The sequence below is a fragment of the Schistocerca americana genome, chromosome 2 (assembly GCF_021461395.2).
Source record: "Schistocerca americana isolate TAMUIC-IGC-003095 chromosome 2, iqSchAmer2.1, whole genome shotgun sequence".
NCBI lineage: Eukaryota > Metazoa > Arthropoda > Insecta > Orthoptera > Acrididae > Schistocerca > Schistocerca americana.
The window spans coordinates 139207046-139495403 of record NC_060120.1 but is presented as its reverse complement, the minus strand read 5'-3'; the positions used below and the strand labels follow the sequence as shown (position 1 = coordinate 139495403).

At 42.6% G+C, this 288358-nt stretch overlaps 1 protein-coding gene across 1 annotated transcript; it reads right to left on the bottom strand.

Moving 5' to 3' along the window:
• Window positions 1–110154: 110154 nt before the first annotated feature.
• Window positions 110155–279525, bottom strand: LOC124593835 (monocarboxylate transporter 12-like). The gene is made up of 8 exons (XM_047132183.1): window positions 279441–279525; window positions 219354–219743; window positions 169411–169579; window positions 165745–165909; window positions 151607–151916; window positions 133365–133539; window positions 114701–114907; window positions 110155–110513 (listed from the first exon to the last, which is right to left on the bottom strand). Exons 1-8 carry the CDS (start codon window positions 279523–279525, stop codon window positions 110155–110157), a joined length of 1860 nt encoding a protein of 619 aa, XP_046988139.1.
• Between the last annotated feature and the right edge of the window lie 8833 nt (window positions 279526–288358).

The following is a 288358-nucleotide window of genomic DNA, read 5'->3' as shown; positions in this document are numbered from 1 at the left end:
TAACTTGTTGGCTGTAGTGGCTACACTACCCCTGGTACGACGTACAAGTTTCTTGAAGTATGGACTAATTAACTCTTCTTGGCGTCGTTTTAACGTCCATAACATAGACCAACAACTTGTACCAAAGCCGTAATACTTCAGCGGTCGTCATCCGAGGCTAGTACGCAACTGTTTCCAAGGTAAGGCCTCGGCTGCTCTGTCCGCGTGTTTCCTCTTTCACTTCTGTGTGCAGACTGTCTTCTCTTTCCAGCTCGTTCTACAGTAGCGCACCAGAAACCCATGCCACCTTTTATACTTAGCACATTAACTTCCGTACAGTCCAAAAGCACTCCGTAACACATGTCCTACGAGTTGTCCCTAAGCGTGTACCATTTTATACGAATGACGACTTGTACATACACGAAAATTTTCCTTTCATTAATCCATGACAATATATCATTTAGTAAATTATACATTTCACTTATTTCACAAATAAACACTAGCAAAGCACTTTAACATCACATATATTACACTTTCGATAAAGTCTTTGCATATCAGAGCTACATTCGACGAAACTTAAAGGTAAAAGAAACCAAAAAGCTGCGTGAATCAAATACATAAGGAGGATAACCCTTATTAAATAATAAATCATTTCCTGATGCACACTAGATATTTCATTTCTGGAATTTCGCAAGTGTTTAATGCTTTACAGGAAGTACCGATATAGAGACTCGTGTGTTTGTACTAGCGCAAGCCTGGTGGCGGGTTAGCACTCACCGTGGTGTTATATGCACTCGGGGTGCGTAACGCCAGTGAAGTATATTTAGAAGCTCTATGTATACGGTGCATGTGACAAAGGTCGGCGGTGAGCGATCTTATGCTCGGAAGAGTTCCGCAAATATAGCTCGTTGCTGAGAGAGCTTGCGTTAACAGGCGTCCTTCGATGTTGTCTTTATGAGGAGAGCTATTCATACTTCCATTTATAAGCGAAGCTATTGTTCCAACTCCAGACGAAGCTTGTAAAACATAGACCAGTTTTTTTTACGAGAAGTCGGTGTTACTTAGCGAAGCTACATTCGAACAGATCTTAGTCTTCAATTTTCAGTACTAAACCGTATTTTCAAGAAGTTCGTTGAGACGTAATATTGTTAAGAGAATTCCTTACACGGTGGCCACATACGTATATGATACACAGAATGTGAGAAGGCTTCTGATTGGATATGACCAGCTATTAACATGCCTTAGATACGGAATCAGTAAAAATCCCAGAAATGTAGAACATGTTATTGATAGATGTAATAAATACACTGTAAAAACAAAAGAAATATGAGGATATAATATGGATATATTGATGAGATATTGATAGGATGAGATATTTTTATATACTTTCATATTAGTGACATCAGAAGAGGTGCGTTCAAACTTTTCATACAGAACTTGGAGCTAGGTACGAGACGCGTCCAACTGTCTTGAAAACAATGTCCATAGATAATTTTTATTAGTTATTTAACTGTCTTGATCGCATAGTTTCTTGAATAGAATTGCCAGTTGCGGCTATGCAGTAGTCATCTTCAGAATCTCTAATTCTGCTGTAGTGCATCAAATCATAACAAGTAAAAATAACAAATGTCATAACTAAATAAATCGTTCTATTTTTACATTTTAAGACTTATTGCATTGCAGCAGAATGAGAGAATCCGGATATAACTATTGCTTAGCCGAAACCGGTAATTCTACTGAAAAAAGTGCGATCATAACAATTTAATAAGAATTATGTACGTCATGATCGATTTCCAAATTGTCATTTTATACTTAATTTTGTTCAATGATAGTAGATGTGAATAACTTGCAGGCTCACTCTGTACACATCGTGGTTTGACGCTTTTCGTTATGGAGTGGTTTAGTACACGCTCTAACGAAAATAGCCAAACTTTTGTAATGCCCATCCTCCAATGTATTGTTACAACCCACGCCTGCACCATGTTCAAAATGTTTGCATCATATATTGTGCTTAACATCTTACATATGTGGACACAACAGATATAAGTACCTGAGTTGTGTAAAACGGTGCCATGTTCAAAAATAAGTATTGTCAATGCTGCAGTAGACTTTCACCATATAAGAAGCGACACTTCATTTCTTGGGACAGTGGTGGCCATTAAAACGAAACAGCCGATCACATACCAGTAATTAATAGACAATTAGAACGAAACATCCAGTCATATCCCAGTCATTTACAGGCCATTAAAACGAAACTATCGATTACAATTTAGCCCCAGAGCATAACCTCTGCCTCAATGTTGCAGAAATTGACTTCATGTTCCAAAGTATTCGATTATTTATCAAAACTATGTAAAGATAATGCCATTACTGGTGTAACATGGAAACGATGACCTAATTTATAGGTTAAACAGCACTAGTGGATGACCCTAGTTTGACCTTTATATCATGCTTAGTGTGAGGTACAATGGACCCTTAAATTAAATATTTCCACATTTAAATTGTGCTACAAATCACATGATGCTTGTCAAGTATTGCAATGTTAATTCAACGTCTAAAATGTCTGAAAAATATGTAAACTTCATCAACAACCCAATGTTTATATCAACGTTATTCCCACATCTAAAATGTACATCAAAACTGACGACTAAAATATGAGTGTGGACTTTCAAATTAAGGGTCTCAGTGCTGTTTCCATGTCTATATTGTTACAAAATACTTGTGAGTGAAGCAGAACACACTGTACGCTTAAATAATACGATGTGCCAAAACGAACCTGAACAAGTCTTTAACAGCACAAAACTCATATTAGTTAAAATACTAAACTAAGCAGGCAAGCACGCAAAAAATGAGGCATTGTGAATTACTGTTAGTTGCTGAAGCAATGCAATGAAAATGTGATGCCTATATAATGACTGTGAAGTCTAAAATTAGTTAACACAATGCTAATTTCTCATCTGAGTCGCTCTGTAACCGTACAAAACACATTACTCGTATCAATGAGGAATGTGATGTTTCGTCCTAGGCCTAAATGAGGGTATGAGCAAAGTGCTCCGTGCACTGCGTGCCTCAATGCATTGTTATCCATTGTAAGCATTATTTACCTTTGCTTCAGTATACCATTTGGTTCAAAATTTAAAAAGTGTGATTCCACCCCTCTCCTTCTTGGTTTATTCCTGTTTGTTTTGTCCTAGGTAGTTCCTCTGCAAGAATGTAACTTACATCGTGCAAGTATATTTAATATTGCTGACCTGCTAATACAGCTGTTTTTATTTCCTATTTATCTGAGACCTACATACATTTACGTAACACTGGTATTATATACATCGACATAACATGTTCCATTAATTGAATTATCAGGAGAAAGAAAACAGGCGTTCTACGGATCGGAGCGTGGAATGTCAGATCCCTTAATCGGGCAGGTAGGTTAGAAAATTTAAAAAGGGAAATGGATAGGTTAAAGTTAGATATAGTGGGAATTAGTGAAGTTCGGTGGCAGGAGGAACAAGACTTCTGGTCAGGTGACTACAGGGTTATAAACACAAAATCAAATAGGGGTAATGCAGGAGTAGGTTTAATAATGAATAGGAAAATAGGAATGCGGGTAAGCTACTACAAACAGCATAGTGAACGCATTATTGTGGCCAAGATAGATACGAAGCCCACACCTACTACAGTAGTACAAGTTTATATGCCAACTAGCTCTGCAGATGACGAAGAAATTGAAGAAATGTATGATGAAATAAAAGAAATTATTCAGATTGTGAAGGGAGACGAAAATTTAATAGTCATGGGTGACTGGAATTCGAGTGTAGGAAAAGGGAGAGAAGGAAACATAGTAGGTGAATATGGATTGGGGACAGAAATGAAAGAGGAAGCCGCCTGGTAGAATTTTGCACAGAGCACAACATAATCATAACTAACACTTGGTTTAAGAATCATGAAAGAAGGTTGTATACATGGAAGAACCCTGGAGATACTAAAAGGTATCAGATAGATTATATAATGGTAAGACAGAGATTTAGGAACCAGGTTTTAAATTGTAAGACATTTCCAGGGGCAGATGTGGACTCTGACCACAATCTATTGGTTATGACCTGTAGATTAAAACTGAAGAAACTGCAAAAAGGTGGGAATTTAAGGAGATGGGACCTGGATAAACTAAAAGAACCAGAGGTTGTACAGAGATTCAGGGAGAGCATAAGGGAGCAATTGACAGGAATGGGGGAAATAAATACAGTAGAAGAAGAATGGGTAACTTTGAGGGATGAAGTAGTGAAGGCAGCAGTGGATGAAGTAGGTAAAAAGACGAGGGCTAGTAGAAATCCTTGGGTAACAGAAGAGATATTGAATTTAATTGATGAAAGGAGAAAATATAAAAATGCAGTAAGTGAAACAGGCAAAAAGGAATACAAATGTCTCAAAAATGAGATCGACAGGAAGTGCAAAATGGCTAAGCAGGGATGGCTAGAGGACAAATGTAAGGATGTAGAGGCCTATCTCACTAGGGGTAAGATAGATACCACCTACAGGAAAATTAAAGAGACCTTTGGAGATAAGAGAACGACTTGTATGAATATCAAGAGCTCAGATGGAAATCCAGTTCTAAGCAAAGAAGGGAAAGCAGAAAGGTGGAAGGAGTATATAGAGGGTCTATACAAGGGCGATGTACTTGAGGACAATATTATGGAAATGGAAGAGGATGTAGATGAAGATGAAATGGGAGATATGATACTGCGTGAAGAGTTTGACAGAGCACTGAAAGACCTGAGTCGAAACAAGGCCCCCGGAGTAGACAATATTCCATTGGAACTACTGACGGCCGTGGGAGAGCCAGTCCTGACAAAACTCTACCATCTGGTGAGCAAGATGTATGAAACAGGCGAAATACCCACAGACTTCAAGAAGAATATAATAATTCCAATTCCAAAGAAAGCAGGTGTTGACAGATGTGAAAATTACCGAACTATCAGCTTAATAAGTCACAGCTGCAAAATACTAACACGAATTCTTTACAGACGAATGGAAAAACTAGTAGAAGCCAACCTCGGGGAAGATCAGTTTGGATTCCGTAGAAACACGGGAACACGTGAGGCAATACTGACCTTACGACTTATCTTAGAAGAAAGATTAAGGAAAGGCAAACCTACGTTTCTAGCATTTGTAGACTTAGAGAAAGCTTTTGACAATGTTGACTGGAATACTCTCTTTCAAATTCTAAAGGTGGCAGGGGTAAAATACAGGGAGCGAAAGGCTATTTACAATTTGTACAGAAACCAGATGGCAGTTATAAGAGTCGAGGGACATGAAAGGGAAGCAGTGGTTGGGAAGGGAGTAAGACAGGGTTGTAGCCTCTCCCCGATGTTATTCAATCTGTATATTGAACAAGCAGTAAAGGAAACAAAAGAAAAATTCGGAGTAGGTATTAAAATTCATGGAGTAGAAATAAAAACTTTGAGGTTCGCCGATGACATTGTAATTCTGTCAGAGATAGCAAAGGACTTGGAAGAGCAGTTGAATGGAATGGACAGTGTCTTGAAAGGAGGATATAAGATGAACATCAACAAAAGCAAAACAAGGATAATGGAATGTAGTCTAATTAAGTCAGGTGATGCTGAGGGAATTAGATTAGGAAATGAGGCACTTAAAGTAGTAAAGGAGTTTTGCTATTTGGGGAGCAAAATAACTGATGATGGTCGAAGTAGAGAGGATATAAAATGTAGACTGGCAATGGCAAGGAAAGCGTTTCTGAAGAAGAGAAATTTGTTAACATCCAGTACTGATTTAAGTGTCAGGAAGTCATTTCTGAAAGTATTCGTAAGGAGTGTGGCCATGTATGGAAGTGAAACATGGACGATAAATAGTTTGGACAAGAAGAGAATAGAAGCTTTCGAAATGTGGTGCTACAGAAGAATGCTGAAGATTAGATGGGTAGATCACATAACTAATGAGGAAGTATTGAATAGGATTGGGGAGAAGAGAAGTTTGTGGCACAACTTGACCAGAAGAAGGGATCGGTTGGTAGGACATGTTCTGAGGCATCAAGGGATCACCAATTTAGTATTGGAGGGTAGCGTGGAGGGTAAAAATTGTAGAGGGAGACCAAGAGATGAATACACTAAGCAGATTCAGAAGGATGTAGGTTGCAGTAGGTACTGGGAGATGAAAAAGCTTGCACAGGATAGAGTAGCATGGAGAGCTGCATCAAACCAGTCTCAGGACTGAAGACCACAACAACAACAACAACATGTTCCAGCAATTTAGCCCGACAAACCAAACTAAAAATGACGATGAGATGTCTAACAGTGGCGTTTAGATGGTAGGATTACTTGAGGCTATGTTACTCATGGTACAAAGAGAAAACTACGTACACGACGTTTAAAAAATTTTTCAGAAATGCATCACATCATCAAACACCAATTTAGCGAGATTAACATAATGTATCATGTTCTCAGAGTGTTATTTTCGTAGCACATTCGTTCTCAGAATTCGTTTGCTTAAGTGTACCATGCTATTAGCTGTCCTGTAGGTAAGTTTGTCAGGCGTAATTGGTGCGGTTGGACTTCAAAGACGCAGGACCAAGAAGTCAGGTCTGCTATGCATTAGATCCATGTACCGCTGTTAGACTACAGCTTCCTAATATAGGCAGTTTACATGCGGTACGTTGTTTCCTAGAGTTTGAAGGTCGTTATTTTCTCCCACAGCATACTGATGTGTGTTATTTTGTTTGACATGAAAAGTTAAGAAATATAATTCACATAAGTACGAGAGGCAATAGCGATTAAGTTGCAATATTACTGTAAATACAGTATACAACCAGTCGCTAGATATCACAACAGTGACACGTTACTACCAAATTGTAACAAATTACCCTCATGTTACAGCAAAATTGTAATAACGTATCCCATAATTCGTCATGTCACAGCAGAATCTTAAGGAATTGTCCAGTACATTGACATGTTTCAGTAAAATTGTAACCCATTGTCTGCATGTTGACTTGCTGCAGCAAAAATGTAATACATTACCTCACACATCGATATGATGACGTAGCCGATACCTATCACAAAAGAAATGACGACTATTTTCGTCATTGTGGCCATGTATATTTTACTACAGCATAGTTTTCGATCATGTGTCACAACAAGTCTGTGGTTCAGATGGGAAATAATAAGGCCTCTGGCATTGCGTTGGCTCTGCCACCTTGCTGAGTTCCTGACATTTGACTTCCAGTCATTGGTCTGTGTCTGGCGAGGTGGTAACTGCTCGTGCTCATAATGGCAGTTCCTGTTGCATAAGCAAGCAACCTCCGAGATAATGACGTTGGGTCAGTTCTGGTCTGACACTCATATGCTGACTCTTGCACTAGCAGTGACAGGTGTCTTAATTTCACTCAGATACGCCCAATGAATCATTAGTGGTACAACAAGTAGCTATCAGTTTTGAGATGGCTGAAGATAGCTTTAGGGAGGGCATGGTATGCAGCAAAGGGAGACATCAAAAGGGATTGTGGACTGCTAGAGCAGCCAACGACAGCAGTATACAACTGTGGATATGACCACAAACGTGTTACCACCTACCCAGGCCCTCTTCTCTGAGACACCAACTCAGACCAGCAACACCTAGAGCTACAGTCATAGCGTGGGTGTTGGTGTCAAACACAAAGTTGGCTGCCAGTCACTATATTGCATATACCACCATGTTGGAAAATAGCTCAAGTAAAATCCAAGACATTCTGGAGGACATTCTTCAAATTTTAGTGATTATTCAGAGGTCCATTTAAAGTCTTTGCAGTGTGTGTTAAATAACAACCGATCGAAATGTATGCGACATTAATTTACTGCTATACGAGAGGTTGCTGACAAGTCCTTGGCTCTTGCTAATTAAAACTGATGGTAGACTAATTCTGATGGTTTGGTACGAAACCTCATCTTTACGTTATACGTGATGGTATTCGTGCAGGTTTGAAGTGAACACGGAGCAACGAAATAGATTTTTTTTTTAAAAGAAAACACAGCCAAACAAATTTATGATGCTATATCTGATATGCTGGTTGCTAACTGCCCTTCCTACTCCCCTCTCTACGATTGGGATGCTCCGACTTTTGGTATAAAGATGGAATCCTACATCACGAGTTCTTTTTTTAGGATCTTCTGTCTGGCCTGATGTGCCTCGCCACCAGTTCCCGTCCCGTGCTAACCTTTCATCTTAGAGTAGCAACTGCAACCTAGAATTTCAGTTATTTGTTGGAAGTATTTCAATCTCTGCCTTCCTTTACGGTTTCTACGATCTACAGCTGCCTCTAACCACATACATGGTAGTCCCAGATGTCTTAATAGCTACCCCAGCATCCTGTACCTTCTTCTCGTCAGTGTTTTCTATACATTCTGTCCTCGTCGATTCTGCGGGAGACTTCCTCATTCTTATCTCATCAGTCTGACTAATTTCCAACACCTTGAAACTTTCGATTTTATTCTGATATGGTTTTCTCATAGTGCATGTCTCAGTACCATACAATGTAGTCTTTAAAACGTACTTTCTCACAAAAATTTTCTCATGTTAAGACCTATGTTTTATACTAGCAGAATTCTCTTGGCCAGGAATGCCCTTTTTACTAATCTTAGTATGCTCTTCATGTCCTCCTTCATGTCATGAGCTATTTTGCTGCCTAGAAACAAAATTCCCTAACTTCATGTACTTCGTGAACCCCAATACCGATTTTAAATTTCTAGCTGCTGTTGTGTCAGGTACTTCTCACTACATTCGTCTTTCTTCGACTTACTCTCGATCCATATTCTGTACCCAGGTGACTTTTCGTTCCATTCGGCAGGTCCTGTAAATCTTCTTCACTTTCACTGGGGACAGCAATGTCATCAACGAAGCCGGCCGCGGTGGTCTCGCGGTTCTAGGCGCGCAGTCCGGAACCGCGCGACTGCTACGGTCGCAGGTTCGAATCCTGCCTCGGGCATGGATGTGTGTGATGTCCTTAGGTTGGTTAGGTTTAAGTAGTTCTAAGTTCTAGGGGACTGATGACCGCAGCTGTTAAGTCCCATAGTGCTCAGAGCCTTCTTTTTCATCAACGAACCTTATTATTGATATCTTTTCACACTGAATTTTAATGCGATTCTTGGAAGTTTGTTTCATTTCACTCATTGGTTCCTCGATGTGTAGAATGAGCAGTAGTGGCCTAGGAATACATCCATGCTTTACACCATTTTTAATTCGAGAACATAGTTCTCGGTCTTCCAGTCTTATTGTTCCGTTGTGGCTCTTGTACATACGGTACATTACCCGTCTTTTCCTGCAGCTTACCCCTATTTTTATCAGAATTTCGAACATCGTGCAGAATTTGACATTGTAGGATGTTTTTTCCAGTTCGACAGAACCTATGGACGTATTTTGATTTTTTTTTCGGACTTGCTTCCATTATCAACCACAACGTCAGCTCCGTCTCAGGTGCCTTTACCTGCAGCATACCCCTATTTTTAACAGAATTTCGAACATCGTGCAGAATTTGACACTGTAGAATGTTTTTTCCAGTTCGACAGAACCTATGAACGTATTTTGATTTTTTTTCGGACTTGCTTCCATTATCAACCACAACGTCAGCTCCGTCTCAGGTGCCTTTACCTCTCCTAAGGCCAAACTGATCGTCATCGACGACATCCTCAATTTTCTTTTCCAATACTCCTGTTCATTATTCTTGTCAGGAACTTGGGTGCATGAGCTTTTAAGCTAATTGTGTGATAATTCTCGCTTTTGTTAGCCTTTGCAATCTTCGGAATTGTGTGGATGATGTGGTATCAACGTGGGATACCACACTTGTTAGTGGTTGCATTTATCGACCGCGGTCCGTATTAGTATCGCTGGACCAGCGAGTCACGACCAGCGCCGCTAGCGCCGCTCCGCGGCTTGTATCAAGTTTCTATCGAGCTCTCGTCCACTCTTGCTCGGTACGCCAAGTAGTAAAGTAGCATAGCCTTCAGCTGATAGGAAGCAACCTCTGACAAGGCGCTTAGTAACGTATGGCCTAAGTGAGGCCTCAATAGCTATTTGTTTATAATTATATGTAAGCAGCCATGAAGAGTCCTGTACAACCAGTTAAGTACAATACATATTATTTTTTTACCAACGACTTCTAATTATTTGAGTCGTTGCAGATCGAGACCATCCAGCCAGCACCCTATCGACGTTACTGATTTGTATGTTTCTATTTAGCATTGGCCACCTGTCAACATTGGCGACGACTCGTTCGTCGTCATCACAACAGATGATGTTTCTCCGAAAGTCTGATCGTATATTGCCCGTCTCATACATTTTACACGCCAATTTAAATAGTCATTTTGTCGTCTCAGTCCAGAATGATTTTAGAAATTCATATGTAATGCTATCTATCGAGTGTGCCTTATTTGATCTTAGGGCGTCCAAATATCTGTTGAATTCTGGTCCTAATACTGGATCCCCTACCTCTTCTCTGTCGACTCCTCCTTTTCTCCCATCATGTCATCGGACAAGTCCACCTTTGTACTCTTTGCACCTATTCACTCTCTCATCGGAGTTTAACAGTGTTAGTCCCAGTGCACTCTTAATGTTACTGTCTTTGCTTTTACGTTCACCGAAGGCTATTTTCACTTTTCTATATGCCGAGTCAGTCCTTCCGACAATCATTTCTTTCTCGATTTTTCCACATTTTTCACGCATCCATTCCGTTTGAGCTTCCCTGCATTTTCTATTTATTTTGTTCCTAAATGACTTGTATTTCTGTATTCCTTAATTTCCGCGCACATTTCTGAACTTCCTTCGTTCGTCAACCAACTGAAGTATTTCTTCTGTTACCTATAGTTTCTTCCCAATTACCTTCCTTGTACCTATGGTTTTCTTTCCAGCTTCTGTGGTTGTACTTTCAAGAGATGTCCATTCCTCTTCAAATGAAATGCCTACTGAGCTATTCACTGTCGGAGTTTCTATAACCTCTTCTCTGAGTACACCGTAAAACTGTCATGTGAAAGTAGCATGTTGAAATTCTCGACGAAATTGGTCTCCAAACACTGAGAAAGTCTGAGAAATTGAATCTTGTTTCTGTAAGATAATGCCCTTCTTCACTTGACGGCCATCATGGAGGAAATATTGACAGAACTTGAATTTGAAACCCACAAAAATCCATCCTACGCATCGGACTTGAGCCCCTAAGCCTATTCCCAAATCTCAAGAACACTGAGGATGCCAGAAAGTTTGCTGATGAGTGATTTGTGACAGAATCGATTTTTTTATATGGGTTAAAGAAACGGGAAGAACGATTTCATAAATGTCTTTGGCTCAAGGGGCAGTATCTTGAGTTAATTAATTTTTTTGAAAGCAGTAACATCGTTTTCCTTTATAAAGCTAAGGACTTATGATCACCCTCTGATACCTCCACTGCCACTGCTAACACCGAAATTCCACTCCCGTCTGAACTTTCTCAGCAAAGATTTTTTGGAGAGAAGACCACCTGCGTTGTCTAGTGGGTAGTGTTATTGGCTAATGACACGAAGATCCTGGCCTGATTCACGGTGAGCACCTCAGATTTTTCTGTGATGGAAAGATCTAGCATAGGTGCATTCAATTTCGTAAGTGCACTTGGGAAGCTGATTGGTGAAACATAATAAGCAGCTGAACTGGTGTCGAATCGAATGGCTTGCACCAGGCTGGGAACCATAGGAGATTTACTTATATCGTGATGAATCATTACAGCACATTTCTCACTAGATAAGTGATAGTGAATAATTTCAGCAATCCTCTTCGCCCCCCCCCCCTCCCGCCCATGAACCAGGGACCCCGCCGTTGCTGGGGAGGCTTGCGTGGCTCAGCGATACAGATAGCTACCATAATGGATGGGTATCTGTTAAGAGGCCAGACAAACGTGTGGTTCATGAAGAGAGAGGTAACAGCCTTTTCAGTAGTTGTTACTGATCGAATAGTCTGGATGATTGGATGATTGTAACACATACCAAAACGTCCTTGCTGTGCTGGTACTGCGAACGGCGTAAAGCAAGGGGAAAATAATGTCGTGATTTTTCCCAAGCGCAAGCAGCTTTACTGTATGGTTAAATGATGATGGCGTCACTTTGAGTAAAATATTCCGGAGGTGAACTAGTGCCCCTTTCGGATCTCCGGAGTGGACTACTCAGGAGGACGTCGTTATCAGGAGAAAGAAAACTGGCGTTATACGGATCGCATCGTGGAATATCAGATCCCTTAATCGGACAGACAGGTTAGAAAATTTAAAAAGGGAAATGGATTGGTTAAAGTTAGATATAATGGGAATTAGCGAAGTTCGGTGGCAGGAGGAACAAGATTTCTGGTCAGGCGAATACAGGGTTATAAATACAAATCAAATCGGAGTAATGCAGCAGTCGGTTTAATAATGCATCAAAAAATGGGAGTGCACACAAACTACCACAAACAGCATAATGAACGCATTATTGTAGCCAAGACAGACACGAAGCCCACGCCTACCATAGTAATACAAGTTTATATGCCAACTAGCTCCGCAGATAATGAAGAGATTGAAGAAATGTATGATGCGATAAAAGAAATTATTCAGATAGTTAAGGGAGCTGATTGATGAAACATAATAAGTAGCTGAACTGGTGTCAAGTCGAATGGCTTGCACCAGGCTGGGAGTCATAGGAGATTTACTTATATAGTGATGAATAATTACAGCACATTCCTCACTAGATAAGCGATAGTGAATAATTTCAGGAATCCTCTTCGCCCCGCCCCTTCCCGCCCATGAACCAGGGACCCCGCCGTTGGTGGGAAGGCTTGTGTGCCTCAGCGATACAGATAGCCACCATAATGGAAGGGTATCTGTTAAGAGGCCAGACAAAAGAAAAGTTCGGAGTAGGTATTAAAATTCATGGAGAGGAAATAAAAACTTTGAGGTTCGCCAATGACATTGGAATTCTGTCAGAGGCAGCAAGGGACTTTGAAGAGAAGTTGAACTGAATCGACAGTGTCTTGAAAGGAGGGTATAAGATGAACATCAGGAAAAGCAAAACGAAGATAATGGAATGTGGTAGAATTAAGTCGGGTGATCCTGAGGGAATTAGATTAGGAAATGAGACACTTAAAGTAGTAAAGGAGTTTTGCTATTTGGGTAGCAAAATACTTGATGATGGTCGAAGTAGAGAGGATATAAAATGTAGACTGGCAATGGCAAGGAAGGCGTTTCTTAAGAAGAAAAATTTGTTAACATCGAGTATAGATTTAAATTTCAGGAAGCCGTTTCTGAAAGTATTTGTATGGAGTGTAGCCATGTATGGAAGTGAAACGTGGACGATAAATAGTTTAGACAAGAAGAGAATAGAAGCTTTCGAAATGCGGTGCTACAGAAGAATGCTGAAGATTAGATGGGTAGATCACATAACTAATGAGGAGGTATCGAATAGAATTGGGGAGAAGAGGAGCTTGTGGCACAACTTGACTAGAAGGGATTGGTTGGTGGGACATGTTCTGAGACATCGAGGGATCACCAATTTAGTATTGCAGGGCAGGGTGGGAGGTAAAAATCGTAGAGGGAGAACAAGAGATGAATACACTAAGCAGATTCAGAAGGTTGTAGGGTGCAGTAGGTACTGGGAGATGAAGAAGCTTGCACAGGATAGAGTAGCATGGAGAGCTGCATCAAACCAGTCTCAGGGCTGAAGACCACAACAACAATAACAACAAGGGAGATGAAAATTTAACAGTCATGGGGTACTGGAATTCGGTAGTAGGAAAAGGAAGAGAAGGAAAAGCAGTAGGTGAATAAGGACTGGGGGTAAGGAATGAAAGAGGAAGCCACCTGGAGGAATTTTGCACAGAGCACAACTTAATCATAACTAACACTTGGTTTAAGAATCATGAAAGAACGTTGTATACGTGGAAGAGACCTGGTGAAACTCGAAGGTTTAAGATAGTTTATATAATGGTATGTCAGAGGTTTAAGAATCAGGTTTTAAATTGTAAGAAATTTCCAGCGGCAGACGTGGACTCTGACTACAGTTTATTGGTTATGAACAGTAGATTAAAACTGAAGAAACTGGAGGAAGGTAGGAATTTAAGGAGATAGGACGTGAATAAACTGAAAGTACCAGAGGTTGTAGAGTGTTTCGGGGAGCGTATTAGTAACCGACTGACATGACAGGGGAAAGAAATACAGTAGAAGAAGAATGGGTAGCTTTGAAAGATGAAATAGTGAAGGCAGCAGAGGATCAAGTAGGTAAACAGACGGGGGGTAGTAGGAATTCTTAGATAACAGAAGAGATATTAAATTTAATTGATGAAAACAGAAAATATAAAAAGACAGTAAATGAAACATTCGAAAAGAAATACAAACGTCTCAAAAATGATATCGACATGAAGTGCAAAATGGTTAAGCACGGATGGCTAGAGGACAAACGTAAGGATGTCAGCCTTGATGTATGTAATTACTTCCCCAGTATATATTATTTGCTACATAATATCCAAACTTAGAAGATAGCCATAATGCTGTAACCGAAATAATATTATCCCTTTCTATTTATTTTTTAAAGGAACATACCGTCATTTGACTGTTTCAATGTTTATTTAAGTACAACACCGTTTCAGCCTTTTATGCCACTTTAAACTATTTTATTTTATGTATTTAACACATATTGCGGGGCACTTCTCATGTTGTTAAGCTCAAAGTTGGCTATGTCTGTTCCGTCACTTACTATTAGGATTATTAATGATTTACTAATATCTGAAGAAACTGCAAAAAAGTGGGAATTCAAGGAGATGGAACCTGGATAAACTGACTAAACCAGAGGTTGTACAGAGTTTCAGGGTGAGCATAAGGGAACAATTGACAGGAATGTGGGAAAGAAATACAGTAGAACAAGAATGGGTAGCTCTGAGCAAGGAAGTAGTGAAGGCAGCAGAAGATCAAGTAGGTAAAAAGACAAGGGCCAGTAGAAATCCTTGGGTAACAGAAGAAATATTAAATTTAATTGACGAAAGGAGAAAATAGAAAAACGCAGTAAATGAAGCAGGCAAAATGGAATACAAACGTCTCAAAAATGAGATCGACAGGAAGTGCAAAATGGCTAAGCAGGGATGGCTAGAGGACAAATGTAAGGATGTAGAGGCTTATCTCACTAGGGGTAAGATAGATAATGCCTACAGGAAAATTAAAGAGACCTTTGGAGAAAAGGGAACCACTTGTATGAATATCAAGAGTTCAGATGGAAACCCAGTTCTAAGCAAAGAAAGGAAAGCAGAAAGGTGGAAGGAGTATATAGAGGGTCTATAAAAGGGCCATGTACTTGAGGACAATATTATGGAAATGGAAGAGGATGTAGATGAAGATGAAATGGGAGATATGATACTGCGCGAAGAGTTTGACAGAGCACTGAAAGACCTAAGTCGAAACAAGGCCCCGGGAGTAGACAACATTCCATTGCAACTACTGACGGCCTTGGGAGAGCCAGTCCTGACAAAACTCTACCATCTGGTGAGCAAGATTTATGACACAGGCGAAATACCCTCAGACTTCAAGAAGAATATAATAATTCCAATCCCGAAGAAAGCAGGTGTTGACAGATGTGAAAATTACCGAACTATCAGTTTAATAAGTCACAGCTGCAAAATACTAACACGAATTCTTTACAGACGAATGGAAAAACTGGTAGAAGCTGACCTCGGGTAATATCAGGGTGGATTCTATAGAAATGATGGAACACGTGAGGCAATACTGACCCCACGACTTATCTTAGAAGATAGATTAAGGAAAGGGAAACTTACGATTCTAGTATTTATAGACTCAGAGAAAGCTTTTGACAATGTTGGCTGGATTGCTCTCTTTCAAATTTTGACGGTGGCAGGGGTGAAATACAGGGAGCACAAGTCTATTTACAATTTGTACAGAAACCAGGTGGCAGTTATAAGAGTCGAGAGGCATGAAAGGGAAGCAGTGGTAGAGGACGGAGTGAGACAGGTTGTAGCCTATCCCAATGCTATTCAGCCTCTGTATTGAGCAAGCAGTAAAGGAAACAAAAGAAAAAGTTGGTGTAGGAATTAAAATCCATGGAGAAGAAATAAAATTTTTGATGTTTGCTGACGACATTGTAATTGTGTCAAAGACAGCGAAGTACCTGGAAGATCAGATGAACAGAATGGACAGTGTCTTGAAAGAAGGGTATAAGGTGAGCATCCAAAACGAGGATAAAGTAATGTTGTCTATTTATATCAGGTGACGCTAACTAGGAAATAAGACACTTGAAGAAGTATACGTGTTTTGGTCCTTTGGGAGCAAAGTAACTGATGATATTGGAAGTAGAGAGGACATAAAATGTAGGCTGCCTGTGGCTAGAAAAACGTTCCTGAAGAAGAGACATTAGTTAACATCGAGTATAGATTTAAGTGTTAGGAAGTTTTTTCTGAAAGTATTTGTATGGAGTGCAGCCACGTATGGAAGTGAAACGTGAACTATAAATAGTTTAGACAAGAAGAGAATAGAAGCTTTTGAAAAGTGGTGGTTCAAAAGAATGCTGAAGATTAGACGGGTGTAGCGCAACTTGACTAGAAGAAGGGATCGATTGGTAGGACATATTCTGAGGCATCAAGGGATCACCAATTTAGTATTGGAGGGCAGCGTGGAGAGTAAAAATCGTAGAGGTGGACAAACAGAAGAATACACTGAGGAGATTCATAAGGATGTTGGTTGCAGTATTAACTCGGAGATTAAGAATCTTGCACAGGATAGAGTAGCATGGAGAGCTGCATTAAACCAGTCTCAGGACCGCAGACTACAACAACAACAATTACAGCATAATTATTAAGCCCGTTGGAGTCGACTCGCTGAACTAGGTGCCGCGAAGAAGTCAAAAAACGAGTTTTAAACTTATACAAGGACTGTGACCAGCTATAACAGTAAACTACCACAATATTAACTGCAGGATGATCTTTTTAAATAATTGACTGTGTCAGTCACGTCAATTAAGTATTACTGGAACACGGATTGCAATTTAGAGTTTTTGGTGTTTATATTAACTACTAATCACAGTACACAAAATTTAATACATTTTATTCCAATGTTAATCGGGCTTATCGTCTTCCGTGAAGTTGAGAGTAGTTGCTCATTATTGTTGCTGCAAATGTCCCACTCAGTTGTGGAAAATATTGTACCTTGAAGATAGTGTACCTAGGAACAGACGATATTTTTCTGGTCGGCTCTGCAGTTTAGTGACTAATTTTAGAATTGTATGATGCAAATCACGCTAGAGATTGGCATAAGAGGTTTCCGCCAATATCTAGAGTTTTGTAGTTGTTAGACATGTTGATGAGTTTACGCAGCATTTGTAAATATATTGCGTTCTACACATTTAAGTACTGTGTAATATATTAAAGCTATTTGGAGTATTAAATTTATTTGGAATATATCGTTAATTCTTCACGAACAGAACTTCAAAATGGTTCAAATGGCTCTGAGCACTATGGGACTTAACTGCTGTGGTTATCAGTCCCCTAGAACTTAGAACTACTTAAACCTAACTAACCTAAGGACATCACACACATCCATGCCCGAGGCAGGATTCGAACCTGCGACCGTAGCGGTCACGCGGTTCCAGACTGGAGCGCCTAGAACCGCACGGACACTCCGGCCGGCGAACAGAACTTCATGGTGAGTAAAGCGTTACATATTTTACACCTGTTTATATAACATATGGACAGTTATGCCAACATTTTTCCTTCCATTAGGAACGTGGGTGCACTCAACGACTGGTATCTGATTTATAAATGACAGAGCACAGCAAATAGTTGCCCTTTTTTTCAGGTTTTGTTTGGCAAATCCAGATTTCGGCTAGTGCCTAGCCATTATCAATGCCATATTTTCTAGTCTCAGTTCCATGCTGTTCGGGTGTCAGTCAGAGTTCTTTGAATACAAAAAATAGTGCATTGATAATGGCTAGGCACTAGCCGAAATCTGGATCTGATAAGGAAAACTATCAAAAAAGGACGACTGACTGCTGTGCTCTATCATTTATAGATCAATGAAGCCATGTGTTATGGGCGGTGCACCGTCTTGTAGCTTGAAAGAGAAGAACGCCTTTTAAGAAACATGTGATACTTGCAAATAAAATCATTTACTTTAACCTAGTAACATTCTGGGCTGTACTGAAAAATGAAATGTGTACTAGTTTCCAATAGCTTCCATTTCAAAACTATTCGATTTGTGGATGCTTTTAGATAATTCTTCTGCTTAATTGGATTTCACTTACTGATTATTGGTCTGTAGTAGAATAGTACCTTATAGTACTGTAACAGGTAGTATTGTAAATTTCAGTCGAATGTACATGACCATGTTGTACCTTGAAACTTGAAATCGCATGTTAAAGTACCTAACTTTGGAAAAAGGCTGCAGCGCAAAAAAAGTGAGTGTGATGGAATAACAAAATGTATGAAACGTCTTTTACAGGGCTGGCTAGAGGTGGAAGACTGAGAAGTGTTCCATGGTAATACGCTCTCCCATGCTCAGGTTACTCTGCGGTATTGGTATGAATGTGAGATGTTTCACTTTGCAATAATTCAGTGTTAACCGCTACAAACAAATGTGAGGAAGAGAGGTGGGAAGGTCGAGATTGAAAGTCATGTCATTGTGAATGTGACAAGTTCCTGTCAGCGAAGGTTGGAAGTTCTTTTTTTTTTTTTTTTTTTTACTGGCGTTTACGATCCATAGGCTTAACAGGAATACGTAGCACCAGCGCTGCATGCAGAATTCTGTCATTTGATTTCGTTATGTTATTCAACCTGACTCAGTAACACAACCAAAACAAAGTTCATCGAACTCGTGTAGTGCCTGTTCGTAGTATCCAGAAGCCACAATATTTCGGCATGTCGACATGGTTGAGTGAGCCACCGTCAGCGCACCTGACTATGGCGACATGTCTGATCGCCGAAATATCGGGCCCCCTCTATGAACCTGCAACACACCCATGGACTGTTCAATTCGCAGATTCAGTGGAAGAAGCTGAAGAATTACAAGATAAACTCCGATTGCTGATCAATATTCGCAACCAATGTAAGAAGAACACTGTTTGGGTATAACTTTACCTCTTCAGTAAGTTAGAAAATTCACACTGGGAGTAGCTTAGCCAGATCCTAATTCTGTCCCTTTATAGTGACATTAACAGAAGTGTGTTGAAGTGTTACATTCTGCATGTGATAGTTCGAAGGTCCGGGACAAATTCTGGGGCCAGGTGGAACCTATTATGCCAGATTTTTATTAATTTATTAATTACTTTAAAAGCCCTTTGGGCGACCTCATCCGTGTGCCCCGTGAAATTCCAGGGTTAATCCAAGATGAAGGTATCGAGCTTCACTATGCCTTACAATTTTCGAGCCCTATAATCGGATCTGTTGCTATCATTTGGCAGTCTGTGGGTGACAAGGTCAGTTTGGTCTTTGTACACCAACTTGCAATCATTGACTTGAGTATAGAGTCTTTTGTTCATCGACATCTACATGGATAATTTGAAAATCACATTTAAGTGTCTGGCAAAGGGTTCATCGAACCACCTTCATAATTCTCTATTATTCCAATCTCGTATAGCGCGTGGAAAGAACGAAGCCATATATCTTTCTGTACGAAAGTTTTAATGATGTCCATCCCAAATCCTGTATCATTTCAGTGACACTCTCTCCCATATTTCGCGATAACAGAAAACGTGCTGCTCTTTTGAACTTTTTCGATGTACTCCGTCAATGCAATGCAGCAGTATTCTAAGAGAGGACGGACAATCGTAGTGTAGACAGTCTCCTTAATAGATCTGTTACATTTTCTAAGTGTCCTCCCGATAAAACGTAGTCTTTGGTTAGCCTTCCCCACAACATTTTGTATGTGTTACTTCCAATTTAAGTTGTTCGTAATTGTAATACCTAGGTATTTAGTTGACTTATGACTTTTAGATTAGACTGATTTATCGTGTAAATGAAGTTTAACGATTCCTTTTAGCACTCATGTAGATGACCTGTCACTTTTCGTCATTTAGGCTCAATTGCCAATTTTTGCACCATACAGATATCTTTTCGGAATCGTTTTGCAATTTGTTTTGATTCTCTGATGAATTTACTAGTCGTTAAAAGACAACGACATCTGCAAACAATCCAAGACGGATGCTCAGATTGTCACCCAAATCTTTTTATAGATAAAGAACAGCATAGGGCCCATGTTCTTGGCGTGGTGTCTCGCGTCCAGTATGTTTATTTCGTGTTGCAATGGGACAAAAATTGATTCCATATGGATGTCCCAGGAAACACGGCACAGAAATGAGCTGCGGAACATCCATTAATTATCGTTTTCTGTACAGTTCTGTTGGGAAAGGCAGCCGGCCATTCCTGTTTTACACAGTATCTCCACAGTATCGATTTTACACCGCGACTTTTCTACTAGGTGACGGGTTCGTTATTATAATAAAAAATGCCCAAAATATACACTTGTATTGCTGCAAACAACGCCCTTTCCTGATTGGAGACTTAATAATTTGCATATCCAAGCTTGCAGTACACTTCATGCTAGTTTTATGTTCCTGCTTCATGGTGTTGCAATTTTAGTGTTCAGGGCTGTAGAGCTATCTCTGTTTGTCCCAAGAAATCTGCTCACAGTCGGTTAAGACGTGAAGGTGAAAAACCTGCGCATTGTTTCTTCGTGTGCGTCCGAAGACTTCATGGAATTTGCTGCCCTAAGTCAGGGCTGCTGGATGCAGGTGAAGACAAGGGGATACCCTAATGGTGGCGGTAGAGTCTGGAGTGAAAACCGCGACTTGCGGAGCCGCAGGCCATGAATTTTAAGGCCGCTCCGCAGGCAGCTGGTGCGCCCTCTGCTGCAGCAGCCACCCCTCCCACCTCCACTTCCTCCCTTCCTCCCCCTCCCACCATCCGCAACCCGCAACGCCCACCTGTCTGCTCGGACAGCGGACGAGCGATGTGCAGCACCCGACCCGCTTATTAAAGCCGCAGACACCATCCATCTTTCACACGCCTGATGGGCTGCCAAAGCTGCTACGGACAATGACCCGCTGACGAGGTTACCTGGTTCACACATACAATTTTTCTTAACTGCTGAATGCAATTATTCAGAAGACTGTTATATCGTTAAGGAGGAAACGGCACATTTAATTCTATGTTTTCAACATGTCACAAGCTTAGCCAAAGCTGGTAGGGGAGAGAGAGAAGGAAGGGGATGCTGAAGAGTTTTCGTCTTTCAAGAACGTTCATAGCAGCAAGTATTTCGGTGCACAGCAAAAATGACTTGTTTCTGCTAGCCATAAAAACATAATCAGCGACAAAGATAAATTTCACCGCCCTTATACAGGGTGTTTATAAACTGGTGGCCATAAAACTATGTGTGTTCCTGCCACTAAAACATTGTCAGAAGTTCGGATGAACGTAAGTCCGAAAATCCTTCGTTACATAGTTAGATGGACATTGGGCTTTTGTGATACATTTAACAACTTCCATTCACAAAAATTGCTCAGACTTCCTCCTATATCGGTGCATACCCTGTGCCTACATTCCATGCTTTTTCATATTCTGTTGAACCTCCTGGAGTGCGTTGTATCTGGTGGACTCTACTTTGGATTCGCTTCCGCAGAGCATCGATACCATTTACAGAAAATTGACTAAAGGGTTTTAAATCTCCCCAGTGGTAAAAATCGACTCAGTTCAAATATGGTGACGGAACAGGCTATGCAATGGAACCCGTTTAAACAAATCTGTGATTACAACACATGTTATCGAGATATCGACGAACTATGGAAGTGAGACAGTGCAGCGTCGTGCAAAAGCCATATTCGTTAGATGACGTCTAGAGGTAAAGTAATTTAGCACTACGTTTCTCAGAAGCAATAGGTACGTTTGCCAAACAAGACGTTGTGGTAAGAAGTAGGGATCAACAATATTATAGTGAATGATTCCTCCCCAAACACCGATACTGCACCATTGTTGATTGTCATGTCGTACTTCATTAGCGTTTTCGTATGCCCAGTTATAGCTGTGCTGTATCTGTGGTAGTGAAACATCCCCTTATGAAAATTTATACTTTACTGTGCTGGAAAACCTCTACGTTATTTGATTTTCAAACAGGTGAGCAGAACTGAACGTACTCACAAGGTAACCTCCCAATCGCACCCCCCTCAGATTTAGTTATAAGTTGGCACAGTGGATAGGCCTTGAAAAACTGAATACATATCAATCGAGAAAACAGGAAGAAGTTGTGTGGAATTATGAAAAAAATAAGCAAAATATACAAACTGAGTAGTCCATGTGCAAGATAGGCAACATCAAGGATAGCTTGAGCTCAAGAGCGCCGTTGTCCCATGGTGGATTAGCAGTTCCCATTCCTGGGCCAATAATGGAAATTGTCACCATGACATGTCTTGGGGTGGAGTATACAAGGAATATTCGGGAGACCATCGCAGTTAATTACAGAAGAATCCTCAACGCCATCCGTGCCTGTATACGTCAGCACAATATCCGTACTCTTGATGAGATACAAAGAGTGGCTCTCGTCAACATCTATTTGTCCTCTAAATTAAATTACGTGGCGCAAGCCCTGCCAATGCCGAGGGAAGTGGCGAACAGGATTTTGGCTGCTTTTGGCCACTTCGTCAGCCGCGTCCACATCTTCAAAGTCAAGTACCAAACGTTGACTCTACCGACTGGGAACGGTGGATTGAATCTCACAGACGTGTACAATAAGGCACAAGCATTGTACGTCCGTAAAACATATAAACTGTGGAAGCGGTCAGTCAACAGTGTCGCCGCATTCTTGTTAAATGAAATAGCGCCGGGCAGCCAAGACGCCACAATAGACGTTTACCACATCCCAAAGGAACTTTACCACCTAAAACATTTCTTCGTAGAATATAGCTACATTAGACTGGGAACACCTGAGAAAGATGTCATCAAAGTCAAGAAAATATGCCAAAACTTAATGAACTTTCAGACCAAGAACATCAGAGAACAAAAATGCGTCGGTCACTCTTGGCATGATATCTGGAGGAACATACACCACCCGTATTTATCAACAAAAGTGCGGTCATTGTGGTACTATTTTGTGAATAGGAACTCCAGACTACATTCCATTCACCTGGCTGGGGAGTCCCCTTTGTGTACCACTTGCAACCTGATTGATGCAGATGAACATCAATTTGTCTGTGGAAATGCGAATAATATATGGTTGTCAATCAGAAAAAAATAGCAACTATGCAGAGAAAACCGCCGTATTTGATAACGCCATCGTGCCTTTTATACCCGGAGGAAGAACTATACCCCACCTGGAAGAAAAATGCCGTCAACTGGTTGAAGGGACACGCGGTATTGTACCTGCTGTCGAGGAAAGAAAGGAGCGAAGGAGATTTTTGGACGTACATTTCCGACCAGCATCACAAGCTACTACGCATGAATAATTATTATGATACATACGCCAACTTCCTCAGAAGAACAATCATGTGAAGCGATTCAGAACATGAAGAAACGAGAGACAATTCGATCTTTGAAAAACAAATACGATCAAGTGACGAACATCACTATCTGTTTTAGACTTGAATTTTTTGTAAAATGCCAAGGAACCTGTAATTAATTTTAGTTTGTTTTATTACTTTTAAATGTCAGTTGAAAATTATGTACTACTGTGGAATGTTATGACTAATAAATTGAAAAAAAAACATGGTTAGCGTGAGCAGCTGTGGAACGAGAGGTCCCTGGTGCAAGTCTTCTCTCGAGTGTAAAGTTTACTTTCTTTATTTTCGCAAAGTTATGATCTGCCCTTTCGTTCATTGACGTCTCTGTTCACTGTAATAAGTTTAGCGTCTGTGTTTTGGGATCGCACTGCAAAACCGTGCGATTAGTAGACGAAAGGACGTGCCTCTCCAATTGGAACCGAAAACATTTGATCACAAGGTCATAGGTCAACCGATTCCTCCACAGGAAAACACGTCTGATATATTCTATACGACACTGGTGACATCGTGTGCGTCACATGACAGGAATTTGTTGTCCACCCACCTAACTTGTACACTTGCGAATGGGTAAAGCGATTCTTCTGCCTTGCCAGATTTAGGTTTTCTTGTGGATGTGATAATCACTCCCAAAAAAGTGATCGCATCGGACGGACAGATAATAAGTGCCTGAAAATAAAAAATTAAACTTTCGACTCGAGGGAAGACTTGAACCAAGGACCTCTCGATCTGCAGCTGCTCACGCTAACCACGGGACCACGGCGTACCTGAGCTTAACCAATCCATGATGTTGCCTATCTTGCACGTGGACTTCTCAGTTTGTATATTTTGCTTATTTTTTTCATAGTTCCACACAACTTCTTCCTGTTTTCTGGATTGATCTGTGTTCAGTTTTTCAAGGCCTATCCACTGTGCCAACTTACAACTAAATCTTAAGGGGGTGCGATGGGGAGGTTCCCTTGTCAGACATTTCGATCTTTTCTTATTCTGATCAACACTAAACTGACACTCAATATTTTTAGCGCAACGCAACCTGACTTTCAGTAATCCCAACAAAAGAATGGCCCTAACTAACAATAACCTATACCTTTCATGAATCACTTACCTCACAAAAATCTTCGTTACTCGAACTACTGCAATACAGCGAGCGCCAATACTGCCAGCTAAATAAAAGATTCTAACTACTGAAGGCACTAACTACTGATAGGCATAGTTAGCAACTGAAAGATTTTGATAGAGAACAAACAATGTATTTACCTTAATAGTGTTCAGAAGTCATAATATATATAGCAGTTCATGACATACAGTCTTACAAATATATTCTTTGTGATGGACACACGTCCAGATCATCCGCTCTCAAAATTCTGCCATCTGTCTTCCCACATCCACCACGGCTGGCGGCTCACCCCCAACTGCGCAACGCTACGCGCTGTTAACTGCCAACTGCCCAACACTACAATAGCAAATTACAACAATGCAAACCAGCCACAGACTGCACACAGCACAGTCAGGGATTTTCATACCGAGCACTACGGGGCGTTACCAACATAAAAACCCAAACAGGCTACTTACAGTAGTTGAGATAAAAATCGAACGGTATTCCTCAATCTGGTTTTATTGGGAAAAAGCAATGAGCAAGAACAATGCTAACGTCGACAAAGTAGCCTAAACGAAAAACAATTTTAAGCAAGAAACAAGGTATTGACCCCACTTCGGATCTTATAACAGAAGAATAACAAAATGAAATGTTATCCTCACAGGTCTCTCGCTCGAGAAAGACCACCAAAGGAAAGACGGACACAAAACTATTAGAGAGAGATCGACACAGCATCACAGCATTAGTAAAAGGCAGTTCAGGGAGGCCAGACCACTGCTACAAGACACTGTTGAGTCACATTCCCAAACTATCACTTCTGACATTCCAGAACTTCAAATGGGTCAAATGGCTCTGAGCACTATGGGATTTAACATGTGAGGTCATCAGTCCCCTAGAATGACAGGCCCCTACAAATCCAGTTGACTTCTCGCAGTGCACCAGCTTATAAGGTCAGCTGGCGGATGGATCTTCTGGCACTATTTTCGATCACGTGAGCGACGTAGGAAAATAGTCTGCTTTTTGATCGCGACCTCTGGCGCTGCTGCCGATCCGGGGTGCTCGGCCAGCAGGCCCTGGCGACCGTTGGCTGATGTCACGAAACTGTTTTTTCCCCTCCGGTGGGGGCCTCGGTCGTATCGTAAACAACTACTTTGGTTTCACTCACTGTGATGAAAGCATCCCACATCTCTATTCTGTCGTGTGGGATGTCGATGTTGCAGGCGGACGGGACGGTGCTGTAGTTTGTTATGATACCTGCAGATAGCATCGTGTGGCAAGCCAGCTTGATTAGTGCATCGATGAACGCATCCCACTACTTTTACATACACTTTCATAAATTGCCTGCCAGGACACCTTCCTGCATAAATCTGAGGTGCTGCTACCGCGTTCCCATGTGCTAGACCAGTGGTCGTCACACTGCGGCCGCATGCGGCACGACTCATGTAGTCGTGCTGCACACGATTCTCAGCCGTATTTTACAATAATATGAATCTAGCAACGAAAAGCCGAATCCGAAAACGTCAACTAAGGTAAAGAGCTTCTTAATACTGTAGTATTCCCGCTGAGTAACAAACAAAAGTATTGCCAGATGCAGTAATATTTTAAGATGCGCTTAATGCTAATAGACGTTGTTGAATTCGGCCGTGAGCCAAATAAAATTGGTCGCTTAACCCAAGAGGCACAGGGGTAAGCAGTGCGGTTCACTGCGGGATTAAATGTAGGGCGGCGAACGTTTTCTTGTGGCGCACTATGGCCCTTACGACAGAAAGAGGGTATATTTATCTCTGAATAACTTTTCTCATGAGAACTGCTATTCATAATTCCATCGACAACATTACACATGAACAACTTGGATAGAAATACATGCTGACGTATGTGGTTATCATGTTCACGGAGTATGAACTGATATTCCAGCCTGCAGAACATACACACACCAACTGTTATAAAAACAATTTAAAAGATCAGTAATTTTATAAGGCGTTTAAATGAACTATATTCCAGAGCAGGTCTATGGCAGTGCACAGTACTTCAGGATTATGGGACTCAGTGTGATGAGAATTCAGTATGTTGTTAAGCTCCTATGCACTGCTGTTGAATCCTCTGAATGGCATGACTGAAGCTAAGACGGTCTGCATCGGTACCTGGGGAATAATCTCTCCTCGCAGTCTATATGCCTGTCTACTAAGACCCATCCTTTGAACTGGAGAAGTGGCACTAAAAGTATTGGCAGATTCGTAGCTTTTCTTTGTTTTGGTGGAGTGTAGGGCATGGTCGTCATTAGTTGGTAGAGCGATTTGTGGGGTTAATTCCGGTAACTAATGAGTTCCTAACCAGCTACCTGCTCGAGTGATACACTTCGTGATGTCAGCGCTTACCTTTCTTCTTAGAGGGACTGGGCGTTCGAAAACCTCAGAAAAATAGGTATAAGCTACAGGGAAGCAAAGGTAATAATCAATATGTACAAGAACCAAGAGGAGCAATGAAAACGGAAGGACAAAAGAGAAGTGCTCACATTAAAAGCAGTGTAACGCAGGGCGGTAGTGATTCTCACTTACTCCACAGCTTCCTTTAGTAACTTTTATTGGTGTCCTAGCAGTTTTACATGGTTAATTCAACATTAATATTTTTGACATCTGATACAGTAATAGCCTAAAATGAATAATGAATTAAATAACATACAAATATACAGATTACTAATTAACAAAGAAAACAAGTATTTCGACTTTACTCATCAGAATTGTTTCTATTCCAGTATTGACGATTCTTGTCCATTGATGGTGTTTGCAGCTGGAGGTTCGTTGCGGCTGTGTGTTCCTGGAAGCTGACTCCTTGTAAAGGGGTGCCTCGTTCGTGTGGCTTCTGCAGCTTTCTGTCCAGTCTTGACGTGCCTTGTCGCTGCGTTTTGATATTGGTAGGAACCCATCAGTTTGTTGTTAGCTGGCCTGGTTGCTGACCGTTGTATTTAAGACGGTAGCTAATGCCTAATGCTACGATTAAGAGGTTCAAAGGGACTCTTTATGTTATTTCATTTTATTTTCTTTGTGTATTTATTTATTTTTGCATTTTGGTCGCCTATAAGTGATAGCATGAGTTTCTTAGAAGTAGATACCTTAGGGGTTGCGAAGCAACTCAAATCGCTTGATACGGGCAAGTCTTCAGGTCCAGATTGTATACCTATTAGGTTCCTTTCAGATTACGCTGATACAATAGCTCCCTACTTAGCAATCATATACAACCGCTCGCTCTCCGATAGGTCTGTACCTACAGATTGGAAAATTGCGCAGGTCGCACCAATGTTTAAGAAGGGTAGTAAGAGTAATCCGTCGAACTACAGACCTATATCGTTGACGTCGGTTTGCAGTAGGGTTTTGGAGCATATACTGTATTCAAACATTATGAATCACCTCGAAGGGAACGATCTATTGATACGTAATCAGCTTAGTTTCAGAAAACATCGTTCTTGTGCAACGCAGCTAGCTCTTTATTCGCACGAAGTAATGGCCGCTATCGACAGGGGATCTCAGGTTGATTCCGTATTTCTGGATTTCCGGAAAGCTTTTGACACCGTTCTTCACAAACGACTTCTAATAAAGTTATGGGCCTATAGGGTATGGTCTCAGTTGTGCGACTGGATTCGTGATTTCCTGTCAGGAAGGTCGCAGTTCGTAGTAATAGACGGCAAATCATCGAGTAAAACTGAAGTGATATCAGGTGTTCCCCAGGGAAGCGTCCTGGGACCTCTGCTGTTCCTGATCTATATAAATGACCTGGGTGACAATCTGAGCCGTTCTCATAGGTTTTTCACAGATGATGCTGTAATTTACCGTCTAGTAAGGTCATCCGAAGACCAGTATCAGTTGCAAAGCGATTTAGAAAAGATTGCTGTATCGTGTGGCAGGTGGCAGTTGACGCTAAATAACGAAAAGTGTGAGGTGATCCACATAAGTTCCAAAAGAAATCCGTTGGAATTCGATTACCTGATAAATTGTACCATTCTCAAGGCTGTCAATTCGACTAAGCACCTGGGTGTTAAAATTACGAACAACTTCAGTTGGAGAGACTACATAGATAATATTGTGGGGAAGGCGAGCCAAAGGTTGCGTTTCATTGGCAGGACACTTAGAAGATGCAACAAGTCCACTAAAGAGACAGCTTACACTACACTCGAAAAAATGGCTCTGAGCACTATGGGACTTAACTTCTGTGGTCATCAGTCCCCTAGAACTTAGAACTACTTAAACCTAACTAACCTAAGGACATCACACACATCCATGCCCGAGGCAGGATTCGAACCTGCGACCGTAGTGGTCACACGGTTCCAGACTGAAGCGCCTTTAACCGCACGGCCACACCGGCCGGCACACTACACTCGTTCGTCCTCTGTTAGAGTGTTGGATCCTTACCAGGTGGGATTGACGGAGGACATCGAAAGGATGCAAAAAAGGGTAGCTCGTTTTGTATTATCACGTAATAGGGGAGAGAGTGCGGCAGATATGATACGCGAGTTGGGATAGAAGTCATTAAAGCAAAGACGTTTTTCGTCGCGGCGAGATCTATTTACGAAATTTCAATCACCAACTTTCTCTTCCGAATGCGAAAATATTTTGTCGAGCCCAACCTACATAGGTAGGAATGATCATCAAAATAAAATAAGAGAAATCAGAGCTCGAACAGAAAGGTGTTCGCTTTTCCCGCGCACTGTTCGGGAGTGGAATGGTAGAGAGATAGTATGACTGTGGTTCGATGAACCCTCTGCCAAGTCCTTAAATGTGAATTGCAGAGTAGTCAAAAAAAAAATGGCTCTGAGCACTATGGGACTCAACATCTTAGGTCATAAGTCCCCTAGAACTTAGAACTACTTAAACCTAACTAACCTAAGGACATCACACACACCCATGCCCGAGGCAGGATTCGAACCTGCGACCGTAGCATGCAGAGTAGTCATGTAGATGTAGATGAAATTGCAATTTCTCGATGTATCGCAGTTGGGGGATAGTATGTGCGGTGTGAACGACTATCCATGTGGTATCATTTGTCTTCAACTGAAAGTAGTCCCATACTCAGTGATTTAACGTAGGAGAGCATGTGAGAGGGCGGGTAAATAATTAAAACAGTCCCTATTTCCTTTCGTCGCTATGAAAAGACACTTGAAATGTCTGCGCGTGCTTTATTCCTACCTTCGCCTGTTATAAGTGACTGAAAATTATTTTTACGATCAGCCAGAAAGTGATGCAGAACATACTGACCGTAATTTCCGGTCTGCAAGTCCACATTATGCGTTGTGCTCACTGAAGAAAAATGTTCCTACTTGTTATTTACTCAACGGTGTCAGGAACAATGACTAAAAAAAATATTTTGATTTTTAACTGGTTCATGTATTCAGTAAAAAATCACTTACACAAAATATAATAATATTCATAATAATATTAATAATGCCCCAGCGGAAACAGCACTATTAACAGTTCAGAGGCGACCTCTACTGAAAGTTCTAGGTAAAATGGTCTATCACCCCGACTTCTAATCACCAAAAGTTAATTGCCACGCAGTTTTGTCAACATTATGGGTACACACAAACAGTTACTTCCGCGAAAGCTCAGCAATTCAGGACGGTGTACAGTCCTCGCGTGTTCACTAAATGCTTTACTGAAACCGCTTTTGGTGGCTACTTGGTTCTGACGTCATCCGAGGTATTGCGCACGCAGGCGTTTGACTGACGCGGACAGATTGATATCTCGTAGCGAAGTGCCTCTTTTCGCCGTCTCTCTGGCAATATTTATATAGGGGCCCAGCGGACCACCAAACGTAACATCTCCTATCAACCGTCTAATGTACAGATGGCAGTATCTAAATGGACGCTTTCTTGGACACGTATCAATTGATATCTCTGTCGTTTAACAATTTCAAATTTTCTTGATGTTTATGTAACTAGTGGTAAGTTTGGTTTAGTTACTGAAAAAGTTTTAGCTCGACTGCATTTAAATTTTGCCAGCCAGAATTCGTGAAACGGAAACAACAGTAAAATATTAGCTCTGAACTGGCTCTTTAAGATTCCTTCTAACGACTGTTATTTAAAATACATTTTTGAAACTCGGTTCATATGTATTATTTCATGAAAGCAATTGAGTGCCGTAACTAGAAATTTTTATTAAAATGCAAGTGATATTTAGTCCTCTATGACTAAGGACATTTTCGTTCCAAGTTCTTAGTAAACAAAAACTAAAATACATAGCTTATTGGTGTCATAGATCTCAAGTTTTTAGGTCAAACTGAGGCCACATACGAGTTTTTATCTTTATGAGTCCATTATTTAGCGCCCTCAATGTTTCGTCAGAACGACGATTTTAATCAAAATATTGCTATGATCAAGTTGAGACTTTTACTTGCGACATACATTTGCTCATTCTGAACAATTTTTGGGTTCCAGCTTCATTATTTAGCACCACTTATTTTTTCTTAAAATAATATACATTGAAGCGCCAACGAAACTGGTATAGGGGATGCGCATTCAAAAACAGAGTTATATAAACAGGGAGAATACGGAGCTGCAGTCAGCAACGGCTATATAAGGCAACAAGTGTTTGGCACAGTTGTTAGATCGGTTACTGGTGCTACAATGTAGGTTATCAAGATTTAAGTGAGTCTAAACGTGGCGTTGCAGTCGGCGCCGTAGCGTTGGGACACAGCAAATCCGAGGTAGCGATGAAGTGGCGATTTTCCCGTACAACCATTTCAAGTGTGCTGCGAATATCAGGAATCCGGTAAAACATCGAACCTCCGGCCGGAAAAAAGATCCTGCAAAAATGGGACCAAGGACGACTGAAGAGAATCCTTCAACGAGGCAGAAACGCAGCCCTTCCGCAAAATTGCTGGTGATTGCAGTGCTGGGCCATCAACAAGTGTCAGCGTGCGAACCGTTCAACGAAACTTCATCGATATGGGCTTTCGGAGCCGAAGGCCCACTTGTGTACCCTTGACGACTGCGCGACACCGTCAACACCGACATCGGACTGTCCGTGACTAAAAACTGTTCGGACGAGTCTCGTTTCAAATTGCATCGGGTGGATGAGCGTGCACAACAAAACTGGTGCACCTGCCAAATATCGTGTGGGGTCCCCGCGAGCACGCAGAAGTGCCGCAACACGATGGGGCATGAATCCATGGACCCTGCACGTTAGCAGGGAACTGTTCAAGCTGGTGGAGGCGCTTTAGTAGTATGGGGAGTATGCAGTTGGAGTGATTTGGGACCCCTGACAGTCTAGATACGACTCTGACAGGTGACTCGTTTGAAAGCATCCAGTCTGATGTCCATTGTGCATTCCTACGGTCATGGGCAATTCCAGCAGAACAATGCGACTCTCTACTCTACTCTACTCTATATTGCTACAGAGTGGCTCCAGAAACGCTCTTCTGATTTTAAACAATTCCGCTGGCCAGCAAACTCCCCAGACATGAACATTATTGCGCATGGACGTGCTGTTTGGAAGAGATTTCCTCTTTCGTTCCCTTATGGATTTAAGGACAGCCCTGCAGGATTCATGGTACCAGTTCCCTCCAGCACTTCTTCAGGCATCAGTCCAATCCATGCCACGTCGTGTTGCGACACTTATGCGTGCTAGCGGGGGCCCTACACGATGTTAGGCAGGTGTATTTAGCGAAACATATCCATTTGACCATTCTGAGACTTCACAGTTTTATCATTGATATATTGAAGCATGTCCGCAGCTCTTGGCCTTGCGGTAGAGTTCTCGCTTCCCGCTCACGGGGTCCCCGGTTTGGTTTTGGGCTTGGTCAGAGATTTTCCCTGTCTCGAGATGACTCGGTGTTGTTGTGTCGTCTTCATCATAATCATTCATCCTCATTACGGTCGGAGGAAGGCAATGGCAAACCACCTCCCCTAGGACCTTGCCTAGTCGGCAGTGCTGGTCTACCGCATCGTCCCCTACGCTCCTAAGGGAACTCTTCATCATCATCATACTGAAGCATACACTAACAGAGTTTCTAGGCGCTACAGTCTGGAACAGCGCGACCGCTACGGTCGCAGGTTCGAATCCTACCTCGGGCATGGATGTGTGTGATGTCCTTAGGTTAGTTAGGTTTAAGTAGTTCTATGTTCTAGTGGGCTGATGACCTCAGAAGTTAAGTCCCATAGTGCTCAGAGCTTTTGAACCATTTGAACTAACAGAGTTTGAAAAAGATAATTTAATATTTTGTTTCACTCTTATGTTACGGTGCAATCCTTTGTATTCTAAGTACAGATGCGTTATAATGACGCGGCATTAGTAGTAGTGAACTGGGAGAAGCCCCAGTACACTCGCTCTCCTCTGCACTTCTCACAATGACACAGCGCTTGTTTCGTCTCAACCAGATGTGGGAATCCTGCATCGCCGTTGTACGACTGGTCCTAGTGCAGATGGCTTCCCGTTGCCTTCCGCGGCCTGTTTTGAAGCATCAACTGTGTGATGAAGAGAAGGCAGTGAATGAAACCCGGTGCCAACTCATAAACTATTCCTCTTGAATAGCACCAAGGGCGCCGCCGATAGACGGATCGGCATCAACTGTATCACATGCCCTCACCTCATAAGACACTACAGAAAAGTTACAGAATATATTCCAGGACTGTGATCAAGAACTTTGGGTCATCGCCTCTCGTCCACTTGCTAGCCAAATACTGGCAGTGTAAATTTTTCACTCGCAGGATTCTAACTGGCGTACCTCCGAATCGAGCATCACCGGGGAGACGTGCGTTAATGATCTCGCCTATGGAGGCTGGTCCTGATTTCCTGCGTGCAGGGAATGTCTCGATGTCTGGTGCCGTTATTGTTGTTGCGCCAGAATGGTCCGGCACGCTTCTCTTCATCAGACTACTTATTTACTAGTATTTCAAACGACGGCAAACGTTCGACACAAAATCCTGTGCTCCAGGGTATATAGTTCACTTATCGTGTATCAGGAGCCGCCATAGATCAGGTGTGTGACTGCCGGTTTTCATTGATCATCATCCTCCTGTTTACAGTCTTGTACCTCATGCTGAGGTCTTTTGGTGGTAAGAAACGCGCCAATTCCCTGTACGATGTTCTACCGGTACTGCGAAGCTTCGACGCAATGGTAGTCCAAAGTGAGTTGCCTCCCACAGTGTCGTATGTGCTGTCTTCTCCCAATGATTGAGGGCCCTTTCTGTTAAGTATCTCTTCTTGCGTGTTGTACTGCCATATGTTTTGAAATGTAGATGGTATCTTTTTGTAGTCCATTAGCGCTGTTGCGGACTCTGCTCTGTATCTGTCGATAAAATTGAGCTGACCAAGGGCTTTTCCAAGATTTTTTATGTCCTCTATGTCAGTGGTACTGCATACTTCGGTATAAAGACGGTAAGGCACATCGAAAGTAGCTCGCTTTCCTGGCATTTAACATTTAGTGGAACGCTGAAATGTTGTGATTTACATAAAACAAAGTTGTAGTTCAAGCAGCTAGGTAACTCAGAGTCGCAGCAAATATCACCATCCCGTTATTCAGTGTCTTATGAAATAAGTACACTCCGTGCAACAATGTAAACGGGCCTTCTCTGTATTGGAAGAATAATCTAAAAATTATTATTAATTTTATTTTCTGTTGGGGATTCTTGGACAAATTTAGAACCAGCAAGCTAAAATATAGGCAATAATAATGCATGTAGCATTGATTAGGGTGTTACATTCCCTGATAGAGAACAGTAGCAATATAGGCCTAAACGATTGTTCAAATGTGTGTGAATTCTTAAGGGACCAAACTGCTGAGGTCATCGGTCCCTAGACTTACACACTACTTAATTTACATTAAACTAACTTATGCTAAGAACAACAGACACACCCATCTCCGAGGGAGGACTCGAACATCCGGCTTGAGGGGCCGCGCAGTCCGTGACATGGCGCCTCGAACCGTGCGGCCATTCAGCGCAATCCTAAACGATTGTTCATCATCGAGGAAAACGCCGCGGTCTACAACGCAGCGTAGCTGTGGTTGACATTCGCCTCCATCTTCGAGCATTCCGAGCTTGTGCTCTGTTTATGATTACCTAAAAAAGGTCGGGACGTTAAACTCTACCCTACATTTCTTTCCGGCACGACATAAATTCTTATATAATTCTATGTTGAGTCATTATAACTATAAATGCTTACCTGTTCGCTGAATTAATTCATTTCTACGATTGTCCAGCTATGGCGTTAAGCCGTTAAGAAACGGACACTTTGAGTGCTACTGCAGAGGTCATAACGTCTCACACAGTGTGGCAATGAATAACATATCCGAAACTAAAAGTCACGTTTATGTCATAGTCGAACTCTAATGGTCTACTTGATATCGACCTAATGCCGAAGTTGGCCAGTCGTGGAAATATGGATATGCTGTCGCGTTTGGCAAATACGTTATCAGTTAAAAAAATCATTATGACTGCAACACCAGTAATAACGAAATTAATGTATTATATCAACGTTATCTGTAGTAAACATTAGCAGAGAATGCCGACGGCTCGTAGTTTACGATGCCTGAATGAACTTTCCTGCTTCCATTATTCGGCTATAGATTTAAAACGTTATATTACTTGAGATTTTAAGGTTTATGCTGCTGCCAGGTGAGACTCAAGTACGACACAAATTTCTTGCAAAATATAATGAGTGGTTCAGTCGTCATTTTTGTGCGGTGATCCAGTACTTTTAATTCTGATGTAAGCGATGCTTTATATATCCGGAAGGCGGCAACTACATTATTATTTCTAAAAGTATTTCTTGGGCGCATTATTCCGTGCGTCCATGTAGCCAAAGAGCTCTATCATATTCTTCGGAGCATCAAGCACATAAGCCGTGGAGTATATTCCATTTTCTTTCCACTTACTCCCGCAGTCATCGTTAGTGCGTCTGTCTCAAACGCCGTTCATCTACCGCCAGTGCTACTGTTTAACGGTTTCACCATTTCACAGGCCTTCAATGTAAACCACTTTAGTCCCATTATGGTAATAAACTGGCACAATTTTAATCGTCATTGTCTGATATATGTCAATCATTAGTAGCACTTTCGAAAATCACTATGTGATGAGTTCCAATTGCAAGGAGTGCCTTTTTCAGAAAACAGTGAAAAAATTATAAATTACTTTATTTTATAAGTTTTTCGTGGTAACGCCGGCAGGTGAAGGGCAAGGGGGCGAGAGGAAGGTGTGATAGTACTTTTACCAATTTATGAGCCTGTACTTGTTCTTCACTAGACATCTTGTACATCATTCACTGAGTCTGAAAGAAACAATACTGTAAGTTAGGGTGGAAACTATTCATCTCTCTAAGATTCTCACTGGACTTTACTTACGCCAGGAATTGTTTACATATGTACTTGAAGAATGTGAATGTAAAACACATAATTTATTATATAGTAGAATACTTTGTACGGTAGCCTAAGTTTATCACTGTTTCTATGAACGCTCGAAACGTGGAAGTCACTTAACTGAATTTTGCATGGACAAGGAAATCAGTTAGTTCTCCGAATTGATGAACTTTTGGTATGAAAACTGTTGCTTTGACTGCAAAAAATGACAACTTTCTTTATAGCGATAGCGGCAGAAAGGAAGTCAATTATCTGTACTGAATTATTTATTTCCACTTTATAAACTGCAGTAAAGATAAATAGTAATTGCATAAGACATTTGTGATAGTTTTTTGTTGATTGTGTTCCACAGCTTCGATAAACGGCAGAAATGATGTCACGTAACACCGTATGCTGCTGTTTACTTTAGTCCTTAATGTGCTGGATATTACTCTTCAACAAAGCCGGCTGCACATTAACGAATAATTTAAGCAGCTTACGGTGTTACTAGATGCAATTTCTGTAATTTATAATAGTCGTCAAATGCAATGCCGTGTGCAACATATTTTAGCTGGACTTTTAGAATAATCTTATTTGAGAACGGGGTGTAAAACGGTGATATATTGCCTCAGTACCTATACATATTATAACACGAAGGCGCGTAAGAACAGTAACATTTCAGTTGGTGTCCGTATTTTCCGACCGTCAAAATGAAAATTATTTTATTGTTAAAAACGCTTGATTTAAAGCAATCATTTAAACGCCGCAGCATCGGACCACCACCACGTTCTACAGTGGCACCCTATCTAATAATTTACAGCCGTCTTTCACCGTCACGCTTTGAGAGAGATTCATAAAAGCCGTGAGAAGAGTTAATGACGTATATAAAGATAAGAGCAATAATATTTCAGCTCTTAAGCCACAATTGCTCGTTGAGGGCAATAAATCCGCCGTTACGATGAATGCCGACTGCCGATACCACGCAATTTTTCAGTGCATCCGCCATTCCAACCGTTTTGTACCATCAGGATCGTTCACTTCTCCACGGAATTTTTTTGGCAGATCGTACTATAGAGGACACTGGTACGTAATGATCTTTTAGTAACAGATATATAGCAAAGGACAATCGATTAATAGATGAGTTACGTATTATATCCTAAATCCCTCTAAGCCGTATATGATGTGTTATTTACAGGAGCACTACCGGTTTCGGATACCAGATCACATATTCAGGTGTGCATCTACGTGATAGGAACATACCATCAACATTACGATAAAAATGGATTACGATCATAATAATCTAAGCTCTATGACAACCATAATTAAATGCATACACGTCAGTAAAGAAGAAGGAAGGCAACGAGGAAGGCATCGTAGATCAATTTGAGCACCTGAACAACTAACATGATAAAAGCACGTTAACCTACAAAGAAAAGAGCAATTAGAAAAAAAAAACAGAGAAAGGGTAAAAAGTCCCAGCCGGTAACGCTGAAGGTCCGATGGTTAAGAAAACCTGCTTCAAATGAGGAATAGCAGACAGTAGCCTTCCAACCACCTTTACGTGCAGAGGCAAATTGCTCGTCTTCGTGTTCATGTGTGACACGGAAAGCACTAGCGCCACCACACACATTTTCGAGGGTATACTAATACCAGAATTACTGCGGTTCCGTTACACAAATCAATCATTTAATTATAAAATAGTTAAGCTTGAAAAAAAAAAAAGAGATAAAAGCGAATAAACCAGACGCAACAGCATGTAGCAGCATGCCCAGAATCAATAAAGAAGCAGTCGTAAACATTTGACATGTTCTTGAATGTCAGTGTTAGTATATTGTAATGTCGTAACTCCACTTGAGGTGTGTTGGACATATAACTTTAAACTCCCCATAATTTCAGCATATTACGGAATAACTAATACTTCCTTGTGTAAGGTTTTTAAATTACAAGCTACACCTGTTACGGAGTGGTCAGCATTACGTAAGCGGTTACTTAACATAGTTTTCGAGTTCTTCAGTCTTTGGTGTTCTCGGAACTTAATGCCAGACCCTATAGAAGTCTGCCCAACATACCTGGCAAGACACTGTCGCAACTGATGCTGTATACACCAACAGCGTCGTAGAAGCTAGAAAACATGAAAAGGGAAATGACAAGGCTCAATCTGGACGCAGTGGGATCGTGTGAAGTGGAATGGAAAGAAGAAAGGTGTTTCTGGTCGGATGAGTATACAGTGTGAATTAATGGCTAAACGGATACAGTTGAAAGTACACGATACTAGAAGCAAAAAAGTCTCAGTAAACATATGGTTGAAAATGCATACCTTAAGAGCTACGCGCAATTTATCATCTTCGATACTGTGAAACAAATATCTTCTACTGCAAGTTCTTAGCTTCCCATATTTTGGGAACTGGTAGTATGGACCAAAACAAGAAAAAAATCCAGTAAAAATTAGCTCTAAAATGCATTTCTTAAGAGCTATGAGCACTTACTCGTCTTTGTTAATTTGAAACACTTCTAATGATCAAGTGCTCGTAACTTTTAAGGTATGCGCTTTAGAGCACATGTTTGCTGGACTTTTCTCTTATTTAGGTCCGTATTACCACTTCCCAAAATATGGAAAGTAAAGAAGTTGCAGTGGAGGAGACTTGTTTCACAGTATCGAAGATGAAAAATTGCTCGTAGCTCTTAAGGTATGCATTTTCGACCCTATGTTTACTGAGACTTTTTTGCTTCTAGTATCGTGTACATTCAACTGTATGCTTTTACGCCATTCATTATGATACACCCTGTATAGTAATATCAACAGCAGCAGAATATCTTGTAACGGAAGTAGGATTCGTTATGAATAGGAAGGTAGGACAGACAGTGAGGTACGGTGAACAGTTCAGTGTTGCACTTGTTCTCATCAGAATAGACAGCAAACCGACACCGACAACATTTGTTCAGGTATAAGATGAAGAGATAGAGAAAGTATATGAGGAGGTTGAACGGGTAATTCATTACGTAAAAGGAATGAAAATCTAAGACTCATGGGGTATCGGAATGTAGTTTTAGGGGAAGAAATAGAATAACGGTTTATGGGAGAATATTCGAGGCACTATGAATAAGTGATAACGAGTAATTGAATACTGTAATACATTCCAGCCAGTAATAGTGAATTCTCTGTTCAGTGATCAAAAGAGGAGGAGGAGTACTTGGAAAATACCAGGAGATACTGGAAAATTTCATTTAGATTACATCATGGTCAGGCATAGATTGTAAAATCGGATACTAGATTGTAAGGCGTGCTCAGGAGCAGATTTAGACTCAGATCTCAATGTTGTGGTTATGAAGAGTAGGTTAAAGTTTAAAAGAATAGTCAGAAACAGTCAGTATGCAAAGAAGTACGATACGGAAGTAAGGAATGAAGAAATAAGATTCAAGTTCTCTAAGCATATAGATAATGCATTAAGAAATAGCTCAGTATGCCGTGCAGTTGAAGAGGAGTGGACACCTCTAAAATGGCGATCACAGAAGTTGGAAAGAAAAACATAGGCACAAAGATGGTATTGCGAATAAAGCATCGATAGCAGAAGAAATCTTTAGTAGATTGATGAAAGAAGGAAGTACACAAATGTTCAAGGAAATTCACGAATACAGAAATAAAAGTCGCTGAGGAATGAAATAAATAGTAAGTGCAGGGTAGCTAAGACGAAATGGCTGCATGAAAAATGTGAAGAAATGGAAACAGAAGTGATTTCCGGAAGGACAAACTCAGCCTGTAGGAAAGTCGAAACAACCTTCCTTTGAAATTAGAAGCAAGGGTGGTACAAGGGAATTCCAATGTTAAATGCAGAGGAGAGAGCTGATAGGTGGAAAGAGTACACTGAATGCTTCCATGAGAGGGAAGATTTGTCTGCTGTGGAAAAAAAAGAGTTATTAAAATAAACAGTCGATCAAGTATTGTGGTGTGTAGAAAGTATGAGTGTGGTGATATAGCGTCTGACTATCGGAAAAATATCATCCACACAATTCAGAGGATTTCAAGCGCTGACAAATGCAAGAACTATCTCACAATCAGAAAAACATAAGCATCCAAGTTGGAGAAAGAGTAATATACAGAAGAATGGAAAAGAAAATTGAGGATGCGTCAGATGGCGATCAGTTTGGCTTTGGGAAAGGTAGAGGCACAACAGAAGTAATTCTGAAGTTTTATCGATAACGGAAGCAAGACTACAGAAAAATCGAGTCGCTTTCAGCGTTTGGCAATGTAAAATGGGGCAAAATATTTGAAATTCGGGGGAAATAGTGTAGACTATAGGGAGAGACGGGTAATATACAATATGTACAACAGCCAAGATGGAATAATAAAACTGGAAGACCAAGAACGAAGTGCTCGGGTTAAAAAGGGTGTAAGGCAGAGATCTAATCTGTTGCCCTTACTGTTCAGTCTATGCATTGAAGAAACAATAACAGAAATGAGTGGAATTAATATTCAAGGTTTACCGATCACAGTGGTAAGAGTTGCTGATGACATTGTTATCGTCAGTGAAAGTGATGAAGAATTACAGGATCTGCTGAATGGAGTGAAGAGTCTAATGAGTACAGAATATGGACTGAGAGTAAACCCGAGAAAGATGAAAGTATTGAGAAGTAGCAGAAATGATAACAGAGTGGAACTTAACATCAGGATTTGGGAAGTAGATGAAATTAAGGAATTCTACTACGTAGGCAGCAAAGTGACACTTGACGGACGAAGCAATGAGGACTTAAAAATCATATTAGCACTGGCAAAAAGGGCATTCCCATCTACTAGTATTGAAAAGAAGCTTTAAATTGAAGAAGAAATTTCTCAGAATGTATGTTTGGAGCACAGCTTACTATGGTAGTGAAACACCAGAAAAGAAGAGAATCGAAGCATTTGAGATGTAATGCTACAGAAGACTGTTGAAAATTAGGTGGGCTGGTAAGTAATGATGAAGTTCTCCGGAGAATCAGGAAGGAAAGGAATATACAATACGTGGAGAACACTGACAAGAAGAAGGAACAGGATGGTTAGACATCTGTTAAGATATCACGGAATAGCTTCTACGGCATTAGAGGGAACTGCAGAGGATGAAAACTGTAGAGGAAGACAGAGGTTGGAATACATCCAGCAAATAACTGAAGACGTAGGTTGCAAGTGCTACTATAAGATATAGAGGTTAGCACAGGAGAGGAATTCGTGGCGGGCCGCTTCTATGACCCAAGAAAAGTCCAACTTTTCACATACTATATTCTCTTAGTGCACAAGCCTTTGACCAAGATTCTGTGGAGTAAAGAAAGCTGGCCTTATCTTTCTTGTTCTTACGTATTTGTCGTGTCAAACCATGATAACATATTGTAACCAATCAATGCGCCTTGCTCCTTGTCCAACGTCAGTCTGCCTGCTCTGTATACTTCCACATCCAGATGCAATGACGCAGCATAATACCCAGAAGAATTTTAATCACTGTGACACCGGCCGCGGAAGCCTACGTTCTTATAACATCTGAGTATTTGATATTAGTTGTCACAGAGCTTAGATTATTAGGACAGGTATCCGTCCTTTTATGATAATGTCGGTTGTATGTTTCCTGTCTTGTAGATGTACACTTGAAGATGTAGTTTGATATCACGAAACCGGTCGTGCTCCTGTACATAAAAGATTGTGTACAGCTGAAAGCAGTTTATTTCTGAAACATGGACTACTTGAGCTATCTTTTCGCTCAACAAAAACCTTTTTCTTTCCTAGATGCAAACACCCAATTTTTTGTAGTGCTCCAACTGCTTTATCGAATGGCCTGAAACTCCCCTTATCTTTTAATAGCATATAGCAAAGGACAGTTTACGAATAGACGAGTTACGTATTTTAGTTAGCATTGTAATTCAATCATTCTTCTTTATGAAAACATCCAGTCTTTTGTAGCGGGCCTGTAACTGTGTAGAGTGGACTGAAACTATCCTCCTTTTCTTCTCTACGCTAGCAGTCTGGTACTGTGACATCTGCTCCCTTTTTCTACAACATAACTACATTGATAACTACCTCGTAGGTTCATTAATTTCGAGACTGGAACAATAAAAAAATACTGGAAAGTTAACATGATTGTTTTAATACTTCAGGTGTTCCACATGGCCTCCGCCCACTTGAGCACAACGCTCAGAACGTTCTCACAACAAAATGAAAGTCTCAGTCTTTCTTTGCGATACTGTTCAATTCGTGCATCACATCGCACAGTCTTCGGTTTTGGCGAAGCATCAGAGATTCTGCACTCTGTTGTTTCGTGGTAGGTTCATACTGATAACACAAAGTCTGGTCAGCCACTATGATTTTTTCAGAACAGAAGTTTTTTTCATTTCAGTCAAGTAACGACAGGCATCCAAGCGTCGTTTTTGTTCAGGAATCAGGGGATAAACTTTACGCACACTTTTCTCTTCTTCCAAACATCTAGAGACTGCCTTGCATAGTTGTTGTATCGATGTTGATTTCTCTGCTCGATTGCGAGATGTGAAGCAACAGCGTTGACACAATAGGGCTGCGCGCCCATCACTTAACACTGTTAGCTCGTATCGGACCATTCGAATGCACATCTGTTTTTTATTGTTGTTAGTTCAAGTTGCTGCCGTAATTACCCTTCATACGCCGTTTATTCATCAGAAATAAACCAGTCGCAAAACTTTTTGAACCAATGGTGAATGCACTGTACGACTTGTTATCAGTTCCACAAACTGCTGTATATTGACGCTAGATGAGCATGTGAATTGAGAGCTGACGCTGTTTTCATGGCCTGGTACAGAATATGCAGTCACAGGAGGAGTGAAAAAAATCTTCACTTCAATTGTTTGTGCGAAGAACAGCAATGCTGTTACCAGACTGCAGGGAGTGGAAAGTGCGATTAAGTGCGGCGATTCTGGGTAGTTGCCTTGAGATGGAATTTTTCTGCCGTTTTTTTATTTAATTAATATTATTTCTGTTACCCAAAATATGTACAATTGTTTTAATTGTTATACGTTTGTATTTTCCGTTGCACGAATGCTTTGTCCATATAGATTAATATCTGCGTGAAATCAGAGGAACAGACAGTTGAAAGGAGGTGGAAGAAATAATGGCTTGAGTTTTTCGAGACGTCATGTGTTGTAAAATTAGGACTTCAAAGGCTCAGGGACTAATAGCCAGTGAAGAAGTTATATAAACGTGGAGTAAAGAACAGGTGATTCCAATGGATTAAATTTGTTGAGATTCTGAAATCGATTTCTGAGCATAGAGGAGGTGATCTGTAAATGGCGTTACAGTGCAAATTTTTAGTGAAGCTTGAAGAACGAGTGGCTACTAAAACACATTTACGTACAGGAATAGCACTTGTAATGGCCTTGTGTGCCTTATCCGTTTGGAAAAGGCTTGCGTCTTACGGTTATATGTCCAATGTTGCTATCAAATGCTACTGAAAATCGAAGATTGTGAATAAATTGAAGACGTTAGTCCCAATTGGATATTCTTTCATGTAATTGCTTGATTTCATATGTACCATCAGAGAAGCTGTTTGATTCGAGTCAATGTGTGGTGTCACCGCCAGACACCACACTTGCTAGGTGGTAGCTTAAATCGGCCGCGGTCCAATTAGTACATGTCGGACCCGCGTGTCGCCACTGTGTGATCGCAGACCTAGCGCCACCACAAGGCAGGTCTCGATATACGATAGAGCACTCGCCCCAGTTGTACGGACGACATTGCTAGCGACAGCACGGAAGAAGCCTTCCTCTCATTTGCCGAGAGACAGTTAGAATAGCCTTCTGCTAAGTCCATGGCTACGACCTAGCAAGGCGCCAATTGTAACAGTGCATGTATCTTACGAGTCGCATTTGTATAGTCAAGAGAGATGTATCACAAGGAGTCATTAAAGTTAAGTATAAAGCAGCTACGTACTTTTCTTGCTACCATTCAATAGTTATCCTGTTCCAGAATTCACGCCCGTCTGCGTTAGATAGCGTGCCTATCGGCCCCCTCAAAATAACACTGTGTCGGCACTTCTGTCGACACATCACAATGTGTCTCCTGAGACTGCATGTTCGCCTAAAAATCAAGAAAGGAAACAGGCATTCTCAGCAAAATCAGCGAAGGCAGAGATTGCAGTATCGTCTTCACACGTCACTGGGGCCGGTTCGAGGACATTTTACCAGACAAGCGATAAGTAATTTAGTATCTCCCACCCCCTCTCCTTGGGATCCTGGTAAGATCCTTAAAAGTTCTGTAATTGGCCACCATTTGCGCTCGTCTCTGTCGGCCGCCCGTTTGCATGTATGATTGGGAAACGAAAAACAATGAAAGCGAAAGTGAACGAAGAAGCAGTATCTCCTAGAATTAGTGAGCAGAAACTGTCATACCTTGCGTAAATGTATTAATCCTGTGCCTGAAAAAATTTTGCCATCGAAGTAAAGTAGCGGTAGTACATTAGTAATGTCGTAAAAAAAACTAACCTCACCTCCGTTTTAAGATGTGTATGCAGTTCTAACCGGAGCATTTCATGAATAGTAGAGGGGACCAGAGTTACGAAGATATGGTTACATTCAAAACTAGCTTTCAGTACTCAATAAAATGCTTCAAATGGCTCTGAGCACTATGGGACTTAACATCTGAGGTCATCAGTCCCCTAGAACTTGGAACTACTTAAACCTAACTAACGTAAGGACATCACACACATCCATGCCCGAGGCAGGATTCGAACCTGCGAACGTAGCGGCTTCGTGGTTCCAGACTGTAGCGCCTAGAACCGCTCGGCCACCCCAGCCGGTGATATTTAAAACAATTCTCATTTATTCTACAGTGTCAGTTGCACATATTTAATTACATGACATTTTTAGATCACTCTGAATCATCTTCAGATGTAAAACAATGTGCAACTAAACACGTACAATCAAATATTTTACAAAAAATATGAAAGGACTGTTCATAAATCTACAAGTTAGCTAAGAAGCTGCATAAGAAAACTGTTTTGTCTGTTCAGAACCTGATATCAGAGAACTTCGTTTTGTTGTTGCCGTCTGGCGATGGCAGGGGAGGGATGGAGGGGAATGGGGGAAAGAGGGGTAGAAGGAGAAAATTTAGCGAGAGTGATTCAGAGAGGGGAAAGGAAGCAGAGAGGCGGATTGGTAGGGATGTTATGAGGTTAAAAAGGGGCTCTTGTTAAAATTGTAAATTGTGTAATTATGTATGCACGAGGGTGAGTCAAATGGAATCCTTAAATTTGTAGTAACAAATCGAAATTTCGCGCCGATATCCTATAAGTTGGTAAGCGTGCTACAAACAGCGTGCAGAATGGCCTGTAGGTGGCAGCATTGTGCAGATCCACACATACCGTCGCATCGAAGTATCAGTATAAAAATGGCCGCCCCACTTGCGACTTGCACCAGGGAAGAAAAGCGTTCTGTTATTCGGTCTTTGCGTATTGAAGGTGTGAAACCTATTTAAATTCACCCACGAATGAACGTTCAGTACGGTGATGCATGTTTGTCACAGCAGCGAGTCTACGAATGGAGAAGGACGTTCGCAAATGGTGTGACTTCAGTGGAAGATGCTCCTCGTCCAGGTCAGGCACAACGGGTTGCGACTCCACAGATCATTGCAGCAGCTGAAGCCATACTGAAGGAAAACCGCCGAGTGACACTAAATGAGATTGCAGCATGTTTACAGATTAGTCATGGGTCAGCACACCACATTGTGCATGATGTGCTCCAGTTTCACAAAGTGTTTGCAAGATGCGTGCCACGGCAGCTGACTCCTGAAATGAGAGAACGACATGTTTTTGCTTGTGAAGGACTTCTTCGGCGCTTTGAACGAGAAGGCGATGGCTCCCTTGCAGGAAGGTTACTGGGGACGAAACCTGGATTGACTTCCACCAACCGGAAACGAAGAGAGCGTGCAAGGATTGGCGAACAGAACCATCAACAGGGAATGTTATGCTGACTCTCTTTTGGGTCAAAAAAGGCGTCATTTTGGAGCATTACATGCCTAGAGGGACCATTGCCACCAGTGTATCACACACAGATCTCCTAAAAAATCATCTACGGCCTGAAATCAAATCAAAGCGACGTGGGTTGCAGCCAGCAGGTGTCCTTTTGCAACATGACAATGCAAGGCCCCATACTGCACGTACACCAGTTGCAACAATCACAGTCCTACATCTTGAGTGTCTTCCTCATCCACCATATTCACCAGACCTTGCCCCAAGTGTTTTCCATATGTTTTGACCACTCAAAGACGCAATGGGAGGAAAGAAGTTCCGTTCTGATGAAGAGGTACGCCACACAGTGCATGAGTGGTTGCGCGGACCACCAAAAGAATTTTTTCTAAAGGAATTTACACACTATGTAAGCGCTGGAGGACTTTCATTGAGCGTGGGGGAGATTATGTTGAAAAGTAATACAGCCATGTGCCATTTCTGCACAATAAATAATATTTAAAAAATATTTAAGGTTTTCATTTGACAAATCCTCGTATATACAGGGTGATTGTTATTGATATTTAAAAACTTCCAAAGCGACACAGATGTCGCTGAGACAAGTAAATTAATATAAACCAGACGGTGGCCGCAAGAGTCAGGAGACACCCAAAAAGTGGATGAAAAATGTTGACGAACCTGATCATCCCAAGCCAAATCAAGTAAGTACTCAAGTCGGTGTGACTGCGGGCCTACATGTGCACTTCAGAGCGTGAGGCACAGTGTTCGAGTCTTCCGTCTGGCAGCGGTATTTATTGCATTGCGAGAGAGAATTATTTTGCTGGAATGTAGTGGCCATTACTCAGTTACTGTTCTGTTGTGCAGTCTGTTAGTTCATTTTATCTCGTTCTGCTACCTACAATTTGGTGTGTCCCATGTGGCTGACGATTACATTTCATATTCTTCTATCTGCTGCACACTTTCCACGAACCAAAACCACAATCGCCTCCCATCAATTATGAACGGGCGCTGGTAACCTCACTGTTGAGCGCCCTGTATGGTAGTAACCGCAACCATCACCACAACTCAGTGAAGACATTTTCATGAGATATTTAAACATATATCTAATGTGTCTTTTTACTGTCGCAGATGCGTGGTAATAAGTGTGTAGCGGATGGACTATGCGAGGAAGAACGTTCCTTACACAAACTGCAGCCTCCACCATATTGTGTTTGAAACAATGCTAGTATTTGATAAAGAAAGATGTGGCAGGAATGTAGTCGCAAGGAGACCGGGCTCCGAACGGCCACGTGGCATTACCGAGAAGAAAGACCATCGTGTTCGGTATTGGGTCTGGCGCATCGTATTGTGTTTGCAGCAGCAGTGTAAAGCAGTGGGCACCACAGTAACACAAAGCACTGTGAATAATCGGTTACTTCATGAACAGCTCCGAGCCAGACATCCTGTAGTGTGCATTCCAATCATCCCAAACTACTGCCATTTGCGACTTCAGTGGTGTCAAGTGAGAGCTCATTGGAAGGCGGGATGGAGGTCTTTTCTGTTTTCTGATGCATGCTGGTTCTGCCTTGGTGCCAGTGATGGCCGTGTGAGGACTAGAAGGAGGTCGGTTAAGGGCCTGCAACCAGCCTGTCTGCATACTAGACACAAAGGACCTTCTGTAAGGTGGCTATAACTTCGCACCTTACAAGCACTCATCTACATTCTCTGCCGTGATTTACAACCAGAATTAGGTATCATTTGGTAGGTTGTACATCGTATATATGAATATTTAATCCTTGAAAATAGTTGTTAACGCTTCTTGCAGGAAAGGTGAAGGAGTGCAAAAGTGTGTAATGAATGATTGCCTAGAGGTTGGAACGCCAGTGGAAATGAAATGGCAGGCATACTTGGAGCTGTGGGTGGAAAAGCCCGCACTGGTGTGTTGGTCCTGCTTAACACAGGAAGTAGACAAGACAGAGGACGGTCGGGGCACCTGAGCGCTGAAGCAAAATACAGTGGCGACCGGCCGGTTTTGTAGCGTGGCCGGAAGGATAACCAGATAATACTTCGGAAACACTGAAAATCTTGGACGCAGCAGAAAGGAACGGGGAGGCGTTACCTCGGAATTCGCAGGCTGGATTATTTCCGAGGATTTTTACTCTGAGAGGCGTACCATTGTATGGGTATAGGTATTTCCTTGCAAACTTTCCCGCTGGACGACAAAAGACTAAAGTATGGTTGGTCGGCGTTGGGAAGAATCTGTAGAGAAAGAGAATATTACGTGGTTTCGAGAATATGATTGGCCTTTGAGTTACGATGGAGGGGAGCCGAGCTTTGTTGGAAACGCAGAGGTGGAGAGAAGACGTCTTCCGTTTTGAGCGTCATAGTTTGACGGTCGCTCAGTATTAGCTTTTGTTGCTACAGACGGACTTTCTGCTCTGCTCTCAGGAGATTTTATAGTTAGAACCGTTAGGCACTGCAATGTTGCGAACTTAAACGACACTGGACTTCGCCTCTGGGTAGGGAGTCGTCGTTGAGTTCGCAGCGTTCAATGATTGAGAGCACTCCATCTGCCTATACTCACGTTGAGACAACTGAACTCCATCCTTGTGGCTGAGAGTTCGCGTTTCTTGCCTGTCGACCACAGAGAAGAGAAGGCAGTATTAGATTATACTAGTCAGAGGACCATCTTCTGCCGTCCTAGTGGCTGAAAGAGTTCTTTTTATATATATATTTTGTGACTGGAGTTCTTCCGTCGTCGCAGACGTGTACGAGAACCATCACTGGACGCAGTACATATGGTGATATTGCTAACTGCTTCGGCTTATACGGGCTATAAAGCAAAACAGCTGTGGTCACACAAATTTTATTTCCACCGAGGTTACACACCACTGTAGATCATCTTTGAAACTAATGTCTGCTAGTGTTTGGTACGTAGTTGATGTCAGTCGTCTCGCGTTATTTATATTAGACCGTGTAGTCATAAAATTGGGCATTGTTTGTAAAACTGTTTATACCATGAGAGTTTAAATCATGACCAGAATTACAAAATCTCTTGGATTTAGTTACATGTCGTCCGTTCATAAAAGTAAGTACAAAACTACACTGAAGAGCCAAAGAAACTGGTATACCGGCCTGATACCATGTAGGGCCCCCGCGAGCACACAAAAGTGCCTCAACACGACGTGGCATGGATTCGACTGGAGCGAACTAACACGATGAATCCTACAGGACTGTCCTTCAATGCGTAAGAGCACGAAGGAGTGGAGATCTCTCCTGAACAGCACATTCCAAGGCATCCCAGAAGAGCACAATAATGTTCATGTCTGGGGAGTTTGGGGCCAGCTTGGACAGTTCCCTGCTGACATGCAGGTTCCATGGATTCCTGAGGTTGTCTCCATACCCGTACACATCAATCTGATCAGTACAATTTGAAACGAGACTCGTCCGACCAGTCAACATGTTTCCAGTCGTCAACAGTCCACTGTCGATGTTGACGCGCCCAGGCGAGGCGTAAAGCTTTGTGTCATGCAGTCATCAAGGGCACACGAGTGAGCCTTTGGCTCCGAAACCTCGTATCGATGACGTTTCGTTGGATGGTTCGCACGCTGACACTTGTTAATGGCTCTGTATTGAAATCAGCAGCAGTTTTCGGAAGGATTACATTTCTGTCACGTTGAACGATTCTCTTCAGTCGTCGTTGGTCCCATTCTTGCAGGATCTTTTTCCGGCCGCAGCGATTTGGTGTTCTATAGGATTCCTGATATTAACGGTACACTCGTGAAATGGTCGTACGGGAAAATTCCTACTTCATCGCTACCTAGGAGATGTTGTCTACTACCACTCGTGTGCCAACACCACATTCAGACTCACTTCAATCTTCATAACCTGCAATTGTAGCTGTAGTAGCCGATCTAACAACTGGGCCAGACACTTGTTGTCTTATATAGGTGTTGCTGACCGCAGCACCGTATTCTGCTTGTTTACATATCTCTGTATTTAAATACGCAAACATCTACCAGTTTCCAGAATGAGATTTTCACTCTGTAGCGGAGTGTGCGCTGATATGAAACTTCCTGGCAAATTAAAACTGTTTGCCGGACCGAGACTCGAACTCTGGACCTTATCCTTTCGCGGGCAAGTGCTCTACCAACTGAGTACTGGCAGAAGTAAAGCGATGAGGAAGGGGCGTGAGTCGTGCTTGGGTAGCTCATTTGGTAGAGCACTTGCCCGCGAAAATCAAAGGTCCCGAGGTCGAGTTTCGGTCCGACACACAGTTTTAATCTACCAGGAACATTCTTCCAGTTTATTTGGCGCTTCAGTGTACATTTCTTATAAGAACTGACACTGAAGGACGGAACGCTTGTTTCACTCACATCCTACAATAAAGGAAATGAATTGCGATATTGTTCCAACAGCACGACCGTTATTTTAATAAAAATTATTTATCAACGCATATGTTTTTGAAGAGCGAACGGTACTTGCAGTACTCTAGTAGACTTACTTCAGATACCAGAAGGTAAGTTTACAAGAAGAAATTCATATCAGCAATGATGATGCATACCCATCTAATGTTTTATAAAAATCTTGTATTCTCAACTTCGCCACAAAAAGGTGTTTAAGGAGGAGCCTAGCGCTCTCTTTATAGGTATTTTCTCTATGGGAAATGCTTAGAGGATCATAAGTTTGCTTCTGGTACGTACGTGCCCTGTTAAGAGTTGCGCAATGTAAGTTTGTCTGTGTTAAATTAGTGCGACTGCGTTATAAAAGTATTTTATAATTCGACGTACTCCGAAAAAAGAGGTCGTTTTCACCATGGCAAGTGTATGTGGGGTTTTCCACATCCGTTGCTACAAACTGCTTGCAAATGAGTGTGTTGTGTGTGGGTTGTGACAACTCAAAATCAGTTCCAGCCACAAAATCACTCGTCTTCCACGAATCTGTTAATATGTTCCGTGCTTAGCGTTCCCTGATCTATATGCATTTAGGTAGACGGCATGTATTGAGTAGATGACTTCGCTCTAAACTGCGTTTGTCCTTTCAAACAAGGGCGAATGCTTCAACTGCAAGGTGCGAAGAGCAAGAGGGCGAAATAAATGCCTGCACCTGACGCAGATGACTTTGTACAGCCTAAAACGACGGTAAGCCGAGCAGTTCTTTTGCGTCACCAGCAATCAGTTTCTAAGCGTTCGAAATGGAGGCTGAGAAGCCGGCAAAGTGAGGGAAACCTCTCCCAGTCGTTGTCAGATTTCACCGAGATTATGATTAATTGTACATATTACCGAATCAGCACGTTTGCAGACGGAACTTCTCCGTTAAACCCAAGGGGAATGATCTCTACGAAATTTCACTGAGACCATCTGGTGGCTTCGGGGCTGTAATTGCAGTTGCCTTTGTACACTTTTCCGTTCAGTGACGGGAAACTGTTGTACCTTGCATGTCGTGGTCTGCCACACAAATTCAACCCGAAACGCGGAAGGCTGCACCTCGAGGACCTCGGATACTCGTGTGGCCTTCAGCCTGTCACAATTCTCAGCAAAGGTTACTTCGCAGGTTACTTACACCACAGCCGCTTCGGAATCCGGTACATTACGCCCATCGGAGCGATCCCCGTGACGCTGGGGAAAGAGAGCAGACCACCAATGCTCCAACTGTCAGCTTGTTCGCCACGTCGCGTACCATCACTTCATGCTGCTGCGAAGGGCCAGATGCGTTGGGGAAGGAGCCAGCAGTGCCTGTATACGCAAAAAGGTAATGCCATCCCTCAACGCAAGCTGCGACTAAGTACACGTCGCCAGCTGCTTCAAACTTGCCGCAGCAAGAAAACATTGTTTAGGTCGCGGTGCTGCAAAATCATCGACCGTTCGCCCTGGAGGGCTTTTTGCTCGGGCTGTCTCCACCCACGCCACAGAAAACTGCACCGCTGCCAGAAATACAACCACAGCCACAAAAGAGAAGGGGAAGCAATCTCACCGAAGGGCTGCGTCAGGCGCTCTTAGGCTCACCCTGCCGAGGACTCTGACGAAGGAAGTGATCCACAGCCAGTGTACCGGGCTGACCTTCCAGCCAATGCGGTTGCACCTAACGGAAGAAGCTGTCGGGCCTGCGATGCTGAAATTGACAGGTAGCAATAGAAATCATCTCCATCTCCAACATCATTTCAGTGAGAAAATTATCTCTCTGAAACGAATAATCAAGCACCTTAACAGAAACAGATTTTCATTCTGCAGCAGAGTGTGTACCGATACGAAACTTCCTGGAAGATTAAAACTGTGTGCTACACCGAAAATTGAACTCGGGACCTTTGCCATTGGCGGACAAGTGCTCTACCAAATCAGCCACCCAAGCTCGATTCAGCACTCCTACTCACAGCTTTAATTCTGCTAGTACCTCGTCTCCTACCTTCCAAACTTCGCAGAAGAACGTAGGAGACGAGGTACTGGCAGAATTGAAGCTGTGAGGACGGGTCGTGAATCGTGCTTTGGTAGCCTATTTGATAGAGCACTTGCTCCTGAAAGGCAAAGGTCCCGACTTCGAGTCTCGGTCCAGCTCACTGCTTTAATCTGCCAGGAAGTTTCATATCGGCGCACACTCCGCCGTAGAGTGAAACTCTTATTCTGAAAACATCCCCAAGGCTGTGGCTAAGTCATGTCTCCGCATTATCCTTTCTTCCAGGAGTGCTAGTTGTGCAAGGTTCGCAGAAGAGCTTCTCTGAGGTTTGGAAGGTAGGAGACGAGGTACTGGCAGAACTGAAGCTGTGAGGACTGCTCGTGAGTCGTGGTTGGGGAGCTCAGTTGGTAGAGCACTTACCCGCGAAAGGCAAAATCCCGAGTTCGAGTCTCGGGCTGGCACATAGTTTTAGTCCGCCAGGAAGTTTCAAGCACCTTAACAATGATCAAGAAATCTACATCAACGTCATACTCCGCAAGCCACCTAATGGTTTGTGGCGGAGGGTACTTTCGGTACCACTATCTGATCCATCCAACCCTGTTCCGCTCGCGAATAGTGGGTGGGAAGAATTATTGTCGGTAATCTTCTGTATTGGCTCTAATTTCTCGAATTTTTTCCTCGTGGTCAATACGCGTAATGTATGAGGGGGTAAGTAATATGTTGTCTGATTCCTCCAGCCGGTCGAAGTGGCCGTGCGGTTAAAGGCGCTGCAGTTTCGAACCGCAAGACCGCTACGGTCTCAGGTTCGAATCCTGCCTCGGGCATGGATGTGTGTGATGTCCTTAGGTTAGCTAGGTTTAACTAGTTCTAAGTTCTAGGGGATCAATAACCTCAGAAGTTGAGTCCCATAGTGCTCAGAGCCATTTGAACCATTTTTTTGACTTCTGCAGAAAAGTGCTGTCCCGAAATTTCAGTAGTAAATCACTCCGTGATGCACAACGTTTCTCTTGTAACGTCTGCCAATGGAGTTTGTTTAGCATCTCCGTTACGCTCTCTCACCAGCTAAGCGTTCCCGCTCTTCGTTGGATCTTCTCTGTCTCCTCTACCAGTTCAAACTGGTAGGAATCCCAGATAGGTGAACAATACCCAATAATTGGGCGAACAAGTGCCTTATAACCCACTTCTTTCGTGGATGAGCTACGTTTCCTTAAGAGTCTTCCGATCAATATGAGTCTTGTGTCTGCTTTCCCCACTATCTGTTTTGTATGGTCATTCCATTTCAGGTTACTCGGGATAGTTACGCCTAGATATTTTACGGCAGACGCTGTCTCCAGCAGTTTGTCATCAATAGTGTAGCTGTACAGTAGTGGTTTTCTTTTTCTATATATGCGCAATATTTTACATTTATTTACGTTCAGGGTCAACTGCCAAGCCTGCACCATTCATCAGTTCCCTGCAGGTTGTTCTGTAAATTCTGGCTATCTTCTGTCGTTGCTACTTTGGTATAGACAACTACATCATCTGCGAATAGCCTTAAAGACGATCCGACGCTTTCTACTAGATCATTTAAATGTATTGTGAACAGCAACAGTCCTATCACACTTCCCTGTGGCACGCAGGATAGTACCTTTACATCTTTAGTTCCGTTAAGAGCGGCGTGTTGTGTTCTACCTGCAAGAAAGTCTTGAATACAATCGCAGGTCTGCTCCGATACTCCGTAAGCTCGTATTTTTTTCATTAAACGACAATGCAGGACGGTGGCAAATGCCTTACTGACATCAACGATCACGGCATCAGCCCGAGCGTCGTTGTCAACTGCACTGTGGATCTCATGGAGGAACACACCGAGCTGAGTTTCGCAGGATCTCTGTTTGAGGAACCATGTTGATTTTTATAGAGGAGCTGTTCATTTTCCAATAATGTCATAATTCTCTAGCGTAAAACGTGTTCCATAATTCGACAACAGATTGACGTCAATGATATAGGTCTATAATTGTGTGGATCTGTGTTATGGTCTTTCTTAAAAACGGGAATGACCTGCGCTTTTTTCCAGTCGTTAGGTACCTTTCGTTGCTCAAGCGATTGACAGTAAATTACTGCTTGAAGGGGAGCATGTTCTTTCTCGTAATCGTTATAGAATATTATAGGTATCTCAGCTGGTCCTGAAGCCTCTCCACTACTAAGTGATTGTAGCTGCTTTTCAGTTCCGCGATCGGTTATCTCAATATCTGCCATTTCGACGTTCGCACGACGATTGAAAGGAGGGACAATGTTACGATCCTCCGCGGTGCAACAACTTCGGAAGACCGGATTCAGTATTTCGGCCTTCTCTCTGTTATCTTGAGTTTCAGTGATGGTGTGGTCGCTGAGAGAGTGAATAGATGATTCTGACCCACTTACTGATTTTACATACGACCAAAATCTCTTAAGGCTTTTACTCAGGTCGAGTGACAACGTCTTACTTTCGAAATAATTGAACGCTTCTCTCATTGCTCTCCTTACGCTCATTTTCATTTCGTTCAGCTTTTGTTTGTCAGCTAGGTTATTACTTCCTTGAATCTGAGATGAAGTGCTCTTTGTTTACGTAGCGCCTTTCTAACAAGACTATTAAACCGTGGTGGATCTTTCCCATACCTTAAAACCTTACTCGGAATAAACTGGTCTAGGGAATATTGAACGATGCATTTGAATTTTTTTCCATTTGCTCTGCACATCTTCGTCCTCATCACCGAATATTTGATGCTGACTGCTGAGATATTCTGAGATTTGTATCCTGTCATCCTTGCTGAGCAAATGTATCTTTCCACCTGTCTTATCACTCCTTGTAGAACCCGTCGTCGTAGATGCTGTCACAGCCTTATGATCACTGATACCTTCTTATATATTAACTGATTCGATAAGTTCAGGTCTGTTCGTTGCCAGGAGGTCTAAGCATTTCCCTCACGAGTTGGTTCTCTAACTATCTGCTCAAGGCAATTTTCGGACAAGACATCCAGAACAATGGCACAAGATTCCCTGTCTCTGGCACCAGTTTTGATGGCGTAACACTCATAATATATACCTGGCAAGCCGAAGTTACCTCCCATTACAACGGCATACTCAGGAAAATTACTAGTGATATTCTGAAAGTTCTGTCTGAAGCGCTCTACAACTACAGATCCTGACCCAGCTGGTCTGTAAATGCACCCGATCACCATTTTTGAGTGTTCTTTGATACTCAGTTACACCCAGATAATTCACATTCGGAATCCGTGATAACCTCGGTAGATTTTATCGAACTTTTTACTGCAATAAACACACAACCATAATTGCCGGCTAACCTTGCTCTACGATAAACATTCCATCTGAACTTAGGATTTCGTTGTCATTGCCGTCTGGCTTCAACCAGCTTTCTGTTCCCAATACTATCTGTGCATTGTAACTTTCAATGAGCAATACTAATTCTGGGACCTTTCCTTGGATGCTCCTGTAGTTTTCTAAAATCATATTAATCTTTTCTGTCTCTGATTTGGCAAGACCAAGATCCTCTTAGATCACTATTGCTGATTTAACAGACAAATCGTGTTTGCTCCCAGGGGAGGGGTCCTCTAACCTAAAAAAGCCCCATCTGCACACCACAGGTATTCCGTTACCCTAGTAGCCGCTTCCTGCGTGTAGTGTACCCCTGACCTATTAAGGTGAACCCTACAATTCCTCACCCGATAGCGGAGGTTGAGAAATTAGCATCCGATACCGTCGTAGAGGGGGGTAAGGTGTGGGATGCGTCACCAATAGCCTCTCCCACACAAATGTCAACCTCTCCGGCACGTGGTATCCCCTGCTACGCTAACGAGGCTCTGGCGACCGAGTTTCTCCCGGGATAAGGAGAACCCTCTACTAAGCCAACGACCTTATAGAGGGACGATGAGCTGGTAGAGCAAGGGCACCCTCTTGTCCTTGGAGTGAGAAATCACTCCTAAAGACGGAAGAATCACCAAGGGTGGTCAACGGCATAGGATTCTGAAGGCAACGGGAAACCACAGCATTAAAGATCCAATGGATATCCCCAGGAAAACTCATCATGGCAGGGTTCAATGTCAAATTATCCGGAGTTTCAACTCCCCCACTCGGATCTCCGGGGGGGGGGGGGGGAGAGCCTTGAACAATGCCACAAGTAAATACAAAAATAATGCAACAATAGCAACTTGGAATGTAAGATCATTATACCAAACAGGCAAAGTAAATAATGTTATACAAGAAATGAAACGCCTAAAAATTAACATTTTGGGTGTAAGTGAAACAAGATGGCCTGACTCAGGAGAAATGACCATTGACAACATGAAAGTATATTACTCGGGAAATTCTGATAGCCAGCACAGGAATGGGGTAGGAATAATTTTAGATGAGTATGCTAGTAAATCTGTCAAAAGCATTTTACCAATCTCAGATAGAGTAATCAGTCTACATTTACAAACGAAACAAACAAATATTAATTTAATCCAAATCTATGCTCCAACAGCCGACAAAGACCAAGAAGAAATAGGAAAATTTTATGAAGAATTAACACAAGCAATAGGAACCTCAAAAAGCAGAGACATTATTATCATCATGGGAGATTTTAATGCCAAAATAGGTGAAGGAAGTGAAGGTGATCTTATTGGACCTTTTGGTTTAGGAACAAGAAATGAAAGAGGAGATTTGCTGTCACAATTTTGCCAGGAAAACAATCTGTCTATTACAAACACATTTTTTAAACTCCCTAAACGAAGACTTTATACTTGGAAATCACCAAGAGACTGTAATGAAGAAGTTTGCAGAAATCAAATTGATTTCATACTTATAAACAAGAGGTACAAAAATTCTATTCATGGTGTGAAAACATATCCAGGAGCTGATATATTTTCTGATCATAACCTTTTAGTAGCAAAGTTCCATGTGAAACTGAAAGCTGTACAAAAGAAACAAAAGAAGGACTATATAAATACAACTATTCTAAGAGACCCCTTGACTAAACAAAAGACTTCTGAAGAGATTAATAAGGAATTAGTTAGGATAAAGAATAATCAAACAGAAGACATTGATGGTAAATGGGAACTTATAAAAGACACATTAAATAATGCATGTAAAAACACAATGGCGACCAAACACGACAACATGAAAAAGAAGTGGATGACAGAGAAGATATTACAATTGATGGAACAAAGAAGAATACTTAAAAATAGAGATGAAAGTGAGTATAAAAGATTACATGCAGAAATACGAAAACAAACACGGCGAGAAAAAGAAGAATGGTACAAGGAACAATGCTCTGAAATTGAGAGTTATGAAACAAGACATGATAGTTTCAACTTACACAAAAAAGTTAAAGATTTAGCTGGACTTAATAAAAAGAAAAGTACAAGTTTATTGTTAGATAAAAATGACAAAATAATTCCTGATGTTAAAGGTAAACTGGGCAGGTGGACAGAATATGTCAAAGAACTATTTGAAGATACAAGAAAAGATCAAAAATTTTATGATAACATGATCAGAGAACGAGGACCAAGCATATCGAAAGAAGAAATATTACATGTTATCAACAAATCAAAGACAGGAAAAGCCCCTGGACCGGATAAGATACCAAATGACATCCTGAAACTCATAGGAATAGACCATATAGATATATTTGTACAATTGTTTAATGATATTTATAATTCGGGAATTATTCCTAGGGATTGGTTGACATCTACCTTTGTTACATTACCCAAAAAGGCTAATGCCAAAACTTGTAATGATCACCGTACAATAAGCTTAATGAGTCACACCTTAAAGATATTTCTAAAAGTTATACACCAACGAATATACAAAAAAGTAGAAGAAGGTATAAGTGAAACACAATTCGGTTTTAGAAGTTCCCTCGGTACAAGAGAAGCATTGTTTGCTTTTAACATATTAGCGCAACGATGTATGGAGGTTAACCAGCCACTATATGTGTGCTTCCTGGATTATAATAAAGCATTTGACAAAGTTCGTCATGATCATCTCATAGAATTGTTAGAAAAGAAAACACTTGATAAGAAAGACATCCGCATCAGATGAAATAGCTGGCATTAAAGTGAATGGGCTAAACATTAACAATGTTAGGTTTGCTGATGACACTGCACTACTAGCTGGAAACCTCAAAGATCTACAATTACTTCTTGACAAAGTCGCAGAAAAAAGTGAATAATTTGGCTTGACTCTTAACGTAAGCAAGACTAAGTTCATGGTGATATCTAAAACACACCAACAAGAAAATCTTACAATCAATAGGGAAAGAGTCGATCAAGTACGTAAATTTAAATATCTCGGAACAATTGTAAATGAGGAGATTGATAGCTCGGAAGAAATTAAATCGAGAATAGGACAGGCCAGAAGTATCTTTAATAAGATGAAAAATGTATTCTGTTCGAGAGACATTTGTTTAAACACAAAAATGAGGTTGCTAAGATGCTATGTATTCTCAAAATTATTATACGGAATGGAAGCGTGGACATTGAAAAAGAAGGACATGAACAGTTTAGAAGCTTTTGAAATGTGGGCATATAGAAGAATACTTAGAATTAGTTGGGTGTCGAGGATTACTAATCAAGATGTCCTAAGAAGAATGGGAAAGGAAAAAGAAATAATTAAAATTATTAAAGTAAGGAAGCTACAATATTTAGGCCATGTTACTAGGGGAGTAAATTACAAAATATTGCAAATAATACTAGAAGGGAAAATTTGTGGGAAGAGAACGAGGGGTAGAAGACGGACATCCTGGATTGACAATTTAAAAAATTGGTACAACTGTTCAACGTCAGAACTCCTTAGATCAGCCAAATCAAGATCAGAAATTGCCATGATGACAGCCAACCTTCTTAGAGGAGACGGCACATGAAGAAGAAGACCGTCGTAGAGCCGTCTGAGCTTCTGGTTTAGATCTTGCTTTCTGCTCCAAACCAGAGGACCGCGATCAACCCTGGGTACGATGCTACAAATAGACAGCTCATCCTGCACCCCGCGTGCGTTGCTAGCTGCCTTCACCAAACCAGCCAGCCGCCGAAAGAAGCCGAGGGTGGCCTCAGAAACCAAGCGGCAGGCATAATTCGTGCCCACATGTGCCTCTACATGCAGCCGGTGGCACCCAATGCGTTCGATAGCCGCCGGCAGGGCCTCCTGCACATCATGAATGAGACCTCCAGGCAAAAATACCGAATGCACACTGGAATTCTTTCTCGCCTTGGTTGCTATCTCCCTGAGGGGCTCCATCACCCGCTTAACGTTGGAGCACCCAATGACTAGCGTACCCACCATCCGTATTTGTCCGAACTAGGCAGGAAAATCGACCGCTGGCCCAACAGGAGAGGCATCCCGTGCTGGCTCAGTCATCAACAATGGGAAGCCGTCGTACCTGTTGCCTTCCTACTAGTGACACGCGAACACACCACTGTCTGCCACCCACTCTGGAGTGAAGGTGGTCCGGTCAGACGTTGCGTATCGGAAGCCGCAGTGACGTCCTTGCCACCAGGGGATTCCAGAGACACCAAAGGTGTCGCAGGTCCCGTCACTGGCGATCCGACGTCACCGCAACTTGGAGCATTAGCTAGAACCCTGTCGACGGTAGCCAGCGCAGCTTCCAGCTGTTTACAGACAGCAGTCAACTCTCCTTGTGTCCGCTCACAACAAGCACAGTCCCTAGCCTTATGGTACTGTGTTTAAAATAGATATGAGGCCTCAAATGGTGCTACTGAGTTTGAAAAGACGCTTGTCCCGTCTGTGGAACAACTACCATAGACATTGCTGCAGCAAATCTCAGCAACCTTCAATCACGGAGGTCATCGAGGCTACCACCACTTCACATCACAACATCGCCATGGCCCATAGTCGGAGAGGCCCTACTGTTGGGTGTGGCACCCCGTTGGCCTCTATAGACAGAACGAGGAATGCCGGAAATTCTTGCACGAAGATGTGAGCGAGACCCACCTGACGCCATAAGAGGACTTGCGTGTTGGAACTCCAGTCTACATGACCACGTCTCTCACCCACCACCAGGCGCTACTACGTCTGCTACTATGATCGTCATTGACATCTCTCACGGGCTTCCCACGTTCTAAGCAACCTATCTCCCGCCAAGAGGCTTAATGGACCCAGCTAATGTGGAATTCTTCTTCTCGCTACCAGCAAAGTCTCCCTTTGGGGCCGAATTTAATGCTAAACATTAGGCATACAACTCTCATTTCGCTAATGGCAACAGAAAGGCCCCCACCATCCAACGACACGTCCAATAGCTGATCGCCAACCAGACAGTCAGACAGCGAAAGGGAACCAATCTCACCGCTGGATGGCAGCAGGTTGTCTCAGTCGTACACCTGAGATGACTCACCTCCTAAGAACTTTGACGAGGGAAGTGCTCTACAGGCAGTGCACCGAGCTAACATTCCTGCCATCTAAATGAAGAGGCTTTCGGATCTGGGACGCATATCGGTGGGTCTGCAAAATCATTGCATATTCGCCCAGGAGTGCGTTTTGCTCACGCTGTCTCCGCCTAGGCCACGGAAAACAGCATCACTGCAGTTTTGCGACTGGGGTCACCATAGGTGTACTAAGCCGCATGGTTTATTATCTGAAGATTGCCTAATACTTGAGTCGGAAACGGTTAATAAAAAGCTATGCAATCGAGACAGTTTCTCACTAATTTTACTTCCAAAAGGATTGCAGCCACCAAACGCAAACTGGGGAAACCTCGTCACAGGGCCACAGCAGGCGCTACCACGCGAAGACATGAGATGACTCAACCTCGCAAAAACTGTGGCTCTTATCAAAGTCTATAACATAATTGTAGAGGCTCCCCGGACTCGCGGAAAATCCAAAAGATCAACCGCTAGCTAGATTGGCTACAGCTTCAGATTAAGACCCGCCATCTATCGGAAATCCTGTCTGTACTGGTCGGACTGCATGGCGGTGCTACGTGTCAGCCATGAGTCAGCACTGGGGGCCACAAAGACGGGGCCACGTAGACCATCCTTCACAGATGACTAAGTTCGTACCCCTAAAATTCGGCTACGTGGTTGTTCAGCGGCGCAGAAACGAAAGTGGAATCAGTCTACGCGCGCTAGGGACACATATGCAACGCCTGAACACCACGAGATGGCCCCAACTACTTTGGAGCTGAGGTTTCAATAAGAGTAGTAAGGAGGAAACACAAACAGAAGATTCAACTGAGAAATAACCGGTTGCCAATAATTTTTAATACACTCACTTCGGTTTCGACACTTCATCAGTATGAAGTTTTAACAACCGTAAAGTTACGTTGCAAGCAGACAGTAATCGAAATTACTAGAAGATATGCTCAAGTCAAAGAGCAAAAATTGAAAGTGTTCCAGCGCTTGGTTCGTATACCTTGTAATGAACAACATCAGACTGACGTGTTATTATTTTAGCTATGAAAGAAATGACAATAGATTGTTTCCTTCTTCACCTTCTGCCAGTGGCACGATGCAGATGTAAATGCACTCATTGTAACGTTTACCAATAGTAACTGGACCAGTATGTTTCAAAAAATCTGTTTTATTTCGTAGAAATATCAACCTATCAGCTCTCCTGTTTTAGGTGGATAATGCAAGTAATTTCTGGTCATTTAAATTAGGTTGCAAGCGACTCGCTTGGTGACACAGCCGGCCGCTGTAACCGAGTGGTTCTAGGCGCTTCAGTCCGGAACCGCGCGCCTGCTACGATCGCAGGTTCGAATCCTGCCTCAGGCATGGATATGTGTGATGTCCTTAGGTTAATTAGGTTTAAGCAGTTCTAAGTCTAGGGGACTGATGACCTCAGATGTTAAGTCCCATAGTCCAGAATGAGATTTTCACTCTGCAGCGGAGTGTGCGCTGATATGAAACTTCCTGGCAGATTAAAACTGGGTGCCGGACCGAGACTCGAACTCGGGACCTTTGCCTTTCGCGGGCAAGTGCTCTACCAACTGAGCTACCCTAGCACGACTCGCGCCCCTCCTCACAGCTTTACTTCTGCCAGTACCTCGCCTCCTACCTTCCAAACTTTACAGAAGCTCTCCTACGAACCTTACGGAACTAGCACTCCTGAAAGAAAGGAGTGAAAATCTCATTCTGGAAACATCCCCCAGGCTGTGGCTAAGCCGTGTCACCGCAATATCCTTTCTTTCAGGAGTGCTAGTTCTGTAAGGTTCGCAGGAGAGCTTCTGTAAAGTTTGGGAGGTAGGAGACGAGGTACTGGCGGAAGTAAGGCTGTGAGGACGGGGCGTGAGTCGTGCTTGGGTAGCTCAGTTGGTAGAGCACTTGGCCGCGAAAGGCAAAGGTCTCGATTTCGAGTCACGGTCCGGCACACAGTTTCAATCTGCCAGGAAGTTTCATATCAGCGCACACTCCGCTCCAGAGGGAAAATCTCATTCTAGCACAGACTTTGTAAGACGTATGCGTTGCCGGCGATGGGCGAGACATGGGAGAGTCTCTGACCAGAGAGCAGTATGTAGTTAATTGTTGCTTGTCGCTTGTCAGCAGTAGTCGACAGTAGCCTGCAGTAGTCTTGTGTAGTCTACGTGAGTCGGTAGTAGTCGGCAGTAGCCTTCGCTAGTCGGCAGTCGTATGCGCGTGTCGGGAGTCTGCTCTGGTCGAGACTCTGGAGGATGGGTATTATTGTAGAAGGTAAAGAAGCAGCCTTGCGCATATCTAGTAATGTATATCAACTGTCATCAATTTCTTAAAAAAATGCCCCAATAATAATTTTTATAATATAAAGTAATTTTTTTTTAAAAAAGCATTCATTTCAGTTTAAAGATTTTATCCAATGAATAATTATTCCTTTCACGAATCACAAAGCATAGGCCAGCATTGAACGGAGCTGTGCCAAAGCTTTTTTATGTAAGAGCAGATATATTCGCAGTTTTTATTGAGGTAAGAATTTTTTGCTTTTTTTATTCAGAATACAGGGCCGAAACGCAGCGCTGCTGTAGTCATAAAATTTACCAGGTTACTGAATTTTTTTTATTATTTTGGTGTTTAGGAATTTTTCTGTTTCGAACTTAACATTAAATGAGAAAAGAATTTTGTGGGTACATTAAATGTGAATGCATTTCTGCACAGAGATTATAAATGGGAGCCAACTTTGTTCAGAGGTTACAGTTTTTAAAAAAATTCATTTTAATTAATATTTTTGTGGGGAGGTTACACTTGGTTCATCATTTAATTAATATTTTCTTGTGGGGAGGTTACAACTTATCTGGACCGTCTGGTAAGGAATCGCATTCAAAAGTGTCTCCAGTTACGAGGAGGGCCAGCTGATTCATAAACAATGTGTTATAAAAGATGAAAGTTAGCAGATAGTTTATTTTTACAGTGGAATGTTTAGTAAGACTTTTTTTATCAAGTCGGAAAGTGTTTAGCGTCTTTGTTTTTGTTTTCTTATGAACAAAATCAGTTTTGTTTCCTATTATGCCCAGCATTGACAATAAATCAATAGCCGGCTGGAGTGGCCGTGCGGTTCTAGGCGCTTCAGTTTGGAACCGCGTGACCGCTACGGCCACAGGTTCGAATTCTGCCTCGGGCATGGATGTGTCTGATGTCCTTAGGTTAGTTAGGTTTAAGTAGTTCTAAGTTCTAGTTCCCATAGTACTCAGAGCCATTTGAACCATTTTTGAGCCAATAAAGCAATATATAATATTTATTTAGACCACTGTATTTTCATTTACGGTAAAATAACAGTATTGAAAAATAGGAAGTAAATACGTGTTTTAGTGTGTGACATAAGGTGTTGCAGCGGTTTAGTAGCAGCCGTAAAAAAAGAAAAATATATATATTCAACACGAGATTACGGCCGGCACGGGACGGCAGACTACCTGTTGGCAGGGGAGTGGATGGAGCCTCCGGCGTGTATTCTGCAGGTGATCGGCAATTCGTGAATTGTAAAGGCGGCCTCGGGGGCCGTTGGGGTGGGAGCGGCAGCAACAGCCGGCGCGATGCGGCAGTAAATGCAAATCCGTTAGCCGAGAGCGTCGCCCGCCCCCGCTCCGGTATCTGGACGAGCAGCGCGCCCACGCCGCCGCCGCTTCCGCCGGCCCTGCGCCGGAAGGCGGGCCCGCGGCGTTATAAATCAATATTGTTTTCAGGCCGGCCAGCTCGCCTGTGTCCGCCGCCGGCTGCCTGCAACCTGGGCACACGGCCAGCCGGTCCATTTCCCAGCCCCAGCCGCCACCCGAGCCGTCTACACGCTTTACTTGCCTCTGGGCAACAACCCTAGGTAGTGCAATAGGTGGCTGCTTCACTGACGTTTGCACTGCAGCACAGACGTTTGAGCGATATTGAATGTTCTAAAGTGTTTTCGTGTGTTCAAGAGGGTGGATTGTCCAAATAATGCGATTTTTTGACAATCAGTCTTGTTTTCATCTTCAGACGATCCTGATGAATCGAGTTCGCCTTAACAAAATGCCTGAAGTATCTCGTTGCTATATCCAGATAAATGTGGTTATATATTTTTCACAATTTTACATTTATCACTCTCTTGGCTCTGAGCACTATGCGACTTAGCTTCTGAGGTCATCAGTCGCCTAGAACTTAAAACTAATTAAACCTAACTAACCTAAGGACATCACACACGTCCAAGCCAGAGGCAGGTTTCGAACATGCGACCGTAGCGGTCGCTCGGCTCCAGACTTTAGCGCCTAGAACCGCACTATCACTTTCTTCTGTTAACTATTTTTACGTTCATTCAATTCGTTATAGTCAATAATACACTGGTGTGCAAAGCTTAAGATCGAAAATAAGTTACACCCGATATATCATTGCCAAGTAATATAGCTCTATGGTACTTGGACCGTCAGAGTGAAAGAATCTGGTACTCCTGCCTAATATCGTGTAGGGCCCTGTGAGCACGAAGAAGTGCCACAACTCGACGTGGCATGGACTCGAAAATGTCTCAAGTGGTGCTGGGGAGAATTGACACCATAAATCCTGCAGGGCTTTCCATAAATCCGTAAGAGTACGAGGGGTGAAAATCTCTTCTGAACAGCACGTAGAGAAGAGCTTTGGCGAGACTCCCTAGCTGGAACAACCACATAACGGTCAAGGAGTAAATAGCCGAAGGTTCACACCTGTCATACATGACTTGGAAGACTTTGAACAGACTGCGAGTTGGGGTGTCAAGGTGCAAAGTCAACCTCATGAAGTGGGGCTTCAGTAATGAGGAAGAAATTAGTCACTGTGGTGACGTACAAGACGAACAACATCTGATGGTCTGCAGGAACCTACCGGCTGCATGCACTATCTGTGACCTTGCTGCAGCCAGCGAAACTGCTGTGATAACCGCCGTATACTGGCCCCGTCGCTGCGCGGGTTTAGCCGAGCGGTCAGGGCGCTGCAGTCATGGACTGTGCGGCTGCTCCCGGCGGAGATTCGAGTCTTCCCTGGGGCATGGGTGTGTGTGTTTGTCCTTAGCATAATTTAGGTTAAGTAGTGTGTAAGCTTAGGGACTGATGACCTTAGCAGTTAAGTCCCATAAGATTTGACACACATTTGAACATTTTGAACTGGGCCCGTCAAAAAATATAATCATCTTGCTGCTTGTTTATCTGCTGAATCTATGTCATAAATACTACTGTACATATTTAATTTTGCAAATGTGTTATATGACTCAATACTTATTAATTTTTATAATTATATTATGTCCAGGACTCGAAAAATAGATAAATAAGCACGTTGCATGGAATCTCAGATATGCTCAATAATGCTCTTATCTCGGGAGTTTGGTGGCCAGCGAAAGTGTTTAATCGTAGAAATGTGGTCCTGGAGCCGTGCTGAACGTGTGGTGTACCTTATTGTTCTGCTGGAATTGCCCAAGTCCGTCGGAATGCACAATGGACATGAATGGATGTATTTGATCACACAGGATGGTTATGTACGTATCACCTGTCAGAGTCGAACCTAAACGTATCAGGGATCCCATATCACTCCAACTGCACACGCCCCACACCATTACAGAGCGGCCACCAGTTTGAACAGCCCTCAGTAGACATTCAGGGTCCATGTGTTCATGAGGCTGTCTCCATACCTGTACACGTCCATTCGCTTGATACAATTTGAAACGAGACTCGTCCGACCAGGCAACACGTTTCCAGTCATCAACAGTGTAATGTCGGTGTTGACGAGCGCAGTCGAGGCTAAAGCTTTGTGTCTTGCAATCATCAAGGGCACATGAGGGGGCCTTCGGCACCGAAAGCCCATATCGATGATGTTCCGTTGAATGGTCAGCACGCTGTCACTTGCTCATGGCCCAGCAGTGATATCTGCAGCAATTTGCGCAAGGGTTTCACTTTTATCACGTTGAACGATTCTCATCAGTCATCGTTCGTCGCATACTTGCAGCATCTTTTCCCAGCTGCAGCGATGTCGGAGATTCGATGTTTTGCCGGATTCCTGATATTCAGGGGACATTCGTGAAATGGTCGTCCAGAAAAATCTCCACTTCATCGCTACCTAGGAGATGCTGCGTCCCGTTGCTCTTACGCCGACTATAAAACTGCGTTCGATCGCACTTATATCTTGATAACCTGGCATTGCAGCAGCAGTAACCGATCTAACAACTTCGCCAGACACTTGTCTTAAATAGGCGTTCCTGACAGCAGCGCCGTATTCTACCTGTTTACGTATCTCTGAATTTGAATACGCATATCTATACCAGTTTCTTTGGCGCTTCTGTGTAGAAAGAAAAAAATGGTTCAAATGGCTCTGAGCACTATGGGACTTAACAGCTGGGGTCATCAGTCCCCTAGAACTTAGAACTACTTAAACCTAACTAACGTAAGGACATCACACACATCCATGCCCGAGGCAGGATTCGAACCTGCGACCGCAGCAGTCTGTGTAGAAAGAACTGCTGACATAATTGTAAAAAATAAGTGAAAGTTATAGGGAATAAAAAGAGCACAGATTACACTTTTATTCAAAGACAGTACTTACACTGATGTCACTTCGATTTATGATGGCTCTCTTAATATTACAAAAGGCGACACATGGTTCCTAAAGTGTGTGATAACCACTGACGGCAGTGCATGTTCTCCAAAGTCCTCTCATGCTGGCTACAAGATTGGTTGAAATTTCTTCAGCGTGGTTGACATCTGCTGAATGGTCAGTAGTGCATGTCAAATACTACAATACGTCCTGCGGAGGCATTCCACATATGCTCGATGGGATCTGACTTTGAGGGTAAGGACAGACCAGTCCACTCACCGAATATCCCCTCGTTCCAGGATCTCATCCACCTGTGCAGTTCGATGCGGTTACGCATTGTCACCAGTGAAAATGAAGTCAGGGCCGAATACATCCCTGAAAAGACGCACATGATGAAGGAGTACAGTGCCACAGTAATGTTGACTGGTGACTGTACCGTGTTCGCTCATGCAACACTATACAAGACTGTTTCCTCCTACAGCGAGAGGTGCGAACACGTAATGCACTCAGGAACATTTTGGGACACTACTGTCACTACTGTCTTCTTGGTCAGATGTTATCTTGCGGGGAGGTGTAAGGCTGCCTGGGAGTACTGACCTCTAAGTCTTTGAACTACGCGGTCAGCATTATTTTGACCCTGTACTTCTTCATCAGTGCGTTTTCTCGCGAGTGAAATCGGCCATGACTGCACAGGTGGGCCGGCCGTTGTGGCAGAGCGGTTCTAGGCTCTTCAGTCTGGACCTGAGCGACCGCTACGGTCGCAGTTTCGAATACTGCCTCGCGCATAGATGTGTGTGATGTCCTTAGGTTAGTTAGATTTAAGTAGTTCTAAGTTCTAGGGGACTGACGACCTCAGATGTTAAGTCCCATAGTGCTCAGAGCCATTTGAACCATTCTTTTTGGACAGGTCGAGGAGCTCGTGGGTCGACAGAATATTCGGCGAATATACAGGTCTGTCCGCTGCCCCCACACAAATCCCATCGACAATGTTTGGGATGCGTTTGGCAGACATATTGCTGCACGTCCACATGCACCAATGACCACTGAGTGGTTGTCAACAGCGCTGGTGAAGGAATGCAATGTCCTACCACAAGAACTCTTTAGTGTGGGAATACCCTGCACAGCATGCATTGCCGTCACTGGTGATCACACGCCCTGTCAAGAGCCACTCCCAGCTTATAATATCCAGGGGACCATCATAAATCTCTGCGACATTAGTGTAATTCTTGCCTTTCAATAAAAGTGTCATATTTGTTTGTCTCATTGCGTATTTCTTTCAGTTAATTTCTCTACTATACTGTAGCAGTTCTTTCTACCTGTGGTCCAAATTTCTTCTCGCTATGTTACTTGCAGCTGTGTTACTTGCATGTTACACACCATGCGTAAGTTACTTTCGTCCTTAACTTTTGCGCACCAGTGTATATTAACGGTTGCTGCTTTAGTGGCCGTTTTGTGTCAATTAATTTCTTCTGATTTATGCAGAGGCTGGTTGCTAAATTTTCGAAGCTAATTTCTGTTTCTGTTTAGCTGTAGCTGTGTCTCCTTTGCCTGAATTTTGCATTTGCTGGTTGCTGCATTTAATATTTATACGTCTGTGTCACCCTGTGGTTCGTGCATTGTGTTAGGTACTTATATTTATATTATGCTTAGTAAAGTCTTTCGTCCACGAGATGTGGTAGTTCCTTGTTCTGAGTGAGTGGTGCCATTATTAGGGCGAAATCTTAGAATATTATGGAAGTGTTTTCAGCCATGCGTCTGTTGGATAAGATGTACTTTTCTTTAGATTTTCTTGAGATATTCAGTTTGGCCATTACTCAGTACACTACTCCAGGTCTATTTTGCACGATATGTCGCTCACATCTCACTCTTAAGTTGTTTAAGCCGTGTCTGCAAGCTTGCTGCCTTTGCAGTTTTGAACACTTCCTCGCTTGAGGTCTTGTTCCGAAGGCTCATGAAGCCCCGTAGTAGTCTTGTTTTTGTGGCGTATAGTCTTTGATTTGTGTTCCGCTTTGAGCTGTCTCATATGCCACCTCGTCCGTCTGACGATCTCGTGCTCTGGTACACTCGACGAGCAAGGTGGAAGAGGGAGTGCGCTGCTGGGACACGAGTCACTGTCGCCTCCAACGGCCGGGTCGCCATTGGTGCGGAGAAGGCGTGTCCAGTTGGTGTGATGTAACCTACTCACATGACGTGACATAAATGGACCTCAGCAAAGACTGTTGTTGAAAGGTGGGCCCCAGGTCTTGCTTAGCTGCAAGCCATTGGTTTCATTTATCAGCTCATCTTAATTCACTGAAGATGCCTTAAGACACATTTTTTCCCCAGTCTTCTGACTAGATTGATGCAGCTCGCCGCGAATTCCTCTCTTGTGCCAACCTCTTCATCCCAGAGTTGCACTTGCAACCTACATCCTCAGTTATTTGCTGGATGTATTCTAATCTCCGTCTTCCTCTTAATCTTGTACCCCCTACAGCCCCCTCTAGTACAATGGAAGTCACTCCCTGATGTCGTACCATCCAGTCCCTTCTTCATGACGGTCTTTTCCATTTAATCCTTTCCTTACAGATTCTGCGGAGAATCAGCTCATTCCTTACCTTACCACATTTCAACATTCTTCTGTAGCTCTACATCTCAATTAGGTTGCTCCTTTTCTGTTCCAGTTTTCACACAGTCCTTGGTTCACTACCGTAATATGCTGTACTACAAAAGTATTCTCAGAAATTTCTTCCTGAAGGTGTGTGTTTGGTAAAGTACGGCGTTTGTTTTATACTAGTAGATTTCTCTTGGCCAGGAATGTCCTTTTTTGCCTGTGGTGATCTGCTTTTTATGCCCTCCTTTCGTCTAATGCTTTCTCCAGGGGGACAAATCCTATGAATCGTTTTGACTTTTCTTTAATCTTGCTTAACCCCAACGTCAGAAGTGCCTCCCTGGTGCCTTTACTTTTCGTATAGCCATACCCGTCGTCGTCTCACACTTCGTCAATTTTCTTTTCCATCCTTCTGTACATTATTCGTATCAGTGACTTGGGTACATGACCTGTTAAACTGATAGCGATAATTCTCGCACTTGTTAGCACTTGTGGATGATGCTATTCCGAAAATGAGATGGTATATCACCAGACTCATACGTTCTACATACCAGCGTGAACAGTCGTTTTGTTGCCACTTCCCCCCAATAATTTTAGAAATTTCGATTGAATGTTATCTATCCCAGCTGCTTTATTTGATTTCAGGTCTTGAAAAAGGATTTCAAAATCTACTTCTAACACTGGATCCAATATCTCTTCTTAATGGACTTTTTTTTATCTCTTCATCAGACAAGTATACAGCTTCATAGAGGCCTTAATGTACTTTTTACACCTATCTCCCCTCCCCTCTCCATTTGACTGTCATTCCCTTTGCACTCTTAATGTTAACCACCTTGGCTTTTAATTTCACCGAAGGTTGTCCTGTATGCTGAATCAGCCCTTCAGACAACTATTTCTTCTTGGATCTCTTAACGCTTTTCATCCAGCCATTTCGCCATAGGTTCCCTGCACTTCCTTTTTAATTCATTGCTAAGTGACTTGCCTTTCTGTATTACTGAATTACACTGAACAGTTTTGTATTACCTTCTTTCATCTCCTGCCTACAGAGCTATTCATTATCACTTCTACCCTATCTCTTCATTCCTTAGTACTTCCGCATTCAACTTCTTTGCACAGTGGTTCTTCTTGGCTAATCACTTGATCTTCAGCCTACTCTTCATCACTACTAAATTGTTATCTTATATTGTACCTGCTTCTGGGTACACCTAACAATCCAGTATCTGATTTCGGGATGTCTGCCTTACCATGATGGAATCTAACTGAAATATTCCTGTACCTCCCGGTATTTTCCAAATATACCTCCTCCTCTTGGAGTCTTGAACATGGTATTCGCTATTACGAACTGAAATTCATTGCAGAGCTCAATTAGTCCCTCGCTTCTCTCATTCTTAGCACCAAGTCCCTATTCTCCGTCAACTCTTTATTCTACTCTTTCTCATCCAACTACATTCCAATAACCCGTGATAGTTTTTCATCTGTCTTCATTAATAAATTACCTGTTCAATATCTTCATTGATTTTCTGTATCTCTTCAACTTCGGATTGCGATGTCGGCATTAATACCTGAACTATCGTTGTCGTTGTTGGTTTGCTGTCGATCCTAATCAGAATAACCCTATCACTGAACTATTCACAGTAAGACACTCTCTGCCATACCAGACCGCAGTAGCAATTGCCGTTGCACTCTGTTAAAGATAGTTTGTGAGACTTAAAGCTAGTGGCTAGCTGTGGGAATTTAGCTGTTGGACTAGTTGGACTATGGACGCAGCGTAATACAGTTTTGTAAGGTAACGAAATGTTGCATATTTAGTTTTAAGTATGCAAAACGCAATGCGGATTTTGCTGATTCTAACAGCACAGTTTCTTGAATGTAGGAACCAAGTATCTTCCATCAGATTTAATGTATAGGTTGACTAGGCATGCCCGATTTGTAATTTTGTAAACCTGATACCAAGAAGTTAAGTTTTGGAACCTGTTATGTCAAACGATGTCAGACCTTTTGTCATGTAACAATCCAAGTATTGTTAACTACGTCAGTAAGTGAGGATTGTAGAACATCCCATGTAGGCTTTCACGGCCGGCGTCTTCATCACTAAACACTTCCGGGCTAAGTTGCCGTGGTCGATTTGTAGAATTTCTTCTCCCTGACGTTTCGTTCTCAACTACGGAGAACATCTTCCAAGGTGAGTCGACGACTGGCTGCTAGGAGCTGGGGCCGCCGCTTATATGGAGATCGTAGAGGGCGCCACCGCACGTCACGTGGCGTCGATGTGTAGCTATCTCTGGCTATCGTCTGTTCTCTCGATTGCAGGCAATCGATTGTCACGTGATTGATGCAACGTCGATCGCCATATCTTGTCCAATTCTAATCCTTCTTCTTTACGATTAAAATTGTATTGATGTTTGTGGATTTCAATTGCCTCTCTATACATACATGTATAATAATGCGACGTCCTCGCTAGCACGCTTGTCTCACCAAATTTTATTTCGTGATCTTCATCCTTAAAAACATGTTCCGCTACTGCCGATTTGTCGATATGTCCCAAGCGACGCTTTCTTTTGTGCTCCGTCAACCGTGTATTGATGCTTCTTTTTGTAGTTCCTATGTAAACCCTGCCACAACTACACGGAATTTTATATACCCCTAGGGTGGCTAGGGGGTGACGAGCATCTTATGTTGATCTTAGGCATTCACTAATTTTCTTATTAGGTCTGAAATTAGTCTCCATCTGAAACGTGGCTACTACTTTCCCAATGCGATCCGTGATGTTATGGATGAACGGAAGAAATACTTTTCCAGATGATGGTTGTTGCTGTCTCCAATTTTTAGCCTTTTTTTTTACTTGGCGAAGTGCTCGGTAAATCTCGTTTTTCGTATAACCATTTTTCGCAAAAGCCATTCGTAAATGATTTAGCTCTTCTTGTAAGTAGCCTGGTTCACAAATATTATTGGCCCTATCCACTAGTATTTTTATGACGCCCCCTCTTTTGCCTAGGGTGGTGGTTTGAGTTCTTAGGAGGTAGCGATCAGTATGTGTACCTTTCCTGCAGACCTTATGGCCTAAGGTCCCATCCGCCCGTTTGGCAACTGATACATCCAAAAAGTTAAGTTGTCCATTCTTCTCTTTCTCCATAGTAAATTTGATCTTTGGGTTGATGCTATTTAAGTGTACTAGGAAATCATTCAAGTCTTCTTCCTCATGATTCCTTATTACAAAGGTATCATCCACATACCGATACCCCTTCGAGGGGCTTTTTTTGGTAGACTGCAGTGCTTGATGTTCAAAGTATTCCATGAATAAATTCGCAATTGCGAGGCTTATGGGGCCTCACATGGCTACCCCATCAATCTGTTCATAAAATTCACCATTGTAATGAAAATAGGTCGAGGAACAGGGCCACTATGTCAGTAGGGAACATATCGGCTATATGAGAGAGAGCTTCATCAACTGGAACGATAGTGAACAAAGACACTATATCAAAACTGACAAGGATGTCATTAGGACCGACAGTAATTTCCCTCAATTTCTCAATGAAGTGTAGAGAGTTTTTAATATGACTCTCAGTTTTGCCTATGTAAGGTTGTAACAAAGAGGCAAGGTGTCTGGCTAGTTCTTGGGTAGGAGCTCCAATTGCGCTGACTATCGGTCTCAAAGGAGCATCAGACTTATGTATCTTTGGTAATCCATATAATCTCGGAGATAAGCCTCCGTTTTACAAAGATACTTTTTAACTTCTGTAGGAATGGTAGACTGTTTTATCAGACGATTGGTGGCATTCAGCACATTCGTTGTGGGATCCTTTTTCATCTTCCTGTATGTGCTGGGTTCCAGGAGATCACTGATCTTCTTGTGATAATCCTCAGTATTCATTAAAACAGTAACATTTCCCTTGTCAGCGGCGACTATAATAACATTATTGTCTGCATTGATCTCCCGCAATGCCTTCCTTTCCCCTTGAGACAGATTGCTGCTGGGTGGCTTACGTAATATCCTGGAGGTTTCCATCCTAATTTCATCAGCAGAATAGGATGGTAACTGACAAATTCCTGCCTCGGCAGGCCTCGTCGTGTCTGATGTATCCGCTCACTTAGTAATGCCAATTCCATACGAAAATAAATACGATTAGCTTGTGCCGAATGAAACATTCTTCTCACTTTTAAAACTTGGGAGCTATACCGGTATCACGACAGCGTAGCAGAAAAGTGGGTGAGCAAAGTTGTTGACCTTTCTTCTTGCGTAGGTTCTCCAGTCGTCGTACCCTAGTTGACATTTCCTCCCCGTAGAGGCGTCGAATCGTCCCATGTAGGCTTTAACGGTCGGCGTCTTCATCACTTCCGGCTAAGTTGCCGTGGTCGATCTGTAGAACTTCTTCTCCCTGGCGTTCTCAACTACTGAGAACATCTTCCGAGATAAGTCGATGACTGGCTGTTAGGAGCTAAGCCACCCAGCAGCAATCTGTCTCAAGGGGAAATGAAGGCATTGCGGGAGATCAATGCAGACAAGAGTGTTATTATAGTTGCCGCTGACAAGGGAAATGTTACTGTTTTAATGAATACTGAGAATTATCACAAGAAGATCAGTGATCTCCTGGAACCCAGCACATACAAGAAGTTGAAAAAGGATCCCACAACGAATGTGCTGAATGCCATCAATCGTCTGATAAAACAGTCTTCCATTCCTACAGAATTTAAAAAGTATCTTTGTAAAACGAAGGCTTATCCTCCGAGATTATATGGATTACCAAAGATACATAAGCCCGATGTTCCTTTGAGACCGATAGTCAGCGCAATTGGAGCTCCTACCCAAGACTAGCCGTACACCTTGCCTCTTTGTTACAACCTTGCATAGGCAAAACTGAGAGTCATATTAAAAACTCTCTACACTTCATTGAGAAATTGAGGGAAATTACTGTCGGTCCTAATGACATCCTTGTCAGTTTTGATATAGTGTCTTTGTTCACTATCGTTCCAGTTGATGAAGCTCTCTCTCATATAGCCGATATGTTCCCTACTGACATAGTGGCCTTGTTCCAACACTGTCTATCCTCGAACTATTTTCAGTACAATGGTGAATTTTATAAACAGAATGATGGGGTAGCCATGTGAAGCCCCCTAAACCTCGCAATTGCGAATTTATTCATGGAATACTTTGAACATCAAGCACTGCAGTCGGCCAAAGAAAGCCCCTCGAAGGGGTATCGGTATGTGGATGATACCTTTGTAATATGGAATCATGAGGAAGAAGACTTGAATGATTTCCTGGTACACTTAAATAGCATCAGCCCAAAGATCTAATTTACTATAGAGAAAGAGAAGAATGGACAACTCAACTTTTTGGATGCATCAGTTGCCAAACGGGCGGATGGGACCATAGACCATAAGGTCTACAGGAAAGGTATACATACTGATCGCTACCGCCATAAGAACTCAAACCACCACCCTAGGCAAAAGAGGGGGCGTCATAAAAACACTAGTGGATAGGGCCAATAATATTTGTGAACCAGGCTACTTACAAGAAGAGCTAAATCATTTACGAATGGCTTTTGCAAAAAATGGTTATTCGAAAAACGAGATTAACCGAGCACTTCACACAAGTAAAGAAAAATGCTTAAAAATAGGAGACAGCAACAAGCATCACCTGGAAAAGTATTTCTTCCGTTCATCCATAACATCACGGATCGCATTGGGAAAGTAGTAGCTAAGTTTCAGGTGGAGACTATTTTCAGACCTAATAAGAAAATTAGTGAATGCCTAAGGTCAACATAAGATGCTCGTCACGCCCTAGCCACCTCAGGGGTATATAAAATTCCGTGTAGTTGTGGCAGGGTTTACATAGGAACTACAAAAAGAAGCATTAATACACGGTTGACGGAGCACAAAAGAAACTGTCGCTTGGGACATATCGACAAATCGCCAGTAGCGGAACATGTTTTTAAGGATGGAGATCACGAAATAAAATTTGGTGAGACAAGCGTGCTAGCGAGGACGTCGCATTATTATACACGTATGTATAGAGAGGCAATTGAAATCCACAAACATCAATACAATTTTAATCGTAAAGAAGAAGGATTAAAATTGGACAAGATGTGGCGATCGACGTTGCATCAATCACGTGACAATCGATTGCCTGCAATCGAGAGAACAGACGATAGCCGGAGATAGCTACACATCGACGCCACGTGACGTACGGTGGCGCCCTCTACGATATCCATATAAGCGGCGGCCCCAGCTCCTAGCAGCCAGTCGTCGAGTCACCTCGGAAGATGTTATCCGTAGTTGAGAACGAAACGTCAGGGAGAAGAAGTTCTACAAATCGACCACGGCAACTTAGCCCGGAAGTGTTTACTGATGGGGATTGTAGAACAGTTGAGAAGTTCACTGATTTTGAAGTTAATGTAAAATGTTTCATATTAGATTTTCTTGAATGAGATACTTTATTTTGAATACAATTTTCGAACCGAAGAATTCGGTCTTAGCATATCCTGTTATAAGTACCGCACCGTCTACAATGTCGTGTGACATTCTTTGTATGAAGCAATTTTACGGCCGGCATTGCACTTCGCTGAACCAAGATTAAATATTTTTTGTGCCTATTGTGGAGAGAACAGAATACCAAGATTACATCCGTTGCGACTCAAGAGTTAAGGAAAATACAGGGTGTTACAAAAAGGTACGGCCAAACTTTCAGGAAACATTCCTCACACGCAAATAAAGAAAAGATATTATGTGGACATGTATCCGGAAACGCTTAATTTCCATGTTAGAGCTCAATTTAGTTTCGTCCACCTACGGTCAATGGAGCACGTTATCATAATTTCATACGGGATACTTTACCTGTGCTGCTAGAACATGTGCATTTACGAGTACGACACAACATGTGGTTCATGGACGATGGAGCTCCTGCACATTTCAGTCGAAGTGTTCGTACGCTTCACAACAACAGATTCGGTGGCCGATGGATTGGTAGAGGCGGACCAATTCCATGGCCTCCACGCTCTCCTGACCTCAACCCTCTTGACTTTCATTTATGGGGGCATTTGAAAGCCCTTGTCTACGCAACCCCGGTACCAAATGTAGAGACTCTTCGTGCTCGTATTGTGGACGGCTGTGATACAATACGCCATTCTCCAGGGCTGCATCAGCGCGTCAGGGATTCCATACGACGGAGGGTGGATGCATGTATCCTCTCTAACGGAGGACATTTTGAACATTTCCTGTGACGGAGTGTTTGAAGTCACGCTGGTACGTTCAGTTGCTGTGTGTTTCCATTCCATGATTAATGTGATTTGAAGTGAAGTAATAAAATGAGCTCTAACATGGAAAGTAAACGTTTCCGGACACATGTCCACATAACATATTTTCTTTCTTTGTGTGTGAGGAATGTTTCCTGAAAGTTTGGCCGTACCTTTTTGTAACACCCTGTATTTTTCATTGCTTATTTGCATATGGAATTTTATCAGTTAATTGCACAGAGCAATATAACTCGGTGCTCACGACACTGAGTAAATGTCAGAGGGATGGATTTCATTATAGGAATTACATACTGTTTTTCCAAATTAAGTTGTTTAATTTTTCTTTAGATTACAGTAAAAGTGATTTAGCACACAATTTGCTCAACAACACATCACACAGTAAATCTGGATAACACAAAGTTATTTTTAAAGAACGTTACACTAAATATTTTTAAAGAAAGTTACACCCTTTTCAGATTTTCTAACTTCCCTACCAATTTCAAACTTCTGATATTAAACGCTCCGACTCCTGGTACGCTGTAATTGGTCATTCGGTCTTTTTCTCATGATCACTTCCCCCTTGGCAGTCCCCTGCCAGATATCCGAAGGCGCGCTAGTCAGGAATCTTTTGCCAATGGAGAGATCATCATGACACTTTTTCAGTTGCAGGGCACATGTCCTGTGGATACTCATTATGTGTGTTTAATGTAGTGGTTTCCATTGCTGCCTGCATCCTAATGCCATTGAGCAATCTTTTTCTCATAATCACCTTCTACATCTACATCTACATACATACTCCGCAGTCCACCATACGGTGCGTGGCGGAGGGTACCTCGTACCACAACTAGCATCTTCTCTCCCTGTTCCAGTCCCAAACAGAAAGAGGGAAAAATGACTGCCTGTATGCCTCTGTACTAGCCCCAATTTCTCTTATCTTATCTTTGTGGTCTTTCCGCCAAATATAAGTTGGCGGCAGTAAAATTGTACTGCAGTCAGCCTCAAATGGAGGTTCTCTAAATTTCCTCAGTGGCGATTCACGAAAAGAACGCCTCCTTTCCTCCAGAGACTCCCACACGAGTTCCTGAAGCATTTCCGTAACACTCGCGTGATGATCAAACCTACCAGTAACAAATCTAGCAGCCCACCTCTGAATTGCTTCTATGTCCTCCCTCAATCCGACCTGATAGGGATCCCAAGCGCTCGAGCAATACTCAAGAAAACGTCGTATTAGTGTTTTATAAGCGGTCTCCTTTACAGATGAACCACATCTTCCAAAATTCTACCAATGAGCCGAAGACGACTATCCGCATTTCCCCACAACTACCATTACATGCTTTTCCCACTTCATATCGCTCTGCAATGTTACGCCAAAATATTTAACCGACGTGACTGTGTCAAGTGCTACACCACCAGTGGAGTATTCAAACATTACGGGATTCTTTTTCCTATTCATCTCCATTAATTTACATTTATCTATATTTAGAGTTAGCTGCCATTCTTTACACCAATCACAAATCCTGTCCAAGTCATCTTGTATCCTCCTACAGTCAACGACGACACCTTCCCGTACACCACAGCATCATCAGCAAACAGCCGCACATTGCTATCCACCCTATCCAAAAGATCATTTATGTAGATAGAAAACAACAGCGGACCTACCACACTTCCCTGGGGCACTCCAGATGATACCCTCACCTCCGATGAACACTCACCATCGATGATAACGTACTGGGTTCTGTTACTTAAGAAGTCTTCGAGCCACCTTCCCCGTGACAGTCCCTCCCGGAGAGCCGAATGGGGGACTAGTTCGGTATCTTTTGACAACGGGTAGATCATAATTTTTTCAATTTCAGGTTCGGTGTCCTGTGGATACACATTAAGTGTCTTTAATTCAGTTGTTTTTATTCCTTTTTGCATCTTCATGCATTAGATCATTGCTGATTCTTCCGCCATTAGGGACAGTTTCCTACCGCAAGTTCAGGACATTGCCCTGAAACTCTGACCGCCAATTTCAGTTGGTACGAGCTGATGGTAGGGTTCAGCGTGGCCCAGACCCGACGAAGTCAGGCACATGTTGTCAACAAGGCGCTGTGTAAGCTGGTGGTGGCTCCATAATAGTGTGGTCTGTGGTTACATGGAGTAGACTGGATGCTCTGGTCCAACTGAACGGATCAATGAATGAAAATGATTTTGTTCGGCTACCTGCAGACCATCTGAAGTCGTTTATGGACTTCATGTTCCCAAAGAGGTACAGAATTTTTATGGATGACAATGCACCTATGTTAACGATTGCCTTGAAGAACATTTTGGACAATTCGAGCTAATGATTTGGCCACTCAAATCGCCCGACATGAATTCCATCGAACATTTATTGGACTTAATCGAAAGGTCAGTTCGTGCACAAAATCCTATACTGCCAATACCCAGCAACACTTTCTCAATTGTGGACGGCTATAGTGGCGGCATGGCTCACTACTTCTGCAAGTGACTTCCAGCGACCTGTTGAGTCCATACCACGTATGTACTCCTCTTTCTGAGGAGTGAACTTGTTCGACTGGCTTTTTATCTAATAGACAGCTTGCACTAGTCACAGTAAGATATTTTGCAATTCCTTGTCTCAAGTCTTGTGTTACACATGTTGTGAAGCTTCTGCTACTAAATAGGAACAGTGATCAGGTAAGAATGATCTTGCGGTTTTTATTACAAAAGTGAGAACGTTGAAATAATTTTAATCATATGTGGAGAACTATTGTAAATTGACATCACACTATTTGTAATGGCACTTTTCCAATCTGATGACTTTACTAACTGTATATGGTAGGCCCTATTTGCCTTTTACCTTTACACACTGTTCATGGATACTGAAATTTTTATTTATGTGTATTCATACTACTAACAGAGCAACATGACTAGCGTATGTACAAGGGAGGAAATGTGCGTTTTATTTCAGCTATCGTAGGTATTTTACGTCCTTTCCTTTCGTAAAACAATGTGACTTCCGAACCAGTAGCAGCCGACAACTGCCACTTGGACGCGCTGCCATCGAGTATACAACGTGGAGACTCACGTACCGTGTACACAAGTCGCATCTTTCTGGAGCGTTCGGCAGCACGTCGAGTTCGGCACGCTCAAAGTTGAAGTTCGAAAGCACAGCCCGATCCTGCTCCATTTCTAACCCGAAATGTGCTGGCAGACGATCCTCCTCCTCAAAAAGAACAAACAAGTGTTCAAATGCGATTTCTAAAGGAGACACCCTCTGCTTCATCTTTTTTGTATAAAGAATGTAATGGTGATGAATCTTACATACTTCCTGTAATTGTGCTTAAGTGCTAATCATCTGCATATCAAAACATTAAATTGGTGCATACGCATCCGTCTCAGGGTGTTGCACTGTTAAAGGGAAGCACTGCACGTTCCACTCTGAAACCTACTGTCTTTTCAACAGGATAGCCTTAATCACCTTGTGGTGCAGTTCTTCTTGTTGTCTCCGTGCTTGCTAAGAAAATGGGATGAGAAGTTCGGCCTTATGCAAGACACCTTTTCTTCTTATCTTTCACCCATACATGTTTCAGCACTTTTGTGCTATCGTCAGTGGGTTCTATTTTTTATTTTTAACTGTAAATTTGTTGTTAACATATTTACATTTGTGTTGTTTACAACATTATGTGAAAGTTGCATTTATAACATACCTTACATGATGTTATCGTCCACTTATTTTGGTAACTGTTCTGCTACACAATATACAACTTGTCATCTGCAAACAGTAATACGTAATTTATTTCGTTTGTTATGCATTTACGACCGGAAATAAGACTGTATCACGTTTTCTTTCTGTAACTTACAGTTTTGAAGTTGTGGTGCGTTCTCCTCTGTTGTTGGTGAAGTAAATAGGCTTGCTTCTTTGCCTGTGTTCGCGTGGCAATGCACTATTTCCGATTACTCAAAACATAGATGAAGGTTTTTGCTGCCATTACATGTTGTTGTGGCTGTGTGGCGTTCATTTGCATCGAGCGTGTTCTGCTGGGTGAGGCTCGCGAGTTTGAATTGTTTTTGGCGTTAGTGGCGTGTGGTTTGTGTGGGTTTGCGTGTGTGTGATGTGTGTGTTGAGTACTGGGGCAGAGAGAGAGAGAAAGAGAGAGACAGAAAGAAAGAAAGAAGGAAAGAAAGAAAGAAAGAAAGAGAGAGAGGTTTTTTTATTTTTTTATTTTTTATCTTTTTTTGTATTTTTGGTGTGTGGTGTGGGTGTTACTTGTATAGTTCTTCTATTGTGGCGAAGAGGGTTTTGTTGCACAGTGATGTGTATTCATTGAGTACTTTCTTTCCTTGGGCTATTGATTTTTGGATGTGGTAGTTTTCTTCTGTAGTTAATTATTGGTATAGGCTACTGCTAGTTTTTAGAATGTGAAGGTCAGTTTCAATGTTTGTTGGGTGGTGGTTGTGTGCTACCAGGTGGTCTGCAAATGTTGAGTGTATGCTGTCGCTTTTCTGTGCTCTGAGGTGTTCATTATATCCGGTTCTGAAGCCTTAAACGTCCGTCTCGCATCCGATATGTACACTCTTTGACATAAAACTCGACCGGCGGCCGGCCGCTTCAGAGGCAAAGTCAACGCCGATCGCGACATGGGACAATAAAACTGGCCAACTCGCATATTCTCTGGGACAATAAAACTGGCCAACTCGCTAATTCTCTAAGTCCGGTTATCTGCACAATCTGGCAACACTGCAGACTGAGGCACTTCCTGGAGGAAAACTTGTCCCATGATAGAGAAACACTAGGCTGATTACGCCTGTGGTCTAGCGGTAGCGTGCGTTGTTTCTGTTCGTAATGTCAGTGGATCGAGAGCAGCTGGCATAAAATATTTTTATAGCCTCTTCTGCCTGAATGCTGAAGACGTGAATGTAATGGTAGCGCAGATTCAATCTTTTTCGCTTTCTGACACACCGATTTCAAAATTTTATCCAGTAACGATTTTGCGGCAGATTTCCTGCAGACTGTCCTCCTCTGGATGCCGTATGCGGCAAAGCTCCGGGATCCATTTGCTGGCTACCGGCAGCGGCCGTGGCGACAGCAGCGGCGCTGCACTCCCCCGTTCTTTACCGAAAGCGCCTGCTCCCGCTCATCGCTTTTGATGATTTCAAACGCTTTATTATTAAATGTTGTTCCACAGAAAATTTCTACGATTTCCATTCACGCTCAAAAGCAACGGAGACAGACGCCCTGATTAGTAGGCGGGTATTATATTACATTAATCGGCAAGAGCTGAGTATGGCCCGAAATTAATTTTATAGACTGGGACGAAATTAAACCACCTCGCTACATTCGATGAATTTATAAATGCTTCATACCTCGTTTCTTTTCCTTTCAAACTCAATTATTTGTGCAACTTTTGGTCAATGTTCGGATGTTTTCGTCAAGCCGGGGTGAGCGTCTGTGGTGTAAAGTGTATTACAGTTCTTGTTTCATTCCTTATGGTAACTCTATGCGATAAACTGTGTAAATACCTTGCAATGCATGCTCTGTAGCAGTGCAGGAACACTGCACATTTGGAGTTCCATGTATGGGTTCATGAAGTATTTAATGTTGATCGGAAGTGATAGTTAAGGTCATCAGATTTAGACCAGAAAAATTTGTCGTTTTGGAGGTTTCAGAGAACGGAAAGGAATTGCTAACGCCGGTGTTAGAAAACGTGTACAGTTAAATGCTATTGCAAAAATTTGGAAGAGGGGAACTATATTAATCAACATGTGCGCTTCATAAACAACCTTCTGACATGTTAGATCTATATGACGAACAAAACTCAAATTTATATCGTTGACAGTCGCTTTGAATCTTTTCAGGATCTATTTTACAGTGAAGCACCTTGGCATTTGCAAAGCAGACATCCATGATATTAACTTAATTTACTAAGTCGAATCGGACGAAGATTGATGTTTAAAGGCATTCTTCAGATTTCGTATAAAGAATTTTTACTATCCGTTTGCAACTCCATTAATTAAAATGGAAAATAAAAGGTTGTAGTCAGCGGCTTCCACCGAGATTGGAGCTGCTATGTCATACAGTACGACCACCGCAACGCACAAGGGAACCTCTTTTTTTAATTTTGCTTTTTTCTTTTACTTTTTTTGACGATTACCCCTTTTTTTCTCTCTTATTTTAAAGCCCCTTAGGAAAATGGCAATTAAAAAAGAAACTAAGTGCCACCGCCACTTTTCAACCTATAACAAAAAAAAATCAGGTCCACTTCAGGCGTTGGCTCCTGACTAAACTTACCCCAAGAGCTGCCTATATACCAGGAGAAATATGGGAATTCAAGGTTAGGGCTATCATTACAAACAAAAAAAAATCTTCGTTTTTCTGAATTTTATTTTGATTTTGATTTTTGTTTTGTTTATTTTTGTTGTGTAATTGATCAGACGCCTTCTGCGCCCCGCTGGTAATACGTTGAGTCACGTCTTCTCGAAATTGGTGTGTTCCGTTCAGTAGTTCAGAAATGTTCATTGGTTCAAACTGGAAACCTCCTTCACTCTTGGCTTAACACATTCCAGCTGCGAGGCGGGTCGTGGAAAGCACTCCCAAGGAAGTTCGAGAAAAATTGTCTGTATTTTGGGTGGCGGACAACGACATAATGACGGTCGTTGAGGTATGTCCAAAAATCGAGTACAGAGTCTACAGTTTGTCCAACTAGGTAGTGAATGGCATGTCCGCGAATCCAATTCACAGCATTGGTCTTTGTCCGAGGAAAATAGTCACGTCCCGGAACTAATAATGAAAGGGGAGTATTCCGATTCAGAATGTCCCGCGTTAGAAGAGCCACAATATGACGAATAACCTCTGAGCTAACGACACACTGGCGACCACAGACGGACTATAGTCACTGCGATGTTGCCTGAGCCTCAAAACGCAACCTTAAAACACACAAACAGGTGTTACTTACGTGAAGAACACCGTTCTTGGAGTCCAGAAATTAATTATACTTTTTAAGTGTCTCATCTTACAGTGGATTCTATCGTACGAGTCTTCGATGTGGAAAACGAATGTCAAGTGAATTTAGCGAGGTAACGCCGGCCTACACCCGGAAGTAAAGGCACTATCAGAGTGTTGACAAATACTTGCTACGACGCTGCCATTTCTCGGTTCTCTTACGAGGCAACTCTTCAGCGAAATGCTTGCAGTGATTCTCCGATACGGTCCTTCAGAGTGGAGACGCGCGCGCACGTTTGGTTTTTATGCGACGTTCTCCCCTGATGGTTTCTGACGTCGCCTTGTGGGCTATGTCTACATTTGAGACATTCAATTATCATTAATCCAGAATTATACAAGTTTCAGCTTCCGGCGTGGAAGAAGGCAGTTGACGCCGACATTATATCATTTCAACGTAGGGAAAGCAAAACGGGTCATTCAATGTTTCTCATTCAACACAAAGCATGTGAGATAATTTTCCGTAACGTTCATAATCATCTAAAAATACAAACGAAGTAAAAATACATCTGAAGCTTATTCGAATTGAATATAATGTAAGATACCAAACGCTTTGCACCTCGATGTCGAATTTGTCCACGTGCAATCTTTTGCAGCATACAAAAATAATGTCATGATTACCATGAGAATGAAGAAATATGTTGGTACGGATGGAAGCAAGGAGAGACGCAATCAACAAATATTCGATTCCTCATGGCATTCATTTCATTTGAGACGTAAGAAGAGTTAAAGCGGGATATTACTTTCGTTAACACGAAAGATATGCCGCACATATTGATAACGAGGAAGTCTGCGTCTTCATACGTTTCCTCCTTGAAATCTGTATGCTCTCTTATATACTAAGTAGCCTCATCATTGTTTCAGTAATGTTACCCTCTTGTTTGACCCCGTAACGATGAACAGATTCCAAATGCATGTCTCTGCATGAAAGTAGCTGTTCGAACCCTTCCTGGGTTGCTTTTTGTGTTTTAGTGCTTGGAATTCCTGAAGCAGACCACTGTGTCTTCTCCCCTTGTGGGTTAGGTCTCAAAACTAAGTCGCTTTTTATGCAATGGCATAATTTATTCAGACAGCATCAGCACAAGTCTGTCAAACAAAGCCTTTCTTTTACAGTTGAAACACTCTAACCAGCACTGAGCGAAGTGTGATCCACGGTCATGGTCCGACATTAGCAGCTGTCTGCTACTGTGGCAAAGTCCGTACTACACTTTCGATTCCGCAGCACCATTTTATCTGGTAACACTGTGTAGTTGCAGAGTTGTGCCAGCATGTCTGTCCTCACACTGTCAACTTTATGTATCTCACTTCTCCTGCAGCGTTGATCACGAGGAGCAGAAGTAAATGAGTGTATTCAGCATGACGTAACATTCAGTATTCCGTTCTTTCATAGCCACACTTCATGTGCATCGATACCAAATAGGAATGTGAAAACTCTTGCGAGTGAGAGAATGACAATAACAATCGTAACAAGAACAATCAAATAATGAATGATGTTTATTCCAACGCAGAACGAGAATGGCTTTAAATATAAAAATCTATATCTATATCCATATCTATTGATCTTTGAGTTGGCACAATGCAAATATATTCTTCGCATTTAGTTACTGAATTTAGTTCGGGATGTTTGCAGACAAAAGGAAAAGTCGGTACTTCTCGCTAGTGTAATATAATGTGAACCAGCAACTACCCTTTAATTAGAACACGACTCAAGCAGGTCCCCAAGTAGGTACCAAGGCACTGCTGCATTCTGTTCCCTGACATTGCTCTGATGACGGTTAATGCAGATAGTTCTGATTATGAAATACAGAACGTATTGCAGGTTAGTTCCTAGGATAGTAACATTAAATTTGCGTTGTAGACGGCACATGAACGTGACGACTATCCATATTACTCATCAATATAAAAAGACAATATTATGGGAATTTAGCAGGATTACTCAACATGAATTCTGAAATTGGCTGACTGACCGCACAGGTGCTAACCGTCGTCAAGAGTATACGATGTCCTAATCGCATTAGGAATACGAAGATCCCCTTCGACAGCTCGCAACTTTCACATTGCTATCTCCACCCTACTCCAGACAGCTCTCGGTGGAGTTGCACTAAGTTGCCGATGCAATGTAAGGCCTTCAAACCGACAACAGACCACATATTGAAAAATACAAGCGAATTCTCTTGCAGCGTAAGCTTATTGTAACTAATCTAAAAATTATTGGACAGGAACATTGTCCTATTCAAAAAAAGCTGTCCAGCAGGTCCTCTAATCGCTCCTTGGTACAGTCGTTTGACTATTGAAAATGGTTCCAACAAGTCACCACTAGAAAAAACTGCTCTGTACCGCAATAACTCAAGATGTAAAGTAATACCACGGTACTACAAATATCAGGGAACACCTTATCACAGATAAGACTGTCCTTAAGGCTTGTAAGCTCACATTTATTACAATAAATGACATACTTGAAATGTTACCACTCTCATTATTACGTCAGATTGGTAATGCACGTAGTAAGTTCGTCGTATTCATGATTTCCTCTTCAAAGTAACATACCGTACTTATTATTTAACACAAAATGACATTAAAAATTTAAGTTATTCACGAGCAGCTAGTTGAGAATACGTATGAACTTCAAATGACACGACGAACCGTCTTGTTCCGCATATGGATTCAAACCCAGCTCATGCAGACTAAGCAAAGATTTCGATACTGACGGAAACTAACAGTCATTCCTGATTAAGCATACAGAGAGTCATATACCTCGATTTTAGACAGTATCAGTTAGCAAATATCAACTTTAAATTGCATAACGCAAACATGTTTAACAGACGCGAATTCCTACCCATCATCTATTGTCCCTGTTAACGAACTACGAGAGATGTTAAATATTGCTTCTTCACAAGTAACTGACTTGAAATGCCGTGAGGTAAAGCTTTGTGTTGGACACGGATTCGAACCCAGAACCTAATCGGATTGCTATCGAAGCACAGTCAAATGTGACATATCGGATTTTCGCGGCAGTAGCCAGATGTTTTAACTGAAATGACGAGACGAAACATTAATTTTTTCCTTCCCAGGACCCCTACCCGGCACCTATCGCTGTTATATTCTAGAGAAAACGAACGTTAAATATGGGTTTGTTGCGCCAGCAGTGATATGTGAGCATGTTTGAACTAGAAATAATATGACGAAGAGTTCAGCGCTCACTGGGAATAGAGCCCCATATATATCGTTGTTGACTACACACAAAGAGACGTCAGCTACCGAATTTTTCTCCACCAGCTGCTCAGAATAACATCTTGAACTTACAGTCGTCTCGCAAATAGTTCTGTGTCTCACTGGGAGTTAAAAACGTCAGGTATCGTTAGTGTTGACAACGAATGAAAATACATTAAAAATCCAAATTCTTATCCACCAGCAGATAGGTGTTCTCATGCTAGAGCTTGATAATACATAATTAAATCTTTAGTGCCGGGCCAGGATTAGATCCCATTCACGCGTAATATGTGGAGATGTTGAGGAATCTGCAGTTTTGAACAAACAACAAATTGTAGCCGAGCTGTATTGTCACGAAAGGATCAAATTCCGCGTTAAGGGCGGTCTGAGTTGCATTCCCAGTTCAGAACCAATCTTATCGACATACAGAAGCTCAGATAAAGGATGGAATAAGTGTCCTGTGACCATACATAGCGTTTGTTTCGTCACTTGAAATAAATAACTAGTATAGGAAAGGTTACTGGTGATAGAGTTTCTACATGTCGCCACTCCAGACTTTATTGTGGTTCAACCTACCGTCTACTTGGTAGAGAAGGAAAATCATCTTTAATGTGAATTTTCAGACCACACTGCCATTACATCTTCTTCACTTGGTGTAGCCAGGAGAGAATGGACTCTGTCTCTCCCTATTTAAATCATTGACAGAAGTGGGAATCCAACCCAGACGTAGGGATAACAACCTACCATCCGTCCAACAGACCACGAAATCCTCTTCTCTCATTTTTCTATCGTAACGCCGTTGCGCCACACTGGATGAGAATTCTGACACACAGGCGTCCTGTAGTAATTTGCACCATGTTCAGTAAATTCATTTACTTGGTTGACCGAATCACCATGAACTAGCTGCCTCGGCTACCCAGTGCATACATTCCACTCTATATTTTGTAATCACGTAACTGCCACCTACGCAGAACTGCCAACAGTGTAGGATGCAGAAGTTTAAATAGGAAGTGTTCCTTTCCACTTGAGCTATTCTATTGCGCTATCTGTTTGTAGAAAACGTCGTTCAGTAAAAAAAAAAAGAAAAAAAAAGCTGTAACTGTTTGTCTCTCAGAAGTCAAGACCTGGCCATATGCATAATCCCACAGTGCTGTGGAATCAAAAAGTTCTGGAGGAATAGTTGTCGAGCTCTGGAGCTGTTGTAGCTACGTGTCAGCTAGTAGCGTAGATAAGATGTCGCGAGTTCGAATACATTCAGTGCAACATTTTTTAAAACGCAATTCTGCTGTCTGCTGAAGTTGTCAATCTAATGGAACTTTGAACATATTTCCCTTCACTTCGCAACCTAAAGTCGTCGAATGTGGAAAAAGGGCTAACTACTGTGACATTTTGTTCTGTTCAGGTTTAATAGACAGCAGGCAGCAGATGCATCTCGAAGATGTGTAAGGAGAGCGCATCATGCCATAATATATCAGAAAAGTATTTTCTACATTAGCTGTCGTGTGGTAGTGAGATTTTATTCTTCTTCAAACTTTGTTTGACAGCTTTAACTCAGAACAAGTTTTCTACATGCATTTAATCAATAAACTGCTCGTGCATTGTCATACTGTCATAGATAACATCAGAGAATTCGCATATATCGTTGATGATTAATTTCTCTCTCATGTTTACTATTGTTTTAACAACACTAAAGGAAACCTTACGAAAATTGTGCACTGTATTGTCTGTGTTTCATTGGTATGCTGTGTCGTACTCAAGAGGTATGCAAATGTGGCATTTCATAAATATAGTTACGTATTCCTAGAAACCCAAAATTCAGCAGCGGAAAGAGGCGTTACCTGTTGCGCAGCGTTGTAAGTTTTTCAACATTGCACTATGAGCCGAATGTATTTTCTTGCGATTTCCTTATTGATGTTTGATCCGACTCCTTGTAGCTCTTTCACAGAAGGGATAAAAACGTTGCAGTCAGTGAGACTGGAACTGCAAACCATGACTGACGCTTCTCCACAGGTCAGCGCGTTACCACAGAGCTGGCGAAGAGGTATGGGTCTAAACTTCCTCTTACGAGGGTAATAGTGACTAGAACTCGTAAACCGCTATTTAAAGGACGAGATTAGTTGCGATTTCCACCTGCAACGACTTTCCTGGGCTGAAAACCGTAAATTTACAATCTTTTGTTACCCTTCAAGCGATAATAACTCAGATTATTCACTGGAAATGACAAGTAAAATCAAGTGAACTTTGAGGCTTAATTCCGTGCACACCAGGAAGTAACTCGTCGATCACAGAGTTGCCAAACATACGTTGCCTTGTTGCCAAATCTCAGTTACAGTACCAGCAGGAAGAAGACGAACCGATGTGATCCTACAGCGGGCTGGGAAGTGACCATAGCTGGTGTCTCCAAGTCGTGGCTGCTACGGCCTGGAATACGTAATGCGTCTGACTCGCTTACTGTAACTAGGTTTAGGGACTGGAGCGTAGTTACTAATAATACTCAGAACTGACTGCAAACTAAGCATCATAAATCAGTAACTCTCATTGTTGTTTTTATATTTCTTTAGTAAGTGTACTCAAAACTAAGAAACTCTTTCACAGGCGTTTTCGTGCCTCGCCGATAGTCGAGCACAACAAACAAGTAAAAATAAAAAAGAATGTTTATATATGTGTGTGTGTGTGTGTGTGTGTGTGTGTGAGAGAGAGAGAGAGAGAGAGAGAGAGAGAGATAAAAAAGAATGAGAGTGTATAAAATTGTTGTAAAGAAATTGAATCATGGTATTTAAAGAAATCTTTCATCGTAATGACACGTTCCACATCATTACGAAATGTCGTATTCATGATCTATGGAACAAGAAGTAATCTAATGTAATGTAATCTAATCTAAATACATCATATTGGTGACTAGCCATAAAGAGTCATGAATTACCGAAATTTTTGCCAATACCAGTAACCAAATGTAAACTTGAAAATAATAGACGACAAGTTTTGTAATAAACCGTAACTCCTATCAAGACCCTTTGGTCCCTGTTATCTAACCACGAAAGATGTCTGATATACCTCCATTCTGAAGTAACAAAGTGTGCATGCATTTAAAGATGAAGTGCATGATGTGAAGTTCTGTTTATTTCAAAGGGAAACAATAGATTTTCTAAAACATTGTCTGTCATACACAACTTGAAACAGGTCATGTCGACCAAACCATGTGGAAGAACTGACAGCGACGTATATCAGAAGGCAGTAAGATCTCTTGCCTTTTGGTTTGTCAGTACTCGATAGCCATTTCTAGGTGCAAGTAAATGACGAAAGGCAGCGCGTTTTTGTCATCAAGTAACGTCTTCGTCAATTACTTTAGTTTCAATGTAATCTAAGGGTAATTGCTGATGTTTGATATTACGCGTGAATGGGATCGAATCCTGGTCCGGCACTAAAGATTTAATTATGTATTACAAGCTCTAGCATGAGAACACCTATCTGCTGGTGGATAAGAATTTGGATTTTTAATGTATTTTCATTCGTTGTCAACACTAACGATATCTGACGTTTTTAACTCCCAGTGAGACACAGAACTATTTGCGAGACGACTGTAAGTTCAAGATGTTATTCTGAGCAGCTGGTGGAGAAAAATTCGGTAGCTGACGTCTCTTTGTGTGTAGTCAACAACGATATATATGGGGCTCTATTCCCAGTGAGCGCTGAACTCTTCGTCATATTATTTCTAGTTCAAACATGCTCACATATCACTGCTGGCGCAACAAACCCATATTTAACGTTCGTTTTCTCTAGAATATAACAGCGATAGGTGCCGGGTAGGGGTCCTGGGAAGGAAAAAATTAATGTTTCGTCTCGTCATTTCAGTTAAAACATCTAGCTACTGCCGCGAAAATCCGATATGTCACATTTGACTGTGCTTCGATAGCAATCCGATTAGGTTCTGGGTTCGAATCCGTGTCCAACACAAAGCTTTACCTCACGGCATTTCAAGTCAGTTACTTGTGAAGAAGCAATATTTAACATCTCTCGTAGTTCGTTAACAGGGACAATAGATGATGGGTAGGAATTCGCGTCTGTTAAACATGTTTGCGTTATGCAATTTAAAGTTGATATTTGCTAACTGATACTGTCTAAAATCGAGGTATATGACTCTCTGTATGCTTAATCAGGAATGACTGTTAGTTTCCGTCAGTATCGAAATCTTTGCTTAGTCTGCATGAGCTGGGTTTGAATCCATATGCGGAACAAGACGGTTCGTCGTGTCATTTGAAGTTCATACATATTCTCAACTAGCTGCTCGTGAATAACTTAAATTTTTAATGTCATTTTGTGTTAAATAATAAGTACGGTATGTTACTTTGAAGAGGAAATCATGAATACGACGAACTTACTACGTGCATTACCACTCTGACGAATAATGAGAGTGGTAACATTTCAAGTATGTCATTTATTGTAATAAATGTGAGCTTACAAGCCTTAAGGACAGTCTTATCTGTGATAAGGTGTTCCCTGATATTTGTAGTACCGTGGTATTACTTTACATCTTGAGTTATTGCGGTACAGAGCAGTGTTTTCTAGTGGTGACTTGTTGGAACCATTTTCAATAGTCAAACGACTGTACCAAGGAGCGATTAGAGGACCTGCTGGACAGCTTTTTTTGAATAGGACAATGTTCCTGTCCAATAATTTTTAGATTAGTTACAATAAGCTTACGCTGCAAGAGAATTCGCTTGTATTTTTCAATATGTGGTCTGTTGTCGGTTTGAAGGCCTTACATTGCATCGGCAACTTAGTGCAACTCCACCGAGAGCTGTCTGGAGTAGGGTGGAGATAGCAATGTGAAAGTTGCGAGCTGTCGAAGGGGATCTTCGTATTCCTAATGCGATTAGGACATCGTATACTCTTGACGACGGTTAGCACCTGTGCGGTCAGTCAGCCAATTTCAGAATTCATGTTGAGTAATCCTGCTAAATTCCCATAATATTGTCTTTTTATATTGATGAGTAATATGGATAGTCGTCACGTTCATGTGCCGTCTACAACGCAAATTTAATGTTACTATCCTAGGAACTAACCTGCAATACGTTCTGTATTTCATAATCAGAACTATCTGCATTAACCGTCATCAGAGCAATGTCAGGGAACAGAATGCAGCAGTGCCTTGGTACCTACTTGGGGACCTGCTTGAGTCGTGTTCTAATTAAAGGGTAGTTGCTGGTTCACATTATATTACACTAGCGAGAAGTACCGACTTTTCCTTTTGTCTGCAAACATCCCGAACTAAATTCAGTAACTAAATGCGAAGAATATATTTGCATTGTGCCAACTCAAAGATCAATAGATATGGATATAGATATAGATTTTTATATTTAAAGCCATTCTCGTTCTGCGTTGCAATAAACATCATTCATTACTTGATTGTCCTTGTTACGATTGTTATTGTCATTCTCTCACTCGCAAGAGTTTTCACATTCCTATTTGGTATCGATGCACATGAAGTGTGGCTATGAAAGAACGGAATACTGAATGTTACGTCATGCTGAATACACTCATTTACTTCTGCTCCTCGTGATCAACGCTGCAGGAGAAGTGAGATACATAAAGTTGACAGTGTGAGGACAGACATGCTGGCACAACTCTGCAACTACACAGTGTTACCAGATAAAATGGTGCTGCGGAATCGAAAGTGTAGTACGGACTTTGCCACAGTAGCAGACAGCTGCTAATGTCGGACCATGACCGTGGATCACACTTCGCTCAGTGCTGGTTAGAGTGTTTCAACTGTAAATGAAAGGCTTTGTTTGACAGTCTTGTGCTGATGCTGTCTGAATAAATTATGCCATTGGATAAAAAGCGGCTTAGTTTTGAGACCTAACCCACAAGGGGAGAAGGCACAGTGGTCTGCTTCAGGAATTCCAAGCAATAAAACACAAAAAGCAACCCAGGAAGGGTTCGAACAGCTACTTTCATGCAGAGACATGCATTTGGAATCTGTTCATCGTTACGGGGTCAAACAAGAGGATAACATTACTGAAACAATGATGAGGCTACTTAGTATATAAGAGAGCATACAGATTTCAAGGAGGAAACGTATGAAGACGCAGACTTCCTCGTTATCAATATGTGCGGCATATCTTTCGTGTTAACGAAAGTAATATCCCGCTTTAACTCTTCTTACGTCTCAAATGAAATGAATGCCATGAGGAATCGAATATTTGTTGATTGCGTCTCTCCTTGCTTCCATCCGTACCAACATATTTCTTCATTCTCATGGTAATCATGACATTATTTTTGTATGCTGCAAAAGATTGCACGTGGACAAATTCGACATCGAGGTGCAAAGCGTTTGGTATCTTACATTATATTCAATTCGAATAAGCTTCAGATGTATTTTTACTTCGTTTGTATTTTTAGATGATTATGAACGTTACGGAAAATTATCTCACATGCTTTGTGTTGAATGAGAAACATTGAATGACCCGTTTTGCTTTCCCTACGTTGAAATGATATAATGTCGGCGTCAACTGCCTTCTTCCACGCCGGAAGCTGAAACTTGTATAATTCTGGATTAATGATAATTGAATGTCTCAAATGTAGACATAGCCCACAAGGCGACGTCAGAAACCATCAGGGGAGAACGTCGCATAAAAACCAAACGTGCGCGCGCGTCTCCACTCTGAAGGACCGTATCGGAGAATCACTGCAAGCATTTCGCTGAAGAGTTGCCTCGTAAGAGAACCGAGAAATGGCAGCGTCGTAGCAAGTATTTGTCAACACTCTGATAGTGCCTTTACTTCCGGGTGTAGGCCGGCGTTACCTCGCTAAATTCACTTGACATTCGTTTTCCACATCGAAGACTCGTACGATAGAATCCACTGTAAGATGAGACACTTAAAAAGTATAATTAATTTCTGGACTCCAAGAACGGTGTTCTTCACGTAAGTAACACCTGTTTGTGTGTTTTAAGGTTGCGTTTTGAGGCTCAGGCAACATCGCAGTGACTATAGTCCGTCTGTGGTCGCCAGTGTGTCGTTAGCTCAGAGGTTATTCGTCATATTGTGGCTCTTCTAACGCGGGACATTCTGAATCGGAATACTCCCCTTTCATTATTAGTTCCGGGACGTGACTATTTTCCTCGGACAAAGACCAATGCTGTGAATTGGATTCGCGGACATGCCATTCACTACCTAGTTGGACAAACTGTAGACTCTGTACTCGATTTTTGGACATACCTCAACGACCGTCATTATGTCGTTGTCCGCCACCCAAAATACAGACAATTTTTCTCGAACTTCCTTGGGAGTGCTTTCCACGACCCGCCTCGCAGCTGGAATGTGTTAAGCCAAGAGTGAGGGAGGTTTCCAGTTTGAACCAATAAACATTTCTGAACTACTGAACGGAACACAACAATTTCGAGAATACGTGACTCACCATATTACCAGCGGGGCGCAGAAGGCGTCTGATCAATTACACAACAAAAATAAACAAAACAAAAATCAAAATCAAAATAAAATTCAGAAAAACGAAGATTTTGTTTTGTTTGTAATGATAGCCCTAGCCTTGAATTCCCATATTTCTCCTGGTATATAGGCAGCTCTTGGGGTAAGTTTAGTCAGGAGCCAACGCCTGAAGTGGACCAGATTTTTTTTTTTTGTTATAGGTTGAAAAGTGGCGGTGGCACTTAGTTTCTTTTTTTATTGCCATTTTCCTAAGGGGCTTTAAAATAAGAGAGAAAAAAAAGGGGTAATCGTCAAAAAAAGTAAAAGAAAAAAGCAAAATTAAAAAAAGAGGTTCCCTTGTGCGTTGCGGTGGTCGTACTGTATGACATAGCAGCTCCAATCTCGGTGGAAGCCGCTGACTACAACCTTTTATTTTCCATTTTAATTAATGGAGTTGCAAACGGATAGTAAAAATTCTTTATACGAAATCTGAAGAATGCCTTTAAACATCAATCTTCGTCCGATTCGACTTAGTAAATTAAGTTAATATCATGGATGTCTGCTTTGCAAATGCCAAGGTGCTTCACTGTAAAATAGATCCTGAAAAGATTCAAAGCGACTGTCAACGATATAAATTTGAGTTTTGTTCGTCATATAGATCTAACATGTCAGAAGGTTGTTTATGAAGCGCACATGTTGATTAATATAGTTCCCCTCTTCCAAATTTTTGCAATAGCATTTAACTGTACACGTTTTCTAACACCGGCGTTAGCAATTCCTTTCCGTTCTCTGAAACCTCCAAAACGACAAATTTTTCTGGTCTAAATCTGATGACCTTAACTATCACTTCCGATCAACATTAAATACTTCATGAACCCATACATGGAACTCCAAATGTGCAGTGTTCCTGCACTGCTACAGAGCATGCATTGCAAGGTATTTACACAGTTTATCGCATAGAGTTACCATAAGGAATGAAACAAGAACTGTAATACACTTTACACCACAGACGCTCACCCCGGCTTGACGAAAACATCCGAACATTGACCAAAAGTTGCACAAATAATTGAGTTTGAAAGGAAAAGAAACGAGGTATGAAGCATTTATAAATTCATCGAATGTAGCGAGGTGGTTTAATTTCGTCCCAGTCTATAAAATTAATTTCGGGCCATACTCAGCTCTTGCCGATTAATGTAATATAATACCCGCCTACTAATCAGGGCGTCTGTCTCCGTTGCTTTTGAGCGTGAATGGAAATCGTAGAAATTTTCTGTGGAACAACATTTAATAATAAAGCGTTTGAAATCATCAAAAGCGATGAGCGGGAGCAGGCGCTTTCGGTAAAGAACGGGGGAGTGCAGCGCCGCTGCTGTCGCCACGGCCGCTGCCGGTAGCCAGCAAATGGATCCCGGAGCTTTGCCGCATACGGCATCCAGAGGAGGACAGTCTGCAGGAAATCTGCCGCAAAATCGTTACTGGATAAAATTTTGAAATCGGTGTGTCAGAAAGCGAAAAAGATTGAATCTGCGCTACCATTACATTCACGTCTTCAGCATTCAGGCAGAAGAGGCTATAAAAATATTTTATGCCAGCTGCTCTCGATCCACTGACATCACGAACAGAAACAACGCACGCTACCGCTAGACCACAGGCGTAATCAGCCTAGTGTTTCTCTATCATGGGACAAGTTTTCCTCCAGGAAGTGCCTCAGTCTGCAGTGTTACCAGATTGTGCAGATAACCGGACTTAGAGAATTAGCGAGTTGGCCAGTTTTATTGTCCCATGTCGCGATCGGTGCGGACTTAGCCTCTGAAGCGGCCGGCCGCCGGTCGAGTTTTATGTCAATGAGTGTACATCTACATACATACTCCGCAAGCCAACGTACGCTGCGCGGGGTGGGCGAGGGGTGGGGGGGAGGGGGGTACGGCGTATCACTACTAGCCATTTCCTTTCCTGTTCCACTCGCAAATAGAGCGAGGGGAAAACGACTACCTACGTTTCTCCGTACGAGCGCTAATTTCTCTTATTTTCGTGGTTCTTACGAGAAATGTACGTTACCGTCAATAGAGTCGTCTCGTAGTCAACTTGAACATCCGCCCCCGGCAGCTGAGTGGTCAGCGCGATAGAATGTTAATCCTAAGAGCCCGGGTTCGATTCCCGGCGGGGTCGGAGATTTTCTCCGCTCAGGGACTGGGTGTTGTGTTGTCCTCATCGTCATCATCATTTCATATTCATCGACGCGCAAGTCTCTGAAGTGGCGTCAAATCGAAAGACTTGCATCCGGCGAACGGTCTACACGACGGGAGGCCCTAGCCACACGACACCGACCGACATCAGCTTCAAGTGCCGGTTTTCTTAATTTTGAGTTCCCCAAAGTATCTCCGTGATACTTGAATGTTGTTCGAAACTACCGGTAACAAATGTAGCATCTTGCGTCTCGCCAGCTTTGATGTTTCCCTTCACCTGCACTGGTGAGGATCCCAAACATTCTTACACTAGTGCCCTATTTCCGATCTCTTTTACACATGAACCACACTTTCCTGAATTTCTCCTAATAAACCGACGTCAACAATTCGCCTTCTTTACTACAGTCCTTACAAGTGAGATAACTCCTTACGGTCATTTTGATATTCACGTACCTGCAACATATTCGTTTCCTTGGAATATTCCGTCCAGATGATTCGTGCTGCAATCTTGGCTAACTAATATGTTCGCTCGGACTACGAGCTGCCTACAAAGTCATTTTTCTCTCTGAACGTTCGATTGCAGCCGCTCCGTGCTCCAGGCGTTACTCATTAGTGGTTCCACGACGTCAGGATGTTATTCGCCGATGGTTCGTACTCGTTCTGAAAGTAATAATGAAAAGGACCGAACTGGCAAGTGCCCAGTTGTTCTGCGCAAACATGGTCATCCTTTTAACGCGGATGCCGGGACACGCTTACAGTAGTAATTGTGTTATGCGTTCTTCACAGCAGTCCTGTTGAAACCTCCCCTTAGAAAAATTAATGCACTACTGTGCTGATAAACATCTTAGGTTATTTGATTTACTAACAGCTGAGCAAAACTGAATGTACTCAGACATTTCTCTCTTTACTTATTCTGATCATCACTAAACTGACACACAATATTTTTAGCGACCCGCAATCTGACTTTCAATAATCTCTACAAAAGAATGACCTTGACTAACAATAACCTATACCTTTCATGAATCCCTTACCTCACAAAAATCTTCGTTACTCGAACTACTGCAATACAGCGAGCGCCAATACTGCTAGCTAAATAAAAGATTCTAACTACTGAAGGCACTAACTACTGACCGGCATAGTTAGCAAATGAAAGGTTTTAATAGAGAATAAACAATGTATTTACCTTAATAATGTTCAAAAGTCATCATATATATATATATATATATATATATATATATATATATATATATATATATCACTTCACGATATCCAGTATTACAAATTTACTCTTTCTGATGGACACACGCCTAGAACGTCCGCTCTCAAAACTCCGCCATCTCTCTCCCCACATCCACCACTGCTGGCGGCTCAACTCCAACTGCGCAACGCTACGCGCTGTTCACATCCAACTGCCCAACACTACATTAGCGAATATTCCAACAATGCCAACTAGCCACAGACTGCACACAGCACTATTAGTGATTTTCATACAGAGCGCTACGTGGCGTTACCAACATAAGAACCTAAAAAGCCTACTTACACTGTACTAGGGAATTACGCAAATTACTCAAAACATTATGACCACTACGCACAGTGGCGTTGGATGTTGCCTGAAGGCGCTGTGCACACATGGTGCGATAGCAGAAGTATGTAAGCGGAGCCAACACGAACGAAGAATCACCCTGGTGAAGATATGTCCTGCAAATGGGGAAATCCATTGAGTTAAGTGACCTAGACAAAGGGCAGATCATCAATCGAAGCTGGTCGAAGATTCCCTGCAACTGTCTTGAGCGTCTGCGGAAAGAGTTTGGACAGTGAAACTACCGCTGGGCACTAAATGGATGGACGTCCACTATTCGTCACAGAACTTGGGGTTTGGAGGCTTGTGTGTTTTGTAAAGTAAGATAGATGGTGACCTCTGGCATCTCTGCCGAAAGAGTACAACGCTGATGCACGCACAGGTGTTTCAGACCACACCATTCAACGTAGGTTGTTGAACAAGGAGAATCGCAGCAGGCCATCCCCAAGCGTTCACATGTTGACCCAACTACATTGTCAATTACGGCTGCAGCGGGCAGGGGCCTTCGGGATTCGACCGTTGCAACATATCGACTCTTGGGGTGACAGTTTCGCTGCACTAGGTCGCTGGTAGTCTCCACAAACGCCGTCATCGAGGTACTCGAAACGTGCAGCGCGCCACGGACGCAGATTGGTGGGAGCAGTATTATGCTAAGGGGCTAAGTCTCCTGCGCTTGCAGGACTGAAGGCACGCCGACAGATGCGAACCACCTGCATCTCTTCACACCTGATGACATCCCCAACGGCAATGCCATCATTCAGTAGTACGGGGTGTTCAAAAAAGTCTCTCCACAGTGCCGTATGATTGTCAGCCGCGCATGCCATATGCCGCAGTGAATATACCGAAATGAAACTCAGTGAAATACAGGTTATTAATTTATTAATTTTTACTTACAAATTTTCACATTAAATATTGAAAGGGTGCCCCCTGTTGTTGCATGCACAATTCAATTCGTCTAATCATGTTTCAGAACACAAGCTGTAACATTTCTTCTGTAACAGAAGCATTGAAAGTGAATATTGCAGTTTTCAGTTCATCGATGAATTTTGGACGGTTTTTATAGAGAGTTGCTTTCGCTGTACTCTAGAAGAAAAAGTCAGGTGGTGTTAGGTCAGGCGATCGTGGAGCTCAAAGTCCCTGTGAGATTATGCGATCACCAAAAACATCAACCCGGCTGGGTCGGAGATTTTCTCCGCTCAGGGACTGGGTGTTGTGTTGCCCTAATCATCATCATGTAATCCTCATCGACGCGCAAAGCGCCGAAGTGGCGTCAAATCGAAAGACTTACACCAGGCGAGCGGTCTACCCGACGGGAGGCCCTCGTCACACGGCATTATTATTATTTCACTTAACACCAGTTCTCCTATTAATGGCTACAGAATATCACTGCAGTGTCGTTGTGCGTTTATTGTTTTGTTAAAAAATATGGGACCCACAATCTGACGTCTAGAAATTGCAATCCAAACTCCTATTTCCACAGAATGAAGTGGTTCCTCATGAATTCACGATGGATATGCGGTACTCCACATACGAGAATTTCGCGAGTTCATGTACCCGGATAAATGAAACTACGCCTCATCAGTGAAAAACGTTTCATTAAGAATATCCCTTCCATTTTGCTGAACGAAATTTTTGAACCATTGACAATAATGCAGTGTCTTGCCATGATCAGTATTTTTCGGTTCTTGCACGACTGTCACTTTGTATGGGAAAAGTTCTAATTTTTTCCTTTCAGCTGTGTGGGCCTTTCCGACACTAACATCGATTTCCTGGGCCAGTTCGGACTCATGGACATTTTATCGGAAATATCGAGTAGTTTATCCTCAGACAAAACGCTAGGACGACCACTTCTCGGTGCATCTGTCACTGAACCCGTACTTCGAAATATGTTAATCAAATCTCGCACAGTGTCGCGATGTGGAAGTGTTGTCTCCGGGAAAACTGAATTAAATGTTTGATGAACTGAAACGGTGTTTCTACCACCAGCTTTGAACACTTGCTCGACTTAAAACACACGTTCTTCAATGGTTAGCATTCTAAAAGTGACAAGAACGAAACAAACGAACAAAGGAACTAAACATAAACGTTCACGTCAACACGTAACGACACACACCAACGTTACTGCTGACGCTGGCTGAGATAAACGAAACAGTGGAATGTTGGGAGCGTCCACTTGAAGGGAAGGAAGTAACCCAGGTAGGCGAACAATCATACGTCACGAGCGGCTAACAATCATACGGCACTGCGGAGAGACTTTTTGAGCACCCCGTATAGTTGTCTGTATCTCGGAGCCAGATCCGTGCTACAATGGTTTGAGGAGTATTATAGTAAACTCACGTTGATCTCTCGGCGCCCAAAATCACCTATGTAAATCCTACGGAACCCATCTGGGCCGCTATCAGGTGCCATCACCGCGTACGCAAATCAGCGGCCCGTTATTTAAGCGAATTACATGACCAGTGCGTAGACATCTAACACCACATACCTCCACAAACCTATGTGTATTTCGTTCCAAGGACGGACAAAAAAGCCATTATGAAGGTAGTCGTAATGTTTTGGCTCATCAGCGTAAAAGTTACATTTGGTTACGTTTGTAGCTGTTTATGGTTGCCAACCACGAATAAAAATCCACTTATTTGTGGGAGTAGTTTTCTGTAAGAGACGGCAATAGCCAAATTACGAATTAGAATACCTGAAGTCAAATATGTTTCAAAACGACTGTGACTAACCTGACAAACTTCTGGTGCGAGAGCGCAACAAATCGCAAATGCGTAAAAAATGTTCTCTTTTGACATGTGGTTTGCTACGTGTTGAAGGAAACATGGGAATCATGGGTACATTAACTAGATTCATAAATCGTAAGCAACTCAAACAAAAAATTTTTTCTATAGTCACATAAAACATTTCTACAGTAAGAATACAATTTCGATGGTTTGTGTACTTCATGGACTATGTGGAATTTATCAGTTAATTAGTAGTTTCTGTTACCAATTAATTGGCTGGAACTGGGAAATTGTAACCTGTTTCTCGTCGGTAGTAGGTTAGCAGAACCGTAGCAATCACTACGTTGCACAAACTATGATGCACAATTGACTTCGTCCAGTTAAGTCATCCTTGTTTACTACTGGTACCACAGCTATGTAACTTTTATTATTGTCACAGTGTTTAAATTCTGGACAGACCTTTAGCTTTCATTCATTTAGTTTTTGTTTCCATTCTGTAAGAAGGATAGTGTCAGTTGCTTGGGGGAACTCAACCGTTAAACAAACGACACTCTAGCTCCACACGAAGGTGTTCTATGATATTTTGTGTAGGATACTCCATACGACAAGTTAATATTTAAAAACTGTCGTACTGATCAAATCAGCATACTAGTGAACAAATTCTATTGTGCACTTTGTAAAAACGGTACCTTACAATGTTGATAAATTTGAGTACTGATTGGTTTATCACATACGTAGAGAGCACTGTTCGTTCTCTATACTACCTTGATACTATCTTTGTTGAATATGTTTCAGTGTCCTCTTTACTATACATCTGAACGCCCATAAAGAATACCTAACGTTTTGCTCCCGGCCATCTAATCGATAACAACATGTACTGCTGAGCCAATTCCACTGTGTTTGCACTGCCTCACCATTCTACAGAGTAACACAAATATGTTTACACGTCCACATGTTCAAGCTCACACACGCTAACAAGGCAAATAGAACACAAGTAAATGTTACAGAATGTAATGTAAGTAAGTTAGTAATGAATTGCAGCAATAATGATTGACTAAGTGATTGGTGGAGCGTATGTTAAATTAAACTAGTATTTAGGTTACCTGAAACTTGTGTGTTTCTGATCTTAGGTTAGATTTTATTCTGTGGTTAATTTTAAATGAATCTGTCGTACTTCTATCGTGATTGCGAGAGTAACAAACTTTAATGACTGCTGTCTGAAAAATATACTAAGTGTAAGAATATTACTCAAGGTCATTGAATAATATTTATCAATCACATGTACTTGGACTTAACACTTTTATGCTGAAACGATGTAAATCTGTGATCTAAATTGCGTTTTGTCTGTACTACAGCACTCGAACACAGCTATAACTGCTAGAGTGTTCTATACCTAACAATTTAATTAATAATTTATTTTACATAGTTACTCGATGCGAATACTGCAGCGATTTGTAGCAAACAAACGATCTTATTGTCCTTCGGTTGCCCTTAAACATGTAGGCCTATATTTAAGATTCGCCTACATCTGGCTGTAGACTGGTAGTTGTCTCTATTTTCTGTGCGAAATGCGCTGTACCGCACTGCTGTGGCTGACCTGAGATGGTTACAACAATTGTGGTGTGTCTAGTTCCTATTTAATAAAATTATGTGAATTTTCTTCCCAAGCTAGCAGAATTTCTTCATTTCGTCTACTCTGTGATCACGAAATATGATCTTAAGTTTATCTTTTCGTTTGTCCTACACCCTATTACTTTCGCCTTTCTTCGATTTAATCTTAATCCATATCCCACGCTCAACAGATTGTTCATTGGATACAGCACGTCCTGTAATTCTTCTTGACTCTGATTGAGGATTTTACTATTGATATTATTTCACTCCGAATTTTAGTCCCAGTCTTGAACCTATCTGTCATATTCATCATTGTTTCTTCTATATACAAACTGAAAAGTGGGGAAGAAAGGCTTTTTAATCCGAGCACTTCTTGGTCTGCACTTTTTATTGATTCTTCTTGGTTCTTACACGTATAGTATATTGCTCGTCTTTCCCTAAAGTATACACCTACTTTCCCTTAGAATTTGGAGCAGCTTCCACTGTTTTACACCGCAGAATGCTTTGTCTAGGTCGACAAATCCTATAAAAGTATTTTTATTTTATTAAGTCTTTTTCCCATTACAGCGCAATGTCAGAGCTGCTTCTCTAATGCTCTTTCAATTCTCATGGCCAAACTAAAGATCATCTAACAGACAGGTTTTTCCAATTCTTTTGTATATTATTTTTTTCAGTAACTTGGATGTATGAGTTGTGAAGCTGATTATGTGATAGTCTCTAAAGCATATGCTTATACTATCTTCGGAAAACTGTAGATGATATTTTCCCGAAAGTCTGATGGTATGTTTCGAATCTCATAGATTCTAAGCGCCAGCCTGAACGCTTCATTCTCTAATGATTTTAAAAATTCCGAAGGAATGTTATTTATGAGTTCTAACTTATTTAACAGCTAATTTCCCAAAGGTCTGTCAAATTCTGACTGTAATACTTACTCCAACACATCTTCCAAATGGAATTCCATTTCTTCTAGTATCATTTTAGTAGACTCCTATACTTTACACACAAAGCCAATAATAGCCTTTGAAGACATGATGAAATACTGTTATTGTTACCTGCATATAAATGTGTTTGCGTTCTTTCGGAGTGGCTGAAATTACTGCAAAATGTAACCACGATGCTCCACGTGTTACTGGTGCCACGTATAGCCCGACAATTGAACGCTGGAAGTGGAGGGTGGCCTTCAAATTGATCCAAAGGAACTCAGATACATCAGTGCAGCCCTTGTATTCGATGTAATAGTACCTTTGGAGGTAGACTAGGGCTTGAGATGTCGGCTACGAATACATCTGAATGTAGTCACAAAATATCTCAGCTTAGGCCTCTAAAACTATCGTTTGTCCATTAGTTTCATCAAACACCCTGTCATCATTTCAGTGAGAAAATAGGCACTGCACGAGTAATTATCCCAGCTAAGAGACTTACAGATTACTGCAGTGAGTACTACACGTATAGCCTCACAATCTATAAGCTCATCATATCGAGGGATTAGTCTTATACTGGATATTAAGGTAGATCCCTAAAACTAATGCCAGTATGGAATAAGCTTGTATTGGAAGTAAGAGGAAGAAAACAGACAATATTATTCCTAGTGTGATGAATCGCACTGTTACCTACTTGGGAATGACGATAAAATCCATGTACACCAGCAGTTTATCGTTGAGTGTCATTGAATCTGACTAAATAGGTACTGCATGTTTGAAACACTTATATGTGTCCACGGTGACAGGTTTCGAGGGGTTTCTTCTAACTGGTCGCTTAATTTGTATTCGACGAGATTTCGGGATTGCAAACGGTCGTCATAAGCTTCGCTCCACAATATTTCGGCAGGGCACCTGTCAGTCATTGTGAAGCGTGGCTCACCTGAAGATGACTGGTAGGTGTCCAGTCGAAATACCGTAGAGTGAAGTTTACGACGACCGGCTGAAATGTCGAAATCTCTTCGAACATTCAATTTACCAGGAAAATTTTTAATGTCACATCGGACTCTTGAATTGTATTCACTGAGTGCCCACAAAATCAGTATATTTCGAAGTGACTTTCTCATTGGAAGTTTTTTTCTCTTAGAATCACTAAGATCGTTCTATTACAATAGTTTATATAGGCCTTGCACTGGAATACAGTTGAACATCGAGAGCTGCAAACGATCTCGTGGGAATTTTTTTTTTTAATTGTAAAATTTAACAATAACTATATATCACATGGAACTGCACTGAAATTTCGGTTTCTTTATGTGTAGTGTTACAAAAGTGTGCCCCAGGCAACATTCCACATTCGTCCTTTGCTGGCCTATAAAGCATCACAAAGAATTATGAATTAATCAGGACACATTGACATAAAAAATGTTTCGAAGTTTCAATGAGAGATGAAGGGTTTATACGAAATAAAACAAGGATAAACAGTTTTCAGATTTATATTTTGTTTCAAAAAGATCGTAACAACTAGAGGAAAATATCAGGCACAGCAACTACACACACAAGGATAAAGTAACATTTAACTGAAGGCAATGTCTACCACATAATGCGTATCTGCCGCGCTTTAAAGGACTTCAGCTATAAGTTCCTGAATGCGGAACAGTTGCATCATGATATATATAATAAACTGGTTAAAAAAACAATACCAAACATAATAGTAGGGATATGTATTTCAAGGTAGTTTACAACATTTCATACATTTGCTCGTGGAAGAAACGTAAATGACAAATGCGTGAACTTTCGTTAACAGATACAGTTAGTGAGAATATCTACTATGAGACACATACACACAGTGTTGTAACTAAGATCTACAGACATCGCACACGAATAAACAATACGACGGATAGAAATTTAAACATTATCGTTACAAACAAACATTGACTTAAATGTAAGGAAGGAAAACGATTATGAGAAAAGAAATGTTTTGAGCACATATTATATTGACATTTCATTGACAATAGGAACGCTTCGACATTCGACCTTATTTCTTTCGAACTGTACGTCAATTACTATTGTTAGGCCATGAGAGCAGTTTAAAGAAACAACGTCGAGATCTTTTAAAACATTGTTAGGTACAGCTTTATGGTTAGTTTCTGGAGAGAAGGATGTCATTTACACTAAATATTGGGGCATTGTTACAAACTGGATAAGCGACAGATTAGCTACAGAATAATAAATGCCCACGTGCAGGCGGCTTTAAGTCGTATTCGCTCCCAATTTTATGTCTCATCCAAGACTGTAAGTCGATTGGTTACTAGAAACTTTAAAATTATATTATCAGGATCCAATATGAATGGATTCTGACGTTTCTGTATAAACTCCATATAAAATTTATACAATATTTAAATGTTATATAATCATTATTTTAACAACTTTAATTAAATATTATCATGTCAAATATTTAAAAATTATGTCTTAAGTTCCTTTTTAAGTTAACTTCAAATTCCTTAACAGTTATGTCACTAAATCACCAAATGTTCTTTTATCCATTGTTTTTCATCCTTTTCAAAATATAAAATACAGGTGAGTTCATTTTTCTTGCAAAGGAGATAAAACATGATTATTATATTTATAGAATCACGCATAACGTTATTTTAATATAAGATCAATCCCTTTTGATTGTGCGATTTATTTCTTAATCACTTATTAGTGTCTCTAGATATGAGTTCGACCCCACAGTTAGTACAACACTTTTATAATATGTACATATTTATGTCTGTGATTACGTTTTAATACTATACTCGTGAGAATGTCTAGAAGCTTTAGGTGGGAAGAGTCGATAGAATTCCAGATAATTCTTGGTGATATAGAGTACTGTATGTGAATCGTAACTGAAGAAGATCATAGAAGCTCGCAGCGCTAATGGATTGAACAAAAAGTAAACTAACATCAGATGATGTATATAAAGTAGGATTTGAAGCTACATAGAATAACTTACTTACGATACAAAGATAATGGATAATGTGTAATTACACTGCTATTCACATAAGCGCCAAAAAAATTATTTGCTGTCGAGAATATGCCGCACCTCAGTCTCCACCTCGGTTGAGCAGATTCATCAGCCAACAGAATTATTCTGCACGTATCTTTCCTGCTAGTAATCTGCGCCATTTGTGTGGTCTTCTGAAGTATCAATGTCTCTCTAGTGTCGATTCCATTTATTTGCTACCCTCAGTGGAGGCACGTAAATTTGAGTTTAGAATGAATCCGAAGAACGGTGTTTGTTACTTGACTCAGCTGTGACAGTATATAAGAGTATGGAATTCAGACCCTATTATGGAACACAAGTATGGTAATTAACGTCTTACAATATATAAGTTTATTACTGTTTGCTACTCAGATGTATACTTTCACGGTCACCAAAAATGTTTAAAAATGCAGTTCTTTACGAGAGTTATCTGTGGCTGCAGTATTATACAAGTGAAGGATATCATTCAAGTTTTCAACTCATTTTATTGATGCCAATGAATAGCGATAATACGTGGATTTATTTGAAGATGTCCTACAATTTTCTCAAGCACACGTAATAAAAACGGGCAAATTTGTAGTTTACCTGCTTTCAAATGAGAAGAACTGCTGTGGTATTCTATGTTTAATAGAAACGTTCAAAAACAGAAATTGGTTTTATAAATGGAGACAAGCTGATTGTAAAGAATACTTGTCCCACAGAGGAATACGTTTCCAAAGTCACAAGCCAACAACAGATGTAACAAAATGACAAGATAATGACGCAGCAGATTTTAATTATATCTTCCCACAGTTTACTCAGCCTCTGATGTTGCTTTCTTGTAGCTCATACCATTTCACTGAAATTTTCTCGATGATTAAAACTGTGAGACTAACCAGAACTTGCCAGCAACGACTCGCAAACCGCCTCACAGCTTCAATTGTCAGTTGCCTTTGTAGGAGATCTGCATTGTCTGATTGTGTATAATGCATAACGAGTTTGACGAGACGCGGTAATCTAAGAAGTTCTTAACAACATTGTGTGATACTATGTTTTTAGGATGTAGCCTGTAGCTCATTTTCCAACCTTTCACTCTTGTATTACTTTTAGGTTAAGTAGTTTTCAGGGAATATCTTATTCATCCTTCCAAATGTTATTCCGATACTGATAAGTATGACAGCTGTGTGGAGAAAATGTAAGTACAACGACACAGTTTTTTACGCTGAACCTTTGATGTGCACTTGCACACTTGCTGGGGAATTTCAAAATGGTTTGATCAGGATGCATACACTGAAATATCATCCGTTTGCAGAAAATAAATCACCGACTAAAGAGTCTTATTACTTGTAATACATTGATCCAAATAAGTAATTACAATTTTCGCATTCTCTCCTGGGACGAAATAGCCATGTTCACTCCCATCTACCCTGCACTTAACAGGGCCGTGCAGGAAGATGACACACAGTGTGTCATTAATACTGTCTGTGCTCTGGGCACGAAATGTGCCTGTAGGGTGCTGTACTAGACCTGGCACCATAGTGCAACGCCCATCCCTTGTTTTAGGAACAAAAGCATAGCGAACATTGCGTTGCCTATTCGGCGGTGGTGAAGACTGAATGTACAAGGAGGTTCAGACACAGGCAAAGCAACTCTGATAGGCAAGGTGTGCTGACAAGGAAGAGCTGCGAGTGATACTGGTTCGTAGCAACATAGTCTGAGCCGCTGGTGCATCTGGGAAATCTGCAGTTCGGAAATATTATTGCTCTTTGACATTATTAAGCGAATTTTGTAATAGGGACAATCACAAATTTATGCAGGGTAAGAACGAAAGCTGAAGTAATACGTTATTCGGTGCTAAGTGAAAAGTGAGCTAAAATGCTTCAGAAGATATTGACTTCTTACCTTTCACCTTCCTGATACATACATGTAGATGCAAGCGCATTTGTTTCTCGGACTGCATTTCTAGATACCATATTGCCCTTCGGAACATCATTGATGATAACATGAATCAATAAAATACAATTCTGATGAAACATTCACGACTGAAGTTCGACCACTGCAATGAGAGGGCCTCGTTGTAATGATGTGCGATCTGTGGAAAACGTATTAAGAGATAAACTTTGTTTCCTCTGTGGGATTCACCCACAATAGTGGAAAAAACGTAAACATATTCTACGACATGGTGCAGTCGTATGCCAAACTTCCTTTTGTTGAAACTGACTGCCGCCGCCGAATCATGCGTACGGAAATAAAATACTAAAATGATATCAGCATGTAGGATTGAGAGTAAAGCCGAAAATTTAAGAATGAAATTGTTTTTTCGCGCCATAACAAACAGAGTAACGTATTATTCCGACAACTGCGCTCGTGTTTCTGCTAAAAAGCTACTAAAAATTCATCAGCAAGTCACCTTTTCAGCGAGATCAGCAGCTGTTGGAAACATCGGACATTCTCAGAAAGCATATTTTACGCATTAGCCTTAATTATTGCAAGCTGTTTTGTTTGTCATAGATTCTGATTTAGCAAGTAAAGAGAACATAGTAACGACACCTATCAAGACCACGCCACTTCTGGAAGCCGTTCTCGAACCTGTGACTTTCACTCAACGAGGTAGCGACGCGATCCCGAGATAAAGAGATAACTGTATAAAAACCGATTTAACGTTGAACTTACCGGCACAGAACATGAGGACATTCTGAGGCTTTTATTGGTGCACGAAGGCTTTACACGTTTTCGAGGTGGGCATTTTCTACGAACTGCATTTCACTGTGCAGCACGATGTTACAGGTGCCTAGCTAAGAAGCGAAGGACGTTCGATTTTGGGACAGATTTTGAACAAGAAGGATATCAAAATGCTAATGTGAAAAGTCTGTCCTGTCTGGAACAGATTCGCCTCATACTCATACAAAACACGTGCCTAATCCAGGAGTAGAAGAAACTTTTTCAGAAAATTAAAATATTATATTGTTCCATCTATTATAAGAAAACTGATGTCACTGTGCATGGGAACACAGGAAGCAGCACAGGTTTTTTTTTTCCTTTCCACGCCCCGCAGACGCTCTGTACCATCGTAGCAAGAGCACAGCGTAATCGCTTCTTTACAGTTATGTATGGCCAACTGCTCAGACCTGTGGTGCCGTTAACGAGAAGTCATTAGGAGCGTGGTGCATACGATTGTGATCTTCTAGACAACTATGGTGGTCGTATAGATACACAGAATCTGGAGACTAACGGTTGGCGTCCCATGTAGACAAGTGTAACTCCCTTAGAGATACAGCAGTCGGGCGTCAGTCACGTGTGGTACATCACACGGACGTGGTGATGTACTGCAATGCGTCGGTGGCCATTGGATGTTGACGACCAACTGCTTTGGTACATGTACCGTAACTCTATGGCCAAAAGAGGGACACTTTTATCAGCCACGTGATGATCTGCTCGATACGTGTGATGGGCTGGTGACGACCCAGCAAGTTGGGGACCAGCTGTTTGGGATCTGCGCCCCTGATAAAGACACTAGTATCAGCAGCGGGCGAAACGTCACACGGAGGTGGTGATCTGCTCGACGACCGTGATTGGCTGGTGGCGCCCCAACCCCTCGGGGACGCTCCGGCACGGCCGCACGGGCCGCCAGTACTCGTCGGTCATGGGCAGGTCGAGCGGCGTCGCGAAGGAGATACTCTTGTGCAGACGAGGTCGACCGCAGACTGTGGCGGGGGCGGAGACGGGAGGCGGCAGGGGCAGCGGGGGCGGGCCGTCCTCCCAGTCGCTGCAGGCACCCGCGCCGCCGTTGCCGCCTCCAGAGCCGCCACCCACCAGGAAGAGAAGCACCGCCCCCAGCAGCGTCGCCAGCAGCGAGAAGTAGTAGCCCGCCTTGGGGTGGCTCTGGTTGATGTAACCTGCGGCGTTGTCACATCTGTCAGTCTGTCACACAGTTAAAGGCATTCACGGCCGATTCACATAATGAACCGAAAAGAGGAAATCATGAGTAAAGAGTACGATCAGATATGTGGCATAACAAGTATAACTGGCAACGTCTGCCTTCGTTTTCTCATTTTTTGATGCATTCTTAGAAGTATCTAGCCTGATTATCGCTTTATTGAGATCAAATGACTCCACAATGAAGTAAAAGGTGCACGCTATAGTAATTCTGTCTCGCTTGATACCGTTCAAAACGTGGGATAACATACAGCCCAAAGTAACTTGCTAGCAACAATAACGCGATCTTTACCTAACAAAGCAAAGCAAAAAATGCAAAATGAGAAAAACGAAAGCAAAATATACAGTTCATAATTTCATTGTTCTGGCTTACTTGTCATACAGATAGCGGCTCCATTCGGCAGCCGAAAATCAGAAACAAGTTCCCCTGTACCCATGTAAGACACATCTTATGGTACTGTTGCTCAGCATGGGCGACTCCGAATTTCCTCAAGTTTTCCTTCCATATATCACCTCCAGCTTCCAATCGTAAGCCCTCCTATCAAATCCCTCCTACTGCTTCATGTTCTTCTTCTTATCCTTCTTCTTCTTCTTCCCCTGGCTACTTTGCCCTCCCTCCTCCTCTTTTCTGTTTCTCATTCCTCATTTTTTGCGCTTGTCGCAAAGCTGCGACTCGAAGGGAATGGTGCCACTCGCCCGGGCTGTCATACTGCAGTCGCGGCATCAGATCATATTAGTAAATCATTAATAATCCTAATAGTAAGTGACGGAACAGACATAGCAATTTTGAGCTTGACAACATGTGAAGTGCTCCGCGATATATGTTAAATACATAAAATAAAATATTTTAAAATGGCATAAAAGGCTGAAACGGTGTTGTACTTAAATAAACAATGAAACAGTCAAATGACGGTGTGTTCCTTTAAAAAATAAATAGAAAGGGATAGTATTATTTGGGTTACAGCATTATGGCTATGTTCCAATTATGGATCTTATGTAGCAAATAATATATACTGGGGAAGTATTTACATACATCAAGGCTGACAGGCGCGTACTGTGAACTTGGCTAGCTGCTATCGGCGGTTAAGGATAATAACTCGCTCTGTAAAATGTATAAGTAAAAAGAAATATTAATTTCCTGTAGGCAAAGAAGTCATTAGAGGCAACGAGTGAACACGGCTGGAGAACGAAGTCTGCCACGGCCTTCACAAAGTGATTCAGGAAAACGGCAAAGAACGTGTATGCGCATGATCCCATAAGTCCGGGTAAGCTGCTGCATTGATTCAAGCACTGGTACATCGGTGTATGTGGTTAAAGCTCTCGACCAACTATCTACTTTATGTTTTTCCATTGTTTTCTAAACCAATAAAGCGGATGCTGGCACCATTTACTTTAAAAGGAGGTAGTAGATTTTCTTCCCTTTCTTCGTTCTGTATCATAGTATAGTCAGTAAATCAGGGTATGGCAGTTAAGGTGTGCTCTGGGCATCATTTCCGTGGGGATGCAGTTTTGTGACAGATGGAAAAAAATGGAAAACGACCAAAGAAAATGGGAAGAGGGAGAACGAGGTACGAGGAGGGAAAATAATTTCTAGGAGAACAAGAAAAGTAAAAAGCATCGAAGCGCATCATTACGAGAATTTGGTGGACATGAAAGAAAATGCTGAGCAGACTCTATTTCACTATTTGACTGTGCAATGAGACGCATTACTCTAAATGGAGAACTATAGAACCGACTGTAACGGGAAATAAATAAGACATCCACGATTAAATTTAAATTGGCTTGTGTTTCTACAACGCAGTACAAGGAAAATAATCACACAAAATGCTTTCACGGGCAGCAGCTTGCCGTCAATGTCATCACCTTGATTGAGGCTGAGAAACAGTATAAAATGACGATGCAGACGGATAAGGTGACGGAAAGTGCAGCCAAAAAGCTATAGTTGAGTAAATATATGCTGCAATGAGTTGGAGTATGTGTCTCAAATAACAAGCACCAAAGCGCACACTCTAAAACTCCAATAGGCTGCATGGATAAATGTGTTAATAGGAAGCATTTTTTGCGATATTACTAACCGTATATGGAAACAGCAGCATTTGCTCAACAAAACTATACTTTAGGGCTAGCAAAGAAACTCTGACAAAAGATGCTCCGTCCATGAGATTTGCTTTTAAACGTTGCCAGAATAAACGAGCTACCATTAACAAACGAGAAGTCATGGTATCAAAAGAGACAAATTACATTCGATATTGCGATAAAATTAAGCATCAAAATGGTGATCAGTGATATACACTATCTGATGAAATGTGTCAGGGCACACACACACACACACACACACACACACACACACACATATATATATATATATATATATATAATGCTGAATTGACCACCAGATGTTACCAGAGGTGGCCCAGCCAGTATAAAAGAAGGCCCGGAGTACTGTGTTGTCAGCAGACAAACAGGAACGGCAGAACACGGCGGTCAGCAGAGCTAAGTGGCCTAGTGACAGGATATGACCTGATAAAGAAATCCATCAGGGACATTCGAACCCTTCTGAAGGTGCCCGAGACAACTGTTGGTCGCGAAGAAACAACCACATTTCAACCGAGACCAGGCCGCCCTCAAAGCACATATTTTTGTATTCAGTGCTAGGTGGAAACGTGTGGTTTGGAATGATGAATCACGGAAATCAGTGGCAATTCGATACAAGGGTTTGAGTTTGCCGACTACCTGGAAAATGGTACTTTCCATCAACTGTGAAGTACGGAAGTGTTCGTGTTATGGTACGAGGGTGTTTTTCTTTTTTAGAGTGTGCTCTCTTTATTGCCATTAAGAAAACAGTAAAGGGTATGACCGCAAGTTACTGCACTTTATACTGCATACAGGAGAGGAACAGCTGAGACGATGGTTGTATCAGCATGGCAACACACCCTTTCATAAAGCAACAATTGTGAGGTAATGGTTTGCTGACAACAACAATCCTGAAATGGACTGGCCTGCTCAGAGTCCGGATGTGGAACACGTTTCGGATGAGGCAGATCGTCGACTTTGCTCCAGATCCCAGCTCCCAACGTAATTATCTTTTTTGCGTCCGCCTCTTGAGAAAGAATGGACTGCCATTCCTCTATAGCAGTGGTTCCCAACAGGTGGTCCGCGGACCTCCAGGGGTCCGCGAGGTTTGCCACATGGGTCCGCAAGATGCTATTAGAATAAAAAATATATTAAATATATATCGTATGATAACAGATTTTTTGTTTTGGCCGCTTCCAGCATGAGCAGAGCTTTAGCGAACGCTAACTTCTGCGTCTAGCGTCATTCTAGAGCCAACTGACAGTAGCACACCTTGTATGAAATTAGTGTTTTCTTATTTTTCACACATGTCTACTCAATGCAATCTCAAGTGTAGTACACTTGAAAGATCAATACACTCAGTTTTATTTTTCTCCTGTCATTTTCAGTTCATACTCAATTTTTATTTTTTAAGGAGTTTGTTATACTAAACACCCAGATTTGATGACAAAGATTTTGAGCAATAAACAAAAATTTAACAATGACAATGATGGCTAAAGTGATAAAGTTTTAAGCTCAATATTTTTTCAATAATGAATATGTCAATATTCTTTCTAAGTACCAAAAATAGAAAACGTATGAAAAAACTCTTAATTTGGCTTTTTTAGGAACTTGATACTGTGATATGATGCTCGATGATGTGGTCCTCAAGAAAATTTTGTTGGGAACCCCTGCCCTATCCGGACGTCTCTTTGAAAGTATTCCCAGCAGAGTCCAGTCCGTCAGAAAAACAAAGGGCACACACACCAGGTATTACTGTCCGCTAATACATTTGACCAGATAATGTTCACTTTCATACCAGCCTTCATGAACATGTATTTCAGGCATTGCTCCTCACTGCTCGATGTGATATTCAAAAGCTGGTTGGTTGCATGATACAAGTAATACAGGAGTGTATTTGTGTCAGTTGGGTTCACAACTCATACTGCTGCTGTCTTACATCCCGAATGGAATGAAAGTTTAGTCACTTAATATGCTTTATGCGATGAAAACCTCCACAAAGTTTAATAATTATCGTAGTGCTGCTTCATGGTGCGACAGTTTCCCTGGACCTCTATTGTACGCTAGGACCTACCTGTTATTGGCACACCGAGCAGCAGGGGCAGCGCCTCGGCGCCCTGCACGAAGCCCCAGGCCCGCGCGAAGTAGCGCGAGCGCACGCTCTGCATGGTGAACACCTTGAGCGAGTAGAAGAAGCCGCCGAGGCACACACCATACAGCCACACCACCAGCACGTAGCCGTGGTAGCCCTGCACCGTGCTCAGCGCCAGCAGCGACAGGCCTGCCAACACATATATCACGCGGTTCCTCACACGACCGAGGAAGAAAAAAAACAGATCTTAATCGCAAAATATTTCTTCAGTCACTTGGAAAAAGACTCAGATACTGCACCCAAATGGATGAAGCCAAGAGAACTGCTGGAACGTGATAAAACACGAAAATAACAATTAAGATTTGTGGAATACTGCAACTATTACCGTGACGGTAATGACTGTGTGTTTCCTTGTGGCATTGCCAGAAGTCAGCAGCTATCTGCTACGGGTTAGCACTGAAAGCTTAGGTGATATTGTTCCTCACGGTAGGGGTACATGTATTGGCCTCTGCTATGTGAGGAAATGTTGAAAAGAAACTCCCAAGTATTAGGTAGTGAAGTGAAAGGAAAGGAAATGATCGTCAGAAGGACAGATTCAATATACAGGCTGCCTCACCTGCCGCTACAGTTGTGTTTTATGCAACCTGTTGTGTCTTCAAATACTACACACAAGGTTTTTTATATTCTCTCCATCACTACACGCACATTGTTAGTCCTTCACAAAAAAATGAACAGCACATTTTTGTAGAAAATTGAATGTAGGTGAACTTTTTACAGGGTATGTTTTGGCTAGAGGTAATAGGTTCCGAATTATTTGAGAAAAAAGTAAAAAATCTACGTCTAAATACGCTGTTCTTCAATACGAGTCACACGAAAACCGTGGCTTCCACTGAAAATGTATTCCAGTACAAAATTTAACTACATTACATTTTATTAAAAAAAGTGATGTTCATTTTTTTCTGTAGGACTAAAAGTTTGCATGTAGCGAACGAGCGAATACGAAAATCTCACCAGTAGTTTTCGGAAGGCATCCTGGGTTGCATAAAACCCGCCGCTGGAGCAGCTGAATCACCATCTATAAAAAAGGCAGCTACTATCATATGCGTCCGCTATGAGTGGCAAAGGAGGAACTTCCGTCCCTCCCCTCCCATCTCTTGTTCAAATCTGGAGTACAGAGTTTTTATTCAGTACAGAATTATCATGCATATCTAAAAGCGAGTGAACTGCCATATATTCTCGGTAATGCAAGCTTTATATGTCACCTATAAAATTTACTCCTTTACATGTAAGTAAGAAAAAACAATTTTAGAGTCTTCAGTGAACAAGACCTGTGATGCGGTACCAGAAACTCTCCAGTAACGTGTCGTCATTATTATGAACTAATTGCTAAGGCCGAATGTGATCTCTGAGAAATATTGCACTGATTTCCAATATAACGACTACTACAGTTTAATGCTCCATCATTAGGACGAAGTGATGCAGCATTAAAATGGGGAAGAACATGACAATGAATCAGTGGTAACTTGATAATGGAACTATCATATTACCTCTATTGATTTAGGGGAATGCAAGAAGAAGTCCAAATTACGATCACAGGTAGAATTTTTAACCTTCATAACACTACTTCAGTCCCTTAATAATATTTCGCTGTCAGCGATGACAGACAGTTTCAATAGAAATTTGTAAATGCAAGGTGGCTGCATAGGTTTCAAGACCACTGCTAAGAAGGAGAAGGGCGTTTTCTTTCAGGCCTCAATGATCTATTGATTTGTTTGATGCAGTTTTCGTTGCACGTATATCCGAGTGCACAGCAGAACTCTACGAAGTTCACAAATGGGCAGCTCAAAGTCAGCCATACGCACATATCTTGGCAAAACGGGACATACTGCCACAAACGTGGGCTGCAATTTGTTATACACCATCAAGAGAAAGATCTGACTCTCAGGAATACTCCCATGACACACTTTAAATAACCAGATGGAAATGAGATGTTGCCGTTTTTCAAGTAATTCTCATTGTTTAAAAAGTGAAACGTAATACCTCGGATCACATGAGAATCTTTTATTCACTTTTCGTACCTTATTCCCTCACTATGTATCTTTTTAACATTCCGACTTATACTGTGAGCTTGGTTTTACTGTGTTCCCAGTTATAGTGTTCTACAGTTAAGGCACTCCCCACCCTTCGGATTTGATAATCCCGCCGCGCCTATCAAGTGCTGTGGTCTTCCACCGTTCACTAGCGTCTCCGGTCGTATGGAGATCCACGCAAGTTTAGTAACCAACGGACCACCTCCAATAGTTTACTCTTGCATAACGCACTACAGAGGATTATTTGAATTTCGTGAATTGGTATATTTAGACATTCAAGCTATGCTAGGTGGTTCATTAATCTGTTCTTCTGGTTCCTAAGCCTACCTTTACAAATGGGCTCCTCTATTATCTGACATTTATTCACGGTTCTTACTAGTTCTTGGTAAACATCTTAAATAAAATTTCTAACATATGTGAGACTGGTTCTGATCTATCTTCCTGCCACAGTTGCGAAAGGACGCTTTGTGAGTGTTTTAGAAATTTGGTGTTGAACCTACTGCCTGCAAGGTAGGAAAATACCATCTCATGCACGCAGAGTTCAGAAGAGTGCAGCAGTACGGTCAGTGATGTACTCGTAATCTGGCAATGATATCAATGTCAAATCCACTGCAATCCTCGTACAGGAAACGTAATCGCTAACAGAAATTAGTGTATGGGTTCAGGCATAACTATGTATTAGCGAAAATGATGTTTTTACTCTAAGTATGACTTCATGACATATTATATTAGGTCTACAACTTTGCTTCCGCCATTTTGCAATAGACGGCAGTAGCGGCATTGGGGTTCGTGCGGTTGGTCATAGGTGTAATACAATAAGCATCTGTAAGCATAATGCCATAAAAATATTAGTCGATTTTTGATTGCATCATAATGTTATTCCCGATTAAGTACGTCAACTTACGTACCCATTCCTCGCCATTTGCGGGAAGCTTTAATTTTCAGCTCTAGCATGAATAAATCTGAGGCTGTGTCTCTTAAAATGCTGGGTAAGACCAATGGTGAGGGAACTATTAGTGCAGAGAATGTTTCTACGCCTTAAGAAGGGTGATTCTGATGTCTGTGGAAGAGAGAACGTTTTCGTACCTACTGAAACCGACTAAGACAGTCACAGGACATCATTATCGAAAGCAATTGATGCGTTCGAGCCCAGCATTGAAACGCAAACGGCCACAATACAGCGAGAGACACGTAAAGGTAATTTTGGCAGCAGGTCAGTGCTCGATCCCATGTCGCAAAACCCGTCAAAATATCCCTCCCGCCGCATTCTCCATACGTTGTTCTCTATGACTACCAACGTTTTGGATCAGTGGCATACAGTCTGGCTGACCAGCACTTCCGATCATATGAACAACTGCAAAATTGAATCGATTTATGGATCCCCACAAAAGACGCCCAGGTCTTCAGCCACGGGATTCGCATGCTATCCGAAAGATGGGAGAATATAGTGGTCAGCGATGGTCAATACTATGAATAATATTTTTTTGTACGTTTTTCACAATAAAGCCCGAACTTCGAGAAGAAACCGCGGAGCAAAGTTGTAGACCTAGTAATAAGTACAGGATGGTAAAATATTTATGTGGGGTGTTCACAACTGTGAAACGAAATCCTAACTATTCTAAGGTTCTTTAATAGTAAGATGGTTGAAGACCATGGTTGTGGATCGAAAAAATTCAAGAAAGTTAAACATAGTTTGGCCAGAGATATCAGTTACGCTAAAACTACAGAATTAAAATGACCTTTTAATTGATTGTTGTCGGTAAAGAGGAATCAGAAAGAAGCACACAGTTAAAACAGTTCAATAAGTTTAGGGTATAAAGCACTCTATAGCGGCTGATCGATCATTTCCATTAAATCGGATATCTCGAGTTTCTGCTTCACTTAAGCCTGATATCTTTAACTACACATCATGGTTGAATCTACAATAAAAAAAAGGAGGAGAGACGGAGACTACCGCAATTCTGAGTGTCAACTGAATATCACTTTCTGGCATTGGGCGAGCGCACGTGTTTAGCTTTCATCAGCGGCAGCAGTGGCGGCTGTTGGCGCGAGCTGTAAACCTGACAATCTATTCTAATTCTCTCTTGGCTGTTAAACTCTACTCTGACACATTTTCTACATCTGCGATGAAGCCAGACTCCTAATTGTTCCGCAACTAATTGGCTGGAATATCGCATACGCCATTGCCCTCAAATCGCTCACAATCGTTATGTGTTTGTCCTCGGTGTGATTCTCTACACTAAGGACTTTGTAGTTTAACTCCTTACAAGTTAAGACGAGCCTGTCAAGAAGTCTTCACATTGTGACTCTCGTAATCGTCTCCACGTGGAGCGAGTCGCCTCGCTCAAACACTCGACGATTTGCTGCAAGAGAATGATGGAATTTTCCTCTCAGTAATTTGCCTATATCAAAGCGGGTGGCCATGTGTTTTCTTTCTGGCCAATTACAGCTGCACCCAGTAGATTTTTTGTAGCCTATGACAGGCGTCATTTCTTTCGAAGGGCAGAGGCTAACTTCTGCTATGTAATACTGAGATAAACAGCGTTTTGCCGGCCGATGTGGCCGAGCGGTTTTAGGCGCTTTAGTCTAGAACCGCACGACCGCTGCGGTCGCAGGTTCGAATCCTGCCTTGGGCATGGATGTGTTTGATGTCCTTAGGTTAGTTAGGTTTAAGTAGTTCTAAGTTCTAGGGGACTGATGACCTCAGATGTAAAGTCCCATAGTGCTCAGAGCCATTTCAGCCATTTTTTTTGAGGAGCGGTTTTGCCCGCCGGCAGTCTACGCAGTGGCTCTGGCGTCTCATTGTGTCCGCTAGATTTCCTACTATGAAGTTTTTGGCCTACATGGGATGGGCGTTGCCATCGTAATATTCTATTTCCCTCAGAACTCCATCCTGTAGTGTGGGTCTGGGAAATTATTTGCATGAAATTACTAGTGTGAGTGTTAGTAGTTTATATTCACGATCTGCTGGATTGTTTATTAGATCTGCATATCAATAAAATTCGTACAATTTCACGTAATTATATCATGTGGCACATCGATTTAACAGGAATTGTTTCAGGATTTCAGTGTAAGATGTGTTATTTGTTTGACACCCTAGAAATTCATAAACTTATAAAGTTTTCAATATGGTTAGTCCTTCATCTACATTCAATTTACACATGGATGCACATGCAGGTCCAAGAGCTTAATTAATGTCTTGCTTCTTGATTTTTAATTTTGCATAATTTTATCCCTTTGGGGATTTTTATTTTTATCTTTCTAGTAACCAAGGTTATGGTTCTCATAGGCAGACGCTCCAGTGATGTATCTTATCTGTGCTTCTTGTATTACATTTTAATCATATTTGTTACATTAAATAAGGTTCTTTCTGCCATAGTACCTCATCGCCTGCACAATTCGCCTCAATGCTCTGCTGCTTATTGTTTGTTGATGACTTCCCCTCTTCATGGGGTTGGATTACGTCATAACGGACGTTGTGGGTGTCTCCGTGTCCTTATGTAAGGTATACTACTGTAAGTAGTTTTGTTTAGGTTACTTTTATAACCCATCCGTAATTTTTAATATATCGATTGCAATATTGCTTTCTTTACTCTGTAGAACAACCTGTAGATGCTATTTAATGCAGTAAAACACGTCATTAATGAATCATTATTTAACAGCTGTTTCCCATTTAGTGAAGTTCATTTTGCTGTCTAATAAGTTTGCTGGTCTTTCTGGTGTCTCCACGAGGAGGGTCCTTTGCGTTTGCTGGTGGAAATATAAATGGTCGGTTTTCCACCCGAACAGCGAATGGTGGGGGCAGGGATCACTGTTATTATTTATTCTTCGATGGATTGGTAACACTGACTTGTATGCTGCTGCTCAGCGTTCCCAAGATAAACTGACAGCTAGGCTTTGAATTAATATGAGTGAAAACTAACTCCTCTATGATCACATCAGTGCTGATCCAACAATGTGGAACTTCGACATGACAAACGGAGGCCCTTCATGTACGAAGGCAGTTGCTTTCTGCACCGCCAATCAGGCTTCTAGGAGATCGAGCTGCTGTGAGAGCCTTAGCGAGACCGTCTATTTATTTTTGCCTATCCATATCAGCTAGTACTTTTGGCTTCGCCTTCCAGTTACTCCCATGTTAACACCGTGGAAACGGGATCTGTGTCCACTGGCGTGCCTTAAAACGAGCACTACACTAGCTCGCTATTCTGACCGTTGTCTTAAACATCAGGTTCTTTTTATACTGCAGGCTTAAGTCTCCGTAGCCTCATGTTTGTCAAGCATGATTAAAATCAAGGTCACGAGGAACTACCACGATAGTTCGTAAATAAGAGTCAACTAAGGACTCAAACAGCTGCATTGTTGGATTGAGACCCATAAATACACTTAGTAGATTTACACGTTAAACAAAGCAAACAGTACTAAACTGAGTGGGAAAGGTGCTATTACTACGGATAATTATCGGCTAAGCGACCGGCAGACAGCGCCAGGCCTATAAGGAAAAATTACACAAACACAGTCATGGATCATATACGAACAAACAAACACAAAATGAAAAACATGAGGGCGAGCAATATATTCTGTCTAGTGATGGTAAAGCTTGAAAGATTATGTGGCCCGTTTCAGTAGTAGCTGCTAGTTATCATCGTAATTTCGATGCATCTGATTGTCACGATTGGTAAGCAACGAGACTGTAGATTCTTCTTGTCGACAAATGTGTCAGCCCTCCCTGGTCTCCCGATACTTTAGCCCCTCAGGTAAACTACAATAACATGGCACCCGGGCTCTAGGCCCATGTAGTGTGAAGGGTAACAGTAGTAACTGCAGAACACACAAGTTTCCTGTAAAAGATTAAAGCTGCAAAATTAGTCCGACCGCAAGCTTGTGTGTTGTCTGAAACAAACCAGTCGACTGCCCAGTATGCGGCTACTTCATTTAGCGAAATGTAACACAGTTTATTCTCACAGAGCCAGGAATGCAGCTTGTATTTGTTAGTTCGCCAGATACTGGCGTCTTCTCGCAGCTGAAGACGTCTCTCTGATGTATCCTTCCGCGATGTTCCCATAGACTTATACTTAATGAATAACGCTATCATGGCGAAAATTACTAACGCCCTAATTAAATGGAATCCGCAAAAATTGTGAAAAACAGTTCTATGCATATGCATCATTACTGTCTATTTGGTATCTTCCTTATGCCCTCACCTTACAGATAAAAATAAATAACAAACATTATGTTTAGTATTTTATCCATTCTCAGCAATTTTAGTAGTATATACCGAAATAATAAGCAACCATTGACATGAAAGAAATTTAATTTCTTTACCGATTTCGTGTACTGGTAAAGAAATTCAATTTCTTTTAATAGAACTGGTTGCATATTATTTCGTTACAATCAAGAATTATGCTTTCATTAATTAAGTCAAATTTCTGTGTTATTTCTGACCTCAAAGGCTTCTTAAGCTTTGATTCCGCTAAATGTCTTTTATTGATTAAATTCTGCCCTCCCTGGAAGTGTAGCATGTTAGGTTGTTGTAAGCGAAGACATTATTTCCTTCTGCGTTGGTGCAAACTAATGAGAGAATTTCGTGTGTATATGCAAATATTAAAATGGCTACAGTAATTCAGATTTCCGATTATAATAATTACTAGCCATGATGATGATGAGCGTTTGGCGTCATTGGCCGGGAGGCCCCTCGCGGGGCAGGTCCGGCCGCCATATCGCAGGTCTTATTACATTCGGCGTCACATTGGGCGACCTGCACGCCGGATGGGGATGAAATGATGATGAACACAACACAACACCCAGTCCCTGAGCGGAGAAAATCTCCGACCCAGCCGGGAATCGAACCCGGGCCCAGAGGACGGCAATCCGTCACGCTGACCACTCAGCTACTGGGGCGGACATTACTAGCCATGAAATGCATTTGGTCGATCTCAGTCAAATTTTATTTTGTGTCAGACTATTGAATCAACTCACCGCACGGTGTAAACAGACTGTGAAAAAATTGAAACAAGTGGAAAATCCTAAAAGATACAGATGATTAGTTGTGGCTTGGAAGAAATATTTAGTGCGTCTTCTGTCTTATAGGCACTAGGTAGAAGGATTTAGTGACCTGTAGACACATACGATAATGCGTGCCATTAGTACGTACAAATACATTAACTTTGTTGTGTATTCAGAGAACCCATTTTCCTTTCGAGAGAGTATTTTGAAACTAATATTTTTGCTTGAGATAACGAAAAGAAACTGAGTGGAAATTACATGTTAGACCGCTCATAAAATAGTTTTGCATCTACCTGTGGAGATCCCGTAGTAGAGAAGAGGACAGTGGTTGTGGTGGGGTTGCATCGGTAGCGTCAGCTGCCAGCGCGCTATAAGAGAGGTGTAGTTAAACAGCTGAAGCCGACTCACAAGTCGAGAAATCAGCTACAGCCAGCGAGTCGCACGAACAGATGGTGTCGGTACCAGCAATAATCGACAAATATGTGCTCTCTGACTAGAGTATGCACCGAATAATAGGCTAGCGCACAAATAACAAAGTCGGCAGTTTCTGACGGTCGAAGGCACAGCTCAGGAGATGGCAGCAAACTAAGGTGCCCCCCTCCACCCTACCGACTGCTTAGATCGAGAATGTATTTCTGTGCAGGGGACAGGTTACTTTGCGCGATCTCCATCACTGACTTTTTCTCTCATTTTGTTATTCTTTGTTTCGTCCATGATTATTTGATAGTGAGATAGAAGGATTTGGCAGTTACTCATTTTTCATGTTCCTTCAAAGTACACACTAAGTAAGGTAAAATGTATAAGTCTGGGTTCAGTGTGGGGCAGTGGTGGGGTGAGCGGACTTCCGTAGCCAGCTGTGGGGTTGTGAACCACTGAGGCCTACGGCGGGGACAAAGCCTCTCCGTCGTTTTTAGGTCCTAGTTCCATACAATACAATACAAGGTAAAATGTAAGATAATTGGATGTATAATTTTCGTCACCATAAGTGTAGCTGTTCCACAGTAATCTTAATTCCTACTTCATGAACATTGTGAAGCCTACAAATTGACTATTGTCATGGAATTTTTTTAAAATAAGAGATATTCAGTACGTTGTTTACTTCACATTATAGTCTTCCAGTCACTGACAAATCTCCAGGGTAATATAGTCGTGCACTAAAACTGTTGGATTACATTTAGTAACTGTGGTGTCACCGCCAGACACCACACTTGCTAGGTGGTAGCTTAAATCGGCCGCGGTCCATTTAGTACATGTCGGACCCGCGTGTCGCCACTGTGTAATCGCAGACCTAGCGCCACCACCAAGGCAGGTCTCGTGATACGAGAGAGCACTCGCCCCAGTTGTACGAGAACCTAGCTACCGACCAGATGTACGAAGCCTTTCTCTCTCATTAGCCGAGAGACAGAATAGCCATCAGCTAAGTTAATGGCTACGAACTAGCAAGGCGCCATTAGCCATACAGTGATTGTACTTAAAGTCTCCTGTGTATCGTCAAGATCGATGTACCACAATGATTGAGTAAAGTTAAGTATTAAACCTGCTTCGTACTTTTCTTCCTAACATTAATTACGTATCCTGTTCCAGTACTTCACGCCCGTCTGCGTTAGTCTAGCTTGCCTTTTCAGCCATCTCAACTTCACGGTGTCGGCCCAGCTACCGACACAACATTGGCGACGAGGGAAAAGAGTTCTTTCTGATTGCTTACATTTAATTGTGTCATGGCTTCGCCACATTCTCCAGATGTACTGTCCGAATTTTATCGCTTGCAGAATCAGCAGACGCAGGCGTTATTGGATGCCCTTGGACAGCTCGTCCAGGGTCAACGTGCGCTGCACACCGATGCGGCCGCCGCCGCTTCACCGCTACCGCAGCCACAACCTGCCGTTGCACCGCCTTTTAGGCACTACGACCCGAACCAAGAAACCTGGCACGAGTGGTCCCGCCAGTTTGCGTTCCACCTCGCTGCCTACAGAATTCAAGGTAATGAGCGGCAGCCGTTTTTGCTTTCTTGTGTCGGTGTGTCCACATACCGTGTGATAGTGAAATTGTTTCCCCGACGCGATGTAGCAACTCTGTCCTACGAGGAAATTTTGTCTACATTAGATGCCTATTTCAAAGAAACAGTTAATGTGGTTGCAAAACGGTATACGTTCTTTCGTACAAAACGTACGGCCGGTCAAACTAATAGGGAGTGCGTAGCAACATTGCAAGGACTTACTAGGGACTGTGCCTTTGAATGTGACTGTGGTCTTTCTTATTCAGATACAATGGTGCGTGATGCAATTGCACAGAACGTTTCTGATGTTCGCATACGGGAGCAAATTTTGAAACTAGTTAATCCCTCCCTTCAACAAGTGATGGACATATTGGATAGACAGGACACACTTGACTGTGCTCAGGAATCTTTTGAAACTTCGCCAGCCGTGTGTAACATTAACCGGCCCGCTGGACGCGCTGCGCGGCCCGGTAACCGGGCCTCGCGCACGTCCGCACAGCTGCCGCCGCGCGCTAAGCCACGTGTGCCGCGCCAGCCCACAAATGTAGTGAAATCGTGCCCGCGGTGTGCTACTAGACATTCGCGTGAACATTGCCCGTCACGCCGAGCTATTTGCTTTTTCTGCAATAAGAAAGGACATGTTCAAAGTGTTTGCCAGACAAAGCTCAGATCAGACAATCACAATCATTCCAGGCCCTTTGCTTCGCGCCGGAATCGAACCAAGGACACTCAGGCTCGTGGACCTTCGCCTATGGACATTCATGTCGTTAATTCCGCTTCGTCCAGTGACACTTTCTCTAACAGTAACTGTGTTCGTCCCACAAAAACTGTGCGTCGACGTCGCCGGAAATCACGTCAATTAGCAAGTGATTCTGTACCAGTGTCTATTCAAATTGCACAAAACAGTCGCTCTTGTCGTCAGCAGAACAATAAACTTTTTGTGGACTTAGACTTTGAAGGCAAAGTGATACCATTCCAGCTCGATACCGGAGCTGCAGTTTCATTGCTCAATCATGACACGTACAAACAACTGGGCATACCTCCGTTGCGTTCCGCAAATGTTAAGCTAACTACATATTCCGGACAGAAAATTCCTGTGTTAGGACAGTGCGGCCTTCTTGCAACATACAAGGGACAAACAAAACTTGTGTCATTTTACGTTCTTCGTTCTTCTTCTGCAGTGAACTTGTTTGGTCTAGATTTGTTTCAGTTGTTTAACATGTCTATTGTAAATCAGGTCCTCTCAGTGAATCAGACTGTGCCTTCAGACAGTGTTTCTAGTGTATGTGACGAATTTGCAGACATTTTTGCACCGGGCTTAGGTTGCGCTAAAAACTATGAAGCACATTTGGAACTGGAAGGAAACGCGCAACCGAAATTTTTCAGAGCGCGCAATGTTCCCCACGCATTGCGTCAGGAGGTCGCAAGAACATTGAACAATGTAGAATCACAAGGTGTGAGTGAATGTGCGCAATGCCTCTTCCATTTCAGCTCCGCTTCATCGCTTACGCCGTAAAGGTGTTCCGTTCGTCTGGACGACGGAATGTGAACGCGCCTTTCGCCAGTTGAAATCGGCGTTGCTTTCTAATACTTGCCTTACGCCATTCGATCCCCAGAAACCCCTTTTCTTGATGGTAGATGCATCGGATTTCGGGATCGGTGCTGTGCTTGCGCACAAAGTTGGCTCCCATGATCGCCCTATTGCCTTTGCGTCCAAATTGCTCTCGTCTGCGCAATGAAATTATTCACAGATAGAGAAAGAAGCTTTGGCTCTCGTGATTGGTGTTACTAAGTTCCATGATTTCTTGTATGGTCGTCACTTTACCATCATCACAGACCACAAACCTTTGACATCGCTTTTTCATCCGACCAAGCCTGTACCTCCACGTACAGCGCAGAAATTCATTCGCTGGTCTATTTTCCTCTCGCAGTACCGCTACGATATCTTGTATCGGTCCACTGCTAAGCACGGAAACGCCGATGCGTTGTCCCGTTTGCCTGTTGCTGAGGATAAAGCATTCGATTCTTCCGAACTTGCTTGCATGTTCATTGATTCGGAAACCGATGAAGTGGTCGAATCGTTTCCGATTGATTTTCGTCGTGTCGCTACAGCCACAGCTGCTGACCCTGTCCTTGCTACTGTTTTAGGTTTTGTTGCTACGCAATGGCCTTTGTCAAAGTCTCGGATCGAGGATCCGTTGGTTCGCCGATTTTTTGCTCACAAGGAGAGACTTTTTGTTCGACGTGGTGTTTTGTTGTTGCGTTCTGATAATGATCAGTCCAGAGTCGTGGTCCCACGTTCGTTACAGTCCTCTGTTTTACGGCTTCTTCACCTAGGACATTGGGGTATAGTGCGAACGAAACAACTTGCTCGTCAGCACTGTACTTGGTTCGGAATCGATGCTGCGATTACGAATATGTGTTCTTCGTGCCCGGCGTGTGCCGAACAACAGTCCGCACCGCCGCGGAAAGTCTTTGCGTGGCCAAAAGCCACTTCCCCTTGGCAACGCTTGCACATTGATTTTGCTGGTCCATTCTGGAATGCTCGATGGTTGGTTCTGGTCGACGCCTTCAGTAATTTTCCTTTTGTTGTCCGGATGTCTTCCACGACGTTCTCCGCCACAATCCAAGCGTTGTCTGCTATCTTTTGCATTGAAGGTCTTCCGCAGACTATTGTTTCCGACAATGGCCCACAATTCATGTCGGCAGAATTTCAGTCATTCTGCCAGGCCAATGGTATTCAACATCTGACATCCGCGCCGTTTTCGCCTCAGTCCAACGGTGCCGCTGAACGATTGGTCCGCATTCTCGGGAGGACGCATTGTTGCTCTTTTTGTCTTCGTATCGCTCTCAGCGCCGAGATGGTCGCTCGCCGGCTGAGTTGCTCCACGGTCGTCCTCATCGCACCTTGATGTCTTTGCTGCATCTGCCGCATCAGGTTCCTGTGCAGCGGCAGACTCCTGCTTTTGCTCCAGGCGACGTTGTATTTTATCGCAACTATCGAGGTTCACGGCGTTGGCTCGCAGGGCGCATTCTTCGCTGCCTCGGCCGCGCGATGTATTTGGTTTTGGGGGCCTCTGGTGAGGTGCGTCGGCATCTCAATCAGCTGCGCCTCTGTCGTCGCTCGGGTTCTGCCGCTCCCCGTCTGCTTTCAGCGACGGTGCCGTCCGGTCAGCGCCCTGGGGACCCATCTACTGGCTCGCCTCATCCCCAGGTGTTACCGACGATGCCTTCCATTTTGCCCCATGGCGACGCGCCGCCGCCGCCGCAGCAGCAGCAGCCGCCGCCGCCGCCGCTTGTTCTCCCGCCGGCGCCGCCCGCATTCGACGCTTCGTTGCAGCCGCCAAGCGCCTCCCAGGGTCACGCGCCGCCGATCGCTTCCCGTGACCAGCTGTCCTCCGCCATGGAACTCCCGCCCGCTCCGGACCACATGACGTCATCGCGCGTCGGCTACCCCGACGCAATGGAGGTTGATCCTTCGGTCCCTCCTGTCTCTTTACGGGCGCATACACCGCATGTTGACGTGCACCCTGGACTAGTTTTTCAGGCGTTTCCTAGCTCCCCTCGGACCGAATGGCCGGGTGCGGGTGGCACAGCCTCGCCTGTTGTTAGGCTCCCCACCTCATCGCATACGTCAACATGTGGTCCTCCCCACGGCGGGCGGAAGCCTTATCACACGACCGTTCGCCGATTTGCGGGGGAGGAATGTGGTGTCACCGCCAGACACCACACTTGCTAGGTGGTAGCTTAAATCGGCCGCGGTCCATTTAGTACATGTCGGACCCGCGTGTCGCCACTGTGTAATCGCAGACCTAGCGCCACCACCAAGGCAGGTCTCGTGATACGAGAGAGCACTCGCCCCAGTTGTACGAGAACCTAGCTACCGACCAGATGTACGAAGCCTTTCTCTCTCATTAGCCGAGAGACAGAATAGCCATCAGCTAAGTTAATGGCTACGAACTAGCAAGGCGCCATTAGCCATACAGTGATTGTACTTAAAGTCTCCTGTGTATCGTCAAGATCGATGTACCACAATGATTGAGTAAAGTTAAGTATTAAACCTGCTCCGTACTTTTCTTCCTAACATTAATTACGTATCCTGTTCCAGTACTTCACGCCCGTCTGCGTTAGTCTAGCTTGCCTTTTCAGCCATCTCAACTTCACGGTGTCGGCCCAGCTACCGACACAACAGTAACTTTGGTTTGTGATTTATAGGTACGAAGTATTACGTATATATATTTAGTATGGGGGGCAGTACAGTTGCAGTGTCATGGTTTTTTTTTATTTATTTTTTATTTTTTTTTATGAGCAGAGTAGAGGGAGAGACGCAGTACTAACACAATTTCCTCTCCAGTAATACTGTTATAGATGCCAAGAGTAACATACCCATTTGGCAGATGGACCGGCACCATCAGCGGTCTGTGACATTTCTTTTTGATCTACTATAGAGTCACGTTTATCCTGGGACAATCGCACACCTTAGAATGATATCGATCACCGAGCGAGGTGGCGCAGTGGCTACACACTGGAGCCACATTTGGGAGGGTGATGGTTCAATCCCGCGTCGAGCCATCCTTATTTAGGTTTTCCATGGTTCTGAGCACTATGGGACTTAACATCTGAGGTCATCAGTCCCCTAGAACTTAGAACTACTTAAACCTAACTAACTTAAGAACAGCACACACATCCATGCCCGAGGCAGAATTCGAACCTGTGACCATAGCGGTCGCGCGGCTCCAGACTGAAGCGCCTAGAACCGCTCGGCCACAACGGCCAACTAGGTTTTCCATGATATCCCTAAATCACTCCAGGAAAATGCTGGGGTGGTTCCTTTGAAAGGGCACAGCCCACTCCCTTCCCTGTCCTTCCCTAATCCGACGAGACTGATGACCTCGTTGTTTGCTCTCCTCCTCCAAACGACCCAGCCCAACCCAATGATATCGAACTGCACGCCATCGCCCCAGCTCTACTCACAGGGGAAATTCTTGTGATTGTAACATACATTTTAAGATGTTTTTCTCATCACGACTGGAAAAGTCCCTACCTACAGATCCAGTGCCAATGAGCTACTATGCATTAAAGATATAGAGTAAATAAAAAAAACTTGAAAGTCATATTCTACAATTTATGGGTATCTACAGAAGAATTTTGAAGTTAGTTGAACCATTAAGGTAAGGAATGAGCAGATTCTTCTCATAACCGATGAAAAAAGGAGCATATGAACACACTGACAATATGAATGGGCAGGATGCTAGGACATGCGTTAAAACATCAGAGAATAACTTCCATAGTACTAGAGTATTTTTTGAATATGGAAAATTATTAAAGATTTTATTACAAACTGACACACCTTGAGCGAGACTCTAGAAAGTTAACAGCCTGAACAGATGCTGATGGAGCCTGGTGGGGTGCTAAAAGCATGAGGTATTTTTATGACCCTTAGCTCGTAGAAATGGCTTGTTGGGAGTTGAAAGCAATTGGCGGCAAGCCAATCCCTTAGTAAATCTTGCCGGACAGGCCCACAACAGATAGAGCAGCCCGTCATCAAGACAGGACTCCAGCAGAACAATGCCACGCTACCTGCCATAGCTCCAGTGGAAGCCTGAGCTGGGGCAACGGTCTACACAGTGAACGAGTCTACACAGTGTAGTCCTAAACTGGGCATTGTGTGCAGAGTCAAGTGTAATAAAAATTCACAAGTTTTCGTGTTTGCCGATAGTGCAAATAGGCCAGTGAACCACTTGCTTCAGCTGCCTCGGTTGTATAAGAAAAGTCTGGTGTCTGAAAAATTTTGGAGACAGAATTTTTATTACAGCTCATAGCTAGGACTAATGAGTTCCAAGGCAGAGCCGATTTAGACAAAGATCTTTGAGACTGTATCTGTTCGCTTGTTGCTGTGGGAAGAGACATGACTTCAGAAAAAAAATCATCCCTTCCCCCTCTGTGAAAATTAAAAAAAAGGTAGTAACTGGTGGTTTCCTTTCTTTCAGAGACGCCGGTTTCATAACTCTCGTCCTGGTTGGACATGAGTTTATGATGCCATGTGGGAGAGGAGATTTAGCGCCTCTAAAGCCTTGTGATTGGCTCAAGACAGGGTGAAGGTGATGCCGTTCGTGCACTTTGCGGGAAAACTTATTTTTCTGGAATGGTGTGAAGCACTTCTGGTCGAAGCTCTGGCATGTGTGATTGGTACTTGGGACCTGTCCTGAGAATTACTTCACTTGCGAGTAGTTTCGACTGAGCAGCGTGTGGTGAAGTTCTTACTGTACCGACAGTGTGACTTTAAACGTCTCCGACTACTCGTTTGGCGAGGGCACACTTATTCGTTTTTGGTTTACCAGTCTTGATGTTTGGTATCCTTGTGGGCTCTGTCGTATTCGTGAGACTCATTGATCCTTGGTACGACCAGCAAACGGGTATGTCACACACTGAAATCTGCCATGATTTCATGGCTCTGGAAGAGTGTACATTGTGATCTGTCTGCCTGATCGCTAGATCATGAGATTTCGCATTTCTTTCGTGGCTGCCTCCACGTCTCATCTCCGCCGCATACATCTCGCCAGCTGCAAGTTACATCGCCACACGAAACAAACGGGGTAACGTGCTGCTGCTCCGGCATTGTCAGAGCATGCTGATCTAATTCTCCACTTCCTCTCAGCTGCACCTGTGTAGAGAAACTTCAGTAGATTTGGTCAACCATAGTCTGCTCAGCGTCAGATCAATTCAGATTGCATTGTCCGCATTTTTAGGGCCAGATTACTTGACTCACTTCACTAAACTGTATCTGCCACCCAGGATCGTTGTTCAGCGTAGTCTTAAATCACCTGTTATTTGTTTACGGTATTCAGTCATTAACCTGTTTAGCATAATTTATGTCTGTTTTTGTTAGTACACTAAAATTTGCCTATATTCTCTATCATTTACACTACTGGCCATTAAAATTGCTACACCACGAAGATGACGTGCTACAGACGTGAAATTTAATCGACAGGAAGAAGATGCTGTGATATTCAAATGATTAGCTTTTCAGAGCATTCACACAAGGTTGGCGCCGTTGGAGACACCTACAACGTGCTGACATGAGGAAAGTATCGAAGCGATTTCTTATACACAAACAGCAGTTGACTGGCGTTGCCTGGTGAAACGTTGTTGAGATGCTCCGTGTAAGGAGGAGAAATGCGTACCATCATGTTTCCGACACTGACAAAGGTCGGATTGTAGCCTATCGCGGTTGAGGTTCATCGTATCGCGACATTGCTGCTCGCGTTGGTCGAGATCCAATGACAGCAGAACATGGAATCGGTGGGTTCAGGAGGGTAGTACGGAACGACGTGCTGGATACCAATGGCCTCGTGTCACTAGCAGCCGGGATGACAGGCATCTTATCCGCATGGCTGTAATGGATCGTGCAGCCACGTCTCGATCCCTGAGTCAACAGATGCGGATGTTTGCAGGACAACAACCATCTGCACGAACAGTTCGACGACGTTAGCAGCAGCACGGACTATCAGCTCGGAGACGATGGCTGCGGTTACCCTTGACGCTGGGTCACAGACAGGAGCGCCTGCGATGGTGTACTCAACGACGAACCTGGGTGCACGAATGGCAAAACGTCATTTTTTCTGATGAATCCAGGTTATGTGTACAGCATCATGATGGTCGCATCCATGTTTGGCGACATCGCGGTGAACGCACATTGGAAGCGTGCATTCGTTATCGCCATACTCGCGTATCACCCAGCGTGATGGTATGGGGTGCCATTGGTTACACGTCTCGGTCACCTCTTGTTCGCATTGACGGCACTTTGAACAGTGGACGTTACATTTCAGATGTGTTACGACCCGTGGTGGTACCCTTCATTCTTCTAAACGCTACATTTCAGCAGGATAATGCACGACCGCATGTTGCAGGTCCTGTACGGGCCTTTCTGGATACAGAAAATGTTCGACTACTGCCCTGGCCAGCACATTCTCCAGATATCTCACCAACTGAAAACGTCTGGTCAATAGTTGCCGAGCAACTGGCTCGTCACGATACACCAGTCACTACTCTTGATGAACTGTGGTATCGTGTTGAAGCTGCATGGGCAGCTGTACCTGTACACGCCATCCAAGCTCTGTTTGACGTAATGCCGAGGCGTATCAAGGCTATTATTAAGGCCAGAGGTGGTTGTTCTGGGTACTGATTTCTCAGGATCTATGCACCCAAATGTAATCACGTGTCAGTTCTACTATTATATATTTGTCAAATGAATACCCGTTTGTCATCTGCATTTCTTCTTGGTGTAGCAATTTTAATGGCCAGTAGTGTAGATTGTCCCATCAGAGTTACCCTTTAAAAGACAGAGATAGGAAAATATCCAACAAATACCGCATGTGCTACTGTGAGACGAAGACTTAGGCACAGGAGAGGAATTCGTGGCGGGCCTCTTCATCCCAGTGAGAAGACTTACGACTTAAAAAGAAAGTGATACATGCCTGTCAATCTTTTACCCTTTTCACGTCTGTCTTCCTAACCCATAGAAGTGTTACCTGAAGCAGTACTGATGTTGGCTTACCGATGCCCGCCATGGCGGCCTGGCAGAGGTACTGCCTGGAGACGAGGCACTGGTCGCTGGCGCGCACCACCATCAGGCCGAAGCCCACGCAGCCCAGAGCCGTGGCGAAGCCCAGGAACGTCTGCAGAAGCACCAGTGCGCTGTCGTCGAGGCCTTCTTGGTACCCTTGTAGTGCCTGAAAACATACACATCCATTGAAAGTGAAACTTGCAAGAGTAGTTGAGCCAAGTGCATAATGTCTTGAGAAAATGATGTAAGATGACCATCGACAAATGTAAAGAAAAACGGGTAATAGGAAATAGTCGAATTGAATCAGGTGATGCTAAGGGAATTAGATTATGAATTGAGGCAACTGAAAGTAACAAATTAGTTTTGATATTTGACAGCAAAGTAATTGACAATGCGTACGGTGCAGAGGATATAAAATGTAGACTGAAAATAGCAAGAAAAGTGTTCCCAAGAATGAGAAATAAGTTAATGCTGAATACAAATTAAAGTGTTAGGACATCTTTGTGAAGGTATTTGTATGAAGTGTACCGTTGTATGTAAGTGAAGCTTGGGCGATAAAAAGTTGAGATCTTTTGAAATGGGGTTTATAAAAGAATATTGATGATAGATGAGTGGAGCGAATAACTAATAAAAACAGACTTAAGGGAGCAGGGGAGACAAACACTTGTAATACAACTTTACTAAAAGAAAGGAGCACGTGACGTCAGGAAATCTTAAGTTAGTAATGGAAGGAAGTATGGGGTAAATACTGTAGGAGACAAGATCTGAGTATAGAAAGGAAGTTCCAGTGGGGGTAAGTTGCACTAGTTATAGGGTGATGTAGAGATTGGCACAGTATAGCATCAGACAGGTCATCGGACTGAAGAGCACAAAAACACGTGTCAAAACAACATTGCAAACATTTAAGTGAATGCTTGAAAAGAATAGGGAAGATTCACGAGTGAATGGTTTTATCCATTCTAGAGCAATTAGATCGACACTTGACTGTAAGAGAATCCACACAGCCATGGAAGCGAAATTGTATATACATTTGTGTATAGATTGTGTATAGTTTGGCACTACAGTTAGTAGACGATAGGATGTAGAAAAATTTCCGCTACCAGTCACAATAACAGGTTATTTATTTGTCACACGACTGGTTTCGGGCTTGCGCCCATCCTCAGGTGTTTATACATTCAGGTACATGTTTATATCGCTGGAGATCACTGTATAAATAAAAAAAAAATTTATTTGCTGGTGACTAAACAGATACAAGTGGCGATGTCCCACTTGCACCTGTTTAGTCACAAGCAAATATTTTTTTTTATTTATACAGTGATCTCCAGCAATATAAACATGTACATGAATGTATAACACTTGAGAATGGGCGCAAGCCCGAAACCGGTCGTGTGACAAATAAATAACCTTTTATTGTGACTGGTGGCGGAAATTTTTCTACACCCTGGAAAGGAACAATCACGGAGTTCAACAGCATCCACTATGGATAAAATTCATAGCAGACGATAATTCTGGTATCGCAGACTGTGTGAAAACCTAACATGGTACTCCTGGCCACGCCCGTAGGCGCGTCTTCTTCACTACTGTGGACACCAGAACTGATGCCAAGAGGCCTTATCTAGCCTACAGAAGATAGACTTGTCAGACTAAGTGTTATCGAGGGCTAGGATGATACCTCAAGTACTAGTGAGTTCCCCATCAGGGCACAAGGACTAATAAGTTTCCCATCAAGGGACGTATTTTCTAGTACCTGTTGGAAATAAACTTCTGAAAGTTGTGGAAGGGAGCAACACATGACAGAGGAGTGCTATTGGCGAAAGAAGATATGAAGAGGTGTGTCTGCATTCCCAGCTGTGTGGCCTCGAAACGAGCACCCACTATCCCAGTCCCTGCCCTGACCGCGTCTAACGCATCGAATTCATCTTCTACTGTAGTCTTGATTCGACCTTGACTGCAGTACACTAGGGGCGATGACAGATTAAGGATGGGGCAGGATAAGACAAATATACTCGAATAAGAGTCGACTACAGACTCAGTTCAGTAGGTTTAGTCTGATGAATCAACGAAAATACATTAATAATGAAACTCAAATGCTTGGACGTTTTAAATAGGCACGGAAATTGGTGACAAAAATTCTCGTATATTACTTCTCAGGGAGACTACGTTCGGTCAATCAAGTAAAACAACATTAATAATCGGAGGAGACATACAAATTTAAGAAATAAGAATTGCAACTGAGGGTGAGCCAGAGACACTGTCCACTGAAGGGATGTGGCCGCATAAAATGGCAGATTGCAGATTATCTTAATTATCTTAGTGCGGGGAGGGGAGGGGGAGGAGCGCATGTAGGCGTCAGCGGTCTGAAGGTGATCGTAATTACGATTTGTCATCATCATTGCGGTTGAACTGATTTTTCGCAGCTAGCCACCAATAAGACTGGTGATTGCTTCTCCGACAAACGGCACTCTATTATCGACCGTTTGGTGAATTACCGCTTAGTTAAACGGTACCAACATGGTATCTAAATGGTAGGACCATTTGTTTGGGCACTTACTATACCAGCCACCGAAACCACTTCAAGAGAAGGACCAGTGAGGCAGAGCTCTTGCTGTGGCGACTGTTTAAAAGCTCATATAACGACAGGTAGCGTAGATGGCAAACGAGAGCAAACGAAAACTCATTCCCATATTTGGTTGTACAATTCTGCTTATTCGTTTTCCACATCTAAACTCGAGAGTGGAGAATTTTCATAGCCAACTAAAAAGTGGGTATGAAGATAGCATTGGGCACGCTGCTTAGTTTGGTTGCAAGAAACTCACTTCTTCTAACAGCCAGAACCACTTTTCCAGAATTTCTCTGGTGTATTCATACGCGAAGGGTCATTCAGACTTAGCACAAAGAGTTTCTCTACAACGGTAAATTCCATACTAGTGAAAATTAGTACTTACTGAACTAATTGCAATTTTGGGCACCGGAGCATCATTACTGTCTATTTGGCATCTCGTACGTGTTCGCGGCACATACAAAATCAGTAACCAAATTAAAGTCAAAATTAATTATTTCATAAAGGACTATCACTGATAGCCTGAAAGGCTTGCAATTTCTAATTAACCGCATTATGATACGGCGATTATAGTGTGCCATTAGTGGAGATTGTGCCATCACACAGAAAATCGCCAATAAACGTGCCTGCATTTTGCTCGTGCGGTTCACTGGCTGCAAAGCCTAAATATTAAAGCGTTATCGTCATGATGCTTGTAACTAGCGAAACAGAGCAGCCGGCAAGCAGTGGTTGTTCCCGACAGAGCGTAATGGCGCAATGGTTACCCCACTGGACTCCCATTCAGGAGGACGACTGTTCAAACCCACGTCCAGCCAACCTGGTTTAGGTTTCCCGCGATTTCAAAGGGCACAGCCGCTTTCCTTCTCACTCCTCCCCTAATCGGAGCTTGTGCTCCGTCTCTAATGACCTCGTTGTCGACGGGACGTTAAACACTAATCTCCTCCTCCTCCGGTTGTACGTGTATATGGCAAATAAAATTAGGTCTGGAATGGATGGTGATTTAAGCGTTTAATATTTCTGAAGATGAGAGTTAGTGATCCTCCCTGATCAACGAAGTTATTTGTATTATACAGAACTACCGTAACAAACGGAACTGCGTTTTTGTATGTGGTTGTATAGTTCTGTTTACTCACTTTCGAGTCTTATAGGCGAGTATGGCAAAAAAGTGAGCCTATGGCTGTGCAGCTGGACGGAGCATCATATCAGATTGTGTGAGCATTAGTTACTTAAAGAAGTGATGTTAAGCATTACAACTGTTAAACATCACATTTGTATCCACAGATGATTGGAGTCCGGTTTTTATATATCTCCTGGTTCACAAGAAACTGTTATCCTCCTCATTCTTTGTGGAGGTCTCAGGTATATGTTGTTGGAAAACAACTGAAGGCAGTGTATCGAGTGTGGGCGGTGTACATTGCAGGTTACTGTGAACATGCACCGGAATGTTAGTTTCAGCATTCTCGGTGACTAAGAGTTACCCTGAATAAAATGTTCTCGGGTTTCCACCCGCGTCAATTGCTTAAAACTACACTAGCTTTCGGCCAAGCACTCCTCGGCCATTGTCAAGTGTTATGACTGCCAGTGGGCTGTTGGTGCGCCCTGATATTCGCTAGCTGCCGGCTGTGACGTCACTGGTGCCCGTGAAATTACCATATATGGCTATATTTTGAGTCGGCGTTCGATGTGCCCTCTTCAACCGCGCGATCGCTGTATCTCACGCAACGCTGAGCTGCAAGCCAGCGTCTCTATTCAGGGTGTTTGCGGTAATTTTTACTTCAATAGCTTCCTTTATTAATCTGTCCCAGAAGCCGTTAGTGCGAGCCACGACAGAGGTATCGTCAAATTTTATGTGGTGACCGTTTTCTAACGCATGCTCAGCTAATGCAGATTTCTCTGGATAGCGTAGGCGATAATACCTCTCATGTTCTTTCCTGCGTTGTTCCACAGTGCGCACTGTTCGTCCGATGTACTTCTGGCAACACTCACAAGGTATTTCGTAGACTCCAGGTGTTCTGAGACATACTGCGTCTTTAACTGGTCTCAGTAATTGACGAATTTTCGTTGGAGGCCTGAAGATTGATTTTATCTTGTGTCTTTTCAACAAGCGGCTTATCTTGCCCGACACAGAGTCACAGAATGGCAGCAAAGCAAGTTTCTTTTCCTCCTTTTCGTCGGTGGTCTTATTCTGATATCTCCCAGAAATCACTTCTTTCACTTGATGGGCGCTGTAGCCGCTATTCATGAAAACCTTGTGTAGGTGGCTCAGTTCATGGGGCAGGTTATCGTCGTCTGATATTACTCTTGCACGATGCACCAATGTTTGTAATACTGTACGCTTCTGTGCTGGATGATGATGGCTGGTGGCGTGTAGGTACGGGTCTGTGTGGGTGGGTTTTCTGTAGGCCCTGTGGCCAAGGCACCCAATTTCTTTACGGTGGACAAGGACGTCGAGGATGTGCAATGCATTATCTTTTTCCAGCTCCGTGGTGAACTGGATTTTACTGTTGATGCCATTGAGGTGTTCCAAAAACTTGTCTAGTATCTCGCGTCCGTGTGGCCAAATGACGAACGTGTCGTCAACGTACCGAAAGAAGCACTTCGGCCTCAATGGCGCAGTATCTATGGCAATATCCTCAAAAAATAATAAAGGAAGCTATTGAAATAAAAATTACCGCAAACACCCTGAACATAGACGGTGGCTTGCAGCTCAGCGCTGCGTGGGATCCAGCGATCGCGCGGTTGAAAAGGGCACATCGAACGCCGACTCAAAACATGCCCGTATATGGCAATGTCATGGGCACCAGTGACGTCACAGCCGGCAGCTACCGTATATAAGGGCGCACCAACAGCCCACTGGCAGTCATACCACTTGACAATGCCCAAGGAGTGCTCTGGCCGAAAGCTCGATAGTTTTAAGCAATTGACGCGGTTGGAAACCCGAGAACATTTTATTCAATGTTATCGCCGCGAGACTCTGCATTCATACAAGAGTTACCCTTTCCCATACGTCTTCATGATGAGTATGTTGTGGACTCTACAGTCTTCCAAGAGTATAACCGCCGTCCTCATAGCCATGTAAGTATACGTTCCTGGTTCGACGACCACTCACGCAACCTGTCACACCTCGAAAGCCCCGCTACAGCACACGATCCTGTGGAGACGGTCTGCGGTTATTTGAAGCAGAGGATGAAACGTAACAACCCACATCTCCGCAATTTGGCCGTTATACAGGATTTAATCCTCAGTGTGAGGCTTCACTTGATGTGCCACACCTGAATAAACTTCAATTCGCCGAATAGAGGCAATTTCCAGGGATATATACTGTTTTACTCGATGTTAAAGAGACGTCTCTATGGGGTGACTACTTTTCCGTCTGCTGCATTCGTATTTGCTACTTGTCCAACACCTGGCTCATCAGTGATTGTTATGTCATCTGCTACAGAACCTGATGGTTGAGTTTGGCGACTACAAAATAAATTGAATCTGAATGAATTAACGGAAAGGCAGTGATGGTAACGCGAAATAAATCTTGTGTATAAAGAGAAGTGAATTTCCTTTATTTAATCTTCAGTGATTCTTACTGATAATATATATACAACCAGAGTAGTAACTAGCTGTTGTTGTTTCTGTGTGCTGTGTGCAGGTACCCGAAACAATACACCAGCCTATAGTGCGCACTAGTGTTTCAACTCTGCTATCGTGGCAACAACTGAAATGCTTCAAATTCCAAATGGTTCAGTTACGTTCCTTCCAATCTTCACTAAGGGTCGATTTCAATGGTGCGGGTCTTATATTTACGGACGATGGAATGCATGACAGAGATTCACTTCAGTACGCCTCCACTGGTATGACCAACTAAAGTTGAAGTTCGGCTAACCAGATTTTGCGTTTCAATAATTTCTGTTAGTCGCTTTAGGCGAATGCCGTGATGATTTCCTTGAAAGGACACAGTCGAAGTTCTTCCTCAATCCGAGCTTGTGCTCCACCTCTGACTTCGTCGTCGAGAGGTGATTAAGCCCTGATCTTACACTTTAGTCGCAGTTCTGTTGATCGCATTGGGAGGAATCCGATAGCAACGGTTTATCGGATTCGATTCCTATGAGTCATCGTCAGAACCTGTGTCTTGTTACAATAGTAACATGCCGAAGAGTCATCTAGCGTCCAACCTAGTCACTTGACATCAATTCAGATGGGGACCTGGAAAAGTCTCAGTAACTCACAGGCCTTAGAACTATGTTTTCGAGCGGATCGTTGGGTACTGCTCTTCGAAACTTTCGTGTGTGTCGTATTTAAGGCATCGCGCATGATTTCCGTTCGTTGTATTCTCTAATACCGTGTGGGGTTTTGTTTTCTCAACCGGTGATTTGGAATTAGTCACATTAACAGCCAGTAAAGACGAACTATACTTTTGTTTCGCATAATGCTACATAATAAGTTCTGGTCAGTAAATAATAGTTTTACGAAATCAAGGCTAATTAGTTATTTTGGAACCAGTTTGTGCTATCGTAAAATTATACAGTCTGTACAAACTATTACTGGAGGACTTTCAACGGCTTGTTATTATGTATAATTAATGAATAAATTACATTCAAAGTATTTGTACTGTGTTGCCTGTGCTTACAAGTCTTATGATATTGCTTTTAGAGTACATCTCATGAAGATTTTCCAGGTACATGCATCTGCTAATGAAAAGAGGAATAAGTGTGTCTTTGGTCTAATCCTAGCCCGCCCGGTTAGCCGTTCGATCTAGAGCAATGCTTTCCGGGCGGGAAGATGTGCCGGTCCCCGGCACGAATCCGCCCGGCGGATTAGTGTCGAGCTCCGGTGTGCCAGGTAGCCTGTGGATGGTTTTTAAGGCGGTTTTCCATCTGCCACGGCGAATGCGGGCTGGTTCCCCTTATTCCACCTGAGTTACACTATGTCGGCGATTGCTGCGCAAACACTTTCTCCACGTACGCGTACACCATAATTATTCTACCACGCAAACACAGGGCTTGAACTCGTCTGAGGGGGGTGGGGATGGGGGCGGGAGCACTGTGGGCCGAACTGCATAATAACCCTGGGCTCGGTGTGGCGCGGTGGTGGGGTGAGTGGGCTACTGTAGCCTGTTGTGGGGTTGTGAACCACTGAGGGCTACAGCGGGGACAAAGCCTCTCCGTCGTTCATAGGCCCCCAGTTCCATACAATACAATACGTCTAGTACTACAATCTCAGTGACTATTCCTATAAAGCTAAGGATCACACATGTTAACCCAGCAAAATACAGTATGAGAACAGGGTCCGTCAATAATATCTTCCTTTTTCAAATAGTAATAGCATACAAACAAACATACAGAGAAAATTAATTTAATTGTCAACAACATTAGCTGGGTTTTAAATTTGTATTATCAGTCGTTGACACATTGACGAAGCCTTTCCCGGACGTTTTCCATTGATGTTTGTACATTTGAGCCTTACAGTGTCCTCAAAGACAAACATTACAAGGGGATAAATCGGATAACTCGTGGCAAGGTGATGTATCCTCACGAAGAGACGGCTACGAAACATCTCTCTCAAAATTTCTAGTGGTGCATGTGAAGATATCTGTGCGGGATTCTTTTTACACTCCTATCAGACAGTCCCAAGGCAGATGCATCCCTAAGTGCTGAAGCTTTGATGATTGCTGAACGGACGCTCTCACACGTGCCACATTTTCCGGCGTTGTTACTGTCTGATGTGGGCAAGTAGATTTTCTTTTCTGTGCAGAACCTGATGCTCTAAAATCCGATACCCCATATCGAATGGATTTTTCGTCATGAACAGAATCATGTCGCTCAAGTCCGAACCGAATGTGAAATGTTAGCTGACTAGTAATCACAGAACCACCATTACGAAGACTATGTTCGTTCACAAAAGAAGCACGATGCTCAACTGGTCTTGGTACTGCACGTATCGAAAATCGCAGGTATACCGCTACCGATTGATACTCCCTTGACGTCAGTATCCGCACCACAGCCCACTCAGCGGCATCTCCAAATATGCGAGGTCTTTTGCCAGACCCTGTACAAGATGGGTTGATTCCAAGTGGCCCAAGATGAGCACTCGATGCGTTACGTTTGTAAAAGACACTGGTTATAAAGATGTAAGCACTGAAAGTAGTAAGCTGTCAAAAGTGAAGTCCTTGGAATACAGTCAGATGTGAATATAACAGTACATAGCGCTGAAGAATAAAAGTCCTCTGATCACATGCCGTGTTTTCTTTGTGTGCTGGAGGCTGTGTGATCGAAACAACGTACTGCAGGCAGCAGAATGGTCCGGTAATCATGTCGGGAACAAACCGAGATGGTGTTTATATGTGCGACCAAGCAGACGGAAATTGTCGAGATGCAGCACAGCTATACTAAAACAAATACCCTCACAGACACTGACAACGTCATCCAACATTTCAAGTCGTTTTTGGGATTGTGTGTGAGCATGGTTCCTTTCAAACAGACGAATGCCGGCCGCGGTGGCAGAGCGATTCTAGGCGCATCAGACCGGAACCGCGCGACTGCTAGGGTCGCAGGTTCGAATAATGTCTAGGGCATTGAGGTGTGTGATGTCCTTAGGTTAGTTAGGTTTAAGTAGTTCTAAGTTCTAGGGGACTGATGACCTCAGATGTTAAGTCCCATAGTGCTTAGAACCATTTGAACCAGACAGACGAATGCGCAGGAAGGCGGTGGACTCTACGAACATAAGAGCTGGGGGACCGGGTTCTGCAGGATATTGTGACGAACCATAGTACAAGGTAAAGTGACCAGCCAACATGCTGTAGGTCAAAGTACGATTATGTGTATCCTGCACGACAACCGCTACTATCCCTACCAACTGCAACGAGCTCAAAGACTATCAGCAACGGGTTTCCCTCTACGAAAAGCATTTTGTCGAAGATTTTTGCACTGTTACGTACGAAATAATACGGCTTCCCATTATGCGAGGAGTGTATGCGTGCACTACATCCCCTGGATACCACATTGAACATCTTTTGCGACGCCGATGCGATGCAGGTCTGTACTGTGTTCCAGAATGATTTGGTGTCGTTACACGCACACCGCCCATTTCCGGACACATGGTCATACGACATTTTCTTTTTACAATTTCTGGTCAAGAATCCGTTCCTGCAGCTTGTCGGTTTCACTAAGGTTCACTCTGTAGATCGAGTGCTCCAGTTTAACAGTGTCGAATGTTTCCAGAATGAGATTTTCACACTGCAGCCCTAGTGTGCACTCATATGAAATTCCTGCCTGGAGAGCTTCTGTGAAGTTTCGAAAGGAGGAAACGAGGTACTGGTAGAAATGGAGCTGTGAGGATGAGTCGTGAGTCGTGCTTGGGTAGCTCAGTCGGCTGCCTACACGGTAGTTCAGCAAGTTCGGTCAGAGAGCTGGCTGGCCTCTGAATTAAAAAACTGAGTGAAACAAAGGATCAACAACGAACTTCAATGGGTGTCATGTGACGTCCGCTACGACCAAATACAGTGAACAATAAAGAACAAAAATACAAAAAGAAAAAAAGGTCGGCAGAGCCACTGACCGCGAAAGACAAAGGTACCGATTCGAGTCTCGAGCCGGCACACAGTTTTAATGTACCAGGAAGTTTCAGTGTCGAATTTAATCAAAATTGATATGGCGCGCGCCGCTATCCTGTGATCTTGTTTAGAGCGCGCGCTATAATCGGTTATAGTTCGCTGTTCTGGTGCGGGTGGCGCTCCGGTGGTGATTTGCTATTACGTCGCTGGCGTGTGTTTGCGGTGGCCGGCGGAAAGCGAGAGGGTAGTCGGTTTCAGGGTATTGCACGGAACGTGAAGTTCGCTCTGCCTGACCTGCTGGTGACTAGCGCTATGGTTGTTGTGCCTCGCAATATGAGCAGAGTGGTCTGGGGCGGAGGCGAATCGCCGCTGTGCTGGCCATGCGGTGGTGATAAATTGGAGTCGGCGTACTTGTTCTGCCTGCCTGTCTGATGTGGAGGTCCGGTGGGGTCCTGTGATACTCTGGCCCGTAGACAACTAGTTGCTGAATTTTGGAGTCGTCTGCCAGGTTAGGGTGTGGGCTCGGTTGGCTCGTCAGATTTTCCGCTGGAAGCTCCAGCAGCGGTTTCTGGACTTCATTCTGATGTGGGACGGCTGTGTTGGAAGTTTTTGCTGTGTGTGTGTGGCACGTTACGATATTTGTTGGTAATAATTTATTTGCTCAACTGGAGTATCTTTTGGTCATCCCACTGAGTGGATCGTTGCCCACCTGGTCTGCTCAGCGTTACCTTTGGTGGCGCCTCTTTTTTTCCTTTTTCAAGGAATTCACGTAGATGATTCCTGTTACCTGCCCAGAGTTGCGTTCATGTCTGGTATATTTGGATTATGATGTGTTAGGTAAAGTCTGCCTAAGAAAGGCGGTTTTGGACAGTACATGCATAGTGAATTACTGCTGCTTGGTAAATGTGGTCTTATGGGACTTGAGCAACACGATCTCGTCAATTTGATTTGTGTAACAGCATTTAGTGGTATGTTGTATATTTTTATCTCACTCTATTATTAGTAACTTGGTGGAATAGTCGCGTTTGGTGTCGTTAAGGCACGCCTAAGACTGTGGTTTGACTAATCATGTGCGCTTGGCTTTTATTGTTTTGTTTTAAGAAGCGAGAATTGTTTATTAAGATTTTTGTGTGTTGGCCTTCGGAACTTGTTAAGAGCGCCCGAGTTAACGGCGCCGTGGTTACCATGTGCTGTCTGGATGTTATATTGTATTTTTGAATTTTATCTTGTGTTGATATTATCTGTCGTGTATTACAGAACAACCAAGGTGCGTAAGTGATTGGCAGTTGTGGGAGGCTTGTCGGGGAGCTCTCAGCGGGGACCGTTTTTAGTGGGAAGAAGTGTTGAGAACTCGCTCGTCTGTCATTGCGTTGGGAGCTGCCCTTGCCCTTTGGTTGTATCAAATTATTATTTTGTTATTATATTTATTGCTTGTGTGTTGCGCTTCTTTGATTTTATGAACCCAAGTGCAATTATCTTTCTCAAAATTTTTTTATATAAATGATTTTAAATTTTAATGCCAAGTTAACTTAGTATTGGATCTTGGTCTGTGGAGTAAAAGCTTTGTAATTTGTTCTTGCAGAAGAAATTTCTCTTATTTGATGGTGCCAAGTTGCCATTATTGTTATTTTTTTAATTTCATTACTCTTAATGTTTTCCGATTTTATGATGCCAAGTGTCATTATCATTCTTAACGGTTTTTGTAAATGATCTTAAGTTGTATTGCCAAGTTGTTATTGGTTTTTGTCTCTTGGGTAAACTCTAAAAGCACTATTGTAAAAGGTTCTTTGATTTTATGGTGGCAAGCCACCGTTATTGTTTTTAAAGCTCATTCTTTTAACTATTTGTTAAGTTCTTTGAGTTAGATGAATTTGTTGTTACTTAAAAGAGTTTAGTGTTGGCAATTTAATAAATTGTGTACAGAGTCTGCTGTTTGGATATTGTTGGGTGGAAATCCTAGGATAGTTGTCCTATAAGAACACACATTCCAAAAATCTTCCTAAATTGTTGGCTGAGACTTTGAGTTTGTGTGAAAGGCATACTTGGGTGACTTATTTGGAACATTACTCCCTGCAAACGACTGCTGTTTCCTCTGACTGAAACTTTGAATATGGTAAGGCAGGTAAATTATATTGATGCGTGGTTTCTGTTACGGACACAAGCACGTCCGACCTCCTGCGGGAATCTCAAAGTAGCGAACATAGAGGAAATGGACAGGAGCTGCGAGTAGGTGCCGCTCTGTGGGAGTGTGGGTTGGCGGTGAGGCGTGCCGAGATTGTACGTGCAGTTAAGATATCACTGGGTCTCGGACGGGTCGGTGATTGAAGTACCTGCCTCCACCAACTTCAATTTATATGTAATGAAGAAAAACACCGAGTAACCAGGCTGTTCCAAATCCGCCCCACAACGCACGGGCGCTTACGGGTGCCCGAGAGCTCGCCTGCGGCAAGGCACAGATTATATAAGATATCGACCATAAGGTGCTATTACAAGAGCATGTGTGAGCCTGCCCGCGGTCGGTCGCTCGGTCAGTTTAGTACAACCGGTGGGTTACGGCCGAGCTGCAGGCCTGTCCACATAGCTGTTTGGCCAGACCGCCCATCATATACCGTGGCCATCCGTCCGCGGGCCACCGGGCGGGCACACGCACGGAAACAGCCTAGCGTACGCTGTAGACGTTCGCTGTAGACTTACATCTACATCTGCATCTACATATATACTCCGCTAGCCACCAAGAGGTGTGTGGCAGAGGGCACAATTCGCACCAGAGTCATATTTTGCCCCCTCTGTTCCACTCGCGGATCGCGCGAGGGTAATACGACTGTCTGAACGCCTCAGTACGAGCTCTTATTTCCCTTATCTTTGGGGAGCGAGAGGCTATTTACAATTTGTACAGAAACCAGATGGCAGTTATAAGAGTCGAGGGATATGAAAGAGAAGCAGTGGTTGGGAAGGGAGTGAGACAGGGTTGTAGCCTCTCCCCGATGTTATTCAATCTGCATATATGTTTCATTCCATACATGGCTACACTCCATACAAATACTTTTAGAAACGACTTCCTGACATTTAAATCTATACTTCAATCTATACTTAAATCTATACTCGATGTTAACAAATTTTTCTTCTTCAGAAACGCTTTCCTGGCCATTGCCAGTCTACATTTTATATACTCTCTACTTCGACCATCGTCAGTTATTTTGCTCCTCAAATAGCAAAACTCCTTTACTACTTTAAGTGTCTCACTTGCTAGTCTAATTCCCTCAGCATCACCCGACTTAAATCGACTACGTTCCATTATCCTCGTTTTGCTTTTGTTGATGTTCATCTTATATCATCCTTTTAAGACACTGTCCATTCCGTTCAACTGCTCTTCCAAGTCCTTTGCTGTCTCTGACAGAATTACAATGTCATCGGCGAACCTCAAAGTTATTATTTCTTCTGCATAGATTTTAATACCTACTCCGAACTTTTCTTTTGTTTCCTTCACTGCTTGCTCAATATACAGATTGAATAACATCGGGGAGAGACTTCAACCCTGTCTCACTCGCTTCCCAACCACTGCTTCCCTTTCATACCCCTCGAATCTTATAACTGCCATCTGGTTTCTGTACAAACTGTAAATAGCATTTCGCTCCCTGTCAACATTGTCAAAACCTTTCTCTGTCTACAAATGCTAGAAACATAGGTTTGCCTTTCCTTAATCTTTCTTCTAAGGTAAGTCGTAGGGTCAGTATTGCCTCACGTGTTCCAACATTTCTACGGAATCCAAACTGATCTTCCCCGAGGTCGGCTTCTATCAGTTTTTTCATTCGTCTGTAAAGAATTCGCGTTAGTGTGGATTGGAATTATTATATTCTTCTTGAAGTCTGAGGGTATTTGGCCTGTCTCATACATCTTGCTCACCAGATGGTAGAGTTTTGTCAGGACTTGCTCTCCCAAGGCTGTCAGTAGCTCTAATGGAATATTGTCTACTCCGGGGCCCTTATTTCGACTCAGGTCTTTCAGTGCTCTGTCAAACTCTTCACGGAGTATCATATCTCCCATTTCATCTTCATCTACATCCTCTTCCATTTCCATGATATTGTCCTCAGGTACGTCGCCCTTGTATAGACCCTCTATATACTACTTCCACCTTTCTGCTTTCCCTTCTTTGCTTATAACTGGGTTTCCATCAAAGCTCTTGATATTCATGCAAGTGGTTCTCCTTTCTCCAAAAGTCTCTTTAATTTCCCTGTAAGCGGTGTCTATTTTACCCCAAGTGAGATAAGCCTCTACATCCTTACATTTGTCCTCTAGACATCCCTGCTTAGCGATTTTGCATTTCCTGTCTATCTCATTTTTGAGACGTTTGTATTCCTTTTCGCCTGCTTCATTTACTGCATTTTTTCTCCTTTCATCAGTTAAATTCAATATCTCTTCTGTTACCCAAGGATTTCTATTAGCACACGTCTCTTTACCTACTTGATCCTCTGTTGCGTTCAGTATTTCATCTCTCAGAGCTACCCATTTTCTTCTATTGTATTTCTTTCCCCCATTCTTGTCAATGGTTTCCTAATGCTCTCCCTGAAATTCTCTAAATCCTCCCGTTCTCTCAGTTTATCCAGGTCCCATCTCCTTAAATTCCCACCTTTTTGCAGTTTTTTCAGTTTTAATCTACAGTTCATAACCAATAGATTGTGGTCAGAGTCCACATCTGCCACTGGAAATGTCTTACAATTTGAAACCTGGTTCCTGAATCTCTGTCTTACCATTATATAATCTATCTGACACCTTCCAGTATCTCCAGGTTTGTTCCATGTATACAACCTTCTTTCATGATTCTTGAACCAAGTGTTAGCTATGATTAAGTTATGCTCTGCGCAAAATTCTAGAGACGAATTCCTCTTTCATTTCTTAGCCCGAATCCATATTCACCCACTATGTTTCCTTCTCTCCCTTTTCCTACTGTCGAATTCCAATCACCCATGATTATTACATTTTCGTCTCCACTACCTGCATAATTTCTTTTATTTCATCACACATTTCATCAATTTCTTCGTCATCTGCACAGCTAGTTGGCATGTAAACTTGTACTACTGTAGTAGGTGTCGGCTTTGTCTATGTTGGCCACAATAATGCGTTCACTATGCTGTTTGTAGTAGCTTACCCGTACTCCTATTTTTTTTATTCATTATTAAACCTACACCTGCATTACCGCTATTTGCTTTTGTATTTATAACCCTGTATTCACCTGACCAAAAGTCTTGTTCCTCCTGCCACCGAACCTCACTAATTCCCACTATATCTAACTTTAACCTATCCATTTCCCTTTTTAAATTTTCTAACCTACCTGCCCGATTAAGGGATCTGACATTCCACGCTCCGATCCGTAGAATGCCTGTTTTCTTTCTCCTGATAACGATGCCCTCCTGAGTAGTCCCCGCCCGGAGATCCGAATGGGGGACTATTTTACCTCCGGTATATTTTATCCAAGAGGACGCCATCATCATTTAATCATACCGTAAAGCAGCATGCCCTCGGGAGAAATTACAGCTGTAGTTTCCCCTTGCTTTCAGCCGTTCGCAGTACCAGAACAGCAAGGCCATTTTGGTTAGTGTTACAAGGCCAGATCAGTCAATCATCCAGACTGTTGCCCCTGCAATTACTGAAAAGGCTGCTGCCCCTCTTCAGGAGCCACACGTTTGTCTGGCCTTTCAACAGACACCCCTCCGTTGTGATTGCACCTACAGTACGGCTATCTGTATCGTTGAGGCACGCAAGCCTCCCCACCAACGACAAGATCCATGGTTCATGGGGGGAGGAGATCGTATATGTAAATCGTAAAAAGGAGAGGACCTATTACGCTACCCTGGGGCACACCTGAAGTTATTCTTGTTTCTGTTGAAGTTACCCCGTTCAGGACGACATACTGCTCCCTGTCTGTTAGAAAACTTTCTATCCAACCGCATATGTCATTGGATAGACCGTAAGCGCGCACTTTTTGTAGCAAGCGACAGTGCGGAACTCAATGTCCATTCCGTTCAACTGCTCTTGCAAGTCCTTTGCTGTCTCTGACAGAATTACAATGTTATCGGTGAACCTCAAAGTTATTATTTCTTCTCTATGGATTTTAATGCCTACTCCGAATTTTTCTTTTGTTTCCTTTACTGCTTGCTCAATATACAGATTGAATAGCATAGGGGAGTGACTACAATCCTGTCTCACTCCCTTCCCAACCACTGCTTCCCTTTCAGGTCCCTCGACCCTTATAACTGCCATCTGCTTTCTGTACAAATTGTAAATAGCCTTTCGTTCCCTTTTTTTGACCCCTGCCACCTTCAGAATTTGAAAGAGAGTATTCCAGTCAACATTGTCAAAAGCTTTCTCTAAGTCTACAAATGCTAGAAATGTAGGTTTGCCTTTCCTCAATCTTTCTTCCAAGATAAGTCGTAGGGTCACTATCGCCTCACGTGTTCCAGCATTTCTACGGAATCCAAACTGATCTTCCCCGAGGTTGGCTTCTACCAGTTTTTTCCACTCGTCTGTAAAGAATTCGTGTTAGTATTTTGCAGCTGTGACTTATTAACCCATTAGCGCCGGAATTAATTTTTTTCGTGATTTTTTAAAAAAATTGCGTTTTTACGTCTATAAAAGGCATAAATTACATAACAGAGTTGTTTCGACGAAAGTCATTACCCCATTAGCGAGATATTTGATTTTGCCATACGGCTACGCTAGGCGCTTTCACTACCTAAATTTATATGGATTACAACTTCAACTAAAATAAGCAGGTTTTAGAAATTTCTTATTACATAGACAAGTTTTGTGCAAATTTGTTATTCAGTCTTCATCATACAATTGATACTTTATAACACAGTACAATTAATAATCAAAAATCAAACCTTGAACTCATGTATTTTACATGAAAATTTACAGTCCTTGTGTGCACACCTTTTCTTCTTCTTTCCTTCTCTATGCTGGACGAGGTAGTCAGTCTTATCAAAAGTAATTGAATCTGATATGCGGCTGTCGGAACATGCCCTTGATGCAGATGGTCTCCCGGCTCCTTTTGGTAAAAGGTTGGTGTCTTTACAAGTACATTGTTGCTACTTCTCTCTTGAAATCGATCTGAGAAATAGTTTGGTTTCTTGCTTTCTTATACAAAATCCAACTGTTTTGTATGACGACATCTAACATCCACGTAAAGAGACACCAGTACCATTTCTTGCTTCTTATTGCAATGCGATAGCATGCTAGATTCTGATCCATCTGAGCAGTACCTCCCATATACGTATTATATTTGGCTACTAGTTTTGGTCTTGGAATCATTATATTTCGCTTTTTTAGTTGCGAGAATCTCTTGACTTGGCCAACTTCTTGTGCACCACATGAAGAAAAGATCATTGTGACAACTTGAGCTGTCGAGCCACCGCACATACAATAAGTCATCATTCTTCTCTATTCGGATCTGTAGGCTCAACAAACACATCACCTTCAATATCGTCATTATAAAGAATGTCCAGCGCCTCAGCAAGCGAGAAACCTCTTCTAAAAAAAAAAAAGAGAAAATTCGTCCTTTTACTGAGTACAAGCGCCTAGTGTTGCCATATGGCAACACCGACGGTCAAACGGCCTAAACGAACGTAATTTATTTCACAGCAAGCAGTAACCCCCAAAGAATATAAATTTGAGTATTTAAAGCACAACCATACTAAAAAACCAAATTATATAAGTTACTGTGTAAAACATACTTACTCGAACTTCATTTTTCTTCGTCATTCAGCAAATGACGACTTCCAACACTGCTTATGCCGCAGAATTTAAATGTATTGTTAAAACTGTTGCATTGTAGTGATCTTTACAGTCTTGTGGAACGGTATCCAGTGCTGCCAACACTCTCGCTTCGTTGATGTCGTGGAATCAATGATTTTAAAAAAGTGTTACAAACGTTGCCATATGGCAACGCTGGGCGCTAATGGGTTAATGACAGTTCGGTAATTTTCACATCTCTCAGAGTGTAGAAAGGTCATTATGTCTGAACACAAAATATGTTCCATGATTAAGTGAAATTGGCCAGTACTTATGCGTATCCGATTTCCTACCCTTTTTGTAGATTGCTATGACCTGGGCCTTCTTCCAGTCCAGACTTACCAGGTAGAAGACGGGCGTGTAGACTCCGAGCGCGCTGACGGCGGATGAGAGCATGAGCACCTGCACGGCGCGGATGCGCAGCGGCGTGACGTCGAAGAAGGGCGGCCGCGGCTGCTGCTGCTGCTGGAGGCGGCGCTGCTGCGGCGAGGGCGGCTTCTTGTGGCGCGCCTTCTTGCGCTGGCTCTTGAGCAGCAGGATGGCGCGCCGCTGCGGGTGGTACATGGACGCCGAGCGGTACAGCATGCCCAGGAAGAAGGCGCCGCACAGCAGCACCGTGACGGCCTGCAGGCCGAGGCGCCAGCCCCACTGCCTGCCGCAAGCACGGCGCGCTCACCACCTGTGGCCGCGCTCCGCCGGAATACCTAACGCAAAGTGCCGGCGCCCCCCCGCCCGGCTAAGCAGCGGCTCGCGGCCGACATCAAAGGCGCGGCTGCCTGCGGTTCCCCGCACCGGCTGGCAGTTAACCGGCTTTGTGCGCACGACAGCGCATTACCTGCCCGTGTCAGCTATGGCGGGCGCACCTCAGTGACGGAGTATATCGAGTTCCGACCACACTTTGTCCGTCCACTCGACTGTCTTTAGAGAGTTCATTAAGTCTCTTCGGGTTTCAAAAGCGACACAGGTGCTTCCTCTTTGTGAATAATGAGCTTAGGTTCCCAAGGGGAATGAAACCGTAACGCTGGAGAGTGCAATAAACCTCTTTCAGAAGATTTCCAGAATATCTTTCACATATCAGTTAGCTGTACACAAACGGCGTGACGTAAGCTACGAGGAGGAGGGAACATCCAATAAATAATGCAAAACATTTTTTTTCATGGCCAGTTTCGGCTGAAAAAATGCGGAATTTCCTGTGCGCCATCGAGGAATTTTTCCCGTTTCAGCCCTGTAGTTTCACGAAGTTCCGCTAGGTGGCGGCGCTGTACGTGGCCTCCGACATGGAGTCTGTAACGGAGGGGCAGTCTAAGCAGGGAGCTGACATTGAATTTCTTCTGACAGGAAACCAGAGCATCGCATATAGTCATAGGGACTTCCATAATGCCTTCGGAGACCTGGTGGTGAACAGAAGCACGGTGAGTCGTTGCACGATAAGCCTGTCAGTGCATTAAGGCTGCTCAAACCTGTCCGATCAGCGGTAGGGAAGGGAAAATCCGACTAATTAAAACCGATACCGATATTTTTGTTCTGAGTAACCCATACTTTTCGGTATTTGTTTGGTCTCGGTTTCAAAACGCGTTTATTTTTTATTTTTTAATAACAACAGAATAGTAAGACCGAAACATCAATTAACCACAACAGCAGTACTAAAATATTTCGTTTTTAAATAAACCTTTTTTTAAAGCAGGTGTGATTTTTATTCGTAAAATTTTCGTTGGTTTGAAATACTGCATTATTATAAAAAATGGAAAAAGCGATCAGTGATATTTTAATAACAATACCGACAGGAACGAGTAACAAATGCATGACATAGGAATTGGTACAGCATTTCTGAGACAACAACGGCCCTTTTGCCGTATGAAGTGACTTGAGATAAGCGATTACATGCAATACACGGTAGTTTCTCGCTGTAGTCACTGGACATCTTTTGTATTGCAGAATGGCACCAACTCTGTTCTGGGAGTATTTTTATGTGTCGTAGCAACGAAATACAATGCTTCATTTGATATGAGTAGGGATTAAAGATCAGTCTCTCATTTGTATCAAATAGTAAAAGAGGAAGAAAATTATGTTAACAATAAAAAATTACAAACTTAACAACAGTTCATTCGTAGTGTACAATGGAAATAGAAAGCAGCTGATTTGCTTTTGAAAATGGACAAATTAACACAAAAAAGAGTTCTTCACTCTCAGTTTTCACACTTCAGCGCTGATTATTAGCAGTGGCCAAGTAGTAGTATGGCCCCCGATTACAACATGATTTCTGAGCCGAGTTTCAAAAAATTAGAGTTATTAGGAGAATGCTACTCGTTCTTTTGTAGTAATCTACCACTTTTTTTTTAGAAAATCACTGAATGTTTGACAGATTAAGATACCTTTTATTTGGCTATTAAATTTGAAATTATCTTGAAACTGAGAGCGTGAAAATTTTTTTCAGTCTTTGTTAGAATTCTACTTTTATTACGGAAAACGATAGACATAAAAACCGAAAATCGATTATTTCAGAAACCGGATATTTTGAGCGGTGTTAACACTCAGTTTAAACTGCCGCGAAAGAAAACGATACGACCGGAAACCAAATGATTCAGCGATAAGCGCCACCCCTAGCCGGCAGTCGTAAGCAGCTGTGCTGGACTCAGGAAACTGGAGAGATGACTTCAGCGAGTCCGCCACCACAAAACTGTAAGCTAACTTATCTTTCTCTATCACAATGCAAGGCCTCACAAAAGCCTGCACACCCGAGAGGAGATCCTTCATTGCACTCTTCTTCCTCACCCACCATACAGCCCTGATCTCACACCTTCCGATTTGCACCTACTTGGCCCAATGAAATATGCATTCCAAGTGAAGCAGTACGTTTATGATGAGGAGGTTATTGATCCACCAAGATGTCGGCTCCGACGCCGGCTAGTAGAGTAGTACCATGCGGGAAAGCACACTCTCCGAGCAAATTGGCGTAAGGCAGAGGCGTTGAACGGAGATTGTGTTGAAAAATTCTGTAGCCAAAATACTGGAGAATAATATGGTGTATTGGATTCCTGAATAAAAAGAATCTGCTTTCAAGAAAAAAAAATAGATGTGTTGCATTACTTACTGAATGCTCCTCGCAAATGTGTCGAGAAGAGTTTAGGTTTCTTTTGCGTGGACCCATTTAAATCTGAAGAACAATAGGCTAGAAGTATTTAGTATGCTGTGCTATCAAGAAAATTTACAATTGTGATGGGCAGATAAAATACTCGTACAAAATGAAGAAATATAACACAGTAGGTGAGGGAAGAGGTCTTTGGAAGCCACTTCACAAAAGAAAAACAGGTGATCTGCCCGACTGAACGGCATCCCAAAACAATTAACTCGCCACACTGTTTGGAGGAGTAGAAACGAAAACTGGGAACAGGCAAATACTACAGGGCTATTACAAATGATTGAAGCGATTTCATAAATTCACTGTAGCTCCATTCATTGACATATGGTCACGACACACTACAGATACGTAGAAAAACTCATAAAGTTTTGTTCGGCTGAAGCCGCACTTCGGGTTTCTGCCGCCAGAGCGCTCGAGAGCGCAGTGAGACAAAATGGCGACAGGAGCCGAGAAAGCGTACGTCGTGCTTGAAATGCACTCACATCAGTCAGTCATAACAGTGCAACGACACTTCAGGACGAAGTTCAACAAAGATCCACCAACTGCTAACTCCATTCGGCGATGGTATGCGCAGTTTAAAGCTACTGGATGCCTCTGTAAGGGGAAATCAACGGGTCGGCCTGCAGTGAGCGAAGAAACGGTTGAACGCGTGCGGGCAAGTTTCACGCGTAGCCCGCGGAAGTCGACGAATAAAGCAAGCAGGGAGCTAAACGTACCACAGGATGGTGCTCCACCGCACTTCCATCATGATGTTCACCATTTCTTAAACAGGAGATTGGAAAACCAATGGATCGGTCGTGGTGGAGATCATGATCAGCTATTCATGTCATGGCCTCCACGCTCTCCCGACTTAACCCCATGCAATTTCTTTCTGTGGGGTTATGTGAAAGATTCAGTGTTTAAACCACCTCTACCAAGAAACGTGCCAGAACTGCGAGCTCGCATCAACGATGCTTTTGAACTCATTGATGGGGACATGCTGCGCCGAATGTGGGAGGAACTTGATTATCGGCTTGATGTCTGCCGAATCACTAAAGGGGCACATATCGAACATTTGTGAATGACTAAAAAAACTTTTTGAGTTTTTGTATGTGTGTGCAAAGCATTGTGAAAATATCTCAAATAATAAAGTTATTGTAGAGCTGTGAAATCGCTTCAATCATTTGTAATAACCCTGTAGAATAGACCAAAAAGAACATAGAGGACGTCGTGGGCGGTACGTAGAAATAAAACAATATTAGCACAGCGTAGCCAAAGACAGAGTACAGTATAAATGAAGACGAAATGCTGATGGTTTTAAAAATGGCCAAATTTTAATTACCATGAATGGATACAATCATCCTCAGATCCAGTGAACCACAACATTTTCTCAAGACTGGAAGTTCAATGTGGGGAAATTATCGGTCTTGAATTGCAGAGAAACTGTCACAAGTTCGCAACAACCAGCTACTTTCCATAACTTTAGTTTTGCTTGTTTCGGACTTTTCCTCATTCATCTGCCGTAATTGACCTACATGCTTATCGCTTTTTCGCGGACTGCATTTTGAAATGTGAAACTACATTCCGCGCTTCTTCCCCTATTGGAGACATATTACATTCAATGGGTTACATAGATGAGAGGTGAAATATAACAATTTTTAACCAGAGTTTGTATGACATTCACTGGACATTGTTTTTATTTTTTTAGTCAGTATTATCACACCTCAAATAGTGGAATACTTTCATTGACACCTTGTGTTTGCAAAAGTTGTTCAATAAATAATTCCCACATCCTTTTTTTACAGCCGTTAATGTATAATGGAAAACGCCCTGCTTCAAATTTGGCAGATGACTGAGATGTGGTGGACCATCAAAATGGCGTCTCTGCATGGCACTTGTTAAAAGCAACATATTGTAATCGATTCTTGCTTGCGGGAAAATGGTTCAAATGGCTTGACGCACTATGGGACTTAACATCTGTCATCAGTTCCCCAGACTTAGAACTACTTAAACGTAACTAACGTAAGGACATCACACACATCCATGTCCGAGGCAGGATTCAAACCTGCGACCGTAGCAGCAGCGCGGTTCCGGAATGAAGAGCCTATAACCGCTCGGCCACAGCGGCCGGCTGCTTGCGGAAAAAGAATCCGTAGTGAACACTAATAACAGTTAGTGCGCAGAGAGTGGTGATGATGCAGATGATAGCTGTTGTGCTATGGGTAAAGAGATTTAAAGCTTTAGGAAATAAAGGAACATTTCAGCTACGTTAGGGACATCCTGTCACAGCCATGGAACCGACATGGTGAATCGTGCGGATGCCATTATTCGTGTAGAACTGAACAGTTGGATCTACAGCTATCGTTGAGCATTGTAAGTTGGTGCACAATTAGTGTTCTTACCATGGGGCATTCCACTGTTAAATGCGGAGACGGGAGCGGATAGGTGGAAACAATACACTGATGACCTCTATGACGGGGAGGACTTGGATGACAGCCTGAGGGAAGAAGAGACTGGAGTCGATATACAGAAGATATGGGATCTAGTATCAGAATCGGAATTCGAAGACTTAAAATCGAATAAGGTAGCAGATATAGATGGCATTCCATTAGCATTTCTAAAAGCATTGGGAGAAGTGGAAACACGACTATTCACGTTGTGCGTAGAATGTATGAGCTTGACGATCAACATCCTCACAATGCCGAAGACTGCAAGAAAAAACAAGTGGAAAAATTATCACACAAACAGCTTAACTGCTAATGCATCCAAGTTGCTGACAAGAACGTAAAAGAAAATTGAGAATGTGTTAGGTGACGATCAGTTTGGCTTTAGGAAGGTAAAGGCACTAGAGACGCAGTTCTGACGTTGCGATTGATAATGGGAGCAAAATTAAAGAAGAACAAGACACGTTCATAGGATCTGTCGAACTGGAGAAAGCGTTCGACAATGTCATATAGTGCAGGATGTTAGCAATTCTGAGAAACATAGAGGTGAGCTACAGGGAAAGACGCATATTATACAATGTGTAAAAGAGCCAACATGGAACAATAGGAGTCGAAGACCAAGAACAAAGTGTTCGAATTAAAAAGGAAGTAAGACTACTTTTCGATCTATACATGGAAGAAGCAATGACGGAAATAAAAGAAATGTTCAAGAAAGGAATTAAAAACCAAGATGAAAGGCTATCAGTGAGAACATTCCCTGACGACACTGTTATTCTCAGTGAAAGTGAACAAGAAAATGGAATGAACAGTTTAATGAGTACAGAATATGGACTGAGAGTAAATCGAAGAACCACGTAAGTAATGAGAAGTAGCAGAAATGAAAACAGCGAGAAAGTTAATATCAGTATTGGTGATCACGCAGTACATAGTTAAGGAATTCTGCTATCTAGGCAGCAAAATAATCCATGACAGAAAGAGAAAGGAGGACATTAAAACCAAACCAGCACTGGCAGAAAGGGCATTCCTGGCTGACAGAACTCTATTAGTATCAAGAAGAAATTTCTGAAAATGTACATTTGGAAAACAGCAATTGTGTGGTACTGATATTTGGATTATGGGAAATCTAGAAGAGATGAAAATCCTAGCATTTGAGATGTGGTGCTACAGAAGAAGTTTGAAAATTAGATGGACTGCTAAAGTCAGGAATGAAGAGATTGTCCAGAGAATTGGCGAGAAAGTATATATGGAAAACACTAACAAGAAGAAGGGACAGGATGGTAGGACATCTTTTAAAACTTCAGAGAATAATTTCTATGGTATTACAGGGAACTTAGTGGGTAAAAGCTCTAGAGGAAGGTAGAGACTGGACTTTATCCAGCCAATAGTAGAGGACGTAGGTTGTAAGCGCTTCTGTGAGATGAAGAGTTTGACACAGGGAAGGAATTGGTGGCGGGCCGCATCAAATCAGTCAGAAATTTGATGACTAAAAAACAAAAAAACACAAAACCATTGTTTCAACGAATGCTAACAGAGTACTGCAAGATCCAAAGAAAATCCGTTTCATTTGAAATGTTGAAGCAATGGAGAGGCGATTCGGTCACGGATCGTTGCATGTGACGAAATATGATCGCATCAGTTTGAGCTGGAAACGAACCTGGAGTGGCGCCACCCACAATCATAAAAAAGAACCAATTCAATCTAGTGTCCTCCGGTCGTGAATTCATGTTGACACTCTTATGGGATAGTGAGGTTGTCATCCATGGATGTGTTAGCAAGAGAGTCAACCATTAATTCAGAGGCATATGTGAAGACTGGGAACAAACTCATGACCGTTTCCGAGTCGTTCGATCTCACAAAAATAAAAAAAAGAAATCTAGCACCAGTAGCACAGCGCACCCCTCAAACAAGTCTGAGAATCCAAGAACACATCGTCATTACCTAATCCACTCTATAGCCCAGATCTGGCACCCTCAGACTTCTACAAGTTTGGGCTACATAAGGATTATACACATGAGACTTACTTTGAAAATCATGAGAGCGTAATTCATGCAGTTGAATCATGGCTTCGAACACAGGACAAGAACTTTTACCAACTCAGAACGCATGCTCTTACAAAACGCTAGCGTAACGCCACAGAATGGGATGGGATGGCGGCTGTGTAGAATAATAGCACACAGAGGAGATATGTTGATTGATAGTGTCACCAAATAATAGCTCTTAATAATAAACATATTCTGAGAAAAAAATGTGTGGATATACTTTTTAAACTACTCTCACATACACTGATAAGCCAAAACATTATGAACACTGCCCACGACGACATTAGTTACCACCTGGTGGCGTTTCCGGTTACATGGCGCGGTAATAAAACAAGGTAAGATGAGCAGACGCGGACGGGGGACCACCCTAGCGAAGATATGGGCTGCAAAAGGGGAAATCCATTGAGATAAGCAACATTAACAAAGCGCAGATTGTTATTCCACAGAGCCTGTAAACGAGTGTCTCGGAAACGGCGAACTTGGTCGAATGTTCATTTGCTACTGTCGTGAGCATCTACGGAAGTTGGAAGGACACTGAAACTACAACTAGGCGCTAAATGGTTGTACGACCACGACTCTTCACAGAACGTGATGTTCGGAGGCTTGTCTTCTCAATAAAGTAGGACTGATGATGATCTGTGTTACCTCTGCCGAAAGAGCACAATGCTGGTGCACGCAAAAGTGTTTCGGAGCACAGCGTTCATCGTACGTTGTTCAACATGGAGCTCCGCAGCGGACCACCCCTACGAGTTCACATGTTGACGCTTCAACATCGTCAGTTACGACTGCAGTGGGCATGGGACCAGCCGTCGATCAATGGAAGCGTGTCGGCTCTTCGGTGAATGACACGTTTACTACACTAGGTCGATCGTCATCTCCACATACGCCATCATCGAGGTGAATGGCGGCTCGAAGAGTGCAGCGCACCATGGACCCAGGCTGGTGGGAGCAGTATTATGCTGTGGGAGACGTTCTCCGGCGCTTGCATGGGACTTGGGGTGGTAGTCGAAGAGAAGCTGAAAGCTGCAAACCGCCAGCATCCCTTCATATCTGATGTCTTCCCTGAGCACGACCTCATCTTTCAGCAGTGTAACTGTCCGTATCTCGGAGCCAGATCCGTGCTACAGTGGTTTGAGGAGCATTGTGGTGAACTGAAGTTGCTGCTTCGGCGGCCAAATTAGAGTTATGTAAATCTCGGCATATCAGTGATCCGTTTTTACGCGAATTACATTGCCTGTGCGTACATACCTCCACAACCCCACCAACAAACTGTCGGATCCCTGCAGTCGGACAAACAAGCTATTAAGCAAGCGGTCAAAAGGTTTTGAGTCATCAGTGTATGGTACGAACAAACGACTTGCCTGTCGTGCTGGAGGAGGTACCATTCCATTCGTAACGGAACACCAACCTGTTTCCTGCAAAACGTAAGAGGACACCTACACACATAGTTAATGGGCAACGGATTGGTCGGTGAGCTCCAGCAAGTTGGACAGCTCGTTCCTGCGATCTTAATCCTATGGATATTTGGTTGTGGGGCACTTGAAATGTTTGGTGCAAGCAAGCACTAGAGACTCCCATCATCGATGACTGTCACCGCGTCCGTGACTGACCTGGAGATTTTCAGAAAGTGCATGATTCCCCAAGGCGTCGGCCAGAAGCACACATTACTGTTGGCACCATACTGAACACCTTTCATCGATGTTCTACAGGTTCAAGTTGCATGTAACATGTAGCCAATTCTATTAGAAGCTCTACCGTTTCACAGCAACAGAAAAATATATTCCCGTTTATTTACTTATTTGTTTACTGCTTTCTGAAGGTCGTTCGTTATACGAAACAATTTGCAGTTGATGAGATATTTTTAAAGTAGCTAAGGTGAATAAGTGTTCATAGCTGTTAAGGTACGCATTTCATTACCACATTTACCGGACATTTTTCCATGATTTAGCCCACACTACCACCTCTCAAAATATGGAGTACTTTTTTTCAACGTCCTGTGTACATACGGATGTCCCATTTACGACGGTGAGTCTTATGAAAATCTTAAATAGTTTTCTAAATATTATTTATTGTGCAGAAGTGGTACAAAGCTGTATCACTTTCCAACATAATCTCCCCCACGCTCAATGCAAGCCCTCCAGCGATTACAAAGTGCATAAATTCCTTTAGAAAAAAATTCTTCTGGTAGTCCGCGCAACCACTCATGCACCGCGTGGGGTACCTCTTCATCAGAACGGAACTTCTTTCTTCCCATTGCGCCTTTGAGTGGTCCAAATATATGGAAATCACTTGGGGCAAGGTCTGGTGAGTATGGTGGATGAGGAAGACACTCAAAATGCAGGTGTGTGATTGTTGCAACTGTTGTACGGGCAGCGTGGGGCCTTGCATTGTCATGTTGCAAAAGAACACCTGCTGACAGCAATTCACGTCGCTTTGATTTGATAGCAGGCCGCAGATGATTTATTTAGGAGATCTGTGTATGATGCACTGGTGACAGTGGTCCCTCTAGGCATGTAATGCTCCAAATGACGCCTTTTTCGTCCCAAAAGAGAGTCAGTATAACCTTCCCTGCTGATTGTTCTGTTCGAAACTTCTTTGGTTTTGGTGATGAGGAATGGTGCCATTCCTTGCTCGCTCTCTTTGTTTCCGGTTGGTGGAAGTGAACCCAAGTTTCGTCCCCAGTAACGATTCTTGCAAGGAAGCCATCACCTTCTCGTTCAAAGCGCCGAAGAAGTTCTTCACAAGCATTAACACGTCGTTCTCTCATTTCATGAATCAGCTGCCGTGGCATCCATCTTGCAGACACTTTGTGAAACTGGAGCACATCATGCACAATGTGGTGTGCTGACCCATGACTAATCTGTAAACATGTTGCAATGTCATTCAGTGTCACTCGGCGGTTTTCATTCACTATGATTTCAGCTGCTGCAATGTTCTGTGGAGTCACAACTCGTTGTGCCTGACCTGGACGAGGAGCATCTTCCACTGAAGTCACACAATTTGCAAACTTCCTACTCCGTTCGTAAACTTGCTGCTGTGACAAACATGCATCACCTTGTTGAATCTTTATTCGTCAATGAATTTCAATAGGTTTCACATATTCACCACGCAAAAACCGAATAACAGAACGCTGTTCTTCCCTGGTGCAAATCGCAAGTGGGGCAGCCGTCTTTATACTGATACTGCGACGGTATGTGTGCATCTGCACTATGCTGCCACCCCACAGGCCATTCTGCACGCTGTTTGTAGCACGATTACCAACTTACAGGATAACGGCGCGAAATTTCGATTTGTAATTATTAATTTAAGGTTTTCATTTGACTCACCCTCGTACGTTGACTAGCCCAAATAACTTTAGCAGAAGCAATAGAAAGAATATGAAACCAAATGTCGTTTAGCTACAGGGGGAAGCATTAACCAGAATGACTGCCTTTCTTGAGTCTTTATTCCTTACGAAGACGTGAATGCAAATACGTCTTTAGTTCTGCTCAAACACGTATCACGGAATACCATTAACCTAAATGTTACTTTATTAAATAGGTAAAACAAAACTGACTTTCACTTCCCTGTACTAGCACGGAGTGCATGCATCTTAGATAATGTAAGTAGGTATAGATATTACTTAACCACGTAGAAAGTAGTTTACAAGAACAGTAACTGCAAGTGTTTACAATACGGCACATACAGTACAGTACTGAAGCTATTTTAAATGTATGCCTTCCCTTTGGTGTGAATTCTCCATGTGTTTCCGATTGTTTACCGTCGACTATGGCTCCTATTCATTATTTACATGGTAGTGCTACTACTTTAATGAGTGGGAAAAAGCAAAGTGGAACCTGTAATCTGAAGCGAACGAGATTCAGAAGGGAGAAATACGGACATACAGCAGTATCGAGAAGAAGATCAAAGTAAACTGAAATAAGGAAAAGTAATAACTTTAAATTATCAACTACAATGAGGCGAAAAAAGTCATGGGATAGCGATCTGCCCATGTACAGACGGTGGTAGTATCGCGTACACATGGTTCAAAAGGGCAGTGCATTGGTGGAGCAGCTATCTGTATTCAGGTGATTCACGTGGAAAGGTTTCCGACTTGATTATGGCCGCACGACGGTATTAACTGAACGCGGAATGTTAGTTGGAGCTAGAGGCATGGGGCAATCAGTTTCGGAAATCGTTAGGGAATTCAGTATTACGAGGTTCACAGTGTCAAGAGAATTTAGAGAATACCAAGTTCCAGGCATTACCTCTCACTAATGACAACGCGGTGACCGATGGCATTCGGTTAACGACCGAGAACAACGGCGTTCGCGTGGAGTTGTCAGTACCACCAAACTAGCAAAACTACGTCAAATAACCGCAGAAATCAATTTAGGACGTACGACGAAGGTATCCAAGACAGGGTGGCGAAATTTGAAGTTAATGGGCTATGGCAGCCGACCACAGGCGCGAGAGTCTTTGTTAATTGCACGGCATGGCCTATAACACCTTTCCTACCTTCGTGACCATATCGGTCGGACCCTACACGGGATGAGTCCCTATTTCTACATCTACATCTACATGCATACTCTGCAAATCACATTTAAGTGCCTGAGAGAGGGTTCATCGAACCACCTTCACAATTCTCTATTATTCCAATCTCGTATAGCGCGCGGAAAAAATGAACACCTATATCTTTCCGTACGAGCTATGATTTCCTTTATTTTATGGTGGTGATCGTTCATCCCTATGTAGGTCGGTGTCAACAAAATATTTTCGCATTCGGAGGAGAAAGTTGGTGATTGGAATTTCGTGGGAAGACTCCGTCGCAACGAAAAAGCCTTTCATGATTTCCAGTCCAAATCCTGTATCATTTCTGTGACCCCCCCCCCCCCCCCCCCCCATATTTCGCGATAATACGAAACGTGCTGCCTTTCTTTAAACTTTTTCGATGTACTCCGTCAGGCCTATCTGGTAAGGATCCCACACTGCACAGCAATATTCTAAAAGAGGACGGACAAGCGTAGTGTAGGCAGTCTCCTTAGTAAGTCTGTTACATTTTCTAAGTGTCCTGCCAAAAAAACGCAGTCTTCGGTTAGCCTTCCCCACAACATTTTCTATGTGTTCCTTCCAATTTCAGTTGTTCGTAACTGTAATACCTAGGTATTTAGTTGAATTTACGGGGTTTAGATTAGACTGATTTATCGTGTAACCGAAGTTTAACGAGTTCATTTTAGCGCCCATGTGGATGACCTCCCACTTTTTGTTATTTATGGTCAACTGCTACTTTTCGCACCAGTCAGATATCTTTTCTAAATCGGTTTGCAGTTTGCTTTGATCTTCTGATGACTTTATTAGTCGATAAACGACAGCGTCATCTGCAAGCGACCGAAGAGGGCTGCTCAGATTGTCCCCCAAATCGTTTATATAGATGAGGAACAGCAAAGGGCCTATAACATTACCTTAGGGAACGCCAGAAATTACTTCTGTTTTACTCTACGACTCTACGAACTGTGACCTCTGTGACACGAAATCACGGATCCAGTCACATAAATCACACGATACTTCGTAAGCACGCAATTTCACTACGAGACACTTGTGTGGTACAGTGTCAAAAGCTTTTTTCAGTTGGTAAGAGCTGATGGTGGGGTTCGAGTGCAGCGCAGACCCCACGAAGCCACGGACGTAAGTTTCTTGATGCAATAGCTTACCAACAGCCGTATGTATTGTAGAAATTTATTTTATTTTATGAATTTCTATGTGCTACCAGATTCGGTATTACATTGATGCCATCTTCAGGCCCCACTCGTGATAGTCGTAAAATCGTTATACACGGAAGGAGCCATATAACAGTTCTTGGTGGCTTGAGTCTGTGTCGCCGGGCTGTTGGTAAACTATTGCATCAAGAAGTTTATGCCAGCCGTCGTCCCACGATCCATAATGGATCAACGAAGACGGACGTAAGTTGTCAAGAAAGCATTTTGTAAGCTGGTGGTGGCTCCATAATGTTGTGCGCTCTGTTTACATGGAATGGACAGGGCACTACGGTCAGACTGAACCGATCATTGGCTGACTATGGTTATGTTCGGCTACTTGGAGACCATTTTCAGCCATTCATTGACCTCATGTTCCCGAACAACGATGGAATTTTTATGGACGACAATGTTCCATGCCACCGGGCCGCAGTTGTTTGCGGTTCGTTCGAAGAATACTCTGGACAGTTCGAGCGAATAGTTTGGCTACCCAGATCGCTCCACACAGCCAGCGACTGTGGCCGAGCGGTTCTAGGCGCTTCAATCGGAAACCGCGGTGCTGCTTCGGTCGCAGGTTCGAATCCTGCCTCGGGAATGGATGTGTGTGATGTCCTTAGGTTAGTTAGGTTTAAGTGGTTCTAATTGTAGGGGACTGATGACCTCAGATGTTAAGTCCAATAGTGCTTAGAGCATTTGAACAATTTTTTCTCGCTCCACACGAATCCCATTGAAGATTTATGGTACGTAATCGAGAGGTCAATTCGTGCACAAAATACTGTACCGGCAACACTTTCGCAATTGTGATGGCTACAGAGGCAGCATGGCTCAATATTTATATAGGGCACTTCCAACAACTTGTTGAGTCCATGCCAGGTCGAGGTTGTACAACGCGCCGGCAAAAAGAATGTCCGACACGATATTAGGAGGTATCCAATGAGTTTTCTCATCTCAGTGTATAGATTTAGGAGTACCAAAAGTTACTACAAAGGTAATAATTGAAAATCTATAAGAAAATAGTGAGATTCATACTGTGATGTTTATTGACCATTGATATGGTGTAGATGAGAGCAAAACAAACAAAATTGCTGCAAACCTCTCCATGACGTTAGAGGCTTAGACGCGGCACGTTGTGTACAGAGCGACTCACCCGACGGCCTCCCGGTAGAGCACTGAGAAGAGCGCGATGCCGACGCCAGCGCCCGCCTGCACCACCATCTCGACGAACTCGCGGCGCCGCCTGAAGTAGTGGCCCAGCGTCAGCGACGCCGTCTCTCGCACCAGGCCGCTAGACATGCCCAGCAGAACGCCGTAACTGCAACACATCAACGCGACGTCACCAGGTACTTCACTAGATATTCTGAAGAACAGTGTGCTCCAGACTGTAAGACAAGTCCTCGACTTCAACTGTTCAACAAGTATTACACTACTGACCATAAAAATTGCTACACCACGAAGATGACGTGCTACAGACGCGAAATTTAACCGACAGGAAGAAGATGCTGTGATATGCAAATGATTAGCTTTCCAGAGCATTAACACAAGATAGGCGCCGGTGGCGACACCTACAACGTACTGACATGAGGAAAGTTTCCTACCGATTTCTCATACACAAACAGCACTTGACCGGCGTTGCCTGGTGAAACGTTGTAGTGATGCCTCGTGTAAGGAGAAGAAATGCGTACCATCACGTTTCCGACTTTGATAAAGGTCGGATTGTAGCCTATCACGATTGCGGTTTATCGTATCGCGACATTGCTGCTCGCGTTGGTCGAGATCCAATGACTGTTAGCAGAATATGAATCGGTGGGTTCAGGAGGATAGTACGGAACGCCGTGCTGGATTCCGACGGCTTCGTATCACTAGCAGTGGAGATGACAGGCCTCTTATCCGCAAGGCTGTAACGGATCGTGGAGCCACGTCTCGATCCCTAAGTCAACAGATGGGGACGTTTGCAAGACAGCAACCATCTGCACGAACACTTCGACGACGTTTGCACAGCATGGGCTATCAGCTCGAAGACCATGGCTCCGATTCCCCTTGACGCTGCATCGGAAACAGGAGCGCCTGCGATGGTGTACTCAACGACGAACCTGGGTGCACGAATGCCAAAACGTCATTTTTTCGGATGAATCCAAGTTCTGTTTCCAGCATCATGATGGTCGCATCCGTGTTTGGCGACATCGCGGTGAACGCACATTGGAAGCGTGTATTCGTCAACGCCATACTGGCGTATCACCCGACGTGATGTTGTGGGGAGCCATTGATTACACGTCTCGGTCACCTCTTGTTTGCATTGACGGCACTTTGAACAGTGGACGTTACATTTCAGATGTGTTAAGACCAGTGGCTCTACACTTCAATCGATCCCTTACGAACCCTACATTTCAGTAGGATAATGCACGACCGCAACTTGCAGGTCCTGTACGGGACTTTCTGCATACAGAAAATTTCCAATTGGTGAGAGATCTGGAGAATGTGCTGGCCAGGGCAGCAGTTGAAAATGTTCTGTATCCAGAAAGTCCCGTACAGGACCTGCAACATGCGGTCGTGCATTATCCTGCTGATATGTAGGGTTTCGAAGGGATCGATTGAAGTGTAGAGCCACTGGTCGTAACATATCTGAAACGTAACGTCCACTGTTCAAAGTGCCGTCAATGCGAACAAGAGGTGACCGAGACGTGTAACCATTGGCACCCCATACCATCACGCCGGGTGATACTCCAGTATTGCGATGATGAATACACGCTTTCAATGTGCGTTCACCGCGATGTCTTCGAACACAGATGCGCCCATCATGATGCTGTAAACAGAACCTGGATTCATCCGAAAAAATTACGTTTTGGCATTCGTGCACCCAGGTTCGTCGTTGAGTACACCATCGCAGGCGCTCCTGTTTCCGATGCAGCGTCAAAGGTAACCGCAACCATAGTCTCCGAGCTGATAGTCCATGCTGCTGCAAACGTCGTCGAACTGTTCGTGCAGATGGTTATTGTATTGCAAACGTCCTCATCTGTTGACTCAGGGATCGGGACGTGGCTGCACGATCCGTTACAGCCATGCGGATAAGATGCATGTCATCTCGACTGCTAGTGATACGAGGCCGTTGGGATCCAGCACGGCGTTCCATATTACCCTCCTGAATCCACTGATTCCATATTCTGCTAACAGTCATTGGATCTCGACCAACTCGAGCAGCAATGTCGCGATACGATAAACCGCAATCGCCACAGACTACAATCCGACCTTTATCAAAGTAGGAAACGTGATGGTATGCATTTCTCCTCCTTACACGAGGCGTCACAACAACGTTTCACCAGACAACGCTGGTCAACTGTTGTTTGTGTATGAGAAATCGGTTGGAAACTTTCCTCATGCCAACACGTTATAGGTGTCGCCACCGGCGCCTACCTTGTGTGAATGCTCTGAAAAACTAATCATTTGCGTATCACAGCATCTTCTTCCTGTCGGTTAAATTTCGCGTCTGTAGCACGTCACCTTCGTCGCGTAGCAATTTTAATGGCCAGTAGTGTAGATGAATACTATCGCCAAGAGTATTTCTTTGTGAGAAGTAGAGAAATGTGATCTATTCAGTCCTCAGGCCACAACTTGTTGTCATTAAAACAGAATGAACAAACTGTAATTTAAAAGTGAGACATTGCTGGCTAGAGGAGCTTTGTAATCTTGAAATGTGATGGCACCCCACACGTCGGCTGCCTGATGGATAACTGACTAGTCCTGGTGACCCATCGGTGCACTTCTGTCCAGTAACTCCCTTAGGCGGAGGTGAAATCATAGCTGATTTGGTCAGAGTTAGAGATGAGACAGCGTAACATTTAACACTCTAACGATAAGGTTGGGGTTGGATCCGAGCCCAGCGAGTCTGTATCGTTTATAACTCCCCACTCCCTTTTCTGAGGGCGCTGTGGTTCCAGCTACCCGACCAGCCAGTCGTCCCGAGAACGCCGAGGAGGCCACGTCAGTCTGGTGAGTGACCTGCAGCTACCCTCTCTATCCTAAACCCACAGTACCCGCGCTCGGGTTGGATCCGACCTCACCTTACTGTTTACGTCACACTTATTAGTTTCTTTTGTGGGGAGGATTCAACCCCATTTTGATGTTTATATTACATCTAACTTTTGTTTTCTCTTCTAGTATCTTACTAAAATGGCGCATCAACTCCTTAGAACTCCTGAGGAGATATACAACGAATTTCTCCAACTGGAGGCTGAGCCAGAGGATGTCGACAATATCGATGCAGAAAACTGTTCAGAAACCACCTATTACATTATGTGTACAAAGACATTTATTATTGAGAACTTTATGCTGACACCATAATTATTTTCTACAAGTAGTAAGAGATGTTTCTCATTTAGTTCCTATCTTTAGAAATTCTAAAGCACTCAAGTTCCTAGTTGATGACTGAATCTATTGACTTTTACTATATTTTCAAATGTTTTGTACAGAATATTTCTATTAAGGTATTATTTTGCAATCAAGTTCCTATTTTTTCCAAAGTACTCTATATTCTTACTTATTGACTATAAAAATAATAAAGAAAGTATTATAACAAATATTATATGTGTGTTAATTGATAATAAAACTTCTTCCAATTATTCATTTTTTATTTTACCCCGAAAAATCGATATTTGGAGGGTGGGGTCTGATCCAACCACACCTTACCGTTTAAGTCAGGAAACTTCACCATACCGCTAGAGGGTTAAGTATGCCTGTGCCATGGTAGCAGAGAAAAAGTCCTCTTTACAAATTGAATGAAGTTAAAGTACTAAGAGCTTGCTAGGAGGTGGGGACATACCTGAGCAGCAGCTGGTGCAGCTGCGTGGCAAAGGACGCGAAGAGGCAGGCCAGCGCCATGACGAGCCCGGCCAACATGGCGGTCAGCCGCGTCCACTTGCGCCTGCACAGAGACACCGCCAGGGGCGCTGCCAGCAGCCATGAGGACGTGCTCAGCGCGCCCAGCCACGCTGAAACAGCGAGGCACTCCACAGCTTAGCAAGTGACTGGGCACAGGTGGGGCGGTTAGAGAACTCTAGCGTTTAATTCTGACTGTGTAGCGTCTGCCAGAAGCAAATACCTGTTCGAGTAAATAGCAAATCCTGAACGTGGTTCGTCAAAAAAAAAAAAAAAAAAAAAAATGTCACTGTTAATTTAGTGGTAATGATCTAAAACCGGTGCAATATGTGATTTCTTTTTTGTGTGTGCCCACTAATGTGTCGGAATGGTATGCACATACTGCTAAATGAAACCGTTTCAGCTTTTCTACCTTCATTGTAAAAGAAATTTCAGATAAAGTGTCTTCCTCTGTAACTTAGGTGTAAAGAGTACTTAATTAGACGGGCAAATGTAAGAAAGTTACTGTTTCCACAGAATTTTGAACATAGTATATTTACATATTTTCCAGAGAGTTATAGCGACTTTGCACAATTTATTAAACACAACATAATTTTTCTGTAACTTGTTGCCAGTGTTATATTCAAAAATAGTGGAGTGAGTCACATAAAGATCCTATAAGCTGAAACATGGCTCAGACTACTGCACATGTATATTTGCCTTCTTGCATTGGCTGTCCTACATCTACATCTATACTCCGCAAGCCACCCAACGGTGTGTTTCTCTGGGCTATTTACCATTGCTCAGTTGACTTCACGGCCAGTATGTTCAATGTCTTGTAACTCAGCATTGAGAATAATTTAATGAAGGGAGTCGACGATATCGAATTGCTGTAGTAAGAAAATTTAAAACAAAACTGCAGAAACAGTAACGTTTCTTACGTTTATCTACTTAACTAAATGCTCTTTTTGCTTATTACTTTCCTTCCAAAATAAGTATTCCTTTCTATTATTATTTTTTTAAGTTACAGAGAGAAACAACTTATCTGAAAGACCCTGTAGATCACTTATCGGTTACTGACATCGTTGAACTGCGGCAGATGGCGCATGCAAATCGTATTGAAATGTAACTGATTCCTCCATTAAATCTAATAGACTCAAATCTACATCTACATCTACATTTATACTCCGCAAGCCACCCAACGGTGTGTGGCGGAGGGCACATTACGTGCCACTGTCATTACCTCCCTTTTCTGTTCCAGTCGCCTATGGGAAGAACGACTGTCTGAAAGCCTCCGTGCGCTCGAATCTCTCTAATTTTACATTCGTGATCTCCTCTGGAGGTTTAAGTAGGGGGAAGCAATATATTCGATACCTCATTCAGAAACGCACCCTCTCGAAACCTGGCGAGCAAGCTACACCGCGATGCAGAGCGCCCCTCTTGCAGAGTCTGCCACTTGAGTTTGCTAAACATCTCCGTAACGTTATCACGCTTACCAAATAACCCTGTGACGAAACGCGCCGCTCTTCTTTGGATCTTCTCTATCTCCTCCGTCAACCCGATTTGGTACGGATCCCACACTGATGAGCAATACTCAATTATATGTCGAACGAGTGTTTTGTAAGCCACCTCCTTTGTTGATGGACTACATTTTCTAACGACTCTCCCAATGAATCTCAACCTGGTACCCGCCTTACCAACAATTAATTTTATGTGATCATTCCACTTCAAATCATTCCGCACGCATACTCCCAGATATTTTACAGAAGTAACTGCTACCAGTGTTTGTTCCGCTATCATATAATCATATACAATAAAGGATTCTTCTTTCTATGTATTCGCAATACATTACATTTGTCTATGTTAAGGGTCAGTTGCCACTCCCTGCACCAAATGCCTATCCGCTGCAGATGTTCCTGCATTTCGCTGCAATTTTCTAATGCTGCAACTTCTCTGTATACTACAGCATCATCCGCGAAATGCCGCATGGAACTTCCGACACTATCTAATAGGTCATTTATATATATTGTGAAAAGCAATGGTCCCTTAACACTCCCCTGTGGCACGCCAGAGGTTACTTTAACGTCTGTAGACGTCTCTCCATTGATAGCAACATGCTGTGTTCTGTTTACTAAAAACTCTTCTATCCAGCCACACAGCTGGTCTGATATTCCGTAGGCTCTTACTTTGTTTATCAAGCGACAGTGCGGAACTGTATCGAACACCTTCCGGAAGTCAAGGAAAATAGCATCCACATGGGAGCCCACATCTAATACTTTCTGGGTCTCATGAACAAACAAAGCGAGTTGGGTCTCACACGATCGCTGTTTCCGGAATCCATGTTGATTCCTACAGAGTAGATTCTGGGTTTCCAAAAAGGACATGATACTCGAGTAAAAAACATGTTAAATTCTACAACAGATCGACGTCAGAGATATAGGTCTATAGTTTTGGGCATCTGCTCGACGACCCTTCTTGAAGACTGGGACTACCTGTGCTCTTTTCCAATTATTTGGAACCTTACGTTCCTCTAGAGACTTGCGGTACACGGCTGTTAGAAAGGGGGCAAGTTCTTTCGCGTACTCTGTGTAGAATCGAATCGGTATCCCGTCAGGTCCAGTGGACTTTCCTCTGTTGAGTGATTCCCGTTGCTTTTCTATTTCTTGGACACTTATTTCGATGTCAGCCATTTTTTCGTTTGCGCGAGGATTTAGAGAAGGAACTGCAGTGCGGTCTCCCTCTGTGAAACAGCTTTGGAAAAAGGTGTTTAGTATTTCAGCTTTACGCGTGTCATCCTCTGTTTCAATGCCATCATCATCCCGGAGTGTCTGGATATGCTTTTTCGAGCCACTTACTGATTTAACGTAAGACCAGAACTTCCTAGGATTTTCTGTCAAGTCGGTACATAGAATTTTACTTTCGAATTCACTGAACGCTTCACGCATAGCCCTCCTTACGCTAACTTTGACAACGTTTAGCTTCTGTTTGTCTGAGAGGTTTTGGCTGCGTTTAAACTTGGAGTGAAGCTCTCTTTGCTTTCGCAGTAGTTTCCTAACTTTGTTGTTGAACCACGGTGGGTTTTTCCTGTCCCGCACAGTTTTACTCGGCACGTACCGTCTAAAACTCATTTTACGATTGCCTTAAACTTTTTCCATAAACACTCAACATTGTCAGTGTCGGAACAGAAATTTTTGTTTTGATCTGTTAGGTAGTCTGAAATCTGCCTTCTACTACTCTTGCTAAACAAATAAACCTTCCTCCCTTTTTTTTAATATTCCTATTAACTTCCATATTCAGGGATGCTGCAACGGCCTTATGATCACTGATTCCCTGTTCTGCACTTACAGAGTCGAAAATTTCGGGTCTGTTTGTTATCAGTAGGTCCAAGATATTATAATTGCTCGAGGTAATTTTCGGATAGTGCGCTCAGTATAATGTCACTCGATGCTCTGTCCCTACCACCCGTCCTAAACATCTGAGTGTCCCAGTCTATATCCGGTAAATTGAAATCTCCACCTAAGACTGTAACATGCTGAGAAAATTTATGTGAAATGTATTCCAAATTTTCTCTCAGTTGTTCTGCCACTAATGCTGCTGAGTCGGGAGGTCGGTAAAAGGAGCCAATTATTAACCTAGCTCGGTTGTTAAGTGTAACCTCCACCCATAATAATTCACAGGAACTATCCACTTCTACTTCACTACAGGATAAACTACTACTAACAGCGACAAACACGCCACCAGCGGTTGCATGCAATCTATCCTTTCTAAACACCGTCTGTGCCTTTGTAAAAATTTCAGCAGAATTTATCTCTGGCTTCAGCCAGCTTTCTGTACCTATAACGATTTCAGCTTCGGTGCTTTCTATCAGCGCTTGAAGTTCCGGTACTTTACCAATGCAGCTTCAAATGGTTCAAATGGCGCTGAGCACTATGGGACTCAACATCTGTGGTCATCAGTCCCCTAGAACTTAGAACTACTTAAACCTAACTAACCTAGGGACATCACAAACATCCATGCCTGAGGCAGGATTCGAACCTGCAACCGTAGCGGTCACGCGGTTCCGGACTGACGCGCCTAGAACCGCACGGCCACACCGGCCGGCCAATGCAGCTTCGACAGTTTACAATTACAATACCGATTGCTGCTTGGTCCCCGCATGTCCTGACTTTGCCCCGCACCCTTTGAGGCTGTTGCCCTTTCTGTGCTTGCCCGAGGCCATATAAACTAAAAAACCGCCCAGTCCACGCCACACAACCTCTGCTACCCGTGTAGCTGCTTGCTGCGTGTAGTGGACTCCTGACCTATCCAGCGGAACCCGAAACCCCGCCACCCTATGGCGCAAGTCGAGGAATCTGCAGCCCACACGGTCGCAAAACCGTCTCAGCCTCTGATTCAGATCCTCCACTCGGCTCTGTACCAAAGGTCCGCAATCAGTCCTGTCGACGATGCTGCAGATGGTGAGCTCTGCTTTCAACCCACTAGCGAGACTGGCAGTCTTCACCAAATCAGATAGCCTCCGGAAGCCAGAGAGGATCTCCTCTGATCCATAGCGACACACATCATTGGTGCCGACGTGAGCGACGACCTGCAGATGGGTGCACCCTGTACCCTTCATGGTATCCAGAAGGACCCTTTCCACATCTGGAATGACTCCCCCCGGTATGCACACAGAGTGCACATTGGTTTTCTTCCCCTCTCTTGCTGCCATATGCCTAAGGGGCCCCATTACGCGCCTGACGTTGGAGCTCCCAACTACCAGTAAGCCCACCCTCTGCGACCGCCCGGATCTTGCAGACTGAGGGGCAACCTCTGGAACGGGACAAGCAGCCATGTCTGGCCGAAGATCAGTATCAGCCTGAGACAGAGCCTGAAACCGGTTCGTCAGACAAACTGGAGAAGCCTTCCGTTCAGCCCTCCGGAATGTCTTTCGCCCCCTGCCACACCTCGAGACGACCTCCCACTCTACCACAGGTGAGGGATCAGCCTCAATGTGGGCAGTATCCCGGGCTTCCACAGTCGTAGTCCGTTCGGGGGATGCGTGGGACGAGCTGGCCGTCCCTGACAAAGCCCCATCCGGACCCCCACAGTGTTGCCCATTGGCAACAGCCTAAAGCTGTGTTATCGAAGCCAACACTGCCTGAAGCTGGGAGCGAAGGGATGCCAACTCAGCCTGTATCCAAACACAGCATTTGCAGTCCCTCTCCATGCTAAAAAGTGTCGTGAAAAGAACGTCTGAACTAATCTACAGAGAGCACAAACAAATCGACATAAAATTTAAACGGTTATTAAAATACAAAATTGCCTAGTAAATGCAGTAATGCTGCTACTTGCGCACTGCTGACACACTGCTCGGCGGCGGAAGGAGACTACGCGAATTTACACTATTCAGGTACTAAAACGCGATGCTACAACTCTCAAATACTATAATACGCCCGAAATTTATGAATTAAACAATGCAAGTACCAAAAACACGCAAAGAAATTAAGAATTAAACTATGTAACAAATAAGTGAGCGAGGAGTATACGACTTGCTGCTGACAGCTGCTTATCCAACGGCGGCAGGGAGCTTGTCGTACTTATGTAAGAACGTTTTAATAATGCGTAGAATGGTCCCTTTATTAAAAAATAAGTTAAGAATTTATCTAGTCGCATGTTATCTACATAACCTGAAAGAATATCCGAAAGCTGGTGATTAAAGACGAGCTCCATCCAACAAAACATTGTTAAGACCTCTGTACAACTGTAAACCAAGACACATAGGCAGACAGTGGTGTACTTTACTTTGTACAATAATGGTATCTTCTGTTGATGTTCTCTTTTAACTTACATTCTGCTGCTGAAGCGAAGCTGCCAAACAGTAGAATTGAGAAGATTACTGAGTGATTTTTTGTTAGCATCCACATGTGATTTTACTGTGTTCTTTATCTTACTTTGGATACATCTGTGATGACTTGTACTGATTTTATGTATGGATACAAGTTATTTCAGAATCTGGTAATCCGTTTCTAAATCTATAAGGATACTATATACTTTTCTCCCCTCATCATCGTTTCACACTCCCCCAACAAAAAAAGAAAAAAAAAAAAACGCCATCACTATTCGTCCCTGCTCTTACATAGTATGTAAATACACAGCAATATAATTAAGTCGAATTACACACATACAATAAACGAAAAAAAGAGTATAGGTCAAAGACTAACTAGTAATAAGATTATGTTGGCAACTCTACAAAATATAATACATATTTAAAGTATAAAAATAAACAGAAAATAGTGGTGTGCGAAAAAGTGTGCTGTGAAAAACATAAAAAATGCATAGTGCTGCAGAGCAACTAAACATTAGACCACAACTACCAGTGTCTAAAGAGGAAATACATCAACGTTGTGTTAGCAGACGGCATTTCCTGATGTAAGCGAGAAATCAAGCGGAAATCACCGTAAGTAAAAGCCAACGTATTGTTAAGAAACAGTTTTTAGATCTTAAAGCAAATGAAAATGCAAATAACTTAATTACAGACCACTGATGACGTTTCACCTCAATAAAAGGAAACGCATCTGGTTGAAAGAAAAGGAGAAACAAAACACGCATTCTTGTGTAGTTGCAACGATAGAACTAAAATACCCTCAAGATCGTAAAGCAAATACGAACAATACGCCACAAAAACGAAGAATTTAATGAATATTTACTTTGCATCGGAGTGTGGACTGATCTGAAATTTCTTGGCAGATCGTAACTGTATGCTGGACCAGGACTCGAACCCTGGTATTTTACCTTTCAGAGACAAATGCGTCACAGGACTAGCAGTCCTGGAAGAAAGGATAGACTTTCTCCCAGGAGCGCTAGCCCAGCAAGGTGCGTTGGAGAACTTTCGTTGAGTTTTAGACGAAAGGAGAAAAGTAATACCGGAATTATAACTGTGAGGGCAGAGTGCGGCAAAATACCCAAAATGTGGCCGAAACCCCAAGAAGACGTTTAATACCGACAAAACGCCACACAAGGTGGTTTTTGTGGTCGGTGGTTACGAATTTGAAGTTACGAAATGGTGGGTCCAATTTAGCAACGAGACGCAAGAAAACCCGTCATAATTTATTAGTAATAGCGTATATAGAGAATTTGAAGGCCAATAATTACAGCAGTAAACAGAATGACAACGTGATTTCTTTATTAAACCAAAATAATAAAATATTCATCGTAAATGTATTGGAGAATAACACTTCTTCAATACCACAAAATTGCCATACAGTAATATAATGGAACAAATTTTAAGGTCGGTGATTAAATGCAACTAATAAACGTAATAGTATAATCAACGATAGAAGTAATTGTTAGGATGAAATAATACTTATAATAATAACAAGAGCAGCTATTGAAGACAACTGGTTTTAACATTAAAACGCAACCTGATTGATGTTGAAGATGTTCTGCTGCATAAAAAAGGATGTGATTGGATTCATACCTATTAATTCGAATCAGTATCGCTCTCGAAGCCCTCAATGTCAGAATCTACATCGGAATCTTCTATGGCAGGTCGTGGTGTGATTTTAATTGTAGGGGACAGTATTGTCTTTTCCGACAAAAGTTTCATGTGTTTTTGTGACAGGTTACTAGTACTGGAAATATATGGACTGGGAAGTTACCAGAAGCCGATTGAAAAAGTCTTCCATTGTTTCTCCGAACACCTTCTGGAAAAGTCTTCACTTTAATATCCTCGTTTCTCGCTTCTTGTGCTTCTTCGGGTAACTGATCGATTGGTACCAAAGCGTGGGCTATTATTTGTGAACTGCGAATCAACGGCTTCTGAACTATAGTGAACATAATACCGTGGATACAGTTTAACGAATTTTTTCGCAGTTGCCAGCGGACTTTTGTGGTACTTATTAGTGTTGATTTCATGTCAACCTGAAATGACTTGTAAGATGACGTGAAACCCTTTTAATGCACTTATGTCCAATGATGTAATGAGAATAGATGTTTTTCCACCATTGGTACTCCGTAGCCAGGTTTCGATCAATATACAGTAAGTCCGAGTTTTGAGCTGTACCTCTTCTGAATGATCTTTCTACCATTTCCGTTTCTTGTGCACTGCATGCTCGCCATTCTTTAAACCCAAATTTGTGTGACTAATGCAAACAGCATTCAAAAAACCTATTCCAAGCATGTAACGGTAATAGTCAAAATCTCAGATTCTGTTCGTTGACTGCTTTTTGTAAAAGATCATTGATGTTACTGAAATCTTTACTAATACTTGCACATAAATAGCATCGATGCAAAGAGTTTGTGGATACGAGCGCGTTGCATACTTTGCCATCGATCATTGTGAACGCCATGTTGTACGAAACCGTGGTTTCTTTTCCACTCATTATAGTTTCAAAGGGAACGAATGACTTTATCTACAAAAACTAAACTAAGTTCCTCCCGAACAGGCCATGAAGGCCAAACGGTACCGACCCTCCGCCGTTTATCCTCAGCCCACAGGCGTCACTGGATGCGAATATGCAGGGACATGTGGTCAGCACACAGCTCTCCCGGCAGTACGTCAGTTTACGGGACCGAAGTGACTTTATCTGCTTTTCAAGACATTGTACCTCACTGACCGTAGTTACTGTGCTTTCATGCAAATATTGATGGTCTACAAAATCGAAGAGACTAAGGTCTAGAATTCTTCTAAATCAGACTGCTTCCGCTGATTGTGGATCCACAGAAATAAGTGATAAGCGTACCATCGATATAAAAAATACATTCACATCTGATACGCGCTCGTCCTCAAATGTTTGTATTCAGGTCGTCCAGAACTTCCGTCACAACCCCAGTTGCAAATGAATTGCATGTGGCTACCATTCGTTTCAACCATATTACGAATGATATTCTCTCAGCATAATAAAATACGGTCGATTGTATGATCCAGTAAAGCCTGACCTGGGCTTCAGCCATGTTTTCTGTGATGGTCATAGGAGTATTACGTGCACAGCAACGTTTTTCTGCTTCGGTCAGTTTCTTGTATGAAGGATACAGCTTACAGTTATTCTCCTTACTTGTCGTTCTGAATCCCTGATACTGACTCTTTGTAGATTTGTATTCAACGTATAGTGAAAGTGCGGCTTCGGCGGACAAAGTTTTCTCTCTTGTGGCGGTCGACTCAAGGGCCTGTCGATACTTGGGCGCTCTCGATGGACTTGCCATTGTCTCATTGTCAGTTTTTGCAGCATCCAATTGATCAGCTGAGCGTAGGCTCATTTGAGTAGCGTAAGATAACTCTTGCGGTGTTAAAGTTTTACGAACTGACTGAGTTCTTCTGCGTTTCGACCCCTTCCTCAATGACACAAACTCCCCAGCAGGACGCGCACTACATATACTAGTCAATGGCAGACGATTTTCAACCTGCTACTTGCCATCAGCAATAGATGCGGGTGTGTATTAAGCCATTCAGTGTTTTGTTGCAGGAAGAGGCCCTCTGTCCTGTTAGCCTTTTGTCACATTGTTCCTAATTTAGCAAACAACAAGGAAAGAGAGACTTTCATATCAGTCGGTACCTGCAACGATCGACCAACTTTCTCGGAAAGTTGTTGCTCCAGATAAGGAAAAAAAAAAAAAATGCAGGCAGGCCCTCATTCAGCGGGTGTTTAACGATGCTGAATATATGTTTCCAAGTGAATTTCACGTATTCTTCATATTCTTCATCCGAACCTGTGTGCTAGTTCGGAAAATCATTGCCGCTTTGTACAAGCATCGAAAAAGATAAAATATAACTATGATAACCCTGAGAGTTAGACTACATTAGTATATGAATATATTCTGCATACCTGTATCAATCGTTTTCCTTTTGTAGAACTGACTTTCTCCACTTCACTACGTAAATATCCGTTCACTAATTGATCGTGGCTCTCGACGTAGGTCGCCTGTGAACTGACGTAATTCGACGGGTATCGAAGCTAAAGACCTGTCCCTTTGGGGGGAAATGCACCAATCCTTCCGCTACCCAAACCACCATTCCAAATGCCCAAATCATTTTTCGGGGTTCTGGACATGTTTTGGGTTCAAAGTTGATCAAATGGCTCTGAGCACTATGGTACTTAACATCTGAGTTCATCAGTCCCCTATAACTTAGAACTACTTAAACCTATCTAACCTAAGGACATCACACACATCCATGCCCGAGGTAGGATTCGAACCTGCGACCGTAGCGGTCGCGCAGTTCCAGACTGAAGCGCCTAGAACCGCTCGGCCTCAGCGGCCGGCCATTTTTTTGGGATTCGACTCCATTATGCGTTCTAAGTTGTACCTCATTAGCTCAATCGGTAGAGCATCTGTCCCGAAACTTAAAGGTTCTGCTTTTGTACCCCTCTCAGACATACACGTTTAATTTGTCAAGACGTTTAGAATTCTGAAATACATTTGTGTTAGCTGTCGCAAGGAAAAACGGTAGTTATGTACGTTTTGCGTCGGTACACATCGTAGAACAGTGAAAATTACGACAAGTAAGACATCTCATTCAGTAATTAGCGAAATGGATATTATCTAGTGAAATATACGACACATTTTTCCAACAACCTTAAGGAAACAGCAATGAAAGCCATGCGTTGAACATTGTCCACTCAGAAAAGCCGTTGGTCGCTGTAAATAGAGTAGCGACGTCGTTTTGTTTGTTCAGTACTTCAACTTCTACATCCTCATTAACCATGTATGGCACAATTAAGAGAGTGGACTGTAATTTAGGGAATGGGGTGTAATTAACGCGATGGATCACAATTAAGGCAATAGACGGGAGCAAGGAAAGTAATCAGCCAACTGGCTGTCAAGTGATATATCGTCATTGTTTGGTTGAGCTACGCAAGTAATTCGAGAAAGTTTCAAGCTCAGGACAAAAAGTCACCGATTAGGAAAACTGCTGCGTATAATATGATCAGGCAAATTAAAGGACAATCAGTATTCACTGAATGGATCATGATTATACATTAAATTAGGGAAAGTGTTTGGCTGGTTTCCCATCGCATCGTATAAACAGCTTTCGAAATAGATACTCATGGTCTTGCAGTCAGAGAGCAGCTAGAAGAATAAACTGCACAGCAACTAGTTCCGATTTTTTGCCATTATTTGTAAAAGCATGTGAGCAGGGTAAAAGTAATAGCACTCATAAAAAAAGATAATATCTATAAATATCTGCAACAAACAAATGTACCTCTAGGGGTATAAAGTTAAAAGACTATACCAAGTAGTTAGAATGGAAAGTTTATCTTCATGTTAATGCTTAAGATAGTTCCACATTAGATACTTTGTCACAACTCACGTTGGACATGCAAAGATCATTTGAGAAGATAGAGCATCCGTGTTTATGGATACTGAAGGGGAATTCGATGTTGTTATTGTCCCTTTATTAAGGAAAAGAATGAGACTGGATTTCCCTACAACATCGTTTTTTGTGTAAGTAATTTTTTCATTAGAAGGAATGTCTTTCTCCACCTAAAAACTAAAACTGCAAGCCGTAGAAATGTCACAGGGTTTGACATTAAGCCCTACTCCGTTTAATTTTCACACGGTAGACACTAGAACCAAGTTTCCTAGAGCAATTCAAGTGCTTCAGTACGGTGATGATATATCCACACATACTTCTGCTACTAGCCTTGAATAAACTCAGGAATTTCTCAGTTAGAAACGTGGTTGGAATCTAAAGACTTAGCATATTATTATGCTGACTATTGTTAATTTTGGGCGGAGAATGAATCCACAGGCGATAACACATTTGAGAATAAATACGCAGATTTTCCCGGTGAAGCGGAAAAGTAAATTTATAGGAATGATAATAGATACAAGAGTCTCATGGGTGGGGCATAATGCATATCTCATAGAGAAGATCCAGTCTTGTCTCTAAGAGTGGAGCTCGGTTGCAAGAGTATGATGGGGAGTGGATGATAATATTGTACTATTAACATACAGCGGGTTTATTAAGACCTAAAATCGACTGTGGAAGCAAGTTATTCTGCAGAGGCAACGGGAAGTCAATTTTGGAAGTAGAAGTCATCCAGATTAGCCGCATTAGAACTTGCATAGGAGCTACGCATTCCACGCCAACAATTGCATTGTTAGCGGTAGCTACAGAAATGCCAGACACCTTACGACGGAAATTAATGTAGGACTTATTCCTCCCTAAAACACTTTCCGCAGCTGACCATTTACTGAAATGGAATTCCAAACCGACAAAGATACTGAGACGAAACTGTTTCATCTATTTATTGACAAAGGATAGAAAGTTATAACGTGCTGTTGAAAGAAAGTCTTGCAAAAAGACCTTACTACGATAGATTTCATAGGAGAAATGAAGCAGCAGTAATTTATCTAGGTGACCCGTGGATTCGAACGCATTCCACCGGGAATCAATATTATGAAGTGACAGTATGCAAAGAGTTTTGGGGAAGAACAGTGCTGGTCAACATTTCACTTTATAAATGCAGAATTTCGTTTCGTGTTCATTTCCGCACTATGGCTGCAACAGGAAAAAGTCTGACTGTCATGAAAAATGCGGGGAATAAACTGAAAATACTTAGAGACAAGAGAAGCCAATCATTGGACATTAATCAATGAGCACCAAGCTTCTGCTGTTTACTGCACTGACAAAATGTTTCAGAAAGTGATTCCCTTCGAGCTTCCTTATCCGCTACACCTGAATCTTATTAAACTGAATCTTGCAAGGAGTAGTCGTACGACGTCAAGCATCTCGCTCTTTGTTGTTATTGTGGTCTTCAGTCCGATGCCTGGTTTGTTGCAGCTCTCCACGCTATTCTATCACGTCCAAACTAATCTAATTCCCTCAGCATCACCAGATTTAATTTGACTACATACCATTATCCTTGATGATATTTTGTTGACGGTCATCCTATATTTTCCTTTAAAGGCACTGTCCATTTCGTTCACGTGCTCTTCCCACGTTCTTTGCTGTCTCTGATGGAATTATAATGCCATCGGCAATCGCCAAAGATTTTATTTCTTCTTGCTGAACTTTAATTTTTATTTCAAATATTTCTTTGGCGTCCTTTACTGCTTGCTCACAGTATAGGTCGAATAACATCGGGATAAGCTACAACCCTGTCTCACAGCCTTCTCAATCACTGCTTCCCATTCATGCCCTTCGATTCTTAAAAGTGCAATCTGTTTTCTGTACAAATTGTAAATAGCCTTTCGCTCCCTGTATTTTACCCTTGCTACCTTCATAATTTCAAAGACAGAATTCCAGTCAACATTGTCAAAAGCGTTCTCTACAAATTCTATCGACATAGGTTTACCTATCCTAAGGTAATTTCTAAGATGTCGTAGGATCAGTACTACCTTGTGTTCCTACATTTCACCGGAATCCAAACATCATCCCCATGGTCAGCTTCTGCGAATTTTTCCATTCTTCTGTACAGAATACGTGTCAGTATTTTGCAACCGTGGCTCATCAAACTGGTAGTTGGGTAATATTCACACCTGTCAGCACCTGTTTTCCTTGGAATGATTACATTCTTCTTGAAGTCTGAGCGTATTTCATCTGTCTCATAGATGTTGCACACCAGATATAACAGTTTTGTCGTGGCTGGTTCTCCCAAGGCCATCAGTAGTTCTGAGGGAATGTCATCTATTCCACGAACCTTGTTTCGCCTTAGGTCTTTCAGTACTCTGTCAAATTCATCTAGTAATATCATATCTTCCATCAGTCTTCTTCTATGTGCACTTCCTTGCTCTCTAACCCAAATAAACAACGAAATTAGAATTATGTATTAATACCTTCAGCTACTGACGAGCGTTGATATATATCAACGGGGGCAGGTGAAAATGTGTGCCCCGACAGGGACTCGAACCCTGGATCTCCTGATTACATGGCAGACGCTCTATCCATCTGAGCCACCGAGGGCACAGAGGATAGTATGACTCCAGGGACTATCTCGCGCACGCCTCCCGCGAGACCCACATTCTCACCTTATATGTCCACACACTACATTCGTAGTGTCCATATCCAACACACTCATTACTCGTGGGAAACATTCTTACCAAGTCACATAAGAGTTCGGGTAATGTGTGTGCATCCGCACAGAAGAAGAAGGTCATGGCCGGTATTGCCAGAACTATATACTTATATGGACATGGTGTCTGTTCTTTCGGAAATGTCACACATTTTTTGATATCTTCAGAAATGTCATTTTTGACTTTGTTATATTGATTTGAAAATGCGTCTCGGCGTGAAACTAGTCATCGAATGAAAAGTAAAACTGATTAACAGAAACAAATGACCTAAGTTACCCTAGCATGCTGGATGCTCGTAAAAAGGTTTGTGATGATTGTTGAGGAAGATATGCTTTGACAGACGAGGAAACTGAAAATATAATCAGATAGCATAGAATCAGATAGCATAGATTCGAAAAGAGTAAAGGCATTTTCATCCGCGACTGAAATAGCAGACCTTGATTCATCGTACGTAGTTGTGGGAAATAGTGGCATTTTCGGGGAATTTAGTTTCAAGGATACTGCCACCGAAGCGCTCGGTTCAGCGGAGATGAGATACACTGCACGTCCTGTTACCGACCTGGTTCATTCACTGGCGCGCATGTGCGTATGGCCTGTAACAGCACCCGTCATTTAGGAGTACTCCCCTCGCTGCTTCTCAAGGCGTAAACGCGATGGTTCTGCCAACCTGCTGAAGTAACCTGTTTTCCTTACTGAGTAAGAATTGCGAATGCAGTTTAACCACATTACAAAATATTTTATTTCTTAGACAGTGCTTTGGTAGGAACTGGGAGCAGTACTTGTACGAGGTGCCTTCAAGTTTTAAGGCCTCCGATTTTTTTTTCTAATTAACTACTCACCCGAAATCGATGAAACTGGCGTTACTTCTCGAAGTAATCGCCCTGCACACGTACACATTTTTCACAACGCTGACGCCATGATTCCATGTCAGCGGCGAAGGCTTCTTTAGGAGTCTGTTTTGACCACTGGAAAATCGCTGAGGCAATAGCAGCACAGCTGGTGAATGTGCGGCCACGGAGAGTGTCTGTCATTGTTGGAAAAAGCCAAAAGTCACTAGGAGCCAGGTCAGGTGAGTAGGGAGCATGAGAAATCACTTCAAAGTTGTTATCACGAAGAAACTGTTGCGTAACGTTAGCTCGATGTGCGGGTGCTTTGTCTTGGTGAAACAGCACACGCGCAGCCCTTCCCGGACGTTTTTGTTGCATTGCAGGAAGGAATTTGTTCTTCAAAACATTTTCGTAGGATGCACCTGTTACCGTAGTGCCCTTTGGAACGCAATGGGTAAGGATTACGCCCTCGCTGTCCCAGAACATGGACACCACCATTTTTTCAGCACTGGCGGTTACTCGAAATTTTTTGGTGGCGGTGAATCTGTGTGCTTCCATTGAGCTGACTGGCGCTTTGTTTCTTGATTGAAAAATGGCATCCACGTCTCATCCGTTGTCACAACGGACGAAAAGAAAGTCCCATTCATGCTGTCGTTGCGCGTCAACATTGCTTGGCAACATACCACACGGGCAGCCATGTGGTCGTCCATCAGCATTCGTGGCACCCACCTGGATGACACTTTTCGCATTTTCAGGTCGTCATGCAGGATTGTGTGAACAGAACCCACAGAAATGCCAACTCTGAAGGCGATCTGTTCAACAGTCATTCGGCGATCCCCCAACACAATTCTCTCCACTTTCTCGATCATGTCGTCAGACCGGCTTGTGCGAGCCCAAGGTTGTTTCGATTTGTTGTCACATGATGTTCTGCCTTTATTAAACTGTCGCACCCACGAACGCACTTTCGACACATTCATAACTCCATCACCACATGTCTCCTTCAACTGTCGATGAATTTCAATTGGTTTCACACCACGCAAATTCAGAAAACGAATGATTGCACGCTGTTCAAGTAAGGAAATCGTCGCCATTTTAAGTATTTAAAACAGTTCTCATTCTCGCCGCTGGCGGTAAAATTCCATCTGCCGTACGTTGCTGCCATCTCTGGGACGTATTGACAATGAACTTGGCCTCATTTTAAAACAATGCGCATGTTCCTATCTCTTTCCAGTCCGGAGAAAAAAAATCAGAGACCTTAGAACTTGAATGCACCTCGTATAAGTAAGTTCCTAGCTGCACTTAATACACTGAGAAGTCAAAACATTATGACCTCTGCTCACCGCGACGTTGGATGCTGCCTGGTGCCTCGTGACGCGGTAACGAAAGTATATACGCGGAGCAGACACGGACGGGGCATCACCCCAGCGAATATATGGGCTGCACTTGGGGAAATACGTTGAGATAAACGACTCTGACGAAGGGCAGATTATTAGTACACAGATCCTGTGAACGACTATCTCGATAACCCAACGACATCGTCACCTACGATTGCAATGGCCATGGGACCATCGGGATTCGACCATAGATCAATGGAAACGTGTCGGCTCTTCGGCTGAATGACATTTTTGCTACACTGGGTCGATGGTCGTCTCGAAATGAGTAGTGCGGCAGCAACGAAGGCTGGTGGGAGGAGAATTGTGCTATGGCAGACATTATCCTGTGCTTGCATGGGACCTATGGTGGTAATCGAGGACACGTTGACAGTTGAGAACCACCGGCATCCCTTCATGCCCGATGTCTTTCTTGACGACGAGGTCATCTTTCAACAGTCGAATTGTCCACGTGTCGGAGTCAGAACAGCTTGAGTAGCATTATATTGAAATCACATTGATGTCTCGGCGACCAGTTTCACCTGGTGTAAATCCCATGAAATCCATTTGGGTTTCTATGGGGTGCCGTCACCTTGTACGCAGATCAGCGACCTGTTATTTACGCGACCTACACGACTTGTGCATAGGCATCGAATGCCACATGCTTCCACAAAACATACCAGGAAACTGTCGGTTCCCTGACCCGCAGCATAAGTGATGTACTTCGTTCCAAAGACGGCCAAACAATCTATTAAGCTGGCGATCATAATGTTTTGACTCAGCGCAGGGTTAGTATTACTTAACCATCAGGTGAATTTAATCGTGAAATATAAAGAGAAAATGGAATGAAAAGAAGACGAATAGCGTCATCTAGTGTACTAAATAGTGTGTCTGTGTGGCAGTCTCGCCACAAAAGATGTATAGGAAATTAAAATGTGTCCCACTGCTCCACAGTCTTGCCTCCGTTTCGCGACATGATAACACAACGAGGAAAAGAGTTCTGGATGGCATAAACTCACATAACAGAAATCTTCAAGACAAACGTTAATAAGAACGTTCGATCCGCTTCCCTTCAGAGTGGAGAGAGATTATCACACTTCCAACAGGGAGTACTTGAAGATCTCTGCAACTCACAGACTAACGTGGAAGGTTTAGCCTTCGTTGCTGGTCCATTCTTTTGTATCTGTCCCGTTTACCACTTTCTTAAAATAATGTTAGACCTTTCATCAGTGGACCTATAATCTAGTAGCACCAGTTGAAAGGTGTCTTTCCTAACAGTCGTCACATGCGTTTTTGTCTGTTGCTTCAGAAGATATTTCCAATTTCATTTTTTCATTGCGTAGCTGGAGTCTGCCCAAAACCTGTTCTCACATCTTACATGCGACTCCAAGTAACAATAGAAAGCCTCGCTTAATTTTCCATTATAAACAAAACTATTTTTAAATCAGAATCTTACGTGCCCGTTAGACACGGCGCTTAAAAATTATTCTATTCCATATATTTTATAAGATGTGCATTAACGTGGACAGCAAAATACGAAGGGTAACACCGATCTAGCAGCGATTCTATTCTACATCTACATCTACATCCATACTCCGGAAGCCACCTGACGGTGTGTGGCGGAGGGTACCCTGAGTACCTCTATCGGTTCTCCCTTCTATTCCAGTCCCGTATTGTTCGTGGAAAGACGGATTGTCGGTATGTTTCTGTGTGGGCTCTAATCTCTCTGATTTTATCCTCATGGTCTCTTCGCGAGATATACATAGGAGGGAGCAATATACTGCTTGATTCCTCGGTGAAGGTATGTTCTCGAAACTTTAACAAAAGCCAGTACCGAGCTACTGAGCGTCTCTCCTGCAGAGTCTTCCACTGGAGTTTATCTATCATCTCCGCAACGCTTTCGCGCTTACTAAATGATCCTGTAACGAAGCGCGCTGCTCTCCGTTGGATCTTCTCTATCTCTTCTATCAACCCTGTCTGGTACGGATCCCACACTGCTGAGCAGTATTCAAGCAGTGGGCGATCAAGCGTACTGTAACCTACCTCCTATGTTTTCGGATTGCATTTCCTTAGGATTCTTCCAATGAATGTCAGTGTGGCATTTGCTTTACCGACGATCAACTTTATATGATCATTCCATTTTAAATCACTCCTAATGCGTACTCCCAGATAATTTATGGAATTAACTGCTTCCAGTTGCTGACCTGCTATTTTGTAGCTAAATGATAAGGGATCTATCTTTCTATGTATTCGCAGCACATTACACTTGTCTACATTGAGATTCAATTGCCATTCCCTGCACCATGCGTCAATTCGCTGCAGATCCTCCTGCATTTCAGTACAATTTTCCATTGTTACAACCTCTCGACACACCACAGCATCATCTGCAAAAAGCCTCAGTGAGCTTCCGATGTCATCCACAAGGTCATTTATGTATATTGTGAATAACAACGGTCCTATGACACTCCCCTGCGGCACACCTGAAATCACTCTTACTTCGGAAGAGTTCTCTCCATTGAGAATGACATGCTGCGTTCTGTTATCTAGGAACTTTTCATTGCAACCACACAACTGGTCTGATAGTCCATATGCTCTTACTTTGTTCATTAAACAACTGTGGGGAACTGTATCGAACACCTTGCGGAAGTCAAACACGGCATCTACCTGGGAACCCGTGTCTATGGCCCTCTGAGTCTCGTGGACGAATAGCGCGAGCTGGGTTTCACATGATCGTCTTTTTCGAAACCCGTGCTGATTCCTACAGAGTAGATTTCTAGTCTCCAGAAAAGTCATTATACTTGAACATAATACATGTTCCAAACTTCTACAACTGATCAACATTAGAGGTACAAGTCTATAGTTCTGCACATCTGTTCGACGTCCTTTCTTGGAAACGGGGATGACCTGTGCCCTTTTCCAATCCTTTGGAACGCTACGCTCTTCTAGAGACCTACGGTACACCGCTGCAAGAAGGGGGGCATGTTCCTTCGCGTACTCTGTGTAAAATCGAACTGATATCCCATCAGGTCCAGTGGCCTTTCCTCTTTTGAGCGATTTTAATTGTTTCTCTATCCCTCTGTCGTCTCTTTCGATATCTACCATTTTGTCATCTGTGCAACAATCTAGAGAAGGAACTACAGTGCAGTCTTTCTCTGTGAAACAGCTTTGGAAAAAGACATTTAGTATTTCGGCCTTTAGTCTATCATTCTCTGTTTCAGTACCATTTTGGTCACAGAGTGTCTGGACATTTTGTTTTGATCCACCCACCGCTTTGACATAAGACCAAAATTTCTTACGATTTTCTGCCAAGTCAGTACATAGAACATTATTGTCGAGTTCATTGAACGCCTCTCGCATAGCCCTCCTCACACTACATTTCGCTTCGCGTAATTTTTGTTTGTCTGCAAGGCTTTGGCTATGTTTATGTTTGCTGTGAAGTCCCCTTTGCTTCCGCAGCAGATTTCTAACTCGGTTGTTGTACCACGGTGGCTCTTTTCCATCTCTTACGATCTTGCTTGGCACATACTCATCTAACGCATATTGTACGATGGTTTTGAACTTTGTCCACTGATCCTCAACACTATCTGTACTTGAGACAAAACTTTTGTGTTGGGCCGCCAGGTACTCTGTAATCTGCTTTTTGTCACTTTTGCTAAACAGAAAAATCTTCCTACCTTTTTTACTATTTCTATTTACGGCTGAAATCATCGATGCAGTAACCGCTTTATGATCGCTGATTCCTTCTGCGTTAACTGTCACAAATAGTTCGGGCCTGTTTGTCAGCAGAAGGTCTAATATGTTATCGCCACAAGTCGGTTCTCTGTTTAACTGCTCAAGGTAGTTTTCAGATAAAGCACTTAAAAAAATTTCATGACAGTGCTGTCACTACTGGAGTATTGGCTATTCTTGGAATTTTACTGTCCCTGTTAATACACATCGATTAAAAGGAATATCGGACTGGACTAATGTGTGATCGCTCTGTCGAATAGCCACGAAAAATTGCGCTTTAAAACTCATTATGTTTACAGCGAAAAACAGACGCTTTCCGTCGACACTACGTGTCACTTGATAGACGTGATGAGTACTATCTGACCTCACTCCAGCTACACAACACAAAAAGGAAATTGCAGATATCTGATATCTGGTGAAACGCCACAGAAAGTGCGCCTGAAGCCCCTTAGGAGAGATACCCTCTACATAACGAATTGTTAATTAAAGTGGAGCTATGTAACTTACACATGTTACACATGTTGTTGGGGCGATATCTGTTTCTTTTTATAATAGATATATGTATAGTGACAGTCAGGAGCGCTTGATTTTTTATTCCTATTACTAGTTTCGACAAAATCGTGAAGTTATCTTCAGATTGGCATTACACGTTGTTCACATACATGTCGTCGACATTTTGAGAACATAGCGTAATACATTAAAAAACTCCACATAGTTTGTCATTTGTAAAACAGAGAGCCCCAGGTGGGTTATCAAATGAATGAAAGGTAAAAATTAACATCCATATTTATTTGAAAAATCATCTGGGAACATTCAGTTTTATGAGTCACAAACCTGCGGAGGTTTTTTAATGTATTTGCACTATATTCTCAAACTGTCGACGACACATGTGTCTGAACATATACGCAAAGTGCAATACCAATCTGAAGATGACGGCACGCTTCTGTCGAAACTAGTAATTGGAATAAAGCTCGTAAAATCAATGGCTTTCACACAAACTTACACACATACACGCACACACACACTCGTATATATATATATATATATATATATATATATATATATATATATATATATATATATATATATGTGTGTGTGTGTGTGTGTGTGTGTGTCTCTGTGTGTGTGTGTTTGTGTGATTGAGTATAGTAAAGTGCAGCTACTCACAGAGGTACAGTGCAGGCTATAATTATCGTATGGCAACGAACCTTGGACGCTTGGTAGATGTTCTAACGCATTAATGCAAAACCGATTACAATGGAAGACATTAAGTTTCAGTCTTGGCCATCAGGTGCAAATCTGGAGCTGTGAATGCCAGAAAGACGCCTAGAAATGTTTCAGCATGTACTGAATTAGGCATGGGATGTGGGTAGAAATGGTGCTACTAGTGAGAAAGGCACAATTTCGATTCTATTATTTACCACCGCTTACAAAATTTGTTCAATATGAGCACCATAAGCACTGTGTGATCAAAAGTACCCGGACATCGCAGCTCGTGGACGTGCGGTAGCGTTCTCGCTTCCCGTGCCTGGGTTCCCGGGTTCGATTCCCGGCGGGGTCAGGGATTTTCTCTGCCTCGTGATGACTGGGTGTTGTGTGATGTCCTTAGATTAGTTAGGTTTCAGTAGTTGTAAGTTCTAGGGGACTGATGACCATAGATGTTAAGTCCCATTTGAACCCGGACATCTGGCTGAAAATGATTTACAACTTCTTGGCACCCTCCATCGGTAACGCCGGAATTTTGTATGGTGTTGGCCCACCCGTAGCCTTAATGACAGCTTCCACTCTCTCACACAAGTTTAATCAGGAGCTGGAAGGTTTCTTGGGGAATGGTAGTGCTGCATTGAGGAGACGTGTCGATGTCGGCCGGTCAGGCCTGGCACGAAGACGACGTTCCAAAACATCCCACAGGTGTTCTATGGGATTGAAGGCAGGATTCTGTGCAGACGAGTCCATTACAGGGATGTTATCGTCTTGTAACCACTCCGCCACACGCTGCTCGATCTTGTTGAAAGATGCAATCGCCATCCCCAAATAGCTCTTCAACAGTGGGAAGCAAGAAGGTACTTAAAACATCAATGTAGGCTTGTGCTGTGATAGTGCCACGCAAACCAACAACTGGTGCAAACACGACCACACTATAACACCACCGCCTCTGAATTTTACTGCTGGCACTACACACGCTGGCAGATGACGTTCTTTGGGCATTCGCCATACACACACCCTGCCATCGGATCGCGACATTGTGTACCGTAATTCGTCACTCCACACAAAAGTTTTTCCACTGTTCAATCGTCCAATGTTTACGCTCATTACACCAAGCGAGGCGTCGTTTGGCTTTTACCGGCGTGAAGTGTGGCTTATGGGCAGCCGTTCGACCATGAAATCGAGGTTTTCTCGCCTCCCGCCTAACTGTCATAGTCCTTGCAGTGGATCCTGATACAGTTTCAGATTCCTGTGCAATGGTCTGGATAGATGACTGCCTAGTACACATTACGAACCTCTTCAACTGCAGGCGCCGGGCGGAGTGGCTGAGCGGTTCTAGGCGCTTCAGTCTGGAACCGCGCGACCGCTATGGTCGTAGGTTGGAATCCTGCCTCGGGCATGGATGTTTGTGATGTTCTTAGGTTAGTCAGGTTTAAGTAGTTCTAAGTTCTAGGGGACGGATGACCTCCGATGTTAAGTCCCATAGTGCTTAGAGCCATTTGAACCATTTGAACTGTAGGCGGTCTCTGTCAGTCAGCAGACGAGGTCGGCCTGTAAGTTTTTGTGCTGTGCGTGTCCCTTCACGTTTCCACTTCACTATAAAATCGGAAACAGTGGACCTAGGGATGTTTAGGTGAGTGGAAATCTCGCGTACAGACGTATGACGCAAGTGACATCCAATCACCTGACCACGTTCGAGGTCCGTTAGTTCTGCGGAGAGCCCCATTTTGCTCTCTCACGATGTCTAATGACTACTGAGGCCGCTGATATGGAGTACCTGGCAGTATGTGGCTGATGGCAGCACAATACCCCTAATATGAAAAACGTATGTTTTTGGGGATGTGCGGATACTTTTGACCACATAGTGTATATCGACGAGATTATCCATTAGAATCTGAGCAACGTGTATACTGATATTCAGATTAGGTAGATACGGCAAATGTCCCTTATAAACGCATTCTTTTACATGTTCCTAGAGCAAAAAGTCACATCGAATCACATCAGGCGATCTTGCAGTCCTTTAATCTGGAAAATCTCTGGAAATAACACGTTCGTTGAAGGTTGTATTAAGCATTTCATTCACTGAACGAGTGACATGAGGTGCTGCCCCACCTTGCATGAAAACAGTAGTTTCCACAAAGTTGCGCTCTTCCGAAGCAGGAATTGCATGTTGTACCAGGCGGTCTCGATAACGTGCCAAAGTCACGGTACATCTCTGAGTGTATTCTCTTCAAAGAAGAATGGACCCAGAACAAAGATGCTCATTAATCTAAACCACACAATTACATACGGCAAGTTCAATGCCACTTGTTATCGACTTTGATCCTTGCCAGGAACCGACGAACAAATTCAAGACGTTCAAGATCATGAGGTTCCAACTGCAGCAGCGTCTGGATCCTGTAATGGTACCAGTGTCGACACTGGGATCGAGTGGAATCGACTATTCTTGTGCCACTTCAGTAGCACTAACAGCATACGCGGCACGTGCTGCATGCTCAGTTACAGCATCAACAACCTCATCAATACCTACCACTGTGATAGGACTCCTTCCTCTTCCAGGGGCCACGCCAGACAAACTGGTGTTTTCTAACTTTATTATTTACATCTGCATCTACATAGACACCACTCAATACACCGTACGGCACGTGGCGGAGGGTACCTCGAACCTATACTAGTCGTTTCGTTTCCTATTACACTCACAAGAACAGCGAGAGAAAAACGACTATCCATATGCCTCCGTATGTGCCCTAATTGTTTGTATCTTATCTTCATGGACCTTACATGCTTTACATTTGGCGGCAGAAGATCGTTCGGCGGTCAGCTTCAGATGCGGGTTCGCTAAATTTTCTCAGTATTGTTTCTCGAGAAGCACGTCGTCTTCCCTCCAGGGATTCCCATTTGAGTTCCTGAAGCACCTCCGTAACACTTATGTGTCGTCCGAACCTAAAGCAAACAAATCTAGCAGCCCGCCTCTGAATTGCTTCGATTTCTTCTTTTAATCCGACCTGGTACAGATCCCAAACTCTCCAGCAGTACTCGGGAATAGGCTGCATCAACGTCTATATGAGGTCTCCTTTACAGATGAGCCACAATTTCCTAAAATTCTCCCAAGAAACCGAAGTTCACCATTCGCCTTCCCTACTGCAGTTTTCATATTCTTGTTCCATTTCATATCGCTTTGCAGCGTTATGCCCAAATATTGAAACGTCGTGACCGTATAAACAGGCCATTATTAATGCCCTATGCGAACATTACGCGTTTGTTTTTCGTGCTTATCCGTATTAACGTAATTTTTTCTACGTGTAGAGCTAATTACCATTCAGCACAGCAACTAGAAACTTCATCTAAGTCATTTTGTATCGTTTACACTTTATCCTTTTCTTTAAATCATTTAATAACATCAGGCCTATCCTCAAACCATTCAGTCGCCGGTACTCTCGCAATTCAGCAGTGTAAATACGGCCGCTCACGTAAAACAGTTAAACTAACAGCGCACGGTCTCTTCTCTTGTTAGCCATACTATTCACTCACGTTACCGCTTGTTAAATAGCAGCGTGAATGTCGTACCGTCATAAAATAGTGTACAGCAGCAGAGTTGCACCTGGTAGCCACAATTGGAACTTTTTTCCAGCTTAAATAGGTTCCGCATTAACGCATTAGCGTATCTACCAAATTTCGATGCCATACGTTTTAATTACAGCCCACACTGGACCTCCATGAATAGCTGCACTTCAATATGTGGGTGTGTATGTAGTATTCTTGTGTGCGTGTGTGTGTGTGAGAGAGAGAGAGAGTAAGTGTGTGTGAGCGAGTTTGCGTGAGTGCAGCGACGCCATTTACAGTGAACCTATAGTGTTAACCAGAGTATATTCACAGAATCGGGTGAAACACGTAAATTTCGACTTGAAGATGTTAATAACACGCGAAACAACAGAATGAGAGTAGTACAATCTTCAACTAGCGCATATTAATGATTGATTCTTAATAAAGGCGAAACGCATTTGGGTGGTTAAACACACTCTACGAACAAAAAAAGTCGCAGCACGAAGGAATTATCCGAATGGGACGGAAATCTGTAGAATTGTTGTGCATCTACAAACAAAGAAACGATTACAATTTCAGGAAAAATTAGGTGCTTTATTCTGGAGAATTAGATTTACAAACTGAGAAAGTCCATCACGCGTTGGTCCACCACTGGACCCAATGCAAGGAGTTATCCGCCTTGGCAATGACTGACAGAATTTTCGGAAGTCCTCCTGATGGATACCGTGCCAATTCTGCCCAACTCACGCGTTAGATCGTCAAAACCCCGAGCTGGTTTGAGGGCTCTGTCCATAATGCTCTACGCATTTTCAATTACAGAGAGATCCGGAGACGTGACCGGCCAAAGTAGATTTTAACGAACACGGAGACAAGCAGTAGAAACTCTGGGCGTGTGTGCACGGGCCTCTGAAAAGTAAACCCAGAATGGCTTCCCACGAAGGACAACACAACGTGGCGTGCTGTGCTGTGCTGGGAGGATACCGCAGTTGACAACCAAAGGCATCCTGCATGAAAAGAAATTGCACTCCCAGCTTTCGGGCCTTATGGCGGACGATCGTCAGGTTGGTATCCCACCTCTTTTCGGGGTGTCTCCAGCCATGCCTTCAGCCTGGAAGCTCGACTGGGGCAGAGTTCTGTTCAGTGATGAGCTCGGCTTCAAACTGAACCCCGATACCCAGCGAAGACTTGGCTTGAGACGCTCTCAGGAGTGATGCTCTGGAGTGCTCTCTCTTCTCATAGGAGGACCCCTCTGGTTGTCAGCAGCGGCACGCTTACAGCATAGTGTCACGTCTACGATATTCTACATCCCGTTTTGTTTACCTTCATGGCAAGCTATCCTGGGCGTACATTCCAGGAAGGTAATGCCTGTCCACACACAAACCGAGAGTTTCTATTGCTTGTCTTCGTGCTTGCCAAACCCTACCTTGGCAAGCAATATCGCCATATCTCTCTTGAGAAAGTTCAGAGCATTATGAGCAGGTCCCTCCAACCAGGTTGGTATTTTGGCGATCCAACGCACCAATTGGTCATAATTTGGCACGATACACCTAGGATGGATCTGAAAACTCTATGAATCAATGCCAGGTCTAATAAATGATTGCATCGAGGCCAGAGGTGGACTAATGATTTATTGACTTATTCAATTTGTGAAGCTATTTCTCTTCAATAAATCATCTATTTTTTCCGTAATTGTTATCATTTGTTTGTCTTCACATGTACATCACATTTACCGATTTCCGCCCCGAATGGGTGCGCAACTTTCTTGTCTTAAGGTGGACTTTTATTTTCAGAGTGCAAACAGTATTTTAGTTATGTTTAGTTTGGTTATATAGGTGCTGAGGAAAATGACCAGTCCAAGAAATTATTAATATATGAATACTGAGCTGTGCTGCGGCTGGCATTGGTGCTGTTGTAGGTGACTGTCCTCTGTTGGAGGCCAGACTGTATCGTTTAGTTGACATGGTTGCGGTTGTTTGTATTCGTCTTGTGTTGACTGGCGCCACTTGGTTTCGCAAGCGTTGCCTGTCCGCTAGTGGCCGCAGCGGCGTTATCGATAGTAACTTTGCGATGACGTCGTGGTTCTTCCGTGTCGTGTGAGTGAGCAGTTTGGCTGGGGACTCCGGAGGAGCCAAGGGGGCAGTGCGCGAACAGGCCAGGACCGCTGGTGGCACGGATGCACTGCCGGATAGAGGGGCTGTGGTCGCGAGGATACACGACCTAGTCGTCAACCGGATCCAACAAGCTTTAAGTTGAGTGCATTTTAATCCTATCAGTGAAACCTCCACCATTGTGAGACCACGCGATTGTCCAGTGACTTGGTTCCGTGTTGCTGCTCGCAGTGTCGCCGAGACGAAGAGCAGAGAGAGCGAGTGGAGTGCTTAGGGAAGGCGGATTCAATTGGCTTTCATCGACTTATTGTTACTAATTGCTGCATTCTATGTGTTACTATTTGTTAAGTTCAACCAGCGGTATTTTCCTGCCTGGTGGCCGCTAACGCCCCAGTGACTTGCCCTGGAGGTTAATGTATGTAACGGCAGTGTACGTTTCCTCGCCTTACCGTTGCTGTCTGTAGTTTTGACAGTTTCCGTGATCTGTAGGTCGGTTCACGTTTCTGCTCTGGTAGTAGTGGTTCCTTTCTCCTTTCAGACGCCCTAAAACCACCATTTTGAAAACGTAGTGCTGACCGCCGGTTCCGGCTTTGGCGTGGTGTTCCATCGTTGCATTGGTTATCGGACCTTAGATAACTTCAGCAGATTATCATTAGTCATTCGCTACACTGCCAGTAGTCTAAGTGACCATCTTGTGAAGGGAATGCAACTCTTGGCTGCCTTTCTCATCGTTCGCGAAAGTGTTTTTGGTCTGACCTACTCAGAGGTCGATTCCTGGAGCACCGTCTGTGACTAGCCCTTGTGTTTTATTATTGTGTTATTATTTTATTATTGTATTACCAAGTTACCATCATTTGCCTCACCTGTTTGGTGACCAGTTGCTTGTCCTTTTGAATTAACCTTGATATTATATTTGTTGTTTTACTGTATGTATCTAAATTTTTTAAATATGATTGCCATTCTTGGCTATCACGTTTAATACATTTTTTATCACTTGTTTGGTGATCAGTTGCCTGTCTTTTAAATTAACTTTTGCTATTGCCTTGCTGTCTGACTGTATGTTTGGTAATTTTTTTTTAATAATTGCCATTCTTCGTGTTAAAGGCCTTCAGCCGTGACTGTCGCTTCTTGTCTTAAAATTCTAATGTGGCAGTTGTATTGTAGCAGTTAACCTTTAAGACCTTGGTGATTTGTTTTCAATATTTTAATAATTGTAGTTTGTAAGTTGCAAAAAGTTAAACAATTCTTAATTTATTGACAATGAGGCCTTCAGCCGTGAAACAATTCTTAATTTATTGCCATTATTTTAATTTGTTGATGATTTTAGATAAATTATGTTTCATTAAAAGAAAAGCCAACCAATAGTAACTAATTGCAGCCCCGTCCAGAATCGTAACCGAACCCTGCCTTCCTTGACCACCAGGTCTCAAATACGTTTACTAAGAAAGCAGTATATAGTGTAAGACGGCTAAGACAGGCTCTAACGAGTACATTCAGAACGGATAAATATATCGACGAATTTTATGAGGCCCGTAAGTAATTTTTATCGTATTTAGTCGCCAAATTCCGACACCAACTTTATTTTTGTCTAATGGAATTACATGCATTTATCTATGGCATTTGAAAGAAGCTTCTAAGATAGCCTCAACGACATAGCATGTAAGGGACCTGATCAAGTTAGAGGAAGATAACAGCGCCGCAAACGGCTGTCCCCCCATAAAAAAAGAGGTTCTGCATACGCCCGCCCTATTAAACCAAATGCATGCAAACACGTAACGAAAGTTGGTTCTTGTGTTTACCTATGCGATTGAAGTCCATTAATCTCTGGTCTGCTGTTTTAGGAATCAGATGGTTTGCTCCTAAGGTTACTGAGACATTTACTATATATACGACAGTCGAAAACGTGAATATTTTATATATCTAATGTCACCATAATACGTTTTAGAGTAGTAGTGCAGTTGCTTGCGTGAAGATTATTGAGACTGTGCCAAGATATCTTGGGCTGTCTTTGCAAACATTATAAAAAATGTTTAAAAACTGGAAATGTAGAGTAGAAAATACGCCATGTTATAAGAAGAGCAAGTGACGAGAGAAATGAAACTAATACTATATCATCGGTAACACACAATACAAATGTCACTAAGATACATCTCGGAAGTATGTGAAGGATCAATCAAACGAGTCTTCTGCGAACACTACATTTCATTGCACTTCATTCTCTTCACAGCTCGCTGCATCCACAGTTCCATGGCAATGACTTCCAAAATTAATAATAGTTTTCCGAATGTTATCTACGAAAAGTGCAAAGCGCTATGCCGTTTTTATGCAAAATTTAGCTTAAGGAAGAAGCGTCGTTTACAAACCATGGGCAAGTTATCTTCGCAATATGCACTAATTGACAGTTGAAAATCCACCCTGACTCAAAGAAGTGGATAAACCAACGCTTTCGACGTCTGGTGCGAGTTTTTCAAGACCCGCATCAGCGGTCTGTGTTTTATTTATGGGAATCTAAAATCTCTCAAGTATCTTGAGTTCTTAAGATATGTCACAGCCACAGTTATTTGAAGACATCCCGCAATACACAAGTCAATCAGTGTGGTACCAACATGACGGCTGTCTCTGCCACTCCGCACTTGTAATAACACCCTCTCTTACTAAGAAAACGTTTGGTGAGCATTGGAACCGTCGTTCGGGAAGAGCAAAAGGGTATGCACTCCCACCAAACGTAATACTGATGTACTTTTAACTGTGACAAAAATTGAAACAAGAGGTTATTAGGGGGCCCCTATGACTCCTGAAGGCATGTTTTGCCTCTTAACTCGGACCTATGCGAAGGTTATTTCAAAAGTCCTGCACACTACGCATGCGAGACTGTTACAGTGGCATCCGTCATCAAGTTGAAATTCATTTCAGTTGTGAGCGATATTTTAGGCGTCGCAGTCGTGTATGTGTTTGCTGGTTAGCGTAGCTGTGGAGTGAGTAATTCAGTTTAAAATGGAAACCGAAACGGACTCACGTCGGATTACACGTAGTGACCAGCGTTCTTAAAACAAAATCCAAACCTCTACGTGGAAAAAACTTAATGGAAATTTACAAGGCTTAGAGAGATATGTGTGGGGGTAGTGTAGTGATAACACAGTATCACTGTGATCTGCTCGTTTCGGTGAAGGTAGGGTAACTACTGACGACAACCGAAGGAATGGGAGGGCAACAATTGTAACACACTACAGCTTTCAGGTTGTTGGTAGTGACATTTTGAGAGAAGAACATGTGAGGAAATTGCATATGAGGCTAGAATGTCATTTCAGTTTACAGTATCATGACTGAAGAGTTAAAGATGAGAGACGTTGGTGGCAGATGGGTTCCACATGATCTGAGTGAAGAGCAGAAAGTGGGTCGCGAAATAATCGTAGCAAAATTGTTTCAAAGTTATCGGACAGAAGGAGAACAATTTCTGGAAAGGACTGTTGCACTTAATGAAACCTGGACGCGAGATTTTGACCCATAATTGTAGCCTCAGTCGTCACGATGGAAAGGTTCCGTCTGCACACCAGAAAAAAAATGGTCCAAATGGCTCTGAGCACTATGCGACTTAACATCCGTGGTCATCAGTCCCCTAGAACTTAGAACTACTTAAACCTAACTAACCTAAGGACATCACACACATCCATGCCCGAGGCAGGATTCGAACCTGCGACCGTAGCAGTCGCGCAGTTCCGGACTGAGCGCCTACAACCGCTAGACCACCGCGGCCGGCACACCAGAAAAAATTTCACCACCAAAAATCAAAGATGAAACTGATGATGATCTTTGAGTGTGACGTTAATGGAGTCATAGCTAAAATTAGAGTGCGCCAAAGTATGTAACTGGCACGTATTATAAGCTATCTATGCAAATTAATTTGCGCCAGAAAATTCGTCAAAAGAGGTATGACATGCATGGAGCTGGTGACCTCATTTTGTACAATAATGCAAGAGCGCATATTACTGCACTAGTGAGAGAAACGATCCGCGAATATGGTTGGGAAATTCCTCCCCACCCACCATATAGTCCTGATATGAGCCTACCAGACTTTGATTTGTTTTCCAAACTCCGTGGGAAATGTTTTGATGCAATTGGTGAAGCTTCCAGTTAGGTGACTAGAGTAATCAGACAGCTCAATAAGGAAAGTGCCCTATCCGGAATACAGAAGTTGCCAAAATGTTGAGAAGCTGTCATGAGCATGCCTGTAAAGATAGTTTGTAAAATAAGTTATTTTCTTGAACTCTATCGTACAGTGTGCAGAACTTTTTAAATGGCCCTCGCAAAATTCAACGTGCAGAATCGCTTTATAGCGTGCAGCAACGCTGTACATCAACTTTGTGAGTACTTGGTATGGCAGCAACGAAAATAAACATAAGGGCCGTGCCTGAGTTACGTGCTTGTTTACATTTGGTGTAACAGAGCGAAGTTTGTGGAACCTGTTTTCCTGACGGTGTGACAATGGTTTGCGGCGCTGTTCTCTTGATACCATTTGATCAAGTCCCACACATCTACATGTACATCACACTCCGCACATCACCTAATGGTGTATGGTGCAGGGTACTTTCGGCACCACTATCTGATCACTCTACCCTGTTCCAATCGCGAATAGAGCGTGGGAAGATTGATTGTCGGTATGCCTCAGTATTGGCGCTAATACCTCGAATTTTCTTCTCGTGGTCAATACGCGAGATGTATGTGGGGGGAAATAATATGTTGTCTGACTCCTGCTCAAAAGTGCTGTCCCCAAATATCAACAGTAAATCTCTCCGTGATGCACAACGGCTCTTTTGTAACGTCTGCCAGTGGAGTTTAGCATCTCCATAACGTTCTCTCGTCAGGTGAACGATCCTGTGGCAAAACGCGCCGCTCTTCGTTGGATCTTCTCTATCTCCTCTATCACTCCTACATGATAGGGATCCCAGATAGATGAACAATACTCAAATATCGGGCGAACAAGCAACTTATAAGCCAATTCTTTCGTGAATCAGTTACATTCTCTTAAGATTCTTCCGATGAATCTGAGGCTGGTATCTGCTTTTTCCACTATCTGTCTTATGTAGTCATTCCACTGAGCGTCATTCTGGATAATTACGCCTAGGTGTTTTACAGCAGACGCTGTCTCCAGCTGTTTGTCATCAAGAGTGTACATCTACATCTACATCCATACTCCGCAAGCCACCTGACGGTGTGTGGCGGAGGATACCTTGAGTACCTCTATCGGTTCTTCCTTCTATTCCAGCCTCGTATTGTTCGTGGAAAGAAGGATTGTTGGTATGCTTCTGTGTGGGCTCTAATCTCTCTGATTTTATCCTCATGGTCTCTTCGCGAGATATACGTAGGAGGGAGCAATTTACTGCTTGACTCTTCGGTGAAGGTATGTTCTCGAAACTTTAAGAAAAGCCCGTACCGAGCTACTGAGCGTCTCTCCTGCAAAGTCTTCCACTGGAGTTTATCTATCTTCTCCGTAACGCTTTCGCGATTACTAAATGATCCTGTATTGAAGCGCGCTGCTCTCCGTTGGATCTTCTCTATCTCTTCTATCAACCCTATCTGGTACGGATCCCACACTGCTGAGCAGTATTCAAACAGTGGGTGAACACGCGTACTGTAACCTACTTCCTTTGTTTTCGGATTGCATTTCCTTAGGATTCTTCCAATGAATCTCAGTCTGGCATCTGATTTACCGACGATCAACTTTATATGATCATTCCATTTTAGCTGTAGCTGTAAATGTAGCTGTTCAGTAGCAGATTTCTTTTCCTATGTATGCGCAATATGTTACATTTATTTACGTTCAGGGTCTGCACCATTCATCATTTCTCTGCAGGTCGTTCTGTAAATTCTGACTAGCTTCTGGCGTTGGTACTTTGGTATAAACAAGTGCCTCATCTGCGAATAGCCTTAAAGAGCATCCGACACTTTCTACTACATCGTTCATATATATTGTGAACAGCAACGGTCCTATCACACCTACTTCTGGTACTCCGGATATTAACATCTGTCGATTTAGCTCCGTTAAGAGCGACGTGTTGAGCTCTACATGCAAGAAAGTCTTGAATTCAATCGCAGGTCTGCTCCGATACTCCATAAGCTCGAATTTATTTCATTAAACGACAATGCGAGACGGTGGCAAATGCCTTACTGACATCAACGAACACGGCATCAGACTGAGTGCCGTTGTCCACAGTGCTGTAAGTACCGAGCTGAGTTTCACAGGATCTCTGTTTGCAAAATCCACGTTGATTTTTGTAGAGGAGATGTTCATTTTACAAAAACGTCATAATTCTTGAGCATAAAACACGTTCCATAAGTCTACAACATTTACGTCAGCTGTATGGGTCTATAATTGTGTCTATCTGTGTTACGGCCTTTCTTAAAAACGGGAAAGACCTGCCTTTTTCCAGTCGATAGGTACCTCTCATTGCTCAAGCGATCTACGATAAATTACTGCTGGAAGGGGTGAAAATTCTTTCACATAAAATTTATAGAATCTTGCAGGTATCTCTTCTGCTCCTGAAGCCTTTCCACTGCTAAGTGATTGTAGCTGCTTTTCAATTCCGCGATCTGTTAGCTCAATATCTGCCATATCGACGTTCATACGACGATTGATAGGAGGGACAGTGTTACGATCTTTCAAGGTGAAACAACTTCGGAAGACCGAATTCAGTATTTCGGCCTTCTCTCTGTTGTCTTCCGTTTCGGTGGCGTGGTGGTCGCTGAGGGAATGAATAGATAATTTTGACCCACTTACTGATTTTATATACGACCAAAATCTCTTAGGGTTTTTACTCAGGTCGGTTGACAACGTCTTACTTTCAAAATCATTGAAAGCTTCTCTCATTGCTCTCCTTAAGCTCATTTTCCCTTCGTTCTGCGCTTCAGTCTGGAACCGCGCGATCGCTACGGTCGCCGGTTCGAATCCTGCCTCGGGCATGGGTGTGTGTGATGTCCTTCCGTTAGTTAGGTTTAAGTAGTTCTAAGCTGTAGGGGACTGATGACCTCAAATATTAAGTCCCATAGTGCTCAGAGCCATTTGAACCATTTGAAATGTAGCTTCACAATGTCGTTTGAGAAAGTTGGAAACGTCCGGGGGTGTCAATAGTGTCAAAGGTTGCCAAGAACGTCATCCTCTTGCTCATATCACTATGAACTGTAGTCTTTGACCGTGAAATATGTTGAATCTGAGCCCCAAGGAAAGGGTGGCCTCAATGACGCCCTTTGTCTCACCCCATGAGACCTTTTCGTGTCGATTGTGAGCGGCTGTGTCTGGAATGTTTTTCTCGTCCACCCGTAAGCTAACCACGTGATTTTAAAGCTGGGCGTCGCGGTTCTGACCTCCATCCAACTGTCGCCAAAAAAAAGGTTAAATGTGGGTTAAAGTTGTGTGAATGTGCGCAGTGGCACCGAGTAGTACCGTGGTGACAATGTGACATTATTATCCCACATGCGACATCACAAAAACTTAAGAGTTGCGACCTTTTTTCTCATGTGTCAACACCTTGCTCTTTCAAGCGTCATCGAACCCAAGGGTGATGTCGAAGAGCGCTACACATTTGCACCGCTACAGAGGAATGTTATAGGCACATTTGCGCCAAATTTAAAACTTTTGCGTCGCAGTGGTAGATAATTACGCGGTTTCGTAAAGCTGACCCATTAATTGGGTTGCGCAATGTACATAAATGACCTAGTAGATAACGTCGGAGACTCCATAAGGTTTTATCGCAGACTATGCTGTTGTTGTCTGTAGGCAGGAGGTAACGTCAGTGGTCTGCAGACATGCAGAGGACAGGTGCAGGGACTGGTAGTTGACCCTGGAAGTAAATATCCTTAAGTACTCCGTGTAAATAGGCAGAGAGATCCATTACCGTTCTATCACGTTACTAACGTAAGGCAATTATTAGTAACAATAACAGAAAAGATGGAGAATTACCAGTGAATAGGAGACCGTTTCGGTGCGAGACCGTTTAGTCGGCTTGAGAGCGCCGCTTACTGTACCAGTCGTTACAAGAGAGACGTATATTAAGGAGAGGGTAGCAGTTGAAATTTCGAGATCGTACGTTCGAAGAAGAATGGGACAATGTATAATATCTTCCAACATTCGTCTCACGATATAGCCACAATCAGAAAATCGGAAACTTGTACTCAAGCTTTCTTTCCAGGCTCCCATTTGCACAAATGAAACAGACAAATGGGAGATTATAGGGGTACGAGAGGTCTCCTCCGACACACACCTCAAAGTGGCGTGCTGTGTGTAGGCGGATATGTATGTTTCATTTCTTATAGGCTTCCAGCAGACTTGAAAGATAAAAGCAATGGTTAATCCCACATCATCAACACAAAGTTGGAAGGTATTACTGTGGCACACTCCCTCTATTCTGTACGACAGTTCCTTACAGTAGTTGAGAACTTTTCTCAGTAATATGTTGTTAATTCCTACAATCATTCAAAATATATTTTCCTACTTTTATTAATCCTTCAGATTCTTGTCTTGTTTATACATTTTGTAATAAGTATCCACACGCAAGTAGAGGTGACTCCCACGGTGACACAGATCCAGATAAAAAATTAAGAAAAGGAAGTAGTGTGTTAAAACTGTTATATGATAATCGGTTTTACTTTAGAAAGGATAAAGGCATCAGAGAGACAGGCGTGTCAAAGCGTTTAGTTATGAAAGCAAGACTTAAGAAATGTTCATAGGATTTGTCGAACTAAGATACACGTTCGGCAGCGTGAAAAGGTGCGAGATGTTTGAAAATATATTGTTCGAAAATATTTAAGCGTGAGCTGTAGGTAAAGATGGGTAATATGCAATATACGTATGAAAACTAAGACGGCCCTGCTCCCATAGCGCAAAGTGTAGAGGGACATAGATAGCACACTTACCGAATCCACACGACGGACTAACAATTTCGTGCTGGTATACCTATCAGTTCAGCAGTGATCTTTTCTCGGTTTTCAATGCTTGTTTAACCAAATCCTGTGCTGTTCCCCAAAGTCAACCTTAGAGTATGCGATGTACTAACCGTTAATTTACACCTGTGGACACCTGTTTTTCGATGCATCCATATGACGGCTCGATCTCTGATGAGGACACGTTCAGTGAGGTGCCTGAACGTCTGTGGAGGAATGGTAGCCCATTAATCCTCAAGACGCGAAACCAGAAAAGATTGTGAACGAAAACGTCTGAGAAGCGATGTAGAAAACTAGGTCGACTGGCAAGCAATGAGGAGGTCCTCTGCGGAGTGGAAGAGTAAAGAAATATTTGCAAAACACTAGCAAGAAGAAGGGACAGGAAGACTGGACATGTATTAAGACATCAGGGAATAACTTGGACGGTACTATAGGGAACTGTAGAGGATAGAAACTGGAGGGGTGGAGAGAGGTGGAATTTTTTCAGCAAATAATTGAGAACGTTAAGTGTATGTGCTATTCCAATATGAATAGGTTAGTGGCTTAAATGGTTCAAATGGCTCTAAGTACTATGGGACTTAACATCTGAGGTCATCAGTCCCCTACACTTAGAACTACTTAAACCTAACTAACTTAAGGACACCACACACATCCATGCCCGAGGCAGGATTCGAACCTGCGACCGGAGCTGCAGCGCGGTTCCGGACTGACGCGCCTAGAACTGCTCGACCACAACGGCCGACTGAATTGGTTAGTGCTGACCTCCTAAATTCATTCTGAGGACTGACGACAAATTAGTGAAAGCATTACCTGATATACTGAATTTTCTTTTCATTTCCTTTAAACACATTTCCTATGGTCATAAATTACGGCGAGATTTTTATACTACACGGAATGACAATAATGCAGCAACTGTACATAACTCTGAAAGATGGAACTCTTCTTCTTTACGCGTACGTTGGCTGCAGTGCTCAAAATTGTCTTCGAAAGATATAGTGGGGTAATATTCTTTCTAGAAAAGAAACGGGACGCCTCTCTCAGTCGTAAGGGAAGACTCCTCGCTCGTAGCATCGAGATCCTACTGGGTCTCGATCGTCGGAAAGTTGGTCCCAACGCGCCATCGGCGGCCCTCGCTGGGGAGCCTCGTGGAATCGTGAAGTAGGCCGACGGGAGTCCTCGGCCACCACCAGGAGGTGGGGAGGCTCTCGGGGCGGCCAGAAGTTCTTCGGCAAACGGCAGTCGCGACCACTTCTGACGCAGGCAGCTGCTGCACCGGGTCACGTACGCTCGAAGTCCGGACGGCTTTACCTAAGCTACTGCGGCGGACTTCCCTGGAGTATCTGGCAACTGTCTTTGCAAGTCGAGTACCCGGTGGTGTGCATGTCGGTTTACTGAGGGCATGTTTAATAAATAGAACATGAGCCTGAACTTAGGTGTCACTGAACAAATGATCAGCGTTGGCGGGGAGTTTGAGGTGCGAGGCTGCAACTTGAGCGAAGAATGCTGACGCCATCTGTTATCGATTGCGCGTAACTAATAGGCTCGTCTATCTGACTCCAGATCCCACAGCTTATCCTTCATTTAATCAAGCGAGCGTGAATGATTTCATAGGTTGTTATTGTATCTTAGAAAAAAATGGTTCAAATGGCTCTGAGCACTATGGGACGTAACTTCTGAGGTCATCAGTCCCCTAGAACTTAGAACTACTTAAACCTAACTAACCTAAGGACATCACACACATCCATGCCCGAGCCAGGATTCGAACCTGCGACCTTTGCGGTCCAGACTGTAGCGCCTAGAACCGCTCGGCGTATCTTAGGACATCTACTTTACACAGGTATATGGCTCATAGTTAATATTGACAATTCTATTTCATATGTGAAAAATTTGAAGTTGTTTCTACAGCATTGACAAAGATATCTTTTAAATGACATCTGTAGAACATTTGTCGAGGCCTATACATGATGTTGGTATGTAGCTATAGCAAAACTAATATTTTAAAGTTCGAAGTATTATACACGCAGGAGTTCCAAACGAAAACTGCTACAACTTGATTTGTTTGGGATGTGAAGAAGAGAACAAGGTGCCGTGAACTCGAAAAGTTAGAAGTGGTCTGTTGTAATTTGGAATAGTTCCTGAAGAACGCGTTGAACACGCCAGCCGGAGTGGCCGAGCGGGTCTAGGCGCTTCAGTTTGGAACCGCGCGACCACTACGGTCGCAGGTTCGTATCCTGCCTCGGGCATTGATGTGTATGATGTCCTTAGGTTAGTTAGGTTTAAGTAGTTCTACGTTCTAGGGGACTGATGACCTCAGATGTTAAGTCCCATAGTGCTCAGAGCGATTAGATTTTTTTTTTTTTTTTTTTTTTTTTTTTTAACGTTGAACACAAACTACGATCATTCTATTCGAGCAGGGGTCTCCAATTATTTTATCCTAAGGGCTAGACTTCCATTAAGTTTCAAGCCCAAAACCAAGCTATACAGTCTGACTAGTTTTCTTGAGGTCTGATACGCCAATAGTCCACGGAGCTCCTCGGTACAATTCAGACGTTTTCCTGACACATACCACTGCTGCCAGTGTTTACGAGCTGGCACTGAGTGGCACTACAGTAGTCATTACGCTGTGAACAGCTTATTCTTTGACCTCAAACTGTGAGCTTAATTTCATCTCATAAACATTGCTACAAATATATATCACTCGAGAAGGTTATTGTAACGCGCTTTCACGAAACATTGTTACTTCCGTGCGTCAGAACAAGTGGTCAGAAAGAATCGCGAGCTGCATATGCTATCATCACTGTGGGGTATCTTCCCACCGCAACATTCCTCGCTACGCGGCGCCAATAGCGATAACCTCTTTGTGCCCTGTAATCACCGCTGACATGGCCTAAAGAAAGTTGGACAGACTACTGTTAGTCATAACAAAATACTGTCCTGTTATACTGTACGCAAATATTCGTTTCAGAAGGAGACGGTGACTGAGTTATTTGTAACACAGGGAACGAGGATGGATTCAACGCCGCAATTTCCGTTGGCACTTACCGGCAAGTGCCCAGGTCATTTCATTGCCTCGGTGATAGCCGCTTCGTGTGTTGCGCTTTACCTGTTGTTAAGACTATTTCCACAATATTAAATATATGACAGTGACGTCTTTCGGAGGGTAAAGAAGTTACGGGCAACAAAACAGCACCATCTTGTGGGAAGCGGAAACATGTACAAACTGAAAAGCAAAATTTAGTGGGACTAGTGTGTTTTAGACTACAATTACTTTCGTGGAGTCACAGAGTGTTTAATAGTGAGTATTTAATTTGATTAAAATTGTCTTAAAGACAAATCCAGTGTATTTGTTTACTCATAACCCTTGAGCTTAATACTATTAACTGGCATCACTTTGATTTTCATTTACATACATCGTGTGTGGGATTGTGTAAATATGGAAAAGAAACGCAAGATACTGAGCGCAGAAATTTTAAAGTGATTGACTCAAGTATTACGGTCATGTGTATAATTTGCAATGAAACAAAATCATCTCTTAAAGAATACGATATAAAACGTTATTATGAGACTGAACATTCTTAGAGATATTGCAAATTCACTGGATGCCAAATGTTAGAAATGTATACATCTTTGAAATGCAGTTTGAAATCTCAGCAAATGTTCTTTAGTAAATACTTAAAAAGAAGCAGCAAATCGTCCTGGTTTCCACGCGGCTCACTCAGTAGGAACACATGGAAAACCATTTACTGGCGGTGAATTAATAAAGTATTGCACGATTGCAGCAGTTAAATGGTTCAAATGGCTCTGAGCACTATGGGACACAACTGCTGCGGTCATAAGTCCCCTAGAACTTAGAACTACTTAAACCTAACTAACCTAAGGACATCACACACATCCATGCCCGAGGCAGAATTCGAACCTGCAGCAGTTAAAGAACTGTGTCCGGGAAAAGCTATTAAAAAACATCAGTCCGTCAGCATTCACTGTGGCTTGAAAAGTAAATGATATTCCCGAAAATATATTAACTCAATTGTGTGAGAAAACTCGATACTTAGAGTGGTTCTCTAGTGGTCTGAATGAGTCAACAGGTGTTTCAGATACTGCAAAGGTGTTAACTTTTATTCGAGCGATAAACAAAAATTATGGTGTGAGAAGAGCTTCTTGACGTTAACAGCATCTACGACACAGCCACGGGAGATGAAATTTTTAAACATGTAGCAAATGCGGTTTAGAAAAACAATCTTTAGTGGAAAAAATGAGGTGTATCAAAATCGATGATAACAACAATGTGTGGAAAAAGCGTCGTTGCTCTCGTATCAAAGGCGGTAGAAAATGACGGTGAGTGAGAAACCATTAATCGGACCTTGCATTGTGCCGGCAATGAGTTTTATACCCAGTGATATCTGCTGTGAATTATATAAGATCACATGTTCTCAATAATCTCAATTCCACCATTATATTGAAGAGATTGAAGATAGTGCCTTATCTCATTATACTGCAGTACAGTGGCTTAGAAATGAACAAGCACTGACGTGACTTTTTGAGCTACAAGCAACAACTGAAAAGGAGAAAATCGTCTGCTGCCTGATTTGTACTCTCATATTAAATAGTTTCGACAAAAAATTGGTTTTGTTTCAGTCTCAAATGAATAAAAAGTGTTTCACGCATTTTAATAAATGCCACACATTCATTCATCAAAATGGTTCAAATGGCTCTGAGCACTATGGGACTTAACATCTTAGGTCATCAGTCCCTTAGAACGTAGAACTACTTAAACGTAACTAACCTAAGGATATCACACACATTAATGCCAGGGCAGGATTCGAACCTGCGACCGTAGCAGTCTCACAGTTCCGTACTGCAGCGCCTAGAACCGCACGGCCACCACGGCCGGCTTCATTCATCAATCAGAGACTCCATTCACACGGAAATGGTTGATTTGCAATGTAGCCATTGAAAGGTAAAAATGAATGTAAGATTAAAACTAAATATTTAAATTCATCATTGTGAAATTTCGTAAGAGCCTTGCACTCACTTAGTTTGATCTGTTGCAAAAGTTTGCTCAGGAATTTTTTTCCACTCTCGGCACTACTTACCCCTGTGGAAAGTCTCCAAAATGTAATACACAAAAAAATACTTGCAGATGTAAACCAACTGATGACCATTTGAAGTCGCTGGTGCTAATTTCCACTAGTAAACTTGATCCACAACTGCAAACAGTTATAAGTAGGACGTTAAGGCTACATAAATCTCGATCATAATTACAATGATTAATTTCAATGTGCGAATTATCATTATATGTCACTTAGGTACGATAAATTTTCAGGAAATCTCATATAATTACTTAAAGTTAAAATGTTCAACTACATTATTCATGCATGTCAGTTAATTTGTATCTTATTTGATCATAAAACAAAACCTGATTATTGGACGCATTTTGTACCGTTTAGTTGCGTTGTAAATTGCGTTGTACATTGATACTTCTCATAATGAGCATGATTCGTTCCTGAATCTTACTCGTAACTAACACCCGTGAAGTGAAACACTGTTTTCCGTGGGAGTCCTTGTAGAATAGGTCATTGCTTTCCATTCCGTAAGATTAGGTACTCGAACAGATTTATAATACAGTTTCCTAATTTTTTATTTACTGTATAGTACATCCTGTTTTAGAATAAAGGTGTCTAGATATTTGTTTATGCTTATGCTTCAAAATATGTCGGAAAAGGTACATTGAATTATCGTCAACTGAAGGCGTAATGTTTATAACTACTACCTTATGGCTATCTTCAATGAAGTCATGGTAGTTAGTTAACTATGACAAATAGGAACTGGAATTCATGAGCAAATACTGCAAGGGAAAGGGCTCCCACGCGTCGGCGTGGAAAGGATCTTGGTACATCATTGCAGAGAATTTGCATCATCGGTGCGAGGCGTATTGCGAGCAGCCGACTGAACAAAGTATTATCGCAGCTTCTACTTCACAGAGCGGTAATTTATAGGAGAACACGTGGCTTTGTTTTCACTTATAGTGGCCAAAGAGCTCGGTCCAGGCCAGAACGTAGTTTCTAAAATGATTATTAAAGGTTCTTTAAGAGAAACATCGTTCGTTATGAGAGTCAGTTTCTTATATTTTCTTCTACTCTTTGTGCGAATCACTCGTTATGAGAGGATCTTGATAAGCAAGGTTCGACTGTAATAACAGGAAGAAAATACTGCGGGCCGGATACCATGCATTGGCTGTGTTCGCGGGCCAGATTGGCCCGCCGGCCGTGTTTGGAGACCCCTGTATTAGAGTTATAACAGGCGCACTTTGAGCAGTCTATGGAGGCGAACGCAAGAATCGACGTGTTCACAGTAGTGGAGACTGAATAGGTTGTTAAAAGGTTTCAGTTTTCGTAGTACTGTGCCTTTCTGTGAATTGCGATACTTGTGTTTGCTATAACTATGATAACTTGCTATAATCAGTTTCAATACGTAGATTAAAGCAATCATCACCGTGCCAAACATAAGTCTTCGGTGAGTCGCTTCGCTCTCGACCAATAGTATTCGTTTGCGGGTGTTGGGACATGTGGTCCTCCTCGTTTGAAAGTAGTTCGCAATAATTGTTGGTCCGTTGTTGTTCCGACCTGCTATGGGAATGTCGAAGGGGCACTTGGTCCTGTGTTACGATGCTGAACGTAGCTGTCTCTGGTGGAAATCCACGTAGGACGCATTACAATGCAAAAGTAATCGGTTCAGAACAGTTCAATATATTTAGTGTGACGCAGGTTAGTTTTGCGTGGAGAGGTTAGTTTGATAATGTTGATTTGTATTACCCCAAAACCAGGGCGTAGTAAAGATTTCTGTCGTGTTCATTGATAATATACTTCTCGCTAAACTCACTTCTCGACTTCATTTTGTAGAAAGCCAATAGAAATTCTCTGTATGTTAATTAGGTTTCTAGTGCTGTTAAAAGGTAAGTCGTCGGGTGTTTGATTGCTGACTGCTACTAATTGTAAGAGAAGCTGTGTTGCATCGCGTCACTTATTCAGAGCCATGTTACATAGGAAGGGAATGATCTATGTACTAATTAACTGTGTTCTACTTTCTGAATTCATGAGTTCGAAAGCGAGGCGACTGCCTTATTGTAAAGCTGAACGCTAAGTGGAAGGCTAACACAAGTTTAAAGTGACCTGTTGCATTCACGAACCAGTACCCTTATTTTCTGCCGACAAATATTAATTATGCAGGCTCTGATATCTTTTCGTTGGACTAAATTTATGAAAATGTATGCTATTTGAGTATTTTTCGTTTAATTCACCGATTAGATCGCATTACTAATTTGATTTCTCGGGCATTACTTCATTTTGGTATGGAGTACTGTCACTACGTCATGAACTGAAATTCTATCTCAAGTAAACTAATGTACTTTCTCCCTCTAAAGAAAGTTTAATATGACTCTAATAAATATGAATCAGCTGTAGATGAGACTCTGGTTCGTTATTTAGCTGAAACAACTAAAGAACTAATTCATACTTTCCAATATTGGTTTGGTACAATAGAATTCGGGAATATCGAAACAATGGATTCAAGGGTTAAAAACAGAGATATACCTATGCAAATCAGGTAAGTATTTGTTTCCAACCTCTTGTGTGCTTAAAAGGATCATCGAAGGATAATCGTGCCAGGGAGTTGGTATTTACCTGTACTTTACTACCGTTGGTGGAAATGTGATAATTCGATCATGTCACTGTTCCGTCAGATAGCGACATTCCTTGCAATAGTCACGACCTGACGTATTGTTCTATGGGGTAAACGCGAAAATGCAGCGAGTATACGATTTCAAACCACCAGGCTGATGAACAGTAGCAGGGTGTTTCAGTTTTGATAATCATATAATGCTTTTAGCAGACTAATTAGTATTGATTCAAGCATTGTTCAGTACAGAAAAGGCATTAGGCTTTAAACTCTGCGAGAGCTAATTTCTCTTTTATAATGCATTCATAATTACCTAATTTTTCAGCCATTTCTGAACGAGGCAGACGATAGATGGATTTTTTGTTATGAGGATGTTTAGAACTGGTTATCTCTGTTTGAGACATTTTGTAATTCATTTAGTACATGAAAAAACGATTCCAATGCAGTCGTTTGTTATCAGCACTAATTTATGTTCGTCGCACAGCTACGATTGGAGGAATTCAGAGATTGTTCGACATTTATCAACTTCATGTTTTCAACTTTTCGTCACTTATTTCATTGCAATGGAACATTAGCTACCATATATAATCAATGGAGGAACATATGCAATAGTTTTTAAATAAAGTGCTCGATTAATAATTTGCTTTGCATAGGCACATGTGGGTTAGAGAGAATTTCTCTCTCATTTAAATATATGACCGAAAGAGACAGCCTCGAGGAATTGTGAAACAAACCTTGTCGTCCAGGACCATGTGACAGAAAGAGCGCAGAACGAAATTGTATTGGTTTTATGTAAAAGAATTTAACGTTCATCATATAATGGCTATTATTCTTACTTTATTTAGAATGTGAAAGTGGTCAAGCTTTGATTATTTAAATATGTTAAAATGTAAAATAATGTAGAATAAGCTGTGGCCAGTCAGATGAACGGCTTCAAGAAATGGAACAGAGAGAGTCTAGACACCAAAGAGGACAGTACAGTGCTGGTGGAGACGCAAAAACGGACAGTTGTGGTCTAGACAAAAATGGGTATAGTTCGGATTGAGACGCGAAAGCGGTCAGTCAGTCTTTAGGTAGCTAGGGAGTGAAACTATTTAGAAAATTTCGTGTTGTATGGTACCGCGGGACTTAGTCTCTGAGAAGTGAGCAGCCGCGACCCTGGTGTCAACTCTAATTTTTCGAGTAGATAACGAGGTGGATTATTTGACTTGTGTTTCGCGATGAGATTGTGAGAACTGTGTCAGATGGATATGCGCTCGAGTGTAGCAGTAACTCTAAATACGACCACTTTCGCCTCTCCGATTTAGACATCTGCCGAAGCGTTGTACCAATTTTTCAGTACCCTCGTCGTAGAAGAATGCCGCCTGTGCTTTCTGCCTGTTCTCTACGCTGGTGTACAGCTCGTTGTCTGTGCCAGAACGTTGTCTTCACAGCTAGCGGCTCATGTGAGAAGATATGAAACTCAGGGAGAGTCAATTACGGGCTCTATTGTGGGTGATGGAACACTTCCCTTCGAAAACGCTGCAGGTGCATCTTCATTGCCCTTTCAGAGTGCGGCCAAGAATTGTCACGCAGAAGGAACGTATGACGTCAGGCGAAATCTCAGTCCAGGCCCTCATACTTGGCGAGAGACACTATTGTTTTAAGCATCCTTGAGCGCCCATTGTGCGCTCAGAACTGAATAGAGCGACGTGACGCGATCGACGGGCTTACTAGAGACACTGCCCTGAACATCTGTGCAAAGCTTCATCGGATTTCTGTGTGATTTCCATTTGGACCCCATCGGACATACTTTTCAAAGTGCCCTCGTATTTCCTTTTTCATGGCAAAGCTCGGCCCCGCACTGCAGCTGGAACCAAGGCACTCCTGCAGCGTTTTGAATGGGAAGTGTTTGATCACCCTCCCAAACAGGTTGGACTTGCGTCCCTCCCGCCCCGCGGGGTAGCCGAGCGGTCTTGTCACAGACCGCGTGGCTTCCCCCGTCGGAGGTTCGAGTTCTCTGTCGGGCAAGGGTGTGTGTGAGGTCCTTAGCTTAAGCTAGTTTAAGTTAGATTAAGTAGTGTATAAGCTTAGGGACCGATGACCTCAGCAGTATGGTCCCATAAGACGATACCACAAATTTCCAATTTTTTGCCTCCCTCTGATTTCATCTCTTCACTCAACTGCCTCTGACTAGTTTTGGCACAGACAACGAATTGCAGACCAGCGTACGGACTTGGAGGAAATCATAGGTGGCTGCCTTCTATGAGGAGACTATTGAAAAGTTGGTAAAACACGATGACGTCTAAGTTGGAGCAGCAACTATATAGGCAAGTAGCGGGAAGGTGTGGCTATATGTTAGAAGGAAAACATATTTTATATTCATTCTGGTTTCCATTTCACGACAAACAGCGATTGAAAAAAATAGTCCTCGCACTTAACAGATGTTGACAGTCGCCTTCAAAAACTGCTTAATGCTCTTGTTAGTATTTATGATGAGGTAACAAAAGTCGTGGAGTACTCCCTAATAATGCGTCAGACCTTCTTTTGCCTGGCATAGTGCAGCATCTCGATGTGGCATGGACTCAATAAGTTGTTGGAAGTCCCCTGCAGCAAACATTGAGCCATCCTATCTCAATAGCAGTCCCTTATTTCGAAAAAGTTGCCACTGCAGGATTTTGTGCATAAACTGTCCTGTGAATGTTCTATGGGATTCATGTCGATCTGGGTGGCCACATAATTCGCTTGAATTGTCCAGAATGTTCTTGAAACTAATCGCTAACACTTGCAAGTCGGTGACATGATGCATTATCATGCTTGAAAATTCCATCGTTGTTTGGAAACATGAAGACCATCGATGGCTGCAAATGGTCTGTAAGTATGAAACTTCCTGACAGATTAAAACTGTATGCCAGACCCAGTCTCGAACTCGGGACCTTTGCCTTTCGCGGGCAAGTGCTCTACTATCTCAGCTACGCAAGCATGACTCACGACCCGCCTTCACAGCTTCAGCTCTACGAAGAACTTCTGTGAAGTTTGGAAGGTAGGAGACGAGGTACTGGCAGAATTGAAGCTGTGAAGAAAGGGCGTAAGTCGTGCTGGGATATCTCAGATGGTAGAGCACTTGCCCGAGAAAAGTAAAAGTCCCGCGATCGAGTCTCGGTCCGGCACACAGTTTTAAACTGTCAGGAAGTTTCATATCAGCGTACACTCGGCTGCAGAGTAAAATGTCATTATGGTCTGTAAGTAGCCGAACAGAAATATTTCTGTTCAATGGTCGCTTCAGTTGGACCAAAGGACCCATGTAAACACAGTCCCCACCATTACGCAGTCGCTACCAGCTTGCATAATGCCTTCTTGAAAACTTGGGTTCATAGCTTTCTTTTGTTTCTTTTTTCGTCGGTTCGTACCACACTAACTCTACCACCACCTCTTATCAATAGAAACTGGGACTCATGTGACCAGGCCATGGTTTTCTAGTCGTTAGGGTCCAACCGATATGGCTACAAGTGATATAATGTTGCTCGTGTGCTGCCATATCCCATTAACGCCGAATTTCGCCGCACTCTTATAATGGATACGTTCTTGGTGCGTCCAACATTGATTTCTGCGGTTACTTCACTCGTCTGTTAGCACTGACAACTCTACGCAAACGCCGCTGCTCTCAGTTGTTAAGTGAAAGTCTTGTCCATGGTGAGCGGTAATGCCTAGAATTTAGTGTTACCGACACACACACTCTTGACACTGTGGATCTCGGAATATTGGATTCCCCAACGATTTCCGAAGTGGAATATCCCTTACTTCTAGCTTCAACTACCACTCCGCTTTAAAGGTCTGATAATTCTCGTCGTGCGGCCGTAATCTCGTTGGAAACTTTTTCTGGTGATTCACCTGAGTGTAAGTGATAGCTCCGTCAATGTAATGCCATTTCACACCTTGGGTAAGCGATAATACTGCCATGTGCAAATGTTTATCGCTGTCCGACGATTTTTGTCACGTCAGTGTACGCTCCCACTGGTATCAGTAATATTCTTCTCGGGTGTGTAGCCGGATCATAACGTCATCTCGACACGATATTTCAAGGGTCCAACTGGCCGCCATCTTCAGGTGAGAGTGCTGGTACACGATCTCGCCGGAACTGACTGCTCAGCGCAAGCGGCGGCCCTATATAGGCCGCTGAAGGCCCACAACGCGTGCGCGAGAAGGTGCCGTAACTGCCCTCTAGCCCAAGTAAACATACCGCGCCACCAGTGATGGAAACAGGCGAAATCGAGATATCGCTACCAAAAATTAAAAATTATTTCTACGATAGGCACACAGACCGTTGTTTTTTAATGTCTGATAACACCGGGTTCCAAGTCTTACTTAAAAGACAACCCTTGTCTCTATTAATAAGATTTTCAGATAAACGGATCTCTATATATTCCTTTAAAACACAGTCCCAATTTCGAGATGCAGGGGCAACCATTTGTGTCTCGTCCTACAGCATTCTATGTCCCTCGGTGAGACAGTGCTCCGCCACAGCAGATTTTTCAGGTTGAAGCAACCGTGTGTGCTGCCGGTGCTCAACACATCGGTCCTGAGTGGTCCGGATTGTCTGAGCAATATAAGCCTTCCTACAGTGGCAATGGATCTTGTACACACTGGTTACGGGGGGTCCTGCAGAAGTTGGCGAGAAGAGCTTATGCCATTTCAGATGGAGAAAGCTTGACACAAGAATTGGATCATCTTAAGGTTGTGTACAAGCAGAATGGCTATACAGATAAACAGATCCGTCGTGCTTTCCAGTTTGGACCTTCGCCTGAACCACCAGAAGATACCTGCAAATCGGTGGCTTTTCTGCCTTTTGCTGGGAGCATTTCCTCAAAGATAGGAAGAATTCTAAAAAGACATCATATCAAAAGCATTTTTCATCCGGCAGCCAAGATTAGATCGCTTCTAGGCTCTGTTAAGGATGACTTGGGTTTGAGGACGTTATGATCCGGCTGCATACCTGAGAAGAATATTATCAATTATTACTGACAAAACTCTACCACCTGGTGATCAAGATGTATGAGACAGGCGAAATACCCTCAGACTTCAAGAACAATATAATAAGTCCAATCCCAAAGAAAGCAGGTGTTGACAGATGTGAAAATTAACGAACTATCAGTTTAATAATTCACAGCTGCAAAATACTAACACGAATTCTTTACAGACGAATGGAAAAACTAGTAGAAGACGACCTCGGGGAAGATCAGTTTGGATTCCGTAGAAATATTGGAACACGTGAGGCAATACTGACCTTACGACTTATCTTAGAAGAAAGATTAAGGAAAGGCAAACCTACGTTTCTAGCATTTGTAGATTTAGAGAAAGCTTTTGACAATATTGACTGGAATACTCCCTTTCAAATCCTAAAGGTGGCAGGGGTAAAATACAGGGAGCGAAAGGCTATTTACAATTTGTACAGAAACCAAATGGCAGTTATAAGAGTCGAGGGGCATGAAAGGGAAGCAGCGGTTGGGTAGGGAGTGAGACAGTCTTGTAGCCTCTCCCCGATGTTATTCAGTCTGTATATTGAGCAAGCAGTAAAGGAAACAAAAGAAAAATCCGGAGTAGGTATTAAAATCCTCCGTGGAGAAGAAATAAAAACTTTGAGGTTCGCCGATGACATTGTAATTCTGTCAAAGACAGTAAAAGGGCTTGGAAGAGCAGTTGAATGGAATGGACAGTGTCTTGAAAGGAGGATATAAGATGAACATCGACAAAAGCAAAACGAGGGTAATGGAATTGTAGTAGAATTAAGTCTGGTGATGCTGATGGAATTAGAATAGGAAGTGAGAAACGTAAAGTAGTGAAGAGTTTTGCTATTTGGGGAGCAAAATAACTGATGATGGTCGAAGTAGAGAGGATATAAAATGTAGACTGGCAATTGCAAGGAAAGCGTTTCTTAAGAAGAAAAATTTGTTAACATCGAGTACAGATTTAAGTGTCAGGAAGTCGTTTCTGAAAGTGTATGGAGTGTAGCCATGTATGGGAGTGAAACATGGACGATAAATAGTTTGGACAAGAAGAGAATAGAAGCTTTCGAAATGTGGTGCTACAGAAGAATGCTGAAGATTAGATGGTTAGATCACAGAACTAATGAGGAGGTATTGAACAGAATTGGGGAGAAGAGGAGTTTGTGGCACAACTTGACTAGAACAAGGGGTCGGTTGTTAGGACATGTTCTGAGGCATCAAGAGATCACAAATTTAGCATTGGAGGGCAGTGTGGAGGGTAAAAATCGTAGAGGGAGACCGAGAGATGAATACACTAAGCAGATTCAGAAGGCTGCAGATTGGAGTAGGTACTGGGAGATGATTAAGCTTGCACAGAACAGGGTAGCATGGAGAGCTGCATCAACACAGTCTCAGGACTGAAGACCACAACAACAACAACCCGGGAAGGCCTTCGTAATCACTTCAACTCGCATCTGTTCCCATTGTTAATTTTATGATACACCCACGAAAAGTAAGGTAGCTGGCTGAAGAGACGGCGACAGGCAGCGGCGTCGCGACTTACCAGAGTCGATGACGGCGTTGTCGCCGAGGTGCCTGACGGTGTAGAGCAGCAGCAGGCCGAAGGCGAGCTGCAGGCCGCAGGAGAGCAGGTGCGCCAGGAAGCCGGCGGCGCACACGATCCAGCCCCAGCCGCCCTCGGGGTAGTAGTGCTGCCTGGGCGGCGCGCCCGCAGACCCGCACGCCTGGCCCGAGCTGCGCCGCGCCAGCTGCTGCTGCTGCTGCTGCTGCTGGGCCAGGTGGTGGTGGCTGCCGCCGCACGCGTCGCGCTCGCACGCCCCGACCGCTCCGAACCACGAGTCCTCGTCGTCGTACACAGCTACGCCGCCGCCGCCGCCGGCGCCGAGCGCGCCCGTGCTGCCGCCCAGGAACCGCTGCTGGCTACCGCAGCTCTCTGTCGACAGAAATACAACAGTGCCGAGGTGAGCCTCCAAACACTGACGCGATTCGTTTCGTCAGGTATGTTGTTAGCTTTCGAGGTGTAGTCATTACATTTTCATCATTACTGCGGAAAAATAAAGTTACTTAATTTGGTTCAAATGGTTCAAATGGCTCTGAGCACTATGGGACTCAGTCCCCTAGAACTTAGAACAACTTAAACCCAACTAACCTAAGGATGACACACACTTCCATGCCCGAGGCAGGAATCGAACCTGCGAACGTAGCGGTCACGCGGTTCCATACTGTAGCGCCTACAACCGCTCGGTCACTCCCGCTGGCCTTAATTTGGAAAATTTGGAAATTTGTGGTAAGGGCTTACGGGACCAAACTGCTGAGGTCATCGGTCGCCAAGCTTACGCACAACTTAATCTAACTTTAACTTACACACACACACCCATGGCCGATGGAAGACTCGAACCTCCGATGGAGCGAGCCGCCCGGACCGTGACAAGACGCCCTAGAGCGCTTGGCTATGCCGCGCGGCATTACTTAGTTATTTTTATGTTTAAGAGAAAAGACAATGCCTAAATAGTGATACGACTGTATTCACCACAGCCCCATCTTCCAAATATATCTCGCTAGAACCCATAAACTGTTCGTAAGTGCGTCTGATGATGAAGGTAGAAGCTTCAAAATCGATCGTGGCGTAACTAAATGAAAACCATATAGTTAAAGTCTCAGGCAACTTCTTTTCTCGTAACTGAGCATGGGATTGTTACTGTGTCCAGACTAAGCGCCTGCAACTGTCGCTTCCCGCGAAGCAGACCGGTACAGCGGGCCCCGGACCGAGTAGGGCTCAGCCTGGCCGGTCGTCCCGGAAACACAGACGCTTCCCAGAGACCACCAGGAGGCGTCCACGGCGCCGCAAGAGGTCGCTACAGCCGCGGACCTCTTTCCTTCCGCTCGACACGTGACTGCAAATAGAGCTAGCCATATCCATCCGCCAAGCAGTATTTAGACTGGCGCGGGAGCCTGGAGAGGCAGTTTACGCCGAGCGAGCCCACTGGTGTCATCGTAGCCGCCGCGTCATCGTCCACCTCCTCCAGCTTTCTGGGCCATCCTCGCAGTGCCTCTACTCGTCCTCGGACTCAGGTGACGGCAACGTGGACTCCGCGCCGCTCTTCACGAGACGCCCGGGGCTTGGTTTGGTCAAGTTGTATGGTTACTACACACAGTTTATGTTTGGAAGAATCTCTGATTTAGTTATTGGTACGCTTGGAGGATCAGTCCTACCTCACGAATATCGTTTTGTAAATTTTGAAGAAAGACTTTGGTTCAAATAAAAACGCTATAACTAACACTCTGAGATTTTCCTATCTGCGGATGGCGGACATATTAATTGTAATCCCGGCACCCTCTTAACGAAAGAAAGCTTTAAAATAAGATTATGGTCCAATAAAGTCTTCTTGGTTTACAAGCACTTCATTTCGAATAAAACACTCCCTTTTTGTCACCAGGTGTAGAAACCACTGGCGTGGGCGCTAAAGCATTCCATTTATACATGGTGTTCCGAAACTATCGTTCAAATTAACACAGGAGGTGGAGAGCATCAAAACAAATATATTTAGTTATTGAGTCCAGTCCCAAACCTATAGTCGCCAGGAGAGAGTTGGACGGAATGCGGTGGTGAAGACGAGTGCACCAAGAAAACACCACTGACACATTTATTAAACAGTAATGTAGCTGAAGAGGAATGGACGTCTCTAAGTAGGGCCTTCACAGAAGTTCGAAGGAAAAACGTATGTACAAAGAAGGTAGCTGCGAGGAAATCATGGATAATATAAGAAATGCTTCATTTGATCGATGAAAGGAGGAAGTACAAAAATGAGGAATACAGAAATACAAGTCGCTGAAGAATGAAGTAAATAGGAAATGCAGTGAAGCTAAGATGAAATGGTTGCATGAAAAATGTGAGGGATTCGGAAAAGAAATGATTCTCGGAAGGACAGACTCAGCGTACAGGAAAGTCAAAACAACCTTCTGTGACATTAAAAGCAAGTGTGGTAACATTTAAAGCGCAACGGGAATTCCACTGCTAAATACAGACGAGAGAGCGGATAGGTGGAAAAATACGTTGAAAGCCGCTATGAGGGGAAAGATTTGTATGATGTGATAGAAGAGGAAACAGTAGATTTAGAAGAGATGGAGGACCCAGTATTAGAATTGGAAGACTTAAGATCAAATAAGGCAGTAGGGATAGATAACATTCCATCAGAATTTCTAAAATCATTGAGGGAGTGGCAACAAAACGACTATTCACGTTGATGTGTAGAATTTATGAGTCTAGCGTCATATTTTCTGACTTTCGGAAAAATATCATCCACACAATTACGAAGACTGCAACAGCTGACAAGTGCGAGAATTATCCCTCGATCAGCTTAACAGCTCACGCATCCAAGTTGCTGAGAAGAATAATGTGCAGAAGAATGGGAAAGAAAATTGAGGATGTGCTAGATGACGATCAGTTTGAGTTTATCAAAGGTAAAGCCACAAGAGAGGCAATTCTGACGTTGCGGCTAATAATGGAAGCAATACTAAAGAAAAATCAAGACACATTCATAGGATTTGTCGACGTGGTAAAAGCCTTCGACAATGTAAAATGTTGCAAGATGTTCGAAATTCTGAGAAAAATAGAGGGCACCTATAGCGAGAGACGGGTAAGATACAGTACGTACTAGAGCCAAGAGGGAATAATATGAGTGGACGAGTAAGAACGAAGGGTTAGGATTAAAAAGGGTGTAAGACTGGGTTGTAGTCTCCCCCCCCCCCCCCCCCCCCCCCAACTGTTCAATCTGTACATCGAGGAAGCAATGATGAAAAAAAAAGAAAGTTCACCACTGTAGCAGCGTCAGCCAACTGTCAGTTTCAAAGAAAGACTAAAGATTATGCATCTGCTACTAAAGCACTGATCAGCCATAACAAAATGACCAGGGCCCACGAGAGTTTGAATGCTCCCTGGTGGTGCTGCGGGCACGCGTCTCAAAGAAAATATACTGTGTAAGCAGAGAAGAGATCAGGGTCTGATAAAAGTGACGATACGTCCCCAAATGGGAAATACATTATCATAAGCGAAATAACCTCACACCAGTCATTTAGGAGTAGCATCTTTGTAGAAATCCAAACGTCCTCGGTCCTGGGTTCGAAACACGCCACCGTTTGAAATTTGATTAATAATCAACATTGACGGCCGAAGACTTCCGGTATAAGAAGTCAGCCTCATTCTGCCAACGACCTTGCCAAAGAGGGCGGGGCAGCGGGCAGAGGTTCAGGGCATTCTCTTGTCCTTAACGTGGGCAAATGCCCCTAAAGGCGGAAGAATCAGCAGTGGTCAACGGCATGAGGATGCAGAAGGCAGTAGAAACCACTGCATTGAAGACACATCGTTTATCTACACGACATGTGATCTGTAATTGAAAAACTGTCGTGATGATCTCTCCATTGAAAAAAGATTCCGATATAGTCCCAAATTCGGATCTCCAGGAGGGCGGGGGGGGGGGGGGGGGGGTGCCAAGGTGGAGGTGACCGTAAGAAAAAAAAAGAATAACCAACAAAAGGATAACATTCTACGGACTAGGGCGTGGAGTTTCAGAAGCTCGAACGTAGTAGGGAGCTGGAGCATGTAAAAAGGGAAATACAAGCGTTAAATCTACGTACAGTAGGGGTCAATGAAGTGAAATTGGAAGATGACAAGGACTGCAGGTCAGATGGGTACAGCAGCTTAAAAGAGTAGAAAGGGAGTAGGATTCGTTATGAACAGAGGGTAGGGTAGAAAGTGTGCGACTGTGAACAGTTCAGTGACGGGGTTGCTCTTATCGGAATCGGCAGCAACCCAACATGAATACCATAGTGCAGATATACACGCCGACGTCGCAAGCCGAAGATGAAGAGATAAAGTATATGAAGATACTGAAAGGGTAATACAGTGCGTAAAGGGTAGATGAAAATCTAATTTCATGGGGGACTGGAGTGCAGTTGTAGGGAAAGTAGTAGAAGAAAAGGTTACAGGAGAATATGGGTTTGGGACAAGCAGTGGTAGCTGAGAAAGATTAACTGAGTTCTGTAACAAGTTTCAGCTAGTAACAGCGAATACTTTGTGGATGAAGGAGAATAGGAAGAGGCCTCGTGATACGAGAAGATTTTAGTTAGATTTCGTTGTGGTCAGACAGAGATTCCGAAATCAGATATTGGATTGTAAGGCATACCCAGGATCATACACAGACTCAGATCGCAATATAGTAGTGAGGAAGAGTACGATGAAGCTTAAGACATTAGTCTGGAAGAATCAATACGCAAAAAAGTGGGATTCGGAAGTACTAAGGAATGCAAAATACGCTTGAAGTTCTGTATGACTATAGATACAGCAATAAATAATAGCTCAGTATACAATACAGTTAAAAGAAATAGACGTCTCTAAAAAGGGCAATCACAGAAGTGAAGAAAGGTACAAAGAAGGAAAATGCGAAGAAACCGTGAGTAACAGAAGAAATACCTCAGTTGATAGATAAAAGAAGGAAGTACAAAAATGTTCAGGGAAATTTAGGAATACAGAAATGAAAGTCAATCAGGAATGGAATAAACAGGAAATGCAGGTAAGCTAAGACGAAATGACTGCATGAAGAATGTGAAAAAAACGAAAAAGAAATGATTGTCGGAGGAACTGACTCACACTATAAGAAAGTCAAAACAACATTCCGTGAAATTAAAGGAAAAGGTATTTACACTAAGAGTGCAAAGGGAATTCCGCTGTTAAATGCAGAGGAGAAAGCGGATTGGTAGAAAGAATACACTGAAGGCCTCTACGAAGGGGGAAGTTTTGTCTGATATGGTAACAGAGATAGGGGACCCAGTATTAGAATCGGATATTAAGATAGCTTTGGAAAACTTAAGATAAAATAAATCCAAAGGGATAGATAATATTCGTTCAGAATTTGTAAAATGATTGGCGGAAGTGCCAGCAAAACGACTACTCACTTTGTCATGTAAAATGTAAGAGTCTGGCGGCATACCAACTGACCTCCGGAAAAATACCAGCCACACAGTTCCGAAGACAGCAACTGCTGACAAGAGCGAGAATTATCGGACAATCTGCTTAACAGCTCATGCGTTAAATTTCGTTACAAGACTGATCCACACAAGAATGTAAAAGAAAATTGAGGATGTGTTATATGACGACCAGTTTGATTTTAGGAAAGGTAAAAGCACCAGAGAGGGAATTCTGAAGCAGCGATTGATAATGGAAGCAAGACTAAAGAAAAGTGAAGCACAATCATAGGATTTGTCCACCTGAAAAAAGCGTTCGACGCTGTAAAATGGTGCAAGATGTCCGAATTCGGAGAAAAATAGAGGTAAGCTACAGGGAGAGAGAAGGGTAGTATACAACATATACAAGACCCAAGACGGAATAATAAAGAATAAGAAAGAAGTCGTCGGATTGAAAAGGGTGTAAGTAGGGTATGAAGTCTTCCGCCCCTGTTCTTCAATCTGTACACCGAAGAAGCAGCGATGGAAATAAAAGATGGGCTCATGAGTCGAATTGAAACTGAAGGTGAAATTATTCAGTGATACGATTTGATGATGACATTGCTATCCTGAATGAAAGTGAAGAAGAATTTCATAATCTCCTGAATGGAATGAACAGTCTAATGAGTACAGCAAATGGATTGAGAGTAAATCGAAGAAGACGGAAGTAATGAGAAGAAGCAGAAATGGGAACAGCGAGAAACCTAACACCTAGATTAATTGTCACTAAGTACATCATGTTAAAGAGTTCTACTGCCTAGCCAGCCAAATAATAAATGACGGACGGAGCATGGAGGACATCAAAGCAGACTAGCAGTTGCAAGGGGGCTATTCCTGGCCAAGAGAAATCTACTAGTATCTAAGATAGGCCTTAATTTGAGGAAGAAATTTCTGAGACTGTACGTTCGGAGCACAGCATCATATGGCAGTGATACATGTACTGTGGGAAAATCGGTATACAGAAGCGAATCGAAGCATTTGAGATGTGATGCTACAGACGAATGTTGAAAATTAGGTTGACTCATAAGGTAAGGAAAAAGGGTGTTGTGCGCAGAATCGGAGAGGAAAGGAATGTGTGGAAAATACTGACAAAGATATCGGACAGGATGATAAGACATCTGTTGAGACATCAAGGAATGACTTTGAAACACGTATGTTGTGTGGCGGCGATGGCGAGGCATTGCAGAGTCTCTAACCAGAGAGCCATTTATCGTGGCTAGTCTGCGCTTGACCGCGCGAGAGTTGTGATGTAGTCACTCTGTCAGTAGTAGTCGTGCAGTGCAGTTGCGAGCGGTACTCTGTCAGTAGTAGTCGTGCAGTACAGTTGCGAGCAGTAGTCAGTGGGCAGTCTGTGAGCAGTGCAGTCTGTCAGTAGCAGTAGGCCAGAGTGGTCGGTCGGTAGTAGCAGCCCAGTGCAGTTGTGTGTGTGAGTCGGCGGGCGTCGACATGGCACTCTGGTCAAGATTCAGGATGAGGTATATTATTTTTAAATGCGCTCAGCTAATAATGTAAATTAACTGTAACTAATTTGTGCAACAATCGCCCCAATAATAATTTTGATTTCAAAGCAATATTGTAACAAAAGAACTATTTAATTGAACGAACGATTTCCTTCCATTTCCTTTAAAGAAAAGTTTCAGTTAAATTTAAAAAAAAAAAAAAAAATATTACTTGCAATGCATTTCCTCCAAGCCGTGGCCAACAATAAGAGCAGAAATTTGACATGCAGTTTCAATGAGGTAAGAAATTAATTATGATTTTTTTTTGCACAGGGCCAAAGACCGATATTTTGGTTTAATTGAGTTTACATTGTCACTGAACTCTCATTAGCATTGAGTTATTTTTCATTATTTTCGTGACAGTTTACACCTTGAGTCAGATTGCGATTCTCATTTTTATTGTCATTAAATTTATTTGCTGGGAGCTTACATTAGGTTGTATTCTTGTTAACATTCGACTATTGTGTTTCAAGATTTCTCTGGGGAGCTTACACTTAGCTCAATGTGCATTAACATTTAAAATAATATCATTTTAAAGTTACGGTGGGGAGGTTACACTTGGCGACACCCAGTCCAGGATCGTATTTCGTTGAGAATCTTATGAAAAACAGTCAGATATCTGCTCTTATTTGCATAGATATAATTAGGATTTTGCGCAACGCTTTTACTAATCTTGTGACTTTCTTTCTACAGGTCAAGGGCAATTCGTTGCTCTGTTGTATTTGTTTGTTGCCTTTTGCATTTTTGCTTATTTGTTTTGTGAATAATTGTGACTATTGTAAAAATGCCGCGAAAGACTGTGAATAGTGTATCGCGAGGTATTGTGAACGAAATTACCGACTTAAACAACTTTACTGATAGTACTTGTGACACGCAGTGTAATGATGACAATCCCGCGTTCACTGACAATCAGTGAATTCCAACCGCTAATTATGATATTTACCTTAATGATGAACAAACGAACTCGATTGTGTCTTCTGTTGATTTGACGACAATCGATGACGCGGGGCGCCCTATTGTAATGAGCTCTGCCCAGCTTAACACAACCAGTTTACTGAATTCACGTGGCGAACACACAAATTTGTCTAATGAAAATGGAAAGTGTACTGAAAGTGCGACGGATACATTTAATTCCGAAATAGCGACGCACAGTACACATTCGATAAGCAGACCTTTTTGTAAATCTCAGAATAACCAAATGGTTACAGAAAGCGCGACAGTTGCAGGTACGCAATCAGACAGCACAGATAATAGAGTAGGTAATAATGGCTGGGATCAAGTAATGGCTTTTTTACGACTAATGAATGAAAAACTGGAAAACGATCTCAAACAAAGTAAACTAATTAATGAAAGGTATAAACAATCGAATGAAGAACAAGACAACATTAATAAAAAAATCAAACAACTTAGTGAACGCTTGAACAGCTTGATGAACAGATTAAAGCCATTGCCGCGCAATATTATGATAATGGAGGACAATTACGTGTGGATACTAAGACTTGTGCTAATAACAGTAATGAAGAAGTTGGCACTGTTGCACAAGAATTAAGTAGCACACGTGTAGGCACAACAGAATCACATAAAGACGAGATTAATGCAGTCACTGAACAATGTTCAGCAAACGAAACACAGAAACACGAAATTAATGCAGTCACTGAACAATGCCCTAAAAACGCAGTACAGATACGCGACGAGTTTAACTTAAAGTCACTGGAAGTTTCACACACTGTGAATACGGAAGTTGTTAATAAAAGTGAATGACACAACAACCAAATTGACGGAAGTATTACAGTAACAGAATTGAAAATTATTTCAGTCACCAATACGTCACAGAAACCGCCACGTTGCGAGCATTTGTCAGAGTCACGCAGCGCGTACAATTTGAGCAATTTGCAGAGACTACGCGGCTTAAAATCCGAAAAGCTACGCGACTTGAGGCACGAAATGACACAGACAAACAGATTCTCACAGAAACCTGAACGTGTTCTCAAACTGAGTGACGAGAACGTAGATTTCGAGCAATTTGCATTTGTAAGAAAATCTAAGGAATTTAATAATGGCAGAACACAGATACACGATTTGCACTGTATACGACAATTTATTTTTGTACTTTCACCGCTATTACCTGTAATGGAGAAACTAGCTTTGAACCTGAGGCGACAATTTGCTATTGTATTTTCATCAGCATTACCTATTATGCAGAAACTGGAATTAGCAAGAATACAGCGATTTACTTTTGGAATTTTACCGCTATTGCCTGTAACGCAAAAGCTAAAATTTATTTGCGGTGCGTAATAGACCTCAGGGGATTTATTACGCTTTAATGAATATGTGCCGTAGCGTGCATAGGGCCCCGAGCTGTAGTAGTGCTGTTTCATCTTTAGTTTTCTGCACTGCTGCCTTCTCTTCTACTATCCTTTATATCTATCAAAACTGCTCTTTAACTATTGCTCTATGTAGAATTAAGAAAAATGACTAAAGAAAACCCGATAAGATAAATTTTTACAGAATGTGACAATTTTCAGTAGGCACTCGAGAAATGACAACTACGAGAACTTTAATAATAGGTAAAAATCGTAATCATCAGTATGTGTAAAATTAACAGCAAACGCATTTTTTGGTAACAATAGACGTTTTTCACTACAACTGCATGAAAGTCAGCCGCTTAGCATACCTAACCAACAATGCAGTCTACAAGGTCAACCAAACTTTAATGTTTCGCCGCGTGCACGTATAGTCCCAGATCCAACAAATAGTAACGCACGGCAACAAGGAAACAACTACGTATAGAAAACACAGTATTTCAATTCCTATCGCAATGCACCGTATAGAAATGACTATTACGACAGATGTAAAAATAATGAGCACAATTATCAGCGTACATTTAAGAACAGTCTATCTTATCAGCAGCAAGAACATTAGCAACAACAAATAATCATGAATGAACCAGGCAATAGGTGTCATCTATAGCGTAACACGTCAGTAAGAAATAACAGAGCAGTTCAAATAGTCGAAATGCCACAGCATCCTCCCGTAAATAATAGCACGTACGACAGAATTTGACCAGACACAGTACAGGTTGTATATTCTAGTAACGTAAGCAATAATTTAGACACGCAGAATTTTGTTCACGAAAATGTTATTAATTTTGACGCCATCCGACACACGTTTGCATTAAAGACAGAATCACGACGTACGTAGACGACATTTTCATTGCAGAAGCTAACTGGTCTGAACACAATCTGATTCTTGAACAACTGTTACAAACTTTTCGTGCACAAGGACTCACAGTTAATCTTAGTAAATCGCACTTTGGCAAAACTTCTATAAAATTTCTTGGACACGTAATTTCAGCAGAAGGCATTGCGCCAGATCCGGAAAAAATTCAAGCTCTACGTGACATTACTGTTCCTACGACGAAGAAGCAATTACGCAGTTTTTTGGGCTTAATTAACTTTTTTCGTAAATTTATTCATCACTCCGCTTTAGACACACCCAGATTATGCCAATTAACAGGTAAAAACACTATTTGGTCATGGGATAAGCAAGCACATTTTGAATTTGTGAACCTGAAACATGCTTTGTTGAATGCTCCACTTTTATCGCACCCAGATCTTACCAGAAATTTTTCCATTGCCACTGACAGTTCCAATACCGCTTTAGGCGTACGCATTTTCCAGGAAATAGAAGAAGATGGCTCTACAGTAATTAAAAACATCGCATTTGCAAGCCGCATTCTGTCACCTGCTGAACGAAATTATTCCGTTACAGAACTGGAAACACTATGTGTTGTATGGGCTTTCACGAGATTTAGGCACTTTCTTTATGGCAGACATACCACCGTCTACACAGACCACAGAGCGATACAATTTTTACTTTCGGCTAAATTCACTCACGACAGATTAAGCAGATGGAAACTTTATTTACAGGAATTTAATTTTACAATAGTTCACATTCCCGGCACACAAAATGTTATAGCAGACGCACTATCGCGTTCTCTGAGCAACAATCAGCAAGACGTAGCAACCAACTTTTGCAAAGCAAATTTCAGTGTCATGTACATTCAGCAAGTAGCATTTGAAAATTTTATTTCGTCGTCATTACAGGACATAGCACAAGAACAAAATAAAGACAACGTGTGGAAAGAAATTAAACACCTTTGGCAAGATAGGACTAATGTTACGATTAGAAACCATTACACTGTAAGCAATAACATTCTGTTTCGCCGCTTTCATCCTGACAGCAACAACTGGTTATTATGCATTCCTGACGAACTGGTTAACAAATTAATCTGGTACACTCATTTAAGTTACGCACATTACGGAGCAAGAAAATGTTTTCTTATACTGAGACAGAACTGTTATTTTACCAACATGGAGAAACGTATACGACGAGTTTTAGCGTCTTGTAAAATTTGCCAGAAAGCTAAGTCAGACACCACTTCACATATTCCTCCATTATATCCCATTATACCTGTTAAATTAAGACACATGGGCGCTGTAGACATTTTTGGTCCGATTCCGAGAACTAACAGAGGTTTTTGCTACATATTTGTCGCTGTTGAGCTCACCTCAAAATTTGTTACCTTCACTCCGTTACGCAAAGCTACTGCTAAAACTGTTTCGAAAGCATTTGTAAAACATTTTCTATTTCATGTAGGGCATGTGATGGAAGTAATTTCTGACAATGGATCACAATTTCGTTCTGCTACATGGACACGTATGTTACGAGCTAGAAACATTTCTCCGATTTATATATCCAAGTACCATGCTTCTTCGAACCCCTGTGAACGATTAATGAAAGAAATTGGTAAACTGTGTAGAATATACTGCCACAAAAGACACATTGATTGGGACACACACATATTCTCATTCCAAGATGTAATTAATTCCATTCCAAATGAATCCACTATGCTATCTCCGTCTGTTATACTGAAAAACGTTGAACCAGCAAACAAAATTAAAGAATTAGTAAACTTCCCTAAATGTCGTCGCCTACGTCACCATGAAATAATTAACATTGCGCTGAACAACATCAAACGTGCCGCAGAGCGCCGGAGAAGACAGCAAAAACAGGTTTGTACACGCCGCGACTTTCACGTTGGACAGAAGATATTAGTGCGTACACACTATTTGTCCAGCAGAATAAAAGGTAAGTGCAGTAAATTTGAACTTCTATACGCAGGACCATATCGGATTCGCAGCATCCCTCACCCTAATGTGGTACACGTCGAAACTTTGAGAACCAGAAAATCGAAAGGCAACCATCATTGGTCAAATATTAAACCCTTTATTGAATGAAGACACTGTATGATTCAACACACTATGATGCCATTTACTAATGGAATTATATTCACATGACTAATTATTGATGATTATCGTATTTTTCTTGGCAAGTGCCCGGCAAGGTAAGGTTAGCAGGTCGCTTTTCTTGTCGTTACACATCAGACCGTGCATATTTTTCCAGATGAACTTACGTATTTTATGAATAATTATGCAATTCTATGTAATGACGTATTAATTTTATCAAATTCTCTCTCCATTAAAGTCTTTAATTCTCGCCTCTATTAACTACATTACATACAAGCTGAACACAACGAACGTCACATTTTGTCTTTTTATGTACGATTGTTTTCATGTTTTGTTTATATGCACTGTGAAATAGTTAAGGTATAACACACCAGTTGATTTGACATTCTTTTTGCCCTATGACATCTCAAGATCGTGACTGTTTTACATTTTTCTTTTTTGCTGCTGCATTGTATTATTCTGTGTACATTTTTTGCATCTGAACACTGTCAATGTCTTTGACATATTACGTTTTCTGTCATGTTATGCTGTATGGTTAATTATGTCACCATAAACCAGTCATTATTTAATGGGTATATGATTTAAATGCAAGACATTAATCTTTGTTCATCAATTTCAGAAAGAAATGATGCGTGTAAGAGATAAATTCAACAGAAATGGGAATTTCACCTACGGAATAAACGAAAGAAGATGCAATAACTTTATGAGGAAGAGTAAATGGATCAGGATTAACAAGCATTAACAAGAATATACTATACTCATCGTAGAATAGCAGTCTTAACTAATTTTTTCTTTCAGAATACAAGGTGATTGATGCAGGCTGTCAGACAGAACTACACATCTTAGTTTTAGTGATGAAATATGCTAGAGATAAGGAATAGTTGTGTAATGAGTAATGAAGTGATTTTTTGCAGATGATAATGAATGCTGATGAATAATGATGAAGAATATGCTGCTATGAATAATGAAGTTTTTGTTTACAGGTGATGATGATAATGGAGTTTTTGATGATATGGATAATGAAGTTTTCTTTGCAGATGAGGATAATGTTGAAGTTATATTTAGGCTATGTAGTTATTTAAGTTGTTGCAGTTCGTTTTGACAGCAAGTGTTATATTGCACAGTATAATGACTGAAGGTTTTGGAAAGGACAGCTATGGAACACATTTTTATACACATTTCGCTACCTGTTAATTCGAAGTTCACTACTTTTCAGCATAAAATGCATTTCTCTTTTCAGCTTAATAATCCATTTTTATATATTTTTTGCAGGAGACATTATTTATGAGATTAATGTGCTATAAGCAGTTGTTCATTAAATCTATGAATGTGGTTACATATACTCTACTTGTTTCATAATCTTTCCACAGCTGGCTTATGACGAATGACGTTACACATTTTTCATTTATACCAATAACCCAGAAGCAAATTCTTCTCTCTTGCTTTCCCCTATAATTACCCTAAGCAATGCATTGCTAACAAAAAAATGTATTACCAGTCCCAAATAATGTTACTAGTTTAAGAGAATTCTGAATAATACTGATCAGCTCTGAATAGTATGTCACTTCAGTAATGACTTCTTAATGATACCAAAAATATATATATATATATATATATATATATATATATATATATATATATATATATATAAAATAATGCTTTGTAACGGGCAAATAACTGCCACTGTTTATTGTAATGAGACTACTTATAATGCCCATGATTATTAATGCTATGACTGTAATTAACTGATTTTTAATCATGACTTCTTAATGGTGTGTATCACCAGTTTCAAATAATGCTACTCATCTAAGGAAGTTCTGAATAATACTGAATGATGAACAATGTTTTATACTATTCAATACTTACTGGCCACTGAGTGCCAATAATTAATCTAATTAAATGAATTATGACCTTTCATGTTTTGGTAACTGGCCAATGAGTGCCAATAATTAATGTACTAAATGAATTATGTTATTAATTATGCCATTAATTAGCTCTTGTTTTCAATGTTGACTTTTCATGTTTTGGTAAATGGCCAATGAGTGCCAATAATTTGTATCACTCAATGTATTATGTTAATGCTAGGCCAATAATTGACTCTCCTTTTCAATTAAGACTTCTGATGAACATTATTCTGTCATACTAAATATGCTTTGTAACTGGCCAAGGACTGCCACTGTTTATTGTAATACGATTACCCATGATGCCAATAATTTAATTTTATGAACATTATTCTGTAATACTACATACTTGGTACAGAAATGTTCAATAACTGGGCTATGAATGCCGCAAACTACTACTGTAATTCTCAATGAAGCCTATTACGTGACTTAATGTCCTTCACCTTATGAGCTAACTACCCTGAATTACTGCAATATCCATTTGTCCTGTCCATCCTCATGATCATGGAGCACTATATTTGGTTTTTGCACTAATTCTACGTTGGTGTGCGTTGTAAGAGCGTGGTGTTGACACGACATGCTGTCCACCACCGTGAGCGATGAAGACGTTATTATGGTCCCACTGTATGGTGTACCTAATGTACTGTCAAAATGAAAACATGGAACATTACTACGACAGTTCAGTGTCTTGGCTACGCTGATAAATTCTGATGGGAAAAGAACTTCAAATTGTGTCACTTGGTGTTGTACTTCTGTGGAAAGATATGGACTTTCAGAACAGCTGTGTGCAATCTAAAGTGCTACAACCATGATGCAATCCTTCCCTTTCCAATCCTAATAGTGAGAATCATTTTTTGCTAACATTATTTATGTTCATGGGCTATACATTTTTTTTCGATTTGCTGAACTCCAATGCGAGTACACTTATGTCACTTGTCGACATGATTTTTTTTTTTTTTGCCATTATGTTTATTTGTTGTGAAAATGCTAAAGACATTTTTTCGATTTGTTCTGAAATACAGTATATGTGCACTCTTGTCTTTTATATTGTATATACATTTTTATTTTGATGATATGTTCTGAACTACAGTGCATGTGCACTTATGTTATGTGTTAATATGTTTTCTACTGAACTTCAGTGCCTGTGCGCTTTTCTCATTTTTCAATATGATTTGTACTCATTCTGTATGTTCAATACTTCAGTGCGTGTGCACTTATGTCATTTGTTACTCATTGTATATACATTTCGTCATTTGCTGATATGTTCTCAACTGCAGTGCATGTGCACTCATGTCACTTGTCAACATGATTTTTTGCCATTCTGTTTATTTGTTCTGAAAATGCTAAAGAATTTTTTCAGTGCGTGTGCTCTTTGTTATCTGTCAAATAATAAGTATATACATTTTTCTGATCTGCGAATATGTTTTGTACTCATATCTTATCTTTGTCTGAAATGTTTTGTACTCGGTGCATGCGCCCAACATTTAGTTCATGTATCTAAATATTCTGTAAATTGTACAAGTTGATTAATTAAAGCAAAAATTTTGCCGCGCTTGGCAAGTCCAAATGACTCACCATCGCTGCCAAATTTTTGCCCCCCCAGTGGAGGGTTGTGAAACACGTATGTTGTGTGGCGGCGATGGCGAGGCATTGCAGAGTCTCTGACCAGAGAGCCATTTATCGTGGCTAGTCTGCGCTTGACCGCGCGAGAGTTGCGAGTGGTACTCTGTCAGTAGTAGTCGGTCCGCAGTAGTAGTCGTGCAGTACAGTTGCGAGCGGTACTCTGTCAGTAGTAGTCGTGCAGTACAGTTGCGAGCGGTAGTCGGTGGGCAGTCTGTGAGCAGTGCAGTCTGTCAGTAGCAGTAGGTCAGAGTGGTCGGTCGGTAGTAGCAGCCCAGTGCAGTTGTGTGTCTGAGTCGGCGGGCGTCGACATGGCACTCTGGTCAAGATTCAGGATGAGGTATATTACTTTTAAATGCCTCAGCTAATATGTAAATTAACTGTAACTAATTTGTGCAACAATCGCCCCAATAATAATTTTGATTTCAAAGCAATATTTTAACAAAAGAACTATTTAAGTGAACGAATGATTTCCTTCCATTTCCTTTAAAGACAAGTTTCAGTTAAATTTCAAAAAAAAAAAAAATATTACTTGCAATGCATTTCCTCCAAGCCGTGGCCAACAATAAGAGCAGAAATATGACATGCAGTTTCAATGAGGTAAGAAATTAATTATGATTTTTTTTTGCACAGGGCCAAAGACCGATATTTTGGTTTAATTGAGTTTACATTGTCACTGAACTCTCATTAGCATTGAGTTGTTTTTCATTATTTTCGTGACAGTTTACACCTTGAGTCAGATTGCGATTCTCATTTTTATTGTCATTAAATTTATTTGCTGGGAGCTTACGTTAGGTTGTATTCTTGTTAACATTCAACTATTGTGTTTCAAAATTTCTCTGGGGAGCTTACACTTAGCTCAATGTGCATTAACATTTAAAATAATATCATTTTAAAGTTACGGTGGGGAGGTTACAACTTCCATGGTACTAGGGGGAGGTGTATGGGGAAAATAATGTAGAGGAGGATAGAGAATTGAAATACATCCAGTAAACAACTGAGGACCTATGTTGCATGTGCTTCTGTGAGATGAAGAAGTTGTCACAGGAGAGGAATTCATGGCGGGCCGCGTCAAACTAGTCAGAAAACAGATGTCTGAGAAAGAGAATAGAGGCGTTGACAAAGGGGCGAATGTTGTGGCAGGCGCCTGACAAGCTGCCGAAACGGTGGAGGTATTCGACTGCTTGAGTTCTGTTGTCGTGAGTGTCTAAGGAAATTTCCTGAGGAATGATGACGTCACAGGTTGGCATGAAGGTTTTGGACATCGATGCCTCATCACAGAACATATAGGTTGGAACGGTACAAGTATCATTATTACGACTGCAAACAGTAAACTTCAATTTATATAAATCTTTTCCGTAATTACATTGCAGTGTAACAGTTAGCGCTCTTAAAAACTTATCTGCTCTCATGAGTAAGGAAGTGCGGCTTAGAGTGCCTAACTATACACATATCCCTTCTAGCGGGTGTAACGAAATTAATATACTGAAATGATGTTAACATAGTAATTCATCGTAACGTGCTGCCGCCTCATGGCCAAAGTTGCAACTAATGATGCTGTGGACGCTCATATTTGCGAAATATGCAAATGTATGTCGTTTTACTTATTTTATGAAAAGGATTATGTTATCTAGAATATTATAGAGTTCGGTATTTCTCATTGTAAGGAGACATGGCTTTCGTCCTAACGAATATTCTGTAGGGAAATCCAGACAAATATACCGCCGGCTATATAGAGTAAATGTCGTTCCATAATAATACAGTATACAGAGTCCTAGATCACACCTACTGACATGAAGATGTACTGTGTCTGTGTCGTATTAACTGAGCTAATAATCAACGAGAGCCTTGAAAGACAATGGCAGAATTCTAGTTCTGTGCAAGAAAAGAAGGAGCTGAAATGTGTGGCTAACATGGTGCGGAGTCGTGTATTCTGCAGAACTTCAGGATACATGGTACCGACTATTAGTACAGAGGAGGAAGCAGTATTATTCAGAGCCACAAAAGTATAAGCTGCGAAGCGAATTTTGTAGTAGCTTTATCGACGGAGGGTTGGACATAGCTTACGGCACAAGTGGAAGGTATTAAGTTTGTTTATATATGTGCTTCTGTTTAATTCGGATTTCATACAAGGAGACCATATTTGAATTGTGAAAGCCGTGTTCTGTCTCGTTTTTCAAGTTACGTAATAATTAGTTGAGTTGTTCTAAAAGCAAGCGCTTTTACACTGTTATTATTTGTATGAACACGGAATAATCCGTTTTTCTTTTGAGAGTGTGTTTTCAACTGATTACGCATTACAGTGATAAAAACTGGTAAGAATCTGAGTATAAAGAATACATGTCAGTTACTTAGACGAAGCTAATGCGTAAATTACGAACCAGCTAAATCCTCATATATATGTTACGGGTTGCTGATGCTGAACTTAAGAAGATTGCAACACAAGGCAGATAGTAACTTTTATTGTTCTTTTTAAAAGCACCTTGGTGGATTATACATTACAAAAATTCTCAATAAGTGCGAATGTGACGAAATAATAATCTGCATATTCACAGTTAGGCTCAAGCGATATCTCAAACGGAAATTGTAATTTCTTGTCAGAAGTTGGCAAGTGATCTAAATAATTTCAGCTTCGCATGAAACACATGTTCATAACAGAACATTTAAAAAATCTGTGACCACGTTAAGCTAAGCATCTTCTATGCTTTGCGGGCCAGTTAATACAATATTTCTTTGTTCAGTGTCGATAGAGTGTCTTACATTCAAAGTAGTTATTTGCTTATGAGTGTACGTAGAAATGCTCGTTAGACACCGATTTACATAAAATCATCATGTTAGTTAATCATTACTTTCCTCCACTTTCATTTTGCAAAATGGTTCAAATGGCTCTGAGCAATATGGGACTTAACTGCTGAGGTCATCAGTCCTCTAGAACTTAGAACTACTTAAACCTAACTAACCTAAGAACATCACACACATCCATGCCCGAAGCTTGATTTGAACCTGCGACCGCAGCGGTCGCGCGGTTCCAGACTGTAGCGCCTAGATCCGCTCGGCCACCTCGGCCGGCTTCATTTTGCAACAACTGTTTATGTATAATGATGTGGTAGTGTGCAAATTCTGTCTAATATACAGAGCTATCAGTAGTTTTAATGCTGAGCAGCTACTGCACGCGATCGTTTCCCGTTCATTCGAGTCCGACTGCCAGACATGGCGATTAGAGGAATTAATATTCCTAATTAGGATGTAACTTAAACGAACGGGGATATCTCAAGGCAGGGGGCAAGCTTGCTGAACAAAGCAGGATTGGTTGTGATCGGCCGCACGTGTGATGACAGGCATCAGTGCTGGTGCAGGCACCAATCTTTCTCAGCTCAACATTCAACGCACACTGCTAAACAAATGGCTCCGCAGCAATCGACCCCTATTTGTTCCTGTGCTCACCTAAAGACATCGTCAACTACGACTGCTGAGAGCAGAGGGTCACCGAGAGTCGATACTTTGTACGAAGCAACCAATTATATAAAAACTCGTAACTCTGTAGATGAAATAGACATAAAAGAATTAAAAGCAACCCCATATGTATCAAAAACTAGAAATGCTACTGGCTTAATCACAATTAATACTGAATGAATCAAATATTGAGGAATCTCTTTCTCATTTTAGTCTCTACATGTTTGAAATTTGTATTGGAAGAACTTCCACACCTGAAGAATGGAACACAGTTTATTCCTATATTTAAAAAAGACAGTGGAAAAGAGGCAGGAAATTATAGAAAAATAAGTTCACTAAATGCAGGACACAAAGTTTACAGAAAATTTTTAGTCAAAGATTGCAAACGATTGTTGACGCAATAATTTAAGAACAACAATCAGGCTTCAGGAAGGAAAGTTCGTCATGATAATATATTTATAACAAGACAAATAATTTTAAACCTCTGGAAATTTGGTTTACAAATGAATTTAGCATTTATTGATCACAAGAAAATGTTTGATAAGGGAAAAAACTAGTTTTTTGCGGAAATAAAATAAAAAAAATTCCTTAAACACTTTATTACTACCGTAAAAAGTCTGCATGTGAACAGTAAAACAGTTAGAAGGTCAGGTTCGAAAATGTCGGATTAATCTCATAAGAGTTGAAACGATGACAGAGACCGAAAAGGTGACTGTAACACCTTATCGTGGGAAGGAGATGATGATGATATGATGATGATGATGACATGATGATCGTAATAGAGCGTCTAGAGAATGCAAATAACAGAGCAGTGAATTTGAACTGAGAGCGGCAAATTGGAGCCCAAGTTGTTTAAATACACACATGTTAATAACCATAACTAAAAATGTTGATAATCTATTGTGAACCTATAGAACAGCACATAATTGATCAAAAAATGGTATTTAATGAAAATAACTAGCGAACCCGGCAGAAATTTGCAAAAGAACTAAGTATGTATTATTTTGTAGCCGGCCGTCGTAGCCGTGCGGTTCTAGGCGCTACAGTCTGGAACCGAGCGATCGCTACGGTCGCAGGTTCGAATCCTGCCTCGGGCATGGATGTGTGTGATGTCCTTAGGTTAGTTAGGTTTAATTAGTTCTAAGTTCTAGGCGACTGATGACCTCAGAAGTTCAGTCGCATAGTGCTCAGAGCCATTTTTTATTATTTTGTATTTCGACGTAAACGTCATCAAGGAGTGTGACTCAATGAAATTTAAAATGTTTATTTGACACCACAAATGGTCGTCAAGCCACATCACTAAAACAATGAAATTTTTAAAAAGTTACTTAACTGGTTTGTGATTACAAGCCTAGAAAATAATAATAATTGCAACCACACTTCTTTCAAATATTTCGAAAAATACACTAAAACCACTAAACTGAAAGAAAGGCAGCAGAAGCGGGTCACAAGACGTCATGACAATTGTTGGTTGTTCAGTCATTTCTCACTTTAATGCAGAGCAGATGAAAACTGCGTCGGGATGAAATGTATATAGGTACATATTTTTCATCCCGATGCAGTTTTCATCTACACAAGCTACGCACATATTCGAATGCAAGGCTGTGTCAAAATTTCAAAGCGACTCTTGAAGAAGTTTCGGAGACTTAAGATTTTGACCAAAAAAGACACATAAAAAATTTTATTTTCACACATTAATAACATTCATACGACATATTAAGACCTAATACTGGCATATACTATTATTATAAATGAAAGGTCAGAGCACCTAATTTGTCTAGAAGGATAAGCTTGCTTAATATCTCTAACTATCTGACATATGATTGGTCAATAAACACTAACTCCGATGGCTTATGCTCAGCAATTTTCACGTTTTTGTTTTGAATTGTCATTATGTTGGTAACACTGTGTCTCCTTATATGCTAAGATATGTAACAGACACTAAAGCAGTAGCGTTCATCGCAATGAAAAGGCGAGGGGGCTCGCGAATACTATGACCGTCTGCACGTGAAAAGATATACATGTGCTATGTTGTTCCATACGCCGGCCAGTGGACAATAAGTAAATCAGTGCACCGATGGGCAGTATTTCAAGGAATGTTAGTAGCGTCTGTTCCGTCTACCTACTAGAAATTAAAGATATTGCATCAAGTAGACAGGGACAGAACAGTTATTACAACGTCTTTGGCAGTGTTGTTTTCTGGCGAGGTGGTTTCGGCTGCCTTGTACAGATACACTACTTGATAAATTTTAGATGAAAAAGTAAAATTACTTTTTCTGATAATTTGCAACACGAACGTTTTTATCTGTCTTTCTCAAGAATGCCTCGTGATATTGGACTTGATGTTCTGACTTAGGGATGGAGCAAGATTTTTCTCGTTATTACCCCAAGAAACGGAAATACAATAAACCAGAAACTCTTAAAAGAAGTTTCAGCTTCGATTGAACAATTCCACGTGTAGGGGAACTGTTCCTACATATAGAATCTCATTTGAAGAAATATTCTACACTATACAATTACGTATTTTGACCTTTACACAAACCTCGCTAAAGCGCCCACATTTGAGTGCAACACTCCATCCTGCACCGGAATTATTCAGTACAAAGGCTGCTGCAGGGCTTGAAATCTGTCCAGACCGGTAGCTGTCAGCCACCAGCAATTAACGCCTCATCACACTTTAATGATCCTATATTAGTCTGGACAGATTGCAGAATTTTCCCGTGCTCCTCCGTCAGAAATTCGCCAAACGGACTATGGAGGCTGTACCAGTAAAGTGAGGACTACTTCCCAAATTATTTTTACTTGTTAACAGCAATTTATTATGTGTAAATGTATTACCACGAGATAATGAACATAATTTCGTATCATTTAAATTCATCTTAGTGAGGTAGAAAGATAAGAAATAATGTAGCACTGTTCGACCTTCAAAATTTACGGTAGAACGCTAGCCCCTCAAAACCGTTACAACAAACCTAGCAGCGTTTCGTTTTTTACAATGTAAATATAGTTTTTACAAACTGTAGTAAAATCCAAAACTTCGTTTAGTACGTGTCTCCATTTGATGCATACAAATGTCATGGGAAGCCAAACACTGCAATCTCGAAAGCTTTCGTTTCACAAGTGCAAAGACAAGAACGTTCAAATCTACTCACTCACAATACTTATCTGAATTTGTTGATAAATTTTTACTTCTCCAGTCACTTCTTCCGTTGCTGAAAGTGGCTGTTCGAACTCTACTCTGGGAAGTCCATCTTCATGGCTCAGCAAACAATTTCAACCAAATGTTTTTCGTGTAATTCAGTTGCAAACATTGTTAGTTTCCATTTTGCACATACACTCCTGGAAATGGAAAAAAGAACACATTGACACCGGTGTGTCAGACCCACCATACTTGCTCCGGACACTGCGAGAGGGCTGTACAAGCAATGATCACACGCACGGCACAGCGGACACACCAGGAACCGCGGTGTTGGCCGTCGAATGGCGCTAGCTGCGCAGCATTTGTGCACCGCCGCCGTCAGTGTCAGCCAGTTTGCCGTGGCATACGGAGCTCCATCGCAGTCTTTAACACTGGTAGCATGCCGCGACAGCGTGGACGTGAACCGTATGTGCAGTTGACGGACTTTGAGCGAGGGCGTATAGTGGGCATGCGGGAGGCCGGGTGGACGTACCGCCGAATTGCTCAACACGTGGGGCGTGAGGTCTCCACAGTACATCGATGTTGTCGCCAGTGGTCGGCGGAAGATGCACGTGCCCGTCGACCTGGGACCGGACCGCAGCGACGCACGGATGCACGCCAAGACCGTAGGATCCCATGCAGTGCCGTAGGGGACCGCACCGCCACTTCCCAGCAAATTAGGGACACTGTTGCTCCTGGGGTATCGGCGAGGACCATTCGCAACCATCTCCATGAAGCTGGGCTACGGTCCCGCACACCGTTAGGCCATCTTCCGCTCGCGCCACAACATCGTGCAGCCCGCCTCCAGTGGTGTCGCGACAGGCGTGAATGGAGGGACGAATGGAGACGTGTCGTCTTCAGCGATGAGAGTCGCTTCTGCCTTGGTGCCAATGATGGTCGTATGCGTGTTTGGCGCCGTGCAGGTGAGCGCCACAATCAGGACTGCATACGACCGAGGCACACAGGGCCAACACTCGGCATCATGGTGTGGGGAGCGATCTCCTACACTGGCCGTACACCACTGGTGATCGTCGAGGGGACACTGGATAGTGCACGGTACATCCAAACCCTCATCGAACCCATCGTTCTACCATTCCTAGACCGGCAAAGGAACTTTCTGTTCCAACAGGACAATGCACGTCCGCATGTATCCCGTGCCACCCAACGTGCTCTAGAAGGTGTAAGTCAACTACCCTGGCCAGCAAGATCTCCGGATCTGTCCCCCATTGAGCATGTTTGGGACTGGATGAAGCGTCGTCTCACGCGGTCTGCACGTCCAGCACGAACTCTGGTCCAACTGAGGCGCCAGGTGGAAATGGCATGGCAAGCCGTTCCACAGGATTACATCCAGCATCTCTACGATCGTCTCCATGGGAGAATAGCAGCCTGCATTGCTGCGAAAGGTGGATATACACTGTACTAGTGCCGACATTGTGCATGCTCTGTTGCCTGTGTCTATGTGCCTGTGGTTTTGTCAGTGTGATCATGTGATGTATCTGACTCCAGGAATGTGTCAATAAAGTGTCCCCTTCCTGGGACAATGAATTCACGGTGTTCTTATTTCAATTTCCAGGAGTGTAGTACTGATTATACTGAATCAGTTTTTGACATGACTCACAGGGTTTGTATAATATTTTCAGACCTATTCAATTAGCAACAAGAACACATAATTAGTCACAGTTGCAGAGAGAACTTAGTATTATCGGTTTGTGTTTATCTTTAAAGCTACTCAGCATTTTAACTTATCGTGCGTGAGATACTTCAGCGCTCTACCGCAGTAGTCCTAAAGTTTTATTTTCGTTACACTTCATTTTGGGCGAGGACGAACTAAATGCCAAAGATCCTACACTTGCGCCGGCCGCAGTGGCACTTCAGTTCGGAACCTCGCCACTGCTACGGTCGCAAGCTCGAATCCTGCCTTGGGGATGGATGTGTGTGATGTCCTTAGGTTAGTTAGGTTTAAGTATTTCTGAGTTCTAGGGGACTGATGACCTCAGATGTTAAGTCCCATAGTGCTCAAAGCCATCCTACACTTGCGTTTTTAAGTAAAATGTGATTTTGCTTTCAAAACAAATGTAGGATCGTTGTTGGGTAAACTGTCGTTAACTTGCTTTACAACAATATGCGTCCAGGCCTCCGTTACTGACAACAGCTTAAACGCGGTTTACGGCAAGTAAACATTGTGACCACCTCAAAAAATGTTCAAATGCTAAGGTCATCAGTCCCTACGCTTACACACTACTTAACCTAAATCATCCTAAGGACGAACACACGCACTCAAGCCCGAGAGAGGACTCGAATCTCCGCCGGGATCAGCTGCACAGATTTTGACCAGACGTTTACTGTAATGACACTTTTATTTCAACAACAAAAATATAGAAAACGGTGTCCACTTGATGGCGTGTTGGTGCAGCAGCCAGTATGAAGGATGTGGGGAAAACAACAGCCTTCATTACAGAATTAATTTTGTTCCTTTATTTATCGTGACGCACGTTTCACCTAGTTCGAGCCGTCTACACATTGATCCATATTAATTATGACTGTACTAGAGAGGCTTGATCGTAGTTTGCAACTGGAAACTTTAATTTTTTTTTAAGTTATCAACATATTGTTGGAGTTTTTATCTAAGTTTCCTGATTCACAGCGAAATACACACTATTCTTATGAACAATTTTCTTTTCAACACAGCGCGATGTCACACAGTAGTCATTCCTACGATTACCGTATGATGAGCGCCTGGCGTGTCTTGTACCGTCAAATCATAGTTCAGCTCCACATCCTTTAGCTCTTTAAACTACTGAATCGTTTGTTTGCATAAGGTGAAATTCGACAGCCGTAAAGTATCTTATAAAACGCGTTTTAACCATCAGCTGTTTACTTGTCTCATTAGTCGTCTAACGGTTTCGGTAGATGGCTGATGGATGTCTTGTTTTTCCTGTTATGTCTGACTGTTTGACATGAGATACGAATTTCAGCATTCTGGGACAAATTATGTCAGGTGTTCGTGACATTTCGCTGGATAATTTCCATATTGTTCAGTTTCAAAGAACTATGGGATGCTTTTAATTAATGTGTTGTACCGTGAATCCTGGATGAAGGTTAATATCCGAAACCAGTAGATGACTAATGGAACAAATAAACAGCTGATCTTTAAAATGCATTTTATAAAATACTGTATAGTATTTGGGTAAGCAATGTTGAGCTGCCGGTGCAATGCCAGCTCTTTTATGAAAAAGGAACCCTCGATATCATAACATACTTTATTTTTATTTACTAGCTGATCGTTTAAAAGGCGGCCAAAATCAGACGTGCTAGCACATATGAAATTATATGGGCTGTGAAGCACACCATGGCTAGGAAAGCTTCTAGTCCTGATCGCATTCAGAAACGTGCTCTTCGGGAGTTAACGGACAAAGCAACAGAATGCCTGACATATATCACGAGTTCCATGTTAGACGTCTTCACTTGGCCGTCTTTTGGGAGGTGGTCAAAATGCTGATCTTGGGGAAGCCAGGAAAAGATCACTCCATCCCAGAAAATTACGGACCCATCAACTTACGGTGCTTGTACAGCAAGATTGACGAGAAGCTAATCCGGGCACTGCATCACTAGCATCTTGAGACCGGAGCAGTTTGGCTTGAGGAATCACCACTCCGGTCTCAACAACTCCTTCGCTTAGGTGAATGTATAATGGACGGCTACAATAGCAACAAATCAATAGAAGCTGTATTCCTAAACACTGAAAAAGCTTTCGATCGTCTCTGGAACTACGGCCTTGCTCGCAAAATCAGCGACGGTGATTTCCCCAACGGACTCGTACGTCTCATACACTCACACCACACTGACGTTGAGAGCAAGCAGTTAAAAATACGACACGATATATAAGCTGGAGTATCCCAAGGGAGCAGCCAGCGGCCTTTCTTTAAATTCTACATTAATGGTATCATAACTATACAAAAGAAAAAGGATGGCACCTACGCGGATGACATCGCCATCCTGGCGCAATATTATATGCGTTCGAACATCAACACGTGTTTACAGATAGTACTACTGAGTCATGGTTGGATCGATGACATTTTAAGGTAAACTTCGACAAGTGCAAAGCAGTTCTTTTCACTCGCAGACCGAAACAACTCCACAAACGCCAATACTGCTGACAAATAACACTATACACACGCCCAATACGTTTCCGCGAGAAAGTAAAATACGTCGGTGTCTGGCTGGACCGGAAAGTAATCGGGGGAACCACATCCAATTACGTTCCCAACCGAGTACACGCGAGCCTCAGCCAACTTTATCCAGTGCTTAACAGGTGACGTACACTGAAGGAGGGGGAGCAGGTTAGTGTTTAACGTCCCGCCGACAACGAGGTCATTAGAGACGGAGCACAAGCTCGGGTTAGCGAAGGATGTGGACGGAAATCGGCAGCGCCCTTCCAGAGGAATCATCCTTTCATTTGCCTGAAGTGGTTTAGGGAAATTACGGAAAACCTAAATCTGAATGGCCGGACGCGGGTTTGAATACGAGTCTACTGTGCTAACCACGGCGCCACTTTGCTCGGTACGTACACCGAATAGGAGGGGTCGAGGTCCATATACTCGACACTGATTAGACCCCTAATGACGTGCGCAGCTCCAGTCTGGTGCTATCCGGCACCAGCATGCCTGCGCCGCCTGCAGGTCACACAGAACAGGTTCTACGGGTCATAAGCAATGCTCCACGATTAGGACTGTTGATAAAATATTGATATATTGATATTTCTTTCAAAAAGTATTCTTTCCAAAAGATATCGATGGATGGCGATATCAAAAAATGGTTCAAATGGCTCTGAGCACTATAGGACTTAACATCTGAGGTCGTCAGTCCCCTCGAACTTAGAACTACTTAAACCTAACTAACCTAAGGACATCACTCACATCCATGCCCGAGGCAGGATTCGAACCTGCGACCGTAGCGGTCGCGCGGTTCCAGACTGAAGCACCTAGAACCGCTCGGCCACTCTGGCCGGCGATGGTGATATCATTTCCATCGATATATCGAGATCAAAGTGGCAATATCGATTGACGATACTTTTATTTTACAGTATTTTTTTTTTTAAATTTTCAGTAAATATTTGAAGTTGTTCTTTTAAAATTATAATAGAACATAATTTTACTTCCAGTCTGTGAAGGAGCCTTACTACTTTTAGAGTTTCCATCACGCCTAACATTTCTCTTTCACTGCGTGAAGTAGGTATGTGTGGTGCAAAAGAAGAAGTCTGATTTCACTGGGGAGGGGGGGGGGGGGGCGTAGAGGAATAATATGATTTTAAATGTGAACAAAGAGCAAACGAGCTACGTTACAAAAAACACCGAAATTCTTCAACAACAGTTGCTGAAAATTGTGAACAAAAATCTAAATCAATTTACCTTCCATTAGGAATATGGGTGCACTCAACGTCTGTGATACGACTTTCTGATGATAGAGCATAGCAATCAGTCGTACTTTTCTTTCAGGTTTTATTAGGAAAATCTAGATTTCGGTCAGTGCCTAGCCAATATAATTGCACTATTTCATGGTGTCAATGCATGTCCTAATACGTCAGACCCCTGCTGTTGAGGCTTCTGTCAAAGTTCGTTCAAGACTACTAGTAGCCGAAATCTAGATTTGTCTAATAAAACCTCAAAGAAAAGGACGACTAATTGCTCTGCTCTGTCATTTGAAAAGCTCTAAATGACAAAACTGGTCTTTGCGGTGGGGAAATGCTGAAGTAAGCGGCTCTCGGCGCTACCAATACAAACTTCAACGTTTAGCTTCACCACTGCTATGTCATTGATGTTGGCATAAGTGAAAAAACAGAGAAATCGACATGAAGTGTCCTGGACAAATTCGATATGTGAGGAAAGCGAAAGACGGACCCGTCGGACACCTTTTATTGTATGACTTACACGCAGTTACCATTGTTAGCAAAGTGGTTACTGCCAAGCGTGAACACTCACCATTTTCCTTTCAATTCCCGGAGTCGTCGGACACCTTTTATTATATCACTTACATGCAGCTACCATTTTTAGCAAAGTGGTTACCACCAAGCGCAAACGTGCATCCGGGATTAGCCGAGCGGTCTTAGGCGCTGTAGTCATGGACTGTGCGGCTGATCCCGGCGGAGGTTCGAGTCCTCCCTCGGGCGTGGTGTATGTATTTGTCCTTAGGATAATTTAGGTTAACCAGTGTGTAGGTTTAGGGACTGATGACCTTACCAATTAAGTCACATAAGATTTCACACACATTTGAACATTTTTGAACGTGCACCGTTTTCCTTTCAATTACTGCTCTAAGGAGATAGGCATGCTGCTAGATTGAGACAGACTATCTAATAACAAATCAATACTTAAATATATAGCTGTAAAACCGGCAGTATTTATACCATATTCAGCTGATATTTTTATAGGTTGTTACGTCGACATCTTTTTTCGATATATCGAAAGTCAATAATAAATTTTTTTTAAATATCGATATATCCGACTCCCGACAGTTTTAAAATTACCATCAGTCCTATCCACGAGACACATGAACAGCAGATGTTCACAATAAATAACGCCTGGACACTCTCTCGGATACATTCAAAAACTCGCCGCACGACTGTATGGGAACACAAGACGCTCAATAACCCCTTCATCCTAAAACGAACTCCGTCACAACCAACATAATCGCCCAAGAACACTATTTACTAGAGAGGCTTAACCACATACGGTAAGTTGAACGTACGTGAACAACACAAATATCGGTGAAGCCCTGCGTTTCAGCAAAGCAAAGCTGACTGGCACTACCCTTGCATTATCTGCCGCAACAACTAAGAAACCCCGCTGCTGCTCTTACTACCCGTCCACACTGTCGCAGAGGTTTCTGTGCCTTGGAGCTTGTCTCAGAACTTTTTCCCACTGCATTTAAATCTGCTACTCTTCAACCGCTTTCGACCACTTTCTATCACCTCGATACGCCCATGTGAACGGCTAGTCCTACCCAGACACATACGCAGCATAACATATCCCCATACTGTGAACTCCTCGATTAAAACCAACAAACGCAGAGGTGACAGGGGAACTTTTGTATGGTCACGATAACGGTGCGGGCATGGAGAGGTTCCCTCCTTTATAAAACAATAAAGGAAAAATATCCAGCTCTCATTTCACGTGCCCCTGTGCCGGTCCCGCAGTTTAGCCTATGATTCCATATTGCAATCTACATGATCATCCAATTTGAGCAGGTGTCACCAAAAACTAATGATAGAAAAATGCTTTTTTACTCGCACTGGCGATGCCAATGCACTTGCAGGCTATTTCCACGCCGTACTGCATTCCGAACATAATAGTAATTACATTGCCTATATTTTGTTAGTAGACAGCACAAAAGTAATGGAAAGGGATATATCTCTGTGTTGCGTACCTTAGCCAACTCATCACAACATTATTTACTTTTAGTACAATCCATATTATACCTTACGTTCCCTGTTTTCAGCACCACCAGCTAGCTTATGAACTAAGTATTTAGAAGTAGTAACTACACGGATTCCGTACATAAGTTGAAAAAAAAAATTCTCATCGGATTACGGTTGAACACAGGTTCACTAAATATATTCTAATGCGCTTGTTTTAACGTAATTTACTCCGCGTCCGGCCGTCCTGATTTAGGTTTTCCGTGATTTCCCTAAATTGCTCCAGGCAAATGCCGAGATGGTTCCTTTGAAAGGGCGCTGTCGACTTCCTTCCCCGTCCTTCACTAATCCGATGAGACCGATGACCTCGCTGTCTGGTCTCCTCCCCCAGACAACCCAACCCAACCGTAATTTACTGAAGGCATTTTTACTGCAAAATAGCATAAGTTATCTATACTACTGTCTACATACAAAATTTAACGTTATCCAACTTTCAAAGAAACAATCATAAAAACAGGCAACTTAACTAGTGCACCTACCGTGGAAGACGGAATTGTTGTAGGTTCAATGTGCCGCAGCGCTCGGTATACTGTAATGTATTAGACCGAAGAACGAAGCCTCCAGCGTATTTACCAAGTGGCGGACAATGTACAGGCCTGATTCCGCCTTGTATCCGCTGGTCTATGCTACACAGACTTCCAAGGCAATTAGTTTACTTGTCTTCCGTCATCATTTCCGTATGGACTACAACCATCATAAAGCCAACCACTTAAAACTTTTCCATATTTTAATTCATTTTATTCATCAGTATGTTTTCGGCTTTTAGGCTTTTAACATATGACGTAAGAATGTACGGGCGTCGATTTGGTTTACTATATATATCGAGGGCAGTCTATTTTTGGTGATTCCCCGATCATGGCATCCAAAACGCTGCATTCGAACACTAGCTACACTGATCAGTTAAAAGAGAGAGAGAGAGAGAGAGAGAGAAAGAGAAAGACGTAGGATTCCAGTCGCAGGCTAGGATCAAACATTTCTAATACAGTCGTAAATAATGTACGCTACTGCCCATTAAAATTGCTACATCAAGACAAAATGCAGATGATAAACGGGTAATCATTGGACAGATATACTAGTACTGACATGTGATTACATTTTCACGCAATTTGGGTGCATAGATCCTGAGAAATCAGTACCCAGAACAACCACCTCTGGCCGTAATAACGGCCTTGATTAGCCTGGGCATTGAATCAAACAGAGCTTGGATGGGATGTATAGGTACAGCTGCCCATGCAGCTTCAAGACGATACCACAGTTCATCAAGAGTACTGACTGGCGTAATGTGACGAGCCATTTGCTCGGCCACCATTGACCAGACGTTTTCAATTGGTGATAGATCTGGAGAATGTGCTGGCCAGGGCAGACGTTAAACATTTTCTGTACCCAGAAAGGCCCGTACAGGACCTGCAACATGCGGTCGTGCATTATCCTGCTGAAATGTAGGGTTTCGCAGAGATCGAATGAAGGGTAGAGCCACGGGTCGTAACACATCTGAAATGTAGCGTCCGCTGTTCAGAGTGCCGTCAGTGCGAACACGAGGTGACTGATACGTGTAACCAATGGCACCCCATAACATCACGCCGGGTGATACGCCAGTATGGCGATGACGAATACACGCTTCCAATGTGCGTTCACCGCGATGTCACCAAACACGGGTGTGACCATCATGATGTTGTAAACAGAACCTGAATTCAACCGAAAAAATGACGTTTTGCCATTCGTGCACCCAGGTTCGTCGTTGAGTACGCCATCGCAGGCGGTCCTGTCTGTGATGCAGCGTCAAGGGAAACCGCAGCCATGGTCTTCGAGCTGATAGTCCATGCTGCTGCAAACGTCGTCTAAATGTTCGTGCAGATGGTTGTTGTCTTGCAAACGTCCCCATCTGCTGACTCAGGGATCGAGACGTGGCTGTTACAGCCATGCTGAGAAGATGCCTGTCATCTCAACTGCTAGTGATACGAGGCCGTTGGGATCCAGCACGGCGTTCCGTACTAACCTCCTGAACCCACCGATTCCATATTCTGCTAACAGTCATTGTATCTCGACCAACGCGAGCAGCAATGTCGCGATACGATAAACCGCAATTGCGATAAGCTACAATCCGACCATTATCAAAGTCGGAAACGTGATGGTACGCATTTCTCCTCCTTACACGAGGCATCACAACAACGTTTCACCAGGCAACGCCGGTCAACTGCTGTTTGTGTATGAGAAATCGGTTGGAAACTTTCCTCATGTCAGCAAGTTGTAGGTGTTACCACCGGCGCCAACCTTGTATGAATACTTTGAAAAGCTAATCATTTGCATATCACAGCATCTTCTTCCTGTTTGTTAAATTTCGCATCTGTCGCACGTCATCTTCGTGGTGTAGCAATATATATCACAGGATCATGACTGGAAATCTTTCAAAATTTTACGTATGTGTCTTTCAGGTTGCAAGGAATAAGTAGTTCATTTTATTTATAACTACTATGACGCGAATAAAACTGAAATGTTTTCATGATGAATCTTCTTCCAAGATGAGTTTACTTAATACTGGTGTTCCACAATATTCAATACTGTGTCCACATCTGGTATTGCTCTTTATAAATGTCCTTTCATCCACATTGATAAAGCAGAAGCGATGCTCTGTGTTGATGGTATCACTAGCATACTCATGCTCAATAAAGGTGTAACAAGAGAAAAAGAATAAATGAAATACTGAAGCAAATTGTTGAGTGGTTTTCAGTAAATGGGTTACAAATAACTCAAAACGTTCATTCATTTCTGTACGGGGCATCAATGACGACATACTTTGAGGAAAAAGAGATATATCAACACGCAGTACTCACTTCACAAAAACGTGCAGTAAGGATAACGTGTGATGTCCATCTGAGAGACTCGTGTTATCAACTCCTTAAAAGCATTGACATTCTAACAACAGCTTTACAGTATCTGTACTCTACAGGGAAATTCACTGTGAAGAGGTAGTCAAAATTTGAAAATATTTGTAGGTCCCATTAACATAAAACTAGGAACAAAAATAATATCCAGTATACACAAATCAGCCTTATCCTTATACAGAAGAAGGAAAGTGTAAAGCCATAAATATATTTGAACATCTCCTTCGCGAACTGAAGTTGCTGGCTGAGACTGAATGTTTTAAAAACGAGCTGAAAATATTTCCACTTGACAACTGCTACCACATCCACGAATATTTGAATACGTCGTATCTTCGTATATTTGAGTTACATGTATTAAATTTTGTTGTAGGTTAAGGTAAAAGTAAAAATATAATACTGTAAATGGATGGTAAGTATCATTTTTTCACTGTGAAAACATATAGTATTTGCAAACTTGATGTCACGTTTTATAACATAGTAAACAGTAGTAAATTTGATACATCGTACGTTTAAATAAGCTTCGAAACAGAATTTTATGGATCTTCGTATTCGTTAGTTTTCTGTAACAGACATTCTTTGTAAATGTCTTTCTGTTTCATTAGTTCCTGCAGCGTTTTTATATTTCCACATATTTCTTACCCACCTTTTTAATTTTAATAATTATGTTCTTCTAAATATTCTTAATGTATTTTGCTTCATTTTTGTTTACAAAAACACACAGTTTTGTCTTCACTACAATGTTGTAGTGGCCTTTGTTACAAATATTACTAGTTGTATCTGACGCGATTTCTATTTTCTAGAGCTTTGCATCTGTAGCCATTTTTCCCAAAACTACGAGGGTAGGCTAGAAAGTAATGCACACATGCTTGCAGAAGATGAACAAAAACAATAAGGAAATCGTGAAAAAATTATATTAAAGTACAATTCTTAGATTGCAAGATTATATATTTATTTATTAACGTAGTTACCATCGAGACCAACACTTTTCTCCCAACGTGTAACAAGTTTCTTCATTCCGTCAATGAAAACGTCTTCCAGTTTTCTTGAATCCAGGACCTGACAGTTGCCTTCACTTTACTGTCCGAGGTGTAATGATTACCCTTGAAGTGCTCCTGAGTAGAGTAAAAAAATGAAAAACTTAAGGTACAAAATCGAAGGAGTAAGGACGGTGCGGAATCGGTTCAAACATCAGGTCTTGCAAGTCTCTTCACTTGCGCGAGGGATGTGGATGAATGTTGTCATGTTGGCGGATTATTGTCACCAGGCTGCCTCTAAAACGACAAAATCGACGTCTTAGAAATTTTAGAGTCTCTATTTAGTGAGAAGAATTTATCGTTGCGCCTCGAACCTGATCATCAGGCACATAAAGTCGTTGAGCATCACAAAACAAAGTAAAAAAAAATTTTTTTAGATGGTTGTATTTTGAACTTCATCGCCCGAGGAGAAGACGGATGTCGATATTTAGCGCTCTGTCTGTTCTGCTCTCTCTCGCGATGATGGACCCATGACTCGTCCTCCGGGACAATATTCAAAAGGCAGTCGTTTCCTCCTTCATAGTATCGCTCCAAGTGTTGCCCGCATCATTCCAAGCGACTCTGTCTTTTCTCGTCTGGGAGACGGGCACAGACTTTACAGTATCGTAATTGTTAATGAAGCCGACACTCTCCACGGATATTCCAGTGCGATGGGCGATAAACTTTTGAGTGACTCACCGGTCATATTGTTTACGAGTTTACAATGTTTATCACCTGTGGCGGTCATCGGACATCGAATGCGTGTTTCATCAACAATTCAATTTTCTACACTCGCAACAACGAAATTTTACTAGCCATCGATTTACTGTAGACCTATGAACAGTATCGTCACCATAAATAACCTTTAAACGACGACGAATCCCCGTACGAGTCACTTTTCCAGCAATCAAATAATCTGATAACAGCATGGTGTTCAATAAGCGTTGACATAGCATTAGAAATGTCTCCATGCTTCCGCTACTGAAAATACATTGGATGAAGGTAACGCAAACAAACTGTGCAAGCACATAGAGGGAGGCGTAACCTTCCACATGCCATCTGTAGCGTTTCTCAAGGTCATTTACGTCACGTTCTACAAGCACGTATTCATTACTTTTCAGCTTACCCTCCTATTTTGGTTTTCTTGCATGTATCTCAATCACCCATTATGCTCATTGTGCTTGAACGATAACTATCGATAATTTCTTCTATATTTCTCGCAACAGTTATGATGATGACTTCCAGTCTTTAATTCCTTTTCTTTTGATGCATGTAAAGACAAACTAAGCTAAATACCCTCCTTGTCACGTATGAATAAACTTTCTAACGTTCAGAAAGGTCACTGTTATTTTGCTTTTGGTGTTGTATCTTCAGTGCCTTACAGATTTAATTTGTCTGTTGACATTTACAGTGAGTGGTGAAGTCATGGGATAGCGATATATACAAGGCCCAAAATGGCAGTGCGTTGACGGAGCTGTCATTTTGAAAGGGTACAGTACCGCCCGACATTGAAAATAGGTACAACATACTTCATTATTTTTGTCAGAACAACACAATTTTTCTAATAATAACTCAATTTCAATTAATACAGCGAAGCCGCATACCAGTGTGGGAAAGAATGACAATTTATTTATTTAATTGATCACATGTGCACTCCCACAAAATAAATCCCTACATCCACTTTGGTGAGATCTGTGAAATGAATGAATGTATGGTCGTCTGCTAACCACAGATAGTGAATGTGAATATATGATCATCTTTGAGACGATCCTTTAGCCACCTTTGGTGGAACCAAAGAGATGAAACTTACCGAAGCTTTGAGCGCCTGAAATGTGGCTGACCAATATGGTAGCATGGTCTTCCCCCACCTCGACAGAGGTGCGAGATGACCTGAAGAACGGCCATGTTTCAGCACTCTGCCGCTGGATCTTGTGCTGTTAAGACCTGTCTTAGTTGTGCTCCGTAAAGACAAAAGAGTGGAGACATGGTATGCATGTGGAATATTTAAGAGTAGTTTGAAATAATAATTTCTCTATTTCAGGAACTTTTGTGGGGAGAATTATATATCAGGCAGGTAATATTAATGGATCGTAGTAATCTTCGGAAGTGACCAACGGTCACATTGAAACCACGTGTAGCAATAAGTTGAAATACTTCCGTGTGCTTAAGTTAAGCTGAATTACTAGCGTGTGTACAATAAGTTGAAATATTTAAGAAATAGCGTGTGTACCATAAGTTGAAATATTTAAGAAATGGCGTGTGCAGGACTTGAAATTAGAGACGAGTACTTCCACGTGGTGAGTACTGTGTGAGTCTCAAACTGTGTATGAGACAAAAGATAAAGAGAAGTACTCGTCCATGGTATCAGTTGAGGACTCGCGTGTGGGATGAATATCTTCTTAATATTACTTTGCGTGATATGATTCCGTGTGACGCTAGATTCAAACTCTGAGAGAGAAGCAAGGTGAGTCGGCCGTCTATCCAGCAACGCCACTTGGCTTGCATTGCACAGGAAGACGTGCATATATCTCCAGAGTTCATAGTAAAAATGGTTCAAATGGCTCTGAGCACTATGGGACTTAACATCTATGGTCATCAGTCCCCTAGAACTTAGAACTACTTAAACCTAACTAACCTAAGGACATCACACAACACCCAGCCATCACGAGGCAGAGAAAATCCCTGACCCCGCCGGGAATCGAACCCGGGAACCCGGGCGTGGGAAGCGAGAACGCTACCGCACGACCACGAGATGCGGGCAGAGTTCATAGTAGGAAAGTAGAATTACGAAGTGGGGCAGTGTCGTGTGAAAATGGGATAAATATTAATTGAAGTGGGAAAGCTGAAAGTGATAATGTTGTGACTATTCCCTGTGTAGTATTTCATATTGTACTGTGGTGTGTGTCATGTAATTTGGGTATGTGTGGTTTGCATGGGAGAGTAGCGAGGTAGTTTCAAAAGCTTAGTGGGTTATGCTTGTTCCTTCGGTACCGCTCGGTCTGGAGGAAAGTTTCGTGATGATGATTGTTAGAGTCGAAGTGTGGGGTATAATAAAAGATCCACCATCCTAACCATAAAGTGCACTGTAGCGTTAAATAATTACGAGACCATAAGGTAGAGAATCACCAATGTTAAGCCATGCCCACTGGGCGGAATTTCTCATGTGTTATTGTTGTAAGTTATAGAATTTGTGTGTTTAGGTTATAGAATTTATCGGAATAAATAAGATAGTGAAAAGAAAAAGACTGGTCGCCTTTTCCTTCGAATTGTATGTTGTCATGATATCCAGAATTTATCATGTGTGCGCCACTCATATTCAGTGCGATGGCCACGTGTTGATAAAAGCCGTTATATAAAAAGGAAAGAAAATGTGGTATTGCCAGTGCGTAGTGAACAGTCAGAGTTCTGTAAATTTCTGATAGTCAGATGCGTGTTACCGTTGCGTATTATTCATACAGGAGGTTGATTAGTGACTTAATTGTGAGTACGAGAGTTCATGTTACTCGATAAATAAGAATGAATCCACTCGCTTGGCAGACCACTCATCTTGCAGGCCTGACTGCTTGATGCCACAGTATGAGCAAGGCACGTGGGTGCCTCTCAATTTGCACTCCCACAAGGCGGAAAGTAACAGACTTTGAACGCGGAGTCGTAGTTGAAGCAAGACGCATGGCACATTCCATTTCGGAAATCGTTAGTAAATTCAATACCCCGAGATTCACAGTGTAAAAAGGTTGCCGAGAATATCAAGTTAAAGGCACCACGTCTCACCGGGGACAACGCAGTGGCCCGACTGTCTTCACTTAAAGACCGAGAACAGCGGCGTTTGCGTAGAGTGGTCAGTGCTAACAGACAAGCAACACTGCGTGACATATCCACAGAAATCAATGTGGCACATTCTCCAACATATCCGTTAGGAGAGTGCGCAGAAATTTTGCATTTAGGGGCTGTGGCAGCTGAAGAGCGAGTGTTTTTCTAACAGACGAATTCGCTCGTGAACCCTAGGCAACAGCAAAACCGTGGCCTGCTCAGATGAGCCCGGATTTCAGATGGAAATAGCTGATGGTAGGGTTGAGGTGTGGTTCAGACCGCACAAGTGTTTGCGCAAGCTGCTGGTGACTCAATAATGGTGTGGTCTGTGTTTACATGGAGTGGACTGGGACCTCTGGTCTTTTTGAATCGATGATTGAGTGTAAATGGTTATGTTCGGCTACTTGGAGATCATTTACAGTTATTCAGGGACTTCATGTTCCCAAACACCGGTGCCATGTCACCGGGCCACAGTGGCATTCTGGACAATTCGAGGGAATGGTTTGGCCATCCAGATCGCCCGACATGAATTTCATCCAACATTTGTGGGACGTAGTCGAGAGGTCAGTTGGCGCACAACTCTGTGCACGGGCAACACGTTCGTAATTACGGACGGTTGCAGAGGCAGCGTTGCTCAACGTTTCCGCAGGGGACTTCTGGCGTCTTGTTGACTCGCTGCTACGTCACGTTGGTGCACTTCACCTGGCAAAAGGAGATCCGAAACGATATTATGAGTTATCCAGCAACTAGTCACCTCAGTTTACTACGAGGTACGCTACCTAGCAGACAGTGCTTGATCCGCATTTAAAAAAAAAAAAAAAGGAGAAGCATAACTTCGTTTTCACGTTTGAGTTGTCTTTTAAAGATGAAAGGCTTCAAAGTAAGTAAAGAGAAAGTGATTAATCTACAGTTAGCTATTTAAAATATTTTTTTACTTGTGAGTTTCTTTACATTACCTGTCTAATGTTCCTACCACAGTTTTTGATGGTTTTGTCATGATTTATAGCAGAAAAGGAAAAAAAAAGATAGCAAGGATATGATAAGTTTTCATTGAAGGCGCCGTATTATGAAGAACACTGATCAGGCTACGAAACATTCAGCAGACTTGAGAAGGAACATACGAAGAAAGAAGATGTTTAACGACGAATGTATCACGGGGAGTTAGTGGGGAAACGAAAGTGCTATGTAGTGGAACTATGAGACAAAAAAAGTGGCTTTGGGTCCCCATCAAGCAGTTCATAAGCCAAGCTTTCTTTCTCCTTAAAACATGCTACACAAATGCCAGGATATTCCATTAATAAAGACACGGTGTTTTTGTTGTACTGTCGTTGTTCATTCTGAGTCTGGTCTCTACCTCTAACTACACACTGTCTTTACGACAATTTGTAAAATCCATACGAGACTTTTCTTCCGATGTTACCTTGTAAAGTATATTAAAGGGGTTTCGTTTGAGGTGTCTTCTGTTAATCCTGGAATTGTTATTTAGTACAACATCAATCTTTTCCTCACGGACTGAGCTAGCCCAGACGAGGCAAACATCCGTGAGGTACCAGTTTGTAGAGTAGGCTGTTTCTCGTCTGGAACTTACGCTTCAATTTCTCACATTGCTTCTTGAAAGCGCGTATCCTATAATAGGCTGGTGAATAGCTTTTCAGCAGTGTGGATCGGTTTAAGGCGATGCTTAGTCTCCTTCCAAGTTCTTTATTTTATAGATGTAATGTAATCTTTCGTTTTTGATAGAATGAAGGGGTCAGCTGATTCTCTTTTTAGTAGTTTTGGTGAAATCAAATGGTAGCCTCTAGACTCCTCTCCGCATACCATGGCGACAGAGATCAATAGCGTAGAGAAAGTGCTTGGCATTTTGAGGACGAAGAGAGAATACCCATCCCTGAGATAAAAATGTTCCCGTGATCGCTCCATTTCATGTACTTGTTCTGAAAGTCAACATACAGTTACCTATTTCATAGTAATATCACATCAGGTTGAAAGACTAACATTCTTCCTTAATTTGAGAAGTTTACAGAGTAGGATTCCATATAATACTGTACCATCTGCGTGTGTTACGTCAACGAGTGTTGCATCTTCTACTTTCTTAATGTTTTACGTCAGGGTCTCTGAAACTGAAGGCTGCAACCGCTTCGGGGTTCTATCTGGAAGAGACTAGTTTTCGAAGTTTTTAATGTCTTCGGATTTTAAATCTGCTCATACAGCGTACGCGCAGCGTGTTAGCTTGAGATTCATGGAGGCAAGCCACACCCGGATCGATTCCACATGGTCGACTAATGGGCCTAGGCTGGTAAACGGAATAGCCTGAGCGTGCTTCCTAAGTGATTTCCCACTTTCTTTTAGGCAAATGCTGCGCCAGTCCCCAAATTCCACCCCAGAGAATAAGATACATAACAACAGCACACAGAACGAACTTTGCACGATTAACAGACGGAAGTCGCGCATGACTTCCTTCCATCACATTAGCTTGTTGACTCTGACGACAGGCGAACATTTTAAATACGAAACAAAATTTGCCAAATTCCGAAAAAGTCCATCCCGTACTAGACAGGATGAAAGCTATGGAAAACAAGAGGTTGTATTCCGTTTCGGCAAAGACATTGATATTATTCCTTGTGCAATGAAAGATGAATAATTGGAACCGGTCGCTGCTAGTGTTATTGGTTACGTTTCTTCTATTTTACTAAAAAAATCACTGCTACCAACAATGATAAACATTCACATTTGTTCTCTGCGACGTTCAGCCACTCTGTTGCCTCTAGTTTATCCGATGTTTATGTGTGTGTGTGTGTGTGTGTGTGTGTGTGTGTGTGTGTGTGTGTGCGTGTGTTGAGTGTTTGTTTGTGTGTGTGTGTGTGTGTGTGTGTGTGTGTGTGTGTGTGTGTGTGTACGGGGGGTGGGGGGGGGAAGGGGGGATGCATACGGGATAGGACACAGCGTCTTCGTGATACAGAGATCCGTGTGGATGTATTTCCTGCTTACTCAATGTAGCAGATGAATCCAGAAACGGAAGGACGCTGTTCTCTTCAGCGTCCATGGAGAGTATCACTAAGCAATTTACATTGGTTCCACAGTCACAAAGTTCGACCAGAGCTCCAGCCCTCTTACCCCACCACCAACATATCGTCAAGGTACGTATCAAAGAGCTTCGGTGGGCATAGCTGAAAAAAAGGGATTCCGATGGACCACCATTAACTTTGTAGAAACTTCAAAACAAGATATTCGGAACATCTAAGACCTTTAAAATGCAACAGCTCCCATAGCACATTTGCTGACCACCTTATAGCCAACAATCACCACCCAACCACAATAGAAACAGACTTATGATTACTAAAACCCAGCCACAGCCTGTACAGCGAACTGACCATTGAGGAAAACTTCCATATATAGAAGGCAGTAGCAGAAGGAAAACGGGCCTTAAACGAATACACTACACTTTGCAAGGACGCACTATTTAACACATTAAGGTAACTTTAAAGTAAAAACACCACACACAGATAAAGTCTACACACACGCACACACACACACACACACACACACACACACACACACACACACACACACGAAAAATAGATACATTAAATCTGTAAACACGCACCATTATCACACAAAAGGAATACCATATAAAAGACAACACACACAGCTAAGAAGCACACAGAAAACACACACACAGACCCACCCACCCATCCACACACATACACACACACACACACACACACACACACACACACACACACACACACACACAAAGATAAACTGCGAACAAAATTCAAATTCGGCGTCGAACTCTCTGGTGAACAAATGAACACTGACTGGGCTAGAACACATAACAAACCACAATCACACTGTGTTCTGGTGTAGTGAAAAAGTGTTTTACTACGTTATTTGTGGAAAATACTTGTAATTGTATGCATCACAACATCTCAACATGATGCAGAGAATGAAAGTGCTTGCCACACGAAAACTTAAGTAAATACGAAAAAAGGCGCGACAACATCGCGAAAAACTAATGGTTCAAATGGCTCTGAGCACTATGGGACTCAACTGCTGAGGTCATTAGTCCCCTAGAACTTAGAACTAGTTAAACCTAACTAACCTAAGGGCATCACAAACATCCATGCCCGAGGCAGGATTCGAACCCGCGAAAAACTAAATTACATTCTAGAAGATGGGTTAACTCCCAGCAATAAACTTTCTCATCAACATCGTTTGGTTGCAGAAGACAAGCTACCTATAGTAATTAACTCAAAAGTGATCCAGAAAATTCATGCACACCAAATGTAAAGGTATTTACAAAAAGAAATGATCTGTTGTTTGAACTAAAACTGCACATAATTTTATAATCATTTAGCAAAAATGTTCACATTGCAGAATAAATATAAACGAAAACCCAGTGATGATGGCACGGTGGTGCCGAAACATGTTTGGGTACTGAGGAAAACAGTGTTTTGCATATCTGGCGGATCTCACATTCAAAATATTAACTTTTTTTTTTTACAGTCCCCCTCATCCCAACATTATGTCCTCCTGAAGAGTAGTTTGTACAGAACGCAGCTGTGGCGCAAGCACTGTTATCTAGCTGGCCTCTTAACCTACAGCCATGCAGGACCGTTATACTGGTGACATGACATGATGCAGCCAACCAGCCTGGTGCAGTGGAGTACCGGGTTACAACATGAAACTTGCCACCTGCGCTCATATATGACTGGAAGTGACTACTTGTCAGAAGACGACCTGACAAATTAAGGCCGCTCCGGGTGTGTGGGATCAGTCAACGCCCATTGCCTATACTGCGATAGAAGCCACGCGAGCCGTCGCCACGGAATAAGTCATCCAGTCTCAACTACGTCTAGTCACTGCCTGCACTAGCCTGGTCCATAGGCCCACCTGATCTGTGGGCCGCACCTAGCCTTGCTACCACCGGGAGTTGAAGTTGTGCCTTCCTTCGGCTGGTTGACATCAACCGACCTGGAGGTCCTCGGTTTGTAGCCGATACTCAGGTCCTCCCGCACGTGGCTTACCACTTAACGCTACTTGTCCTGAGTGCACGCACTCTGCTACCACAGACTTGTCCCTCAGAGGGTTACTACACGAATGTTTCTTACCAAGTTATGGGGTATAAGGGCGTTATATTGAGAGGTGGCATGCCTTTAGATGCACACAGTGACTTGCCCCCTCTCATATTTATATCTTACTCTGAGTAATTCGATTTTGGGAAGTATGGCCGAGTATTGTCATTACAAGGCTAGTGTTCAGAACTCAGAGGATATGAATATTTTCCTTTCTAACTGCATGTGGTGAAAAGTTGCTGTTGCTTCACATGCGGACTTCCCAGGCATCGTCTCTCGTCACCCAGGTGGTCTGGTGACAGGCGGATTTTCTGATCTTGAAAGGGTTATGCCGATGGGTGTGAGGGAGTCGAGTGGATGCTTTCCAGACGCCGACATTGTCATAAGAGCGTGGGCAACAAGCCCACAGGGGCCTGAAGGAGCGGCTTGGGCTAGAGATTCCGTTACTTCGTAAAACTTAAAGAAAACACTTTCTGACAGGCTTCCAGCGAGGCGTGGGAATGACTTGTGTTCCCAGGCAGTCTTGGCGGGCAAATTCCCGCGTTTTCTGCAAAATCATAACTGTGATTTGCTTCCTCAGGAGATAGCTCTGTGACGTAGCAAAATCGGCGCAGAAATTGGCGCCAAGTTATCTTCTTCGGCAATAGAGTGGAATTTTCCGCTGGTTTTCGAGTTGCTGATTGGCACGTATTAACCATGGCCACTGTCGTGGGGGCGCGAATGTTCTGTGTTCGGCTTGTATGAATGCTCTTGAGAGAGTCGGCTCTCGCCTTTTGGTCGGAGTAGGTTACAAGACAGCTCTCGCTGCTCTGGACAGCCTGCCTTCCGTTGGCTGCCTAATACACTTTCATTTTATTGTAACTGTTTGACGAACTTGCTGAAGTTTCGACTTCAACACAACTGTCGGAGTACAGTTGGCAATTGAGCATTCTGCGTACAAGCGGCCTATGTTGTCCGTCTTGAGCAGTTTTGGCTAAAGTTGGCTGTATCGGAGTTACTGTGTGACTACGCATGTTAAAATCAATCACTGTACCGTCAGTGATTGTGTGGCGAGCCTTCTTCATCTCCCTCAGAGGCGCATTTGTGTTGCTAGGAAGTCTTTAGTCTGGAACAACCAGACCAGGATAATTTGTTTCGGGCTATACTCGCGACATTATGATCACCACGATGGGACATCGAAGCAACCAGCCATCGCCTCCGGTATGCCAGATCGTGTCCTTGTTGTTAAGAAGACAGCTTGGTAATGTAGGTCCGCAGCACCGGCAGTTAGGGAATTTTGCTATGTGACAATCAGAGCTCAGCAGAGCGCGCCTGTTCCCGTCTTTTCTATCGTGGTTCTGTCTTGGGTGTTCATGGTCTGAGATCTCACTACTGTAGCACCAATTAATGTTGGGTTGGCTGGGTGTTTCTCTTAAGATTTGAGTTGCAAGGAATTGGCTCCACATACCACTTGGTCATAAATGTCACAATCTAGTTTATGGACAACTTCACCTTCACAGCATTTATTTGAGTATCCAATTTGACGTATTGTAAATATTTCATGTGTTTTGTTTATTATTTTGAGTTTAGTCATAATAAATCAAATTGTTATTTTTGACAGAACTTTCATTCTGTTGATCAGTAGAGCAACCCTTTCATTTCTCACTACATTAATGAAACTTTCTTTTATCAAATTAATTTCTATCAAATTAAATTATTGCAGGTGCCAAACTCTTTTCTACTCCACTTACAGGATCGATTACAGTCAGTTCGCGTTTCTTCTTAATCCATGTGCAACAGCAAAAGTCGGAGTTAGAAAAAGGGGTTGCTTAGAGCATAATTTCCATATGAAGATTCTAAAAGAATTTAGTGTTAAATACACTGCTAGCCCCGGCACCTCGCAATATTAATAGTAAAGTTACATCTGACTTTCACAATGTCATACATTTACTACACTCCTGGAAATTGAAATAAGAACACCGTGAATTCATTGTCCCAGGAAGGGGAAACTTTATTGACACATTCCTGGGGTCAGATACATCACATGATCACACTGACAGAACCACAGGCACATAGACACAGGCAACAGAGCATGCACAATGTCGGCACTAGTACAGTGTATATCCACCTTTCGCAGCAATGCAGGCTGCTATTCTCCCATGGAGACGATCGTAGAGATGCTGGATGTAGTCCTTTGGAACGGCTTGCCATGCCATTTCCACCTGGCGCCTCAGTTGGACCAGCGTTCGTGCTGGACGTGCAGACCGCGTGAGACGACGCTTCATCCAGTCCCAAACATGCTCAATGGGGGACAGATCCGGAGATCTTGCTGGCCAGGGTAGTTGACTTACACCTTCTAGAGCACGTTGGGTGGCACGGGATACATGCGGACGTGCATTGTCCTGTTGGAACAGCAAGTTCCCTTGCCGGTCTAGGAATGGTAGAACGATGGGTTCGATGACGGTTTGGATGTGCCGTGCACTATTCAGTGTCCCCTCGACGGTCACCACTGGTGTACGGCCAGTGTAGGAGATCACTCCCCACACCATGATGCCGGGTGTTGGCCCTGTGTGCCTCGGTCGTATGCAGTCCTGATTGTGGCGCTCACCTGCACGGCGCCAAACACGCATACGACCATCATTGGCACCAAGGCAGAAGCGACTCTCATCGCTGAAGACGACACGTCTCCATTCGTCCCTCCATTCACGCCTGTCGCGACACCACTGGAGGCGGGCTGCACGATGTTGGGGCGTGAGCGGAAGACGGCCTAACGGTGTGCGGGACCGTAGCCCAGCTTCATGGAGACGGTTGCGAATGGTCCTCGCCGATACCCCAGGAGCAACAGTGTCCCTAATTTGCTGGGAAGTGGCGGTGCGGCCCCCTACGGCACTGCGTAGGATCCTACGGTCTTGGCGTGCATCCGTGCGTCGCTGCGGTCCGGTCCCAGGTCGACGGGCACGTGCACCTTCCGCCGACCACTGGCGACAACATCGATGTACTGTGGAGACCTCACGCCCCACGTGTTGAGCAATTCGGCGGTACGTCCACCCGGCCTCCCGCATGCCCACTATACGCCCTCGCTCAAAGTCCGTCAACTGCACATACGGTTCACGTCCACGCTGTCGCGGCATGCTACCAGTGTTAAAGACTGCGATGGAGCTCCGTATGCCACGGCAAACTGGCTGACACTGACGGCGGCGGTGCACAAATGCTGCGCAGCTAGCGCCATTCGACGACCAACACCGCGGTTCCTGGTGTGTCCGCTGTGCCGTGCGTGTGATCATTGCTTGTACAGCCCTCACGCAGTGTCCGGAGCAAGTATGGTGGGTCTGACACACCGGTGTCAATGTGTTCTTTTTTCCATTTCCAGGAGTGTATATTATACAGAGTGATTCAAGAGTCACTGTATATATTTCGTGGGTATAATTTATGCATCAAAATAAAAGTTAAATATAGTATTGTATGAAATTGCTGTATTTCAAAGTCGTGCAGCGGATGAAGGATCACAAGTGCAACACAAGCAGCATGGAATTGAGGCAACAACATGATGGGACCCGAAATTTAACACAACTACGTTTTGTACATTTACCCCAGAACACATTCAAAATGATATCCAAGTAGACGAAGACAGTGACGTGCTCGACGTCTTATCGCTCCCAGAATGTTCCAACCTCCCTTCACCTCGTTCTGCATAGTTGCGTAACCGTTTTCTGTGCGCTGCTACAATCTCATTTGCAACACCATAAACGTGTTCCTTGGGGAGGCCCGTAAAGTAGAAGTCCAGGAACTTAAGATCTGGGGATCTGGTGGGCCAAGCAACTGCTCCTGCATGACCTATCCACTTATCGGGATAAGCAACACTGAGATACTCCCTTGCCTCCCGACTAAAGGGCACTGTCGCGCATAAACCATAAGTTGGTTCGTGCAACGAGTGGCACATCGTGAAGCAAACCGTCCAGTTGATGTTCCGAAAACTATCGATACATTTTTACCGTTAGGCATTGTGGAATAACATACGGTCCGAGTATTGGACAAGGCAGGCCACGTCACGACACGACTCGACACGCTAAAGCCTGTTTGGACCATGACGTAATGCCTACCACAAATGACGTTATGCATCATAACTCGGAAATAAATCAGCTTCAGACAAAATTTTACTCAACATTTTACTATTATTTAGCTGCGTACATTACACCCACGAAGTCTGTCCTATAAGATTTGAATCAGGCTGCAAATGTGTATACGGTATTTTCAAGGGGTACAACTTTTTTAAAGTTTCATATCCTTATCTTTCATTCTTATATTATTTTTTATGTTTCATTCTTATGTTTATTCCTCAGGAATAAAGATTGGAAAATTGCTCAAGTCACACCAGTACCCAAACATGTAAGTAGGAGTAATCCTTGAATTTCAGGCTCATGTCACTAACTTCGATTTGCAGTAGTGTTTTGGAAAATATACTGTGTTCGAAAATAATGAATTACCTCGAAGAAAAATATTTATTGACACATAGTCAGCACGGATTCAGAAAATATCGTTCTTGTGAAATACGACTAGCTCTTCATACTCATGAAGTAATGGGTGCTATCGATAGGGGATGGAAAATTGATTCCATATTTGTAGATTTCCAGAAGGCTTTGAGGACACCGCTCTTCACAAGCGTCTTCTAACCAAACTGCGTGCCTATGGAATATCGCCTCAATTGAGCGACTGGATTGGTGATTTATTGTCAGAAAGATCACAGTTCGTAGTAATAGATGGAAAGTCATCGAGTGAAACAGTAGTAATATCCGGCGTACCCCAAGGAAGTGAATAGGCCCTCTATTGTTCGTGATCTATATTAACGACATCAGAGACAATCTGAGTAGCCCTCTTAGATTCTTCTCAAATGATGCTGTCATTTACCGTCTTGTAAAGTCATCAGCTGGCCAAAACGAATTGCAAAATGGTTTAGATAATATTTGTGTATGGTACAAAGAGTGGCAGTTGATCCTGAATAAAGAAAACTGTGAAGCTATTCACGTCAGTTGTAAACGAAATCCGCTAAATTTCGATTACGCGATGAGTCCCACAAATCCGAGGGCTATAAATTCAACTAAATGCTTATGGATTACAGTTACAAATAACCTAAATTGGAACTATCACATAGATAATGTTGTGGGTAGAGCAAACCGAAGACATGTAAAAGGTGCTACAGGTCTAATAAAGAGACTGCTTATCCCACGCTTGTCTGCCCTGTCCTGGAATATTACTGTCCGGTGTGGGATCCGCATCAGGTTGGACTCGCGGATGACATCTAAAGAGTTCGAAGAAGGGCAGCTCGTTTTGTATTATCGCGAAATACGGAAGATAGTGCCACAGACATGATACGTGAATTCGAGTGGCAATCATTAAAACAAAGGCGTTTTTCGTTGCGACGGGATTTCAATCACCAGTTCTCTCCTCCGACATTCTGTTGGCATCCACCTACATAGGCAGAGATGATCATCACGGTGAAATAATAAAAATCAGAACTGGCACAGAAAAATTTAAGTGCTCGTTTTCCCGGTGCGCCGTTCGAGAGTGGAACAGTAGAGAGACAGCTTGAACGTGGTTCATTGAACCCTTTGCCAGGCACATTATTGTGAATGGCAAAGTAATCACGTAAATGTAGATGGAGGGAGAGTTGGTGCATAAGGTTGCAAACTTTTTAAATTCTCTATTATTATATTTCATTCTTATAGAAATTCTTATATTAATTCATATATTTTACTCTTATATACATTCTTCAGGAAGATGTGGTGCATCCCCTTGGATTATACCGATCGCAGAAACATTCCAAACACAGGAATTCCGAACACCACGGCCACCTTGACCTTTCTTCGTATCAGCCCCACTCGCGAAATAAACGTCCTTAATATTCCTAAAGATTTCGAACGTTGGCAATAATTTCGCAGCAAACCATGCCTAACTGATCAGTTTTCGAAAACTGGCGCTTGCAGTGGATTATGAATCAAGATATACTACAGCGATTATGCTGAAAACAATTTGAAATTATTTATTACTTCCTTCAGATTCATTCGGCAGACACACGATTAGTAGACGAATAAGGGCAGCGTTATTTCAGTATACGTTGGAAAACATTCTTGTAGTAATTTTCTGCTGACATGGATGTATAATTTGGAATCCAAAATTAAATTAATAATAGGGTTTCGAACACTGCGTGCAAAATTTGTGAAGCTAGCCACCGTGCCACCACTTCGGCTGAACTATTTTCTTGCCAAAAGGCGCATGCAGTACATCGAAAACTTTGAACGTCGTTTTTTCAGAAAAGGTCGAGTCTCTATGTATAAGCTGTGACACGTATTAGGTTATTTTTTCTCCTCTTCCACTGAGGGAAGTTTCTGAGAAAACGGATTATCGCAGTTGCCATGTTGCCCTCGTGAGCGAAGCTACTACAGCCTCCGCCTCATGCCGCCTTGTTTAGCCAGCACCAATGTATGCCACGGGATGCCGTCTTCATTGACTGTATTGATTCTGCTAAATAAATCTGTTGTTTTTCCAGGATGTCTCCGATTCTCGAACCTGCTGTCGATTCAACGATCCTGCAGCGTTACATACACTCGTTACAAAGTTAATAAGACTCGGGCCATACTGAAGCGTAAAAACTGGCGTTAGAAGTTACCAGTGGCATTGGTCAGCGTCTTGGGGCCGCAGTGGGGTGGGGTGGGGTGGGGTGGAGTGAGCCGTGCTTGCTTCGACTGAATCACGATGCCTCTAATGAGACTATAACCATACAATTTACGTTTGTTAGACAGTCGAATAATTCGTGCAGAGTTCCTACCTTCCTTCTACATCACGAATGCACGATCTCAGTTTCTATAAAAGAGCTTTTGGGCACATGGGTCTGTCCTTGGAGGAACGTCTTTTAACTCCTCCATGCAAACTTTTAGTACCAATGGAGCACCATTTACTTATTTATAAAATTATGTCGTCCTAAAAAGAAGTGGGTTGTACAGAATACTATTTTTTAATGTAGAATATTTTAGTATTACATCATAGTACATGTTCGGGGCTAAGAGTGACAAGATAAACGACCTCTTCCTTCCGTCAACGTCTACAAAAGACGAAATACTGTGCACACAGCACTTTCCTCAAGTTCTGGAGCAACAGCAGAAAGTTCTTCACTGGCGTATTTATTCAGCCATCAAGCACGCACAGAGAGTATTCCTTGGTTTATATCTCAGATTGTGGATCTTGAAACTTCCTGGCAGATTTTCATTCTGGGAACTGTGGATCTTGCTAGAGAAAGTTTCCTAAGCCAGAGCTGTAATAGTAAATGGAAAGAATGATTAATTATTTCGAAATAATTTTTTTAAATGTCCACGCTTTGTTCTTACTGACTTTGCTTCCCACAGCACGCGGCGTGGAAAAAGAAAGATACAGGGTGTTTCAAAAATGACCGGTATATTTGAAACGGCAATAAAAACTAAACGAGCAGCGATAGAAATACACCGTTTGTTGCAATATGCTTGGGACAACAGTACATTTTCAGGCGGACAAACTTTCGAAATTACAGTAGTTACAATTTTCAACAACAGATGGCGCTGCAAGTTATGTGAAAGATATAGAAGACAACGCAGTCTGTGGGTGCGCCATTCTGTATGTCGTCTTTCTGCTGTAAGCGTGTGCTGTTCACAACGTGCAAGTGTGCTGTAGACAACATGGTTTATTCCTTAGAACAGAGGATTTTTCTGGTGTTGGAATTCCACCGCCTAGAACACAGTGTTGTTGCAACAAGACGAAGTTTTCAACGGAGGTTTAATGTAACCAAAGGACCGAAAAGCGATACAATAAAGGATCTGTTTGAAAAATTTCAACGGACTGGGAATGTGATGGATGAACGTGCTGGAAAGGTAGGGCGACCGCGTACGGCAACCACAGAGGGCAACGCGCAGCTAGTGCAGCAGGTGATCTAACAGCGGCCTCGGGTTTCCGTTCGCTGTGTTGCAGCTGCGGTCCAAATGACGCCAACGTCCACGTATCGTCTCATGCGCCAGAGTTTACACCTCTAGCCATACAAAATTCACACGCGGCAACCCCTCAGCGCCGCTACCATTGCTGCACGAGAGACATTCGCTAACGATATAGTGCACAGGATTGATGACGGCGATATGCATGTGGGCAGCATTTGGTTTACTGACGAAGCTTATTTTTACCTGGACAGCTTCGTCAATAAACAGAACTGGCGCATATGGGAAACCAAAAAGCCCCATGTTGCAGTCCCATTGTCCCTGCATCCTCAAAAAGTACTGGTCTGGGCCGCCATTTCTTCCAAAGGAATCATTGGCCCATTTTTCAGATCCGAAACGATTACTGGATCACGCTATCTGGACATTCTTCGTGAATTTGTGGCGGTACAAACTGCCTTAGACGACACTGCGAACACCTTGTGGTTTATGCAAGATGGTGCCCGGCCACATCGCACGGCCGACGTCTTTAATTTCCTGAATGCATATTTCGAAGATCGTGTGATTGGTTTGGGCTATCCGAAACATACAGGAGGCGGCGTGGATTGGCCTCCCTATTCACCAGACATGAACCCCTGTGACTTCTTTCTGTGGGGACACTTGAAAGACCAGGTGTACTGCCAGAATCCAGAAACAATTGAACAGCTGAAGCAGTACATCTCATCTGCATGTGAAGCCATTCCGCCAGACACGTTGTCAAAGGTTTCGGGTAATTTCATTCAGAGACTACGCCATATTATTGCTACGCATGGTGGATATGTGGAAAATATCGTACTATAGAGTTTCCCAGACCGCAGCGCCATCTGTTGTTGAAAATTGTAACTACTGTAATTTCGAAAGTTTGTCCGCCTGAAAATGTACTGTTGTCCCAAGCATATTGCAACAAACGCTGTATTTCTATCGCTGCTCGTTTAGTTTTTATTGCCGTTTCAAATATACCGGTCATTTTTGAAACACCCTGTATACATTAATAAAGAGAAGTAGCTGTTAGATACCACTATTGAAAGCTATATATTTCTGCTGTTACTTCTGAACTGTTTTCTGTCCTCAATTCCTTCTTGTGAAATTTTCAATTTTTGCAGACCTTTTTGTGAGTCTTTCATCTAACTGAGTTTTATTTGCTTCCATTAACGATGTTAAAAATTTCCTTAATGAGGCTTTTTTCATTCATCATACATAGTGGTCCGATCCAAATGGCTATAATAATAATAAATAAATAAATAATAATACCAGTAATAATAACACATAAGCGTCCGTAGAAGTGTAGACGTCTTTTCCTAAATTTACCTGTGATAACTGTGTAATCGTAGGGTTCCTTTGTAGGTCCTGTGAGACGGGTTCCTCCTCTCAGAACAACGCCGTAGATATTTCTAAGAATTTTTCGTTGTTGTTTCTCTGTATCATTAATTTCTTCCATCTCTCTAATCACTGTGGTTTCTGCCGCACACAAGGCTTCTGGTAAAACAACCGTTCTGTAATGTCGTAATTTTACATTGCTAGATATTGCTCTTTTGCTGTAGTGATTCCATGTCAGTTTGAACATTTTTCACTGTTTGAATATTTTTTCTGTGTTGGAGATCGTGTTGAGCCCTATGGATTGGAAGATTTTACTTAAATACTAAAAGTAAGTGATTGGCTAACATCCTTGCTTGCCCATCTTAGAGATAACCACTCCTCTTCAGTGAGCTGCCTTCTGTGATACTTCTTTTCACAGTATCCCCGCCCTGGGTGAACTTCAAACGCGACTCATCACTCCACAATAGTTCGGCGTCCCACTTCCTACCACAATGATTTTTCCGTGCGGTTCCCTTAAACTTAGGACTACTCTTCGTCATTACCAAATTACGATCTGAGTATATATCCGCTCCTTGGTACTCCTTACAATTCAGTATCAGATTTCGGAATCTCTGTCTGACAATGATGTAATGGAGCAGGAATCTTTTCGTGTCTCCGGGTCTTATCTTAAGTATGTCTCCCCTCTTTTGCTTCTTGAACAGAGTATTGGCTACCATCTGAAATTTGTGGCACAACTCAGTCTTTTTCCTCTCACATTGCTGCTGCCTAGTATCCTCCTGTAACCATTTTTTCTGTTCCTTCCACAACTGCCGTGTCACAGTCTCCCAAGATTATTGTTCATATCCTAGGTTATAAACCACACGTAATTTACCTAACTCTTATCTTCTGTTTGCGTCGTCGGCATGTATCGGCCTTTCTGATGAGAACAGCCCTAACACTGAATTGTTCACATAGCTCATCCTCTCGCCTACTCTCGTACTCTTAACGAATTCTGCTCCTCGGTGCTCTTGACATTATCTTGTGTTCGTCTAACCAGTAACACTTACGTTCTTCACAGTAGTCTTCACTGTCCCCACTATAACCCGAGTGAGCATTTGATTTTCTGTTTTTAGATTTTCAAGCTTTCCTACTACTTTCAAAGATCTGACGCTCCTTATTCTGAGCCGTAATGTATTATCTGTTGTGACTTAGCACGACAGCCAAGTCACAACGAGAGGAAGCCGAAAGGCACGTGTTAAGCTCACGCAGATTGGCGTGAGGTCTGGAACAGTTAAAAGGAAATGAGAACTTAGAAAATGGACGCAGTTGCTGTAATACTTAACTTTAATCCACATTTGTAGAACATCGCTCTTGATGACACATGCTTCATAATATTAATTATCAAAGCTATGACGCCTTGCTAGATCGTAGCCAATGACTTAGCTGAAGGCTATGCTAACTATCGTCTCGGCAAATGAGAGCGTATCGGCCAGTGTAACTTCGCTAGGAAAGTCGGCTGTACAACTGGGGCGAGTGCTAGTACGTCTCTCTAGACCTGCCGTGTGGTGGCGCTCGGTCTGCTATCACTGACAGTGGCGACACGCGGGTCCGGCGTATACTAATGGACCGCGGCCGATTTAAAGGCTACCACCTAGCAAGTGTGGTGTCTGGCGGTGACACCACATTATCTCTTCCTTACCTCTTTCTCATGGTCTCCTTGGCATCCCCTGCCGGAGATCTGAATTTGGCGGGGTGGCGGTGAGGGGAGGGGGAGGTGCTAAGAGGGGATCTTTTACCTATAGAGAGCTCAACATGACAATTTTTCAATTGCAGATCACACGTCCTGTGGATACACATTATGTGTCTTTAACGCAATGATTTCCACTGACTTCTGCATACTCATGCTGTTGACCTATGCTGATTCATCCGCTTCTTTGGGGCAGTTTCCCACCCCAAAGACAAAAGAATGCCCTGAATCCCTGTCCGCTCTTCCGCCCACTTTGACAAGACTGTTGTCAGGGCGAAGGTGACTTCTGATGCCGGCATCCTTCGGCAGTCGTTGCTAATGATCTTTATTCGATATTTAAGCAGTGGCTGGGTTCAAATTCCGGACCCAAACATTTAGAATGTTTGTTAAAAATGCTACCCCTAGACCACGGCTATGAGTCCCCTCTAGCATCGTTTGCTGTAGACTCGGAGCTCTCTCGATTTTTTGGTTCGTTCGATTGGAGTCCTCCCTCGACATGAGAAAAGAAGAGGCTCGACTCCAACTATCGTCCGTTGACTGTTCTTCTAGGACACTCTTGTTGCATTTGTTGGCTCTTTGGTATCTCTGTGCTTCAGAAAAAGGACTGTTGAAAGTTCAGACTCATTTCTGTAGTTCAAAATGTGGACTGCGATGAGGGTAGCGATGCGTTTATATCGGTTTATCAGTCATATTTTTGGACAGTTTCTTTATTCCAATGAAATCTGCAAATAATTCGCGATCTTGGTTGCGCTTCGTTTGTAGTCCAGATCAGGTCACGTCCTCTAGCTATGTCAGCTGTAATTATGTTCAATTTTTGCTCCCACTGCCCAACAACTACTTTAGTGTGCGGGATGCGGCTCTTTCTTGTGTCTTCAAGGTAGTCCAGATCAGTTCACGTGCTCTCACTACGTCTGCTGTAATTATGTTCAACTTTTTCCCCCATTGCCCCAACAACTACTTTACCCTAGTGTGCGGGATGCGGCTCTTTCTTGTGTCTTCCAGGTTGAACTTCTCTGTTGTGTGGTACTCACCACCACATGTAATCGAGCAAGTGATTTTCTCTTGGGGAACATTCCTATACGACAGTGCTAAATTTACTGAATACCTATGGTAGCATTTATATGGATCGTGGTTTTTATAAATTATTTGTTATGGGTTGCCTCTGAACTCGATTTCTAAGTTCAGTAATCATCTCCCATAGTACTAACTTTGCTGAAAGATTTGAAATATTATATGTACAGCGGTAATTGAGTACGTTGTGATTAGTCCTTTTGGACGGATGTGAGAGAATTTGATACCTGCCTTTGTAGCCCCTGAGATAAATGAGGTTTTTTTTTTTTGTATTCGTGCAGTGCGTACTATTTCCCTACAGTTTTCTGCTGTTTGACTGATCATTGGAGTTGCGGTACAGAATCATAGATTTCTCAACAATTCCAGGAACTTTTATCCTAATTCTATGATCATGATTCTGTGCTGATGGATACTATAAAGAAATGCACGTGCTCTTATGTAAGTGATTGTGCAGAACCAGTATTTTATTCCATAATTTAGCGGCTATATTCTGTAATAGTTGTCCTTTTGATAGTCCATGATCTACAATTGTTCGTACTCCCTCTCACGCTCTGCTTTCCCTTATAATCGCTGGAAATCCAATGATCAGAACGACCAGTTTCCGAAGAAGATTTTCTTTTCTTGCCCCGTTGTGTACTATGAACACTTAAAGAATCGATCGTTATGATGTAATCGTGCCGAAGCTCTACAGTTTGCCGTCGTGCACCTTAAATGCTAGAATGTCAGTTTTCCAGAGCCTAATAAGCAATTTTACCACAGCTTAGGGCGACACTACACGCACAGTAACCGAATATAAGACACAATGAAAGTCATTTAATGAATAACTACAGTCGTTATAAAGAAGTAACAGGATTGAGCCCCCACTTTATCGACCCCTTATGAAAATATATTCAGTAAAATAAAGGTAGGGTCGTCTTTCAACGTTTGTTGTTGCATCAGGTGAATGGTAGTGTCGGAATATATCGTCGCTTAGGGGAACGACTGTTCAAAACATGCACCGCACCATGGACACAGGTTGGTGAGGGCAGTATTACGCTACGGGTTACACTCCATGCGACCTTAAGTAATGTTCTAAAGCATCACGACAGGTTAGGGCTATGTGAACTTTATTGCAGACCAATTACATCCCTTCATGCGTAATGTCTCCTCTTAACGGCGACGACATCATCCAGAAGGTCAATTGTCCGTGTAACAAGATCATAATTTTGCAACTGTGATTTAAGGAACGTGATAGTTAAGCCACGTTAATATTTTTGCCCACCAAACTAGTTAAATCTGAGGTCGATGGAGCCCAGGGATACAATCGGGCACCGGCTTCGAGCCCAAAAACCACCGGCCTGTAATTTACGAGTACTGCATGATCTGTCTGTGGAAGCAGGTTGCCACATTACTGTAAAAGAACTGCCAAGGACTTCTCGACTCGATGCCACGCAATATCGCTGCTGCACTGCTTTCCTAAGGTGGACCAGCACGTTATTAAGTATATTAATGAAAATAGTAAGATCATTGTTATTAAAAGTTCTGCTTACTGACTACCCTCTATTTAAAAAAAAGAAACCCGCATATCATACTTGGTTCATAAAACACCCGAATAAGGAAAAATGATATCTCATATTTTGCCTAGGAGTTTGGATCGGACAGCGACTTGGGATAAATTATAACATTAAATGTAGTAATTTTTCTGATTATAAAAGTTCTTTATTCAAAAATTCTCTCTTTCCTAGCTTCACAAAGCTTAGTACACAAAACATTACAGTTCTAGAGTGGATAAACGTAAGTAGTTTTTCACATCGAATGAGATCTTTTTGAAAATGCAGCTCGTAAAAATGACATTAAATATTCAACAGCTATTTCGAACTTCAAATTCAAATTCAAAATTATACATGTTGGTTTCTCTCTCCCGATACTCAGGTCTCTGTATGTCTGAACCAATAATGCGTAACTACAAGCTGCCACAATAAAGTACAAAAACCTGAAAGCACTTACCCTGAATTAAATCCTCTTCTATCACTCATGAAAATGATCATACAAATTATTCTTACCAAGATTCTTCAAAATCTGTCCTCACCTCAAATAATTAATCAGTAAATCAACATGTTCCACATCCTCAGAATGTAACTGCAACCGTACCACCCGGTCTTTACCGTACTACCACTCATGACACGCCACTGATGACTACAGTGTCTCCTCATCTCAGGATTAACAGTGCACACCATCTCCTGCGCATCTTGAAAACCACAAATGGTCCAAGCAAGTCTCGCCTCCAGGCGACGCAGCATCTCTGATGACACTGGGCGCTTATAATTTCAAATAGAACAAAGGTGCAATAGTGCTTACTCGTTCATGAATCCAAATACTACAGAAATGTTCATGAAATTGTGACCACCCCCTATGACTACTAACAATGTTTTGACTTAGCAATATATAATTCGTAACCCTTCCGCAGGGCAAAAGCTGTGCAGACATATGCCCTATTTCTAGCTTTTTCCGTTTTCGGCCAAAACCAATCTAATAAAGTGAAGAATGGGAATGATGCTACTTCTTCTCAACGTTACATTGCAACATGTTTACAGACACTTCTAAAAACTTCAGTACAAATCTACATCTACATCTACATCTACATCCATACTCCGCAAGCCACCTGACGTTGTGTGGCGGAGGGTAGCTTCAGTTCCTCTATCGGTTCTCCCTTCTATCCCAGTCTCGTATTGTTCGTGGAAAGAAAGATTGTCGGTATGCCCCTGTGTGGGCTCTCATCTCTCTGATTTTATCCTCATGGTCTCTTCGCGAGATATACGTAGGAGGGAGCAATGTACTGCTCTACTCCTCGGTGAAGGTATGTTCTCGAAACTTCAATAAAAGTCCTTACCGAGCTACTGAGAGTCTCTCCTGCAAAGTCTTCCACTGGAGTTTATCTGTCACCTCCGTAATGCTTTCGCGATTACTAAATGATCCTGTAACGAAGCGCGCTGCTCTCCGTTGGATCTTCTCTGTCTCCTCCATCAACCCCATCTGGTACGGATCCCACACTGCTGAGCAGTTTTCAAGCAGTGGGCGAACAAGCGTACTGTAACCTACTTTCTTTGTTATGGGATTGCATTTCCTTAGGATTCTTCCAATGAATCTCAGTCTGGCATCTGCCTTACCGACGATCAACTTTATATGATCATTCCATTTTAAATCACTCCTAATGCGTACTCCCAGATAATTTATGGAATTAACTGCTTCCATTTGCTGACCCGCTATATTGTAGCTAAATGATAAGGGATCTTTCTTTCTAAGTATTCGCAGCACATTACACTTGTCTACATTGAGATTCAACTGCCATTCCCTGCACCATGCTTCAATTCGCTGCAGATCCTCCTGCATTTCAGTACAATTTTCCATTGTTACAACCTCTCGATATACCACAGAATCATCCGCAAAATGCCTCAGTGAACTTCCGAAGTCATCCACAAGGTCATTTATGTATATTGTGAATAGCAACGGCCCTGCGGCACACCTGAAATCACTCTTACTTCGGAGGACTTCTCTCCATTGAGCATGACATGCTGCGTTCTGTTATCTAGGAACTCTTCAATCCAATCACACAATTGGTCTGATAGTCCATATGCTCTTCCTCATTTTAAATTCTTGTGTATATGCTGAAGAAAAATCTTGACACTCTCCGCTTAGGAAGAGCTGAAAAATGTTTTATATTTCTGAACATAGACAGCAAAGAGAAGTTGCCATTGAGGTTCGATGGTCTGTCAGGCAATTATCGTCTACACTGATCCTATGTGATCAAAAGCATTCGGAGATCCCAAAAAACATACTTTTTCCCATATTAGGTGCATTGTGCTGCCACCTACTGGCAGGTACTTCATATTAGCGAGCTCAGTAGTCATTAGACATCGTGAGAGAGCATAATAGGGCGCTCCGTGGAATTCACGGACTTCGAACGTGGTCAGGAGATTGTGTGTCACTTGTCATACGTCTGCACGCGAGATTTCCACTCTCCTAAACGTCCCTATGTCCACGGTTTCCGATGGAATAGTGAAGTGGAAACGTGAAGCGACACGTAAAGCGTATATATAAGCTGAGAGCAGAGATGTGTGTGCCGCAGTTCTACTTTTTGACTCTTAACACACGTCTATTTTCTCTTGTTGAAAGTTCGCTTCCTGAAGACTGCTGACAGTTCACGTGACATACACGACAGTTGTGTGAGCTGCGTTAAACTCTCAAGCAACCACCTGTTTGCTTTACATCTAAAAAGTCTACTTTCTGAGTTAAGGATGAGGATTAATGCTTAAAATTTTTATACAGCATTTTCTAACACGCAGCTTCTTGACATATCTTGCAAGCGTACTCAAATCGATTGTTACAGGGTTCTAATGAAAAGTGTAGTATGAACTGTTTAATGCCAGAAGATGTGTAAGTACTGTATACCCGTGATGAGGTATCGTGTTTTGTGAATATTGGTCTCTACCCCAATTTTAGTTATTTTATCGCCAGCGGGCTCCAGTTCAATTTCGAACATAAAATTTGAAGTAAGCACCTTTTTTGCGCCCAGTTCTCTCTAAAGTCAAGTAAATTGTAAACAAGAGCACCTGTTTCTTTGACCAAAGGAATCTCCTCTTGGCCGATTAACGACTAATATATTGTATGTAACACCATTACTATCACATGGAACAATTATGTAAACAGATCGGTTACTTATTTGCGTCCCAGGTTTGACTGCAAACACCCTTTGATGTAGAATGTTGGAAACAATTCATCGTACTATTACGAATGGTTCAAATGGCTCTGAGCACTAAGCGACTTAACTTCTAAGGTCATCAGTCGCCTAGAACTTAGAACTACTTAAACCTAACTAACCTAAGGACATCACACACATCCATGCCCGAGGCAGGATTCGAACCTGCGACCGTAGCGGTCGCTCGGTTCCAGACTGTAGCGCCCAGAACCGCACGGTTACTATTACAGTTCGACCTCAAGTAATACCACGCAGCCGGCCGTGGTCGTCGAGCGGCTCTAGGTGCTTCAGTTTGGAACCGCGTGACCGCTACGGTCTCAGGTTCGGATCCTGCCTCGGGCAAGGATGTATGTGATGTCCTTAGGTTAGTTAGGTTTAAGTAGTTCTAAGTTCTAGGGGACTGATGATCTCAGATGTTAAGTCCCATAGTGTTCAGAGCCATTTAATACCACGCTATGGAATTTCTTCACTGCGTGACAGTAGAGGTACCCACACTTAAGTTGTTTCAGAGAACGCTACCTGTGACGTTACCAAAGTCACCACGAGCGCTGGCACTTGAAATTATCGTGACGGCCGGAGCTGGGAGAAGCGTATCGGTTCTTGCCTGCTCGCACAGCGAGGAAGGCCCCGGGGTGTACGGTCTCTGCTGCTTGGCTGCGGGCGACGTGGCTGGAGGGCTCTGGAATCATGGTCGCGGTGGTGTGAAGGCGGGTGCTCTGGACTGTCATGGAGAAGGTGGTGATAGTTGAATCCGAGCATTCGGTGAGAGAAACTGCACGAACATTGTGGGCGATTCTGCCCTATTATAACGCTGCGATTTAGCATTGGATCCTAGCATTTATGAATCGTAGTTTTGACCGAGACAAGAAATGAAGTCAGTGGAGTGTGCAGCCAGTATACACTCGGATGGTGGTTTTATGAGACCAGTATGGTGGTAACATTCACAATTTGCTAAGACTATTAGTTGTAATTAGATTTCATTAATCTTTTTCGAGCAACCTACATGCTGCCAACAATTACTTATAGCTTGGACGTCCGGTGTGTTTAAAGGTGCCCTTGTATATTTTCAAATTATTGTATCTTGTTTTTTCACTGCTCCCATTTTAGTTCTATTGGTGGGATTGATCTGGAAGGTAATTTCTGTTGCCTGAAAAATAAGTGGTAAATCCCTGTGTTGTATTTGGGCCGACTAGCGGCTGTTGATTGTTTTCCTTATTGTGAATGGTAGCTTGGCCGATCTATGACCGTATTTTAACGAAGTTATATTGCAATCAAAAGAATTGTGATATTTATTCAGTGGACTTATTCATTACGAACTCAACAAAATTGGAAAGCGCCATTTCTGTTATGTGGTAAATACTTGGCACATACCTAAGCACGACAATGTTGGAAGCTGAAGAATTGAATTAAAATTTGTACCGCGGCTTGGACTCGAACCCGGGTTTTCTTGCATACTAGGCAGTAATGATGACCATTACACCACTTTTCTTTGCATTTCTTGTTCGTTATTGTTCGTTGTATTTGGTTTTAGCGGACCTCACATGACATCCGTTTAAGTTCGTTGTTGATCCATTCACTCCTCAGTTTTTTATTACAGAGACTAACCAGCTCTCTTACCAAACACGCTGAGCTACCGTCCCAGCAGTGCAGCACTATGGCCAACATTGCTGCAAGAACTACCCAAGTCGAATTCCCTCCTTAACACAAACTTCATATCTAAGTGATGATCTGGTCGAGTAACGCCTGTTAATTGGTTTCTTGATTGTATGTTGTTTCCCTTTCGATCTCTGGCCGTGTTGTAATCAGACAAAGAAATTATGTTGGTAGTTTGACGTTAGATGTACTCGAGCGTAATCGCTTGTGACGATCAAATTATTGTAATTATTGAGGGAACGTATTTATTTGCAAGTGTCCATTCTGTTATGGGGTAAATACGTGATAAATTCTCAGACTTGATCGTTTTACGCTTATTTATCAATTTTTCGACTGTTTACTGTCGTCTTGTCTTTCTGAGACTGCGCTGTAATCAGACAACTAAATTATACTGAAAACTAGACATGGAGTGTAATCAGGGAAAATCCCCTGAAGGAAAGATATCGTTATGGTTATTTAATTGACTTGTTTAATGGGAATATGACAATGTGTGTTCGTATCTTCTAGAGATGGAACGATGTTCATTTTCAGTAAAGTAATAAATATTTCTATGAGCCTGTGTGTTACCCTGTCAACCCTGCACGACCTACACCCACTGGGAACCTGTTCTCACTTGACTATCTTCACCTCTCTGTCCTCCGTGTTTTTTTTATTTTCGTTATAATCTTTTCTAAGAATGAAAATAGTTTTTTCTACCGCCGGTGGTAAGTTAACCGGCTGTTCATGTGATAAGCAACTGTTTTAAAGTGTAACTGCGCCACTGTATGCGAACAGACACGTCACCCTTGATCGGGTTCCGAAAACCCACTACTTATTTATTTAGTGTAATGTAACTGAACTATTATTTACTGCAGCCCGCTTAAACAGTAACATCCTATTCAGGTTAAATACATATTTGAATATGTCCACGCTGAGAATTAAGTCGGTTAACAAAATAGTCACTTCCAGGTGCAACACCCATCCCTAGACTAAGTCCGTCCTCACCGTCGTTGCACAGACAGCTTGCCGAGGTTCTTATCCTCGTGGGCTGTTTGCCGTAGGCAGCTGATTCCAAACTGGCGGCTGCTCTCGTCAGACTGCTGCTAAGCGTCGAACTATTGGCTGCACTGGACGATGAACTCTGTTGCTGCTGATGAAAAACTGCCGCTAGCTCGCTGGGCCGCGAGTTACAAAGTCGCGCTGATTGATGTTCCTGATACTCGTGACTGACTGGGGCCGCTGGCGATAACCCGCGTCCTGCTGGTTGGCCGCCAGGCGGAGTGACGTCATCGTAGCACCGAGTGGTGTACGTGACGAAGAGTGACAAAATAACGTGCCTGCCACAGGTGTCCTTTGTGGACAAACGCTGAATGGATCGCTGCTATTGTGCTCGTCTAAATGTAGGCTATGCTGATACGCCACCGTGATAGAATTGTTTACTACCCAGATATTTCAGAAGCAAGAACGATATAAACCACTTTGCAACGACATTCTTTACGAAACCAGTTTCACACCAAAAAAGCTACTATCACAGTTTCCGTAAGTAATAGGTTTACTTCTACAAATTACACAATATTCGGCTAGTTAACACACATACAGACACACATCACGGCGCCCATATCCTGACTTATTTGCTGAAATTTTCCCGGTTTCAGTTATGAATTGTCTTGTTCAGAAAAGTTTGTAGGCTGCACAAAAATGCTACAAAAAGTGAAGACAAATTTACGAAGGAGAAAACACTGTTATTACATACTTGCTCGCGTTTGTCACAAACGTCCCTTTGCCCCGTGAGGTGTCCGTTCTTTCGGGTACGTCCGAAACAACGGACACTACGCATGATCCAGCAGCCACACACAAATGACGAAAGCGAAATTCCGGCATCAGATACAATCGGGCACCGAAATAAATCCATGGCGACAAGCGAAAATTGTGCCGGGCCGGGACTCGAACCCCGATTTCCAGCTCACCAAGAGCAGTTTCCTTAACCAATTCGGCTATATGACCGTGTATTTAGGGGCCGATGACCTCAGCAGTTCGGTCCCTTAGAAATTTACACTCATTTGTTTTTGAACCCTGCATCCCGTCCAGTCTAAATTCACGTTTGTCGCACAATACGTACATAGTGTGCCCTGTCCCTTATCCTCATTGACCATAACCTAACATGATACGTGCAAGAGACTGAATGAAGAGAAGAGTGCAAGAGTGCAAGGGGCAGACGATCGTGATAAGTAGGAAATCCGGGTTCGAGAGGCGCTCCCGGCAAAAATTCTCATTTGTCGCATTGGATTTATATCACCGCCCGATGGCAGCTGATGTCGGAATTTCTTTCGTCATGTATATATTACTACAGGATGATGGATTGTGTCTGTTCTTTTAGACATGTCTGACAGAACAGACAACACTCTTAAAAACATATGTGCCTTGGCGGCAAATAATATCTTCTGTGAAGATGCAGTTTTGGGAATCAGATGGAGCTGTAAGCAATGAGAATAATCCAGAATGTGATTTTCACTCTGCAGCGGAGTGTGCGCTGATATGAAACTTCCTGGCAGATTAAAACTGAGTGCCGGACCGAGACTCGAACTCGGGACCTTTGCCTTTGGCGGGGAAGTGGTCTAGCAACTGAGCTACCGCCGGCCGATGTGGCCGTGCGGCTCTAGGCGGTTCAGTCCGGAACCGCGCTGCTGCTACGGTCGCAGGTTCGAATCCTGCCTTGGGCATGGATGTGTGTGATGTCCTTAGGTTAGTTAGGTTTATGTAGCTCTAAGTCTAGGTGACTGATGACCTCAGATATTAAGTCCCATAGTGCTGAGAGCCATTAACATTATCAACTGAGCTACCCAAGCACTATTCACGCCCCATAGGAAGGTAGGAGACCCGGTACTTACAGAACTGAAGCTGTGAGGACGGGGCGTGAGTCGTGCTTGGATATCTTAGTTGGTAGAGCAATTGCTCTCGAAAGGCAAAGGTCCCGAGTTCGAGTCTCGGTCCGGCACACAGTTTTAATCTGCCAGGAAGTTTCAACGAGAATAATGCACAGGGAACACTATGTATGTAGCGTGCGACGTACGGGAATTTGGGTAAGACAGGAAACATGCTCGGACAGCGGAAGTGGTTAAGGCAACCGCTCGGAATAAGCGGGAAATCTTGGTTGAAGTTTAAGTCTGGCAGAAATTTTCACTTGTCGCCACAGCATTTATTTCAGTACCCGATTGCAACTGACGTCCGAATTTCTGTTCATCAATTTTTAAGTGCCAAATTAAAGGCAGTACCTGAACAAAGATATATGAGGGTTGTCCCTGAAAGTAAGTTCCGATCGGTCGCGAAATGAACACCACAGTTGCTTTACATAGATATGTGGGGTAGTGTCTCTAGTATGAGCGTCGATCGCATGAAGACGCTGTTTTCAGTTGTGAGAGCACTGTGAGCGAGTAAAGGTGCCTAGAACAACAATTTCTCCCGCCACGGAGGAGGGCTCTCTGAGAGGCTTCGCCTTAATGAAAGCAGCCCACTTAACACAACTGCCACGCACTTCCTTCTTGATGACAATTCTCAGCCGCACTCTGCAGGGGCAGTGAAGACGCTCCTGCAGGCTTTTCGATGGGAAGTGTTCAATCGCCCATAACACAGCCCCAACTGGCTTGTCCTGAGTAACACCTCTGTTCACATGAAACGCTGGATACGAAGACAACATTTGGACGCAGGCTTCGCACTATGTACCAGTATAGAGAGTTATCAGAAAGCAAAGGTAGCTGCGTTCTATGACGATGGTGTTGGAAATTTGGTACAACGCTCTGACAAATATCTAAGTCGGAGCGGCGACTATGTAGAGAAGTATCTGGAAAGTGTAGCTAACTTTGAAAAAAAAAAATTCTGGTTTTCACTGTGGTTTCCATTTAGCGACCGATCTGAATTTACTTTTTTGACAACCCTCGTATGTTGCAGACAAAAATTATAAACCGTTCGAAAGACATGGTAAAAGGCTATGTGACGTTGAAACAAGAATTCTCACACTCGTATTCATAAAATGTGTATACAGCTTGTTGATGAACTATCTATAGTATCCAGGTACCCTATATAACACGAACTACACCCCTAGATGTCATGAGAGGAGGCTGGCCAGAATATAAAGGGGCTGTTAGTAGAGAGGGAGTAGCAGAAAAACGGCTGGTCAGGAGAGCTCAATTATATCTAATGTAGGCTAGTCGCTGGATGTCACCTGAGTGACACATATAGGACATTTCAACCCTTCTAAAGCTGCCAAGTCGACTGATGGTGATGTGATTGTGAAGTATAAGCGCGAAGGAACAACTACAGATATACCAAGACCAGGTAAACCTTATGCACCAACGGATAGGGACCGGAGGAAGGTGGTTATAGGAATCGTATTAAATCATCAGAAGGATTCATTTGCACGTTCTGAACTGCTACCAGCGGTCCAGGCAACACAGTGACTGTGCGGAGGGTGCAAATAAGAATGGGATACAGTGGCCGAGCTGCTCCTCATACTCAGAGCATATCTGTAGTCAACGCTAAATGACGCTCGAGATGGTGTAAAGAGCGACGGAACTGACGAGGGATGAGTGCTAACGAATGAATTGAAGTGATGAATCACTCTATACCCTGGGGCAGTTCAACTGAAGAGTTGGAGAAGATTACCTGCCATCATCTGCAGTCCCAACTGTGAGATACGGGAGAGTTTCTGTTTCGATGTGGAGTATAAGAAAATCTTAAATGCGCAAGGATCTTGACATTCCCGAGTGGTATTCGAGAATCCAGATCTGAGCCCACTGTAACACCTTTGGGATGACGCATAACGTCAGCTTCGCTCCACGCAGCAGCATTTCGGATATTGAGGAAGAATGGGTTGCCATTCCTCCACAGACGTTCAGACTCATTATTGAAAGTGTCCACAGAGGAGTTCAAGACGTCACAAAGACTAACGGCACACACATCCCCTATAAATATTCACAAATATGTGTCCGGATATTTCTGATCAGACGGTCTATTTATAGTGTGTTGCTTACACCGACACAGGGAAAACGGTGGTCAGAGCTTATGCAAGCTTATTGGCCAAGGAAACAAACGTCTGCTTTGACGATAATAACAGAATCATAATTACAGAGTCTCACAGGTATAAAGACTTGGCAGAATGGTCATTCCAGTGTCTGACAAAGTAACACAGGTAGGATCTTCATAAAAAGAATACACTTACATGAAAAATATTCTAACTCCAACGAAGCTACCTAGCGCTAAGTTCCTTTGCCTCTTCAGTGTATGGACTCGACTAATGTCTGAAGTAGTGCTGGAGCTAATTGACACCATGAATCCTGCAGGGTTGTCCATAAATCGGTAAGAGTACGAGGGAGTGGAGAGCTCTCGTGAACACGACATTCCAGATATGCTCAATAATGTTCACGTCTAGAGAGTTTGGCGGCCAGCGGAAGTATTTAAACCCAGAAGAGTGTTCCTGCAGCCACTCTGTGGCAATTCTGAACGCGTGGAGTGTAGCTTTGTACTGCTGGAATGGACAAAGTCCGTCGGAATGCACAATGGACATGAATGGATGCCGTTGGTGAGACAGGATGCTTACGCACGTGTCGTCTGTCAGAGTCGTATCTAGACGTATCAGGGGTCCCATATCACTCCAACTGCACACGCCCCAGCTTGAAAGTCCCCTGCTGACATGCAGGGTCCTTGGATTCATGAGCTTGTACACATATCCGCTCGATACAATTTCAAACGAAACTCGTCCGACCACGCAACATGTCTCCAGTCATCAACAGCCCAACGTCGGTGTTGACTGGTCCAGCCGAGGCGTAAAGCTTTCTGCCGTGCAGTCGTCAAGTATCTCTGTATCTGAATACAAAAGCTTATACTAGTTTCATTGGCACTTCAGTGCTTTTTTGTGGTAAGTTGTGGTACAGCGTCACCGATGGATAGCGGTCTCACTGTCTTGGTGTAGGGGTAGAATTTTTCTGTCTCCCAATGACATCTTTGGAGTGCACGTTGGAGACGTAGCAATGGGACTTGAAGTCCCGTATCACCCTCCGACGATGGAAGCTCAAGGTTGCGGGGCAAGAGGTAACACAACAACGTAATGATACTAGGGGTCGCACCATGGATGTCACATATGGAATCCCTGTAGCACGACTGACATATTATTGGTTGCCATACCAGGGGCATCGTTAGCCATGTTCCGAATCTGATTCCTCGAGGGTGGCCAGAGGAATAGCGTGGCGGTGCCAGTGACGGATAGTTGTGGTGCCAATGTGTTGTAACGAGTAACCGTCTAGTTCAAGGCATCCAATTTTTCACAGAGGCGCCTTCCCTTCTCTAGAACGGATGTCCTTAGAGATGCCATATTTGTCTCCTCGTGGTGTGTAACAAGCCTTGTGTGTGGACAGGCATGAAGGCTCCACCGAAGCACCTTGTTCTGCAGGCACTGGAGTGTCTGCATCCAGGAGGTACTAATCGTGGTCCACTTAAAGAACCAATGGACAAGCGGCCGGTACAATCGGAGCTTGGTGTCTAAACTCAGCTCCCTGCTAGACAAGAGCGGGTACAGTGCTTTTATCCGCTTCTTTCCTTTTTTAGGTGAGGTATCCCGCATTCCGATGGAAGAGCAGTTTTTCATTCATCCGGACAGCTAGATATTTGGTATCCCGGACGCTGGCAATAGTGATGTTATGGTGGAGGACTGGCGCCGTTTGGTGAAGTAGACCGCCGTAGTTTTGGCGGCATTGACGGAAATCTAGTTTGAACACCAAGTGACTGTTGTGTTTACCTGCCTCTGGAGACGAGCAATAGGATGGTCTGTGTTGCCGCCGGTCGTATAGAGCGCCGTATAGTCGGAGTATTGCGCCGCGTGGCAGTTTCGGATGAGTGGCATAGCTGTGCAGCTCTGGTGCCGATATTTATAGCGGCCGGGTCCGGAATACTAGCGGCACTCTTTTCTGGTCACGTGTGTGGCGGACGCGGATAGGTGTCTTGGCAGTGGCAGCCTCTGCTAGCGCTTGTACCTCTGACTGGTGTCCGTCCGTTACTGCGACAGGGCGAGTTTGTGACGATGAGGCGTACAGGACTGTAAGCGTGCCCGATGTGCCCGTAGGGTTGTCGATCTGTTTTGCCAATAACTCTGGTACAGCGGTTTTGTATAAGAGAAATTAAAAGTGGGTTCTAAACACATATGAAGTAACTGAGACAGTAAAGCGACACAGAAATAATTTCTCTTCTTCGTGTCTTTAGCGTCCTCTGGACTTTCGTGATGTGTTCGTTATAGGACATATGTAGTGAGTGATTATAATGAAACATTCAAAATGCTGTAGAAATAACACCACAGGTCAGAATGACGTCAAATTGCAACGGAATATTATCGGAGAAGGTGGAAGACATATGGCAGAAGCAAAAAGATAGTGTGAAAATTGAACAATAGTTGACGCTGCATGTGTCAGAATAAGTGAAAACACATATCATGCTCACGACCCATTGAAGTTGGTATAAACACGCCAGGTACACTGCTTTTCCTCTTTTCGCGTCTGCGACGCTCGGCATGACTGTCTCAATGCAAAATCACGCCCTGCTTGTAAAGATGTATTACAAGAATGATGAGTGTGCACATGTCGCTCTGAAGAAGTTCCGGCCACTGGAGAGTTTGAAAAAAGGCGTTGGTCAGATGACTGCCTTGGGTCTGGAGAAAATGATTCGGATATTCGAAAAGACGGGCAATTTTGGTGTGGAACCTGGTGGAGGGAGGGAACGAATTGATTCGACGTCAGCAATGCAGGAGGAGAGGAATGGTGGTGTGCAAACAATTAGTGAACGGAGAATTGCCTGATCATTGTACATACCCATGAGTACGGTGCTTAAAATCCTACGAAACATCCTTCA

Bases quoted from the DNA above. Each gene is read 5' to 3' on its own strand.
- LOC124593835 (XM_047132183.1), bottom strand. From the start codon at position 279,525: ATGATTCCAGAGCCCTCCAGCCACGTCGCCCGCAGCCAAGCAGCAGAG. The intron at 151,917-165,744 runs GTGAGTCGCTCT...TGCTTGCGGCAG, and splicing joins CTCTACCGGGAGGCCGTCGG to GCAGTGGGGCTGGCGCCTCG. The intron at 114,908-133,364 runs GTAAGCCAACAT...ATGTGTTGGCAG, and splicing joins GGCCGCCATGGCGGGCATCG to GCCTGTCGCTGCTGGCGCTG.